We start from the raw sequence: 288,358 nt of genomic DNA on the forward strand, positions 1-288,358 counted from the left end.
TCGAACTAAGGTAGTTCGACTTCAGCTACTTCAGCTACGCTATTCGCCACAGTGAAAGACTCCATAAGTGGGAAAAGACTCTAGCAGAGGGAAGAAGCGGAAAAAGGCTCCAGGCAAATGCCTCCTGCCAAAGTCTTTCCCTGACACGTGTACCTACACACTGCAATGAGTGGGTACCGAGTTTGCTTTTCATTGTGGTGTGTAGCTACAGGTACCTACATGCCGCAGCAAGTATAGACAAGGTCCGAAAGGTGACTATTACAATGTAGAAAGAACTTTCATGAGCAGAAAATACCAGATAAGAAAAGGGTCTGTCATGTAGCAGAGCGAGACATAACAAAAACTGATGGTGGGAAGCCGAAGCCAGACATTGAAACTGGAAATATAGCACAAATTTCTACCAGTGAGGGAGTGGGTTTTCCATCTCAATGTCTTCAAATTAAGACCGAATGCCTTTGTAGAAGATATGCCTTCGCTAAACACAAGTTATTGGGCTCAATACAAGGGTAACTGGGTAAATTTAATGGCCTCTTATATAAAGCAGGGCAGACTAAATGTTCTAGTGATCCCTTCTGGCCTTAAACTCCCTTGAGAGCATCTCCATACTGAGGGTCTTTTCCTTTGAGAAGCTATTTGTTGTTAGATTTTGCTAATCTCTCCTATTTCTTCACATGTAACCCAAAATGTAAAGAAATGTAGTAACAGTGATTAATTGGTTCACTGAAAACAGCACAAATACTGCAGCATATTAATTCTCCTGGCAAAAACTGTAAGGGGAAAATCAGGAAGAATGGCTTGGCTAGGGACAGGGAAAGAAGCCAGCCTAGACTTAGGCACAGCAGCAATACGTTACAATCTTTCCAGACATCATACAAACCCAGTGGCTATGTACACACAGGACAGACTTTGAGAGAAAGCAGGTATGCGACCACCAGTACCTCTGTAACTGAAATTATGATCCATTTCTTCTTCCTCCTTTTCAAACAAAGCACTTGATTGGTAATTAGTAAAGCTGTATGAATAATGGGTTGGGGGTTTTTTTTGGTTCACTGGCAAGTCTGAAAAAATAATTAACAAATGGTTTTGGATCAAACAAACAATTTTTCAAAATCTTTGGCAACCCAAAAAGTTGAAAAAAAAAATCTATATCAGCTCAAAGTTTTGTTTTGACAAAATGAAACATTTTGTTTCAATTCTGACCATTTAAAAATGTTTTGTTTTTAATTAACAAAATTTTGAAACAAGGTAATTCAAACAGAAAAATCTAAACATTTCAAATCCCTTTTTTAGAACTTTTTTCATCCAAAACAATTTGCTGCAAGCAACACGAATTCCCAAAAACATTTTGGTGTCACCAAATCTACATTATTTGCCAAAAAAGTTTTGTCTAAAAAATTTTCTGCAGCACTACCCATTAATACTTCTGCCACATTTACCCTGCCAGCATGTGTTGCTTGGTTTCTGTGGGCCTTAGGATTTCTTTCCTCTACTTCTAATATGATTTAGTATGTAAGAATCCTATTGCCTAGTCATGCCTCTGCACTTTACTACTCTTAGAATCATAGAATATCAGGGTTGGAAGGGACCTCAGGAGGTCATCTGCTTAAAGCAGGACCATCCCCAACTAAATCACCCCAGCCAGGGCTTTGTCAAACCTGACTTTAAAAACCTCTAAGGAAGGAGATTCCACCACCTCCCTAGGTAACTCATTCCAGTGCTTCACCACTCATCTGTGCCTGGTCTACAATGCGGGGGAGGGAGGGCGGGAAATCGATCTAAGATACGCAACTTCCGCTGCTAGAATAGCGTAACTGAAGTCAACGTATCTTAGATCGACTTAGAATCACTTACTTTGCATCCTCACGGCGCAGGATTGATGGCCACCGCTCCCCCATCGACTCCGCTTCTGCCTCTCGACATGGTGGAATTCTGGAGTCAATGGCTGAGTGATCGGGGATCAATTTATCGCATCTACACTAGTGACCGAACTATTGGGAATCAATTTATCACATCTAATGTAGACGCGGGTAGTGTATACGTACCCCTAGTGAAAAAGTTTTTCCTAATATCCAACCTAAACCTCCCCCACTGCAACTTGAGACCATTACTCCTTGTTCTGTCACCTGGTACCACTGAGAACAGTCTAAATCCTCTCTTTGGAACCCCCTTTCAGGTAGTTGAAAGCAGCTATCAAATCCCCCTTCACTCTTCTCTTCTGCAGACTAAACAATCCCAGTTCCCTCACCCTCTCCTCGTAAGTCATGTGCTCCAGCCCGCTAATCATTTTTGTTGCCCTTTGCTAGACTCTTTCCAATTTTTCCACATCCTTCTTGTAGTGTGGGGTCCAAAACTGGACACAGTACTCCAGATGAGGCCTCACCAATGTCAAATAGAGGGGAACGATCATGATCTGCTGGCAATGCCCCTACTTATACAGCCCAAAATGCCATTAGCCTTCTTGGCAACAAGGGCACACTGTTGACTCATATTCAGCTTTTCGTCCACCATAACCCCTAGGTCCTTTTCTGCAGAACTGCTGCCCAGCCATTCGGTCCCTAGTCTGTAGCAGTGCATGGGATTCTTCCGTCCTAAGTGCAGAACTCTGCACTTGTCCTTGTTGACCCTCAGATTTCTTTTGGCCCAATCCTCTAATTTCTCTAAATCCCTCTGTATCCTATCCCTACCCTCCAGCCCAATTTAGTGTCATCTGCAAACTTGCTGAGGGTGCAGTCCATGCCATCCTCCAGATCGTTAATGAAGATATTGAACAAAAGCAGCCCCAGGACTGACCCTTGGGGCGCTCCGCTTGATACCGGCTGCCAACTAGACATGGAGCCATTGATAACTACCCGTTGAGCCTGACGATCTAGCCAGCTTTCTATCCAGTTATAGTCCAGACATCCAGCCCATACTTCTTTAACTTGCCAGCAAGAATACTGTGGGAGACCGTATCAAAAGCTTTGCTAAAGTCAAGGAATAACATGTCCACTGCTTTCCCCTCATCCTACTCTTAAGTTAGAACTAATAATAATACATGATATAGGCAGAGCATATAGAAATACCTATTGTCAAGGTTGCACAAACTCTATTGTAAGGGGTCACTTTTAATTACTTATAATTTTGACAGTTTTATTCTTCTCAGCCCAGCAGAAAATATTTTTCAGAAGTCTGATAAAAAATTTGGTCAGCAATTTGTGTTTACATGGGGGTGTGGATAGAAATAAAAATTTCCCATAAAAAGTTTGCACCTTTTTTAAAACAGCTCTGCACTCACTAGTAGAAAACAAGAACTTGAAATTTTGCACAGAGACAGTCGTTAGTCGCAGACCATGTGTGGCACTACCTTTTACTACATAATACCATGAATGTGTTTCAGATTTATCTTTTAGAAGTGTTATGACAGGTGAGGAACTGCTCTGTACTAATCTAAGAATACTGAGAATTAATAATTTTATAAACACTGCATGAGACCTCGGCAGGTGAAGTGATTGTATAGTGGGTTATAAGACTTTTCTGTATAAATGCCTTCATCTTGCTGAATAGGGGAGCTGTGTGAAGAACAAACAAGAAAGTAACACAATGGCTTCTCAGATTGGAACACCCAACACATGCTGAAAGATCATGGGGCAAGCTGTTAGCTTCAAGGACCCAATTTCCAACAGGTCACAAGTTTTGCTTTTGCCAAACCTGAAATCCTGAAGATCATAGAATATCAGGGTTGGAAGGGACCTCAGGAGGTCATCTAGTCCAACTCCCTGCTCCAAGCAGGACCAATTCCCAACTCCAATTCCCAACTAAATCATCCCAGTCAGGGCTTTGTCAAGCCTGACTTTAAAAACCTTTAAGGAAGGAGATTCCACCACCTCCCTAGGTAATCCATTCCAGTTCTTCACCACCCTACTAGTGAAAAAGTTTTTCCTAATATCCAACCTAAACCTCCCCCACTGCAACTTGAGACCATTACTCCTTCTTCTGTCATCTGCTACCACTGAGAACAGTCTAGATCCATCCTCTTTGGAACCCCCTTTCAGGTAGTTGAAAGCAGCAATCAAATCCCCCCTCATTCTTCTCTTCTGCAGACTAAACAATCCCAGTTCCCTCAGCCTCTCCTCATAAGTCATGTGTTCCAGCCCGCTAATCATTTTTGTTGCCCTCCACTGGACTCTCTCCAATTTTTCCACATCCTTCTTGTAGTGTGGGGCCCAAAACTGGACACAGTACTCCAAATGAGGCCTCACTAATGTCGAATAGAGGGAAATGATCACATCCCTCGATCTGCTGGCAACGCCCCTAGTTATACAGCCCAAAATGCCATTAGCCTTCTTGGCAACCAGGGCACACAGTCAACTCATATCCAGCTTCTCATCCACTGTAACCCCTAGGTCCTTTTCTGCAGAATTGCTGCCTAGCCATTCGGTCCCTAGTCTGTAGCAGTGCATGGGATTCTTCCTTCCTAAGTGCAGGACTCTGCACTTGTCCTTGTTGAATCTCATCAGGTTTCTTTTAGCCCAATCCTCTAATTTGTCTAGGTCCCTCTGTATCCTATCCCTACCCTCTAGTGTATCTACCACTCCTCCCAGTTTAGTGTTATCTGCAAACTTGCTGAGAGTGCAATCCATGCCATCCTCCAGATCATTAATGAAGATATTGAACAAAACTGGCCCCAGGACCAACCCTTGGGGCACTCCGCTTGATACCGGCTGCCAACTAGACATGGAGCCATTGATCACTACCCGTTGAGCCCGACAATCTAGCCAGCTTTCTATCCAGTTATAGTCCATTCATCCTGCCCATACTACTTTAACTTGCCGGTAAATAGCTAAATAGCTAAAAAGCCCTTCACAGAAGAAATGGGCTGGGGGGGGCAGGGAGGGGGAAGGTGTTTGAACTAGGGTGACCAGTCAGCAAGCATGAAAAATTAGGGCAGGGATAAAGAGTAATAGGACAAAGCCCCAAATATTGGACAGTCCCTATAAAATCAGGACAGCTGGTCCACCCTAGTTTGAATTGTCAGAAGCTATCAAGGGACACAGAGATTGCATGGAGGGAGTCTGAAGAAGTTGATCCAGGGAATGGTAAGCCTCGGAGAAAATCAGTCATTCATGAAGACTTGTTCGTTGTTTTAAAATGTCTTTTTCTGTGAGATGCTTTGGTTCTAATACTTGGCTTTAAGAAGACTGTCTGTTCACTGGCACATAGCACCAAGAGCAAAGGATTAAAGCAAAAAAGACTTATGTGCATTGGTCTTACCTTTACTGTAATGTTTCATTGCCAACTTCTGTAAGTTCTCTTCTGCCCAACTACCTCTATCCCTGGGCTGGGAGAAGCAGACTGCTCTGCTGTGTTCTGTCACTCCTTGGATGTGTCTCCCTGCATCCCTGTCAATGCTCACAAACGCAGCCTGACAGCCCACCCAACCCCTTCTTCCCTAGGCAAGCATTTCTAAGGTTTGAGCATCCCCTTTAATCCTACATATAGGACTGGGAAGAATAAACCTTCCCAGCATAGCTGGAGCCAAGCCAAGGGTATTGCCCAATGAATGGCTTCCCCATTGTTTCCTCAAGGACCCTTGGTATTCTCTCTGGCAGAACCATATCTATTTCATTTCCTGTTTATTTCCCCTTTCTAGTCTTTTTTAACTATCTGCTGCTAGGCAGGAAAATATCAAAGAAGGAAACTGAAGAATGCCTGCTATTTATAAAAAAACCCACAGCTATTTCCTTCACTCTCTCCTGGGAGAATTGCATGAGTCTATCGCAGGAGACAGGTACTGGTTAGAGGCCTGAGACCTGATGCAAAGAGAGCAGGTAGGGTCAGAGATGCAGTTAGGCCGGGAACCATTATAGTGATGGCATTATTTAAAAAATAATGTGACCACGTCATAACACTAAGTCACAATGCATATTGAGATAGGGTGAAATCAATGTTGTGCAGAGGTGGGCAAACTATGGCCCACGGGCCACATCCGGCCCAGCCCCTGAGCTCCTGGCCTGGGAGACTAGCCCCTTCCCCCGCAGCCTCAACTCACTGCGCTGCTAGCGCAATGCTGTGAGTTCGTGGGCAGCGCAGCTGCAGAGCCGCAGCCTGGCCCGGTGCTCTGTGCTGTACAATGGTGTGGCTGGCTCCAGCTGGGCGACGCGGCTGCCTGTCCTGGTTCTCTGGGCGGAGCTGCTGTAGCACCACCAGCCACCAGTGCTCCAGGCAGCGCGGTAAGGGGGCAGGGAGCTGGTGGGGGGGTGTAGATAGAGGGCAGGGGAGTTTGGGGGGTGGTCAGGGGCGTGGATATGGGGCGGGAAACAGGGAGGTTGAATGAGGGCAGGGGTCCTGGAGGGTCCGTCAGGAATGAGAGAAGGGGTTGGATGGGGCAGTCAGGGCAGTCATGGGCAAAGGTTCTGGGGTTGGTCAGGGGCCAGGGAGCAGGGGAGGTGAATGGGGCAGGAGTCCCGTGGAGGCCGTCAGGGAACAGGCCGGGTTGGATGGGGAAGGAGTCCTGGGGGGACCATCGGGGGGTAAGAACCAGATAGGGGGCAGGGGCCAGGCCATGCCTGGCTGGTTGGAGAGGCACAGCCTCCCCTAACCGGCCCTCCATACAATTTTGGAAAGCCGATGCAGCCCTCAGGCCAAAAAGTTTGCCCGCCCCTGATGTTGTGCATGCAACTTTAACTTTGTCAGACCCAGAATTCTGATGCTTCACTTTGCAATCTCACTATTATTTTAATACAGTTTTTGTACTGAACTATTAATATTCATTGCAGTTCTATAATGGCTTCCATCCAAGGCTCTTAAGGAACTTAACAAATCCTGGAGCTAGATTCTGCCATCCTTCCGCACAATAAAAATAGTATCTTACTGCTCAAGTACTTCCAGTGGACTCAGTGGGAAAAAAGATACTTGTGATGGGATGTATAAATCCCGTGCCACTGCACCGGTGAGAAATGGCAATCTTGGAGCAGAAGCTTTAAAAGAGAGAAGCTCGGTTCAGAAGAGCCCAGCCCTGGGCTGGCAGGTGGACAGACCCTGCGCTGCTAGCTCCCAGGAAGGAGCACTATGGAGGATAAAACTGGCAGAGGGTTCTTGCAAACTGCACAATAGCCCTGAGCGCACACAGCCAGACAATGGCTCTTCGGGTATCTCCTGAAAGGAGGAGGCCAAACAGGAGAGTAGTGAGTAAGAGTAGGGAGGTGATTTTATCTCTGTATATGGCATTGATGCGACCCATACTGCATACACCGCATACACTTCTGGTATCCGTATTTTTTAAAGGATATCGAATCACTGGAGCAGGCACAGAAAATAGCTACAAAAATGACTTGAGGGCTGGAGAAAATGCCTTACAATGAGGGACTTAGAGAGCTCAATCTGTTTAGCTTACCCACAAGAAGACTGAGGTGACAATTACAATGTAGAAACACCTTCACTGGTAACCAGGTAATGGTTACCAGGTAAGAAATTGGTCTTTCATGTAGCAGAGAAAGTCGGTATGAGAACCCATGTCTGGGAGCAGAAGCCAGACATTAAAACTGGAAATACAGCACAAATTTCTAATACTGATAGTGGCGGATTAGCCACTGGGTTAACAGGGCCCAGTCCAATTGGGGGGCCCCTCAGAAAAAATAGATATACAACGTTCCCCACAACTGCTGTGCCTGCCAGAGAGCAGGGTCAGGGCATCGGGGCTTGCCCAGCTGACCTGATACTCCTGAGCAGTGGGGCAATGCCCCACGCCCCAACCCAGCCCCCCCAGCAGGAACATCGAGTGGGCATGGGAAGTGTGTCCTGATCCAGCTCCCTGTCAGGAATGCTGGGCAGGGGAAGCCTCCGTGTCCCAACCCAGCTCCCCAACAGGAGCGCCGGGATGGGGGGGGAGCAGGAAGGACTTCAAGCAGCAGGGGTGGAGAGGGGGCCCCCTTGCTCTGGCCCGGGGCCCCACAAACCCCTAATCCGCCTCTGTTCCAAAACTTAATCCCCCTCAGTATTCAGGTTACCAAGGGAGGTGGTGGATTCTCCATCGCAATGTCTTCAAATTAAGAGTGAGTGCCTTTCTAGACGATATGCTTTAGCCGAACAAGTTACAGGTGAAATTTAATAGCCTCAAATATAAAGCAGGTCAGACTAGATGCCCTAATGGATCCTTTTGATCTTAAACTCTATGAATAACTCGATGTTTCTGCTAGAATGATCAGCAGTTAAATAGCTGATTATATATAAATCATCACTAGGATTCAGAATCAGACTAATTCCCATCTCTGATTTATTACTGAAGACTGGAAAGTACAACACTGCAGCAGTTACACTCAGTTTTCATTTTTAAGGTTGTTTTCACAATCCTGAGGGAGATAAAAAAAATAATGAAAACTCCACTTCTGGAACAAAATTCTAGAGCAAGAAGCAGATTAAGGATGAAATTCTACAGCCCCGATGCAAGGTGAAAGCTGTTAATTTTAGCTCCACTATTACACTGTGGTATTTTATGAAAATTACTTTGTATATTTGTGTTTCAAATACTTAAACATTGTAAAATTGTTTCCAAAATTAGATACTTTAATACAATTCAGCATCTCACCAATTATCCTTAATCCTGTTACTAAAATCAATCAATGAATATCTGTTGTTCTTCAAAGTGGCTTCTGCATATTCCTATAAGTCAGAGTCTACCCATGTGAGCAAGAAGATGTAAGCTCTACACTGTACAGAGACAGCCGAGGTGTTATCTGAAAGCTGATTTTGGAGGTGCATGAATGGCTCCATAGTTTAAGATGCATTGAGATTTGTACTTAGCAGAATGAGTCACTCTATTTCATGCTTTAGTGATTGAATTTAGTCGAAATTTAACACTAACTCTTTGGTCTAAGTTTTACTAACTTTGCCAGAGGAAATATTTTTCAAGCAAGCACTTTTTGAAACTTCCCTCGAGTTTCATTTCCCCACTCCCACACACCAATAACTGAAGAATCCTACAAACTCGCCTAATGTTCAGGGATAGGACAGTTTTCAAAATTCACACTGAAGAAAAATGTTTCCCTCTTACTCATCACACCTAATTTAGCTCTGCAAAGACAAGCTGACAAATTCAAGTTACTCCAACTACTTTCATTCTCAAACATCACTCCGTCTACCTCACTGAGATCCCAGCTGCGTTGCTCAGATACATCCCAGCAGCCCCCCCATCCAAAGGAGCCAAAGAAGCAGTCTGAGCAGCAGTGCATGGGAAAGAGGCAAGAAGTTCCCTAAAGGACTGTTTCCTCAACTCCCCTTGTGCCCCAGCACCTTGGGGAGCTCTTGAGTGCCTTGCAGAGAAGCATTAAAATGTATGGCTGGAAGGGACCTTGAGAAGTCATCAAGTTTAGGCCCCTGCACTGAGGCAGAACCAATTAAACCCAGACGACCCCGACAAGCATTTGTCCAACCTGTTCCTAAAAACCTCCAGTAACAGGGATTGCATAAGCTCCCTTGGAAGCCTATTCCAGAGCTCAACTACCCTTATAGTTAGAAAGCTTTTCCCAATATCTAACCTAAATCTCCCTTGCTGCAGATTAAGTCCAATACTTCTTGTCCTACTTTCAGTGGACATGGAAAGCAACTGATCACCATCCTCTTTATAAGAGCCCTTAATGTATATGAAGACTTAGGTCTCAGTCTTCTTTTCTCAAGACTAAATGTGCCTAGTTTTTAAAAAAATCTTTCCTCATAGGTCAGGTTTTCTAAACCTTTTATCATATTTGTTGCTCTCTTCTGGGACTTTCCTCCAATTTGTCGATATTTTCCTTTAAGGGTGCCCAGAATTGGACACAGTACTCCAGTGAGGCCTCACCAGTGCCCAGCAGAGCAGGAATTATCTCCCACGTCTTAAAATGTGACAATCTTGTTAATACATTCCAGAATAACAGTACCCTTTTTTGCAACTGCATCAAATTGTTGACTCATAGTCAATTTGTGATCCACTGTAAGCCCCAGACCCTTTTCAGCAGTACGACCACCTACCCAGTTATTCCCCATTTTGTAGTTGTGTATTTGTTTTATCTTCCTAAGTGAATCACTTTGCACTTATCTTTATTGAATTTCATCTTGTTGATTTTAGACCAATTCTCTAATTTGTGAAGGTCATTTTGAATTCTAATCCTGTCCTCCAAAGTGCTTGAAAACTTTCCCCGCTTGGTGTCATCTGGAAATTTTATAAGCATACTCTCCTCTCCATTAGCCAAGTCATTAATGAAAATACTGACCAGTACTAGGCCCAAGACTGACCCCTGTGGTATGCCACTAGATATGTCCTCCCACTTTGACAGCAAACTATTGATCTTGGAATAATTTTTAACAGCTCCAAGATTCCTTCAGCTAGTTCCTTAAGTGGTCTAGGATGAATTTAATCTCTGTCTCAGGATCTTCTTAACATATGCGCAATGGGCCAGTGGAAGTCTCCATTCCACTATCATACTCTTCCCCACCCCCCTTCTGCTCTAACAAACCTATGACTTCTGAGTGGAATGGGAAAATGGAGTTGAGCTGGGATAAAACCACTGTCTAGCTCATCAGAGAAGTCTGACTAGTAGAATGGTACAGTAGCATTCTCTTTACTGGGATGAATTTGCTGTCCCACTCAAATAGAAAAAACTATTTTTAATCTTTATTTAGCAACTTTTATATTTTAAAAATAGCCTTAGAATTTCCCCATATTAAAGTATTATTTAAAGGTACAGCATTATTCAAAGGTGGCCGCACTGTAACTGGAATTTAGCATTGGTCATTCCCATTCACTGTTATTGGGCTGAACTGAAACAGACTCCTTGGAAGGTGCCCAGTTTAAGTGAGCATAAATATATTATTTACTATAAGTTAACAAAAAATCATATATGTAGAAATGCAACAGTGGCTGGATTAACAGCTGTTGAAACTAATTTCCTGATTCTTTTCAATTTTAATTGTGCACCCACAATGACGTATTGAGGTTTTGGTTTGTTTTAAACAAAAGAAAAAAAGTGAGGTATTCCACTTCACTAGTTTACAAACTTCTTGCTTAGCAACTATTTCGCTTCCAGATCTCGTAAATTCTTTATATCAGTTTATGTGCAGGGCTAGATTAAGGCCTAGACTCAATAGACTGATACCCAGGGACCCAACTGCTGGAGTCACAGGACAACACAATCTCAGCCTTCGTTACAAAAAAAATCCCCCCCCCCCCCTTCACAGTTGTAAAGAAACTCTTCAGAATATTACTTCAGTCTATCTAAGCCTCTCCTGAGTCTGTAGACAGCTTGAAACAATGGCTGCAACAGGTGTGAACTGCCCCATTCATCTTAACCGAGACATTTGATCCTGGGTAGGGGGAGGGTGTCTGTCAACAGAACAGGATTGTAGTGGGAGTTAGGGAAACCCTTGCTGATGCCATCCTATCATAGTACTTGCTGGGGTGATATCAGCAGGACACACACATACACGCTCTTGCGCTCCCTCCCCCCACCTGTTGCTCTTATATCTGAGTGCTAAACTCTCCCTTCATGGAGATGGACCACAGCCCACCTAAAGACAGAGCATCAGGCTCCAAGGAAGGGCCAGTCTGCCACAAAAAGAGTGGTGCTAGTCCCCTGCCAAGCCAGCACCCAGCTCTGGTGTGGATGTTCCTGCAACTGCCAAATCAAGGAGGGTTTGGGCTCCTTGCAGGGCCAGACTATGCACATTTATAGGGGATGTGTCCAGAGCCCTGAATATACTTAATCTGCCCCTGCATATGGGTTTAATTAGGCTATGCAGGTACATACCTGTAGACTTAAAGCAAATGGGATTTTACACCTTGATTCAAAGGGACTACAGTTTTCACCAAGAAAATTACCTATTGTGCCTGCTCAGTATACAGTTTTCAACCAGTAATCTCCTAAATGAAACCCAATGTGCTGCACACTGGAGGATGCTAGCCCAAGTTTAAAATTCAGATCTCTGCCCTGAAGAGTCTGCAATCTAAACAGATAGCTTATAGAAGGAAGAAGAGCAGAAGCTCACATGTATATGGTCATTTTCATTATTTTAGCCGAGTAATTTTGTTTAAACCATTGCCTGTTTAGTTAACATTTCATGAAGAGAGGTTATATGCCTCTTGTAATAAGTAAGGTTTATAGAAGGATTTGAAGGAGGAAATGGTGAAGACACTGCATGCAGTGCCAAGGGTCAGACTTTGCTCATATTTTCCAAAGAACTTCACTCAAGACAGAGACCAAGCATGGAAAACTTGAGCCCAAACAGTTTATACTAGTAAAATATTCACATGAGCCAACAGGGTTTTAATGGAATCATTTTATAACTCAACTATGACAGATACAACCAAGCTACTGCTTACTGCTTCTGAAGCACCATTCATCCAAAGGTATCAAAGCACTTTACAAACATTTATTACATCTGACAACTGGCCTATGAGGCAGATGATATCCCTGCTTCGCAGATAGGTAAGACAAAAGAACTGGGAATAGAATCCAGCAGCACCAGTACGTGCTCCAGATCACAAGGCCTCCAACAGAACACAGTTTGAGACAGTCATCGGGTTATATATGGATAGTTCTTGTAGCAATGAATTGCACTTGCAATCCCAGGTGAACCATATCCAGTTCAAGAGAATGTCCAGTTGCGTCCCTCTGTGCTGAATGACTGTTTTTATGGACACCTATCCATTAGACAGTAGTTTAAACCCCAAACTCACCTCAAATTATTCTGCCCTCTCAAACGTGGAAATGTATACATAGAACTTAGACTCGTAGGTGTTGAGGTCAGAAGGGAACCATCATGATCATCTAGTCCAACCTCCTACACATTGCAGGCCACAGAACTGCCAGTCTTAATTGCAAGATCTACTCGGGACAGGCATTTGTGATTCCAGTCACAGTGAAGTAGAGAAGACAAAAATTCTCAGTGCTCTTTAGTCATGGAGTCACAAAGTAAAACAAATGTAGTTTAACAAATGTAATTTCAAGAGCTGTGCGCACATCAGCAAGGCACAAGTTTCATTCCTTTTACACAGAGCAGCAGACACAAACATGTTGTAGGACAGAGGTGGACAAACTACAGCCCGTAGAACCATCCTGCCCAGGCCCCAAGTTCCTGGCCCAGGAGGCTAGCCCCCAGCCCCTCCCCTGCTGTCTCCTCTCCCCCACAGACTCAGCTCGCTTGCTCCGCCGCTGGCGCAATGCTCTGGGCGGCAGGGCTGTGAGCTCCTGGGGCAGTGCAGCTGCAGAGCCTGGCCTGACCCAGTGCTCTGTGCTGTGTGGTGGTGGCAGCACTGCCCAGCTTCAGCTAGGTGGCGCAGCTGTAGCACTGCCAGCCACTGGTGCTCCAGGCAGCGCGGTAAGGGGGCTGGGGGGGGGTTGGATAGAGGGCAGGGGAGTTCAGGGTGGTGGGCAGGGGTGTGGATGGTGGTCTGAGGGAAATGGGGTTGAATGGAGGCAGGGGTCCTGGGGGGGGCAGTGAGGAAGGAGAGGGGGTTGGATGGGGTGGCAGGAGTTCCAGGGGCAGTCAAGGGACAGGTAGAAGGGGTGGTTGGATGGGGCAGAGGTCCCGGGGGGGCCATCAGGAATGCGAGGAGGGGTTGGATGGGGCAGGGTTCCCAGAGGGGCCATCAGGGAATGGGGGGGTTGGATGGGGCAGGAGTCTGGGAGGCGGGGCAGAAGGAGGGGCAGATAGGAGGTGTGGGGGGGGATAGGAGCGGGCAAACTTTTTGCCCTGAGGGCTGCATCGGGTTTCGTAAATTATATGGAGGGCCGGTTAGGGGAGGGGGTCGTGGCCCTCCATACAATTTACGAAACCCGATGCGGCCTTCGGGCCAAAAAGTTTGCCCGCTCCTGTTGTAGGACCTGAGTGTACCTCCAACTGGTCGACTCTCTATTCTGATCCCCCTGAAGTTACTGTTTGCCAAAAGAGTGGCACTTGAAATCTATCTAAGCTATTGGGTTGGTGTATAAAAGCAGAACGAGAGAACCAGACCTGAAATAAGATGTTACCAACCTTCTTACCCCACATCCTCTTCACATGCCCAGGAACTTTGTAGTTCCAAAACACAAGGCCAAAAAGGGGAATGGGATCAAAAATTCAGTATGCCAATTCCTACAATTAGGCATAATCCTAAAGAACTGCACATCTGTATCTGCTCCATGTTATATAAATTACACACAGCCTTCTAGCTCCAGGTAAATGGCACATATGGCCCTCAGTTGGGCAAAGTCTGGGTAACCCTTGATTTACGTAATCTCTATATTGACAGTTTGTCCCAATTTGTATTTCAGCTCGGATGTCTAAAAATAACCTTGGAGTCTGCTAGAAGCGTATCTGTAACCTGGGTTGAGTTAGAATTTTAGCTTTAAATGAACTGAACCAATCCAAAACGTTAGAACAATTTGGAGAAGTGAAAAATGTTCATTACATAGAAAGAAAAAAAGTTCAGCTGGGGAAAGGACTGCAAGAGAAAAGAAATCAATGGTCCCACTTTGGTGCTAATGTACAGCAAAGCAGCACTACCCACTTGCCATTATCCTACAATTTAACTTAGCTCATTTCCTAACAGTAGGGAGATTTTTCTTCTTGAGGTTATTTAATTATAATCCACACTGCAAATTTCAAATAGTTAGCCAAAATTAAAAGTGGATGTTTTCCTTTAACAGGCAAACATTGAGAGCAAAGATACTGACTAAACTGTCTAAACAACCAAGCAGTGAGATCCCAAAATTAAATTATGCCTACTGAAACATCAATGAAATCTCTGGCTTGAAAAGGGCTGACATTCAGTTAGGAGATTACCATTTCATTGAAATGCAAGAACATTTTTAATGGAACTAAAGCCATGTTTTTCTTGTAATCTTTATTCAAGTATTTCACAGCAGTTATATTACAAATTACAGTAAAATGTTCAAAATTTCCAGAAGTTCAAAAATTAAATAACTTACTTCAAACTAATGTAAAATGAAGTTAAAATGCAAAACATCAATTTTAACACAATTCTGAATAAAACTATAGAATCCAAAATATACCATAGTTGATGAAAGAAGTCTACTTAATCCACAAAGTAGACATACATTAACCAAACAATAGGACTCCCCGATGTCTAAATAACCCAATGTACAAGATACACAAGATGCAGGTACAAGCCCAAATTCAAGCTTATGTTGTGATTACAAACAATAAAATAAAATGACTATCAGCTGCAGGACCTGACATTCAATATATTGAATGTAAAAGCCAGAGCTGACCCACCAACTTAATCAAAAAAATGGGAAGACAAGAGAATACAAAAAACCCAGTAATCCTATAAATACATTGGCATATGAGAAAAATCAACAATACAAAAGGAGACAAAACAAACAAAAATTAATCACAGGTGAGATTCAAGCTTGCAAATACTATTAACTCCACAGCCATCAACTTCACCCTAGAACAGTTCCACTAACTCCAATACAGTCCCAATGGCCCACAAAGTTACCTCCACCTGGCTCTGCCACATTTTACTGATCCAAGAACAAGGCCTTGCACAGGAGTTTATTTGCAATTTTCACATCAGAAAACAAGGAATAGAGGTCAATTTGTACAAAGTCTTGCCCGTGCTATATGTCAAAAAAAATTAAAGATGTACAAACAGTAAACAAGTTTAGACCACATGGATAGATTAACAGCTGCTTTAACTCTATACCCACCAGGCATCTGTAAAGGAAAAAAAAAAACTGATGTAGTAATGTGATTATTTGGGCCAGAAAGGCAGGTATAATTTTACCCAAGAAAAACATATTTAGATTGGCTATTTCTTTTCAAAAGACCTAAAATATTGAAGTTGCAGCTCATCAGTTAATAAAGTTGCACCTTTCAGTTTCTGTATCGATTTTTAATGACTATTAAAAGTTATTTTAAAAAGAATTGACCTGTTGGAAGCATTTTAATGCTAGGCGCGAGCTTTAATGCTAGGCGTGAACTTATATTTGCTTGTCAAACTCACTGATGACTAAAAACTTAATTGTTTAATTCATACAAATTTAGCAACAAGTTAAAAATGTATGCAGTTTTACCTTTCACAAGTCCTGCTACTACCTGAACAAATACTTCTCTGAATAAGTGAAACTGGAATAAATATTTAAAAAAAAAAATCTGCAGCAAGAACCTGAGACTTGCAAAAAACCCTTTTACCAGAAACTTGCTACAAAAAATCTGCTACATTTTATTTAATCAAATCTTAAAATTTGTAACAATTTCCATCAAAATACAAAATTGTTATTAATGTACCAGACTGCAAAATATATGAAACAGGAATGATGGTAATAAATACTAAAGGAAACATGAAAAAAATCCCCATAATCAAATTTGAGAGAGCAAAGAACACCTTGTTTGAAATATGGGGCTTTTGTTGGGTTGTTTGTTTTTTGTTATTTTTTAATCGCACTTTCTCACCAAAATATACAGTGTTTCTACATGGGTTGCATTTAGAATAGTATGACTAGATGCATACTAAGCCTTCAAACTTTTTTCTCTTAGATATTAAGAAAACAAGTGGCATTTTGGGGGAGAAAAAGGTCAAACTAGAATTAGAAGGCTTAAACATAAAACACAAAGAAGCACTTTGGATTACTGCAGTAGCCCAAGGCCCAAGTTTGTTTTTTTGCAGTGGCATACTACTCCTAGCCAAAGACATGGAGACAAGTACCTTAGCTTCAGCATGTAAACGGTAGCAGAGAGTGTTACAGTTCTCCGTAAACACTGTTGGTAACTAAAATAGAAAAAGCTGAGGTAGCTCAATATCTCTGCAGTAGTCCAAGACTGTTTTCTCTAATTAAAAACAAAACACGTGTTGCATATTTTGGAAAGACGCTCCTGCAGCTACATATAACAGTTATAATGAACGGTAACACATGGTAACATCAGCCAACCTGTCTACAACATTTTCTACTTATTTGTCTGAAACAAATCAGCCCAGATAATGTTTTAACACTGAGCCTGTGATAAGACTTTTACTGCAACGTCCTTGCCTCTTCCAACTGCCTAGATTGTGTGTCTCCAATTTCCAGAAAGGAAAGTTTTGAACTACTGATACACTCACTATTCAGCTATAGAGAACTGCAATCCACACACCCCAGTTCAGAGGTCCACAAATGGCCAATGATCATATAAAGTATCGTCCCCCCTCCCCCCACCCTAATACTGCTATACACGGCCCAAGGTGTGGGAGCCTGGATTAAATTGTACTTACAGTGAGCTAGGGGTCCAGGACTTTTGGCTAACTGTCTCTCCTTTCTATGTCCATTCAGCAAGTCTTAGCTTTCATAAAAACAAAACATTAGAAAGAAACCTGCCAGAATTAAACATCTTTTGTTTCTAAGAACTCAAAATGGACAACAAATAAATAGAATCGTGGGAAAAAAGAATAGCCCCCTTAATGAATATTCTCTTCACTTCGTTTTCAGCAACATACAAGAGTTTCACTGTGTAGTTTATTTCTATAACAAATATACCAATAGAATAAAAGAATTTCACTGTTTTGGTAAAGTTGTGTTGCTTTTTTCAGTGTGTCTTAGTTTAGTTCTGTAGAGTAAGACAGGCATTTTAGAATCATAATACTGGTTGCCATTCAATGATGAGGAAATGCAAATCATCCTTTTGGAGCTCTTCATTCTGAAGACAACTTTTTAAACTCTGCCATTTGCTACAGGCCCAACCATTTGAATAGCCTTATCTTTCTCAATTGACTAAAAAGGCACATTAAAGGCAGTTCTAGAGAGCCTCATTTTCAAATTACTGTACATCCAGTTACTAAAGTTTCCTACCACAATGCATCACTGCCATCTTTGAAACAGGTTTCTGTCCATTACCCCAGAGAACAAGAAAAAAAACTGAAAAGGAAAATTTAAAAAGTTGTCCATTTAAAAAAATTCAACCTAGTTAGATCTGCTCTATTCAGGTTTTGTGTTTGTTGGTCTGCTCCACTGTGTCTGAAGTTTCCCAAAAGATAATGCATGTAGAGAGAACAGGAGCAGAAATGAGAGCAGTTTCTGTAGCACCAAAAATCTCCAAGTTGTGGTGTTGTATTCTTTATTTATATTAGATACAACTGTCTGAAGTTCTGTTTGGTTCTTGTAGGCTGGTTGGTTTCAGGTACCTGAGACAATAGCACCAAATTTAACAGAAAGAAAGAGAGCGAGCACTTAAGACCAAGGCTCTGCACATACTTGGTGCAATTGGAAATCAAATGGCTCAGAAGACTGCTCTCCCATGAGCAGTTTAAGAGGATAAATCCACCCATCTCAAAGAGATCACAGGAATGTTTCAAACATATGAACTGTTCTTTCCATTTCCTGCAAGACACACCAAGCATTAATTATATATAAATATACAGCAACAGAAATAAAATTAGTGTTATATAATCAGATCTACTATGATTTTCTTTTAAACCTGAACAAATATAAGAAAATAGACAATTCTGTTAACCATTTCTGCTAGTGGATGGAAAACAATAAATGGGAGACTGTTTTCTGCATTAATGCTTCTTAAATTAGTTTTTCTAGTTGATGGTTAATGGGAAGACGCAGGTGTATTAAGATCAGACGTCAGCTGATGCACCCTCCATGTATTACTAAATGAGGAAGGCCGAGGGGTGGACCAGAGCTGCTGCCAAGCAATACTTCTGTTTGTTGATTTAAGGCCAATCATTTATCTGAAACATGGCCACTGAAAAGTAGTAGTTTTTTCCACATCATACAAAAATGTAAGGTTTCATAACAACCATCTACTGTCCAGTGTTTAGAAATGAATCCAGTATTTTTTAAAACCTAATCTTATAAATGGACTATAGCAGGGATCGGCAACCTTTGGCACGCGGCGTAGGCTGAGGGATGTGCTGGCTGTGGCTTCCCGCAACCCCCATTGGCCTAGAACGGCAAACCGCGGCCAGTGGGAGCTGCGATTGGCCAAACTCGCGGACACAGCAGGTAAACAAACCGTCCTGGCCTGCCAGCTGATTTCCCTCATGGGCCAAGTGCCAAAGGTTGCCGATCCCTGGACTATAGCAAAAGACATGTTCTTCAGTCTGAAAAGCCTTTTAAAAGGAAGATATTTAAGCCCTAATTGCACTTTACATTATTAAAACACTGCTTACTCAAAAGTCCCAAAGTACTTTACAGACTCTTCAGACAGGGCTTCTGAAATGCAAACATTTCTATGGTGAAGGGTGCGAGTGACAGAGACAACTGGCTCACAGACAGTTTTTGTTTTTGAAGCTTTTCTGTTGCAAGACTGCCAACACTTCAACCTCTCTGGTCACTCAGTAACAGACTTAAAGGTGGCAATCTTGCAACAGAAAAGCTTCAAAACCAGATTCCAAAGAGAAACTGCTGAACTTGAATTAATATGCAAACTAGATACCATCAATTTAGGCTTGAATAGAGACTGGGAATGGCTGAGCCATTACACACATTGAATCTATTTCCCCACGTTAAGTATCCTCACACCTTCTTGTCATTATCACTACAAAAGTTTTATTTCCCCTGCTGATAATTGCTCATCTTAATTAATTAGCCTCTTAGAGTTGGTAGGGCAACTCCCACCTTTTCATGTTCTCTGTATGTATATATATAGCTCCTTACTATATGTTCCATTCTATGCATCCGATGAAGTGGGCTGTAGCCCATGAAAGTTTATGCTCAAATAAATGTGTTAGTCTCTTAGGTGTCACAAGTATTTCGCCTCTAGAGAATGAGTTCATACTACTTCTCCAGTCTTATATCTGAATTTTATGGATTTTGTCATTTGCATCCTGTATGTTCTTTAAGATCGCATTTAATGTGACAGAAACAGAGACACCCCAGGATGGGTCTGATTGTTTGCAGGGGAAAGATAGGGGGATTGGGTCATATCAGAAACTAATGGTTACTGTATTCCTTAAGCCTTTATTGCACCAAGTTTCTTTTTATCTTTAGTAGTTAATACAGTTTTCACAAGAGGATTTCAAATGTGCACCAGTTAATATAGAAATATTGCTATCCAAATTCTATTGCAAAGTTCAGATGAGAAACAAGAGAAATTGTAAAACTTTACCTCTACAAGTTGTGATTTGTCATAATCTTTACGATGCCGATAGATGCACTGACTAAGGAGTGAGTACAGCCTCTCAAGTTGGTCAACAGTCAGGTTGTTACTTCTCTTAACCAACAAATCCAGTAGTTTCTGTTAAGAGGAAAAACATAACACACAAATAAAGAATCAAGTTTTTCATATATTCATTCTTGAAATCTGTTTGAGACTAATTATTACATTTAATTGTTTGTAGACAAAGCAGAAATGTGCTAGAAGGATATTTTATGTTCCGAACAAGAACATGGTTCAGTATGTAAATAATATAACTACTGTCAACAATCTTAAGAGCAGATAACTCTTAATAGAGATCTTCTTTACATTTGTTTGTTTCAGTATGCAGAGATTCTCTAATTACTACACTCATGGAAAACATATTCACACTTGGGAGAAGCTCTCTGTAAACATTCAAAGCCCTTCTTAAAAACAAAAAACAAAAAAAACTCTCCTTTGTTCTGATGCCTACCAAAAAAAACAAAAACAAACTTGATGGGGGGGGGGGGGCGGGAAAAGAGCAGATATTAACTCCAGCAATCAACATAACCACATCATCAACCCCTATTACTGCATAATCGTGTCTGCACAAACTGCACTGGAAACACTGGACTGGACTGTTATACCATAATTATTAAAAAGCTTTTATATGTATATTTATTACTGTATCTGCAGATACAGCAGTAAGATACAAAGGAGTAGTTAACAATTTTGTTATGTGGTCACTAATTAAATAAAAATGGCTGGATAAAGAAAATCTTCAAACGATAATGCTGACAGAAAAGATTATACTTTCTGCAGTATAAAATAAGGGAAGTTGGGTCTTCACAATTTTCTGTACAGAGTATAAAAGTATCTTCCATGGGGTCTGAAAAGGGTTGGTAGTGGTAATTATTAAATTTAGTTCTCAGTCCCATTACCTTTAATCTGTCATGGTCAACAAGTAGAGGGGGTATGAGATCCAACGGCTCCTCCGGAACCTGCTCCAGACTTGCAGGTTTTGGGGGCTCCAAAGCGACTTTTCGAGATTTCTTAAATTTCGATACACCTGTGATTTGAATGCAAAATTACAGCACATCAGGAACAACTGATAAAAAATTAAAGTAAAATAAAATATTTATTAAATGCAACACATTTCCAATAGTCTTTCAACTATAATGTCCCATTCAAACCCCCACTAAAAATAGCTAATGGCATTTATATAGTCCATACCACCATATTATCGAGGCATTGAAATTAAGATTTGACCTTGTGTTACTACTGACAGCCGTGAATAGGACAGAATCATTTGTACACAACACCCTCTTTTTGGAAATCTGGCTGAAAATAAGAAGATAATTAGAATTTACTATTAAAGCAGCTACCACCCATCGAAGTCAACAGCAGATCATCTAGTCTGACCTGCTGCATAACACAGGCCACTAATTTCTGCAACCAGCCCATAACTTCTGGTTGAAATACTGCATACTGAAGGACAATCTTTACTGAAAATCATCAACTGCTGGAGAATCCACCACTTTCCACAACAAGATGTTCCAGTGTTTTATTACCCTCACTATTAAAAGAGACTTATTTAAAGTCTGAATTTGATTTATTAAAAATGTTTTAAATCAGGCTTTTGAAGAATGCACATTATGGACATTGTTATTGACTCATACTTTTCCACTCTTACTGTCACCAGACATTTCAACATCGTGTGACAGGATTAAACAGGCAAAAAGAATTGCATGGGTCAGAGTCTACTCTAACATAGCTTGAATCTATTTATTGCATCACCCAGCAACAGTTTCACTGGTTAGTTTAATTCACAATTCATTTCTCTATAAAGTGGTGTCCCCTACAGATCAAATTGTGCTTGCTTTTCATTTCTACTTGGTTCCATTTTAAAGACATATGAATTGCACTCATTGCTATGTGGAGGGCACTCTGGTATGGCATTTTTTTTTTTTTTATGAGAGACAAAGCAATAGATTTCTCAATTTTATTAAATGAAATAGAAAAGACAGATTTTTATTAAACGGCTCAAAGTGGCAACTGAGCCATACTTTGGCCAGGGTAATTTCAACTGGTGATGCTATTGTGATCTCAGATGTCATTCTATCATCATATTTATCATTGGATTAGATTTCTTATTTGTAGGTCTACTATTGAGAGTTTGTTTTACCATCTGAAAAATAATGCCAGGTAATGACCACTGCTCAAGACAAGCCACTTATAGCTGCTGATATATGCTTAAGGCACTGGTAGGTTCAATTAGCATAATTCTCTATTATCTGGTATCTCTTCACATAAATATGAAGGATGCCACTTGTCCAGAACACAGAAGCACAAATCCTAACAAGTATAAGAAAGTCACAATTAGAGCTGGGCAAAATTTTTCAGATGAAACACTTTCACCAAAAAATTCAGATTCAGGTCAACCGAAAGATTTCACAATGTCATGTTAAATTCACCAAACTGTTTCAGTAGAAAAAATAATCCAGACAAGTTGAAACATTTTCAAAACTGAATGTTTCAACTTTGATTAAAAATTATGTTTTATTTCTTATTGTGCTTCAATTGTATTTTTTAAGATACCTGGAAATAAATGTTTAGCTTGACACAAAACTAGGGTGGGTTTTTTTTCCTTTTAGGGTTAGCTGAAATTTTTTTATTACTTTTTTTTTTTTTTTAAAACCACCTCTTTTTTGCTTCACTTCAAACCAAAATAATTTTTCTTCCTCCCAGACTTTTTGGTCAGGATACTGAAATGAAAAATTGGATATTTGCACCACTCTAGTCACATCTCCCTGAGCTTTAAAAGTTCACAGTGATTCCCAGTAAACTTCTACATCAATATTAAAAGCTTTTTTAACTTACATTTTAAGTAAGAAATTCCAGATTGACCGGCTTTCACCTAATACATCCCTAGTGTTCCCTTACATTCCAAATGGTTAGTTTAATTACCCTTCCCTTATCACAACATTCTGATAGAGAGAGCAAGAATTCATAATAATTATGCCCTAATTGTAGAATAAGCTTCCTTCTACATTTCAGATTGCCAACTGGTGCCAGAAATGAAAAGAAATATGTTTACGGCAGCATTTATTTGTTCTTAATAATTAATGTTTATATTATTTTATTACAGAGCGCGCCAAGACTTTTGCAAGTACTTGTGTTACGGGGATGCACTCTGCCCCACACCGGGGCATGTTTTCTTTAACATACTCTCAGTCAATGCCAGCCCACGAGGAGTGATAAGGAGAAGGCATACACAAGCAGAGGCAGGAATAGCAAACTGTCTCTTTAGCATACTAATTCACTGGACTATCCTACACCACAATGCAAACCCCTTACTGGTTTCATTTCATGTCTGTGACTCGTGTTTTCCTTGACAGCACCTCAAAGCTCTACAATAATCACCCCTGAGGAAGGCTGGACACTGCTCCACCTGGAACTCATCAGGACTGAAGGGGGACCATTGGGAATTGACATAAAACATTCTCTTCTCCCTACTGGGCCATGTGTGCTACCTCCCCAGTACTCTCAAGCTTCTAAAGGGAACAAGGGACAATTTGGTCCCAAACTTACCACTATATTAGCTTCCTTTCTCCCCCTTCATTTGTCTCTCTTTCACCATCTAGCGGAGAACTGCACCCATGCTTCTGCACATAGTACTTCCTTGGTGGCAGGGCCGGCTTTAGGCTAATCCACCAATTCCCCCGAATCAGGCTCTGCTCCTAAGAGGGCCCCGCGCCTAGTGAGAATCCCTTCCCTGGCTAGAGGCGCTTCTTTAATTTTTACTCACCTGGTGGCGCTTCGGGTCTTCGGCGGCACATCCTTTGCTTGCTCTGGGTCTTCGGTGGCACTTCGGCGGCGGGTCCTTCAGTGCCACTGAAGACCTGGAGCGAGTGAAGGACCCACCGCTGAAGTGCCGCCGAAGACTCGGAGCACCGCTCCGTGAGTACAAACCCGACGTGGTTTTTTACATGTGTTTTTTCTTTTTTTAAGTCATCCCTGCCGGGGCCCTGTCGAAACTGTTCGAATTGGGCCCCGCACTTCCTAAAGCCGGCCCTGCTTGGTGGGGTAACAAGGAACAAGGAAGTCAAACTGACAGCTGTGCTCTGTTCCTTCTGGGTCATTAGAGAAGAAGGAAAGGTTACTCACCTTGTGCAATAACTAGAGCTCCCTCTGGGTGCTCCACTTTAGGAGTGCATGCACCCTGAGCCTTTGATCAAAGCTATTTGGTAGCAGTGCGCATTCAGCTTGCGCATGTGCCCTATATATCCTTGTGTCCAGGTCTAAATTCAGCCGGAGCTGTCCAGAGCAGAGCTCCGGTAAATATTTTCAACGACCTGGGAGTTTTTATAGCATGTTGCGGAGGGGTAAGTGGGGCTCCAGGAAATAATCTATAAGAATTTAAGCCCTGCTTGTGTCCCATACTGAGGCTATATATGGCCGCATGGGCAAACAACCCTCAGTTCCTTCTCTACGACAAAGTCCCACAGAGAAACTCTGAAGTGCGGGGGAAGGAGGATGGGTAGTAGTGCACCCACACGGACAGACATCTCAAAGAACTCCAATTACAGCGCAAGACCTCTCCTTCTTCAAGTAGTGTCCCTGTGAGTACTCCACTTCAGGTGTCTCCACCACAGCAACCCATTAAGGAAGTGGGAGGTACAGAACAGAGTCCAGCACTGAAGAGAGGTCTGCATTGCCTACTGCAGCATCTGATCTAGCAACGTGAACCAAAGCACAATGGTAGGAAAAAGTCTGTAGTGAAGACCATGCTGCAGCTCTGCAGATTTCTGCAAACATCCATGAACAGGGCTACAGATGTAGACTGATCTAGTAGAACATGCAGTCACTCGTACAGAAGGTTGAGCATCAGCCAAGCCACAACAGGTGGTAATATATTCAGAGATCCATTTATAGTCTCTCTGCATGAAGATACTGGATCCCTTAGACCTATCTGCAATAGAGGTGGGGAAGTCTAGGGGACTTCCTGAATGTCTTGGTTCTGTTCAAGTAAAAGGCTAATGCTTTCTTAACATCTAGTGTATGGAAGGAAGGTGGCTTGCTGTATAGAGTTATGAGGCTTAGTAAAGAAAAAACTGAAAGGTGAATAGTTTGGTTAATGTGAAACTCACAAGAAACCTTAGTTAAAATTTTGGATGGGGTTGCAATGATGCTTTCTCCCTGGACAACACAGTAAATGGAGGGCCTGCCATTACAGCCCCACTCTCCCCAAACTTTAAAGCAGAAGAATTGCCCACCAAAAAGGCCGCTTTCATAGACAAATGTAACAGAGCACACAGCTAGTGGCTCAAAAGTTTGAGATCCCAAAGCAGAGTAAGATCTCTAATAATCAGAAAAAGATTCATAAGATCTTTAATGAAACCTCCTTGTGGCTGGATGTGCGAAAATTGAGAAACCTTCTACTGACAAATAAACAGCTGTTATTGATACTAACAAAACCTTGATGGAACTCTCATACAGAGACCAAATGTCTTCAATTCCAACAGGTAATCCAAGAAAAAGATGACTAGACATGCGAAAGATGATGGCAGTTACACCAAAGATGGTATCTGCTCCATTTCTGGAGGTAAGATTATCTCGTAGATTTTCCTGATATTTAACAACACAAATTATACTCCTGATGAACAGGATGCTTTTAGTTCCAAGAACCATTGAGACACTATGCTTGGAGTTGCAGAACATTCAGATTTGGGTGAAGTGTTCGATCCACATTGAGACAGTCAAGAATCAAACAAGAGCTGCCACAGAGGGTCAGAGGCGAGTCTGATAAGATAAGGAAACCAAACTTGTCTTGGCCAAGTTGGTACATTCAAAATTATCCTGGCTTGGTCCTGCTTGATCTTGTTGACAACCTTTAAAGCAATGGTGTTGGTGGATATGCATTTCTAACTGCCCTCAATTCCAGCAGATTGATGTGCAAGCACTGTTCTTGTTGTGAGCATTTGCCTTGGCCTGGGTGATGACCCAAATGTGCTCCCCATCCCAAGAGAGAAGGGTCCAATGTTATGACAGTACGGGGATTCTGGATTAATGGGGTTCCTGCACAAACACTGGAAGGATCCTTCTACTAGGTGAGTGACTGTTGAACCCAGCTTGGTATAGACACCTGTTAGTTCAGACTGTGTCTGTTGGGTATGTAAAATGTCCAGAGCCACACCTGGAAACAAAGATATAATCTAGTGTTCTGTGTTATAAAAACACAAAAAGACTTGAGGACTGTGCTGCATTCTTTGGATAAGGTTCTTTGGAGCAAGGAACCTGTTGGGAGGGAGGATAAGCCATCATCAAATCCAGAAACGCGCCTCTAAAAATATTCACGGTGTAGGGGTCAAGGCCAATTTCTCCACATTTGTTTGTAGGCCTAAACTGTGGAAAAGTAACGTTGTTGTTTTAACTGCCAACAGCACCTCCTGATAAGACCATCCTTTGAGAATCCAATGGTTGAGATGGGAAAAACTGTTATTCCTAAACAACGGAGTTGGGCAGCTACAACCACCATAATTTTTGAGAAAACCCTTTGGGTGGAAGAAAAGCCAAAGGGTAGGATCTGGTATTGGTAGTGATCGTGAACAACTATGAAACGAATAAATCTTTCATAAAAGGGCTGAATTGCTACATGGAACTAAGCATCTTTGAGGCTGAGAGTTGCAAACGAGTCCTCTGACTTCAGGGAGGGAATTATAGCTGCTAGAGAGACTATTCTGAATTTCAGATATCGGACGTTCTTCTTCAGTTGTCTGAGATCTAATATTGGCTGCCAACATCTGTTTCTCCTGAGTATCAGAAAATACTTATCCTTTGTGTTGAAGTGGAACTGGTTCTGTGGCCCCTAGACTTAGGGTGAATGTGATCTTCTCTCTCTGCAACTGATTGTGAAGGGGGTCCCTGAAGAGGGATGGGAGGGTAGGATGGAGAAACTGGATTGTATAACCAGAAGTAAGGGCTTCCAAAACCCATTTGTTTGATATCCTAGTCTCCCACACATGCTAGTATATATTAGAGATCTCTCTCTCTCTCTATATATATATATAGGGGGGGCACGCAGGCAGGCCGTATCCAACATACGGAAAAGGGATACGCTGCTGCAGCCGAGAAACTCTTATCGAGTGGTTCAGACTCTCAACCAAACCATAAAAAAATGGAGCTTGGAAGATGCTGATGGCTGGGATGAAGCAGTCACAGTAGTTGTCATGTTCGTTTTAGAGAATCTCTACCTCATATTGCTGGTGGTTCAGATAGTCTACAGAAGGTAAAAATTGAGCTAGATGGGATCTTTGCGCAGATTGAGACCTTGTGAATTTCCTTTTACTTGAATGTATATCCCCCAAGGATCTAAGTGTAGCCCTAGAGTCTTTTAGGGTATGAAGTCAGTCATCTTTGAAGTCCTTGAAGAGCTTGTGGCCATTAAATGGTAACTCCTCAATGGTCGATTATACCTCCTGCTGGAAATCAGACAACTGAAGCCAGGAAGCTCATCTCATTACTACTGCAGGGAGAAAATAGCCCTGGCTGCAATTTTGGCCACATCCAGTGAAGCCTGCAAAGACATCTTCACCAAAAGCTGATCCTCCTCTTTAATTATGGCTAGGGCTGTCAATTAATTGGAATTAACTCACATGATTAACTCAAAAAAATTAATTGTAATTAATCGCACTGTTAAACAATAGAATACCAATAGAAATTTATTAGATATTTTTGGATACTTTTCTACATTTTCAAATATATTGATTTCAATTACAACACAGAATACAAAGTGTACAGTGCTCATTTTATATTACTTTTATTACAAATCTTTGCACCATAAAAATGATAGAGTGTTTTTCAATTCACCTCATATAAGTACCATAATGCAATATTTTTATCATGAAAGTGTAACTTACAAATGTAGGGTGTTTTTTTGTTTGTTTGTTACATAACTGCACTCAAAAAACCCAAAACAATGTAAAACTTTAGAGCCTACAAGCCCTCAGCCCTACTTCTTGTTCAGCCAATTGCAAAGACAGACAAATTTGTTTACATTTACGGGACATAATGCTGCCCACTTCTTATTTATGTCACCTGAAAGTAAGAACAGGCATTTACATGCCACTTTTGTAGCCGGCATTGCAAGGAATTTACATGCCAGATAAACTAAACATTTGTATGCCCCTTCATACTTCGGACAGCATGCCAGAGGACATGCTTCCATGCTGATGATGCTTGTTTAAAAAAATGCGTTAATAAAATTTGTGAATGCATTCCTTGGGGGAGAATGTATGTCTCTGTTTTACCTGCATTCTGCCATATATTTCATGTTATAGCAGTCTTGGATGATGACCCAGCACATGTTGTTCATTTTAAGAACACTTTCACAGCAGATTTGACAAAACGCAAAGAAGGTACCAATGTGAGATTTCTAAAGACAGCTACAGCACTCAATCCAAGATTTAAGACTCTGAAGTGCCTTCCAAAATCTGAGAGGGATGAGGTGTGGAGCATGCTTTCAGAAGTCTTAAAACAGCAGCACTCCAATGCGGAAACTACAGAACCTGAACACCTTCCCTCCCTCTCCCCCCCCCCCAAAATAAGAAAAATAAAAAAAAAAATCAACTTTCTGCTGGTGGCATTGGACTCAGATGATGAAAATGAATATGCATCGGTCTGCACTGTTTTGGATTATTAAGCAGAACCCGTCATTGGTATGGATGCATGTCCTCTGGAAGGATAGTTGAAACATGAAGGGACATATGAATCTTTACAGCATCTGGCACGTAAATATCTTGCGATGCCGGCTACAACTGTGCCATGAAAACACCCGTGGTCACTTTCAGGTAACACTGTAAACAAGTAGCAGGCACCATTATCTCCTGCAAATGTAAACAAACTTGTTTGTCTCAGTGATTGACTGAACAAGAAGTAGGACTGAGTGAACATGCAGGCTCTAAAATTTTACATTGTTTTATTTTTGAGTGCAGTTTTTTTGTACATAATTCTACATTTGTAAATTCAACTTTCACGATAAAGGGATTGAACTATATTATTTGTATTAGGTGAACTGAAAAACACTATTTCTTTTGTTTTTTACAGTACAAATATTTGTAATAAAAATTATAATATAAAGTGAACACTTAATACTTCGTATTCTATGTGGCAAATGAAATCAATCTATTTGAAAAAGTAGAAAACATCCAAAAATATTTAAATAAATGATATTCTATTCTTTCTTTAATTGCACGATTAATAGCAAAATTAATTTTTTTTAATCACACAATTAATCACGATTAATTTTTTTAAATAATTTGACAGCCCTAATTATGGCACTAAACTGATCTTGATGTTTCTGTGGTAAATGGTCAATAACAGCATTACACTTCTGGTTATTCAGGAAGTCATATTTTGACATCAGCATTTCGTGATCCTAATATGTAATGTCACCAAAGAGGCGCTTTTATGACCAAAATGGTCCAGACACTTCTGGTCCTTGTTATATGGGGTAACTTTAGGAATATGCTGTCTACACCTTTCATTAACAGCGTCCATGACCAGAGAATTTGGTGTCAGGTGTAAAAACAAAAACTCGGGATCCCTGGCCCAGGTGTAGTATTTTTTTAATTGGCTCTCTTGCAGGTAGGGCGTGCTGCTGCTGGAATTTGGCCCTGTGGTCTTGGCTGGCTCAAGGAGAACTTCATTAAATTGGTAGTTGCACCAGCGCTGAAGTAGAAGTATGTAATATGTCCAGAAGATAGTGATGGGAATCCTGGATTTCTTCCAGGGGAATTTGAAGCATGTTCACCATCTGCTTCAGCAGGTCCTGGAACTGCTGAAAGTCATCCGCTAATGGAGATGATGGAAGCATTGCTGCCTAATCAGGAGATGAAGAAGAGATATTTGTATGGTGGGTGACATCCTTGTCCACCTTTGCTCCTTGCTCCACAAAGGTCTCCTCTGCTGATTCAGCATAGAGGGGAGGGATGGAAGGTACTGGAAAATGAGATCTTCTATGCTCCTTATGAGACTGAATCAGGGACCCTGAAAACTGCAGACAGTACACTGCCCATGGGTCCCAATAAGGCCAAAGGGAGGTAGTCATTGCTGATGATCCCAAGTATTAATAGGCAGAGAACTTCTATCCTGCCTTCCTTCAATCTGCAGAGAATAACATCTCCTTGAGCAAATACTATTATTCGAGCAAATAAACTGGAAAGCCTTGAACAGAAAGCTCAGAGTCTGACTACGAATGATTTTCTACATATTGTAAAGGAAGTTACAACAGTTCTTTCTGAATGGTAAAAATTGGGAAGTAGTGCATCTCAATACAACATGCACAGCTGTGACTGAGCAGCTCTCGGTACCAAAAGATGTCCGGAAGTCGCAAAGAGGGGAGACTCATGAGGGTACTTGGAGCACAACAGAATGCGGTATGGGCACTGAAGTTGTTCTCGATGTCACTGTCCAAGGTGTTGATCATGGGTCTGAGGGTACTGCAGATTCCAGTGAGGCTGCTCTCTTACTGGAACAGGCTCTCATGGCAGCCACAGTAATAGTCTTTGATACCGTACCCTTTATCGGCAAGGTATGGTACCTAGATGAAGTCTTAGAGTGCTTCATGGTACCCAAAGTACTTAGAGCCTCAACAGCACTCCTCACAGGACCCTGAGGTCTCTGGTTCCTGAATCTTCTTTGAGAAAGATCTTCCTGTTCTCCTTCACTTATCTGCCCCCCGTCCTTAGTCTTTGAGCGAATGAAGCAATTATAGGTACCTTGCTGATAGAGAGTATCAGAGACCAGGATCTCAGTGCTGCCTTCACCTTGGAAGCTCTCGTGATCATGATCTCAATGTAGACAGGACATTAACGGAAGCAGAGGGCTCCTGTTCAGGGAGTTTCCTGTCCCCAGGTCCGAAGTCAGTCTTAAGGCTTTCTCCATCACTAACACACTATACTTAAATCTCCCTGTTTTTGTGGGATCTTCCCTTAAAACAAATACAAATATTCCACTTGCTGGGGATATGCGAGTATCCCAAGCAATATGCTGAAAACCCTCATCACTGACGGGAATCACTTTTCAACAGAAGAGGCACAGTTTAAAATCTGGTGAGCCTGGCATCCCAGATACAAGAAAAAAAAAACCTGACATCTCAGTAAAGGAAAAAACAAAACAAAAAAAATTCCCCCAAGAAAAAAGGAATAACAGTTCCAACAACTATAAAGTACTAAGAATCCTACAAACTAACTAAAGAACTAACACTATATACTACATTCTAACTCTAAAGAGGAAAACAGGCACACACTAAACTCTCTCTGGTCAAATGTGATTGAGAAAGACCATAAGGCTGTTTACTCAGGTTGCGCTACATTGCCTTGGTACAGGGCATGGAGATGCGACAGACACATGTGCAAGCTGAACAGGCAATGCTACCAAAAATCTCGGAGCAAATTTTTCCATGGGTGAAATTTAAGAAGAATGTAGGGAGAAGTATGGATAAATGTGGAATTCTCACAAAACCTATAGAAAAGTTAAGCCACAGAAATCATTGGTTTAATGGTGTGATTCTCCCAGATAGATTTTTGTGAAAAATCAAGTTACTTTTAAACTTTTTTTCCACATCTAGATAGAAGATAAAATAACAACTCTGCTGGAGTTTAGACAAGTAGATGGATATATTATTTAAAGTAAAAACTTGAGAAAAAAGTTTTAAGTTTTAAAAATAAATTATACTCTGTTTTAAAGTACACCTCTACCCCGATATAATGCTGTCCTTGGGAGCCCAAAAATCTTACCGCGTTATAGGTGAAACCGCATTATATAGAACTTGCTTTGATCCACCTGAGTGCGCAGCCCCGCCCCACCGGAGGGCTGCTTTACCGCGTTATAACCGAATTCGTGTTATATCAGGTCGCGTTATATTGGGGTAGAGGTGTATATTGAATCATGTCATTTACGATATCAAAAGTTTGCTGAAGCTTTGTATATTGAGATTTTTACAAAATGCACAAGTTAATTTTTTTAATATATAAACATTAAGGTTCAACCAATACATAGCATTGTCTTCACTTTCATTATGATATATAGTTTCCTATAAGTTTATTTATGTTCATAAAAACTGTACAGTTCAAAGGCACCCATGAAATAGCTCAACTTTAAAACTGAGCCCTTAATTCCCAACAATAATTTTTCAAGTCACTGCAAAAGTGGGTCTGTTATATCTCCTCTACATAGCAACATCAAGTGCAGATGCAAAACAAATTCTCCAAATCTCTCCACCTGATTAAACCAATTTTCTCTTCCTCCCAAGACCTCCCTTCTCCAACACTGCGTAAATTTTTAACACCTTTTGACACCAAAGCTTGAAATCTCGGTCATATTTGACTTTTCCCTCCTTCTTCCACATCCAAGCATTTGCCAAATCCTAGTGGTTCTTTCTCTACAACATCTCCCAAGATTTACTCTTCTCTCTTTATTGCTACTTCTGATCCTGTCCTGCCATAGGTTCTCTCTTGCCTCAACTATTCAACCCTCCTCTCTTCTTACAATACTGATTGTCACTTTGGTTTTCTTCAGTATACACAAAATTAAATTTCTAAAAGTATTTTCCTCCTCTGTTACTCAGACTACATTGCCCCCAGTCTGAGTCCCTTCACTGGCTACCACTCGCCTTCCACACCAAGTTGAAGATTGTGTTCCTAACTTACAAGGCCCTGCAAAAATCCACTCCTCCTGACAAATCAGCACTTCTTCCTGTTCATCTTCTCATGTACACTGCCTTGCTCAAGTTTCTAATCTACACATACTCTTCATCTCCTCCTATCACTTATTACTGTACCTTATTCCATGCTATTCCTTATCCTTGGAAAACACTTCCTAACCTTATACACTGAGGAATAACGACACCTGCCATTTAAAAACCTTTGTTAAAGCTCATTTATTTTGCAAACCCTAACACTAACCATTTAAAGATACATTGTTCTTTTACGTATTTATGAACAGCTAACAAAAAAGCAAGCAAACAAACACCTTTTACTTCTCTCTTCCCCTCGGGCCCCCAAGAAATGTTGTTTCTCTGCTTTTATTCACCATTATCCTTTCCACCTCTTTGTCTATTGTTCTTTCTCTGCAATGTCTGTCTATCTATTGATTGTAAACTGCTCCCAGCAGGGACCATCACTTGCAAAGCAACATATATACCTCAGGCAAAAAGCTTTTGTTACAAATTTTTTAAAAATATACTACTCTCAACCTGATTTCATCAAAATCCTTCAAATCTGCAATACGGAAATCCTGTAAGATTACGTACTTTCTATATTTTATTGAATTAAAACCCAAAACAGTGACACTGTAAATGCCTGGATCAGAAAGCACTATGAACCCACAACATACTAAGTCCCATACAAACAGTGTGAGGAATTAAAAAAAAAAACACCATTATTTTCAGCATCACAAAATGTTACCTGTATATTTGCAGTTTCCCCACAGATGCCATACAGAAGCACATAAAACATTGTCAGTACTGAGGTAGACTTATTTATCTAAGGAAATGTGACCAAAAATGACATTTAACTCAGGGTGGAATTGTGTTATAAGAATATCAGATGTTCAAAATGTTCAGGTTGCAGTTCACAAAACACACCACTCACTTGCTATTACAACAAAGTATACCCATCTGTATTTACTTTAGCATTAATCTCAGCACTGGACATACTGAAAACAAACCATACCTTCTTTATCTGGTTCGATATCTTTAGTCTCAATGTCTGTGCTGCTCACTGGTGTCTTTTCATTATTGCTGTATTGTTGTACTTCAGTATTAGACTGTTTCACCAAATCAGCTCCCTGATTTTCACCAGAAGCTTCTGTTTTTTCCTTTGGCTGATCTTCAGACACAGCTTTTTGCTCATTACGAGGCACAACATCATTGTCACATGCTGAAACATCAACTGGTTCTGCTTTACCATTCTGACATTCTGGAACAGGTATCCCCTCTAAGCTGTGTGCAGATGCCTCACCATTCACACAGTCCCACTTAGATGGAGACTCCTTCCTTGATTCCTTTTCAGCATTCACAGTAAGACTGTCATTTACTAACAGGGATTCATTTGAACTCTCTTCTTCTGTTGATGCAAAACTGTTTTCTTTTCCTACTGTCCCATTGTTAAGTCTCGGTTCTGCATCTATATCCATGATATCACAAGAGGACTCATCATTTGTCATAGACAGATCTCCCATTTCCTCTCCATTCTCCTCAACGCAGTCTGTGCTGATTTCTAGCTCCCCATTCTCCAGCAGTTTTCTGCCCTCCCCATGATTTTCATCATCAGCAAATTTTGCATCATCTTCATCTTTCTTCAAATTGTTGACTTTTCTCTTTTTAATAATGCCTTTACCCCACTGTGAACGTCGTCTTGATTTCCTCCTTATTCGAACTGAATTGGAAGAGACAGAAAACATGTCACTTTTAAAAGCACATACATCTGCCACACATGGGTTAGGATAATTGACTACATACTAACAGACACCCACCATTCTCAAACTTTCCACAGCTGGGGATTTTCAAATGAGCATTGAGCTAATTCTGCTCCCACTGAAATCAACAGCAAAACGAACTCCCACTGGCTTCAATGAGAGCAGAGTCAGGCCAATGCCGACCACTTCTGAAAATCCCACCCATCATGGATATTTTACTCTAACCAAGTGTGCAGGAAGCACTAATTAAATTAATCGGTAAGGCCACTCCTCTTTCCTTCTTCACATTCCTCATGAAAACCCACTTCTATTTAGACCACTAAACATCAGACAGACAATTATAGCTGTGGGATGTAGAATTTGAGGAAAGCCAATTTCACTTCACTTTTTTTTAAATCTTCAGATGATTTGGAACTATTATGTTGTGGAAGAATTAAGCTGCATAACCCCATGACCTTGTCCTCCCTCCTACTGTATGCTTTGTTTCAAGTCAGATTATATACTGTCTAGGATGGGGCAGTGTCTTCTAAGGGTGTATACACATTGTGTCTAGGAACCCCAATCTCAAAAGGGGTTTTTGGTTATGTTCCTAATATAAACTTCAAACAATAGCTCAGGAAAAGTAATCACCTGTAATGCTGAATTTCAGTATATCTTATAAGAGGATGAGAAAAAGTGTATTTTAGTAGATTGAGCAAAAGACAGATAGATGGGAATTGCTGGATTCCAATTTCTGCTATGATACAGATTACTTATGCTCTTTGGCAAGTTATAACCACTTTGCAAGAGCTTTTCCATCTAAAAATGGAGGCTGCTATACTTAAAGTGGTCACATTGTTTTCTCTGGAGAGATACTGCCAGCACAAATCAGTATTAACAAGAAGCTCTCTCAAAGTGTCAGTCTTTCAAAATGAAAGAAACTACGTCCACTAACTATACCTACCCACCTCACCAGGTCAGTTATGAAAATCAGTGTTCACAAAGTTGCTCTGAAGATGCAAGTACCATGTGAGTGCTGCGCATTAAATGACAAGAGGTCAGAGAAACATAACTAAATGTATTGTTGAGAACGTCTTCCCTGAAATTTAACTAGTTACAAGACTTTACTAACTACAACATTAATAAAAAAAATGTAACTTTTTAGTTTAAAAAGTTCTTAAAAGGACACATTCACCTTGAAAATCATATTTTAGGGAAGTGGATTGGACTGAAGAACTTGTGGATCTAAAGGCAGAGGATCTAAAGGCCTGGAATTACTTCAAATCAAAGTTGCAGAAACTATCAGAAGCCTGCATCCCAAGAAAGGGGAAAAAATTCATAGGCAGGAATTGTAGACCAGGCTGGATGAGCAAGCATCTCAAAGAGGTGATTAAGAAAAAGCAGAAAGCCAACAAGGAGTGGAAGATGGGAGTGATCAGCAAGGAAAGCTACCTTATTGAGGTCAGAACATGTAGGGATAAAGTGAGAAAGGCCAAAAGCCATGTAGAGTTGAATCTTGCAAAGGGAATTAAAACCAATAGTAAAAGGTTCTAGAGCCATATAAATAAGAAAACAAAGAAAGAAGAAATGGGACCGCTAAACACTGTGGATGGAGTGGAGGTTAAGCATAACCTAGGCATGGTCCAATGTCTAAACAAATAGTTTGCCTCAGTCTTTAATGAGGCTAATGAGGAGCTTAGGGATAATGGTTGGATGACAAATGGGAATGAGGATATGGAGGTAGATATTACCGCATCTGAGGTAGAAGCCAAACTTTAACAGCTTAATGGGACTAAATCAGGGGGCCCAGATAATCTTCATCCAAGAATATTAAAGGAACTGGCACATGAAATTGCAAGCCCATTAGCAAGAATTTTTAATGAATTTGTAAACTCAGGGGTTGTACCATATGACTGGAGAATTGCTAACATAGTTCCTATTTTTAAGAAAGGAAAAAAAAAAGTGATCCGGGTAACTACAGGCCTGTTAGTTTGACATCTGTAGTATGCAAGGTCTTGGAAAAAATTCTGAAGGAGAAAGTAGTTAAGGACATTGAGGTCAGTGGTAATTGGGACAAAATACAACATGGCTTTATAAGAGGTAGATCATGCCAAACCAACCTGATCTCTTCCTTTGAGAAGGTAACAGATTTTTTAGACAAAGGAAACGCAGTGGATCTAATTTACCTCGATTTCAGTAAGGCATTTGATACGGTTCCATAGCGGGAATTATTAGCTAAATTGGAAAAGATGGGGATCAATATGAAAATTGAAAGGTGGATAAGGAACTGGTTAAAGGGGAGACTACAACAGGTTGTACTGAAAGGAGAACTTCAGGCTGGAGGGAGGTTACTAGTGGAGTTCCTCAGGGATCGGTTTTGGGACCAATCTTTTTATTACTGACGTTGGCACAAAAAGTGGGAATGTGTTAATAAAGTTTGCTGATGACACAAAGCTGGGAGATATTGCCAATACACAGAAGGACTGGGATATCATACAGGAAGATCTGGATGACCTTGTAAACTGGAGTAATAGTAATAGGATGAAATAGTGAAAAGTGCAAGGTTATGCACTTAGGGATTAATAACAAGAATTTTTGTTATAAGCTGGGGACGCATCAGTTGGAAGTAACAGAGGAGGAGAAGGACCTTGGAGTATTGGTTGATCACAGGATAACCATGAGCTGCCAATGTGATGTGGCCATAAAAAAAGCTAATGCGGTCTTGGGGTGCATCAGGCGAGGTATCTGCAGTAGAGATAAGGAGGTAGTATCGTTATACAAGGCACTGGTGAGACCTCATCTGGAATACTGTGTGCAGTTCTGGTCTCCCATGTTTAAGAAGGATGAATTCAATCTGGAACAGGAACAGAGAAGGGCTACTAGGATGATCCGAGGAATGGAAAACCTGTCTTATGAAAGGAGATGCAAAGAGCTTGGGAGATATGATTGCTCTCTATAAATATATCAGAAGGATAAATACCAGGGAGGGAGAGGAATTATTTAAGATCAGTATCAATGTGGACACAAGAACAAATGGCTATAAACTGGCCATCAGGAAGTTTAGACTTGAAACTAGATGAAGGTTTCTAACCATAAGAGGAGTGAAGTTCTGGAACAGCCTTCCAAGGGGAGCAGTGGGGGCAAAAGACATATCTGGCTTCAAGACTAAACTTGATAAGTTTATGGAGGGGATGGTATGATGGGATAGCCTAATTTTGGCAATTAATTGATCTTTGACTATTAGCGGTAAATATGCTCAATGGCCTGTGATGGCATGTTAGATGGGATGGGATGAGTTACTAAAGAGAATTCTTTCCTGGGTGTCTGGCTGGTGAGTCTTGCCCACATGCTCAGGGTTTAGCTGATAGTCATATTTGGGGTCGGGAAGGAATTTTCTTCCAGGGAGGATTGGCAGAGGCCCTGGGGGGGTTTCGCCTTCCTCTGCAGCATGGGGCATGGGTAGGGTGACCAGATCACCACACTAAAATATCGGGACACATTGACCCTGCCCACAGTCCACCCCTGCTCCTCCCAGGCTCCGCCCCCACTCTGCCCCAGGTCCCGCCCCCTCCCCACTCAGCCCTTCCCCCCTCTGCGTCCTTCCTCATCCCCCGGCTTGGCACTGGCTTGCTGCTTCCCTCCTCAGTCCCCCACCCACCGCTCGCCTCCCCACCCGCCACTCACCCCTACGGCGCTGACTTCCCCTCTCCTGGGTGTGTGCTCGCCCACTCCCCGCCTCTTTCCGCCCCTGCACCGCCCTCACCTCGCCCCCATTCCACCTCCTTCCCTCAAGTCTCCACCCTGCCTCTTCTCTGCCTCCTCCCCTGAGCGCACTGCATACCCACTCCTCCCTCCTAGAAAGCGCTAAGCGCTGCCAAACAGCTGTTTGGCCATGGGAAGTGCTGGAGGGGGGTGGAGCTGGGGGAAAGGGGAGGAGAAGGAGGCAAGGAGAGAGGAGCTTAGCTGCAATTTTTCCCCATGGGTGCTCCAACCCCGGAGCACCCACAGTGTCAGCGCCTCCCTCCTACTGCCCTCCTTACCCGAGTATCGGGACAAATGGTGTCCCGATCATACACTGATCGGGACGGAGGACAAAGGGTTAAATATCATGATATCATTCATATCATGCACAACTTTGGTGCAGCTCGTATACACTTCTCCAGGTTCTGCAAGAAGGCATTCACCAATAATAGAAGCAGAAAAATTCAAACTGAAGGTGCAGAAGCAGGTGTATACAGAGACAAAGCTCCACTTTCGGGGGACTCCAAACATGCTTGCTCTCAGGCCTACTCAAAAAGATGGTCTAGGTATACTTGGTCCTGCCTCAGCATGGTGGGGTGGAGGAGGATGGACTAGATGATCTCTCGACGTCCTTTTGGACCTATATTTTTATGGTTCTATGACCCTTACAAAATACAGCAGGGGAGCAGAAACCATACAACAATTCTTTAAAGAAATTTTCAAATAGCAGAGGACTTACTTTTTAAAAGGTTCTCCATCAGAAAGTTGAACTTTTAAAAAAACTGTTAATTTAAAACAAAAAAAGCACAGTTCCTTTAATGTTGGTTCTTTGCTATAAGTAAAAGATTAAATATTTATCATCTCCCAATTTCTGTATCAGATGTGGTCAGTTTACCAGTATAATACATTTGTTCTGTCAGCACTGCAAACTCATCCTGGGATCAGAGACCATGATTCAAATACTTAAGCACATGCCTACATTTAAGCATGTGAGAAATCCCATTAAAATAAATGCAATTATTCATGTGCTTACAATTAGATGTGTTTAGTGCTTTGGAGAATCAGGGCCAGAAAGTCTAGCTGGGTTCTTTCCAGTTAGTGCATCATCACCATAATAGAAGTTCAAGACCAAACTAGGCCTTGCCACATCTGTGCAAGCTTAGCTTCACAGGTGTAACTAACTGGGGACATAGTGATCAAAAGAAGTGATTCACAAGAAAAATTCCTCCCAGGCCCTCTCTTTAAGCTGTATTGTCTTTTATTGATAAGAAAAAACAGAAAAAACTTATTTTCATCTCTAAAGCAGCACACACAGAGGGAACCAATCTGTTGAATAAGACACTGCATTTTTAAAGAGTTAGTTCCCATAGAAGAAGTGCTTTTATGTTGCAATACTGACAATAATAATAATAAAATAAATAATAAAAATAATAATTGGAGATATACCCATCTCCTAGAACTGGAAGGGACCTTGACAGGTCATCAAGTCCAGCCCCCTGCCTTCACTAGCAGGACCAAGTACTGATTTTTGCCCCAGATCCCTAAGTGGCCCCCTCAAGGATTAAACTCACAACCCTGCATTTAGCAGGCCGATGCTCAAACCACTAAGCTATCCCTCCCCCGCCCAATATTATTTACAATTTAATACCATCACTGAGAAATTAAAAATAAAAAATTGATGGTATTGGGCAACATACATTATACAGTGGGAGCCCTTCTTGCTGACTGTATTAATTATAACTATAGCACAGATCAAAACAATAATCCAGTTATGTTGCCTTCTATTCACTTTAGTCACCCAAAACATGGCTAAATCTGTACTCCTTTCCTTCCTTCCCAAACTCTCCTCACTTCCCACTTTGTGGTCTACACCACTAAGTCTTGTGACTTAGATGTTGTCTTTAACTCTGGCATTAGCTTAGACGAGGGGTAGTCTATTTTTTGTCAAGGTCCAAATTTCTTGCTCAAGGTATAGTCAAGATCAGACTCCAGAGAAAAATAATAAAAAATAATAGTAAGTAAATAAAAAGATTTCAGGGTCCATTCAAAAGCATCAGGAAATCTGGATTTGGCCCACAGTCCACCTATTGATTACCCCTGGCTTAGACCTAGACCTGTAAACCAAGCAGTGACCAAATCTTGCTGCATCTTCCTCCACACTCTCTAAGATCCAGCCTTTTTCCTCTGTCCATGTAGCTAGAACTCTCTCCAGCCTGTTCCCATCCTGACTGCTGCAACCTCCTCCTCTCAGGTTTTCAAGACCCCAGTTCAGGTCCACTGAAAACATTACTGCTAAGATCATTCTCCTGATCTGTCAAACTGACCATGCCACCCCTCTCGAGTCCATTCATTCATTGGCTTTCCCTTTTTTCACCAGGTCAAAAATGCGCTTCCATGGCTTACTTTTAAGGCCTTTCACAGCTTGGATTCTCCATACTAACCTATTTTATTTTATTATATAGTGCCCCACTATCAATGCTAGCCTTTACTGCCCATTTGTCCACTTCTCTCACAAGGACTTTTGTGCTATCCTCCATGCTCCCTTTTATGCATGTGATGCCATCCTCGAATTAGTTTGTAAGGCCATTGCCTTGTCCCATCTACAAATTTCTCCTTAAGATCGCTATCTACTGCTATGCTTATGAGTAACTGCCAAATGATAACAGCAAAGTAGATGGCCAGTTGTCGCTACATAGATTAATCTTATTTGTTTATACCTTATTTTCTATATGAAAACAATTAACTGATTCAAAACCATTTGCCTGTACATGGAGCCTATGTCCTACACGACTATGACTCCATGATTCTCCAGACTAAACAAACCCAATTTTTTCAATCTTTCCTCAGAGGTCATGTTTTCTAGACCTTTAATCATTTTGTCGCTCTCCTCTGGATCTTTTTCCAATTTGATTTGTCCACATCTTTCCTGATATGTGGCACCCAGAACTGGACACAATACTCCAGCTGAGGCCTTATTAGTGCTGAGTAGAGTGGAAGAATTACTTCTCGTGTCTTGCTTACAACATTTCTGCTAATACATCAAAAGTATCAGTGGGGTAGCCGTGTTTGCTGCTTTTACAGATCCAGACTAAGAGTCCTGTGGCACCTTATAGACTAACTATAGCTGTTAGTCTATAAGGTGCCACAGGGCTCTTTTTTTTTTTTTTTTTTTTGTTAGTTGTTTAAAAAAAAATCTCTCTTTTTTTTTTTTTTCTGGTCTATGGTAGACCCATCACCTTTGTTTTTTACTCTTTTATCTTTACAGAGACTTTTCAAAAAAATCTCTGTCACTAGATCTCCTCTTTTTTTCCCCCTTGCCTGTCCTTCCTGAGCAATCTGTTCCAGTCATGGGTATTATCCCCAAGTTCTCATAGTTCTTCCTATTTATTCCTTATACTTATTGCATTAATATACAGATATCTAAGATATTGATTTGATTTCCCTCCATGTTCCCTCTTGCCCCTGCTATAACTGCCCATGCTCCCCCACAGATTCCAGTCCTTCACCACCAGGTCTTTTTTTTTTTACTTACCTGGGCTGTTTTTCTCCCTCTGCCTAAAACCTAGTTTAAAGCCCTTTACTCACCAGGTGAACCCCATCTCTGCTCAACAGTCCTTCCCCCCAGAACAGCACCCCATGGTCAAGGAAGCCAAAGCCCTCCTGGTGACACCATCTGCATAGCCATGCATTCACCTCTAGGATGCATTAGTCTCTGCCTGGGCGCCTACCTTTGACCAGAAGGATTGAAGAGAACATCACCTGCACCCGCAGAGACCTGTATGGCTGGGTCTGCACTTCTTGCCCACAATTGTTTTACCATTGTTATGGTATCATCACTGCAGTTCTATTAGAAGCAGCAACACTTGGAACACTAGCCTGACAAGGCATCAGCAGCTACCAGCATTTTAACCAGTGTCAGTCATCTTAACCCTTCAGTTCCAGGTGACAGTTAAATGCATCAGAGAGATGGCTGAAAATCAAAGAAAACAGTGCAGATTTTTTTGGTCCCAAAAAAAAAAAAAAAAAAAAAAAAAAAAAAAAGGCAGGCAAATCTTCCTCCCTCTCCTCCTCAGGCGCTTCGCTTTTTTGTTTTTCGTAGTCAATGCTATGCTAACGTCTAAGTAGTCAGTCAAGTCATCAAAAAAAAAAAAAAAAAAAAAAATAAAATGGATGATGAGGGAGGTGAGGAAGAGAAAAATGAGAAAAGAAAATGAAAATAAAAAAAAAAAAAAAAAAAAAAAAAAAAAAAAAAAAAAAAAAAAAAAAAAAAAAAAAAAAAAAAAAAAAAAAAAAAAAACAGCTTTTTCTTTCTTTTTTTTTCAGAGGGTTAACAGACATCAAAACTCTATCCAAAGCCACAGCTTTTACTTAAATAATACACTAAACATTGGTTTTATTCAGGAAGTACTTTTTCCCCCCAGTCATTTCCTTGGCTGGTCTCAGCAACAGGCAGCTTCGCAGACAGCATGGCTACTCTAGTAGCATAAAGCCAGTAATATGTTTCTCCTATTATTTTTACTTGCTGTGAAATAAATTTTAATCTGAAGTTTGGAATTTAATTCTATTTTTAATACTTCACTAGCTTTAAAATAAATCTACAAGAATTTTCCTTCCTGCAATTGTCAAACACGGATAAGACATTTGGAGCACCTCTCACTCCACATAACAAGCTGTGCAGGTTCTTATGCAAGGAGAACAGCACTTGGTCAGTCTACTCCACCAATTTAATACCGTTCTGTTGAATACAGCAAAAAAGCAAATCTTCCCCACAGGGACGATCTGGATGTAATAAATATTGAAGCATCTGACTGTAAGACAGCAAAATAATGTGCTACATGCTCCATCTACTGGCAAGACACAGCAATATGAACTCAGTTTTATTACAGCAACATTGCCATAGTTAAAGGGGCACTTCTAGCTGTCGTAGCCTCCAAAATCTATTTTTTAACTGCTTCAATAGGGACAACACACACCACCACCAGCACTTCTCTCTCTCACACACACACACTACCACTGTAAACCCCACTCACCCTTCACTCATGTCACTAGTGTGGTTCCACAAAACTTACACCCAAGTCACATTAGTGTCACCTCCACATAGGGCAAAGTTAGATGCCATGGTGATAAAACACCCTTGAGTCCACATGATCCCAGTGTACACTACATCTTTCCTTGTTGCTAACACTGGTGGATCTGATGAATTACAGGTTCCCTATTTCGCCAGGGTACAAGGAGCCTACACAAAGCTATTTTTAGCAAATATTCCCCATTGGAACTACCAGATTTAATGTGCACAATTGTAAAAACATTGAAAGCTGCCAGAGCCTAGGACAGCCACCAATGTAACTGAACTAGGTGTAACAAACAGTCTTGGGATTTTATATTTTTGGTATTTATTTTAAATTAATTTTAATCTGACACTCCAATGGCCAATTTGTTAGCCAGGACCTCGGAATTGCTATAGCTTCATTTTATAATTGCAATCTCTACTATTTTCTTTTATATAGTTAGTAAACACTGGGTTTTGTCTGTATAGACAGCAAAGCTCTAACAGCTTTGGAAAAAGGATGCAGAACTTAATACCAAAGAAAAGGCAAGATATACCCCTCAAACGTGCCAGTAAAAGATTCTGACCCTACAAAAATATTTTACCCAAAATACTGAAAAGTCTACCCTGCACTTACATTACTGCTTAAGAAATCTGACTGACAGTAAAAAATAAAAATATCATAGAGGCCTGGGTAAGAATGATCCATGTTTTCAAAGTAATGTGAAGTAGAATTAACTATCAAGTCTAAGTGTGAAAACACTATGCCAGGGATATTATGAAAATACCAACACCACTGAATTTTACAATATGGATAGTGAGGCACAAGAGAAGTAGCAAACACAATCAGAAGCATATGGTCAAATTTAGCTCTTGGTGTCAACCCAGAGTAACTTCATTTACTTCAGTGGATACCAATATATCAGAAGAGAATGTAGTTCATAATAAAGAATAGGCTAAACTGAGCCAAGCCGAAGACACCCGTCAGTTGGTATTTTCAGGGATGAATTTTCAATTCCTATTGGAATAATCCTTTTAGATCATCTACAATGTGACATATCTTCAACCAATGGTAGTAAAAGTGGAAGCCACAACTTAGATGCAGCTCAACTGTCTTTTCCACCATGTCATCTAAGGTGACCAGACAGCAAGTGTGAAAAATCAGGACAGGGAGTGGGAGGGTAATAGGCACTTATATAAGGCAAAGCCCCAAATATCGGTACTATCCCTACAAAACCAGGACAGCCGGACACCCTAATGTCATCTAACCCTGAGAAACACAATTGCACTGATACAGAGAGAGACCTTGAGCTTTAATCAGTGAGAAACAAGCATTCCAGAATACATTACTAACATTAAAATTAAAAGTATGGCACCAATTTCACAAAGTAGTAAATAGGTGAAATCCAAATGATGGGACTTTGTGATATAAAAAATGCACAAGTCTTGGTTATTCTTGACCATAAATCTTTATTTGATAAAATGTAACTTCAATTCTTTGCTAAACTTGTTTTAGTAGTAGTTTAGAATAAACAATCCTATTTTTATTTTATTTTTTATTTATTTATTTATTTTTACAATTTTGCAAAGCCATTGAAATATCGGAGGAAAAAAAAGTCTCATAAGAACGGCCGTACTGGGTCAGACCAAAGGTCCATCTAGCCCAGTATCCTGTCTACCGACAGTGGCCAATGCCAGGTTCACTCCCTCTGGGGCACCTAACAGGTAATCATCAAGTGATCTCTCTCCTGCCATCCATCTCCACCCTCTGACAAACAGAGGCTCAGGACCCCATTCCTTACCCATCCTGGCTAATAGCCATTAATGGACTTAACCTCCATGAATTTATCTAGTTCTCTTTTAAACGCTGTTATGGTCCTAGCCTTCACAACCTCCTCAGGCAAGGAGTTCCACAAGTTGACTGTGCACTGTGTGAAGAAGAACTTCCTTTTATTTGTTTTAAACCTGTTGCCCATTAATTTCATTTGGTGACCCCTAGTTCTTGTATTATGGGAATAAGTAAATAAAACTTTTCCTTATCTACTTTCTCCACATCACTCATGATTTTATATACCTCTATCATATCCCACCTTACTCTCCTCTTTTCCAAGCTGAAAAGTCCTAGCCTCTTTAATCTCACCTCATATGGGATCTATACCAAGCCCCTAATCATTTTAGTTGCCCTTTTCTAAACCTCTTCTAGTGCCAGTATATCTTTTTTGAGATAAGGAGACCACATCTGTATGCAGTATTCAAGATGTGGGCGTACCATGGATTTATACAAGGACAATAATATATTCTTCATATTATTGTTTATCCCCCTTTTAATGATTCTTAGCATCCTGTTTGCTTTTTTGACCGCCTCTGCACACTGCATGGACGTCTTTAGAGAACTATCCATGATGACTCCAAGATCTTTTTCCCTGATTTGTTGGTTAGCTAAATTAGCCCCCATTATATTGTATGTATAGTTGGGGTTATTTTTTCCACTGTGCATTACTTTACATTTATCCACATTCAATTTCATTTGCCATTTTGTTGCCCAATCACTTAGTTTTGTGAAGTTCTCCACAGTCTGCTTTGATCTTAACTATCTTGAGTAGTTTAGTATCATCTGCAAACGTTACAACCTCACTGTTTACCCCTTTCTCCAGATCATTTATGAATAAGTTGAACAGGATGGTCCTAGGACTGACCCTTGGGGAACACCACTAGTTACCCCTCTCCATTCTGAGAATTTACCATTTATTCCTACCCTTTGTTCCCTGTCTTTTAACCAGCTCTCAATCCATGAAAGGACCTTCCCTTTTATCCCATGACAACTTAATTTACATAAGAGCCTTTGGTGAGGGACCTTGTCAAAGGCTTTCTGGAAATCTAAGTACACTATGTTCACTGGATCCCCCTTGTCCACGTTTGTTGACCCCTTCAAAGAACTCTAATAGATTAGTAAGACACGATTTCCCTTTACAAAAACCATGTTGACTTTTGCCCAACAATTTATGTTCTTCTAGGTGTCTGACAATTTTATTTTTTACTAATTTGCCCAGTACTGACGTTAGACTTACCGGTCTGTAATTGCCGGGATCACCTCTAGAGTCCTTTTTAAATACTGGCGTTACATTAGCTATCCAGTCACTGGGTACAGAAGCCGATTTAAAGGACAGGTTACAAATCATAGTTAATAGTTTCGCAATTTCACATTTGAGTTCTTTCAGAACTCTTGGGTCAATGCCATCTGGTCCCGGTGACTTGTTACTGTTAAGTTAATCAATTCATTCCAAAACCTCTTCTAGTGACACTTCAGTCTGTGACAGTTCCTCAGATTTTTCACCTACAAAAGCCGGCTCAGGTTTGGGAATCTCCCTAACATCTTCAGCCATGAAGACTGAAGCAAAGAATCCATTTAGTTTCTCCGCAATGACTTTATTGTCTTCAAATGTTCCTTTTGTATGTCAATTATCCAGGGGCCCCACTGGTTGTTTAGCAGGCTTCCTACTTCTGATGTACTTAAAAAAACATTTTGTTATTACTTTTTGAGTTTTTGGCTAGACATTCTTCAAACTCCTCTTTGGCTTTTCTTATTACATTTTTACACTTAATTTGGCAGTGTTTATGTTCCTTTCTATTTACCTCACTAGGATCTGACTTCCACTTTTTAAAGGAAGTCTTTATCTCTCACTGCTTCTTTTATATGGTTGTTAAGCCACAGTGGCTCTTTTTTAGTTCTTTTACTGTGTTTCTTAATTTGAGGTATACATTTAAGTTGGGCCTCTGTTATGGCATCTTTAAAGTGAAATCCCTGCAAGCTGCATGGCTGTTTTTTAGTCACTGTACCTTTTAGTTTCTGTTTAACTAACCCCCCCATTTTTGCATAGTTCCCCTTTTTGAAAATAAATGCCACAGTGTTGGGCTGTTGAGATGCTTTTCCCACCACAGGGATGTTAAATGTTATTATATTATGGTCACTATTTCCAAGCAGTCCAGTTATAGTTACCTCTTGGGACCACCTCCTGCGCTCCACTCAGGACTAAATCGAGATTTGCCTCTCCTCTTGTGGGTTCCCATACCAGCTGCTCCAAGAAGCAGTCATTTAAAGTAGTCTCTTCTCCAATATGGTTCCCAAGGAGAAGATGCGCAACAACTTGCTTTATAAAAGGATTTATTATTATATGTTTCATATGACTTACCCCAATTTTTGGCAACTATTCTCTAAAAGTTATAAACAAATCTCCTGGAAGATAAAATTGATCAGGAAGATGTTGCGACTGCATACAAAAAGACTACATCAAAGCTAGATCAACATCATATAAGGAAATACTGAATTTAGTTTTAGCCTTAAAGAAAAAAAATGGAAGTCTGTTTCAGAAATGCTAACTATAAAGAAAAGTTTTGGTCCATATAATCAAACTATATCAATCATTTTCTGATATTACTATTATGTTTCTAAGTCAAGTGTTGCCAAACTTTTTTTGATAGCAAAGACTACCTCATCCCCTCCTAATTTCACTGACTTGTAAATTACAAAACATCCTACTCTGACTCTAAAATAAATTATTCTCCCTCCATTCAGAATCCGTCCTTTCCAAACCAATCATACACACACTATCCACATATTACGACAGTCACCAGAAATATGTGGAAGGTACTTCGGTTTTAATCTCTCTTCCAAAGGATTTCCTTTTTTCCTTTCTATAAACAAAATAATCTAGATAATAGTTAGTCCTGCTTCAATGCAGGGGATTAGACTAGATGACCTATTGAGGTCCCTTCCAGTTCTACGATTCTATGATTATCTTCTGCAATCCGTTTTACCACCACCTCACAAAATCAGTCCTGCCCCACAATCTGCTGCCATTCAAGCTCCCTTGTTCCTTGCTTAGTCTGCTCTTCCTTTGCTTGAGGCTGTCCCCTCACTCCCTTCCCTGCTCCCAGCTTTTCTCATGTTTATTTCTAGGCCCTATTCCCCTCAATTCTCTCTCACTAGTCTCCAGTTCCTGTGCCTCCACCTCCTTGACCCTCTTCCCCAAGATACTGGTGGTTCATCCTGGCTATTCATTCAATTCTGGTTTCTTCCTCTAGTTCCCAGATACCTCACCCCAGTCCTGCGCAGCAGCCTAACCCAGCTCCCTTCTTACGACTTAGATTGCCTCCTGCCTGCTCCCAATCTCAACCAGCCCCCTAGTTTTCTTCTCTCCCACTATCCATAGTTCCAGATCTTCCCAAGGACAGTGCCTTGACACGAGCTCAGTTTGCACTTGTATATTGGAGAAGTTGGCAGTTCCTTCAGTTGATCGCTCCTTCCTGTGCCCCTGAGACAACTACCAGTGTGTCACCGATAGAGGGTCAGGAAGAGAGAGGAAGGAAGCCGCAACTTTTTTTTAATACAATAGTGACTAGTGGCAGCCGACCCTCCTTTCCACAAGAGTCCTGGCTGTAAATGAAGGAAGGAAACAGCAGCACAGCACCTCAAACACCACCAGGAAACACTCTGTGGACCACAGTGTGGCAATCTGTTTTAGGGCACATAAAGACAGTGCAAACAAGCATGGACAACCTTCTTGTCTACCTTTATTTTTGTGTAAAGTGTCCACATTTTTCTTTATTCATGTGGCAAAATAAAAACATAGAAAGCAAACTTCTGCTTCCACTATTTTAGAACATCTCAGACAAACAATTACTTCATAGTGCTGATTCTTTAATTCCCTAAGTATAGCAATTGAAAGAATGGGCAAGAAACAAGACCACAAATACAGGCCACACAGACTGGAATTATTTGATGCCAAATCTATCCTATACATTTCCAAAACATTTTTGGTGCTAGGAAGGTAGTATCATTACCATGCCAAAAACATACACAAAGTGGATGAGGTAATATCTTTTACTGGACCAAATTCTATTGGTAGAAGAGACAAGTTTTCAAGCTACAGAGATCTCTTAGTCAAGCTTATCTCTTCCACCAATAGTTCTTGGTCCAATAAAAGATGTTACCACACCTTGTGTGTCTCATATCCAGGGAACAACACTCATGCCTGGACGGCTGCATGCACACAGCCCCTTCCCCCCAAAATACTCTAGAGAAAAAGGAAAGATCAGTGAAGAAATTCCCCGCTTCGATCTACGTGAACTTCCCTAAGAAGTTATATAGTTTTTGCTTACAATATTTATTACTGACCCCACAGTTTCAACTGGAAGCTGATTCTCTAGTCTCAGTGAATTGCCCACACACATTCCCTCTCATATGCCCCCTTATTCTGGTTTGTCAAATAAGCTCACATAGTACAAATTTTATAACCAAGCTCACCACAGCTCATCTAATTACTTCTATCAGTAAACCACTCAACAATAGTTGTTAGTCCCTATTATTACCTAAACCACATTCAGAAAACCTATACCGCATACCATCAAACATAATAAAATACTTCTATACTTTAGAATTGATGTCCTGATTCTGCAAGGTGCTGGACAACCTCATCTTCCATTCATTTAAATGAGATAAGTTGAGGGTGCCCATCAGCTTTTAGCACTGGACACTTAAGTTGCTCACAACTGGATCCCTGCAAGCAAAACAAAGCCTACCAACATCTACCATAAAAAAACGGCTTTGTAGACAACTTAACACAGGAAATATTTACTTTTGTACAAATGTGAAACACAAAAAACGTAAGCTGAAAACCTTAAGATAATTCTAACCACAGAGAAAGATAAATTTACTTATTTTACACTGAAAAAAATATTTTAAAGCTATTGTAATACTTGTATCTTTTTTGCATTGCAAAAACAGTTTGAAATCCTGATTTCCACTTCCTTTCAATGGTTGCCTAAGCAAAGATTTAATGAAGTTGGAACATGGATGCCTCTTAAAAAGACAAGAGCTGTGTGTTTAATGTGGTGGTTCTACAATGAAAATAAAAAAGAAATCACTAACTAAAACAGATATTTTATAGACATAATAGTCCTTTTCTAGGTGTGTATCAAATCCATGATCATTGCTCTCTGGGCTAGTGTTCTCTCTTCGATACAATGTGATCGGAAGTACTCACATGCACATTTATTTGCAGAGTTGTGCCAAACTGCTATTGCATTTTTTTGTTTGTTCCGAAATGCCTCTTCAACTCTAGTTTCTGTTTTCCGTACAGTGGAACCATGAGGATTTATTTGCTCTGCTGTTACTGATAAGCCTGCACATAAAAGATAAGCATACCTATTTAAATAATCTGAGCTGCATAAACCAAACATAGAAAGAAGCCTAGAACACAGTATTGCATTAAAAACATAGCAATTAACATATTTAGATGGACATTGCTAAATCAAGATTTAAATGAACAATATTTGCTTTTAGCAGGCAATAGAATTTATTGGACATAAGATCTTAAAAACTGTCAGATCTGATGTCTTAAGGCTTATCTGCATTTATACTGCTGCAGCAACACAGTTGTGTAGCACTTCAGTGTAAACACTGCCTACACCGATGGGAGGGGTTCACTCATCAACGTAGGTAATCCATCTCCCTGAGAGGTGGTAGCTAGATCAACAGAAGAAGTGTAGTCTACACCATGGGTTACGTCAGCTTAACTATGTCACTCATGGATGTGGATTTTTCACACAACTGAGCAATGAAGCTGGGTCAACCTAACTTTTTAGTGTAGACCAGGCCTTAGAAAAATATGGCTCTTTGTAAGTCACATGGATAAGCAATTTTAACAATTCCATATTTTGGAACACAAACCCTATTTTTTTTTTAATCCAAATTTTCCTGTGCTACCCCAGATTACCTAAATAAAAGAATAAAATCCAAAAGCAACTTCACGTTGACAGTTTGCAATTTCTACTTATTTTAAATAAACATTTAAAGTAAATATAAATTTGTATTAGCATTTTAGAAAGGATTTCTATTCATGACACAATGTTCAATAAAATTCCAGTTTTAGGATTCATTATATTCCCTCAATACATTTGGGGAAAAAACTTTACACATGAAAAATTAAGATATTTAAGTAAAAGTTTACATTATTACTGTATTTTATATTATATAGACACACTCCCTATTGCAAAGTGTATTTGTTTCACAGTCTACCTGAATCCTCATATCAATAACAAGTAACAGAAATGATGACTGCTTTTTGCTTTTGCAACTAACAGTCAGGTATAGTTGGTTACATTCTGTGATGTTAGTTAATCCAATATTTTCAGCCCTTCTTTCTTTCTTTTTTTTTTTTTCCAATTCATGGCATCTTCTGCTGTAATGAGCCTATTGCCACATTGTTTAGGTATGTTTTATAAAAGATTCCACAGATACACAGTTAAAGCAATATTTACATAAACATTATGATTTGCTACATACCCACTGCTGTGGCACATGCTTTTAATTACACGGGTACATAGACCAAAGGTCCATCTAGTCTAGTGTCATGTCTCTGCTGAGAGTGGCCAGCTCCAGATGCTTCAGAGAAAGGTGCAAGAAACCCCAAAGTTGGCAGCTATGGGATAATTTGTCCCACATGGGAATCTTCATTTAACATCCAATAGTTAAGAGATTTTCATAAACCCCAAAGCAGTAAGTTTTATATTCCTTTTAAAACTTCTACAAACTATTTACTGTATTATAACTCTGTACATTCCTATTATGTATATCGATGTCCAATGAGTCTATCATGCTAAATTGTTGGTTTCAACAACATTCTGTCACAATGAGTTCCATAGTTTAATTATGCAATGTGTGAAGTGGTGTTTATTTTATCTGTTTTGAATTCACTGCCTTTCAGTTTCATTGTGTGCAGATTCCAGATGTAGGTGATAGCAGTGTGATACAGTTTGAGACCCTTTTGGAGAGTCTTTGGGATACTATCACTGCTCCTTTAGACCTTTCCGCAATGGAAAGGAAAAGCGTAAGATTTCCTAAAGGCCTTCATCCCACCCAGGTAAGGCCAGGGCTCTCCTAATGTCTAGGACATGCAATATAGCCTGTTATTATGGTGAGGCTTAGGGTAAAAGGTCAGGAAGTGAATCAGTTGGTTTATGTGAAAAGACAAGGTCATCTTGGGGATGAACTTCAGGTGTGGTCCAAGAGAAACCTTGTCCCAAAAGAGTACTACATAAGGGTGGTGTGCCATTAGTGCTGTATTTCCCCTATTCTCGCTGAGGCCATCACCACCAGGAAGGCTGTGTGTGAGCGAACAAATAGCCATGAGTTCAAAAGGCAGCCTGGTCAGGCTCTTTAGTACTAAGTTTAGGTCCCTTGCTGGAGTAGGATGTCTGGGTTGGGGGAAAATGTTTACTATACCCCTGAGGAATCTATTTGTGGTTGGGTGGGAGAGCACTGAGTACCCTTCTGTTTGTTCGTGGAAGGCTGCTATGGCTGCTAGATGAACTTTTGAGTGAACTGAGAGATCGTCCTGATTTCTTGAGAGAGTCAGTATATAATCTAAAACAACTGGGAGAGTAGCAGATGTTGGGGAAATTTGTCTGGAATTACATCAGACATGAAACCTGGTCCACTTTTGCAAGTAGGCATGGTGGGTAGCCAATTTTCTACTGTGTAGTAACACTGCCTGTGCCTCTGCAAAGCAGGACCTTTCTATGTACTGGAACCATGAAGGAGCCAGGCCTTAAACTGGAATAGCCACAGGCTGGGATGGAGAGTGCGTCCTTTGTTCTGCAAGAGGACGCATGGACTTGACTGGAGAGAGATTGGCAGGCATGTTGCCAGTTGTGACAGGTATGGGGACCACATCTGTTTCAGCCAGGAGGGAGTAATAAGTGTAACATTTGTGCTCTCTCCATGTTTAACAGTACTTTTGATAGTAGAGGGAATGGGAGAAAAGCACAGACAAAGTCCTTGTCTCATGGAAGAAGGAGAGTGTCCCCTAGGCAGTGTTGTACTATTCTTGCCCTGAGGCAGCAGCATGGGCGCTTCTTGTTCAGGTAAGTAGTGAACAGTTCTATAGTCAGTGTCCCCCACCGCCTGAATATGTCATGTAGTATTGCTGAGTTTATCACCCATTTGTGGTCCTATGGGAACTTGTGACAGTGTTTGCTATCGAGTTTTGGACTCCTGGACAATAGGCTGCTGATACTGTGATGCTGCAGGAAATGTACCAGTTCCATAGCTTTAGTGCTTCTGTGCAAAGGGAACATGATGTGACACCTCCCTGGCAATTTATGTATTATATACATGCCATGTCTGTCAAGACTCATGTGTGTACCCTTGATTAGTGGAAGGAAGTGGCACAGGCATTCCTGACAGCTCCGAGTTCGAGGAGGTTGTGCAAAGAGACATCTTCATGGAGGACCACTTGCCATGTGTTATAAGATTGTTGACATATGCGCTCCATTTCATGAGGGACGTGTCAGTGGTGAGAAGTGACAATGGGGAAGTTTGTGAGAAGGGGATTCCTGGAAAGACATTTGCTGGGTCTTTCCACAAGTCCATAGAGTGTTTGATTTTGGTGGGCAGTGACAGAGGTTTGTATAGTTTGTATAGCTGAACCACATTTGGACGCACTTGATGTGAAGTTTGGCATAAGATATCACAGAAGTTGGAAGCAGTGTCTGGCTAATATTTTAGGGCTGGTGTGTATTGCCTCTAGGAGCATGGCCAAAGTGTGGAACCTGTGATGTGGCAGGAGCACCCTTGCCTATGACGAGTTGAGATCAGCTCCTATGAACTGCTGTACTGGGGTGAACATCTATTTTTGGACATTGATCTGTAGATCCGGGTCCATGAACAGGACTACAGAAGTTTGAGTAACCCGGTAAGCCTTGCTGAAGGAGCGGGCTCTGAGGAGACAAGCGTCCAGGTAGGGGAAGATTATTATCTGCTGGGAGCGTAGGTGAGCCACGACTATGGATAAGACCTTGGAGAATACTCTCAAAGCTGATAAGAGGCCAAAGAGGAATACTCTGTATTGGTTAATGGTCCTGGCCCAGGATAAAGCTGAAAAACTGTCTCTGGGAAAGTAGGATTGATATGTGGAAATAGGCATCATGCAGGTGGAGGGCCGAAAACCAATCTCCCTGTTCCAAAGACGAAATAATTACTGCTACTGTGACCATCCTGAATTTTTGAGCCTTGACAAATTTGTTCAGTGCTCTGAGGTCCAGTATGGGTCTCCAACTCCCTTCTTCTTGAGTATCAGGAAATAACCAGAGTAGAAACCTTTGCCACATAGGTATTGAGGTACAGGCTCTATGGCTCCTAGACAGTGAAGGTGATCTATTTCTTGTCATAATAAACTCTCATGAAAAGAGTCCCTGAAGAGAGATGGAGAAGGGTGCTGAGAGCGGGTGGGAGGAGGTGAAGTGGATAAAGTGAAGTGGACCCATTGAGAACAATTTCCAGAACCCATTGGTCGGATATTGTTCTTTCCCGGTTGTGGAATGAAGCAAAGAGGTACCCAAATAGGTGTGAAGGGCCAGTCAGCTGCAGTTGGTTTAGGGGAATGGTTTGTTGGTGCCTCAACCAAGATGTCAAAACTGACGTTTTGAGATAAGTGATTGTGAAGAGGAAGACTAGAGGCCTGATGGTTTACATTTGGAAAAATCTGCATTTTTATCTTGGAGGTTCATAACAGCATTGTGTTGGGAAATGTGGTGAATGGGATTTATGCTGAGGCTGCAGACCATATTTTCTTTTTTGTCCAGGTGTATAAATCCTTAATGACCGGAGAGAGGCCCTGGAGTCTTTAGGCATATGGAGGAATGAGTCAGTCTTCTCAGTAAACAATTTGGTGCTTTCAAAGGGGAGGTCCTCTACTGTAGTGTGTACTTCTTAGTGAAGCCAGATAAGCGCAACCAGGACGCTCTTCACATAACCACCATTGTAGAGATTGGAGCTGGCTGCTGTGTCAGGTGCATCAGACGCTGACTGGAGTGCTGTATTGGCCAGCAGCTGTCCCTCACTATGGCCCAAAACTAGGGCTGTCAATTAATCGCAGTCAACTCACAATTAACTCCAAAAAATTAATCACGCTGTTAAACAATATAATAACAATTGAAATTTATTGAATATTTTTTCCTACATTTTCAAATATATCAATTTCAATTACAACACAGAATATGAAGAGTACAGTGCTCCCTTTATATTATTTCTGATTACAAATATTTGCACTATAAAAATGATTAACAAAAGAAATAGTATTTTTCATTTCACCTCATACAAGTACTGTAGCGCAATCTCATTACCATGAAAGTGCAACTTACAAATGTAGGTTTTTTGTTACATAACTTCATTCAAAAACAAAACAATGTGAAAATTTAGAACCTACAAGACCACTCAGTCCTACTTCTTGTTCAGCCAATTGTTAAGAGAAACAAGTTTGTTTACATTTACGGGAGACAATGCTGTCTACTTCTTAATTACAATGTCACATGAAAGTGAGAACAAGCGTTTTCACTTTTGTAGCTGGAGTTGCAAGATATTTGTGCGCCAGATGTGCTGAAGATTCATACGTCTCTTCATGCTTTGGCCATTGTTCCAGAGGACATGCTTCCAAGCTGACGACGCTCATTAAAAGAATAATGCATTAAATTTGTGACTGAATTCCTTGAGGGAGAACTGTATGTCCTCTGCTCTGTTTTAACCACATTCTGCCATATATTTCATATTATAGCAGTCTCGGATGATGACCCAGCACATATTTGTTTTAAGACCACTTTCACTGCAAATTTGACAAAATGCAAAGAAGATGCCAATGTGAAAGTTCTAAAGATAGCTACAGCACTCAGCCCAGGATTTAAGAATCTGAAGTGCCTTCCAAAATCTGAGATTGATGAGGTGTGGAATAGAGCAACACTCTGATTTGGAAACTACAGAACCCAAACCACGAAAAAAGAAAATCAACCTTCTGCTGGTGGCATCTGAGTCAGATGATGAAAATGAACATGCGTTGGTCCGTACTGCTTTGGACTTTTATCTAGCAGAACCTTTTATCTAGCAGCAGCATGGACGCATGTCCTGTGGAATGGTGGTTGAAGCATCAAGGGACATATGAATCTGGCATGTAATCTGGCTACAACAGTGCCATGCAAATGCCTGTTCTGACTTTCAGGTGACACTGTAAACAAGAAGCAGATAGCATTATCTTCTGCAAATGTAAACAAACTTGTTTGTCTGAGCGATTGGCTGAACAAGAAGTAGGACTGATTGGACTTGTCCGCTCTAAAGTTACACATTGTTTTATTTTTGAAGGCGGGGTTTTTTTGTACATAATTCTACATTTGTAAGTTCAACGTTCATGATAAAGAGATTGCACTACAGTACTTTTATTAGGTGAATTGACAAATACTATTTCTTTTGTTTTTTACAGTGCAAATATTTGTAATCGAAAATAAATATGAAGTGAGCACTGTACACTTTGTATTGTGTTGTAATTGAAATCAATACTTCAAAATGTAAAAAACATCCAAAAATATTTAAAGAAATGGTATTCTATTATTGTTTAACAGCACGATTAATCACAATTTTTTTAATCGCTTCACAGCACTACCCAATACTGTGCACAGTGTGACGCTAGGAGCTGATCAATAAACATGTTAAGCTTAGCGTAATTGACGTAGTCCTATTTTGCTGTCGGAGCTTGATAGTTTTCAATTCTGAATTGCAGTGTAGCGGTTGGAATAGGCCTCTCTCCCAAATACGTCGAGGCACTTCCAATCTCTCTCACAGGAGGTAGACCTCACCTGGTGTTGCCGACATCAGGAGTTTACTGCATCCACTACAATGGAATAAGTGGGAGGGATGGGGAAAAAACTCCATAACCCTAGCTGGGATGTAATATTTCTTATCAGCCTGTGTACAGACAGGCGTGACTGATGCCGAGATACGCCATATAAGAAAGGCCTCATTTATGGGGAGGGCTATTCTAGAGGAAGATGAGGAGTGCAAGATATCCAAGATTTTCTGATAGGTGTCTTTTACTTTCTCAAGAGTTCCCTGCAGTACATCTGCCATCCTTTTAGCTAGCTCTTGAAATAGCCTGAAGTCATCTACTAGGGATGGTGGAGGGGGCATCACTGCTTTGTCTGGAGAGGAGGAAGAGATGTTGGTCCTCTTGAATCCACCCTCCAGTTCTCTCCATGATCTCCTCTGGATGTTCGGAGGCTCTGAATACCGTGGCTGAGGGAAAGCACCTCAAAGACTTATGGTGGGCCACACTAGATGCTTGGGAGGCGTGGAGTCTGTATGCCACCCAAGGATCCCAGTAGGGCCACTGGGGCGGTGGAAGGGGTCCCGGTAGTGGCACCTGTGGTTGGCCATACCATGTTGGTTGAGGAGCAAAGAAGTTGGTAAGAGGCACTAGTAGGAACATGGGAGGAGAAATGGGAAACTAGGGCCCCAGTGGCCTAATGGATAAGGCATTAGCTTCCTAAGCCAAAGGTTGCGGGTTCATGTCCCACCTGGGGTGAAAAACCATCTTTCTCCCCAGACGACTGGAAAAAAGCTAATGTAGTACCCATCTTTAAAAAAGGGAAGAAGGAAGATCCAGGGAACTACAGGCCAGTCAGTCTCACCTCAGTCCCTGGAAAAATCATGGAACAGGTCCTCAAGGAATCAATCCTGAACCACTTAAAGGAGGGGAAAGTGATCAGGAACAGTCAGCATTGATTCACCAAGGGCAAGTCATGCCTGACTAACCTAATTGCCTTCTATGATGAGATAACCGGCTCCGTGGATGAGGGGAAAGCAGTGGATGTGCTATTTCTGGACTTTAGCAAAGCTTTTGATACAGTCTCCCACAGTATTCTTGCCAGCAAGTTAAAGAAGTATGGGCTGGATGAATGGATGGTAAGGTGGATAGAAAACTGGCTAGATGGTCGGGCTCAACGGGTAGTGATCAATGGTTCCATGTCTAGTTGGCAGCCGGTTTCAAGTGGAGTGCCCCAAGGGTCGGTGCTGGGGCCGGTTTTATTCAATATCTTCATTAACGATCTGGAGGATGGTGTGGACTGCACCCTTAGCAAGTTTGCAGATGACACTAAACTGGGAGGAGTGGTTGATACGCTGGAGGGTAGGGATAGGATACAGAGGGACCTATTCAAATTGGAGGATTGGGCCAAAAGAAATATGATGAGGTTCAACAAGGACAAGTGCAGAGTCCTGCACTTAGGACGGAAGAATCCCATGCACTGTTACAGACTAGGGACCGAATGGCTGGGCAGCAGTTCTGCAGAAAGGATCTAGGGGTTACGGTGGACGAAAAGCTGAATATGAGTCAACTGTGTGCCCTTGTTGCCAAGAAGGCTAATGGCATTTTGGGCTGTATAAGTAGGGGCATTGCCAACAGATTGAGGGATGTGATCATTCCCCTCTTTTCGACATTGGTGAGGCCTCATCTGGAGTACTGTGTCCAGTTTTGGGCCCCACACTACAAGAAGGATGTGGAAAACTTGGAAAGAGTCCAGTGGAGGGCAACAAAAATGATTAGGGGGCTGGAGCACATGACTTATGAGGAGAGGCTGAGGAACTGGGATTGTTTAGTCTGCAGAAGAGAAGAATGAGGGGGGATTTAATATCTGCTTTCAACTACCTGAAAGGAGGTTCCAAAGAGGATGGATCTAGACTGTTCTCAGTGGTAGCAGATGACAGAACAAGGAGTAATGGTCTCAAGTTGCAGAGGGGGAGGTTTAGGTTGGACATTAGGAAAAACTTTTTCACTAGTAGGGTGGTGAAGCACTGGAATGGGTTACCTAGGGAGGTAGTGGAATCTCCTTCCTTAGAGGTTTTTAAGGTCAGGCTTGACAAAGCCCTGGCTGGGATGATTTAGTTGGGTTTGGTCCTGCTTTGAGCAGGGGGTTGGACTAGATGACCTCCTGAGGTCCCTTCCAACCCTGAGATTCTATGATTCTATGACTATGAAACAACCTCCTCCTGTTCACTAATCCAATTCACCATTGGAGAACGGAGGTGCATGACATGGTACCGGTGGAGAGTCCAGCATCTGAAGTAAACTTAGCACTGGTACAGAGCAAGGGAAACTTTGGTATGTCAGATACCATGAGGTCTCTAGAGTGACTAAACTCCTGCAGTGCCGACCTACTTGGTGCCGATGGTGGTTGCCAGTGGGCCAGCAGCACTGAAGGGGATCAGTGATCTGGGCCATACTGAGGGCTCAGAGGCTGGATGCCTCACTCTTCATGTTGCTAATGGAACACTCAGACCGGCAGCATCGTCTTAGCGGTGGTGTGGTTTCTGTTCCTGCTTTTATCTGTCACTACTGTTGCTTTGGTGCATATGTCCATCAGATCCTTAGATGCATGAATGGTACCTGCTGCTTCAGACTTTCATTAGTTATGGATACCATGTTTAGACTGTCTTGGTACTGACAGTATCGATGATACCGAACAAGACAGTGATCTTTTTCAGCTAGCTCAGGGCTCACGGCCCTCTTTTTTTAAGGCTTACATGAGGGGTCTGCAGCAGTTATCTTCAACCCATAGCCTATAAATGTTGAGGGCTGTGGGGAAGAGAGGAAGATTTGCACCGTTTGGGTGACTCATGACATGAGGAGTCCAGGGAAGGCTGAAGAGCTGCCTCTCTGAGGAGGAGTTTTAGTCTTAGTTCTCTGTCTTTCTGAGATATGGACTTGAGTTGTTGGCAGAGACCCTGCTTTTGGGAAATGTGGCTTTCCCCAAGGCAATGAATGCAGCGGAAATGTTTATCCATTACAGAGATAGCTGCCTTGCAAGAGAGACACCTCTTAAGGCCTGGTGAACCAGGCATACCCCATGCTGGGGCAACCCCAGACAAAGGGGGAAAATAAAAAGTTTTCTTCCACCTGCCCCCAAAAAAGAAAGAAAATAAAGGAAGTTCTACAACTAAGAAGGGGATTAACTAACTATTGAAGTGCTAAGAGAAAGATAACGATCCAATGAACGGACTGCTAACAGCTCCATGTCTAGCCATGGGTGGTTGAGAAGGAACTAAGAGGGGGGAAGGTTCGCCCACACGCACTGGTTAGCCTCATGGCAGAGCACAGGGGTGGTGGGGGGGAGAACACGTGCAGGCTGAATGGACACTGCTACCAAAGTTCTTTGGCAGCGCAGGGATACAAGCGCACCTACCATGGAGCACCTATAGGGACACTATACAAATGTTTATATTTTTTAGTTTTGACTTTATGCCTATTTTTATTTATCTACATTATCTGATATTTTGCACTACAATAAATATTTCTTTAAAGTTCCAAAACTTACCTCTTTTTCTTCTCGCTTCCTTGATTTCTTCACACATTTTATTAAATTCGGGATCCAGCTCAGCAGCAATTATGGCATGTGCTGTGTCCTTCAAGGTACAAGCTCTGTGTCTAATTATTTTATCTATTAAAAAAAAGTTAATATAAGACATTAGTTTTACTTATTCTTGTACACATTCATATATCTCTGTGTGTGGTTTTACTATATTTTAATATATCTATTACAGTAACAATACATACCTTGAAATGGAAGAAAAAACCCAGCAAATCAAACAAATATAGGAAAAATGAAGACAGACCACTGTCACATTAGGTCTGAAAGCCGGTGCCTCTGTGGAGTACATGTCGCACTCCAGTTTCCCTTTTTTCACCCCTTTTCTTTTTTTTAAATTAGTAGTTAGCATATGGATCACACGAGTTTAAAAACAATTTAATTATTGGGCAATACAGAATTTTTCTAAGGTGGAAAACTGTTGCTTTGAGTTGATCACTGATAGAGCTTCTCCAATGCCAAGAGGTGGGCTTTTATTTCAGGATGGAATTTTTTCGGGAGAGGAGGGAGGGTTAGGGCTGCATGCATGTATGCCTAGATGTGGAACAGCGCATTGATGTGGTCTATCACATCACAGTAATCGGCCTCAGTAATCTCTTCAAAAGTTTCAGCCAGAGCGTGGGCAATGCGCTTACGCAAGTTTGTTGGGAGAGCCACTGTGGTCCTTGTCCCAGTCAGGCTAACATGTCCGCACCACTGTGCCGCAAGGGGTGGGGGGACCATTGCAAGACACAGGAAAGCTGCATAGGGGCCAGGGCAGAATCCGCATTGCTGTAGAAGACCCTCCCGCTCTTCCCAGGTGACCCGCAGCAGCGAGATATCTTCCAGGATCAACTCCTGTGGAAAATGTTGGGAGAGTGTTCAGTGTAGGTGCCCCCTGCAGCTGTTTGCTTTCTCCAATGCAACGAAACCCCGAGGACAGTACAGCCCTGAAGCAATCAGTACCCCTTACTCACCATTTCGGGGCTCCTGTGGGTTAAGTGCGCTCTCTTTGGTATGGGAAAATTATGCTATTGTGAAGACTGTAAACTCCTTCACTGTGTGGGAATAACTATCTGATATAAACAATGCTGCCTCTGTTAAGTGTTGCCTTTTTTGCCATTCCACAAGCAACCTTGAGATCTCGGCTGCCAGTGTTATCAACAGCTCAAAGACTCCAAAACCTCCGGAAGAAGCCGCGAAAAAGCAAAGACGACATGCTGCAAGCAGTTATGGATCACTCTGTCACAGAGAATCAAAAAGTGCAGGACTGGAGGGAAAGGGAAAGCAGGATCTGCCAGAAAAACGCAGCAGCCAGGAAGAAAAGCACAAAGCAGCTGATAAGCATCCTGGCATGCCAAGCGGACTCTATCCAGGCGCTTGCAGCCATGCAGGCAGAGCTCTACCACGCCGCCCCCGCCCCGTCCCAAAGCTCTTTCCCTTGTGCCCCAATGTCAGCTCAAAACCCCCTTCCCCAGCATCTAGGTTCTTACCACCACCAGCTGCCTCCAACACCTGTACGTTCACCAACCAGCCCATCACCATGCAGTATAGGCATCCTGAAGTGCAGTAGTCATTGCACAGCACTCCAGACAGGACATATTCAAACCTGTGACTGTACAGTTCCCCACCCCACCCCCTTGCCCTTTTAGGTTCCCAAAATGTTGCGTGTCTGTCAAAGTTATTTTCTTTTCAATAAATGAATTCTTGGCTTTGAAAACAGTCTTTATTATTGCAGAAAGTCAAAGATACCTTAGCCCAGGAAAGAAACAGGCACTGCAAATCAGCTTAGGAAACACAGATTCCTACTAACATTGTAACCACTGTACTTCACTCCCATGCAGGGCACCAAACATTACTGTTGGTTTTCAGCCTCAAATTCCTCCCTCAAGGCATCCCTAATCCTTGCAGCCCTGTGCTGGGCCTCTCTAGCAGCCCTGCTCTCTGGCTGTGCAAATTCAGCCTCCAGGCGTTGAACCTCGGAGGTCCATGCCTGACTGACTCTTTCACCCTTCCCTTCACAAATATTATGGAGGGTACAGCACGTGGATATAACCGCGGGGATGCTGCTTTCCCCCAAGTCTAGCTTCCCATACAGAGATCGCCAGCGCCCCTTTAAACGGCCAAAAGCCGACTCCACGGTCATTCGGCACCGGCTCAGCCTGTAGTTGAACCAGTCCTTGCTCCGGTCAAGCTTCCCTGTACACGGTTTCATGAGCCAAGGCATTAACGGGTAAGCAGGGTCTCCAAGGATCACAATGGGCATTTCGACATCCCCTACTATGATCTTCCAGTCTGGGAAAAAAGTCCCTGCCTGCAGCTTCCTGAACAGGCCAGTGTTCCGAAAGATGCATGCATCAGGCACCTTTCCAGGCCAGCCTGTGTTAATGTCAATGAAACGCCCACGGTGATCCACAGGCGCCTGGAGAACCATAGAGAAATACCCCTTCCGATTAACGTATTCGGATGCTAGGTGGGGTGGTGCCAGAATAGGAATATGCGTCCCATCTATCGCCCCTCCACAGTTAGGGAGACCCATTTGTGCAAAGCCATCCACAATGTCCTGCACGTTCCCCAGAGTCACGGTTCTTCTTAGCAGGATGCGATTAATGGCCCTGCAAACTTGCATCAACACGATTCCAACTGTTGACTTTCCCACTCCAAACTGGTTCCCAACCGATCGGTAGCTGTCTGGAGTTGCCAGCTTCCAGATTGCAATAGCCACCCGCTTCTCCACCGGCAGGGCAGCTCTCAATCTCGTGTCCTTGTGCTGCAGGGTGGGGGCGAGCTCCTCACACAGTCCCATGAAAGTGGCTTTTCTCATCCGAAAGTTCTGCAGCCACTGCTTGTCATCCCAGACTTCCATGACGATGTGATCCCACCACTCAGTGCTTGTTTCCCGAGCCCAAAAGCAGCGTTCCACGGTGCTGAGCATTTCCGTGACTGCCAGAAGCAATTTAGCATCATACGCATCAGGCGACTCGCTATCATCGTCGGACTCCTCATCACTTTGGATCTTAAGGAATAGCTCAACTGCCAAACGTGATGTGCTGACAAGACTCGTCAGCATACTCCTCAGCAGTTCAGGCTCCATTTCCCACAGAAATCGCGCTGCACTGAAACCGTTGAGAGAGTCAAGATGGCACCAAATGTGGACGGAAAAACAGGGATTGCTAGGATGTGAAGAAATGCATCACGGGGCGTTGGGACAGGAAGCGGAATGACCCGCACCCTCCGCCCCCTTCCCACAACCCACGGCGCAAAAATGGGACGAGGTGCTCTGTGGGATAGCTGCCCATAATGCACCACTCCCAACACCGCTGCAAATGCTGCAAATGTGGCCACACTGCAGCGCTGGTAGCTGTCAGTGTGGCCACACTCCAGCGCTTTCCCTACACAGCTGTACGAAGACAGCTGTAACTTCCAGCACTGCACACCTGCAAGTGTAGCCAAACCCTAAGTTTCAGAGCTCTTGTGAGAAGAAAGATGCTTCTTAGGGGGGACAGAGCTCAGAGTTACCGCCCTCATCTCTGAGGCACTTTCAGGCTGGGTCTTCAGCATCAACACTAAAAAATCCCTGCAGCTGTGGCACGTCAAAGTCCAACCTTAATCTCACTGACTTCGAAGTCTTAGTATGTACTCAAGATTTTTCAGTGCACTTCCTCAAGGTCCAGCAAACTGCATACTTTAAAGGAATCTGTCTCTTACCTAAACAAAACAGGCAAGCATTGTGTCAATCCATGAGGGAAGCATTGTGTCTATCCATGAGGGAATTTATCTTCCTACATGAAGGACATGACTTGAAGCCTAGCGAATGATGTTCCTGCATAAAAGCCTTTGATAGTAATGTAGCAGTTCATGGGCTAACAGCACTAACCTAAACTATTTTTTTTCCCCAATGTGCTAACAGAATTCTAAATAACTATCCTAAATAAAAGAAAAATATTCACAAAGAAAACAAACTCCAACAGCTATCTATACTAAGGAGGACACTAAGTTGCTCCAACTCTCAGAAGGGGGGCTATTAGAAGACATTGAGTAGCGAGCAGGGACACAATGCCCAGTATGTCCGTGGAAGGGAGTGTGGAGGTGTGAAGGGTACATGTGCAAACCCTGGTGGACTCTCCTGATAAAAACATCTGACTTCTATCCAGAAGGCATGTCTGCACCATGAATGGGATCCACACACACAGGAACTCATAGAAAAACTATCAGTTTGGAATTCCTACACAAAACTGGAAATAACATGGAATAGTTAAATCTGCTTCTGAACTATTAAACCAGCAAGTGTTCCCATTTAACTACTGGGAAGTATAGTTGAAGAAATAACATGGGAAGTCCCTATACTGTCTCAAGAAAAGAAAAATAGCTATACAGCTCTATTTGGCATGAAGTATAGTCTAACCAGTAACCTTCTAAGGGAATGCTCTGACTAGAGGAGTTAGCTCTAGGAACAGACAGCGACCTATAGAAATTAATGAACAACAAGTTCTTGAACAAACAGTGAGGTATCTCACAAAAGGGAGAACCTCTGAAATAACGCTAATGGATGTTATGTAACCTTAGGGGTGCTTGGTATGGAGCACTAATCTTAAATGGAAAGTTGTCACCCAAGGAAAATGAATGGATAAAAACAGCATCAAGCCAGATGTAAAAGCAGCCTATCTCCCTACAGTAGAGGGACGCGGTTATTGCCTCAGTTTCCCTCTTGGTTTTCTTATGGTTTGTAGTTTTCAAGCAGTTCTGGTGAGTTGAAGTGACTTGGTTCGCCAATTAGGTCATAAGTACTGTCCCCTTCCACAGTATAACTAAAAGGTCAACAAAACAGTCTCCCACCCTACCTCACGGTGGACCATAGCCCTTCCCCCAGACATGATTATTTCAGCTCTTTGCCAGACACAACACTCCCTTCAGCCCTGATATCAAAGGGGTCGGAGAAGGGGGCATTCCTGCTGCCCTTGCTGGAATCCACAGCTTAGGCCCCCACATACATCAACTCTGGCCTCAATCCACACTGCAGTATACAGCCAAAGCCTCGTCCTCTCGCACTTCATACACACCCTTCCAGCGGGGGGTGGGGTTAGTTCAGCCTCTAGTTCTCTCCGAGGCCCTTTCCCTCAGCCTCCTCCAACTGTTTTCCAGGCCTCCTGCCTGGTCACAGTTGAAAGTTTCATTCCAGGTACTGCTTCATCCTTGGACTCTCCCAGGGTTCCACTATATTCAGTCCTGAACTCACCTGACCTCAGTCATAAGGGTCACTTAGTCATCTGAACCCTCATACTACCATTCACAGGACCTCTGCAGATTACATTTCCCAATACTGAAGCGCTGAGCCTCCGGTGACACTTGGGCTGGTGGTGCCTGGTTTTGAAGGGGCCAACACATTCTGTTACACTGCAACTATTCGTAGGGAATGAAATGAGGTTAAGTGCATTAAATCTGACCCTACAGTATCAGATTTTTGCCATTAGGAACAACTCCTACCTATTAACAGCTTATGCAATTATGCAAGTCTCCATAGTCCCAAACACTGCAAGCTGTACATGGAAATTCAAGGAAACTACTTCAGCTCGAAATCCAACTGGCCTAAGTAGTAAGTGCACTGTTGATGCATATAAGATTTGTATTCTAGGTTCCAATTTTTCCAAGGAACAGCACTGAATGATAAATTTCAATCGAACCAGCTAGACAGAATCTTCATCAGTAACAAAGATCTTGGAGAAATGCCTTACATTTGAATAGCAGAACCTACTGGTTTGCAATTTGCATTTGTAAGGAGGAGGTTGAATAAATTTTCCTGCCCAGGAGATCCAACTTCTTTGTCCTTGGGAGTGGACTTGTACCTCCCTTGATATGACCTCTCATTGGCTACTGTCATGACAAGCAAGTTAGGGGCAGGATGCAAATAAAAACACTTGAATCCCTACATAAATACATAATGATTGTCCATATGCTTCCTCATAGATGCCAAAGATGTTAGGGTGTTCCACAAAGCCTCAGCAGGTTCCAACAGTGCATTAACAGGGAGAGTTACTCTCCCTAGGTTCTAGGACTTAAAAATATCCACTAACCTGTGCATGTTTTCCTGCACCAATTTGGCCTGTATATCTAAGGCCAATGCCAACCATTTAAGGAGGTCCTCCTGTGCCTGAAAGTGTTCAGCACTGGAGAGGAAGCATCTGTTACCATGGTGTCATCTGGTGACGAGGCAGATGAAGGAAGAGGTGTCACTGGCCTCTCTGGATGCAGTACCAGACCCTGCACTTGTTCTGAGGTAGTGTAATGCAATGTAGGTGGCTGGGGAAGTGATGCCATGGGTGGGTTGGGTGCTCTTGCCCTGAAGTGGGTTGAAGGTCAGGATCTTAAGAAATAAGGAACATCCTGTGGATTCCCAGGCCACTGGATAGGGATAAGGCATCAGTGGCCAGTAGGCATTGTGCCAAGAGCCCGTCTCTGCTGCGGGAACAGTGATGGATGAGAAAGGGGTCAGGATGAAAAAGGAGTTCTCAGCTGTCTTTTACACTAGGTGGGAGGACCTCAAGCTCGACTACGATGAATTCCCAAAATAATCCAGAGGTAACGGGGGAGCAACCCCTGGCAGAGCAAGACAGAGTCCAGCCTCATCAGAGGTCCAATGTGCTGGTTGCATCAGCCCGAAGGCTGACAGAGAAGTTGGTGCCTTGAAGGACTGGCAAGGGCAATGCACTATCATTTGGTACCAATGCCAAAAAAGGCACAGACACTGGTGTCGGTACTGATCCCAGTGACACAGTCTGCACCATGACAACTATTGGTGTCAAAGATGACTCCTGTGCTAGCGAATCCCTCAGCACCGGTACCAGCACCAGCCACAATTATGTACTCAATGTGATATGCACTGTTGAGGGTGATGTTGGCAGCTGAGACACCTGTGTAGTTAACCTACACAGTGCCATCATTGCTGATGAAGTCGCAGCACCTGAATATTCCCAGACAATTGGAGAATGAGGATCCAAAAGGCAACACACATCTGACATTGCCTGATATGTCAAAGGACTGGACACCACTGGTGCCAATGTCACTGGTACCAGACTCAGGAGACATCCCATGGACAGAGCCAGAGTCGACAGTACAGCCCCAAATTAATGTTGCCTCAGTACTGGAGAGCAGGTAGAAGGGCCAGTTCCATCATGTGTACCTGAAGAGTCAAGGTGCCAGTCTGCACTGATTCTGGCAGAGGAGGACTCTCTCCAAGCTCTGGAGTGGCTATGGTCTGTTTTATAGGTCATTTTCTCAGAGGCCCAAGGGAGATGAATGATCCCTCTTCCTCCTAGAGGAGGCCTCAGAGTCTGACAGAGGAACATCGTCTTGTTATGTTTATGATGGTGGCTCAGGAGCCAATACTGTGCCAGGTGCAAATCACGACTCGTGGCATGCTGCATCAGGTGTTGCTTGAGCCTCAAGTCCCTTGACTCCTGTGTTCTTAAACGATTTGCAAATAGGAGTACCTTTCCTTAATGTTCCCCTCTCTACACACTACACATGAGGATCACTATTAGGAACAGCCACCCCACATGCCAGACAGAGCTTAAATCCTGGTGAAGGCATTCCACCTGAAAAAACTCAACCTAACTTTTCTAACTAAGGCACTACTAGATAACTAAGTATTATGACTATTTACAACAAAATTTCAGAAGAATGAAATACAAAATCAGCATGAAGAAACACCACACAAACTCCAACTCTAGCTGCGGGCAGTGAGATGGAATGGGGGGTGGGGAGGGAAAGAGGGTCAGAGCAGTAGTGCCCTTAATGCGAGGGGCCATGAAGAAAGAGCGCAAGCACCGGCCCTATGGGTACTGCTAGGCAAACTTTTCTGGCTTTGGTGCACTGGACACATGCATACCTGAGTGGAACATATCTGCAACCACTCAAAGAACTATTTCTTGTTTTGTCTCATGGTATTTAATGAAAACCTTTTAATTCACTGTCTTCGTTTGATGATAGGATCAGTTTTCCATTCATCACACTACACTAACAAATGCTTTAAAGGGGCATTTTCTTTTTCATTTTAAAACCTACTTGAGCTTTGGAAGCTGTCAGATCAAACGCTTATTTAGCAACATCCATCTTCCCAACGCACAATAATTCATTCTTTACAACAAATACAGAGGATGACATTTCCCACATCTGCAAGTGGACAGCCTTCACGCTAATGTCCTCTTGTAGTTTTGTTTTGTTTTTAACTGGAAACAGCCACATGAAAAAATGCCACTTAAATACATTTGCAAGAATATTCTTCCCTAATCAACTAAAACAGACCTCTTTGTTTTGGATTAGTTTTGCTCCTTCCCCCACCCCCAGTGGTGAGTTCTTAATTTAGTGGATGAATTTGGTCCTCATGAAAGTGAGGATCACAGCTGGAGACAAATGCATAGCATGGCAAGGTGCTGTGCAGGATTCTCCATATAGCTCTGACAAATTATGTGATGGTTTTATTATGTGGACAGATGTCCCCTGAAGGCCAAGAAGCAACTACCAAATTCATTCTCACTTCGGACCTACTCAGTATTAGAACCTGATTTACCAGAAGTGAATGTTAAGTGCTTTAGCCCTACTTTGCTTACTAGTTCCTGCACACTCACTGCACTACAGAGCTCCTAGAATTTTTCACTTAAATTCTAACTTTCCACTTAAGAGTCTCTCAGAATATTAAAAGCATAGACCTTCAGGGAAAAATCACTTGTTTAGCTAATTTATAACACAGTATACACATGATTAAACAACTATTTTTCAAATTTAGGGAGGCCAAAACTAAATATTTCCTTACCTCCAGGGTCTTTGTCTGGATTATATTCCAATGCATTGCTACAGATGAGATCAATATCTGTTAGGAAATCCTTGGCAGTCAAATAGTTGTGTTTATCAATTTTGGTTATTACTGTTGACAGGTCCATTGGTTCTTTGATAACTTCAAGATAATCTGAAACCTACAATCAAACAGCATACTGAAGTGACACAGGGCCTTATGCATTTCATCGACACACTTTCCCACGTTACACACACATTCATGCAGCATACTCAGTACTAATTAAGAAATGTGCCAGTTCAACATTTTGAGCACTCTCATTTTCAACACATCTTTAATGCAAACATTTTAAACAGAGAAATGGAAATTATAGTGCTGGTGTTAGACTGCTAAAGTTATAGTTCCTTCAGAGAACCAATGATACATCTAATTTTCAGAGCAAACTAAATTGGTGCTGCAATTAAAGCCTCTTTGATATTTTAACATTGTCCTGAACATGAAAAATAGTGGGCCTACACCCACACAAAGCAGAACTGTGAAACTGTTTCTCCATTCTGTAGGTAAGCCTTTTATGTTAATTTAAGTAGTCAAATCATTAATCTTTAAAACTATTTTTCTGCAAAACATTTGCAATAATCATCTGTATGAACACCAAATCTAATTTCAACACAATGGGCTTTGCAGCAGGGCATTTTCAGAAGGAGGCCCCTTGTCTGTGGAGTTCACTGCCTTCTATGGTGCACCTCATCATGGGTTCAGCAGCCCTCCAGGCAGAGTGACAGGTATTTAACTGAATTAATTGTATGATGAGGGGTTAACTCTTGGCAACAGAAGATACCAACAAAGCTCTACTAACTGTAGCTCACTGAGATATGCTTGTATTTATTATTTATTCTTTGCTTCGATTAAAACATGCACTCTGCATGAGTTTTTCAATGTAATTAAGATGACAATCAATTTAAAATTAGTAGGTCTCAATGTTTGTGTAGTCCTGAATATTTTCAAATCACCTATATATTAAGGTGATGGTTGCCAAAAAAAGGAAATACATTTAGATCAAACTGTAATGGCTCCAGAGGAATGATTTTTGACTAACCAGGTAAACATGCATTTTTAGAAGTTCCAACAAAAAATATATCACAACATAAATCTTACATTAAGACCATACTTCAACATCATATACAATACCTATCTACTGGCTAAATGCTTAAACATATATTTAAAGTGCATTTTCTATTCTGAACAGGCAGTAAAAATGGCATCCCCAAATGTACACTGTTAAGTTTACAAGCAGAATGATATTTTTCTAAACAGAGGCCCTGTTAACTCATCCTGGGATCTAAAAGTCAACCTGTATTTTTTCTAGTAAGTGTATCACCACCAGTAATAGAATCTTCATGTGAAACTGCAAATTTATATAGCAGATCCGTTAAATAAGAAAAGGAGGTCTTCTCGTTAAGGCATTAGGGATTGAGACTTGAGAGATCTGGGATTAATTCCTAGCACTGTCACAGATTTTGTATAACCCTTTGGCAAATCACAATCTCATCTGCGTCAATTCCTCATCTATAAAATGAAGATGATAATATTCCTTCTGCATAGTTGGAGAATTGTTCATAGTCCTTTAACATAAACGGTTAAGCTACAAATAATGTTCAAATACTGAATCTGGCTTGAAGCTGGTGGAGGACTGGATAGGGCCTCTCATAAATGCCTGTTAACTCTGCATGTAATTTAAAGTGCAGTTCCTCTCTAAAAAATTAGACTAAAAATGACATTGCAGGGTTCCATTTTTATTGTCTCTCAATGACTTACAGAACAAATGTTCAGATTGGAAGTAGAAGAGTGTTTTTCTTACTGCCATCCCTACAAAGTTAGTATTCTATCTGAAAGCCAAGCTAGGCTCTCTCCTTTTCACACACCAACACAGTAATAGACTTGCAGGCCAAATGATGCCCTCAGTTATAACTGCAACCCCACTGTCTTCCAATTTTGTCCTTCAACAGTAAAAGCAAATTTTTGTTAATTAAAGAAAGCAAATCCAATTCCAAGTACATCCTGGTAGCAGATTTGATGAATAAGGTGCTACCATTTTTTTAATGCTGATTTTCAGAGTGGAAAAGCACTTTAAACTGACTGGTATAGGCTAGAGTAATGCAAGTTTCTCTGCTGAACCAGTAATGTGTCCAAGAATATGCTTCTGATCACTCACACTGTGGTACAGAAGGTTATGACTAAGCCACCAGTTGATTACTGATGGGCAGAATTGGCTAGGTCATGGATAGCAAGGATATCTGGGATATAAATTTATCCATGCCCTTTTTAATTAATAATATTTTTTTCTAATAGGTTCAACTTCATTTTTTGCACATTACTGAAACAAGACCTCTTCAATATCCACCGGTTTGCTGAAGATGTTAAAGCGTTTGTCTGTGGCCAGCCTCTTGGTAACATCCCTGAGAAACAACCGCAATTCTCTCAATGTGTTCTCCTCCTGGTCCTCCATTCGTTGCTTTTCTGTTTCTGAGAGCTGGCGGGGAGGAGACGGTAATGCAAGAGGAAGAACTTCCAGAGCACAAAGAGCTAGGGAAGAAAGCAGGAAAAAGTCAGAAAGTAAGTACACCTCTACCTCGATATATAACGAGACCTGATATAACACGAATTTGGATATAACGCGGTAAAGCAGTGCTTCAGGGGGTGGAGCTGCGCACTCCAGTGGATCAAAGCAAGTTTGATAAAACGCGGTTTCACCTATAACGCGGTAAGATTTTTTGGCTCCCGAGGACAGCGTTATATCAAGGTAGAGGTGTATTACTGAGAGGGAATAGTACAACTACCCCTTTCTGGACTTTCACAATGAATTTAATCAAGGGAGGGGATTTCCCATTTTCCTTCCAACTTTTCAAACTTGACCATTTAAGCGCCTCCCCATCTCACTCAGTATTACAGAAACAAGCAAGCGCTGCACATTGAGAAATTGGTAGTTAGGGTCAACAACTGAATTTCCCAAAACCATTTAAAAAGAAAAACATTTTACAGTACAAAACTTTATCCAAACAGATGCTCACACTACTGTGGCTTTATTGTAAAGTAGCTTACCAGCCTGTTTCCTTTTGGGTGGGGGCATTGATGCCTGATTAAGAATCAACTCCTGGAAAAATCTCAGTCTGTCTTCTTCACTTGGTCTTTGAATATAAAAAACCTCTTCATACTGGATTCTAAAGATACACTTCACCTGCAAGAAAACAATGTCATGAAGAGTCAAAGGATTCAACTTGTTCTTGAACTATTTGATCAATGTATATTTTAAACACAGAGGATCAAACTTTTCAAAAGACACGAACTGTCCATACTTGAGAAGTTACCAAACCATTTCCAAAAAAGCACAATGTCCAAGGAAAATGAATAATCTGGAATTGTTACTGAAGTTTCCATAACATGCAAGTTAAAGGGGCAGTGCAGCAACAGTTGCTACTGCAATGACAGGAGGAGGAGAAAGAGAAAATTAGAAAAAAAAATTGCATGAATGCCTCAAGTTTTAAAACAACTAAAGCTACACTGCAGTCGCTGAGTCAAATTCTACTCTTTCTTACACTGCAGTATAATTGAGACTAACTCCACGGACTTCAATGAGTTTTTCTGGAATTATACCAGTGTAACAGAGCAACATTTAACACACAGTCTAGAATAGCGGGAGCTTCTTTATGGAGATCAAAGAAGATGGAAATCATTCTTAGTCGTAGAGGAAATACTGTCACTTCAAATAAAGACAAAAGGATTTCAAGTTTGTTATTTCAGATGTTTTCTGTGCAGAAGATAATGATTGCAAGAATTAGTACATATGAACTAACCTTAGACTTCATGTAAGGCAATTTCAATGTGAGGTATTTTAAAGTAAATTATAAGAACTATAGCATAAAGTTCTAGTTATGTACAACTGTTCTACATTAAAATGTTCTATATTCTTAAAGAGAATTACACATTGGTAATGCTTCAACTCTCAAAAAATATACAACACTCACCTCTTCAGGTAATTCACTATACATGGTTTCAGAGGTAGACAGCAGAAATATAGGAGAAAATGACGGTATGTCTTGCAGCAAAGTTAGAAAAGTAGCTCTCACAGTTTCACTGACAGCTTCCCACCAGTCACCAATATGAGGCATGTAAACAATACTTGGTACAGTTCTTCGAGCTTCACGAAAGATCTAGAAAAGAGAAACACTAGTATTTAAATTCAGAAATTAAGTATTACAACACACAATAAAAAATGAAAAAACTTATGGGCTTAGGTAATGCCTCCTGATGCCTTCAATAGACATCCTCTCATCAGCTTAATTAGCTCAAATTACAATAAAAATGCTGTCCATTCCAGTTTTTATAAATATATTGTTTGCTTAATTGAATTACTTTCAGCCAGTATGCAATGCCATCCAAAACAGGTACAGGTCATATAAGTCAACACCCTGTTTTAATAATCTATTACAACAAAGATCCAACAAGCAAACCACATGGAAAGTTAAACTGTATCACATTTTGCAGCAGAAGAGAAAAATGTGAAATGTCACAACAAATACAAGATGAAATGTTATACTAGCTTTTTTAAGATTCGTAAGCATTATACCGAGTCCATTAAGCAGCTTAGTTTTGGCTCAGGCACTTGTAAATACAGTGCACTGGGTTGGTTGCTGGTGGTTAACCAAATAGAATGTTTGACAGGAGGACTGAAATTTTTCAAGAGCAAGGAAACATTTTAATTAATTAACTTTAAGTTTCGGGTTTGTTTATCTTAGAATTTTAGCAGCTTTGCTATTATTCCCCATGGCCTGCTATTTTTTCTCATACGAGAGCCAGTGTTCAGTATATCTGTTACACCTCAAAATTTCACCCTCTATATCCAACTCTATGAGTACATAAAAACTCAGCTCAATTACTATTTCCCTTTGCCTTCTGGCAGCCCAGATATTCTGACATCATTATGATAGTAGAGCAAGAAATATTCATCTAGTTTATTTTAACAAGACCATATCTATTTGTAATCTTTTTTAACGTTCATTTTATTTCTGGTAGCAGATTCCTCAGGAACTCAAATTATTTTTTCAGCTTGAGTTGTACTGCCCACAATAATTGCTACAAACTCTTTCAACTCCTTACTGGTGATTACTATTGATTCCATTTAGTTTGCCCAAAACACTTATAGAAAAGAATGGCAACTTAAGGATTCAAGTATCAGAGGGGTAGCCATGTTAGTCTGGATCTGTAAAAAGCAACAATGAGTCCTGTGGCACCTTAAAGACTAACAGACGTATTGGAGCATAAGCTTTCGTGGGTGAATACCCACTTCGTCAGACGCACGTAATGGAAATTTCCAGAGGCACGTATAAATATGCAGGCAAGAATCAGTCTGGAGATAACGAGGTTAGTTCAATCAGGGAGGGTGAGCCCCTCTTCTAGCAGCTGAGGTGTGAATACCAAGGGAGGAGAAACTGCTTTTGTAGTTGGCGAGCATTCACAGTCTTTGTTTACTCCTGATCTGATGGTGCCAAATTTGCAAATGAACTGAAGCTCATCAGTTTCTCTTTGAAGTCTGGTCCTGAAGTTTTTTTGCTGTAAGATGGCTACCTTTATATCTGCTATTGTGCGGCCAGGAAGGTTGACATGTTCTCCTACAGGTTTTTGTATATTGCCATTCCTAATATCTGACTTGTGTCCATTTATCCTTTTACATAAATGCATATTTATACTTGCCTCTGGAAATTTCCATCACATGTGTCTGACGAAGTGGGTATTCACCCACGAAAGCTTAAGCTCCAATGCATCTGTTAGTCTTTAAGGTGCCACAGGACTCATTGTTAACTTAAGGATTGTCTTTCTGGTCCTAAGTTTGACTCAGATCAGGAGAGAGAGATAAGGATGTCATTCCTTTTTTACAGTATTAGAACTCTGAATCTGAATTTCGGCCTTACTTGTTTACTTCTTCCAACTACGCCTTCTTTTACGTGTTGAATGTAATGTTAAAAATGAAGCTAACACACATTACCACAATATAAATTATTTGTGATAACTCTGTGAAGCTTCTCTTCCACACAGCTGTTTGCTAACAGCATTATGGGACTCCAGCCACACACAATTGTTCACTAAGCTGATAATGTGCGCACAGAGCACAGATAGTTTAATGCAAAGAATGTGTATGTGCGCACACACACACACAGTTTGCAACAAAAGCTTCCTACTATAAGACAGGTGAAAGACTTCAGTTGCCGCCCCAGCCCTGGGCTCTCCCCCCCTCGACCCGCACCCCTGCTTCCCCAGCCCTGGGATCTCCCCACACACACACACCCTGTGCTGTCCCAGGTCTGGGCTCTCCCCCCGTACCTGCCTCCCCAGCCCTGGCCTTCCCCACTCCCGCACCCCTCTGCCACCCTTGCCCTGGGCTCCCCACACCCACACCCCATGCTGCCCCAGCTCTGGGCTCCCCCCCCCCACCAGTGCCCCCTAACCCACACACCCCCTGCCGCTCCAGCCCTGGGCTCTGCCGCCCCAGCCCTGGGTCACTGGTAACTTGCTCCCAGGGCGGGTCATTCAGCAGGGATTTGGATGTGCACAGAACACAAACAGGATTGGTTCCCATATGATTACAGAACTGCAGTAAAGTGGAACAATTTTCAGCTTGTGTGATGGGAGGATATCTGGATGCATATTATAAGACTGTCCTCCATAAATGCGGAAAAGTTGAGGTGCCTTTATTATTCTTTTGTTCCACTTTTTGTTTCTATGGGGAATTTGCCAATGCAATATCACTGTCGTCCTTTTAAACAACTAAAACTAAAAACAAAAAAAGGGGGCAATGGCTGTTAAAATAGCAATTCCAGTCCTAAAAACCACTGGGAAGCATTTCTTGCTCAATTTTATCCTACTTTTTCTACAGAAAATTACAGTGGATCAGTATATTTGATTTGGGAGAAATGAAGTAACAGCTGCCCAAATTGAGCTTGAGTGCTCCTGAATTTTGAGGTGTTCAAATCTGGAAGGCAGGTGCTAGATTCCCTTTCTGAATATTAGCTAAATATGGAAAGGAAAAGCCAATTTCTGCTTCCATGGCTCAGAAGTGGAAATCCTCCTAGAGTGCCTAGTACTGTATCTAAAGCTGCCTAGGTCCAGAGCTTCCCCTCCCTTACTTTTCATTTTAAATTCTAGTGGGATCCACATACTTCCCTTGATAGGCTTCAGATAGAGAGGGGCACTGTCCATTTAGTCCACCCAATTCCTTCTTTGGGGGCTGCAAGGCGAGGTCATACCAGTATCCCTAATCCAGTCTGGGGATGTCTTCTGAAGGGGATATCTGGGCCAAAGCCTTCTATTCCTTGGGCACACTTGTTCCCCATTCACAGTGCCATCCCGCTCTAGCTGTGAGCTCTCCATTCACAGCAAGCTGCAGCATGAGGTTTCAGCTACCATACTCCCTCCTCCTCTTTCCTGTTGATAGCGGCCAAGGGAATGCTGGGAAATGTAGTTCTTTCTCTGCTCCAGGGCTGGCTCTATAGGCAGGGAGCTAACCAAGGAACTACAGCTCCCAGGGCCCCCTGTTGGTTCTCAGCTCCCAGGCTGGATCCCTGCCAGCTGCTGCCCCTGCTAATGGGCTGCCCCAAGCAGCTGCTTGCTTTGCTGGTGCCTAGAGCCGCCCCTGCCCTTATGTTACTAATACACTTTTAACATTAACCTTAATACTTTTAAACAATTTTTTGTCTTGCATAGATATAGATATAAAATGGAATCAGGCATAAGCAACTCTCAATGAAAAAACAGTATTCTTAAGGCATAAAAACATTTTAGTAATTAGACTTGATTTTTATGCTTCTTATAGGAATGAGCAATATTTGTAATGAAAGATTTCAAGAAAAGTCACGTTCTCCAGTTCTGGGTTAGCTCATAAAAATACATTTACGATTACATCACATTGTAGGTGCACATCTTCCGTAGTAGTTGGTCCTCACTCCATATACCTTCCCTTGCCCCCCGGCCCCTCTCCCCCGGCCTATTCACTTCTCACTTCCTTTCTTAATCTCAGTATCCTCTCCTTCATATCTATCTCCTCTTCAATCTTCTTTTCACACAAATGAATAAGGCGTCAACTGAATACCATTAACCCAAACTCCCAATCAGAGTCTCTCAGACTTTTTAGGAACATAGGATGTAAATAATAAATCAGACTGTTTTAAAAAGCTTTTATGAATACTTGTATGTCTTTATTTCCTTGTCAACGAAGACAGATTTTCTGTGCACGCACAGTTCAAACAAACCAATAGAAAGCAGTTTTCCTCGGAAGTTACAAGATATTGCATGGCTACAGTGTAGTTGTGGTGGCATAGGAGGTTGGAAGTCCATTCTAATAGTCCCTTGGAAGTCTTCCTTTGGCAAGAATCAGTATAGGAGAATTTAGCCTTCTTAAATCCCTCAAAATTGTATCTTCCAACCTCATTCATGGTCAATCTCATGCTCCACTTCCTTCAACCTCAGCTCTATAAACTTTCTGTGAAAACGTATCTTGTTTTGCATGCTAGACATAACCCCGCTATTGCAGTTTTGTTCTCACCTGATGCAAGACTGAAAATCTCCAGAACCATTCAAATATTTTCCCATTTGTGACAAAAACATCAAAGAATGGACATCAAGAATACACCATAACTTTTGATACTGAAAACTTTTGTTTACTCTCTTCAACTGTTTTTAACGGTTCTGTTCTGTTCCACATAGGAACGTTCAACACAGAATTGACTACATGTCTTGTCTTAGTTGTCACACAGACATCCTGCTGCCCAAGCAGGACTTTGAGTCAGATTTAACATATGACTTCTTAAGATATAGAACCTTCTGCTGTCACCCGACTACCTAGACAGATAAAACTGTTTACCCAATCAGTGTCATTGCCATCTACATGCAGCATCGGCAGAAAAATCAGAATTCCTAACTATAAAAACTTTAACAAAAGGTTTTTAATGTTATCATATTAGAACGTTTCTCTGCTTTAGCTTGCAATGGCACATGTACACTGTCTTTTATCCAAAAGACCATAATTGTGTACATCATACTTTATTGGAAATAAGTCTGAATAAAACCACAGCTAGCATCAATGCTCTATGATGCTCAGATATTATGTAGACTCACCTGTGCACATGATTCTTCAGGTGTTTTGGCACTAACTGAATAAAGTGCTGGCAGATCTAGCCTGTGTACAGAGAATTTTTCAAGAGAGTGCAATAGTGCTGGAGCAAGGTGAGAAGTTTGACCAGAACCTCTCTCTCCTGATAGCAGTAATCTTGGCCTATAAGAGGTTGGCTGGTGGTAAGCTGACCTATAACAGAAGTAATATTTTAAAAATATCACCATGTATCATTATATAAACATATATGTTTATCTATACAGAGTTCCTGGTGTTTCAGCTTTTACTTAGTAATGTTTAAATTTTTAATTCTTTTAGATTGTTTTTAAATGACTTCATCTCAACTAATATGATAACAGAGATCTTCTATTGGAGATTCTGCAATGACTGTACTGTGCTAACTTTGGCATGCCTCAGTTCCAGCACTGATTACCTTGGGTCTTGTCTATACACACAGTTGCAACAGTGTAACTGATTAGAAATTGATTTAATTAAATCAAAATCTGTGTGGGTATTATTAAATTGATGCAATCCTAAATTATAATCAACTGTCTTAAATAAATTCCTTACCAAAAGAAGCTAAATCGATATAATCACTCTTAAATCCATTTAAAGGTTCACATGAGAGTTTGTATGGGTTTAAAAATGCAGCTTTAGAGTCCTGCTAATCCACGGATATCCACATCTGCGGATTTGGATATCTGGGGACCATTTTTGCAGATCACAGCTTGGGTGCAGATACAGATTTTGTATCTGTGCAGAGCTCTCCACCACACACTCACCCAAACAGAGCAGCTGTCACCCAGCTCTCAGGCTCCAGCTCGGCTCTCTGAATCACGCAGCAGCAGGCTGTGGTATGCGGCAATAGTCTGCTGGGAGTTCTAATCCCAGCTTGCTCAAACAGAGGAGGTAAACTACAAATCCCAGAAGGGAGTGAGCCAAGCACCATTCTGAAAGAGGCATAGTTGTACTTTAAACTAGCAGGCAGCAGCCACAAGTGTTGTGGAGAGAGTAGTTTTTGCCGCTGTCTGTCCTGGCCAGGTCTGTGTGCGTTAGATCTGCCACAGCTGCATAGGGGTGTCTGAACCCCCCACTGGAAGGGCAGCGTTGCATAGGAGGGCCCAGAATTGTACCCTCCCTGCCTGGAGCAGAGAAGGAGATATGGCGGGGGTGGAACAGGAGGTGGGGCAGGAGGTTCGTGGGGAGAAGTGGGGGGCAATAGGAGGTTGGGGGCTTGGCACAGTCCTGTGTCACTGCTGTGCAGTGACCCGTGCAGCTGTTAGTAGAACCCTGCAAATTTGCGGATATCCATGGACAATTTTTGTGGATTGCGGATTGGATGCGGATATAAACATCTAGCTTTAGTCATGTGTGTAGCAAGGCGTTAGCTAACAAAGGTTACTTTTTAGCAGCCCACAAAAGACCAAAATGAAGGATGAAAAATATTGTCTAAGTACCTGTCAGCTGTCTAAAAGCAAGTTTTGCTGTTTATTTTCTGGGTTTTTTTAGGTGATGGTAGGTGAGGATATAAAATTAAGTAAGCAAGCTCTTTGTCAGCTCTAAGAACAAAGTGAAATTGACTTATTTTTAATTCTGAAAACTAATATTGCACAGGGGCTGTTTATTTCATGCCAATGCATTTCTAACTGCCAAGACCCCAAGATTCAGCAAAGCACTTAAGAAGGTACTTAACTTTAAGCATGTTCTTGAGTCCCATCGATTTAAAAGGATTTATGAAAATGCTGAAGCACTTTACTGATTTAGGGTCTAGTATCGAATCTAGTATTTATATTGCACACGTCTTACTAATAAGCTTCCAGCTGGGAATACTCACTCCTTTAAAGGTTGCAAATGTGAGTCTATCAAATTACTTTATATTTTTTGTTAAAGGGCAAAAATCTTAAAGGATTCTAGCCAGGTATTAGGGGAATGGGGTTTAAAACATTAATATCACCTTGATTTGAAAGCTAAATTTTAAAATTAATTTTCTCTTTATTACTCTGTTTACTCTTTAAAATTCATTCAGCTTCAAGAGTGAAACTAGATTGCTCAGTTTTACTTTGTTTACGTTTTGGGTCAGTCACTTTCTAGTTGCCATGCATTATGCACAAAACTTGTCTTTTGCTTTACAAATCTGATGGGGAAGGTCATAAATCCATCCACCAAAAAAAAAAAAAAATGTATAATGAAATTTAAAAATTAGTTATATGTGTACACGTTTCTTTTTTTGTTTCATCTGAAACCTGAATTTTGGGCCTGCAGTCCTTGTCAATGTACCTTCAGGGAAACAGCAAGATTTTTATTTTAAGCTAATCAGTTATTTTTAAGTTCATGTTACTGCAAATACTATTAAAGCATCACTGTTCAGAAATAAAAATTTTCTTTCTTCCACAAGATGGCTCTACTAAACAGTGCCCTTTACTGGCCTCACATTTTCCTTAGTGAAATAGGCATCAACAGAATCTATACAAAATATTAATCTAAACAATTCATATTAAAATTAACACTTCTAGGTTTTTGTTGTGGCATCCATCTTAATATAAACAGTTGTGTTTCATCCAAATTTAATACACAAATTCTAACCTACAATGTCTCTGCAACTTTCCTTAGAAAAGCAGTGAACAACACACAAAGTGAGGAAAAAATTAAGAGGAGGCTTTTTGGAATACAAGGAAATTTGACCTGAAACAAATTAATTTGTAATATCAGATTTAAATGCAACACACATATATAATAACTGCTATTGGTCCACTGACGCTCAATAGTACTTCTCAGTTAAAAAAAAAAATGAAAAAAAAAAGCAGCCAATATATTGCACACTTATTATTTCCCAAAATACACCAGCATTTTTGCTTCCTTACTAAAACAGCTGGAGATTCAGGTTTATAATCTCCACAGCAAATGTCTCAAAAATATCCCAGGGGCTAAGCATGGAAATTACATTCTTAAAATGCTATGTACCAAAGGCCAAACACTACTTGAATACCCATATGCTGTTTGTAATACCACAAAGTCATTATAGAAGATTTTAGTTAAACTACGGAGAAATCTCAAGCTAAATAGAGTTCAGCATGCAAAACAGGTTTAAATGGGGACAGAACCAGCTCACAGTTATTCACTCTTACAACTTCATAGGAGTGTGAATGGCTTGGAAAATTGCTCATAAAGGCTTCAACACAGAAATCTCTCGATAAACATATCCCGGTATTTTAAACACATTTAGATATAAATATAAGGATGTTGCCATGAAGCACCTTTATAAAACCTTTCTTTGAACTCTAAGTGCAAAATATCAGAGTATGACCTTAGAATTTCAGATCTCCTATGAATTTCACAGCTAAATGAATATACTCACATTGTAAAATGAAGGTAGGGTTTATGTATAGCAGCTGACGATTGTTTCTTTGGTGATCCTGAGTGACAGCCTGTCTCAAAAATTGATGAAGCATTTTCATCTTCACTATCGTCTAATATTAGACTTGGTGCGTCTGTTCAAAATGAGATGTTTATTAATGTTAGAGTTCTGTCACCTCTTGATACACTTCAACAAACAAAAAGACATTGGACGTTTCTTGGTTAAAAAAAGTTTAATACATACTACATGAAGTGGGAAGAATATGTCTAAATATCAGAAGGTATGTCTAAGAAATTACTACATGTGATTTTAGTAACCAATACTACCCAGAAAGTGTTAAAATACAGAGTTTAGTCAGAAATTCAAATGCCCTTTTATCATCAAGCAACGTGCCATTTTCATAACCATAAAGATACAAAAATAAGTTGTGTATTACAATAAATAAAATTGCTAGTTTAACTCATTACAAAATGCTGCTTCTTGATATATTTTGCTGCCAGATTCATTCATTGTTTATGTTATTGATTTGAACTAACTTACTGACTATGCATAATTGTGCAAAATAAATAAGCCCACCAAATTTCAGAAGTATACTTCATATTTCAATATTTTTCCTAGTGATAAAGTGGACAACTTGTGTTTGGAAATGGAGAACTGCTTTCTACCACAAACAAATTTGATAAAGAATATCAAAATGGTCAATGTCAGTTCAAGTCAACTTTGTTTTCATATCCTGGGGTCTTAATCTATTTTGATTCCTTCAATAACAAGTCATTCTCAGCTACTGAATTTAACTATCTTTTATGCAGGGCTTCTTAAATGAAAGGAAAAGACTGAATACAACAGAGAAGAAAGACTATGCAAGAAAGTAAACTGAAAAACCCTGAGCACATGAAGCCAATCAGAAAAGTCATTTGGTAGAAGATTCAGCATGACTGGAAATCTACATTCCAAATTAATTCAAGATAAACAGGGATGACAAAGCGAAAACCAACATTGCTGGGTTGGAATTAAACTGGTATGCATATACCATGTAGCTGTAATTCAAACCCGAAGAGAGAAAAAAAATTCTAGATATCACTTACTTATGCTAACAATCAGTTGGAATGTGGCATATGAGCACAAATATTTAAAACTATTAAACGTAGAATCATAATATTGTAGGACTTGAAGGGCCCTCGAGAGATCATCTAGTCCAGTCCCCTGCACTCATGGCAGGACTAAGTATTATCTATACCAGGCATGGCCAAATTGTGGTTCTGGGAGGAATTGGTTACGAATCTGAAGGTGGAAAGCAATTTGGGTGAAAGTGATCATGAAATGCCATATTTCATGATTCTAAGTAAAGGAAGGAATCAGAGCAACAGAATAAGGATAATGGACTTCAAAAAAGCAGATTTTAACAAACTCAGAGAATTAGTAGGTAAGGTTCCATGAGATGAAAATCTAAGGGAAAAAGGAGGTCAGGCGAGCTGGAGTTTCTCAAGGAGACTACATTAAAGGCACAACTGCAAACCATCCTGATGCAAGAGAAAGACAGGAAGAATAGTAAGATGCCAATATGGCTCCATCAGGAGCTCTTAAATGACCTGTAAATCAAAAAGGAATCCTACAAAAAGTGGAAATATGGACAAAGTGCTCAGGTGGAGTACAAAAGAGTAGCATTAGAATGTAGGGACAAAATCAGAATGGCTAAGGCACAACATAAGTTACAACTTACGAGGGACATAAAAGACAAGAAGAGGAGATTCTTTAAATACATTAGGAACAAGACAATGACAAAGGAGAGCACAGGTCCGGCACTTAGTGGGCAAAGAGTACTAATTGATGACATCAAAGAAGCTGAATGGTTAACAGTATGTTAGAAAACTTGTAATGAATTATGTTACAGAAATTAGTATTATATATACACATACACACACATTATAATAAGACTATAAAGGAATGTGCATTTTGAATCTGTCTCTGCTGATATAGCATTTCAGAAATTAACTCAAACAGCTTCAGGGTTGTGTAAACCATGAAACCTGGTTTGCATGTCTTAGTTGTAAAATCTTTGGTCTGTGCAAATAGGGTAAAGCAGAGCGCCAAGGCAGCTTCAGATGTGCCTTCCCAACCAACAAGACAAGCCAAAAATCCCAGCCAACAAAAACAGACCAATAAGAAGGATAACTATTTTAAGATAAGAACTGGATAGAACCAACTGGATTGAAAGCAGAGAATGGATGACAGAAGTGGACAGATGAAAGCAAGTTTTAGCAAGATAAATAAAAATCTATTAGTTTAGGCTAGTTATTGTGATTTATGCATGATAATGTTTTAATTAAATAGGTACACAGATGAGGTAACTTGGTAAACTGAGTCTGCACAAAGCTACAGAACAAGGGATAAAAGACAGGTGCTTAAAAACCAAGAGTAGAGATGACACGGGAAAAGAAAACAGCAAAGACCAGAAATTTGAAGAGAGTCACCCTGTTCCTAGGAGAGGTAACTTTATCAATTAACTTTCTTGCCTTATATTTTTCTGCCTGTATATGTAATTTATAGGTAAATAATAGCATTGTCCTAAAACGTACAAAATAAAGGTTAAGAGAAACTGTTTAAGCCTAAACTGAAGTGGATCTTGGTTTTCATCCAATAGTGACCAGATACTCAACACAGTATTAACTTCAATGGTGAAGGAACGCAACCCAAAATAGGGAAAAACAGGTTAAAGAATGTTTAGATATGTTTGATGTATTCAAGTTGGCAAGGCCTGATGAAAATCATCCTAGGGTAATTAAGAAACTAGCTGAAGTAATCTCAGAACCATTGGCAATTATCTTCAATAACTCAATGGAGGACAGATGATGTCCCAGAGAACTGGTGAAGGGAACACAGTACCCATCTTTTAAAAGGGTAGGGAATTATAGATCAGTCAGCCTAACTTTCATACCTGGAGAGATACTGCAACAAATTATTAAACAATCAGTTTGCAAGCACCTAGAAGATACTAGAGTTATGAGTAGCCAGCATGGATATGTCAAGAACAAATCTTGCCAAAGCAACCTAATTTCCTTCTTTGACAGGGTTACTGGCCTAGTGGATGGGGTAAAGAAATAGACATGATATATGTTGATTTTAGGGTATGTCTACACTGCAATTAAACACCTGTGGCTGGCCCATCAGCTGACTCGGGCTCAAAGGCTCGGGCTACTGGGCTGTTAAATTGCATTGTAGATGTTCAGGCTAAAGCCTGGCACCCCACGAGGGTCAAATGTAAGACATGGGAGGTAACTGTCCTCCTCTACTCAGCACTAGACAGACCTCTGCTGGAGTTGTGTCCAATTCTGGGTGCCACACTTTTGGGAAAGATATGGACAAATTGGAGACAGCCCAGAGGAGAGCAACAAAATGATAAATGGTTTAGAAAACCTGTCCTCTCAGGAAAGGTTAAAAAATGGGCAGATTTAGTCTTGAGAAAAGAAAACTGAGGAGATACCTGATAATCTTCAAAAAAAATAGAGAGAGAGAGAGAGAGAGAAGAGAATGGTATTATAAAAGAGAATGGTGATTAATTGTTCTCCATGTCCTGAAGAAGAAGTAATCGGCTTAATCTACAACAAGGATGATTTAGGTTAGATATTAGGAATAACTTTCTTACTTACACTCTGGAACAGGCTGCTGAGGGAGTTTGTGGAATTCCCATCACTGGATGTTTTTAAGAACAAACACCTGTCCGGGATGGTCTAGGTTCACTCCCAAGGACTCCCAAGCAGTTGTGCAGGTGGAAGGTTCAGAGTTTATTGGCAAGCTGATTGTAATACTGCTTGGCCAAATTGTCTCTAGCCTGTTGGGCGATGGCAGAGTGAGATGTGAAAGTATGAAATGATGACCACTTTGCCGCGTTATAAATGTCCTGCATAGGAACTTGTGCCACAGATGCTGCCGAAGATGCTTGGGCCCTGGTAGAATGTGGTGTCAAGGCACGAACCTTTGACAGATCCTAGCATGTGTGGATACAGGAAGTGATCCATGATGAAATTCTCTGGGCTGAGATTGGAAGACCTTTCACCACCCTGTATGCAATGGCCACAAATAGTTGAGTAGATTTCCAAAATGATTTAGTCTTTTCTATGTAGAAAGCTAGTGCACATCTGACATCCAGCAAGTAGAGCCTCTGATCCTCTCTGTTGGCATGCGGTTTTGGATAGAAGACCAGTAGGAAGATATCCTGATTACTATGGAACTGTGAAACCACCTTTGGAAGGAAGGCTGGATGTGGAAGCAACTGGACCTTCTCCTTGAAGAATACCGTGTAACGTGGTTCTAAAGTGATAGCCAGGATCTCTGAGACCCTTCTGGCAGAAGTAATGGCCATCAGGAAGGCCACACTGCAGGATAGGAAGAGCAGAGAGCATGTTGCTAATGTTTCAAATGGAGGTCCTGTCAGTCTTGACAATACGAGGCTGAAATTCCAGGGAGGGATTGGTTGCCATATCAAAGGGTACAATCTCTCAATACCCTTAAGAAACCAACTACAGATGAGTTTGAGAACACAGAATGGCTGTTCACCCATGCGTGAAAAGCCGAGATTGCATCCAGATGGACCCTAATAGATGACACGGTTAGCCTATGTTGTTTCAGGTGGAGTAAATAGTCTAGAATGAATGGTGCTGTTGATTGTGTAGGTGAGACACCTCTGTGTAGACCAGATCGAGAATCTTTTCCACTTTGCCAGGTAAGTGGCTCCAGTGGAGGGTCTTCTGCACCCTAAAAGCACCTCATAAAGACGATAAAGTCATTGCGGAGAAACTAAATGGATTCTTTGCTTCAGTCTTCACGGCTGAGGATGTTAGGGAGATTCCCAAACCTGAGCTGGCTTTTGTAGGTGACAAATCTGAGGAACTGTCACAGATTGAAGTTTTTGGAGGAGGAGGTTTTGGAATTAATTGATAAACTCAACATTAACAAGTCACCGGGACCAGATGGCATTCACCCAAGAGTTCTGAAAGAACTCAAATGTGAAGTTGCGGAACTATTAACTAAGGTTTGTAACCTGTCCTTTAAATTGGCTTCGGTACCCAATGACTGCAAGTTAGCTAATGTAACGCCAATATTTAAAAAGGGCTCTAGAGGTGATCCCGGCAATTACAGACCGGTAAGTCTAACATCGGTACCGGGCAAATTAGTCGAAACAATAGTTAAAAATAAAATTGTCAGACACACAGGAAAACAAACTGTTGAGCAATAGTCTACATGGTTTCTGTAAAGGGAAATCGTATCTTACTAATCTATTAGAGTTCTTTGAAGGGGTCAAACAAACATGTGGACAAGGGGGATCCAGTGGACACAGTGTACTTAGATTTCCAGAAAACCTTTGACAAGGTCCCTCACCAAAGGGTCTTACGTAAATTAAGCTGAAATGGGATAAAAGGGAAGGTCCTTTCATGGATTGAGAACTGGTTAAAAGACAGGGAACAAAGGGTAGGAATTAATGGTAAAGTCTCAGAATGGAGAGGGATAACTAGTGGTGTTCCCCAAGGGTCAGTCCTAGAACCAATCCTATTCAATTTATTCATAAATGATCTGGAGAAAGGGGTAAACAGTGAGGTGGCAAAGTTTGCAGATGATAATAAACTACTCAAGACAGTTAAGACCAAAGCAGATTGTGAAGAACTTCAAAAAGATCTCACAAAACTAAGTGATTGGGCAACAAAATGGCAAGTGAAATTTAATGTGGATAAATGTAAAGTAATGCACATTGGAAAAAATAACCCCAACTATACATACAATATGATGGGGGCTAATTTAGCTACAACGAGTCAGGAAAAAGATTTTGGAGTCATCATGGATAGTTCTCTGAAGATGTCCACGCAGTGTGCAGAGGCAGTCAAAAAAGCAAACAGGATGTTAGGAATCATTAAAAAGGGGATAGAGAATAAGACTGAGAATATATTATTGCCCTTATATAAATCCATGGTACGCCCACACCTCGAATACTGTGTACAGATGTGGTCTCCTCACCTCAAAAAAAGATATTCTAGCACTAGAAAAGGGCAACTAAAATGATTAGGGGTTTGGAGAGGGTCCCATCTGAGGAAAGATTAAAGAGGCTAGGACTCTTCAGCTTAGAAAAGAGGAGACTAAGGGGGGATATGATAGAGGTATATAAAATCATGAGTGATGTTGAGAAAGTGGATAAGGAAAAGTTATTTACTTATTCCCATAATACAAGAACTAGGGGTCACCAAATGAAATTAATAGGCAGCAGGTTTAAGACAAATAAGAGGAAGTTCTTCTTCACGCAGCGCACAGTCAACTTGTGGAACTCCTTACCTGAGGAGGTTGTGAAGGCTAGGATTATAACAATGTTTAAAAGGGAACTGGATAAATTCATGGTGGCTAAGTCCATAAATGGCTATTAGCCAGGATGGGTAAGAATGGTGTCCCTAACCTCTGTTCGTCAGAGGATGGAGATGGATGGCAGGAGAGAGATCACTTGATCATTGCCTGTTAGGTTCACTCCCTCTGGGGCACCTGGCATTGGCCACTGTCGGTAGACAGATACTGGGCTAGATGGACCTTTGGTCTGACCCGGTACAGCCATTCTTATGTTCTTATGAACTGCAGAGCATGTTAGCTCTGAGGGGTTCAACCATGGAGCTTCCAGGCTGTGAGGGACTCGAGGTTCAGATGGCCGTGGTCCTGGGAGATCAGGTCTGGAAATGGAGGTAGACAGATTGGTGTTTACACCAAGGGTCTAGGAATGTGGTGAAATAGTGCTGGCAGGGCCAAGCCGGGGCTATCAGGATGACTCATGCTTGGTCCTCAGCAAAACCTTGTGTATGAGAGGAAAGGCATAGAAGAGATGACCTATCCAAGGAAGGAGGAAGTCATCTGCAAGAGACCCAGGGCTCTGACCTAGGAAGGAACAGAACTGAAGACACTTCCTGTTGTGCTTCATCACGAACAGATCTATCTGGCGATTACCCCACTTCTGGAAAATGGCTTTCACCAAATATGGATCGATGGACCACTTGTGGTTGGAGAATAATGTGCTGATGTGATCCACTAGCTCGTTCTGTGATTCCAGCAGACAGGAGGCCTCGAGGTGGATCGAGTGGGCTATGCAGAATTCCCACAAGCTAAGTGTTTCCTGGCACAGGTGAAAGGACCTCACTCCTTCCTGTTCGTTGATATAAAACATCACTGTTGTGTAGTTTGTGAGAACTAACACACACCTGCACGCCACCTGGGGTTGGAATGCCTGACAGGCCCAGCAAATCGCCCTTAGCTCCCTGGCATTGATGTGTAACAAGAATTCTTCCAGAGACCAGAGGCCCTGAGTTCTGAGGGACCCCAAGTGAGCCCTCCCCAGCCCATCGGCAAAGTGACTGTGACAGGAGACACTGATGGTTGGGGTCTTGAGAATGGAACTCCTACACACACTGCCAGCAGATCCAGCCACCAATGGAGGGAGGCAATCACTGATGAGGGAACTGTGATGACTGTGTCTAAGTGGTGTTGGCTTGGTGAGTATACAGATGCCATCCACAGCTGGAGAGGTCTGAACCTAAGTCTTGCATGCTGCATCACGTAGGTGCATAATGTCATGTGGCCCAAGAGCTTCAAGCAGTTTCTTGCTGTGGTAATGGAGTGATTTCTGAGGCTCTCTATAAGCATCCCTATTGCTTGGAAATGTGCTTCTGGGATGAAGGCTCTTGTTTGAACTGAGTCACAGATGGCCCTAATGAACTCTACCTTTTGAACCCAGGAGAGAGTAGACCTCTCTCACATTTATTAGCAGACCTAAATCCTGGAAAGTTGACTGTATTAATTTTATGTTGGACTCCACCTGGACCTTGGTCTGACCTTTGACCAGCCAGTCATTGAAGTAAGGGTACACCTGAACCCCCTCTCCTCAAGAAGGCGAACCTGAGGAACTTTCTGTATGCCTGAAAGATTGAGATATGGAAGTAAGCATCCTTCAAATCATGGGCAGTGTACCAGTCCCCTGGTTCCAGGGAGAGGATGATGGAAACCAAGGAGACCACGAGGAATTTTAGCTTCTTCATGAATCTGTTGACCTTTCACAGGTCTGGACTCAGCCTGAAATCGCTGTTGGCTTTCAAAATTAGGAAATAATGGGAATAGAGGGGTCTCTAAAGAGAGATGGGGATGCGCACAACTAAACTGAAGGTTGTATCCCAGTGCTATCATGCATAGCACCCAGAAATCTGAGGTAATACGGGCCCATGCCTGATAGAAATGGGATAAATGCTCCACAAAAACTAGGGAAGCTGGATCCCAGTTCTGTCCTTGTACGTCATCCTTGAGTTTCCCATTGAAAGGCCTGTTTAGACCCTGCAGAGTGCCAGGGGAGGAGAGAAAACAGGTGTGGACCAGGATTGGTGCAGAGGTCTTCTCCTAAAGCCTCTGCTCCTACTGTAGTCTTGCCAGTGGGTGGCGGGAAGAAAAGAGGAGCTGACTGAGGCATATCATCATGTTTCCTCAAGGGTGTCATGTATAAAGCCCTAAAGACTTCAGGATGGCCCTTGAGTCCATTAGACTGTGCAGCTTGGAGTCTGTCTGTTCAGAAAAGAGCGACATACCCTCGAAAGCAAGGTCCTGTGATGAATGTTGAACCTCAGGCTGTAGGTCCGAGGACTGAAGCCCAGAGCTTCGCATTGCCACCATTGAGGCCATGGATCAAGCTGCAGAGTCCACAGCATCCAAGGCTGCTTGCAGGGACAACCTTGCCACAGATTTGCCTTCCTCCATGAGAGCGGCAAATTCTTGCCTGGACTCTTGTGGTAGTAGCTCCTTAAATTTCAACAGAGTCCCAGGAGTTAAAATTACACCTGCTCAGGAGCACTTGCTGATTTGCAATCCTGAGCTGAAGGCCACCTGTTGAATAGACCTTTTTGCTGAAGAGGTCTAATTTTTTGCCATCCTTGGCCTTGGCACCTGCTGATGATGTCGTTCCCCACTCATTGGCTGCTGACACAACCAAAGGTTGTGCTAGATGTGTATAAAGGAATTCGCACCCCTTAGCTGAGACAAATTATTTCTTTTCCATTTTCTTTGCCGTTGGCTGGAGGGATGCCGGGGTATGCCATAATGCCACTCTGGGGTCCATAATAGCATTGTTTAGTGACAATGCCACTCTTGAATGTCCACCAGGGCATGGGAGGACTCCCTGATCTCCTCTACCTGGATACCCAGGTTTTGAGCCACTTTCTTGAGGAGCTATTGATGCGCCTTATAATCGTCCTGGGATGGTGTTATGTCTGCTCCTACGACAGCCTCATCCAGAGAGGACGACACTTGTACAGGCAGAGGATACTGTTCTTCACCCTTGGCACTAGACAAGTTTCGTGGTGTCGGGTGTTGATATTTGGCATCAATCTTGGTACCAGAGCCTGGATCCCACTCCAAGAGGAGCGGTGGAGGTGTTCTGGACTCTGACACCACAGAGTATGATCTTCTGGAATGTGGCCTTTGCATCAGAGGAAAAGCCCAGGGGTTCTAGAAAGGCCACTATACTGGTATCTGCCACTGTCCTGGAGGCCAAGCCATGGGTGGGATGTCTTGGCTTGGGTCTATGGTTGGATAGTGCCAGCTGGAGTCATGGTGCCGGTTCCTGAGAGAGATGTATGACTCCGCCTCCCCGTCAGTTTCTGAAGATTCCTTTCCTGGAGACCAAGGTGCAACAGTGCCGACCAGTGCCAGTGCAACTCCAAGGGGCAACAGAGCCGACCTGATGGATACCACTGAAGGAAAAAATTTCCGCTGGTGCTGCATAAGGCGAGCACACATCTACATTGCAATGGACACACTTTGTCTTCACTTTCCAGGCCCTTCATGATTTATCCCCCAATCTACCCATTATCTCCCATTTGCTAACAAAATGTTAACTCCCACCTCCAATCAGCCCATAATGCCAGTCTCCATCAACCACTTGCTAAATTTTCAAACAGGCACTACCATGCCTTCTCCCAGGCTGCCCATCATGCTTGGGAGAAGCTCCTCATAAACATTGGCTAAGCTACCTCATGATCCTCCTTCACAACTCTCTTTTGCCGTGATGCCCACAAAAAACTGGACAACAAGCCACTGCTGTGTCCATACCGCTCTCCATCACGCTGACCATCTATTGTCTGTCTCCATCTATTGCCTCGTCTTAACTTCGATTGTAAGGTCTTTGAGGCAGGGGTTATCTTTTTGTTCTGCGTTTTTACAACATCTAGCACAATAAGATTCTGGTTCTTGACTGGGGCTTCTAGACACTACAGCATTACATTAATAAATTACAATTATTATTATTATTACAATTAATTACATGTCCAAGTAAAATAAGCAAATCAAAGTCAGTTCTGGCATAAGCTGGTGCAAACCTGATTCAGCACATTTCAGGCTAGGAGTAAGATAAGGATGCTGAAATTTTTCCAACCTACAGCAGAATAGTTAAGAGCAAAAAAATAAAAATAAAAATAATAATAAAAAAAACTAAGTACCTTCTCTTTTGTCACCTTGACTAAATTCGGCATGGGGAAATACTTTGTGTAAAACCACCAGGAGGTTATTGAAGGTTCTTTCCAGCAGCGGCCTTATGACAAGGGATAGTGCATGTCCTGAAGACATCACGGCACGTTGGGAAGCAGGCACAATATTCTGCATTGCATGGTAAAAATCTTGTGCGCTGAGAACTATTGAAGAAACATCAAGCTGCAGTTTCTGACTGCTTGCGTAAATCTGAGGATAGCGCCGTCGCAAGGCAATCAAGGCAGCCTCAGTGCAAAGTGCTTTTATGTCAGCTCCACAGTACCCTAGTGTAGAAAAAAACAAACATACATATGTTCCATAAAGAAGCACCAACATCTTGCATATGTATAAACAAGCTTGAAAATAAAAGAGCAGCCAGTTGCACTTCATTGTCACAGACTCTTTCACACTGCATTCCGTGAACAGGTACTGTTCCAGTGCAAATTAACCCAGGAACTGATTACAGCTTAAGAAGCAAATGTTAAACCCTTATTAAAAAACAATGATACCATTATCTGGACTACCCTCAAAGATCACCAGAAAAAAAGATAACTGTGGATAGCCTATGGAAGAAAGGCAAATGCAAATACAAAATAGCATCCACTGGTATTCCTATACAGCAATGTGATATGGCAAGAAATTAATATGTCAATATCAATATTTTCCAAGATTTTATTATAGACTGTACTGTAGCTTCCCCCCAGCTTTGTGTCATCTCTATTCCTTTTCTTCTTTATAGTCTTTGTTTTATACATGAATGCATCAGTTGCACCTGTAATTGTGTGAAACAGAATTGTACAGAGTTATAGGGAAGCCTATGTACAAAATGTGATTTTTTTTTTTTTAAGCAGCAAATGGTCCAGATGAATTTTAGGAACTAAGTACATATCTCCACAAAGCATCTGAGAAAATGGAGGATATTAAGGAAAAATATTTAATCAGAGCATATAAGTAGACAGGAAAATTCCCTCACCTAATTCGTTCTTCATAGCTGCTAGAAGAAACTAAGGTATTACTGACAAGCACAACACACTCTCTCTCTCTGTCTTTTTAATTTTATAACTCTAGTTGTATGGCGAAAGATAGCGGAAAATCTACTATGCTGTTGTAGTGTTTTTTATTCATTCTATTTTCTGTTTAGAACCTATAGCTACTTAATCATCATTATTTAGAGCCATACATACAACTGTATTATATAGGCCTAAAACTTACAAATAGTCTTTTGTGGTACTAATTGATAGTTTTGCTGCTTTCAGGACTAAAACAATTGGATTTCTTATACTGGTATGCGTCTATCCTTCATAACAGATGTATATATTTTGGTGCATTTTGTTTCACCGCTGCTGAAGTACAGAATAGCAATTTTTAAACCAATTACAAGATTATTCTCTTATAGAAAAATTTTATAGTGTTTTTAACCCAGCATACAGAATGATACAATTAGCAGTGATATAATTTATTAAATTCTACTCATTTTTATTGATTTTTATAGAATCTATCCACAATTTTTAAAAAATTGGCCAAGCATCCTTTAAAATTGTATATCAAACTTTTTTAGACCACTTTTTAGAAAAAAATTCTTAGTTTTCCTGCTCCTCTCTATGTTTAGGAAGGTCGTCTGGCAGGCACAAAACCCTCACCACTGAAGTTGTTTATGCCTGCCTTCCTGCCTTGTTCCTCTCTTACTGTGCACACACCAGCCCACTCACTTTGTTTCAGGTCTACTACTGCCTCTGGTAAACACCCATTTACAAGGCCTGCACCACCAACAAAAAAATAAACATGACAATATAAAGTGTTGACAGATGCACACAGTAAACAAACTGGGGGATGACTAACAATCTCTCCCCATTTTCAATATTAATTTTAAGGGCTAGTAATAAAAGTAGGTAAACATTTTAAAGATGAAAATATGGTTTTAAGCTGATGGTGTCCCATTAAATTCTATAGGACTTGTCCATAAATATTTGAATGTGAGTCCAAGTATGTGATTATAGTCAGAACAGTACCATAAATATTGGATTCCATACACAACTTTTTTGAATAAAATTTTTCCATTTTGGAAAAATGGCTACTAAAATGGTAAAAAGTTATAACTGTGTAAATAATCACAATAGTTGAGTACCAGATTAAATTAAAAACTATCTTGAATTTCACATTAATAAGCCATAGCTCAAGTGAAATCAAACAGATTAGATACAAGCAATCTTATTGTCCCTCATTTTGTTAGAGGATAAATGGGTCATTTATTTTCTTACAGTTAACTAATTCTAAGTGGCTTCTGATTAGAATTCATTGTTCAGGTACTAAGGCCCCAATTTCACAATTAAATCCATGTGGACAGACCCTAACACGTGGCAATTTACTTGCAGGGTGAGGGCATTCATTTATACTGGGTAAGTTAGAATTTGTGTTATACACTAAAGGCTGCTTTGCCTTTTTAACTTTGCGTATTATTTTACCAGTTCACAATTGTCCATTTGCTGACAGAACAGCACAATAGATTGAACAAATGAGTTTGGGGAAAACTAAATCAAAATTGTTAAGGTCAAACATGCATTAGGGTTATATTGCTCCTCTAATCTCCCTTTTATCATAAAAATCCTGTTTAAGCATCTCTGACACAAATTAAGACTCAGCAAATCTAAAGCTATGTCCTTTCCAGTTCTTCTATTAATAATGTTATAATACTCCTTACAAACAAACAGTCTTTTTAATCACAGCTTGTACATTTCCATGGAATTGTAAAATTAGGAAATAGCAGCCTATGGCCTATTTTGAAAATTAAATTCTCAGGTGATCAGATATACAATTAGTCTCCAGTTCTATTTCCCTATTTCTCAGAAGCAACTACATTTGAAGAGTAATAATTCATCTTTTACTGAAGGATTCTCTTGTGCATACTTGTATAGTCATTTGAGTGACTGACAAGACAACTGCAAGAAAATATCTTGCAGAACATTATAGGTTTTTTAGTATTAAGCAAATACATACCATGCCCAGAAGATGTAAGAACACAAGTAAGTTGTCAAGGCTGAATATGAAGCATGGTTTTTCACTCTAACCTTGAAGGAATTCATTTTATCCCCAATTGTCACTGTAGTAATAAAACTACATTTTAATGCATTTCCTTCTGCTTTTTAAAAATCTAGGAGATAATTCTGAATTTAGGTGGGCATAATCATTGGCTTTCCTTGTGATAGAACAAAACTAAAAAATAGTCCATTCTGTGCTCCCTACCACCACCAGATTGTACCAAACAAGCGTTTTTTTGTTTTGGGCACAACTTTCAGGGAGAAACACAGTAAGGAAGCAGGCTCCCATACAGCCTACTATAAAACATGCATCAGACTTTTACAGAAACTTGCTCGTCATCTTTCCCTGTTTTTTCTCTTGGGAACTAATTTCTCCTCAAACTCTCTCCTCTCCAATGCCCTCCCCAAAAACCAGTTATACTATTTCTACGACAAGACAATGGTAGGATCTTGTCAAATAAGGTCAAGATTTTGGCCTAACATCATCATAAGCATCATGGTCCAAATTCTGTGGCACACTGCACAGGAAGCATGCCAGCACAGAACTCAGTATGAGGTTGAAGTGAAAGATACCACCATAGCTTTCTCACAACAGGGGGGTGAAAAAACCCCAAACAGTCATCTCTCTCCATCACTGTATTAAGATGGGAGAGAAAGAACCAATTAGTAACAAATTAACTCTTTTTCTTGTAAATTGCTTAATTATGATAATGAACATGAAACAGAATATTTCTAAGAAGTGTCTTGACTCAGTGCTGCATTTCTTTAAAATCCTTGTTTAATATTATTTTAATGGCCTACCTAGATTTTGAAAGGATATGCCTGATTAACAGAGACGGTGGATGGAAGAGTTCAGAACTCTGCTGTAGCTAACATGGTTTGCTTTCTAAAAGTTTGAGTTAATAAGACAACTGAATACCCATTTACCTAGAAGGTAAATATTCAAAACAAAAATATGTACAAGAAATGGACACAAGTCACAAACTTCAGGCTGGTTTGTGCCCATCTCTAACACACACTTAACTGCAGGAAGACCATACGATTTTCCTGAGCTCATGGCTTTTTCAGTTTCCCATCTTGTGGCCACTTTGGGAATTTTAAATTCCCACTAAAACTCCAAAGGTCTGGTCTTTTACGTCACTTCAGTTCTCTCCCTGAGCTGCTGCATCCTATTAATCTCACAGGCAGCCCATGGCTTAATAGTGCAGCCCTCAAGCCACTCCAAGAAGTTTTTTCAACTATTTAACAAACCCAGATACAAAAATGTCCAAATGGCACACGTCATTTTTAAAGACATCAACTCATGAAATCCATGACAGTTGTGACAAAAATCCAACCTTAGGAAACAACCTGCTATTGCCCTACAAGTCCCGGTTGTGTTTGTCTTATTTTTTTAACAATTAAATAAGCGCAGTCATTTTTTTTAATAAGTTGTATGGGAAGTATACATCAACAGGCAAGCTATCCACTCTCATGACTGCTTCTCAGTAGAGGTCAGTTATATTTGTAGCATTTCGGTAGTTTTCTTCATTAAGATTCAGGTATTTGTAGGTGTTGCCACGTTCACTCAACAGGGTAAAGGTAAAAATGCTGTACCAAAAGTCTGTTGAGTCTAGACTGGGGGGTGGTGGTTGGGGTTTTTTGGTTTTTTTTTTTAAACTTTGTCCACTCTTGGGAACAAGAGCAGACTAATAGCTACTGCATCAGTGTGAAAGAGGACCAAAACGCAGGTTCGCATGGCTCCAAAGAATCTAGAAAGCCTGAATAAAAGGTTAGATGTTCGTGACATCATGAACAAAAATGATGAGGCAATTTCAGGGCAAATGAGACAAACTAGCCTTATTGTGACTGATGTAGAGACTTTTTATAGTAGACACAATGTTCTGCTCTTGGAAATGCTGGAAGACATTAAAGCTCCAAGATACAGAAAGGAGAAATTCAAGTGCATAATATTAGAATGGTGCAAGAACCAGACACACCAGATTCTGGGGATATTTCTTATTCTGGAAAATTAACAATTTTTCCCCCAGAACCAACTGGTTTTACTTCAGCACAAGGAATGTCTTGCAGTAAAACCTACAAAAGGCTGTCCTTGCAGTCTGAACATCTTAAAATAGGTAATTGTATTCTCAAGGTGGACAGAAATATGGTGAACTTTCAAAGGAACAAAACTGGATTTTATCCCAGATATCCCCCCTCTCCCATTAAGTGGCACCAGGCCTTTGTAAAAGTCAAGCAGAATTTACATTAAATGGGTTTGGCACATGCTGTCTTATACCCGGCAAAGCTTAAATTGGAGTTTGCTGGATAGTTATTTTCTCCTCACCAGAAGATGTTGAGGTCTTTGTGGATCAAAAGCGGAGGGATGCTGCTTCGAAGATGGTTGTCCCTGTGGATGAAGAGGATAATTCGGATGTACAGTAGCTGACTGAATGGACTGATGCTCAATTTAAAGTTCTTATTTCTTTGATGATGGATCCCAATGAACAATTATCTGAGATTATCCTTGTTCTGAGAACGTCAATGCTTGCCCGAGCAGATGGTTGACAGAGGATGTATCTTTATACGACAAATTGTTTGTTGTGAGGAGGTTGTGGTGTGTATTTTAGGGTTATTGCCCCCGGTTAAAAATCTCACTACATGAACATTTGTTTTTATTTCTGTCCTGCTTTTAAGCAGCTGGCTTGAACAACCATCCTCCCATTCAGTACAGCAGGTCTCTGAGTGCTCCAATGGTATATTTTAAGATATTCATGGTGCCTGAGTCTAGCAGACAGAAAGTTTTTTTGTCTATGCCTGTCACATGGGTATATTACACAGTAGTAGACTCTGGGGGATATATCTTAGCTTTAGGACCAGTGGTTAGTTTGTGAGTCTTTGTCTGAAGAGAACATGGCAGAGATTCAGTAAAAACTACTGAAATTTATTTTTGTCCACATATAAGGCAGAAAAACTGTGCCAACCAATCTCATCTGTAAAGTTTTTAAAGGAATCTTTACCTAAAGATTCTGCTTGCCACGTGCTTTTATTTTTGTCAGCACTAGTCCTACAAAAGGACATTGGAGGTTATGTCAGGAAAACATTATCTACTGAATTATTACCTTCAAACTATTATTGAGTATTTATTCTGTATATTAATCCCTCTGATACAATCATGCCTGATTTTTCTGATTACAAATAAGGGTTGTAGAAAGTATAAAAGTTTCAATAAAAATAAAATTGAAAAATAAATAAAAAAAAGCATCTGATGCATGTTCAGAACTTCAGAAGCAAGTGTTCAACATACTTTACAAGCGTTAAGAAAAAGTTTTATAGAAAGAAAAGGCATCTAAATGTGATAACACTAATATGGTACCACTCACCAACACATTTTTCAGCTAGCTCCCCCAAGAAAGGATCTGACAGTTTGGGGTTCCAGTCCCTGGTATGAATTTGTAAAATGTGCTTTCTTGCCTGATAAAGAAGTATTTCAGCATTAGCAAGTAAAATCAGCAGTCAACAGTAAATCAACATATTTCAAATCACTTAGGTCACATATTCAAGAGGAGTCAATAATTATCCTAATTGTGTCAACACAATGTCACAGGAACATGTAGAAGAGTACAACACAAATTCTCAGGAGGAAAGGAAGTTTTGTGGCATAGGAAATACCTGTGTGTGCTGACTCTCTTAGTAGCAACCACTATACTTCCAATTAAGATTTTCTGCCATTATAAAACGCCTCAGTATTTAATCTTTTACAAAGATAGTTTACTATTACAGAAAAATTCCACGAGTATTACACTAAACCAATCTAATCAACTAAAACTTGATTTTAACAGCCTACACATGAAATCCAATATCAAAAATATATTAATGCAACATGTGGTTGCAAATATAAAATACTCAAACTAAGAAATGTAAAAATATGTTCACACTGAAATTACAACTCCTGTTTTGTACATATGTAATTTTCTTTATGATGCAGATAGCTAAGTGTATTTCTTCCCACATACACCTCTACCCCGATATAATGCTGTCCTCGGTAGCCAAAAAAATCTTACCGCATTATAGGTGAAACCGTGTTATATTGAACTTGCTTTGATCAACCGGAGCACGCAGTCGTCCCCCCCCCAGAGCACTGCTTTATCACGTTATATCAGAATTTGTGTTATATTGGGGTAGAGGTGTATATAGTCACCTATTTATATTATCATAGTACTCAGCAGCCTCGATCAGGATTGGGGCTTCACTGGGCTAGGCGTTGTACAAATCCATACAAAGATAAAGTCATTTCGCCAGACAGCTTACAGTGTAATGTGATCAAGTTACAACTGCAGTGGGAACCTTTCTGAATTTGCAGGTGTGTGTGCGCTTAAAGTCACAGTGAGAATGTTGCATAAATGTTGATTTTTTTATACATTTCCTTTTTTAAAAAAAAAGGATAAATGCTGATACACAAACACAATATTTATTTATTTTACTGCTCAGTATTACTACATTCCAGACATGCAGAATTTCAAACATATCTATAGGCCTGGAGATTTGCAGCTAGGGTCACTGAAATGACTTTAAACTAATTTGCAAATAACAAAACGGTTTTATGTACTTAAATATGTGATGGATGCCCTCACTAACTAGGTGACGACGGGCTTTCAAAACTTAATTCACCAAGCTTACCTTTTTTATTCAAGTTCCCAAAAGTCATGAGTCGCCAGCTCTACTATGATGCCCCCTCACTCAGAGCAGAACTACCAAAGAGCTTCAGTGGAGAATGAAGCCAGCCCAGAGAAAGATCAGTTACGGTCTCCAATTTTTCACTTCTAAAAGTACATTGCATGGTTTTGAAAAAGTGAGGCATGGGGCTTTACCTCGTCCCTTCTCTGGGCCAGCTCCACACTTCAATGAGATTACAGTAGCTATGATGTCACAGCACAGAGCACACTGACTAGGGCAGTGGTTCTCAACCAGGGGTACGAGTACCTCTGGGAGTACTCAGAGGTCTTCCAGGGGACAACTAATCTAGATAGTTGTCTAGTTTTACAACAGGTTACATAGAAAGCACTAGCAAAGTCAGTACAAACTAAAATTTCATATAGATAATGACTTGTTTACACTGCTCTACATATTATACAGTAAAATGTAAGTACAATATTTATATTCCAGTTGATTTATTTTATAATTATATAGTAAAATGAGAAAGTAAACAATTTTTCAGTAGGTGTGCTGTGACACTTTCGTGTTTTTAAGCGAGGTGAAACTTGTGGGTACGCAAGACAAATCAGATTCCTGAAAGGGGTACAGTAGTCTGGAAAGGTTGAGAGCCACTGAAGTAGGGCACTGCAACAGACTATGAGCTGGCAAACAAACAGACTTCAAGGGACCTAAAAAGAAGAAGGGGGAGCGTGGCTAGCAGTTTTTGAACTGGGGAATCCTCTTTGCTTAGCTAGTGGGCATTTCTATTTTTCCAATTTGATTCTATTTGGAAACTGTGTCTTGGAATGGTTTAGTAAGATATTAAATGCTTGTGTATAAGAGCCCCAAAGAGGAGCGACAGAGACCGTTTTAAAAATCCCTCACTACTAGCAAACTGCAACACAATTATTTGCTCTTGCAGATTTCAAGAATTCTGAGCTTTGCGTCCAGTTCCATGCTACTTCTGTCAAAATGGATGAAACCATAACTATAATAGAATCAGAAAGTTAGTCCAGTGTTAATGTTTGCATAGTACTTTGAAGATATATAACACTGTGCAAATTGCTGTGTATTATCAACTTGTTAAACTCTCAAAATGTTTAATTTTGTGATGAAATTTCTCATGTTTAGTCTCAGATGAAAGTTGACACTTCCAGTGAGGAGTCTGAGGTAGAGGAAGATTTGTACTTTGTTGCTATGGTTTGCCTGGAGAGAGTCTTCTGCAAACCTGAGACAACAGGAAAGAGGGTCTACTCAGTCTGCTGCTATAGATTGTTTTGGAGAAATTTCAATAAATTTAGTTGAGCTGTTTGAGTTGTAAGAACATATGTCCTATCTCAGAGCCATTAAAATGTCTTTTTTTGCTTGAATGACTTTTAAAACATTTTTAAAACTTGAAATGTACTATGAACTGAATTTTGCAAAGAGGGTAAGTGCCTTTGAGATGTCTAAAGAATTCTAGTTTCCAAATAAATAAATACCACACTAACAAAAAGGACTAGCAATGGACAAACTGTTACCATTTTTGAAAACATATCAAATGCTATTTGATAGAGATCTGTGTCAAATATGCGGATCTTCAGAGATACCTACTTACTTCACTCTAGAAATTTTTACATTATCCCTTTGTAACTTTTACCTTTTGATCAGGCAGGTTGAAAAGAAATTCCCTGTCAAAACGACCAGGTCTCCTGAGTGCTGGGTCTATAGATTCAAGTCTGTTTGTAGCACCAATTACGACAATTTCTCCTCTATTATCCAGTCCATCCATGAGAGCAAGTAGGGTAGACACTATAGAGCTAGAAGAAAGTTTTCAAAAACAATTTTTTGTAAATATCATCAAGGTCTCCTACATCATAGGCCATCAAGGTTGTCAAATTAAGTTATGCCGTCCTCCCTGGGCTGCCCTATGGGGTCATAGCACTATCCAGTATCACTGCAGACAGAGTTTGCAAGGTGGTCTTGAAAAGGCATTGCATGGGCAGGAGTAATCATAACTTAGTCATAAACAGGGCTTTTAGTGACCCTTTACACCACACTGGATCTTTCACCTGGTGTAAAAGTGCCAGAGGAGGGGCAAGGATCTAACCCAAGAAATAATCCAAATAAAGCTTTAAAAAAAGCTATTTTAAATTTACCAAAATAAAAACATAACCCGCAGTAGTATATTAAAAACATTACCTGTGAATCTGGTCTTGTCTACTAGAACGAACTGGGGCCAAACCATCTATTTCATCAAAGAAGATTATAGCAGGTCTCATCAAGTATGCCTGGTAGGTAGAAACAGGAATGGATATTAGCTGTTAATTCCAATTTCTTCTGCAATGGAGTAAAAACAAATTCTCTTCACTATGTGCTGGTAACACTTCCACAGGCTGTACGTTAAAAGCTTGCATTGGGATGCTTTTTTAAACCCAGCTCTGAGAATAAATCTGAACTTTAACAACTAAAGCAAAAAAAGACTGTATTTTCCTTTACCTAAGGAAGATGGCACCAGTGCCATGGTTTTCCTGCACTCTTGAACAATCCCAAACAGCGTGGCACTGATTCATAATGTGAGAATCTGCATTTAGATGACTGAATTCTCAATGCCTGGAGCAATGCAGGAGATCACATTTTTGTAACTGTTTTAAATGTTTATTTTTGAATTTTTTGTTTTGGTTTTTAGAATATAAAATTACAATAAATACCCATAACAAAGAAAAAAGTATAATACTGAGATAAAATATCAGAACAATGAAATCAAGGGACTAAAGCACAGGAGAGAAAAAATGACATGGTGGGATTAAAATACATTCTTGTAAAACAAGAATATGACCCCCAGATACATTCATTTAACTTGTGATATACATTTCTTCCTCTCATACAAAGCTGTTTCTGCTACTGCTGTAAACCATTTTCTTATGCTAGGTTCTGAGCCTCATTTCCAGTATCTCAATTACTCTTGCAATCATAGTATTTATTTAACCTATACTCAACACTCTAGATTATTCTATTATTACTTTATAAGTGTAATAAACACAATCAGTTTGTCATGTTTTAGTAGCCGCTGCTGGGTTTGTAGATCTTTACAAATCTAAAGATATAAAAACAAGTTCAGAAATGGGCATTGTATGTCCAGAAATGTGGCCTTTTTTTCCTAAGAAAATAAGTAAAGGGAATCATTCTTGTTTTGCTATACAGACAGCCTTTAAGTAAAAAAAAAAAGGGTACTTTCTGACTTTTTTTCTTCAAATAGTAGAACATTTCCAAAATATATACATATAGTCTCCACTTGAGCAAGAGTATTTCCAACATAGTTAACTGACAGTTAAGTATTACATTAAAAAAAAAAAAAAAGCACAACACAACTTAAAGAGAAAATTCAAAGCAAGAAAAAAAAAGCATTGTTTTGCCTTTAATGCTCTTCTATGAGTCATGAAGACAGCCTCCATAATCTTTTTTTTTTGCTTGTGTTTTATATTAGAAATACAGGGTGGAATTTACAAAAGCCCTTGGCCTAATATTGGGGGAGAGTTATGACAGTGCTGATCACTTCTGAAAATCCACTCAAAGTCCACATTTCTCTCTTCTTGCTCAAGTACTACGGAAAACTTTGGAGGAATTGGAATGTGACTTCACATCAGACAAACTTGAGTTTCAGTGCCACTAGCTCTGAACTTCTGAGAGAAGCAATATCAACAACATATCAATAGCATCCCTACGTCCTCCTGGGAAAGTTGCATCTTTCATCCTTCTGTGATACCATATTCCCATTTTTAACAAGAATGGCAAATCCTCCAAGAATAGAAAGTTTTAAGATCAGACTTGATGTTTCTAACGTAAAACAAAAACAAAATATTTTAAAAGCTCTTTGAGGAGATGAAGGGCATAATTTTTTGTTTTGCTCTGCAGTCAGATTAAGTAAAAAAGGTACTTCCTGATTTTCCACTAGCACTTTTTATTGTCTGAAGTCTCTCCCCCGCCCCTCACAGCCTTACCTGGAAAACATTAAGAAATTAAAAGTCTAAGTCTCTTAATTATAGAAAGCATTGTATTTTTCTACAGTATTATATTTGCTTAAACTAAGTACCTATATCTGAAACTTGCATTTGTGCAAGAGATTGGATTCCGCTGTTTTACCTGAAGCTCTCCTCTCTCCATCATCCTCTCTAGCTGAATGAGTAAAGTATTGGTCATACTAAAAAGTGTCTGAAGCGTACTCTCAAAAACACAATTCTCAAATCAATCTTTACCATAGTATATGCTCTGAATATGCCAGCCAGACGCCAGGTCAATGATTCAAATCATTCTGTTGTGATTTCTACCCACACCCACTATGACAACTATGATACTAGTAGTCCTGGACAGGTCAGGAAGCTGCCTCTTATATTGTTTTTTAATATATCCTGATTGATAACACTTAGATACAATGCAATATCATTTCATCACCATTCCTCTATGTTTTCATCTAAAATTTAGAACTCTAGCAAATCCTGCCCCCTGTACTGTAACTTATATAAAAGTTTCCTTTTATCCAAAGACAATTTTGGCTCCATGAAACACATTGCAATGAAAAATATTATACGGAAAAAAATATATCAAAAGTATCTGAACATCTTCCAACCTGATCGAAGAGGAGACGAAGTTGCCGTTCAGATTCACCAACCCACTTGCTGAGACAGTCTGCTCCTTTTCTCATAAAGAACGCCACCTTTTTGTCTCCTTGACTGCATTCATTAGCTAGAGCTCTAGCTACCAAGGTTTTACCTGTTCCAGGAGGACCATAGAATAAACAGCCCCTGAAGATAAATGGATCAATATTATAGTCACAAATTTATTTTATGTCTCTTGAAAAACTTCAAGATAGGGAGCCCAGAGAAGAAAAAAAAGACTAATCTTTTCATCATTACTTGGCACATTTAAGCTGATCTTAGATTTTGTAAGATGCCACAAACTAAAAGAAATGAAAAACTATTAAGCTGAGTCTTGTATTTTGTAATATTATTAGTTTTTTCTTCCTCATTTAAAATTGCGTACTACATCAGAATTCAATTTTGTTTCTGCATATGTTTCATTAGGGGAGGGGGGCCTTTAATTTTTGTTTTTACATGAACCTCAATATTTTTAACAGCCTTCTTATAAAGCATGTATGGTCCTTTCATATCTTCAACTGATCACTTTCTTCTTTACAAATAAGTTTTGACTAGTGCCAGCATGACAGAAACAATACAGCTAGGGATTCAAGTCGCTCTGTACACTTAACAACGTTGACAATTAAGTTCTATTCACAGAAAAACATGTTTATACTACCTGCTAATTTTTTTATTTTCCAACTTGGTTAAGTCAGAACAGCGTCTTTCACTTAAGACTCTCAGGCAGGAGGCAATTAATCATTTAAAGAATTTTCATGATCTCCAACTGGTTCCTCCCATTAGTTTCCCCTACCCAGCTGAATCTTTCAATAGCAGAATGTCTGTTTTGGTACTTGGTTAAACCAGCACAAAATTAGTAACAAAAAGAGTTTGAGAGACTTGGCTGCCTCAAGTTCATTCAAAACCTGCTGGCAAAATCATCTCTTGCCCATTGCTTCAACACTGTTGTCTGGCCATCAGTCATATCACAGACTCTATTCCACTGTGCATTAAACTTACTGTCCTTGTTTCAAGGCCCTGTATCACACACAGCCTTGACTAATTGTCTCATCTGGTCTCTTCTAGTGTCCCCTCAACCCTGCTCTGTCAATGATACCAGTTCAATAACCCTTTTGTCTCCTTTTTCCAGAATTGTTTCCATGTCGTCATGCTGCTGATTATGACTGGAAACATGCTTCCAAAATGAATGTCAAACCTCCAACCCTCACCTCACCTCATTGAAAACAAAAAGTTCACTTCTGCAGCAGCCTGCAAAAAAATATTTCTCTAATTAAACCACAAAGAAATACACCTGCCACCTGCAAGTAAAAGAGAATTTATTTCTGCAATCCACATCTTCTTGCCTCTCTAAAACTGGTGTATAGTATAATCCTCATTTGTCTATCCATCTATTTACCTTGTGTGGTCTTCAGAGAAAGGACCAGTCTTCTACATGTTATCCTATTAAGTACTTTTAGGGGGTGCAATGAAATTCAAAAAAAAAAAAAAAAGGCAACAAAGAATAAATCCACCTACCTTGGTGGCTGTATTTTGAATTTTTCAAAGATTTCTGGATAGAGAAGAGGAAACACTACCATTTCCTTTAATGCATGGATATGATGGCTCAATCCACCTATGCTATCAAAACGAACCTAAGAAAACACAAAACATGTAAAGCAACAACTTTTTATTTTTAACATAGCATGTATGCAAATATGTATGTAACTAGATAACATGTATGCAAAAATGAATGTACTAAAACAGTAAAGTTTTCTCAAACATAAAAATTCAAATAAGAATCCACTGACTTTTAGAAACGCAATTATCTTTAGAGATAACCAGCAGAAAAAATATATACTGTGAATATGATGTATATATATGCTTCTTTATGATGTATTTCACCAGAGAATTACACACAGACTAAAAGCAAGTGCTTTCTGGCCCAAAATTGGTATATGGACATCACTGGGTGAACAGATAGACTAGTTAACAACAACACATTGAAAGTTTATTTTGCATTCACTTCAACTCTGATTTTCACTAAGCTGCCAATTAGGATTTCTGATTAATCTTCATTATCTCAAATGCATAATTATAAAAAAGAGACAAGTCTTAACAAATTTTACCGATTTGTCAAGAATCATTGGATCAACATCTGCCAAACTTGCACCAACTTTTACTCGTTCTCGCAGGATTCCACTGGTTAAGTCTTCTGCTCTGAAATTCATAGGCAGACATCTGTTCGACAAACGCAAGCAATTTAGGTTGATATTGAATATATCAGCAATAAAACAAGTTAAGATGGCTGTAACTGTCAGAACTAGAAGATTAAGATACTAGTGCAGCTATCCCTCTCAAGCAAAATCAACATTAAGCTAAACAAATTTGTTCCTGTCTCCTTCAACTTAATCCAACATATTTAAAATTATGATTCTTAAAACTACAAAGCAATTTTCAATAACAGCAGTTAAATTCATTAGGTTAAGATAACAGAAATGAAAAAGAAAGAACAAAAGTAGAGACTCTCCTATGGATCACTAAGGATAAAGAATAGTGAAAAAACATACATGCCAGGGCTGTCAAAGTAATCAAAATTAAAGAGGACTAGAATGACTAAAATGGTGTTCTTTAGTAATGACAGCCTGACGTACAAAGAGGTTCCTAAAATACAATGAAGATAACTTTATGATTCAAGAAGCAGAGACCCAACCACAAAACCTGTACTAAGATATATTTCTTAACCAACAAAGAGAACACCCAATCCAACCAGATGAAAACATGGAAACAAAGAAGAGCCTTATAATTAAGCAATCACAGTTACTTAAATTTAAAGTGGTAAGGAAAGGGTTCACGGAAAGCAGCAGTAAAGAAAAACAATTACCGTATATACTCATTCATAAGCTGAATTTTTTTAGTAAAAAAAGGAAGCACCAGAGAAGGTGGTCGGCTTATGAACGGCTATAGAAAGGGAGAGGTGGGACACAGCCCCTCCCCTCAACAGATGGAGCAAGGAGAGGCAGCACAGCCAGCAGAGCCAGAAGCGAACAGGCGGGGCCAGACTCTCTCCGCTTCTGGCCACGCTGCTCTCCCCCCAGCCTCCAAAGCAGCTGCAGCTCCAGGGCTAGCAAGCTGCAGCCGTGCCGCTTGGCCCCGCCCCCCAGAGCGTGCTGCGGCTGTGCCGCCCAGCCCAGCCTGCTGGAGCAGGCTGCGGCTGCACCGCCAGGTTTGGCCCACTGGAGCAGGCCAGAGACATCCTCCCCTGGCCCTCCCCAGATAAGGTGGGAAGGGATGGGGTCATGTGGGGGGTGGTCACAAGGGTTACACCCCTGACTCCCAGCTTCTCCCCCCAAAAAAATTTCCCCACCAGTTGCTTTCCCGGCGCGTCAGGGTAAGCAGCTGGCGCGCCAGGACATTTTGTTTACTTAGGTTTACCTCCATGCCTGCAGACGCTCAAGGTAAACAAACCATCTCGGCCCACCAGCAGCTTATCCTGATGGCCCAGGAGCCAAAGTTTGCTGACTCTTGAATGACAGGGTCGGCTTATGAACGGGTTATAAAAAATTTCCATTTTTACTTATCCATCTGGGCGGGGAGGAAGGGTGTCGGCTTATAAATTAACCGATTTATGATCAAATATATATGGTAATATATTTGTATATTTTATATAGATATAAATAATATTGTAATATTTGTTCAGGAACTAAAACAAGCCCCCCCCCCATATTCTTCTGTTGTAAGTTAAATTTATTGAAGTTTCATAGGCAAGAGAACTTTTCTAAATAGTTTGCTGAATCAAACTATCGCTTTTCACACTAACTAGAATATTACACCATAATTCTGCTTTTTCCTGCCAGGCCCATATAAACTGGCCCTCACAAAGACTCAGAAAGTTGTGATACCTGTTCCTTGCTCTGGCCATGCTCTTAGACTTTCTCCTTTCAAAGCGTTCTTCGTCTGAAGAGGTTGTATCACTGCTATGAATGGCATGTTTCTTTCTCCTATTTAAAGAACAAAATAAACATGCAGCTAATAATGCATTTCACTTTTTTTAAATGTTAAAACAAAATAAAAAGAATTTATGTAACAGCACTGTTCAAGTCTAGCAGACATTTTAGCAACTTTTTTCCCATAAATATTTGGCATATCAAAACAATCTGTGAGGGAAATTTCTGTCTTCTTATATTGTTCCACTGATGTCGGATTCCAACTTGAACATTTCTGAGAGGGAAGAAAGCCCTAGGGACATGTGGCTCATTCCATATCACCAAAATGGAAAAGTGAGCTATAATATCAAATATTTTGAGAGTTTAAGGTTTCTGATAGACCTGTCATCTGATAAAACCTCCAAAATACATCGCTCATCGCTCTCTGAAGCTAATAGAACAAAAACATCAAGAGTGTAACATCTTAGCTATTTAAATTCCTTTTTTAAATTCCAAAGTTCTTATAAGTCTTATAGTTAGTTTCTTTTTCTAAACGCTTTTCATACTGAATATTAAAAAAAAATTTAGAAATTGTTTATATTGTACTTGCAATTCTGAAGTAAAGAAAAATAAAATGTGCAATACAGGTTATTCTTCAAAATCCATACAGGTAACTTCTCTTCATTTTAGTACCGTAATCTAGAGAATTCTTTGAAAAGATTGGGAGCTGTATTATATCCTAGACATAAACATATAAAAATAGACAAATGCAGTTTGAATTTAGACTGCTAAAAAAAGTTGTTTCATTTATATTTGTATGAAATAACAGAAACATCTGGCTGCTGGACAGAGTAGCCAGAGATGTAATTCTCAAGGATCTCTCAGTGGATATAGAATTCTATCACCTATATGAATATGGTAATCTGCATTTGTTCAGCTATTCAAGCTGAGACACAAATAAAGCCAGCCAAGTTCAACAGTCTGATCACCAAGAGAAATCAGACAGGAAAGTATGTCACTATGGTGAGTTTTTATGGAAGACTCACCAACAGCATTAAACAGGATAAAATGGAAAGGCAAAATAGACCAGAAAAAGTTGCAGGGAGGCGGTGATCAGTGTCTTTGGTATCCTTGCCATAAATGTGGAATCTAAGAGAAATTAATACCATCTTAAAGAGGATGATGGCTTAAATATATAATGCCTCCAACCTGTCTTTTTTCTTACCGACACAAGGAAAGTACAGAGAAGAAATGGTTACTTATCCTGTGCAGTAACAGTGGTTCTTTGAGATCTCTCTCTCTACGGGTGCTCCACTCTAGGTGCGCTAGTGCACCCCGCACCTTTGATCGGAGATTTCTCATAGAAGAGTTTGTTAGGCCTGCACATGCATGCTAGTCAGCCTCATGCCATTGTTACACAGCACTGCACAGGCCAACCGACCTCAGATCCTTCTCTACCGCAAAGCTCCATAGCAGAGAACTCCAATGCAAACGGGAAGGAGGGTAGGTAGTGGAGCAACGATAGGGACCCACATCTTGAAGAATCACAGTTACTGCACAGAGTGAGTAACCATTTCTTTGAGTAGTATCCCTACGGGTGCTCCACTCTAGTGAATACCAAGAAATTCCCTTTAAGGCAGGGGCAGCTTTGGAGTCGAGTCCAGTATCAAAGAAACTACAGCCTAGCCAAACACAGTATCAGCAGTGTCACAAGTTATAGCATAGTGTTCAGCAAACGTATGTATACACACCCAAGTAGTAGCCTCACATATCTCAATATGGGAATATTCTTGAGGAATGCCATGGAGGTGGAATGGACCTTGTAGAATGAGTATGTATATTCAGAAGTGTTTGAATATCACACCATTCATAGCTAGAATTAGTGGAGCCAGATATACACTTGGAAAGTTTTTGATTAGAGATTGCAGACCCTTTTGACTTATCTGCTTGCAAAGCAAATTATCTGTGGGTCTTTCTGAACGGTTCTGTCCTATACAAACAGAAGGACAGGGCTCTCCTGATGTCCAGGGTGTGCAGCAGTGCCTCCTGGTTATCTAGATGCAGTTTGGGTTGGAAGACTGGAAGATGAATGGGTTGGTTAATATGAAACTCAGAAGAAACTTTAGGTAAAAATTTGGGATGGGGTTGCAGTGTGATCTTGTCCTTAAAAAAAAAATACTGTAAAAGGGGGCATGCCATCAGGGCCCCTATTTCCCCAACCTGTCATGTCAATGTGATGGATATCAGGAATGCCTTCTTCACTGATGAACAGAGCAGTGAGCAGATAGCCATCAACTGAAACAGTAGTCTCCTGAGGCATTTACAAACCAGAATGAGGTCCCAATCAGGAGCTAGACTGGTGGATAGAGGTTTCCAAGTCCCCTGAGGAATCTCGCTGATGTTGGATCAGCAAAAACAGAATAATGCTCTGTTAGCGGGAGGGAGAGCCATGATGGCTGCCAGGTGGACTCTTATGGAGCTCATCAAAACTCCTGAACTTTTGAGTCAGGATGTAGTCTAGTATATTTTACAGCAATGAGGTCACACCAACAGACAAATCTGTAGCCTTTGCTCTTTCAAGTGCAGTCTGCACAGTTTCCTGCTATGCTGTTACAAAGCCACAAGCAGCGGAAGCTCCCCAATGATGTTAGATGCTTGCTTAACGCTGCATTGCTCTATATTACCAAATGAGGAGCGGCATGAAGAGTGATTGGTGACCAAACAGCCAGCTGTATCAGGTAAGGAAACCACATTTGTCTGGGCCAAGTCATAATTATTAGTATGACTCTGGCTTTGTCTTTTCTTTTTATTTTGAGCATAACTTTGGCTTTTAGAGGAGTTGGTGGGAATGTACACAGGAGAGTTGACGATCAACAAAGGTGAAAATCATCCGCCAAGGATTTGTGACCCAGTCCACCTCTTGAGCAAAACTGGGTACATGTCTTGTTTAACTCTGTGGCAAACAAGTCTATCTGAGGGGTGCCCCATTGATGGAATATGTGGTGTCATATGCTGGGGTCTATTTTCTACTCATGGTCTTGGAAGAAGCACCCGCTGAGTTCATCCATAGTCACATTCTCAACCCCTGCGAGATAGGCCACTGTGATGACTATCTGGTTACATATGCACCAATTTCAAAGCTTGACAGACTTGGCGCAGAAAGAGGGGAATCTTGCTTCTCCCTGCCAACTGATGTAAAACATGCATGATATGTTATCCGTTATGACTTTTATGTGTTTGACCCTGATAAATGGTAAAAACTGGAGACGGGGCATCTTACTGCTCTTAGTTCCAGGAGGTTGTGTAGCAGCATGGTCTCTTGCAATGTCCACTCATCCTGGGTCGTGAGAGTGTTTAGATGCACTCCCCACTTTAGCAGAGAGGCATCCATTACTATGATGACCGTCCGTTGTGTCAGGATGTGCAAATGTAACTCCTGCACACACATTGTGATGGTCATTCCATCAGTTGAGGGATTGTTTTACAGAAGTGGGTATGAAAAGAAGCATATTTAAATGGTGTCTGGTGAATAAACAGTCTGAGACACCCTTGAAGACAGCACGTTCTGAGTTTTAAAGGTGCTGGCTGCCACATGCCCCAGCAACTGAAGACTGTTCTTGACGAGTCTGGGGACTGAACTTATCTATGTTGGCTATGCTGGAAAGGGCCACAAAGCTGTGCAGAGGAAGGTAGGGTCTTCCTGTTACTGAATCAAAGATGTACCTGCACGGGGTCAAAGTGAAATTTTGAATATTCAATTGAACGCCAAATTCGTGGAAGAAGTTACCTGAGCCATCGGTTCCAGGGAGCGACCTTTCAGCATCCACTTGTCCAGGTATGGGACTACTAAAATACATTTCCTATGGCTGCACTGCTACTTCTGACATAACTTTTGAAAAGCAACTTGGGGCAGACGACAGTCAAAAGGGGTGTACTCAGTACTGAAAGTGGTCCGGGCCAACAGTGAAACGTAGGTGTGACATTGGCAGATCAGAGTGTATTCAGTCCAATTCACTTGTATATTAGTATAGATCAAACTGATTGCTGAAAGTAGAAGAGTGCATTTGATGTTTAGACTTCATGAAACTAATGGGAGATTATTTGCGCTGTTTTCGCTCATCCTGTTATAATGTAGTAGCAAACATTTACATTGTGTATACCCCTGTAACTAAAATAACCCATCAAAGGAGGATTGTGGAATGCTAATGAAAGACTTCAACAGAAAAGTGCTAATTCCAAAGGAAGTGGCCATTATGTGTGATAACCAGAGGTCAAAGACTCAAAGTACATTCCTCACTCACTCACCACCAAAGGAAAAGCCCACATGGGATCAGCTGGTTTTCTGTCAGAAGACGTTATAAGATCTTCCATCTCTGGATTGTCTGGACTCTTACAGGGAAATGTACCAGATGCAAAGCAAAGGTCCACAGAGACAATCAGGGTACCCTGAAAAGACTGCAACCATTTGGAATTACAAACTGTGACTCACCAGGGGAGGGGAGGGGAGCTCAGTGGTTTGAGTATTGACCAAGGTTGTGAGTTCAATCCTTGAGGGGGCCACTTAGGGATCTGGGGCAAAATCAGTACTTGGTCCTGCTAGTGAAGGCAGGGGGCTGGACTCAATGACCTTTCAGGGTCCCTTCCAGATCTATGAGGTATGTATATCTCCACATTTTTTTTTATTTTAACCTCTCAATAACTCATTTCCTTTTCTTAGCTAATAAATCTTTAGTTAATTTACTATAGAACTGGCTGCCAGTGTTGTCTTTGTTTTAAGTTCTGGAGTACAATTAATCTAGGGTAAGCAACTGGTCTCTTGGGACTGGAAACAACCTGATGTGGTGTGATTTTTGGTTTAATTGACCATTATCACCAAGTTCAATTTGTCTGAGTGGCCAGATAGACTGGAGAGTTTAAAGGGATTGACTGTGACTCCATAGTAAGACTGGTATAGCTAATGATCCAACCAGCAGATCAAATTCAGTGATGAATCCTGTTCATGTGCCACCTGAGGCATGTTGCACATAAGCTAAGAAGACATTAGTTACTGGCTTGATGAAATCTAATTAAAGAACATATCACCAGCTTGGGATGTCTGTCCTGTTTTCTGGCAGTCTGCCCTGAGGCAGGCACTCTCAGTTGTGAGCCAGCAAGAATAGTTTGTGGATGGGTGGATCACAATATGGAAATATGCATCTTGAAGGTTGAGGGCTGAAAACCAATCCCCTTACTCTAGGTGACAGGATAATCACCGCAGGTCACCATTTTGAATTTGTGCACATTCACATAGTGTTGTGTGGCCTCAAATCTGAGATAGGTCTCCAACCTCCACACTTTTTTGGTACCAGGAAATATCTTGAATAAAATCCCTTTCCTCTGTGGTGCATGGGGTTTGGTTCTATAGCTCCCAAGTGTGAAAGAGTCTATTTCTTGACGAAGCAAGCTCTCATGAGAGGGGTCTCTGAAGAACAACAGGGAATGGGGGTTTGTTGGTTAAACTGGATGGTGTACCCTGTTGAGATGATCTCCAAAACCCACTTGTCTGTAGTGACCGACTCCCAAGTGCTCCTGAAGTGGTAAAGGTGGTCAAGGCAGGTGACTCAGTGCAGCTGGAGAGGATGAGGATGGTAGTTCAGGCCCTCAACCAGCCTGTCAAAATTCTGCTTGGAGGTGGAAGGGTGCGATGTGGGAGGCTCAGAAGTAGACAGTTTCCTTCACTGGAATCTCTGTGTCTTTTGATGCTGTTCACATGGCTTCTGGGAGATAAGGAATTGAGCAGGATGGGATCTCTGAGCTGTCTGGGACTTGTTGAACTGTCTCTTGTAGGTGGGTGTATAAATACCAAGAGAAAGTAAGGTATCCCTAGAGTCTAACGTTTGCAGAGATTTATCCATGCCGTCCACAAACAACTTAGACCCATCAAAAGGAAGGTGCTCCACCATATTCTGGACACCTTTTGTAAATCCAGATAGTTCAAGCCGGAAAGTCCTTCTCATAACTACCACTGTAGCAATCAGATGGGCGGCAGTATCAGCGACATCGATGGAGGCTTGTAGACATATCGCGGAGGGCCAGCTACTTGCCAGAACAACTGCATTAAGTTGATCCCTGAGCTCTGCTGGTAAGTGGTCAACAAAAGAGTTTTGGTATATTTTTGTGATTGAATTTTGCCATTTGCACCTGGTAATTGGCAATTTTAAATTGGAAAGACACGGAGGAATAAGATTTCCTCCTCAGTAGGTCTAGACGTTTGTGGTCTTTTTCATGAGGCATGTTTTTAGCATAGTGCTGCCTTTCATGTTCATTAACTGCATCGACTGCCAAGGAGTTAGGTGATGGATGAGAAAATAAAAATTCGGAGTCCTCTGCTGGAAGATAATACCCCTTATCCACTCTCTTGCATGCAGTAGCCGGAGTGTGCCAGATGATCTTCGTTTTGTCCAGAAGAGCTTCATTGACAGGCAAAGCTAAGTGGGCAAAGGTAGGTGAATAGAGGATATCAAGCAGCTTATGATGAAGTTCTTTAACTTCCTGGAAAGAGAACCGCAAGGAGTCAGCAATTCTCTTGACCAGAACTTGGAAGTGCTTAAAATCATCCACCAAGGATGGACGAAGAATCATAACAGCTTCATCCAGAGACAATGATGAAATAATAGGAGAGACCTCTTCATCAGTATTGGTGGCCTGCTCCTCAAAAGATTCCGCTTGAGGGTCATGTCTCCGGGAGGGAGCAAGTGATGCAGGTTGCCTCTCTCTGAGGAGTGATGATTATGGCCTTACCAAATTCACAGCAATGAAAAACACGTTACAGACCATGAAATCTGGTCTTTTGCGTGCTTTTACTCTTTACTATACCGATTTCACAGGGGAGACCAGAGTTTCTCAAATTGGGGGTCCTGACTCAAAAGGGAGTTGTAGGAGGGTTGCAAGGTTCTTTTAGGGGGGATTGTGGTATTGCAACCCTTAGTTCTGTGCTGACCTCAGAGTTGGGTGGCTGGAGAGTGGCAGCTGTTGGCTCTCTGAAGGCAGTGCCTCGCCAGCAGCCGCACAGAAGTAAGGGTGGCAATGCCATATAATGCCATCCTTACTTCTGTGCAGCTACTGGCAGTGGCTCTTTGTTGGCTGCTGGCTGGGAGCTCAGCTCTGCAGGCTCTCCAGCTACCCAGCTCTGAAGGTAGCACCGTCATCTGCAGCAGTGCAGAAGTAAGGGTAGCAGTACCACAACCCCTCCTACAATAACCTTGCAAGCCCCCACAACTTCTTTTTGGGTCAGGACCCCTACAATTAAAATACTGTGAAATTTCAGAATCAAGTAGCTGAAATCATGAAAAATGCTATTTTTAAAATCCTAGGACCACGAAATTGACCAAAATGGACCATGAATCTCGTAGGGCCTACTGATGCACAACACCCTGTAGAATTGTTGGCAATAGGCCAGCCAAAGGTCCTAATATTGCCAAGAAAGAGGTGCATAAGGTGGAGGTGGCACCCACAGGTGCTCATACCAGCGAGATGTTGGTTGCAAATTTTTACCATGAGTAGTTATAGTTTCATCAGAGACTTCTGGAAAGAGGCCTCTATAGGAGTGAGAGAACCCTGAGTTAATATTTGAGACACCAAGGCAAGGTCTTCATCAGCATCCTTTTCCTCAAACTCACTAATGGAGTGCCTGGAGATCTGAGGTGAAACCACTGGTACCAGGTGAACCTCAGACGATACTGATGTTCTCAGTACCGACAGCATGTTGGAGCCGAGCAGCAGAAAATCTGGTGTCTCACATTCGGCCAGGTCTCAGAGAAAATAGAACTCCTGTGAGTGTGTCATGGGTACTGAGTCTGCAGTCTCCACCAAGGTGATGGTGGCTGAGGGCGCTAACAGTACCGTGGGTCTCGGGTGCTCCAAGGGAAGTGTATTAGGAGCCCGAGAGGGCTTCTTCAATATCGAGGAAGAGTTCTTCTTGCCATCTTGGTCTGCTAACAATAGTAATGATTAAAGAAAGCTTTGCAGTCTTTCAGTCTAACGGTGCCCTGGGTACCTGAGGAACCAGCAGCCTCATGGGTACCCAATTGGAGAACAGATGGTGCCAGAGTGACTGAAGACACAGACAGACTCGGCTTTTTAGAGGTAGATTCCCTACCTGGTGAGCCCAGAGCATGGTCCTCGAAGGACTTCTGAGAGGAGTCTTGCGTCTTCCTCCTAGATGCCTTGGAGGAGTGGGGCTCCAATATTATGGAGGCAGACAATTTTCTTGGAGACCAGTGTACAGATGGGAACTCTTGGCCCAGGTCACAAGCCAGGCATAGAGAGCTCTCAGTCATGAGGAGACAACGTTTTATCTCCCTGTTTTTTCTGGCTCTGGATTTCAGTGCTATACAGATGCGTTTTTTCACCAAGGCAACAGATGCAGCAGGAGTACCCATCACAGGTTCACCTCCCAGCACAACAGACACCATTTGAAGCTGGGAGAACTGGGTAGAACATCCCAGTGAACAAGCACTACTAACTAGTATCTATCTAAATATAATATATAATAGAGAACTTTTTTTATTTTCAAAACTAGGAAGCTAAAACTACTACTACTAACTAAATAACTAAAACCAAGGGTTCTCAAACTTCACTGCACCGCGATCCCCTTCTGACAATAAAAATTACTTCACGACCCCAGGAGGTGGGACCGAAGCCTGAACCTGCTCAAGCCCCACTGCCCTGGGTGGGAGGGCCAAAGCCCGAGCCCCACTGCTCCGGGCAGGGGGGCCAACCCTGAAGCTCAAGGGCTACAGCCCCAGGCAGGGGGCCTGCAACCTGAGTCCTGCCACCCACTGCTGAAGCCCCAGACTTTGGCTTCGGCCCTGGGTAGTGAGGCTCAGGCTTCAGCAAGTCTAAGCCAGCCCTGGCAACCCCATTCAAAGGGGGCTGTGACCCACTTTGGGGTCCTGACCCACAATCTGAGAACCACTGAACTAAACTAATGCTAAGAACTACTACAACTAACTACTAGAATAAGAAATGAGGACAAAGTTGAGGAAATCTCAATGGGGATAACTGCCAGAGCTCCGTCTGAGGCCGAGGTGGATGAGAAGGAACTGAGGCGGTGCAGTACTACATAACGAAGGCATGGGGCACGGGCCTAACTAGCACACATACACAGGCCAAAGGGACACTGCTATGAGAAATCTCCGATCAGAGGCTTAAGGGGAGCTAGCACACCCAGACTGGAGCACCCATCGGGACACTATTCAAAGAAGAACATCTGTTCAAGAAATGCTTTCTCTCTTTAAATAAAATGTTGATAAAATAACTTGGCTGGAACTAATGTACAAAACCCTTTTTAAAATCAGATCTTTAAAAACCACATTTTTTATCTTACAAACACAGGAAATTATTAAAACTGAAAGAATTTTAAGCATTATATATTTGTTTCCCATATTCACACACTCTGCTCTTCTGTGAGCTTGGACAAGAAAAAGAAAACTGTCAATTTCAATGTGGTCTACAATCAGTTTCTACTTCATTTCACTTAAAAGGTAGAACAGGATCATGCTATTATATTTGGGTTGCAAACACGACAAGAGGCCTTTTTGTTTAAAAAAATATCCTATTAATTTCAGTTCGTAGAAAGCTCATTTTTACAAACTCTAAGGTCGGGTTCTAATTGTGTGCCTAAGTTTACAAAAAAATTGCTCAAGGCTTTAGAGTTCAACTTACTATACACCAGTTTTACCTGGCAATAGAGCAAGTCAAAAAAACCAAAATAAAATTAAAAAAAAAAAAACCTTTTCTGTTTATTGAAATTTGGATGAACTCTACTTGGAAGAAATATTTACTAGAACAGAACAGAAAATGATTGCTTTTTTTTTTTAATTATATTTTGTGTCCTTTATTTCTTCAATACAGAGGGAAATTTGCTGCTTTAAAAGACAAAAGACAAAACAGGCTGTGGAACTATAAAATTCCAGTGTAGATGTTCGGGCTTGGCACTATCAGGTCCCAGAGCCCAGGCTCCAGCCCAGGCATCTACACTGCAGGAGCCCAAGTCAGCTGACACAGGCCAATCATGGGTGTTTTATTGCAGTGTAGACATACCCTAATATAGCAGTATTAGAGACTGCTACAGTATACAAATACACAGCTCTTTCAAAGACCCTGATTCATACCCGCTATTCCAGTCTTGGGCCTCTCCTGAGCAGATTGCTAATCACACAGAACTTCTACTTGGCATTATGATACAACCATGACTTATGTTCATTTGTTCCCTAATCAGAATGTGATCCTAAGGCACAATTCATGTGATCAAACTATGGAATTCATTGCCTCAGAAAGTGGTTGACGCCAAGTACTTAAGATTCAATACGGGATTGGATATTTATAAGGCTATCAAGAATATCTAGATTTGTTACAATTAATATAATCTTGGAAGGGATATTAAACCTTGTGCTTTGGGGCTTAAGAACAGGATGAGACCTATGTTGAGGTCAGGTTATCCCAAATCCACCTACTGCAATATTCTTACACCTTCCTCTGAAGCATCTGGTGCTGGGCTACTGTCAATAGACAGGATACTGGAGTAGAAGGACCTTGGGTCTGTTCCAGTCTTGTAATTCCTAACGTTCCTATATACTTCTGCAATTAAAAACTTTCTTTCACACTAGACTACTTCATACTATTATTCAGATTAACTAACCATCTTCCCATGAAGGTATTCTGCAATCATTTTATTTGTAACACCCTGATGCTATTATAGTGACTTGTTTTTATTAATTATAGGAAAATTCAGCTAACTTGGTCTTCAATTATTTTCAGATAATACAAGAAACAACAGGTTACAAACAGAAGAGCTTTTAAAAAAAAAGAGACTTAGGCCCCAAACCTGAAATGAGCTTTTCTATCTTTCATAAGTTTTGGATGAACACAGGAGTCCACCTACATGAAGCTCACTGCAGGATGAGAGCCTTACTTCTGATTCTTTGAGTTTAATAAGTATCACCCAGAGACAGAAAGTTTCAAAATAAACAGCTAACAAAATATGCTGAACACACACAAATATCTTCTACCTACAAAAAGCTTGTGACATTTACCTGATATGGCTTCTTCTTGCAGGAGATCTGTGAATATCAAACAGTGCATTTTCCCTCTTTTTTTGATGAGCAGGCACTGAGAAAAAAAAAGATGATAGGCTTGAAACATCAAATAAATACAAAAAGGGGAACCACATGACTTAATCTACAAAAAAAAAAAACCACTTACTTTCATTTATAACAAATCTATACAAAGAAGTGCCTATCTTGAGCTCTAGGTGACTTTGCCAAAAATTAGAAATACCTCACCCAAAACCCAGCAAATAAAACCATAATGAAAATAAGCTCATCTATATCCCTCTTCCTCACAATCCTCATCTTTTATTGTGACCCTCTCGCTCCAAAAGCCATATGAAGAAATGGGCTTTGCAGCATACCCTCACTGTAGAAGATTTGGATTATTTCAGATCAAGGGAAAGAATGAAAAAGAGAGTAGTCTCCACGAGGGGCCTCCATTACCAGTTACATCTCTTTTCAAACTCCTCAGCTGATTGCAGCGGTCACAATATAGCAGAGATAGAGAAGTGGTTTTTCAAATAGGCAGAATTCATGCCACCACATTCTGCAACAGCTTCAGTTTCCATGTTGTTTTAAGGTGTAGTCTTATGTGCAGTGCACTGTGGTAGTTTAATTTTGAAGTGATATATGCATGAACAGCAGCAAAGTCTACGTCCAAAAGAAATAGCTGCAATCTCTTATCTAGATGAAGACTGGAAAATGCTACTTGTGATAAACTAACAGCATCCACGGATTCAACACTATCCCCAGTTACACACACTAGTTATGAATGGTGGGCACACAATCTCACTAAGAGGAACAAACTTAACCATCACCATATCTTCCATTCCGATTCCCCCAACCTACCAGGATCACCATCTCCTTATCTAGATTGAGCTTTAACCAGTTAGCTCTTATCTATGTCCTCACCTACGCCAGATTCTGAGCCAGGCATGCAACAGCACTAGGTAGGTCAGATTAGATAGTTATAGAATTGATACCACCACCACACTGAATATACCAGAGGCTCTCTCTCATTAACCTTCTCAGATGCCCCGTATACATGTTGAACAAAAGGGGAAGCACGATACAACCCTGTGGAACTCTGCATAGAAGCTCCCTTAGGGATGAACAGCAATTATCCAACTTCTCTCCCCTTGTCCATTGTCTTTGAGCTCTACCAAAGAGCAAGTCCAGCTAATATGAGTAGAAAGGTCATCTCTGGTCCTGATTCCTTACCTATTGGAGGTGCCTGGTACCTTTCCACGGTTTTTCTTTGCCTTAGATTATAAGGTCGATCATTTTCTTCTCCTTCTGCCTCTTCTACTTCTATATCTCCATCTTCCTCTTGAGATTCTAGAAAGAAAAAGCAACAGTTCTATTACTTTATTTCACAGCAACCTTGCCCCTTTCACCCTCTCCCCAAAAATAAATCCACAAAATAAATTCTAAATGCATAAGGATCATGTTCTTCACTAATTAGAACAAACTAATCACCATTGGGGCCATTGGAAATCTGCAGAATGTTTTGCCAAATTCCCGACTGGTTTCTACGGGATTTTTTTGGAAAAATCAGCAGGATATAACAATAATAAATGTAGTAGATTTCTATATATTTATAAAGTGGTTTTACATAAAATTCATTTATTTTACCCAGTTGGGGGGTGGTTTTGTTTTTCACTTTAATAATAATCCCTTACCTACTTGAGACATGTGGCTGGTAAAATGAAGGCAGCTGGGAGACTAAAGAAGATAGCCAGCTGGTGAGTATTTGTGGGGCACTTCTGTCTTACTGCTACTGATTAACTTTGATGGGGGAAGGGGACAAAAGAGAAACACTTTCTGTGATGGGAACTTGCTGACGAGTGTGTAGGACTCTGGGTTGGATGCTGTGTTTTGAAATCTAGGCTAGGTTGCTGTCTGAACAAGGTTGCCCTGCAGGTAGGTGAGTCAGCACCTCCTTTCTAGCAGAGCTCTTTGAAGGACTCTAGCTAGGCTCTTTGAAGAGAGAGCAGTACAATTTTTTGTGAACAGGCCAGTGATTACAGACAGCCGAGTGTGATGGGTTGAGTCACCCATTATAGCTGTGTGTAAGGCCCAGGCTTTAACAAGCATGCAAGTGCCAAGTGGCTGGTAAAGACAGATGGCTGGTGATGCAAAGGGAGTTAGCCGGATGGTATTTCTGGATCACTTCTGTCTTATTGCTATTGATTAACTTTGACCACTATCCCACGTCACTCATCCATGTGGGCACTAATGATACTACCAGGTATGACCCTGAGCAGATCAGCAGTGACTACAGGGCTCTGGGGGCAAGGGTGAAGGTTGTGTTCTTGTCCATCCTCATGGTTGAGGGTAAGGTCCCAGACAGGGGGATACGCATCCTGGAGATGAATGCATATTGACACCATCTGTGCAACCAAGAAGCTTTCTCAACCATGAAGGCTATTCCAGGAAGGACTGCTGGGAGGAGATGGGGTCCACCTACCAAGAAAAGGAAGAGCATCTTCAAGCGCCAACTCACCCACCCACCTACAGCTCATATTACCCGACATGGAGAGAATTTTGAGCCCTGACCAAGCCAGCTTTTGCCGAGGCCATAGCACATGCGACCAAGTACTCACACTGACCACATTTGTTGAAAATGGCTTCCAGAGAAACTTAAAAACAGGGTCTGTTTTTAATCGATCTAACAGCAGCGTACGAAACGGTATGGCACACTGGCCTGCTTGTGAAGGTATCACGGGTCCTGCTACCTTTGGTCACAGGACTCGTTGAACTGTTCCTCTGCGATAGGCAGTTCAGAGTCCATATAGGGGAGAAGACAAGTGCTGGAGACGACAGATTAATGGGTTACCCCCCAGAGCTCTGTGCTTTCTCCAACCCTGTTCAACCTTTACATCAATGACCTGCCAATAATGGAGTCACGAAAGTTCATTTACGCAGATGACACTATTGTAGTACCAAGGCCCAGACATTCCACGAGTTTGATGGCACCTTAAACCGGGACATGATAAAGTTAGCTGACTGCTGTAAGACTTGGCATCTCCAGCCTAGCATCATAAAAACAGTTTCCAGTTTGTTCCATCTTCATCACACCAGCGCAAACCAAGAACTGAATGTTTATCAGAATGGTCAAAAGGTGAAGCATGAAGTAGAACCAATCTATCTAGATGGGACCTTAGACTGCACACTGAATTACCATGTCCACCTGAAGAAGACAGAAGCTAAAGTTAAGATGGGCAACAATCTACTGAGCAAACTGGCACGTTTGTCATCAGGTGTTCCTGCTCCAACTCTGCGGACATCAGCTCTTGCCACCTCGTATTCGGTGGCGGAGTACTGCGCACCAGTTTAGAGTCGATCACCACACACCAAACTGGTGAATACGCAGTTACACGCGGCCATGTGCATCATCTCTGGCACCGTGTCCGACAACTCCCATGGCTTCCAGTTCTGAGCAATATTGCATCTCCTCATATAAGATGAAAGGTTGCCACTGGCAAATTAGTGGAGAAAGTATGCGCCAACCCAAGCCTGCCGCTGCACAATGACCTTTTTAAACACCAGCTGCACATTTGCCGTCACGTCGCCCATTATGGTTTCATCTGCCACACCAGGATGTTAGGGTGATAACACTCTGGCGGGAGGAATGGATACCTGTTATAACCTCCAACTACTTCCCCTCACCGCCAACCCCACAATTTGCCCACCTGGTTTTGACCTGCCCAGTCGTCGATGGTCCCTGTTGAACAGGTTCCAGACTGGGCAAGGTCTCTGTGCAGCTAACCAGTATCGCTAGGGCCTTCATGACGGCCCTTTATGCAGCTGCAGTGCAACACAGATGATGATAAACATTGTCGATGAATGCCTGCTGACTAGGTTCAGTGGTGGCCTAGAAGAACTGCATCATGCCACTGAAGATGCCATTGCTTGGCTAGACAACTATGCACACGCTAAATAAATAAGCGAGGAGAGTTAAACTAGGTTCAAAGGAGACAGGTAACAAAAGCCCACAGGTAAGCATAAAAAAGGCAACTAACAGAAGGCTAGATGTTTGAGGGGAACCTTATGAGGGGGAGGCATGGAAAATTACAGTAGGATCTCAGGAGCAACAAGAGAATAATCAGCATGGGAATCTGCTCAATATCTCAGATGTCAACACACAAATGCAAAGGGTATGGGCAACAAACAGGAAGAACTGGAAATATAAATGCTTAGGCTAAATTATGACTTAACTAGCAGCATAGTGACTTGGTGGGATAAATCTCATGACTGGAATATTGGCAAAGAGGGGTATAGGTAGGAAGACAAGGCAGAGAAAAAGGGAGGCAGTGTTGAAAGAATATATACACTTGTTCTGAGGTCAAGAAGGAGGTTGAGAGACAGACCAGTTAAAAGTCTCTGGGTAAAGACAAAAGGTGAAAAAATATGGATGATATCATGGAAGGGGGTCTACAGTAGACACCAAATCAAAAAGAGGAGGTGAATGAGGCATTTGAAGAACAACAGAAACATCCAAAACAGAAGACCCAGAAGTAGTGAGGGACTTCAAGTACTCAGAATCTGTTTGAAAAGTAATACAGCAAAACACAAAATGTCCAATAAGTTCTTGGCATGTACAGGGAATAACTCTTTGTTTCAGAAAATGGATGAAGTAACTAGAGGGGCAGCTATTTTTGACTTGATTCTGACCAACAAGGAGAGTCATTGAGAATCTGAAGGTGGAAGGCACTTTTGGTGAAAGTGATCATGAAATGATAGATTTCATTACTCTAAGGAGAAAGGGAAGAGTGAATGCAGCAGAATTAGGACAGTGAAAATCAAAAAAGCAGATTTTAACAAACTCAGAGAATTAATAGGTAAGGTTCCATGAGACGAAAATCTAAGGGAAAAGGGAGGTCAGGAGACCTGGCAGTTTCTCAAGGAGACAACATTATGGGCACAACTGCAAATCATCCCAATGCAAAATTAAGACAGGAAGAATAGTAAGATGCCAATATGGCTCCATCAGGAGCTCTTAAATGACATGCAAATCAAAAAGGAATCCTACAAGATGTGAAAACATGGACAAATTGCTAGGATGGAGCACAAAAGAACAGCACAAGCATGTCTGAACAAAATCAGAAAGGCTAAGACACAACATAAGTTACACCTTGCAAGGGACAAAGAAGTTAATAAGACAAGTGGTTTTTTTTTTTTAAATACATTAGGAACAAGAGAATAGTGAAGGAAAGAGTAGCGAGGAAAGAGAGCTAATAACTGATTATACATCAAGAAAGCTGAAGTGTTCACTAAAAGGGTTAATGAGGAGTAGATACTCAGCACAATTAATATTAAAAAAATGGGGAGGGAATGCAAGCCAAAACAGGAAATGAACACTGTAAAGAATATTTAGATAAAATTAAATGTATTCAAGTCGGCAGGGCCTGATGAAATTCATCCTAGGGTACTTAAGGCACTAGATGAAACAATCTTAGAACCGTTAAGTATTATCTTCAAGAACTCATGGAGGACAGGTGAGGCCCCAGCAGACTGGCAAACATAGTATCTATCTTTTAAAAGTGGAACAAAGAGGATCGGGGGATTTATAGACCGGTCAGCCTAACTTTCATACCTGGAGAGATATTCGAACAATTTTTTTAAACAATCAGTTTGTAAGCACCCTATAGGATGATAGGGTTATAAGGAACAGCCAGCATGGATTCGTCAAGAACAAATCATGCCAAATCAACACAATTTCCTTCTTTGACCAGGTTAGTGGCCCAATGGACGGGGGGGAAGCAGAAGATGTGATATATCTTGATTTCAGTAAGGCTTTTCACGGCCCCATATGACATTCTCATAAGCAAATTACAGAAAAGTGGTCTACATGAAATTACTATACAGTGGGTGCACAGCTGGTTGAAAGACCATAGTAAAAGAGGAGTTATCAATGGTTCACTGGGAGGGCATATGAATCTGTGGGGGACCCCACAGATCAGTACCCGGTCTGGTAGTATTCAATATTTTCATTAATTACTTGGATAATGGAGCAAAGAGTACGCTTATAAAATATGCAGTTAACAGTAAGCTGGGAGGGGTGCCGAGCACTTTAGACAATAGGATTAGAGTTCAAAACAAACTTGACAAATTGGTCTGAATTTCCTCTTGCTGAATTCAATAAAGATAAGTGCAACATACTTGCTTTAGAAAAGAAAAATAAAATGCACAGCTACAAAATGGCTAGGTAGTTGTACTGCTGTGACAAAGTGAGAATGGTCTTAATGTTTTCTCTAAATACTGTGTGTAGGCTTCAGTTTTCCCAATGTATTATTCAAGTATCTAGGTGAAAGGATAAGAGTGTGTGATCATTGCAGCAACCCCCAGACTACTGACTGTCTGCCTGGGCAAAAAGAATGGCTGACACTCTGTATCATCCCAACTGATGGCCAGAGCCCATCTTCTGCAAGGAGCCAGCCAAAGGCGTTGGAGAACAAAGAGACCAGGTGACCTGTTTACTTGGGAAAGAGACAAAGCATGGAGGCGGGGCTGCTGGCCATGAGTGAGGCTGGGCTGCTGGGAGTCCATCTGCTGGTCTAGGAGTCGGGAGAAGAGCCCAGGGCTCTGGAGCCCCTTAAGATGGACTTTGCTGTAACTTCCTGGTTTCTGTGTTAACAAGATCTGTTCAATGCAGAGAGTCACTGCTGACTGCAAAGTTGGGGTACATGGCCCTTTGGGGTTTGTAAGGCTTCCCCAGGTGTCCCATCCAGGTAGACTCACTGTGGGAAGCTCACTGTGTGAACAGGGGTGCTGACTACTCCAAGGTCAAACCCAGGAAACACTGAGGCCGGGGAGGCCTCTTGCCCCGGTGAGTGTGCGATTAGAGGGGAGACACATTACACTATAGTCCTGACTGGCTTCATTCAGAGTACTGAAACTGTGACTCCGTGCCAACTGCTGAAAAGGATCTGAGAGTTATAGTGGATCAAAACTGAGTATGAGTCAACCATGTGATGCAGTTGCAAAAAAGGCTAATACTCTGGGGAGTATTAACAAGAGTATCAAATGCAAAATACAGGAAGTAACTGTCCTGCTCTATTCAGCATTGGTGAGACCTCACCTGCAGTACAGTGTTCAATTCTGGGCACAACACTTAGGAAAGATGTCAACAAACTGGAGTATCCAGAGGAGAGCAGATAAAATGATAAAAGGTTTAGAAAACTTGATCTAAGAGGAAAGGTTAAGAAAACTGGGTCTGTTGAGTTTTGAGAAAAGATGACTGGGCGGGGACCTAATAACAGTATTCAAATATGTTAAGGACTATTATAAAGAGGACAGTGATCAATTGTTCTCCATGTTCACTGAAGTAGAACACGAAGTAAAAAGGCTTAATCTAAAGCAAGGGAAATTTAGAATAGATATTAGGAAAATCTTTCCAACTATGAGGGTAGTTACGCTCTGGAATAGCCTTCCAAGACAGGTTGTGAAATCCCCATCACTGGAGGTTTTTAAGAACACACTGGACAAACACTTGTCAGGGATGGTCTATATCAGGGGTCGGCAACCTTTCAGAAGTAGTGTGACAAGTCTTCATTTATTCACACTAATTTAAGGTTTTGCGTGCCAGTAATATATTTTAATGTTTTAGAAGGTCTCTTTCTATAAAAGTCTATAATATATAACTAAACTATTGTTGTATGTAAATTAAATAAGGTTTTTAAAATGTTTAAGAAGCTTCATTTAAAATTAAATAAAATGCAGAGTCCTCCAGAACGGTGGCCAGGACCCGGGCAGTGTGAGTGCCACTGAAAATCAGCTCGCCTGGTCTAGGTTTACTTGGTCTTGCCTCAGCACAGGGGATTGGTCTTGATGACCTCTCTAGATTCCTTCTGACTGTACAATTCTATGATTTCCAAAAACCTAGAATACCTTTGCTCTTCTTTTCATTGTCCCAAAATTCCTATGATGACCAAAAGAAATCAAATATTTGATAAAATACTAAAATAATTACAACTTTAAAATTTGCAGCCTAATTCCTATTTAAAGCTCTTTGAAAGAAACCTAAACACATAGGCTAAAGATATCAGCTGGATGTTTCTACTAAAATAATCACTACTATAACAGTTAATATTATTTAAATTGCCTCCACTGAGTTTCAAAATTTACACCCCACTGTGATTTACACTACCCAGAGCAACTGTTTCAGTTCTAAGATACAAGAAATCTGGTTTAAATTGTTCCATATTTGTAATGCCAATTTAACAAACTTTTTTTCTTTTAAACAAAAGCTTTAGTTCAATTTGTGATCCACTATAACTCTCAGATTCTTCTCAGCAGTACACTGAAACCTGTGGACACCATAAATCTTTGCTAAAGAGCAGAATTTCTATATTGCGTATTTCCAATGACCCTGTTCATTTTCTATTAAGCAGAAGGAAATTATTACTAATTCTCTCTATTACAGTACAGTAGTACTGTACAGTATTTGTATCAATACACTAGCTATTTTAAGCAGTCATTTCTTCTAAACAGTATGTTTCAGTAGTGTTTTAAATGAAGCCCTATAGTTAATCTGTACAATCCATACCTTCTTCTTCCCCTTCAGTGGACACTTCGTGATGGTTCTGAATTCCATAGCTATTTCTTCTCAGTGATTTCCGCCTTCTCTTCACTCGAGAATACATGTCCATGTTTTCCTAGAACAAAATGAATTTTCTCATTAATCTATACTATTCCTTGTAACCTGCATTGTTAGCCCAAATAGTAATGGTAATACCTAAGTAGTGCTTTCCATCTTCCATGTGCTTTACCAACAAATAACCCTGAGAGGTAGGGTAAGTATTCTCATTTTACAAATGAGGAGGACCGAGGAATGACTCTCCCGGGGCCACAGATTATGTCAATGTCAAAGCCTGTGTTTAGAACTCAGGCCATCATGCTGCCCAGTCCTGTTTTCGGACCACTAAACCAGGTTTCCTCTCCAATTTAACAACACTAGCACAATATGAGACTGCGTCAGTCAATTCCCCATTGACCAAACAGGATGACATATTAATATATTTCTAAAATTAAATACACCTAGCTAGCATCAGTGTTTATTTATAACAGTGAGCATTAGCTAGGAGTTGAAAAAATGCTTTAGAATTTAAACATACTGTAGGCAATTGACATATGGAGAGTTATAAAAAAAATATACCTATAGCCACTGGATGTTACTTTTATCTAAATTTGACAGATTCTGAACTTACAAATTCTGTGTCTGTCCACATTCGCAGCCGTTCTACTTCTCCAGACCGCCTATTCCGCCTGATGTTAATATTGTCCATTTCTTGTAGTACAGCTTCAGCAGTACTAAATATACACAATATTTAACATAAAAAAGACAAATATTCAGACTTAAAATAGAAGAGCTACAGAACTTTTACACATATAAATAATTCTATGTAACGCATGACACTAAAATTATAGTTTCTTTGCAATCATTCCCAGAATTATATATGGAATAAAATCTGCAGATTGAAATCAAATTTTAGTTAATCTCTCTTGCAACTCCTTGAATCCATCAATTAAACTAAAAATAGTCAGACGTAATAAAGAAAATTGGAAGAAGAGGGTAAAAGTATACAAAGTGTCGGCAAAGAAAAAAAATGATTATTTTATGGGCTTTGAATCAAACTCTAATACCAATTTTAATTTAAAGTGTGTGTTCTCTTTGTCAGTTGTGGGGGTTAATTTTAAAATCTGGTGAGTCTGAATGGTATACTTGTGAAAAGTACCAGACTGACAGTCTGAGAGACTGAAGCTTTTCATCTGCATAACCAGTGTAGCACAGGTAGTAACACTGCACTCCTGTAAATGTGCCTCAGTCCTGTAAGCTCTATAAAATGTCAGCATTTCTCCGAGGCAAGGGCTAACAAATAAAGGAATTTTTTTTAAATAACCAAATATGTGAAATGAAAGAGACATATATAGAACTCCACTGCTCGTTAATTTGCCTCTGTTGCATCACTTAATTTAATCATTGTATAATTGGACTGCAAGCTCTTCAAGAGAAGGACTTTTACCTTAAATCTCTTAAAGTGTTGTTAAACTGGTGGTGCTATGGACTGAGCAGGACGGACCACTTCTCAGGAAGGAGATGACAAGTCATCAGCCAGGCCCAATCAATCATCTACTTATTTGTCATGACTGTCAAATTATTGCTAACTGTGGTGAACGTTTGTGTACAGTGGATACCTGTCCACTGGAAATGTACTAAAGCTGCATAACAGTTGGAAACTGTTATCAACTTTCAATCATTTCCAGTCAGCACTTTAAAGGTAAATCTAAAGTGTGAAATCCTGAAATCAATGGAGGTAAAGATAACTATTTAGAAGTCTGGTGAAACTTTTGGGAATTTGTTGGAAGATGGTCATTCCCTTCCACCAAACCTGATAGTGTGTAGTGTGACCACCACACACACACACAGAAATATATATATACATATATATATACACACACACACACACACACGAGGAAGGGAGAAACCCCTTCAACAAGAGTCAAAATTAAACTAAAAATCAAGATGTTAAAATAAGGAACACAGAGGAGGAAAAGGGACAAAAGCTTAATATCATGCATGGTTTTTACAAGACAACTAACAAACAGATTACACATTTAAACACAAGAAAAACAGAAGTTTGGACCTAAATGAGATAGTAAGAGACTTGAACCAACACTACCAATTGACAAAACAGAAGATAGAAACAAAGAGTAGAAAAGCATCAAACACAATATGTGACTACCACAAAGCTGAAGAAAGTGATTAGTGGCAAGTCTTGTCAATACAGCTTTAGGGACTTCCATAGATCAATTTATAATTGTATACTTGTGTAAATACTAAGTTTCTCTCTAAGTTGCAAAAAGCCTTATATGATTTCTATTATACTGAATGGAACTGTTAATATACAAAATAAAAAATAAGAAAAAATGGAGGTTTTGTCATTAACATTAATAGGGAGAGAATGTTACCCAAAAGCGTTTTTTCCCTTTGAATTTATAATTAATACTAATAAGCATTTCTGATGCACAACCTAACTGATCTAGATACATTCAAGTCATTGTTCATAATTTTGGGGACACTTTGGCTCAATGTAAACACAAATGCAGGCATCAGTATCACAATCTTATCACATTACCATCTTTATAGTAGATTGCTTTCCTATTACTATATTGAGGAGGAATAGGAGTTGAATAAAAAAGGGGTTCAAATTCAATTAGGGAAAAAGTAACTCAAGAGAAACTTATAAACTGATACCAAGTTGTTACTGAGCACATTGAAAAAAGCAGTTTCTGTGAAAAACTAAAGTTTAGCAGAATATATTTTTTATCAGTAATAAAGATCTTACTTAGCAATTACAGAACATTTTTCACGTTTAAAACATTTTGCAAACACTGATACTCAGTATCTCTCAAAGGTAGATATTATACCCATTTTACAGAAGAGAAAACTGAGACAGGGAGGTTAAGTGACTTGCCCAAGGCAACAGAGGAAACCACTTTCAAAGCAAGGAATTCCTAGCTCCACTCCTGTGTTGAGATCAACAGACTGTGCCTTCCTCTCTGATCAACTTTATCTGCACTGTAAAGTCAAAAAGTGACACCAATCCTGTATGCAGTATCTCATTATCAACAAGTGGTAAAGAAACAGCTAGAAACTTGTTGACATTTTATAATTCAGCCATACAAGCAAGATGTACCTAACTTCCAACCGTTGTTGTTACTGTTGTTCATTTATTGAAATGACATTTAGATAGAACTGCAATACAGGGCTTTCTAACTGTTTTTAACAAAAACATCAAGATACTTTGTGACGTGTGCAACTGAAGTATCCACACATACCTGTTTACTAGCTGATCAAACAATAAACTCTGATTCAAAGTTTCAAATCTGTTTTTCCTGGACCGACAACTTTTTCTCACTTCTATATCTCCGTTTATGCAAGCATGGTCCCCATCTCCCTTTTTTTCCCCTCGAAGGGGATGGCTTTTGAGAGCTAAGAGAAATTTGTATTACTACTTCAAAATGCAACAAACAACATTTTTACAAACAAAAATTCAATAATCAGATTACTTAGCAAGGATAAGAAACCAAATTACATTAAGAAACAGAGTCAGTTCCCCCTGAATGGGCATCCTGACGTATACTGTAATAAGAGGTATCTGTTTTAAGTCCCTACCAATGTTATTTTACTAACTGTACTTCTGTGCCATTTGGACTATTTACTTGTACATAAATATATATTATTTTATGGTAAGTTTGTATTTGAACACCAAATATTCAGTATTTTAAAGTTAACATTAAGACTGTCATTCACCCCTTGCACAGTTTCAGTTCTTACTCTTTCCTTTAAGTACAGTATCAAAAGGTTTTATATTACTGATACAATAGAATTTTATTTTGCATAGAAATCTATGTATGCTACTTTGTCCAGTGCCTAGACTATGGAGCCCCATTTTTAGTTGGTTCTTTAGGCACTACAGCAAGGGTCGGCAACCTTTCAGAAGCGGTGTGCCGAGTCTCCATTTATTCACTCTAATTTAAGGTTTCGCGTGCCGGTAATACATTTTAATGTTTTTAGAAGGTCTCTTTCTATACGTTTATAATATATAACTAAACTATTGTTGTAAGTAAATAAGGATTTTAGAATGTTTAAGAAGCTTCATTCAAAATTAAATTAAAATGCAGAGCCCCCCAGACCGGTGGCCAGGACCCGGGCAGTGAGAGTGCCACTGAAAATCAGCTCGCGTGCCGACTTCGGCACCCGTGCCATAGGTTGCCTACCCCTGCACTACAGTAATAAAAGTGATTAATTATTTACCAAAATACTTAATGGAATTGAATATACTCTCAGACTCAATACATAACTAAAGGAGACAGAAATTAAGAAGTATAGACATGAAAACTGGATATGGTTTCAGTTGAGATTTGAAATGAACTGGCAAACTGCTAAGGTGAAGATTCACAGGAACACTGTTCTAGGTGGCGGAAGCTGCAGACACAGCAGGTCTCAAGAACAGTAGTGAAACAGTGTGCCAAGCCAGAGCAGGCCAGGTATTAGGTAAGCAAAGGGACTGGATAAATTAAAGATATCACTAGCAAGAAATAGACCAAAACAAGTCCATGAAAGTAAAATCTGGGATCAATGGCAGGTCTACACTTGTAACAGCACATAGGGTACACTGCACACTCAGCTATCTTAGGCAGAAATACCAGTGTAGACAGTGAGGCACTGCTTAGGCAAGTAGAGACCCGCCTGATCCTTAGGGTATATACCCTACATGGCTCTCTACATGCCCAAGTAGTGTCTTCCATACCTATGCCTCTATTTTTAGCAGTGTAGTGTCTGCTGTCAGAGCCTTTCCCTGCTGAAGTGAAAGACTCCAGCATGGGATAAGAGACTGGCAGGGAGGAGGCAAGGAGAAAAGGCTCTAGCAGCTCCCCACTGCCGCAGCCTTTTCCCAGAGCCTCCCACTGCCACAGCCTTCCACTGCCACGTGTAGCTACACATCGCAGTGAGTGTGGACACAGCCTGCCTTTCACTGCAGTGTGTAGCTGTACATAACCTACACGTTGCTGCAAGTGTAGACAAGATTATGGCCAGGCGACACCAAATGGGAATTCTGAATTGGGAAGAGAGACGGAATTATGTTTGAGGATGCTCCTTGTGCCTAAGAATACAATTCTGTCACAGACATCATGGATTCAGTGACTTTTCTAGGGAGGGCTGCAGCAGCTGTCAGCCCTGGGGCCAGCCGCCAGAACAGCTAACCGGTGGCCAGCCCCAGGCCCACTGAAGTAGTGGTTCCCCACCACCACAGCAGCAGCTGGGGGTGGAGCGGCAGCAGTCAGCCCCTCCCGCAGGAGCAGCGGTGGGGCTGGAGCAGCTGCAAGCTCCAGCAGTCCTGGCAGTACTCTGTTTGTCCCTATCCCCGTCCCCCTCCCATGGTATTTTTACTAGAAGTCAGGGACAGGTCGCAGGTAGAGCCCTGCTAATCTGTGGCTATCCGTGGATTGGATGCAGATGCAAATTTTATATCTGGAGCCCCACAAATCTTCAGCTATCCACTTTATATCCATGGCCCACATTTGCCAATCAGATGCAGATACAAATTTTGTATCCATGCAGGGCTCTAGTTGCAGGCTTCCGTGAATTTTTGTTTATTGCCTGCGACCTGTCCCTGACTTTTACTAAAAATACCCGTGACAGTATCTTAACCCTACTCATGCCCAAAGGAAGCATCCAATAAATTATCTGAAGGAATCGGAGAGAAAATAGTTTCTTGTAAACACAGGGAAAAACACACCGATGAAGGTGTCAAAATATATGCATTTGAGAATCATCAATATAAAAGTAGTTAAGATTAAATATAAATATAAAATAACCAGAGGGAAAACACTCACATAAACTACGTCCAGTTGGTAATGTAGCACCAGCCTGAGACGTTAACCTGGAAAACAATTATATTAAATATGAAAAATATATCAACATTTCATTTACTACATAAAAGCTACAATGAAACCAACACTTTTGAAATAGAAATCCTTAAGTGTTATACACTGAGCATAATTTAAAGCATTTGTAAAAGATGCTCTCAAGAATCTGGCTTGCATCTGAAGCTGGAACTGAAGTTGGCATTGGCCACTGTCAGAAGACAGGATACTGGGCGAGATGGACCATTAGTCTGACCCGTCCTTGTGTTCTTATCATTATACTAATATTTTATTTTTATACTAATAAACAATTTTAACTAGTATCATCATACTGAAAAAGATATATCAATATCTGTTCCACTAATAGGCTACACCACTTCACTTATGTCCCCTCCTGTTAAAGAAGCCCCACACAAGTTCCAGAAACAGTACTCTTGCTGCTGCTAGTCAGAAGCAAACACCATTTAAGCTCTTAATGATTTGGTCAATAACTGAAATCAATGAAAACTAAGCAATAAAAATGCACAGGGCAAAGTTATGAAAACAAAAAAATTAAATCTATTTAACAAATCTAATAACTGAAGGGAAAGAGACTGACATCAAGTTTACTTAAATCAACAGTAAAAATATTACTTAAGACAGACCTCAATCATAAGTATTCTTGTTTCTTTTTTTTAAAGTTAACTTTCCTTTAGGAAAGTTAACTCCCAATGGGTTGGTGTGAAAGCCAAAACATGATACAAACCTCTTCCAAAAACTACAAGGGTTAACAAAATTATTGTACCATATATTCAGTCTTGATTTTTACATTAGAGTAAAAGATAGTCTTAACAGATAAGAAATACAAACTTATTAAAACATAAATTATACTGTTAGAATTAAAATGTATAAATGCCCTAAAATCATGATAGAATATTAGCTGAAAATACCCTGTGGTACCAGAACATATAAAATCAAAACAGATTAGTCAAATCAAGAATTTATATTCATATACCGCCTGTCATCCTGAAGGATCTTAAGTGCTTTACAATGTGTATAAGGACCATTGAACTGCAATAACTATTGTGCAAAGTGGAAGGCGGGTGGGACAACTGATTTTAGGTTGGAAAGTGAATAAATTAACCAGTTGAAAAAGGAAAAGTGAAATCATTTGACCCAGGCTTCACTGCCCCTTTACTCTTGCAAAAATGTCTACTTCTGAAGAGATGGATTTAACTAGGACATGGGCTTCTGCTATTATTTACCTGAGAAAGGCGTACAAATTTTTCATAAAACAAGGGACTCACCTTGGTAGACCTCAAAACTTTGTCACAGTGATGGATAGGAACACATGGGAGAATTGCATCTGCAAATCATGACCCTCTCAGGCATTTTTGACAAACAAACATTAGTAATGGCTTTATGGTCACATGTATTTGTTGCTTAATACCAAAAAGCAGAATCTCCACACAGGTTATTATGTATGGCTCTTCTGGGCTTGTTCAAGTAGCCCATTGTTAAAATTTTATTTTAATCTCAGTTCTCTACTTTAAATCTAGTTTCTGTAACAGACCAAGATCCAGTCATCAGACACATCGTAGGACTTCTTAAAGGAGCAATGATGTTAGCCCAATGTCCTGGCCAAATTTCAGTTCAAGCAAATTGAGTTCACCTAAGTGATATTCTTCCAGGATCAATTAAAAATACCTCAGATTTTATTTAAATTAACTTATTTTTAAAAATAAACCTGTATTTTATTTAAAGTTAAATTTGAAATTGACATAGGTGTAGGCCTAAGCTTATTATAATCTATTATAATTGTTTACAGTAAATAGAATAATATTAAGCAGTACATGTTTGCTGCCCATTTTAAAGAAAGTCAAACCACTGGACTGGTGGAAGTCACAGAATAAGCATCTGGAACTGCAGTTTTCTGAAGTGATAAATGTTTTTGACAGCAGTCAGGGCCGGCTCCAGACCCCAGCGCGCCAAGCGCGCGCTTGGGGCGGCATTTTGCCGGCAGGGCAGCAGACGGCTCCAGCGGACCTTCTGCAGTCATGCCTGCGGGAGGTCTGCCGGAGCCACCTGCCGCCCTCCCAGCGCACCCTCCACAGGCATGTCTGCAAGAGGTCCCCCGGAGCCGCGGGACCGGCAGTGCACCCCCTGCGGCATGCTGCCGTGCTTGGGGCGGCCGAATTGCTAGAACCGCCCTGACAGCAATAGCCTATTCTGCAGGTGCAGGGAGAACATTTTTTTCATTTCACTTTATTCAACTAGTCTTGTTCAATGACTAGTTCATTCAAAGTGAAGAGACCAACCGGGAATTGAAAAAGCAGGAAAGCTTGCTTTCCCCTTACAATCTATCAATAAAAGACAAGGTCTGAAAGGATGAGACCTACACTAGTTCTAAAATCTTAAAGGACAGATGACAAAAACTACCAGTTCAATTCACTAACTATAAATAATACTTCCTTTTTTAATGTAAAATAGGTTTTGATAAACTTTGATAATTTGATAACTAGGTAATTGTGTAAATAAATGTGTGTTGAGATAGTGTATCACTGATTAGCAAAAAGAAGCACTACATTTTGCATAAAGGCTACTCATAGTTGCAATTCAACATATCTTATTGGTTATCAACAAAATGAGAATCAACCTTTCTTTAGGAAAATAATTAAAAAGTTCAAAAGCAAAGCATGATTAAAATCAATTATTTTAAACAAGGTTTCTAGTTTGCTGCTTTAAATCATGATTAAAATCGGTGATTTAAATTGCTTTGACTTAAATCAATCCACCGTGTATTCTTTACATCTTATCTAACAGCTAAACTGTTGTGTAGTGCTGGTGTAGACTGTTAAATGACCAGCATATAAGAGGTGGCTGTATATGCTCCAAGATGATTTCTGAAAGAAGCATGCTATATAATACACTGTAGTCATACAGTTCTCAGTTTAAATAATCACCTGTCTTATCCACATCAATTTGAATCAATTTGGTATTTAAATGTGTCCCACCTTAGGGGGTGTTGCCTTATAATTAGCTATTGTAGTTCCCATATGCTAACAGTAACAAGGGTGACTTTGTCTCTCACTTACTGAGTTTAACACAATATGAAACAAAGAATGCCTAGTCCTATACAATATGCAGTAGCAGTTACAAGGGCCAAGATCAGTGTTCAAACAAGCTGTTCCAGGCACAACAGCTTGAGGCTTTTGCTTGGTGTCCATATATTCACATAATTACTTGGATCCAATTGAACTTCTTTAAACCTGGAAACTTTTTCTTAAAATTAAATCAATTGGTCAGAAAATTAAACAAATGTCTCCTTCAGTTGTGGCTATATGGAATGCGTAGTACTTTCGCCTGCTTCTAAATTTAGGGTCAGCTGCTTATTCCTTGAGTACATAGAACTCCTAATGAAGTCACAGAGTTCTGGATGCACAAACAACATACAACTGGACTCCAACACATTCCACCATTCCCATTTTAACAGATAAAGTGGTGTCACATAAGGAGGAACACAACCCATAGGATTCACATAGTTCTTATTCCAGAAGTAAGACAATGCAGACTATAAGAAAAGTGCACCAGATTACCTGGACTGTCCAGCTGAAATGCTCCATTCCTCTCGCTGCCCAGTACTGCGTGATTTTGATTTGTCTTTGCACACAGGATCAGCATGTTTCAAGGTACGTTTGGCTGGAGGGGATATGTGGCTATCACTCAAACTACCATCACTACCTTCATCTTTCTGAAAGAAGCAAAGCATCACACCACATTTGATTGGTTCATTTTTACACTTCCATAACAAAAATAAGATTCCACTACTCACTCAAAGAAAGTCAAACCCAGTTCACACAAACATAGCAGTGCTTTATTGATGCTTATGGAACACGACACATGTACAGTAACTCCCTGCTTAACGTTGTTTCGATCTTATGTCCTTGCTCAATTACAGAACATGCTCCATTTAAAGTTGTGGAATGCTTCGCCATAACGTCGTTTGGTTGTCTGCTTTGCCCACAGCTAGCAGCCCCCCTATCAGCTCCCCTACGCCCCTCCCACAGTGCCTCCTGCCCGCCAGCAAACCCCGTGGATCAGCACCTTCTCCCCCCACGCCACCTCCTGCCTGCAGCAATCAGCTGGCTTGCAGTGTTCAGGAGGCAGGAGGGAGGGGGGAGGAGAGAGGACTCAGCATGCAGGCTCGCCCTCCCTCCCCTGCCTCCTGAACGCCGCAAATCAGCTGATTGCCGCAGGCAGGAGGCAGGGGAGGGAGGGAGGGAGGAAGCTAGCGCCGAGTCCTCACTCCTCCCCCCTCCTTCCTGCCCTGCAAGCCAGCTGACTGCCATGGGCAGGAGGGCAAGGGAAGGAGCGAGGACGCAGCGTGTGGAGTAAAGGGGGAGGGGGGAGAGAAGAGGCGGGTTAAGGGTGGGGACTTGGGGGAAAGGGTGGAGTGGGCGGGCCAAGGGTTGAGCCGCCCGCCCCCATTGCTTGCAGAGTAGGGGAAGCTGCCACTGCACAACGTGCTTCTCCTAACCTACAGCACCTTCAGCCTCCTTGCCTGCCTCATTGTCTCCAGCGCCAGTGGGCTGTGCCTGTGTGGGGTAAGGCGGAGGCACCTCCCAACTACAGTACTGTACTGTATGGCAAAAACCAATTTCCCTGGAACCTAACCCTCCCCTTCCCCCATTTACATTCATTCTTATGGGGAAATTGGATTAGCTTAACAACGTTTCACTTAAAGTCGCATTTTTCAGCAACATAACTACAACGTTAAGTGAGGAGTTACTGTACCTTAAAAATGCACACATGCTGAATGCTAACTCACCAGTTCACCTAGCAAAGACTTAACACTGGACCTGATGAGTATAAAATATTAAAATTCTGTACTTATCAATAATTCTTTATAATGCTTCTAAACTAAATATTTGTAGTTTTCTAAAACTCAATGTACTGTATGTATCCCTGGAAACATTACTGCCCTCACTATTACTGTAATTCATAAAACACCTTTTCTCTCTATTGTACTACTGAATTTTTTTAAGTAGCTATTAGAATAAGAAACAGCAAGATACTATGACCGGTTCTCTCTCATACCTTTAGCAAAGTGATTAACACATGAATTCTAAAGCATCCATCACCAAAATGTCTGGACAATTTTAGGTTTTGTGTTTTCAGTTAAAAAATGTGCAAATATTGAGATATCTATCTCAATAAAAAATGAAAAGTGTTAGATATTTTCAGAAGCTTTTATCAGAAATCAAAAATATTTAAAAAGAAACTAAATGCTTTTATCTTTTTCAACACTCTTCCTTTACAGTTTTCAATAACAGCATAAAGAGTTAGTAGAAAGAATACTTCTAAATACCATACTATGCTGAAATTGCTATTAACCACATTGATTCATAAGGAAAAAAAGCAGACAAGGGAGATAGCAAGACATCTTACCAGACCCAAAAATAAGTGACATACACAATTTCTAGCCAACTAAAAACGTCCCTTCTTCAGTGGGAATTGTCCATAATCAAACAAAAAATGTAAACATTAAAAAAATGCAAAAAAACCCAGCAGATTTCAGTGAAACACAATCTTTTCCCACCAAAGAAATTACTCAAAGGGCTTGGCTACACTTGAGAGTTGCAGCGCTGGTGGAGGCTTTCCAGCGCTGCAACTTAGTAACTGTCCACACCTGCAAGGCACATCCAGCACTGCAACTCCCTGGCTGCAACGCTGGCTGTACACCTGGTCTGCTTGGGGTATAACGAGTGCAGCGCTGGTGATGCAGCGCTGCTCGTCAGGTGTGGCCACACACCAGCGCTGTTATTGGCCTCCAGGGTATTAGGAGACATCCCAGAATGCTTTTAACTAAATTACTCTCTTTGTTTTGTTATGCTGCCTCTCTTTGTTTTGTTGTGAACTCAGGGGTCCGGGAGCTGCTTATCTAAAACACAAACACAGCTCCTGTTTGCTGTGAACAATCTGTAACTGCGAACAATCAAATGAGATAACCCGCTACCTTGCTGTGAATGAGGCAGGCAAGGGGATGAGTGTTTGCTTGAGGATAGAAACAGCGGGGGCAGGGGGGAGAAAGGGAGTCCGTTGGAGCAGCTGCTTATCTGGTCTGCAGGCTGTTTGCAGTTAAGAGTAAGGGGTCGGGAAATTTTTCTGATTTTGCAAGGCAGGGAGCTGATACACAGTGTCAGCTCCAAAAATCCACTCTCTCTCTCTCTCCCCCCGGTCCCTGTCACACTCCACCCCACCCCCTCTTTTGAAAAGCATGTTGCTGCCACTTGAACACTGGGATAGCTGCCCATAATGCATCACTCCCAACAGCGCTGCAAATGTGGCCACACTGCAGCGCTGGTAGCTGTGAGTGTGGCCACACACCAGCGCTTTCCCTACACAGCTGTACGACCAGCACTGTAACTCCCAGCACTGCAACTCTCAAGTGTAGCCAAGCCCAAAGTTAAAGATCCATCCTAAGTACTGTGTACTATCTTTCTAGATGGTGGATTAACTACAGTGATGGCAAAATTCCTTCCGTCACTGTAGCAAGTTTCTACACTATGGTACTATAAAAGCACAGCTGCAGCACCATAGACAAGCCCCACATTCTTTGGGCTAGAAAGCTGTCAGGTAAACTTTTCAAGACTCATCCCTTCTACAAAGAAAACTGGCTGTGGGTTTCAGTAAAATACTGAAGTCATCTTTTATTATGTCTACTATAGTAAAAATCCAGTGATTTGCCATAATGAAATGATGTATATATTACCAATAGGGTGCTGGTGGTTAAAGTGTAGTGGAAGAGACATACTGTCATGGAGAATAGAAAACTATATATACAGTATGTTCTGACACAGTATGGAACTTGTACCAAAGTTAAGCTAAGAATTCAACAAAAGAATCCTGATTGTCTGACAGAAGAAGAGGAGTCCAATGTAGAGGCTGAGCCACTTTCATGTGCCAGTATGAAGCCAAAAATGACTCCCAAACTGCACCAAAGGTAAACTAGTCACACAACTGGCAGAAACAGCACATGAACATGGGAAACTGCTGACCCTTTCAAGGCAGAAATGAAAGATCTATGCACAAAATGCAGCACCACTGTAAGATATAAAATAAATGATGGTGATGGAATTGGAATTGGAAGCCAACAGGAAACAAATGAAAGTAGGTGATGAGAATATACAGAGGTAGGTGGCAATGTAGAGCCTACCCTGACCCTTCAAGAATGGAATCTGGGTTTGGATCACTGTGAAAAGATCAGAAAATAGAATGAAGGGCAGAGGCAGATGAGGATACTAAGATCTAGCAAGAACCAGACAGAGCATATTCAATTGATGGTGCCTCTATATGAATATTAAGAAGTGTACACAAATGTTTTGCATATTGTTATTTTTTCTCTTTGCAGAAAGTCAAATCATCACACAACCGTTGGTTAACATCACTTGGACTTTGCACTTCTATTGCATATATCTAATGTGCTGTCAAAGTACTTTACAAGCATTAATGGGTTTAGCCTCAACACCTCTGTGAAGTACTCAAAGACTGCAGGAGATAACTTGATCATAACAATCCAGCCAGAAGAAAACAAGAGGCAACTTCAGAGACCTGCATAGGAAATGACTGTACAGATAACACTAGAGTTTTCCAGTGAAGAAGGTAAATTAAATAAGAAATAATCAAGACTGTGGGAATGGGGAATTTGGGATCACACAGCAGCAGTCTTAATGTGGAGATTACACAGCTTCTATTGCAACAGCAAGACACTCAATCTCCTAGGTAGCAGGGCTATTAGAAATGTCAGGAAATGTTTAAACTAGGAACAAAGTAGAATTTTACTCATACAGAAACTGATTATGCATCTCCAATTTACGCATCAGGCTTTATGGGCTGCCTAACTAGAATGACAAACTGCAATTACTCAAGGGTAAAACAATTAAGAAACATGTATTTTGGAGGAGGGTTTGGCAGGTGGAGTTTTGTTACACATGCAAAGGGAGAGAAACTATTACAGTATTGGGCAACTGGCTAAGATTCAGCCCCATAAATGTCATATTATAAGATCTCTCCATTTACAAAAAACATACATTTTTGCCCATGTTGCATGTCATATGTTAATTAACCCATGTTAAAATCCCAATTTTAACACTTGTTAGTTAGTTAAAGTAACCATGTGGGTTAGCCTAGCAAACATGTAAAACTATAACTGCCTTGTCTTCACTAGGATCCAAATACAAGCTAGCTTGACAAGGATTAAAAAGACACTTTTTCCCCCAATGAACATACAGATTGGCTTTTTGCAGATCTAACTCCTTATAATTTTTTAAAGTATTCATCTCTTATCCAACAATGCGGAATCAAATTTTAAAACTTTAAAATAAAGCAGTGGTTTTGGATCCCAAAATCCTATTAAAATTCAGATAAATCGGTACTAGAGCTCTCCACTCTAACTCCCTAACATTAAATGGTCATCAAGTCTTGTTTAAAGTTATAAAATAAATGTTCATTACCAAATCTATTTTGCAACTAACAACCAGCAAGGTCTATACCTTGAATCCACTGAACACTCATAAAATTATAGTCCTATACCATAACCTACAGCCACATCTGTACATGCTGTGTGAACTGCCAGAGATGTGTTCTGTGCTATTACTGAAGTGCACCACTAATGCAAGTCAATCTTAATGAACACTTCCTTTCTGAAATGCCAGGAGTTACTCTGTGCAACAGAGAAGCAGAGTTGCAAGTGAAGTCGCAGCACTGGTTTGAAACTAGCCTGAGTGGTACAGAAGAACAAAGCTGAGTAAAGAAGAAAAAGACAGGAACAACAATGTAATACCACCTAAAGCCATTTGATAACTTGCTGTAAACTTAATATCACACCATTATTAAAAACAAAGCAGGTTTTTGCTTAACATAGGCTACAGTAACTTTTAATTATTCTTTATTACTTCTAAAATATTAATTCCTAACCTGTTTAGAGAAAGCTACAAAATACAGCACCTACCATTAACATGAGTGTGAGACAATCAAGCCCACTCCAAATACAAAAAGCACCAAGCCCTGAATTAGATTTGATTCAATAGATGTTGTAGTCTATGCAACATTTTTCACCATCAAACCCTGAAATCTAGCACAAGGAAAAGACCTAAGTTATTTTGATTCCCACACACAGTAAAAGTTAATCTGAAATGTTGGGTCCAGGTCAGGTGGGAAAACAGGACCCTTTCAGGTTTCAGAGTGGTAGCCATGTTTGTCTGTGTCAGCAAAAAGAACGAGGAGTACTTGTGGCACCTTAGAGACTAACAAATTTATTTGAGCACAAGCAGAGGAGAGCAGACCTCAGGGGCAGGAGGTGGTGGCAGTGACTCAGGTTCAGGCAGAAGAGTTGAGTCAGAAAATGATTCAACCCTCTCAGGCTCAGATTGGATGGGCTTGGGTCCAGGTCAGACCTAAAAATTAGACCTGAAGAGACCTCTAGGACCAACAAAGAAACAAGCACTGAGATAGGCTCAATCTTCAAAATTAAGTCAGCACTGAAACAGCTGTTCAGGCAATAAAGCAATGAGCAGTCTTAAGACTATTGTGAAACCATGGCATTGGAGCAGGTATCTCATGTGCTGATAGCAATGCTGTCACCAGGGTGCAGAGAACACCCACTAAAATATCTTGGTAGTGTCAGGGTGTTGGCTGAAACAATATTGAGGCAACACAGTGGCAGGAACAAAAACTCTGTTCCAAAGCACCGAGACAAATGCCAGGCCACTGCAGAGGAACACGCGCTAAAGGACCATGAAAATAAACTAGTTCTAAAGCGCATGGAAGCACAAGGCCTGAAAAAATTTGCCTAACTGTACTGGACCTGACTGGTAGAAGAGGATACCCAGTGAACCTCACTGATACAAAAGAGCTGGAACAATAAAGCTGTCTCCTCCAGGAAGCTCCTTTACCAACTGAAAGTAAGGAACTGACTAAAGCTCGGAAGGTGCCGATTACACTCTCTCTAAGAGGAGCACAATGGTCATGCTCTTCACTACTACTGTTGTGCTCAAGAATAAAAACAAAACTTCACAGCTCGGGTAGTTTAGTTAGTCTCATACTAAGGGGCAAAGAGCCAGCGGTGAGAATCCTGCACAGGTGGCGAGCCAAATTTTCTGCTAATCTAATGCCACTTAAATTAATGGACTAATGCCAGCAAAGAATCTAAGTGTAAGATATGCATGCAGGTTTATAATCCATTTACAGTCCTCTTACTTGGATGGAGAAAGGGGAGAATGAAGGGAAAACGAACTTACGCTTTTTAAAAATATATACTGTATAAATACACCCATACACACGTGCACAGAGGAATGTTTCCTTCTCTATACTTTTAATCTACAATCATGTCAAATACGAAATTCAACAAAACCTGCTTGCATGCAGTATTGTTATATTCCCTTTCAATATTTTTAATTTCTGTTCCGGAGTTCTTCTATCCTGCAGAAAAACATATAGCAAGATCCAGAGGCTAGAAGTTTAAGATAGACAGATTCTGAGTAAAAATAAGGCACAAAACAATGAGGGCAATTAACCATTTGAACAATTTACCAAGAGTAATGGTAGATTCTCCATCACTGGGAATTTTTAAATCAAGACTGGTGAGCCGAGGGCCAGGGCCAGAGCCTGAAGCCCAATGACTGGAGCCTGCTGCCTATCACCCCAAGGCTGAAGCCCGAAGCATTAGCCTCACCACCCCTGGGAAGGTGGGGAACTCACTGGCTGCCTGCTCCTCCAGCGTTTGTGGGCTCCAGAGAGGGGCAGGGCTCAATGTCTGCTGGTAGCCCTGGGGGAGGGTCCACTGCTTCCCTCCCCCCATCACTGCCCAGGAGGCTGTGCCCGCAAGAAAAGCCCCTGGTGGCTGCATGCGGCCTCAATGGCCACATTTGAGAAATGCTGCTCTAGTTCAAACAAGTTAATTCAGGGAAGCCTTATGGCCTGTGTTACCCAGGTCGTCAAACTGGATGATTACAATGGTCCGTTCTGGCCTTCTCAACTATGAATCTATAATGCACCTATCACAATGTTGTTACATGTATTTGTAACATTTTAAATATTAATAAATTAAAGAACTCTCCATGTAGGGATATTAAAGAAGGTACTAACAGTGATTCCCCCAAGTAACAGTGACCCCCCCGCCCCCAGTTTCACCAAGTACAAAAATCTTTTAGTTCTTCTGTTAAAATTTGTAAGCTCCTGTCTGCAGAAAACATTGATTGTATCTGTCCTGTGAAAGATACTTTATTACTATGTAAAACTTACAAACAAGTTAATTGACTTGAAGAACAAAGTGAACACTACGTTACCACCCCTGCTGTAAACCTTAGGCCGTTAATTGACTCTGCTAAGATATGAAATGTATGTTGATGAATGCTTGATGTATGTGAATGGTTAGGGAGGTGCCAGCCTAGAAAGGATCCATCGGCCGAAGAATGTGTCTAGTGGACCACCGGACAACCCCCAGAGGGTAAACTGCGATCCACCCCAAACACCTGGAAGGAATGTACCACTTTAAACAGTGTGGAGCCACCAGGAATGTGCCATCTGCTGATTGAGTCAGCAACAGCTCCCATAGACTAACATAGGAATTAATTCCTATAAGAATAAACTCCAAAAACTGAGGACTTTGAGTCTCTGGTTCTGCTGCCAGCCTCCAGGAGCATCAGGTGCATCTGACACAGACTCGGCTCCATCCTCATGACCAAGATACCTGGCCAGTAACTTGGCATGAGCAACTTCTAGGCTGGTAACTATAACACCTATACAAAATTGAATAAATATGAGAGAGAGAGAGAGAGAGAGAGAGAGAGAGAGAGAGTGTATATATATATAGGAATAAGTAGTAATAGAAAATTAGTCAAACAACGTTGCTTACTTTTGTCTTTTGCTTTATTATTACATTTACAATAAATGTGGCATCCTTGCCTTATCCCTCTTAATAAGATCCTGCTGGTTTTTATTATATTGGTATAACATCCAAACTAGAAACTAAAGAAAATAACTCAATGCTCCTTCTCAACCCACTTCTTTAGAAAAATACTTCAGTAAATAGATCAGGCCTTGCAGGATGGCCCAAGGATCAACAAATTTATGCCTTGATGAAGCAAGGAAGGGGAGCAAACTCCAGAGCCCTTCACTGATAAATGCCTGCCCCGAAGCATACAATGGGCACTGCTATCTAAAGCATTTCAGATGATCAACTGTCAAGTTAACGGACAGAGAGGCTATCTCTAGCATGTAGAGGATACTAAACATAAAGTATTTATGGTTTTAAAAAGTTACAAGCTGCTATCCAAGAGAAAATGAAAAAAAGATATCTTAGCTACAGCTGCTGTCTGGATATCCAGAAGCAACCACTGTTCCCACAGGTTTACTGATTGACGAAAGTTGCTGATGCAGGACCAGCATATGCTTTCTCCATCAAAGAGGTCTCTGACACTTCTGGGTGTTTCTCAAACCCACAAGTGCCACCTTTGTTTTATTTGAACTACACTTCAACCAAAAAAAATGTATAGTTCCAATGGGATCTAGGCCTGGGCTTGAAAAAAAATTTACCATTTCCTGATAAATACATATGATTATGAATTAACCTAGAAGGTCATCATCCACATGGATAATGAAGTCGTCAATTCCGACAAGCCTTGACAATTCCAACCAAGCTAAGAAGTAACTCAGTTCGCTCAGGAAATCAGAAGTGTAGTAAAGCAACAATATAATCTAATCTCATGATTTTTACTAAGTGGGCACTCTCAATTCAATCTAGTTTTGGAATAAGAGTTCTGATACATTTAGGCCATCTACAACTTGAGAATTTCAGAAGAAGATTCCCATTTGTGCAACTATTGATTCAGCGGCACTGAAATTTGTATCAGTTGACGCCCTGGTATAAAAAAAGTTTCCATCATGGTAAAACCAGCTCTCTCAATCATCTATTTTATTGAATAATATGCCACACTATTCCCATGTCTTTAACCTGTGGCCACATCCAACTAGAGTGACCAGACAGCAAATGTGAAAAATCAGGACAGGGGGTAGGGGGTAACAGGAGCCTATATAAGAAAAAGACCCAAAAGTCAGGACTGTCCCTATAAAATTGGGACATCTGGTCACCCTACAAGCAACACAATTATTATATTGTTCATATCATTTCAGCAAAACTTGATACAATAGTTTTCCACCTATTATTTTACTCCCTTCAACATCTATAATCTTGTCTCCCTCTTCTACTATTCGCCAACATATTCAATTTCAAGATTTTTAAATTAATTTCTTAACTGCGTAGTTTTAAAGGTGTCCAAATTATTTCAATTACTATTCTCTTCTTTCTCATTTTACAAATACCAAATTAACCTCCTGAAATGTACTTGTATTAAACAACTAAATGTTATCAGGAAATTTGCTTTACCGACGATACTCAAAAGTATCTCTACTTCTGCCTTTATCTCCTTGAAATGAGATTTGTGATTTGTAGACATTAACATTGATCATAAGAGCAATGTTTTTACTAACCTTAGAAAATCTGGGGTCAGTAAGCACTGCTTATTTGTATATTCTGAACAGCAGTGCAAACATGTCTCAGGGTATTGATGAACTGGGTTAGTAAAGGATTTTATTATTTAAGATGGATGTAACAAGTAGGGAAGAGAACAAAGAGGTGACCTGCTAAAGAATTTACCTTGTTTCTACCATACCAGGCAGGCCTGTTGTGATGCCCTATTTAGAATATTACTAGTTTTTTCTTGAGGGAAGAGGGATGTTCTAATAAATACTATACAATGTGGGCTCACTTTATAAGCATTTTTATTCCTCAGACATAAAAAGATATACACTTTTTCCAAAAGAAAGTCCAGGTCTAGATCACATTGGCACTATGCACTTTGTGGTTGAAGTGCAGTTCAGATAAAACAAAAGTGTAGTTTAAAGCTGTGTAATTCTGTACACAAGTGCACAACTGAATCTAGCCTAATTAGGTCTGATACTCTTTTGTATCTGTCCTTGTACACCAATACACTTTAACAACCTATTTGTTTTTTCTGCACCTAGCCTATTAAACCATCGCAGCCAAACAAATACACAAATGCAAAACATACTCAGCTGATGAAGAGTTGACTAGGAGTGCAGATTTGGGGGGAGGGGAGGGAGGGGCAAAACCATAACAAAAGTTCTGAAGTCCACTGTCCTGCCTTCTGGGAGATTAAAAACTTGCAGAGTTTTCCACCATGTTCATACATGCCCCCCACCCCATCACCAATCTGAGGTGGAAATCTGGATCTTCAATTTTACATGCTAGGAGAGATGAAAAGAATTCAAGATTACTGTCTAACATCTACATTTCAGCCTATTCTTCCTGGTCTGGATTCAACCTATAACCTTTATAGGGAAGCATTAATAGCCCGCTGGAATGGGCACTGGAATGGGACTCAGGAGACCTGGATTCAATTTCTCACTTTGAAACTGATCTGCTGGGTGATCTTGGGCAAGTCACTTTCCTCCCTATACCTCAGTTTCCCCATCTGTGAAAAAATGGGGATAAGGACACTGACCTCCTTTGCACAGCACTTTTAGATCTACTAATGAAAGTGAGGTAAGTGATAGATATTATTAACTATAATCAATATTATAATATTTGGGGTCAGTCATTTTGACTGAGTCATGGAAAGGTTCCATAGCTTCCTTGAGCTGTTTTTTTGGTTTTGTTCTTGTACAGTTCTAGATCTTTGTTGTTAATTAGATCAAGTTAGATTTCCCAACACTGACAGTAGTGTCATCCTCCAGTAATTTGTCAAATTCCTTCAAACTTCTTTCAATTGCTTTTGTAAATTTAGTGCTTTCTTTTACAGTCTTTTGCAAAATTCTTTGACTTAAGTTCTCTTCATGCTCGGTGCAAATTTAATCATGTTTTATGGCAGTTGGAAGAAAATAGAGCAACAAAGTCTTACTAAAAATTCCATCAAGTGCCACTGGAGAACTAAAGCACAAAGCCTGCTTTTTCCATTCAACCAACCATGAAGGCTGATCGTGGATGCCAAAGTATTTTCTACCTTCTGCAATGTGCTTAAGGACTGTGTTATGGGTTGCTTCTTTCTCAGGAAGGTTTTGATAGAAATGCTGAACCACTTATGGGTCAGAAGATTATGATGTTTGCACCTGAGCTCTCCTCTTTTTCATTTTAATTAGGTTGTCTGAGGAAAACCACAAAGAACTCTCCTTGTCATAATTTTCCCTGAATATTTGGATGGCACATTTAGCTACTTGGACATAATATTCTACAGGTTTCTTTTCTCACACATACTCAACAGCATTATGCAGAAATACATTTTCCCCTGTATGTATACATGCAATCATTACTTTGTAATTACTTCATATTCACCCATCTATGCTGCATCAGTGTCAATGATTATTTTAATTCTTTAAATTTTCCTCTGTTTCTTTATTTAAAGCATCTAGTAGCAAGTTTACATTTGTCTGGAGAAGTATATTTGTGATGAGTGCTTTAATCATTTATTGAAATTGCTCACTTTGTGCTAGGTTGAAAGGTGACATTTATTGCATAAAAAAGATTGCGACTTTCTTGCCAAGTCTTTACTTTCAACTGTTTGTATTCCATAATCACAGACAGATTGTTGGGGTTTTTAGATGCCAAAGAACAGAAAACATTCCTGATGCTGAACAGCTGCTGACCAGCCTTGGAACTGACTTCATAATGATTGATGCTACGCTTCAATAGTGACTATGGCATCAGAAATACCTTACTTGCAGATTCATCAAAACTTTGTCTTTTGCTCCTCTGCTTCAATAATCAATTTTTAAGTTAGTGGCACATTTGATAAATCTGAAGAAGCCTATTTTCTGAACTTTTAAAAGAAGCATGAATCCCTTTCCACTCACTACTTCATTCTTGACAATGTTTACATTTTACATCAGAAGAATCATCTTCATTAGTCTATTCAATTTCTTATTTCCTACAACTTCCTTCAACTTCAGGCATGTCAAGTCATACAGATGTTTACTAATCACTAAAAACTAACTCCCACTCTTTTCAAGTATTGATGAGCAGTTTTGAATTTACTAATTAGAACAAGAAACAACCACCTAGTGCAGTGCTGCTCCATTTTTTTTGCATATTAGTACCCAATTTTCTATACGGGGACCACCCCATTTACCACTATGAAAGGGACAGAGTATTTGCAATTACCCGATACCTGTTCACAACCACCACATTAAGAACCCCTGATTTAGTTAAATTAAGACCAAAAAATTGAAGAATACAAAAAGTTAATATAGTTCAACATAAAACTGGCTATCAGGCATCTTTCCCACCTTACAGAAATTTTTAGATTCTATTATCAAAGCATTTGAAATATATATTTAGTTCATGTAAATATTTAATGGCAAGTTCAAAAACCAAAAGAAAAAATATTCAAAATCTACCATACACCAGCTTGGTTTTTTCCTTAGCATTGTTTTCCTTCCCTACAGCCCAAACTCCAAGGCTACACATAGCAGTTTAGAACTACATTTAGAAACTACTGTATTAATTTAAACTTAAAAAGGGGGGGGAATAATATATATAATTTGTAAAAGTTATTTCGGATTTATGATGTAAGGTGCTACAGAAATATCATACAAGGTAGACAGCCAAATTTCTTCCTCTCTACTGCTACTGAAACAGCAATGTGTTTGTTGTATGTATTTTTAGTTCGGTCAAGAAAGCCTAAAGTGTATGGCTAGGCACTCCTTTTAGCACTCCTATAAATCTAATTAAATAAATAAGCAGAATGATTTGGGTGAAGATCACTGAGCAGGAGGATCGGAAGAATGCTGGGACCTGAAACATCCGTAGCAGTTGGACAGTGACCAGTAGGGTTGTGGGAATTGAGACAGGAGATTTGGTAGGGGCAGCAGGAACACTCACTGAGGAGCAAAAAATGTTCCAAAAGGTAATGAGGAAGTAAGTTAATGTAACAAGACCAGGCTCAGAGACCAGGAAAGTGAGTAAAAGGAAAAAGGAGAGCAAAACAAAAAGCCAGCAGACAGGGAGAAAATAGCAGAAAAAAGGATGGAGAAATATACCTGGAAAGATACATAAGCTCATTGTCCTCCCTCTCTCTGCACTAGAAGTGGTGTGAGGGCTTTTACTGCCCAAACTGGGAGTGATATATTAGTAATAAAATATATAACACACTGAAATGACCAGGTTATAGCTACAACCTGAGTAGCAGAAAACTAAAGGTCATCCACGCCTAGGTACTGGATACTTGATGTGAAAAGATCTTTATAAAGATTTATACAGTAATAAATTCAATTACTGGGCTGAACATCAACAGTTTATCAGTATATAGCAGTTTAGGGCAGAAAGTACAGAACAATATACCACATCCAACTGAAAGTACAGGGGGAACTGGGTGATCAGAATGTAATTATCTGAGCTAATTACCTTGCAGAACCCCAAGCTAAACACAATTCTAGCAAAATATGCCATGGGATCTTTAATTAAAAGTGTCTGTGACCTGTTTTAAGACTCATCTGAAAGATGGCAGCTCCATAAGCAGCCTCCATTAATGCTACACTGGGATACTGGTTTAGTACTCAGAAGAAAGAGTGCAACCTACTATATCACCAACACCATATCCCGAATGTTCTTTGGAGGTCTTATTCACATACTAATTATGTCTTATCTTGCTTCACTTCTGAGTTCCAAGGAGTTCAAAATCCAGAATAGCATGACTGCAAAATATGACCAGCTGTGTCAAGCAAAATGTGTAATTATTTTTCTATACGAAAATTTAGCCATTAGTATGTGACCCAATTCCCAGATTATCGCAGGCAAAATGATTTGGTAGACTGCTTTTGAAAAACTCTCCCCACATGTCCATTTGGGCACATTAAGTGATATAACGTCAAACAGGCTTTATGTATACCAGAATATTGGCAGGAAGTTGACCACTTGGAACAATTGTTCCATTTCCCACTATGCACAGATGTGTGAACAACACAGTACTAAGGAACAAATTACATGATTTATTCCTGAATTTCTCATGCCAGGTCTCAAAAGTAAGGAACACCACTAAAACAAGGGGAAAAAAAAAAACTAGCTTTCATTACCACCCTAAAAAGATGGGTTTCCTCAAGAATCTGCCTTTAACCAAAGTCTTTTTCATAACTTCATAAGAATTGTGCAAGTTTTATCTGAACTACTCCCCTTAGCATTACTGAAAACAGTAAAACTAATACTCAACTCAGTGATTTGAAAATATAGGAGCATCTTTAGGAAGGATATTTTTCTTTACAGAACTTTTAAATACAAGTGCAAAGCAGTGTCATTTTCTTTTTCCTACATGACCCAAGATCAGTGAATTTTCCATCATTTTTATTTCAAATACATAGAATAGCCATTAAGAGTGTTAGGCACTGTCATATAGGTAACTATCAAAAGGAAATTCCAAACCAACAAGTCCTTACAGCTTGTAAAAATGGAAGTTTAAGTGAAAAAGGAAAGACAAAAATACTCATTAATCTGCATCAAGCGTTTTTCAAAACAAAAACAAACATGTTACGTCTTTTGCTATTCTGTTTGAAAGGAAAAAATACTACTTTAATTTTTACACAAGTTTTAAAACTAATATTTTTTTAAATAAAAATAAGTCAAAAACATGTCAAAAATATTTTAATATGTTTCAATTGTTGACCATTAAAGAGTAATTGGTATTTTTAAGCACTAAAGAGTAGCCATGATTATATACCCCGAAGAAGAATCTGTAAAGTTATATTATCACACCTTGAATGTGGAAAGAATTATTTCAATTAATTTTTATATATTTAGAAATTGAATCGAGATATATATTTATTGTTACTATGAACCACAAAAATGCTGTATAGTGCTTATGTTCCATGTAACTACAGTGCTTTATGTCAATCCCCAGTTCTGTTTGTGCTCCTATTAGCAATTAAGTACAATGGAGAGCTCTATGTTGCTACTGCATAAACTGAACATGTTGGGAGTCCTACTTTTAGCTAGGAACTTGTATTACAGTAATCAGAGTGCACTCAAGTAGCTCTTAAAGTACTTTTAATGCTTCCTTGCCTAATTAAATTAGGTTAATCTTATCTAGATTTCTAAAATGTCTGACCAATACAGTGGCATGATTAAAAAAAAACTACAATAATAGTAGCTGAGAAATAAATACATGGCTTTTAGTTTTTTGCAACTACGTTAAAGAATCATCTCTCAATATTGTGGCGTAAGGTAAATTTAATTTCAATGGCTAATTAAACCCAATCATTGCAATCACAATTCCTATATCAGCATCTAAAAGACATCGAAAAATTAGTTTTGTAAATTAACAGAAACTCTTGCATGTATTTTAGGGTCAAAAGAAGTTTACCTAAAAAGTTTTTTACAGTTTGAGTGAGGTTCAAAATTAAATTTTCAAAATTATAAAATTATGAAAGTAGGTTTTATATAGTTTGATAAATTTCATTCCTGTCAGAATGTTTAAATATCAAGCCATAAAACACTTGCAAGTCACATTTTAATAGTAAAATGGTAATTTTTTACTTTTTACATAAAAGGCAACCAAACCTCCCATTACACTTACAATATTACAAATTAAGCATGAAAACAATACACCTCACTTCCTCCTCTTCACATTTTAAAGTACTAAATACTGCCATACCATTACAGAGAATAAAAATCTGATTCCTTGATCTATTTAGCAAGTTGATTTTCTTAATCTTAATATTTGGTCAATACATAGCACATGTATTACATCTGAGTCTTTGAATCTACCAAGTAAATCACCTGAAACATGTTACTCAACAACATTTAATACATTAGACATTTAAATCTCATACATTCCTTTCCCCTATGTTTGGGTCTTTTCAAGTGTAGCCACATAAATGTGTGCATATAACCTAAAATATCTTATAAAATGCCAAGAAAAACCACAAGGTGGGGTGATAGAAGAGTGACAAAACAGATGGGTGCAGTTTGTAGACCCGCATCTACTGTATCAGGTATGGCCAACATTTTTACAGGATACTGTCATACTGTTGGCTCAATTTTAATCAATGGTATGGAACACAAAAATAATCTTAGCAATTCTCCCTGACTGGTATTTGCAAACATATTCAAGAAACAGCATTCCACAGGGATCCCAAGTCAACACTCTTGTGGAAGTAAACTCAGGCTCACAAAGGTATAGACAATATTTTTGATTTATAGAGCGCCTGGAGTCTGCTGCAACCTTTAACTTCCCATTCACTAGACCTCCAGCCGAGCTGGGGTTCTCAGATCACAAATCTATGGTAGGCTTTAAAGAGAGACATCATTACAAACAACTTGAAAAGTAAATGAAACAATTGCCTCCAAACACACCTACATGACATGCCAATCCACCCATTTCCCCCCAATACTACAGCTACAACACTGTCTCATAATAGCAATTTTATAAATCATGGCTTGGTGTGGTTTTTTTTAATTTCAGCTATTTTTTTCTATATAAATATTGACATCTAACTGCCCTATTGATTTTGGCACAGTTTAATCACAGAAAATTGTTAGATATTTTTAACATTTCATGGAGATCTGAGAGCTTACAAACATAAGAATAACTACACTAGGTCAAGACCAACATTACATCTAGCCTAGTATCCTATCTTCCTACAGTGGCCTGTGCCAGATGCTTCAAAGGGAATGAACAGAACAGAGCAATTATGTGATCAATCCCGATGTCTAGTCCCACCATCTGCCAGTCAGAGGCTTCATGGACACCCAGAGCATGGGGTGGCTGGCACCTCTGACCATCTTGGCTAATAGCCATTGATGGATCTATCCTCCATGAACATACCTAATTCTTTTTTGAATCCAGCTATACTTTTGGCCCTCACAACAATCCTTGGCAACAAGTTCCACAGGCTGACTGTGTATTTAGATGAAGTAGCACTTTCTTTTGTTTGTTTTAAACCTGCTGACTACTAATTTCATTGGGTGACCTCTGGTTTTTGTGTTATGTGAGGGGGTAAAAAAAAATACTTCCTTATTCACTTTCTCCACACCATTTGTGATTTTATAGATCTGTCATATGTCTCCCCCTTAGTTATCTCTTTTCCAACCTGAACAGTCCCAGTTTTTTTACTCTCCCCTAATACAGAAGCGTTCCATATACCTATTCATGCTTGTTGCACTTCTCTGTACCTTTTCCAGATCACATCATTATCAATTTCTTAGCCCTTATATTAACAACAGCTTCCCATACTTAAAGCTACAGTGTAAAATGCATACTGAAAATGAAAATATGTATGCACTAAAACTATGAAAAGGAAGAAGAGCAAAAGCGTCTAACAAGTTCTGCTAGCTTTTGGCTACTGTTTTTCTAAAGAAAAAAAGACTAACACAACAGTGAATACTTGGAGTGTACCTGAGATTAATGTAAGAGTGCTCCAATGTATTCCAAAAACACATCCATTAGGTCATGCAAAGATACACACTTGCCTTTAGAAACACTTCATTTGTATAAGTATCTTGGTATGGATATAGTGATTTTCAGGACAATTTTACTTACCCCTTTCCCTCACTCCATAACAAGGAAATAATTTGGCTGTGCATTTTAAATCAATGGAAAGGAACACTCTCAGTCCCCGGAAAAATCATGCAGCAGGTCCTCAAGGAATCCATTTTGAAGCACTTGGAGGAGAGGAAGGTGATCAGGAATGGTCAATATGGATTCACCAAGGGCAAGTCATGCCTGACCAACCTGATTGCCTTCTATAATGAGATAACTAGCTCTGTGGATATGGGGAAAGCAGTGGACATGATATATCTTGACTTGTATAAAAAGTTTTGCTAAGTCTCCCACAGTATTCTTGCCAGCAAGTTACAAAAGTATGGATTGGATGACTGGACTATAAGGTGGAGAGAAAACTGACTAAATCGTTGGGCTCAACGGGTAGTGGTCAACGGCTCAATGTCTAGTTGGCAGCCGGTATCAAGTGGAGTGCCGCAGGTGTCTGTCCTAGGGCTAGTTTTGTTCAACATCTTCATTAATGTTCTGGATGATGTGATGGACTGCACTCTCGGCAAGTTCACAGATGACACTGAGCTGGGGGGAGAGGTAGATACGCTGGAGAGTAGGGATAAGGTCCAGAGTGACCTAGACAAATTGGGGGATTGGGCCAAAAGAAATCAGATGAGGTTCAACAAGGACAAGTGCAGAGTCCTGCACTTAGGACAGAAGAATCCCATGCACTGCTACAGGCTGGGGACCGACTGGCTAAGCGGCAGTTCTGCAGACAAGAACCTGGGGATTATAGTGGACAAGAAGCTGAATGTGAGTCAATAGTATGCCCTTGTTGCCAAGAAAGCTAACAGCATATTGGGCTGCATTACTAGCCAGCAGATTGCAGAAAGTGATTATTCCCCTTTATTCAGCTCTGGTGAGGCCACATCTGGAGTACTGCGTCCAGTTTGGGGGCCCCCATTACAGAAAAGATGTGGAAAATTGGAGAGAGTCCAGCAGAGGGGAACAAAAATTATTAGGTGTCTGGGGTACATGACTTACAAGGAGAGGCTGAGCGAACTGGGCTTATTTAGTCTGCAGAAGAGTGAGGGGGGGATTTGATAGCAGCCTTCAACTACATAAAGAGGGGTTCCAAAGAGGATGGAGCTAGGCTGTTCTCAGTGGTGGCAAATGACCGAACAAGGAGCAATGGTGTCAAGTTGCAGTGCGGGAGGTCTAGGCTGGATATTATAAAAACCTATTTCACTAGGAGGGTGGTGAAGCACTGGAATGGGTTACCTAGGGAGGTGGTGGAATCTCCTTCCTTAGAGGTTAAGGCTTGACAAAGCCCTGGCTGGGATGATTTAGTTGCGGTTGGTCCTGCTTTGAGCAGGGAGTTGGATTAAATGACCTCCTGAGGTCTCTTCCAACAATAATCTTCTATGATTCTATGATCTTAGTGCTTAGCAGCAGTACACAGCAAGCCAGAGAGGGTTAAGTCAAACTTTGGCTCACGGGGTATACCAGGCCCATGGGACCGGCACACTGGAATGTGTGTGAGAAGCTTTACCAGCCATAGAGCAGAAAAATAGCAGAGAGCAGAAACTGAAAGAAAAAACAGATAGAGAAAAAAAGAAGGAAATTAAGAAGAAACAGGAGAGGACTGAAAAAGCACATACAGTTTACAGCTGACACCTAGTCAACAGTGTTTTTTAGTGTTTGCAAACAAAGGGAAGGGGAGAGGGTTTTTAACAATTCTGGCTGCTACTGCTTTTTTTCTACTTGTCTCCATCTCTTCCTCCTTAGCAGTGAATGGGATGTGGTCCCTTGGTGCATAACTGTCAAACATTTTGATCCTCAGCTGTGTCATTCCTGTATTCATTCAGCCCTAAGTCTTTCTAAACACATTGAGTGCAGGGGCAACCTACTGAGTATCATGTTTAGAATATGGTTTTCAGATCAGAGCACAAGAACCACCAGCAGAAAAGTTGTAATGCAATCAATTTTCTTCCTATCAAACAAGGAGCCCCCTCAAATAAATGTTGACAAGGAGGAGCATATATCTGTTGTCAGCAAATCTTTCCAGAAAGGGTGGAGAAGACAAGCCTCCTCAAATCAGCAGTAGATATAGATTATAATCTACAAAATGTTAGTTTCATACATTAGGCTGTTGGATTCAGCTGTGATTAGACCATACAATCAAAGCTCTGATTATAAATCATGTTGGGACAACAGCTAATTACGCAAATAGGCAAAATTATTATTTTCCCTTGCTTTTCAAGGGAGGGATTAGAATACGGGAGACATGCTCAAAGCAAGGCTGTCAAGGCTGATGCGGATAGCTGTCATAGGTGAGTTGAGGCCACTATTCTGTAAGCTACTGGAGCCGCAGCTCCCAACTTTTGTTTCTTGTTGTCCCTCCAGTGCAGTCCCAGGCGCAGCCAGAGAGGGAGCTTTGCGCCGCTCCTACCTCCCGGATCTCCTGCCGGGCACAGCAGCAGCCTGTCTGTTCCCCTCTCGCACACAGATGTAGCTAGCCAGCGGCACGAGAACTTTTGTCCCTCTGCTCCCAAGTCTTCCACCACCCCACGGCTACAACCCCTGTCCCCCAAAGCTCCCGCCACCCAAATCCGCCCTCCAGCCCCCTTCTTCACCCCTGGAGCCGCCGTCCCTCTCCCCAGCTCAGCTGAGCACACCCGAAAGTAGCCCAGCCCGGCAGCCCAGCTGCACCCCTCGTCCCCCCGCAAATCCCAGCTCCCCTCGTCCTTACCGCCCCAGCCCCGCACTGCCGCCCCTCTGCCGGCTCCAAGTCACTCCCCCACCCCGGGCAGAGACAGCCGCGCCGGTGCTCCCCTCCCCGTCTGCCCAGCTCTGCCTCTGCCCCCCCCGGCCCCGACAGAGGCAGCAGCGGTGCCCTCCCAGCCCTTCTCCGGCCCGCCGCTTCCCTCACCCGGGCCGCCGCCGCCTCCTCTAGCCCGGCCTTGGTGCCTCTCTTGGAGGAGCGGGTCCGGGACGAGATGAAATGGCTGCCGGCTCCGGCCGCGGCGGCCGCCGCTTTGCCCAGGGGGCGCAGGGAGCTCTTCCTGGTGTTCACCATGGCCCCGGCGAAGGCGGACACGGGGAGCCGCCGCCGCCGCGGAGGGAGGGCTGCGGGGCGCCTCCTCCCGGGGAGCGGGGCGGCCGGGCAGAGAGACACACCGAGCGCGCCGAGTTCGCCGCCGTCTTCTCGGCTCAGTCAGACACTAACTGGCCGCCATTACTCTCCCTCTCCCTTTCTCCGCTCGGTCACCGCCAAGCCGCGGGCTGCCGCTTGGGGGCGCTGCGCAAGCCCGGCGGCCCCTGCTGGGTACTCTCTAGCCCGGCGCCGCGCGCTCTATGGGTCCTGCTCTGCGTGCGGGGCGGGGGGGAAGGGGAGTGTCTGGCTCAGAGTCAGTCCTGCTGCCCCGAACTCCCCTGAGGGCGGGGGCTGCGCCTGCCTGTCGCCCAAGGATGGGGGAGGGGCGGTCTAGCTGCCTGCACCCCCCCGCCCCCCAGGGACGGAGGGTGGGTGTCTGGCTGCAGCCATTGCCTGTTCTTCAGGGGTGTGCGGAACAGCCTGAGCGAGGCTTCCTGAGACGCAGGCTGCACAGACAGCTGGGGGAATCCAGGGTAATAAAGCCTAGGTCTTCTCAAAGTGCTTTACAAAGAGGGTCAGTAGCACCATCCCCATTTTGCCAGTGGGGAAACTGAGGTACATGGCTGTATACCTTAAGTCCCCTGAGTCCCTGTCCAGTGCCCTAGCCACTTGATCATCATACTGCCTCTCCCCATCCAGCCGTTTCATTATTTGTAGTGCAGTGGCACCTAAAAACCCAAACCTAGATTAGGACCCTGACTGCTCTCGGTGTTGTTCATACAAATAAGTGAGCCCTTGCCTCAAAGTAAGACCTTACAGTCTAAATACAGACAGACAAAGGGAGTATCCTTATTTTATAGATGAGGAACCAAGGCACAGAGAATAAGTGACAATGCCATGCAGGAGATTTGAACTTTTGTGTAGTATTGCTGTGTATTGTTAAAAGACTACTATGTCTTATCCAAAGGGTGGCTGCATTTCAACCAGGAGAGTGGTGCTTCCTGTATAAAGACCCAAACTTGCAAAACTTGACTTAGTCAAGTAGTTTATTTTAAGTCAATGGAATGACTATTTATGTGAATAAATGTTCCTAAGGATGGGACTTTCACCACTTTCTGTGGAAACTAAGCCACGGTCTAATAAATTTCACTATTAAGAAATGCTCTCAATAGTCAGAACAAGTGTACACTACAAAATTAAGTTGGCCTAAGTTACCTTGATGTACAGCCACCACACTAATTGAATCAGTTTTACATCTCCACACTACAATCCATGTGTCAGCGGTGCGCGTCCTCACCAGGAGTGCTTGCATCAAGTTAACTGCCAGTGTAATGCATTGTGGGACCGTTTCTGAAAGGCAGCAACTGACATTGTGTTGACCTAACTACATCCATTTAAGTGCTACATATCTCGTGGAGCTGGAGTTATTAAGTTGGTGAAGTGAGTGAGCTACATCAGTGGGAGCGATATTTTAGTGTAGACACTTACAGCATTAGGTCGACATAAGCTGCCTTACGTCAACCTACCTCTCTAGTGTAGACCAAGCCTCAGACTAAATGGGCTACTTGTCTTGCTGGTTGTAAAAGTCCCAGATAAGTTTATGGAATTTTTGCCAGGTAGCCTCAGTCCACATTTGATGTTTATTGTACTGTATTGGAATGCTAATTTTTATCTTATTTATTTATTTATACTGGACCCAATAATCTCCTTGGAGAGGGGAGAAAATAATATCTGCTATAACATGTTGGAGGCCAAAGTGTTTTACAGACTATTAATAGGATACAGTCTAATCCCTTTTCACTGATGTGTGAGGTATATACAATTAGATTCCCTCCTCTCTCACCACTATTTTTTGCCTCCTATTGAACACATAGCTATCACAGTTCAGACACAGTCACAAACCCAGGGCTTCAAGAAAGAAGTATGGTTGGTGTTGTGAACACGGAATTGTAAGTAACAAACTTCTGGAGTTTAATTCTAGTTCCGACACTGACTTGTTTGGTGCCACTAGGCAATTTGCTTCAATGTGTTCTGTTTCCCCAACTATAAAATGAGGATACTAAAATTCACCATCACATGGCACACAGTTGTTGTTGGGAAGTATTAATCAATATTTTTAAAATCCTTTTGAGACTGAAATTGCAGTATTATTCGAGATATAAAACAAAGAGAAAAACTGCTTATATGTAGATGGGATTCTGTTGTTTCTATATAGTACCCATCATCTTTATATCACAGTTAGAAAATCTTCTGAAAACATGTGGCAAGACATGTTTTAAAATAAATATTACAAAATATTAAGACATACCAGTCAGATATTTAAAAAAAAAGTGCTCTACCCAGATTTTCAAACATAACGATTATTTTCTACAATCCCCTTACCTACCCTGGGTTAGGTTTCAAATATATCTGAGTAATTAACTATTGTATATCATCCAAAAATCACAATAAACTTTATATCTTGCTTGCACTTTTACCAGGTACAGAAATCTGATCAAGTGATAATGTGTGCTGGGGATTGGAAATTATTCTGATTGTCTCATTTGAGATTTCCATTTTCAGTCTGCTCTAGCAACTTTACCTCAAACACGCTCTTATCTATTGTTTAAATCCAAACCGGACCTTTAAAAAAATTTTGTTTGAGAATCAGTAAGCTGAGTTTTGTTGTATTTTCTTTCTTTTTCATATATATATATTGAGTCTTCATGAAAGGTGGCAGGAGCTGCAGGACAGGAGAGGAATGTTCCCTACTAAATGTATGGTGGGGACTGGACCAGAATATAATTTGGGTGAGGGGAGCTAGTATCATAGTTGATGGCAGATAATGTACTTTTCTCATACTATACTGCAGTCTTAATAGTGCAGTGGATTAGTTCAATAATAGTTCACCTTTTGACATACTGGGTTCAAATTCTGGATGGAACAAAAAGCAAAGTCATTTAATGGTCTCCTCCTGCTTTTTTTGTATGCTTCACAAAAACATCACACATCTTGGCTGGACAAGCAGTCTATGATCAAGAAAAGCTCCAGAATACAATTACACAGAATGTTACAGATTATGATTGCAGTGTATTGGCAGAGCTATTTAGGGAAACTTGCACAACATCTGCTTGCAACGTGCCTGACACAAGCCAACACCCTCAATTTCATGAGCACCAAAATTACTGGTGACTTTTTAAAAATAACATGAACTTCATAGTTGTCCAAGTTGTCTCCGTAGTTGGGCTCCTGTCCAATTCTCCTTAAAGTTAAAACAATTCTCTTAAAAGCTACACTTTTATTTTATGATTTACTAATCTTTTGTACTTGTCCATTTTTTAAAAATATTCTGATCTCATTCCTGCAAACTGTACTCAGAGGAGTAGGTCTTTTGAAGGTAAAGGTAATAAAAGTTAATAATTGGAGATATACCAATTTCCTAGAACTGGAAGGGACCTTGAAAGGTCATGTAGTCCAGCCCCCTGCCTTCACTAGCAGGACCAATTTTTTTGCCCCAGATCCTTAAGTGGCCTTTCTCAAGGATTGAACTCACAACTCTGGGTTTAGCAGGCCAATGCTCAAACCACTGAGCTATCCCTCCCCCCAATGGGACTACTTGTATTAAAGAGACTGATGCAGCTAAAAAAAATCCCTGCACGCTGCTTTGAACGTACATCCTACAACATCTAATTCTTAAATGTTTTATTCCCATTATGTTAGAGTGGTGGTGAACAGGCATGTTTCATGTTGGATGTTTTCTCCCCAGATTGCTTTTGGCAGGTGATTTATTTTCAGGTTTCCCTGTTCTCCAGATCCTACTATACGGAATGGCTAATATTCTGATTGGGGTGCCAGCATGTGACTTTCCACTCTCTGTATGTTAGTTTGAATACCATTCACATTTTCAGTACTCAACATATAAATTAACAGATCACAAATTGCAAGGTTTGATTATTTTTTTTTAGCACAAAAGGCATAGTAACATAGGACTAAATACACATGCTAAGAGTCTAGATTTAAGAGCTGTTTAACAATAAAAAGTGAAGCCCTGGGGAAATGGATTTAAAGTGATGCCCGTAATGTAGGAATTTATATGGTGCCACCCTCTTTTTAGATTGTTTGTTTCAAGTACTATATAACAATACAACAGAAGGGTTTAACAACCAATTCTGGTCCTATTCAGTACTCCTCATTCAAGAAAAGCTTCCACTGAAGTCAGTGGGAACTTTGCATGAGTAAAGAGTGCTGAATTTTCTTTGAGAGAAAGAGAAGAAGATAAAGAAAGAGGAGAGGAAAAGAGAATACAATGATTATTATTTATTTGTATTACAGTAGGGTGCGGAGGTCAAAACAAGATCAGGTACTTGTGTTGGGTACTGTATAAACATTGTAAAAGATTTTCACATCCATATTTTAAGGTGGAAATAACATGTCAATTGAGGATTCATAATTTGGTCTTGCAGACAGGTGTCTATATGCCTTCAAAAGCAAATGCGCCAAGAAAATACTAGGAATTACATTTCTTTAATTTATAGAAATGCCAAGATTCATCAGAGAGTTCATGATCTTCTCTCCAAAGTTATCCAGAAAAGAAGACACAAATAGCTGGGACATGTGCTAAGAATGAAGCCAGAGCATCTGCCCTAGCAGATGTGCCACTGGGCAGCTGGAGGAACACATAGAGGGAGTCAACTGAAAGAATCCATCCATCCATCAAAAGGGAAAAATTATGGGACCTAACAATGTAGAGGACATGAAAGAGCGGCCCAGGATAGGCAGGGATGGTACAGCTGTGTTTGGGTTGGTCCAGGAAGGATTCAGAAGATTTTGTTCTAGCCTATCAGTGTTTACAGTCTAGTCCTAAAAGGCACACACAAGTAAGGTGCATCTTACAACAAGTGGAAAAATCCTGCATTCCTTACTCAGGAATTCATTGGGGAGTTCGCCTGGAGAAGGACCGCAGGGTTTGATCCAGTGTTCATGTTTGCTTCAAACCTGGGTAATATTACCAAGGTTGATTTTGTAATATCTCTCACAAACTGGAAAATTCCAAAAATACTAACCAAATAATCTTTCAGGAATCTATTTATAGTGTCTTGTGTGTTCTCCTTTGTCATGCTGCCAACTTATCTTGATTTTAGCTGAAAATCTTGCGGAAAAAATTGTTCATGAGGTATTTCACTGTTGTAAACTTGCTAGAAGTCCTTTTCTCATAATACAGTATCTTAATACAGTAACTCCTCACATAAAGTTGTCCCGCTTAACGTTGTTTCATTGTTAGTTGCTGATCAATTAGAGAACATGCTCGTTTAAAGTTGTGCATTGCTCCCTTATAATGTCGTTTGGCAGCTGCCTGCTTTGTCCACTGCTTGCAGAAAGAGCAGCCCATTGGAACTAGCTGGTGGGGGCTTGGAACCAGGGTGGACCGGCAGCCCCCTTATCAGCTACCCTAAGTTTTCTGTGCGGCAGCTGCCAAGCAGGCTATCAATTGCAGGACAGTGCAGCTGTCCCTCCCCCCACTGCCTGCTCCTGCCCCTGCCCTCTGCCTTGGAGCTGCTCCTGGGAGCCTCCTGCTTGCTGTGCGGGGGGTGGGGGAGCAGAGGGGTACTAATGTCAGGGTGTCCTCCTCCCCTCACTCCTGTACCTTATCACCACAGAGAAGAGCGGGGGCAGGACAGGGCTCAGGATGGAGGGAGCTTGCTGGCAGCAGCTGCTGTCTCAACTTGCTGATCTACTTAAAAAGGCAGTGTACTTAGAGTGGGGTCAGCGTACTTAAAGGGGAAATGCCCGTCTCTCTCACACACACAGTGTGTGTCTCTGTCTCTCTCTGCCATGCTGTTTCCCTTCCCTCCATTCATGCTGCCTTGTAGAGTGTGAGGCTACATTAACAACATGTTAACCCTTGAGGGCTCAGCCGAGTGCTAGTTCATCATTTATCAATAGGGTGACCAGACAGCAAGTGTGAAAAATCAGGACGGGGTGGAGGGGTGGGGGTAATAGGAGCCTATATAAGACAAAGCCCCAAATATCGGGACTATCCCTATAAAATCGGGACATCTGGTCACCCTATTTATCAGTAAGGCATTCCCTGGGAAATATCCCACCCTCTTCCACCTTCTGACTTCACTTCACCATCTCAACCAAGCTTCACAATCATCATTGCTGTGTACAGTATTGTTTGTTTAAAACGTATACTGTGTATATGTGTGTGTGTATATATATATATATATATTTATATATATATATATAATATAGTCTTTTGTCTGGTGAAAAAAATTTCCCTGGAACCTAACCCCACCACTTACATTAATTCTTATGAGGAAATTGGATTTGCTTAACATCATTTCACTTAAAGTAACATTTTTCAAGAACATAACTACAACGTTAAGTAAGGAGTTACTGTACATTGAAATTACACTGATTCTCCTTTGAGAATTGCCCATACAAATACTCACTCTTGGGAGAAAAGTGCCCTTGGCATAAGAGTTCAGAAACCTCAAGCCAGTGTGCTTTGGGGCAGTGCCCAGAGGACTATACAAACACATAAAAAGACACAGTCCCTCCCATGAGCAGTTTACAATCTGATCAAAGAGCACAGATTAGGCTGCATATGTGGATTAAATTTTCTTAAATAAATACATTTCAAAATGAAATAGTTTGAAGTCTATTCATCCTTACCAGCCAAGAATATAAGGTTGCGGTTTTCCCTGCTACAATAAATAACATCACTGCAACTTGAAACAAGTGTTGGAGATGTGGCTCTCTGCAGGGCTTTAGATGTTAGTGATGACCTCATGTACCCGCAATTTCAAAATGAGATTAATATCACATGTGGCAATTACTTAAAATAACATTTTTTCTATGAAGCTAAGGTGGTGTTACAAGATCAGATGCATCCTAACATTCTACAAATACATTAGAAGCAAGAGGAAGACCAAGGACAGAGTAGGCCCGTTACTGAATGAGAGGGGAAAGACAATAACAGAAAATGTGGAAATGGCAGAGGTGCTTAATGACTTCTTTGTTTCGGATTTCATCAAAAAGGTTGGTGGCAACTGGATGTCTAACATAGTGAGGATCAGAGTCTAAAATAGGGAAAGAACAAGTCAAAAATTACTTAGACAAGTTAGATGTCTTCAAATCAAACTGATGAAATGCATCCTAGAATACTGGAAAGTTAATGGAGCAAATAATTAAGCAATCAATTTGCAAACACCTAGAAGATAATAAGGTGATAAATAACAGTCAGCATGGATTTGTCAAGAACAAATCATGTCAAACCAACCTGATAGCTTTCTTTGACAGGGTAACAAGCCTTGTGGATAGGGTGGAAGCAGTAGATGTGGTATATCTTGACTTTAGTAAGGCTTCTGATATTGTCTTGCATGACCTTCTCATAAACAAACTAGGGAAATGCAACCTAGATGGAATTAACATAAGATGCATACATAACTGGGTGGAAAATTCTTCCCAGAGAGTAGTTGTCAGTGTTTCACAGTTAGGGTGACCAGATGTTCCGATTTTATAGGGACAGTCCCGATTTTTGGGTCTTTTTCTTATATAGACTCCTATTACCCTCCACCCCGTGTCCTGATTTTTCACATTTGCTGTCTGGTCACCCTATTCACAGTCATGCTGGAAGGGCATAACGAGTGGGGTCCCTCAGGGATCGGTTCTGGGTCCAGTTCTGTTCAATATCTTCATCAATGATTTAGATAATGGCATAGAGAGTACACTTATAAAGTTTGTGGACAATACCAAGCTGAGAGGGGTTGCAAGTGCTTTGGAGGATAGGATTAAAATTCAAAATGATCTGGACAAACTGGAGAAATGGTCTGAAATAAATAGGATGAAATTCAATAAGGACAAATGCAAAGTACTCCACTTAGCAAGGAACAATCAGTTGCACACATACAAAATGGCAAATGACTGCCTAGGAAGGAGTACTGCAGAAAGGGATCTCGGAGTCATAGGTGATCACAAGCTAAATATGAGTCAACAGTGTAACGCTCTTGCAAAAAAAAGCAAACATGATTCTGGGATGTACTAGCAGGAGTATTGTAAGCAAGACACGAGAAGTAATTCTTCCACTCTACTCTGCCCTGATTAGGCCTCAACTGGAGTATTGTGTCCAGTTCTGGGCGTCACATTTAAGGACAGATATGGACAAATTGGAGAAAGTCCAGAGAAGAGCAACAAAAATGATTCAAGGTCTAGAAAACATGACCTATGAGGGAAGATTGAAAAAATTTGGGTTCGTTTAGTCTGGAGAAGAGAAGACTGAGTAGGGACATGATAACAGTTTTCAAGTACATAAAAAGTTGTTACAAGGAGGAGGGAGAAAAATTGTTCTTCTTAACCTCTGCGGATAGGCTTAAATTGGGTTTAAATTGCAGCAAAGGCAGTTTAGCTTGGACATTAGGAAAAACTTCCTAACTGTCAGAGTGGTTAAGCACTGGAATAAATTGCCTAGGGAAGTTGTAGAATCTCCATCATTAGGGACTTTTAAGAGCAGGTTGGACAAACACCTGTCAGGGATGGTCTAGATAATACTTAGTCCTGCCTTGAATGCAGGGAACTGGACTAGATGACCTCTCAAGGTCCCTTCCAGTTCTATGATTCTATGATTTATGATACTCTTAATTGTGATCCAAATGTCACTGTACTATTCCCTTCAAACTGGAATGGAAGTTAACCCTGTTAATAAAAGTCCCTAGGGAAATTTAAAAAACAGACAAAGATAACATTTAGGACAAACCATTCAGAAGCTTTAATTTAATTGACATCTCTGACACACTTTATACCAGTTATTGTAGCTCAAAAAATCCCTTAAATTGAGTTTTTAACTAACATTTAGTGTTATATATTGTTTTCACGGCGTGCAGCAATTGCAACTGTCAATCATCTTACTTTTACTGTGACAATTATTATTACAGAGCACCTAGAGACCCAGTAAAAACAACAAGGAGTCTGATGGCACCTTAAAGACTAACAGAGTTATTTGGGCATAAGCTTTCGTGATTAAAAATCCCACTTCTTCAGATGCATTTAAATGACTCCATGCATTTGAAGAAGTGGGTTTTTTACCCATGAAAGCTTATGCCCAAATAAATCTATTAGTCTTTAAGGTGCCACCAGTAAACCAGAACATCTGTAGTCTTAATTCCACTTTAACAGAGTTTTTTAGATTTTTAATTTCCTTATCTTCAAATATTTCTCTCACCAACACCACAAGAGGAGCACCTCCATTTTCCATAACAGTCTCCTATCATTTGCATCACCTCTGAATTTGACCTTTTTTCTGTGTTTGTTGTTACCATTTTCTCTACCCCTCCCTTTATTATCATTCACTGTGTTTATCTGAGGCCATAGCTATGCCAGCAGAACCCCCAGCGAAGATGAAATATTAGCCAACAGAAGCATAGCTACGCCACCTTCCTGAACGACATTAGCCAAGACAACAAAAGCATTCTTCTGTCAACATAGTTGCATCTACACCAGGGGTTTTGCCAACACACGTAGGTCAACTATGGGGTGTGATCTTTTCATACTGCTATCCAGCCTAGCTATGCTGGCAAAACTTTTTAGTGAAGACTAAGCCTAAAATAGGACCCAGTCCTTCAAAATATTGAGCACTTCCCTGTCCTGAAGTCAGTGTAATTTGAGGGCAGTCAGCACTTCACACATAGGTGCTCAGCACCTCTCAAGAGCAGACCTTTAGCTTCTAAGCTCTTTGGGACAGAGATCATGTCTTTACTAATTTTGTAAAGTGTTATTAATTTAAGGTCCTATGTAAAGCATAATAATCCAACTACTGGTTTATCCCTAAACCTTAATTTGTGAGATCTGAGGACAGGACATCTTGAGGAGATTCTTGCCACAGAGCAAGCATCCCACAGAAAAGGGAACACAGAAAAAGTGACAAAAACATTTTTGTCAATAGGAAAACTGAGTGTGGACTGCCTGTGGAATATGCTCCCATATGTTTTTGCTAGAATCTCATTTTCCATACATTCTGTCATGACAATCTGCATATGCATACATTACTTCAAAGGTTTCTCTCTCAAGTTGTTAGGGTCAAGCAATACATCTGATGTGTTGGCATTTAACTGTGTAATTATTTTTTCCCTCAGGTCTGGCTTATTTTTGTTTAATTTACCATTAAAAAAAAGAGAATACCCCTTGCAACTCATTTTCTGTTTGTTTTTAAATATGCTGCTGTGCACTGCTTCTTCTGTTTTCCTTTGATGAGATGGGTGGTGACAGCTCAAACAATGCTTTAGTTTGTCAATGCCCAGATTCACTCCTACATCATAAAACAAGCTCAGGGGTTGTTATTGTTTTCCACACCAGAGCTTCTGATCCCTCATGACAAAAGGGCAGAGATGGTTGCATTCATGTTGTGAATACCCTGTTAGAGTTTTTTCAGTGAACTCATTGTAGGCCGTTTGCTCTTATCACTTACCACACAGTAAGGAAAGGATCATTTACTCTTGTGCAGCTCATGTAGTTCTTACCAGAAAATAAGTTGCATGAAATGCATGAAGGGTGTTTTAGTGAGGTCTTGATCATGACCACACTTTTAACTTGGCAATATTTTTTCGTATTTTTTTTACGTTATAGAGGAGCTGAAAATATCTCTTTTGCTTGGGTCCCTCCTGCCCCACATGCTTTTTCAATAGTTTTGATCCTGCAGTGGAAGGTATGTTAGGAGAACTACTAGGGGGCTAAAACAGACATTGAATTAATTGGGACACTACTTCCCATTCAGGAAGGCCAGTGGTGGAGCAAAATGCCACCAGCTGCATTATTATTTATAGCCATACTTTAGTATCAATTTTCCAAATCAACTATGTGACTGCAGTTCAGGACTCAACACCATTGTTCCAGGCACGTCTCATGGCTCCCTTCATGCCCACTTTAGTTCTCCATACCTTTGCAGAACTGGTATGAGCTCCAAAATTCAAGTAAAGCACTTCTGTGTTAAGTTAAAGTAAAGCCTAAGTGTTTTGCTGAACTGGGGCCAGAGTGCTCAGCACTTTGCAGGCTCAAGTCCACCGGGAAGACAGTCTAGCTGCATCACAGCAGAAGCTTTTAAGATTTGGACAGTTTTGTAAAAAATGTTGCTAGTTCTTTAACTTTTGTAAAAAGTACCAACATATTAGTGAGATATGTGATATAAATATCTTTAACATGATAAAATAATAACACTTGTACTAATCTAGTGCCAAGCATCTCAATGCAGATTAAAAACTTTAAAAAGTACAGTAGAGCCTCATTAATTCATACTTTGAGACTTGGCTGATTTTATAATTTGCACACAAAAAAATGGCCATCTCGCCCCTATTCTCAATACAGATTTGTAAGCAGACAGCTGTAATGAGGGCCCTGTCTACACAACCAGCTAGTGCACGGCAAGCCAAGGAGTAAATCTACAGCACGCTATATTACCACACACTAACAAGACACTGTGTAGACCCTACTACCAGGTGCTAAAAGTTCCTTAGGGTGCTTTGGTGAATTCCCATTTCAAACATCAAAGCTGCAGTAGGAGGGTCCACATTGTAGATTCACACCCTGCCTTACCACGTACTAAATCACTGGTAGTCAAGCCCTTCATCCCATTTTGGAAAGCTTAATTGTTTTTACAAACTATCTTCCAGAACATTTTCTACATTATGATGTATCACAATACAGTTAAGTGTAAATTACAACTACTGAATTAAAGATTCTGCTCTTCTTACTCACACTGCATGGTACCTTATTCTGTGAATAAACTTTATTTCAGTGGGGCTACTTGCAGAATAAGGTACTAGTCAACATAAGGGAGTTCATAATCAGGCCCTAAATGAACAAAGTACATTCAATTAAGTACTATCTTTGCTTTTTAAATCATCTTTGCTCACACTCACTAATTCACAATGGGTCTCCTGTTAATTAGTTTGAATTGGCAAGTTTTGGCTGTGTTTAATTTAGGTTAACTTTAAGTGTTTTACAGTGTATCACTGATTATTAAAACCCTTTGTTCAAACGTGCATGCAGGAGTGAGTGCAAATCTTGTGACAACCGCTGCTATCAGTCAACTCTGCATGTGCTTTTAGTCATTGGCTTGCCGTTGTGTTTTTTTTTTGTTTTGGGTAGTTTATAATATCAGCTTCTAACTGAGTTTGAGTTCTTGAAGTAGCAAGATACAGCGTTCAGGTCACACAGCATGGTATAAAGAAGGAAGACTCCTCTAATATCCCATCCCATTCTCCTTTTTGCATCCCCTCTGCAACCTTGAGCCACTAGTTTGCAACCACCACCATGCAGTTCTTTTGTACTTTGTACAAAGCCCAGACAGAGCTCCTTTTGGAATACAGTATGTCCACACTGGTTCTTAATTGGTCCCTCAAGCAAAATGAGAGGCATGCTATTCCCCAAAGAGTTCAGAGTGCTGCTTCTACTGCAGTTCCAGCCTTTGCCCAATAAAAATTCAGAAAGACGGAGAATTGGATGCAGCTCCCTTGTAGTCCCTTACATAGCTGTGACAAATACTCCCACTGTGTTGCAATGTTGTTGGATACAGTGTTTTGAGTAAGACAATGTTTATCCATTACTAACCTGTCTCTGAATGTACCTTCATGTATGTTTTGCCTACTCATGTTCAGATAACTGGATATTAATAGCTGTTGCAACAGAAGGAAGTAAAGCTGGCTGTGCATCATCAGCCTCTTGTATCTGATTTTCAGAGATCCATTTATAACAAAATATATTGGCCTCACCAGGAGAACATTTGAAAAAGGAAGATAAACGATTTGCATAAAATTGTGATATAATTCATTTTGCATAATTCTAGATCTGTAATAAACTCCACATCGGCAGCCTCCCGTGTCTGTGCAGAGCTCTTTCCTAGATATTTGTACCTGCTGGTGTTTTCCACAGTGCTACAATGGTGCACACCTCCCTAGTAGATAGGCAGCAGTTTATTTAGGTTTGAAATAGTGGGATTTTCACAAGTGTGGCTACACTGGTACAACTATCTCCAGTAGACAGGCCCTGTGACACTTGACACCTGATTTTTAAATTACTTTATTACATATCTTGTATAATGATGACTTCCAAAAACTGTAGGTTCAAATCTAGAGGAAATAATTTCTCCCTCCACAGTAAATAAACTAGGTTTTATCTATCATGTAGTGGAGTCTTTCAGACAGAGATTTAAAAAAATAAGGTTCAATATCTTTTCAGGACAAGGACAGGCACCTATCTGACTGTGAATTCTTCCACAATGTGCATGATTTCTATTTTCATAAGTGCCTTTTTTTCCCATGCACTTTGCTGTAGTTTCCCTCTTCTCTCATCCTGCTGAGAGCCATTGAACAAAACTGTAAACCCTGTAAAAATATATTAATGGAATATATTCATTATTCCATTAATTTATTATTAATATAAAAATATATTAATGGAAACCACTTAAAGCCAAGGAGTTCCAGCAAGCCCTGGTTGCAGCTCTGTAGTGCTTGAGGGTGCAAGTGCTTGCTATATGTGTGTAAATGATATATTCCAGGGGATCCGAGTGCTTTATAATAAGGAATTAAGTCTCACAACCCCTTTCTGTATCCCCCACGTAGGGATTAATCAGAGGCCTCCAGTAACCCCATACTAAGATAATACTGCAGACGAGGAACAAAAACAACCTCAGGGTTGCGTCCCAGCCCCGCGTCTGCCCTCCTCCCGGAACCAACCAATAGGGCCAAGGCCGGGACTGCTCAACAGCGGCTGCAGCTCTAGCCCCATGGAGGACAAAGAGCAGGTCACGTGAGGTAAGAGGGCTCTGCGGGCCCCGCCCCCGAGTGGGCGGAAGGAAGGGGGCGCCCCGGCCCTGCTGGCTGGGCCGGCGGGAGCGTGTGTGGAACGCGGGGGTTTGATACATTGTAGCGCCCGCCCTGCGGGCTGCGGCGGCGCCAGGTGAGCGGGGGCCGCGGGCGGAGCGGGGTGGTGGCAGCGGCGGCGGTAGCGGGTGCGCTACACAGGGGTGAGCTGCTGGCTTCGGTGTTGCGCAGGCTGGAACGGCGGGCTGGGCAGGAGGGGCGGCAATCCCTGCCCGGAGGTGTGTGCAGGTGCCGCCGGGGGAGGGGGATTGAATGGGCACCGTGAGTTTTGCCTGCTGGGAAACGTAACTGTGTCGAGTTTGCAGTGTCTGTCCCTAAAGGGGCAGCCTCGCAAAGGCGGGGACCTACTGCCGGCAGGAGAGAGGGGCGGGGAGAGCCCTGGGAGTTTTGCAGCTGAATCTCAGCGACGCACACAGAGCAAAATCCTTCCCTCCGTGCAAGTGTGAGCGTTAGAAAGCGGTGCAGCCCCAATCCGGGGAGAGACCTAGGGTCTCGGATATAACACCAGCGTGGTGTCTTGTTTCTTGCGGCTCATTGACACCCGGCCCCCGCCTCAGCGATTATTTAACTGACCGCCCTTCTGTTTTGAAAGTGTGTGAGATTGTGGCGTGTCAGAGCATGTGATGAACAGGTCTGTCCTTCCTTCCCCTTGGTTTTGTTGCTCTGCGTGGTGAGGTGGCGTCGTGGGTTATTCTTGGAGACCTGAGTAGTTGGAAATAAAATAAGGCAGCGTACGCAAGCCTGATGATATTTCCTGTGCTGTTACTTGCATTCTCTCGAAGTGAGTGCTGGGTGGTATACCAGGCGTAGCTTTGCTAAATGTCAATAGGACACTACAAATCGGTCATTAAAAAGAATCTGGCAGAGCTGTGGTTGTCAGTTATTGCAGAAAACAAGTCTGCTTTGAGTTAGGGTAAGGTCCTGGCAGTGGTGGCAGCCATGCAAACCTCCAATGTACTGCATCATCACCCAAATGGATGGCAACATGCATTTAAGGAGTCTGGAATTTTATCCTTTTTGCATTTGACAGTTCAGATAGTGGGTATGTGATCTTGTTAAGATTATAAGTTTATATGCTCAAAGGTTAGGGTAGCTTGCTGTATATTTGGATAATTTATGGCTTATGATATTGCATAATGTCACTTTAACTGGAGCTTATCAAAACTCTTCAGCACAGTGACTTCTTGACCGTAATGAAGATGTGGAAGATAACAGTTTTGGTTGAGACTTGATGATTTAAAAAACAGAAATGGTGGTGGTGTGGTTTTTTTTGTTTTGTTTTAGAAAACAAAAATATTCTCCTTGGGCAAGAATGGAGTGGGAAAAACAAAAACTGAAAATATTTTCTGGTAGTGTGTGGTTTTGTTTTGTTTTTTTAAGGGGGGAGGGAATAAGGCACTTGTCTGTTTCCTTGTACTCTTTGGGTTGGGGATGGTCTCATCTGTGTTTGTACAGTACCTAGCACAATGAGGTCCTGGTCCATGACTAGGGTTCTAAGTGCTATGATAATACAAATGATCAATAATAAATCAGATAGTAAATGATTAGTCCCTGTTCCAAAGCATTTATAATCCATTTTAATATCTGTAGTAGGCAGTGTTTAATGCTCTTCCTCTCATGGCTCTGTCACTTCTTCCTCCTAAGGGGGGGGGGGGGAATAATTCAGTGTATCTACTCCCTGCACTCCAAATATGGGTGTGCTAATGTAGCTGTCCTTTGAAACAAGAGAAGCAGTGAGGTTGGATCTAACTGTTTTCCTCACTTGAAACTTAATTTGTGGGAGGTTAACAGTTATAACTGAGAAACAGTTTTTATTAGAAATTTTGTACCCACAAGAATGCATATGACAGGTCCATGTTCCAACGAATTTATAGTTTGAGGCCTCAGTCTCATGGTTGGAGTCTAAATGATGGACTTGAGAGACATGTGAGAATGTAATGTACACGAGGAAACAGGATGAGGAAGGAAAGATATGACTTACAGGTATGATTACACAGATGTGCATGTTTTGATGGCTGAAAAGTTTTTAAAGTGTAAGTGCACATTTTTGTGAAACTAAAGGTAAATTTATAGTATATAGTTTTGAGTGATAGCTAGAAATGTCCAACAAAAGTTTGACTCGGAGTGAAATTATTTGTGTGAATTGGATTGATTTGTCTTTAGTATGCTCCCGGGGGAATTCTGTGCCAAAAAAATTAATTCTGTGCATAGTATTTTAAAATTCTGCATATTTTATTTTGTCAAAATAACACAATAAAGTCACACCAGTTTCAATTCTTTTGGTAGTTTATTTCAAAATACCTGTCAGCAAGTATGTCTGTAACCATAAAGACAACAAAAAAGATTCAGTAAATGTTCTTTGACAAATAGATTCCTTACTAGGCATATTAATAGAGGACTTTGAGTAATAATTCATTTAAACTACAATACAGAAACAGATTTCCCACACCCCTCAGAAGCAGTGAAGAGGCTTTGTGGAATCAGGGCTAACAGAGGAGCTGAGGAAGATGGAAGTAATTGCTGGGAAGGAGCCTGGGAATGAACCTGGAGAGGGTTGTTGGGTGTGGGCGGGAGAATTATGGAACATTTTTTTTGGGTGGGGAGGGATTGTTAGGGAATTGGGAAGCCTGGCCCATGCAGACCTGGCTGACCCCTAGCCTCTCCATTCAATCAAGGAACATTTGCCTGTCCCCGTGTATCTTTGCACCCACACTCAGCTACCCCGTCCTCCCCTGTTCCTATGTGTCCCTGCCCCTCTCCTCGCAGCCACCTATCCTCTCCCGTCCCCATGTGGCCCTGCCCCCACTCAGCCACGCTCCATCCCCATGTGGCTCTCTGCTCCTACCCTGCCTCCCCCGTCCTCATGCCCTGCACCCCCATTCCCATTCAGCCCATGGCTCAATGCTGTCACCAGCTAGCTCCTGTGCCCCTGCCCCAGTCTATCTCTCCCCCACTAGCCCTTCCGAACCCCGGTCTGTGTGACCCCTCCTCAGCAGCTCTATGTGCCCACTCTCTGTGTCTTTCGCAGCTGGATAAGTTTGTGTACTGCCTCTTTAGTAGAGTAAAAACTTAGTTTTGAAGACTTGCTTCTGCCTGTCATGTGTTTTATAATAATTCTGATTACATTTTAACTTCATTTTTTCATTACTGTAAAATTACATGGGTTCTAGACTTGAATATTGAATATATGAATATTCTATACATATTCAACTTCAAGTTGAATATAGAAGTAAATTTACCTTGTTTTTAATAATGCAAATATTTAAAAAATGCAGATTTTTTTAGGTAGGTCAAATATGTAAACAAGCCTTTATGTAAAAGCGTGGCTTTGCTTATATATGTACTATTACAGCACTGTAAAATGGAGCAAGGACATTTTATATGCGGTGTTAGAGGGACATTAACTGTAGTCTTTTGACCGATACAAGAAATATTGCATACTCTAACCAGTTAAAGAAAAGAGTAAATACATTTAGAAACTTATTATAGTAGTATTGATATTTTTTAGGGTGTATCTGCATTACTGTTATAAACTTCTTTGTTGTTTTTAGGGGTTTTATATGTAAAGATGAGAAAATTAATATCCTGTTTAGCATAAATATTTATTTGGCTAAGTAAATAAGATTATGTATTTTTGGCCAAGATTGGCTTTTATTCTCTTACACTTCTTTTGGGGGCTTATTAGATAGTAAGTTAGGGGAGGAACACTTGGTTTTGCCTGGCTATTTGGGAAGTATTGGGAATGGTGTTAACTGTTCTCTATTCTGAAATACCCACAGTGTGGTGCTTTGGAACCTGATCCTGCAAGGTGGTGAGCCCTTTCAACAAGGTGGTGCCCAGCACTTTGCAGGATCAGGCCCTTTAAATGTGGTTCCAGCCTTGCTAGGAATTTTTCTGCTACTATTGGCATGTCAGAGCTTTAGTTTTTATTTTGTTTTTGTGGCTTAATATCTCTCTTTGTGGAGAGATCAGGAGATAGCACAAGAACAATATGGTACTTTTCAGTCCTGCTGACTCAGCACACTAATCCTGTTGTATATTTAGTGCTTGAAAATCCAGGATTTAGTCTCTTGCCACATATACAACAAGAATCATGACTTGATGTAGCCAGTTTCTGGGACACTGCACCAATTTATTGGAGAACAGGGAAGCCTTAATTTGAGGACTTCAGTAACTCAGACATAGGTTAGGGGTTTGTTATAGAAGTGGATGGGTGAGATTGTGTGGCCTGCGTTGTGCAGGAGGTCAGACCAGATGATCATAATGGTCCCTTCTGACCTTAAAGTCTGAGACACTGCATCTTTTGCTTATACACATTGTTAAATTGAAGGTCGTTGATGGCAAGTTACAAAGGATGCCTGCGACAACATTATGTTTTTCTGCAACCGTCTGAGGGCGCGCTGCTGTCAAAATCTGAGACAAGTTTCAACTAAATATGTGAAAATGAGGATGACTTGTTTTCTAAATTAGCATAAGAATGAGGGGATATTTTTGCATCCACGTTGTTTTTTTCTGGGGGGGGGGGGAATTGAGTGCATTGAGAAAATGTAATAACCCAATCTTCCTCCTTCTAATGTTTGAGGCTGAAAAGGGTGCTACGAATATTCATGACCAAATTAGAAGCCACAGGAAAAGCAAAGAACCAGCTGGAGACTAAGGAATCTGAAATCTTCCTATGTGAAGTATTGACACAGAATCTCTTTTAACCATAGAGAAACTGTAAACAATTTATAGCCTTCAAAAGTGTGTTAAATGTGTTAATAATTTTGCCTGTTTCTTAAAAAATTTCTTTTCATGATTTAGGGGAAGCAGCAGCATGAAAGATGTAGACAAAATTGAAACTTTAAAAGAAGAATGGTAGGTGCTTATTTTTTCTTCGTATGGTTCTGTCCTGTCGTGTACCATCTCTTTATTCAACATATTATTAATTAATAATAAAGCAAACCTTCTGTAGCTTTTATAAAAAAATATTATTGATTTAGTGACTATGGTTTGATATGCACATGTTTTATTTGGCTCCTGCCTTCAGGAATGAAAGTTGAAATAGAATCCCGTGACATTTTATGAATCTTTTTGTTAGGCTAGTACATCTCTTGTTGGTTTGTTTCTCACTGCCTCTTGAAGTACAAAGCTGCCATAACTAACCGGCTGGCTAGAGCAAATGTTTCTGCTCCTATTATCCCACATCACTGAGTTCTTTTTATTATAAAGCACTGAGGAACACTTGCGATTAAAAACAAAAGCACTGTGTTGAGGATCTGTGTTCACTTTGTCCATCTGCTCCACATACATTTTAGTTTTTGTTGTTTTTTTTTTAGAAGAGGGAAATTGCTTTTGCAGAACACTTCTCATATAACTGCAATCACAAATTATAGGGGTGGAAGCTTTCCAAGTGGCTGCATGAACATATATGCTTACAAGTAAAATCATAAATCTGTCTGCCTTTCTACTTTGACCCACTGGAAGCCTTTACATTATATGTGAAGATGTCTAGTTTTTATGCCTATTAAGGCATAAGGTTTTAAGGAAAAACACTGTAAATGCCTTAATAAATGCTAATAGTTTATCTGATCTTTTGTGGGAGGGGCGAGAGGGACAATTCATCGTAATGATGTAGTGAAAATAGGGATTGGGGGTGGGAATTGTTAACTTTTTCTTGATGTCACTAAACCAGTAAGATTGTTTTACTTCGTTTAAAAATGTTGAACTTGTGTCTAACATTTTTATGCTAAAATTGGTCATACCACAAACTCTGCAATGAAGATTCTTGTTAATACAAACAGACCTAATTAATATACTGAGCCATTCAAATGAACAATACTTTTTCATGAACATTCATTCTAACATGAAGTCCCAATTTAGGAAAAATATATTCAGTTTTCTTTATTATAAGAGTTGGGATTATTTGAAGTGTTTGAAATACTTCTTGAAGTGCTAAATTAAATAAACTTGTGTGAGCTCCTCAGTAATGCTTATCGTAGAAGTCAAATACTGCATAATCCCGTCTGAGAAATTAAACTAAGAAGTAATCAATCATTCTGAATGAACTATCTAGTTTCTAGTCAATGAAAAGGTAATATAGTAAAGAGGACTCTGTTTCTTTACACTGTGTACGTAGCACTGTGGGTGGAAATTTGTACTTAATAGTAAAATGTTTTGTAGGCTTTCACACCAGGCTCATTTCCAAAATATCAAAGCCTTCTGTTATATAGGCTTCCAGTAGGCTAGAGTAGCACTGGGAGACAGCTATACCCAAGTTTATCAATTGTAGTGCTAAAGACCACAAATGTCACGAAGATTTTAGGGATCTGAGGGTGAAGGGCAAATAAACAGAAAATTAAATATGAGAATAACTGATATAGAGACATCTTTTGTTTTGTAAGTGACTTTTGAATTTTATCTCTGAAGATGCATGTATTTTTGCAGAAGTGGCTCAGTGAAAGCTAACTCAGACAACAGCAAATGTTTTTCTTAGTGGCAGGGTTGACTCTGACATGCAAGTTTTCTGACTTGCTGTAGTAACAGGAAGAAAACACATCCTCTCATAGAGTTGGATTCCAAATTTAGAAGCTTCAGTATGGATGAATTTAATTCCCTTTGTACTCACTTTGCACATCAGAAGAATGGCATAATGTGAATCTGCTATAGGCTGAGCCTTTTCATGAAAAGAATGTGATGTTGCACTCTAGCATATTTTCATAAAATAATATGAATATAATGTAACTGGAATATGCTTCATGCAAAAGATCTCTTGTAAGGTATCATTACAAAGCTTATAATCTACTTAGTGTGGTCATCCTATTTGTATAAATGTATCATTCTTGTTTCTGAAGCTAGAAATATGAAATATAACTCTGAGGGTCTATTGTAATTATGCAAAGTGTGGGCCATTAATGGTGGTTTGGAACCTTGATGGCTCCCATTAACCAGGACAACTAACTGTGGATAGCTCTGTTTGCAGGCAGGCCTTCCTATGAGTCAGGGTCTTACAGTGACATGATCATGTCACCTGAACTGGAATCCATCTTTAAGCTGGTGTTTTTCCGTTGAGAAGGAGGGGTGGGAACCCAGAGGGACAAAGGATTCCCACCTTATGCACAAGATATATAAGTGGGTGGAACAGAACAAAGGGGGTAGCTCTCATGAGAAATCCTCTAGCTACCATCTGAGCTGGAACAAGGGCTGTACCAGGGGAAAGGATTGTGCCCAGACAAGGAAGGTGTCCAGTCTGTGGGGGGGGAAAAATATTGAAACATCTCTGAGGGTGAGACTTTAACTGTATTCAGTTTTAATACTGTATTAGGCTTAGATTTGCATGTTTTGTTTTATTTTACTTGGTAATTTACTTCTGTCTGTTACTACTTGGAACCACTTAAATCCTACTTTCTGTATTTAATAAAATAACTTTTTACTTATTAATTAACAGAGTATGTATTAATACCTTTGGGGGGGGGGACCAGCTGTGCATCTCTCTATCAGTGTTATAGAGGGCGAACAATTTGAGTTTACTCTGTATACGCTTTATACAGGGTAAAACGGACTTATTTGGGGTTTAGACCCCATTGGGAGTTGGGCATCTGAGTGTTAAAGACAGGGACATTTCTGTAAGCTGCTTTCAGTTTAAGCCTACAGGTGTTAAGGGACGTGGTTCAGACCTGGGTCTGGGTTTGCAGCAGGTTAGTGGGTCTGGCTCAAACCAGGCAGGGCACTGAAGTTCTAAGCTGCCAGGGCAGGAAAGCAGGGGCAGAAGTAGTCTTGGCACATCAGTTGGCAGTTCCCAAGGGGGTTTCTGTGACCCAACCCATCACACAATAGTACAGCGAACAATGCATATTAAAATGGTCCACAAGGCTGTTCTAGTTACTGTTTTCTAACAAATTACAGAATACATGGGATATGGGGAGGAAAAGACCTTTTGGTATGGAATTTCTTGTGACCTTTAATGTGTCTCCTAAACGAATCATTTATTTTTATTTTGTAGGGTGTGTAAACAAGGAACCGATGACCAAATTCCTAGTGGTACAGAGCAAAGCTGTGAATTTTTTGTTGATAACCTTTTTGAAGAAGCTCAGAAGGTTGGTGCTATATGCATGCCACCAAGTAAAGTTAAGAATGAAGTAAGTGGTCAGCCTTTTAATTTGTATTCACTATAATCAATGTTTTATCATGCTGGGTATAAATTCCTGAAAACCAGCAGGGTTTCTACCCAATTTACCTGGTGAAGGTAATGTACCAATAGTAACTACCAAGCAGACTTCCATGTGGAAATCATCTGGTTAGCTAGGAGAACTTGCCATGGAGACCAAATCCTGTGGAACTGGAGTAATGAACCCTTTGTTCTCAAGAATGATGGCAAAGCATGCAGAAGAGCATCCCCACGGCAGTGTACAGCAGAGAGGAATATGCAACCCGAGGTTTTGATGTTGGACAGAGGTGAGAGAGAGTGCCATAATGGTGTATATGTGTTCCCTCCAAAATGTATTGAGCTTATTTTATGGTGTGCCTAAACTAGTTGAAGAAAACTTCACTATGCTAATGAGAATAATAGTGAAGTCTTCACACATTTTAATTTAAAAAGTAATAATTCAATACTAACTGGGATTCTAAAAGTCTATATTGATCAGTTTTGGACTACTTAAATGGCTGGAAAACTGATTAAAGTAACAACTATAGTGAAATCAATGCAAGAGTGTCCACTTCAAGCATTTAGGTGAATCAGATTGCACACTGATTAAATAGGTGCAATTTTTTTTTTGGGTAGATAAGGCCTAAATGGACAGTGAGCAGATGAGAAATGAGATGCGACAGTGGGATGCTTTGCACTGGTCTGTAGCGCCATGTGTCTTGTCTTTCTCTCACACTCCCTATCGTTGCATGGGGATTGGGAGGGACAGGAGTTAATAGGCTTTTTGGACTAAGGCAATTCCAAGGAAGAATTTGGAGGAGGCAAGGGTCTTGCTACTGTGCCTTCACATGTAAAAAGTATTTGTAAGGGAGTATAATTTGGCTGGGTGCCCTACTCTCTTTAGGTGGACCATGCCCACTACTCGAAGGCGAGCGTTAGCTGCCACCAGTTTGGTAAACTTAATGTACCCTCTCTACACACATTTCCCCCACCAGTCATACATCATTTGAATGCCTTTATATGTCTACTTTGATGTGAGGGATTATGTTCCATTACCATAGAAACGGGATAAACAATGACACCATCAGCATGTTTAAATATTTGCCTTCATTCTTGTTAGTTTTATGACTGTATTATTTCAAGACATAAAACTGGATTTCTTTGGGACCTCAAAGCATCACAACAGCTATCTAAAGGGTAAAACAAAATCTGATAATACATGTGTACAGGTATCATTGAAATGTAATAGCGCTGGTGATACTTTTAGTCAACATCACTATCATCTTATTCATCAGCATGACTCTGTCAAAAGTGTGTGGGTTACCACAGTCTTCATTGACTTGGCATGTACACAGTTCAGTGCAGCAAAGATTGTTCTAACTACAGACACAATTGATTATGCAGTGACCCCTGACTGGTACAGGCACAAATAAGGTCTTGTAGAAACTCAGATGCCATTGGGCCCTTGAAGAATACAGGAAATAGTTCAACATTCATATTTTTCCATCCATGTTGCAATGGTAATCCAATATCTGGTTTACCTATGTGCAAAGAAATCCAAATCGTTGTTTGTCAAGATGCTCTTCTGATATGCTCTTCAAAACTCTCCTCCTGTGGTGGGAGTTTGGTGACTGACTTTTCCTTTTTGATGCCTAGATTGAGGGTTAAGCAATTCAGGTCTCTGTGGGTCTTTTATTTCTGCACTGCACCAGCCATTTGTTCATTTGAAAGCTGTTCATCAGGCTCACTTGCCAGAAGAACATCCACAAAACATTTGGATCACTTAAATTCCTGCTGCAGGTTACTAGCAGCTTGAATAGCATCAGCTATTTTTATTGTGCTGCATAAAATAATCGTACTCTCACTTTGTCCTTGCTGTGCATGGAATGAATTTGCAGAAACAGTGGTGGTTTTTCTTTTTTTTCTAAACTCGCCGGTAATTTTGCTATTGGAATAGCTTGCAGTTTTTTACATCTCAGAGGAAAGTAGGGTTTTATTCCTTTGTAGCAGCTTGGACAGAAGAACTTTCTTATAGATAAGATCATTGTCTGCATGTTATCAGCTCATTGACTCTTCAGTGTCATAAAGTGACTATTGTTACAGTGTAACTAGATGGTTTGCTTTAAGATTAATTATACTCAAGTAGGAAGAAAGGCCATGTTGAGTGATTAAACTGCATCCTCAAATTAAGTCTTCTGCACAATGTCATCTCATCTTTGAAGTGTTGCCTTTCTTATATTGGTTGCTCTCTCAAATGTTTCTATTTTATGAAGTGGTGGTGGTGTTGTCTTGGTCCCAGGATATTAGAAAGACAAGGTGAGGTAGTATCTTTTATTGGACCAGTTTCTGTTGATGAGAGAGACAAGCTTTTGAGCTTACACAGTGCTTTTCTTTAGGTCTTCATTTTCTCAACCACCTTGTCTCTCTATTTTAAGAAGCTTTTTTTGTTTTCTCAAGCAAACAATGCAACAGGACCAATGGCAGGAAGACCTGCTTGCTCTGGTGGCTATAGAAGCAGGTGAACATATAATGCTCTCTGATCAGAGTCTGTTTTCTTTCTTAGTTCAATACAACTCTGACATGTGCCATGTTCTACTTGCTTGTGTATTTCTAAAAGCAACCCCTGTGGTAGAGTATTGGTTGCACATCATCTAAACTAGAAAACTAATCCAGTAGCTGCCTGTCATAACTATAAAGGGAAGGGAATGGAACAGCCCTCCTGTGTACAATACTATAAAATCCCTCCTGGCCAGAGACACCAAAATCCTTTTACCTGTAAAGGGTTAAGAAGCTCAGGTAACCTGGCTGACACCTGACCCAAAGGACCAATAAGGGGACAAGATACTTTCAAATCTTGGTGGAGGGGAAGGCTTGTGTTTGTGCTCTTTGTTTTGGGGGTTGTTCGCTCTTGGGACTAAGAGGGACCAGACATCAATCCTTGCGCTCCAAATCTTTCTGAACCAGTCTCTCATATTTCAAACTTGTAAGTAACAGCCAGGCAAGGCGTGTTCGTTTTATCTTTGTTTTCTCAACTTGTAAATGTTCCTTTTGGCTAAGAGGATTTACCTCTGTTTGCTGTGACTTTGAACCTAAGGCTGGGGGGGGGGGGGGGGTTCCCTCTGGGCTTTGTGAATCTGATTACCCTGTAAAGTTATTTTCCATCCTGATTTTACAGAGATGATTTTTACCTTTCTTTTTTTAATTAAAAGCCTTCTTTTTAAGAACCTGATAGATTTCTCCTTGTTTTAAGATCCAAGGGTTTGGATCTGTGTTCACTAGGAACTTGGTGGAGAAGTCTCTCAAGGCTACTGGGAGGGAGATAGTCTGGGGGGAAGTAGACAGAGTTTCCCAAATAACTCTTAAAGGATTTGGGTGGTGGCAGTAAAACCAGATCTAAGCTGGTAATTAAGCTTAGAGGTTCTCATGCAGGTCCCTACATCTGTACCCTAGAGTTCAGAGTGGGGAAGGAACCTTGACACTACCAATACAATTAATCTCTCTTGGCTTTTGCTGCCAGCACCACAGAATTCTGCCCAGCCCTGGTTGCTTCGGACAAGTTTACATTCTTTCGATTTTTTTTCTTGACAAATAACATACTTCTCAAAGTTTGTGGAGTCTTTTTCTCTTTAAGATTTTTGTAGCCTCATGTCTACATATTCTGTAACTTTCCTATAGAGGTAAAATACCTAAAGTATATTATTAGTAATGCGATACCACTACCTCAATTTTTTTATTTTGTACAGTATACAGATTTGCGTTAAATTAGATAAGAACATAAGAATGGCCCTACTGGGTCAGACCAAAGGTCCGTCTAGCCCAGTATCCTGTCTTCTGACAGTGGCCAGTGCCAGGTGCCCCAAAAGGAATGAACAGAACAGGTAATCATCAAATGATCCATCCCCTGTCGCTCATTCCCAGCTTCTAGCAAACAGAGGCTAGGGACACCATTCCTGCCAATCCTGGCTAATAGCCATTAATGGACCTAACCTCCATGAATTTATCTAGTTCTTTTTTGAAACCTGTTATGGACTTGGCCTTCACCACATCCTCTGGCAAGGAGTTCCACAGGTTGACTGTGCATTGTGTGAAGAAATACTTCCTTTTGTTTTAAACCTGCTGCCTAGCTCTTGTGTTATGAGAAGTAGTAAACAACACTTATCTACTTTCTCTACACCAGTCATGATTTACAGACCCCAATCATATTTCCCCTTAGTCGTCTCTTTTCCAAGCTGAAAAGTCCCAGTCTTATTAATCTCTCCTCATATGGAAGCCATTCCATACCCCTAATCATTTTTCCCCCTTTTCTGAACTTTTTCCAATTCCAGTATATCTCTTTTGAGATGGAGCGACCACATCTGCACACAGTATTCAAGATGTGGGCGTACCATGGATTTATATAGAGGCAACATGATATTTTCTGTCCTATTTTCTATCCCCTTCTTAATTATTCCCAGCATTCTGTTCACTTTTTTGATTGCTGCTGCACATTGGATATTTTCAGAGAACTATCCACAATGACTCCAAGATCTTTCTTGAGTGGTAAGAGTTAATTTAGACCCCATCATCTTATATGTATAGTTGGGAGTATGCTTTTGAATGTGCATTAGTTTGCATTTATCGACATTTAAATTTCATCTTCCATTTTTGTTTCCCAGTCACCCAGTTTTGAGAGATCCTTTTGTAGCTCTTCGCAGTCTGCCTGGGTCTTAATAATTTTGTATCATCTGCAAATCTTGCCGCCTCACTGTTTACCCCTTTTTCCAGATCATTTATGAATATGTTGAATAAGACTGGTCCCAGAACAGAACCCTGGGGGGACACCACTATTTACCTGTCTCCAGTCTGAAAACTGACCATTTATATCTTTGTTTCCTATATTTTAACCAGTTACCAATCCAGGAGAGCACCTTCCCTCTTATCCCGTGTCAGCTTACTTTGCATAAGAGCCGTTGGTGAGGGACCTTGTCAAAGGCTTTCTGAAAATCTAAGTATGCTATATCCACTGGATCCGCTTGGTACACATGCTTGTTGACCCCCTCAAAGAACTCTAGTAGATTGGTGAGGCATGATTTCCCTTTACTAAAACCATGTTGAGTCTTCCTCAACAAATTATGTTCATCTATATGTCTGACAATATTGTTCTTTATTATAGTTTCAACCAGTTTGCCCGGTATTGAAGTCAGGCTTACAGGCCTGTAGTTAGTATGTTAGTGTGAAAATTGCTATTTTTGTTTAGTCAGCACTTCGACTGAATCCAAGTATGAAGCAGTGTATTGTCTTTAATACTACCCTGTGCATAAGTGTCACTGAATTTAAAAAGATAGTTTCTAGAGTATTTCAAAAGCTGATATGCATGCATAGGCAATTACATATTAAAACTTTCTATCAGGCAGAGTAGATGCTACATTTTTATGTACAATATCTTACAAATGGAGACGTATTACATTACGAATTAACAATGTAGTACAAACTATGGGCATGCACGTTACTGCTGCTGGTGCACAACCTTCATTGTGAGATTGATCTGATCACCAAATCTCAATTGAAAATATAGAAAACTATTGTACTCACTTTTTTCAGATATTTTTACAATTAAGAATGTGATGTGAAAACAATTCATGTTGGTATACTGCAAAATGTTGTTCGTCTTTTTTGCTAACCACCATCATTTCTGGGGAAAAATAGTTGCTCATGCAAAACCAATAAAAAAATCTTTTCATACATTGTTGTTGTTTGGTAACTGACCAATAAACACCACATTAAGGTGTTGAAATGAACTTAAACAGTAAAAACTGTAGTCATACTGCAGTGTTTCTAGAATTGTTCAAAAAATGACATTCTCAGTTTGGATACCATTGTTTCACCTTGCCTACAGGCTTATGGCACCACTTGACAGCTCCACGTCATACCTCATCTAAATGTAGATTAAAATAAGCTTTCAAATGATACATAATATTGGTGCGTGTGGGGTAAGTACTTAAAACTCCAAAAATGGCTCTCTTTTTGGAGAATTGCCACATGCCTATTGTGCATGCTGCAAATTTCTATTCATCCTGTATATAGGCTTATTTACACGGGAGGAGGGGAGTCATAGGGGAAGCAAAGAGGGATTCTTCTCATCAAACAGATTCTAAGATATCTGTTTGCATAACAAATACTGTGTAGGTTTGGCACACACTTCTGATTTGATACAACTTCAAACCTAATTCACATGAATTTCCAGTTAGTTGAAAACTGATTTTGAATTCTGCACTGGTACTTAGTATTTTATATACTGTAAGTGTGGCCAACTGCCCAGATACCTGTCAAGACTTTTTAATTTCAGTAGTCAGTAGACTTAGATGACCAAACACCTTTTAAAATGCCATACATACTATCTGAATACACTCCAGGTCAAATCCTCCTCCAAGTCTCATTGACATTGGAAAGATGCATTAGGCAGTAGTGCAAAGTCCACAAATTAGACAGATTAAATAAGCTTTTGAAATAGTCAGATGTGCTCTGGCAATATTTTAAATGACTTGTGGATTATGAAAATTTACTCTGTATCGGTTCATGAAAGAACAAAGATTCTCTGTATATCTGGATTCCCCAGGGTATAAATTGTCTGTCTAAAGGAATTTTTTTTTCATGACACATACTACTTCTGATCTGGATAAAAGATTGCTGTATGTATTCTCTCCAATACCCTTACTTTGAAAAGTCATCCAGAATAGGTAGGACAAGGCTCTAGTTGAATGAACTCCCAATTGGACATGTTAGTTCTGGTACTTGGACTTCCAGCTTGGGTGCCTGGGTTCTTAACCTGGGGATCATCCATTGGTATCTGGCGGTTGGGTTCCCCTTGCCCAACCCAAACTGCTAAATGGAAGCAGAGTTCCAGAATGGGGGAGTTCTGCTATGGAAAAGTGGGTACCAGTATAGAAGAGATTGAGAGCCACTTCTCAGTGTTGGGAGCTAAACTAGATGCTCTAGTGATCTTTCGTCTGAGCAGCATAAAATCCCTAAAGCTGCCTGCGTGGATCATGCTACAATGGTGCCTTAACAAATCTGGGTTTGAATTGCTCTCTGGGAGGGCCACAAATTCTGCAAGTCACAAACATAATAAGATGCTGTAGCACAGTGGTTCTCAAACTTTTGTACTGGTGATCCCTTTCACATAGTAAGCCTCTGGGTGCGACCACCCCTTATAAATTAAAAAGACATTTGTATATATTTAACACCATTATAAATACTGGAGGCAAAGCAGGGTTTGAGGTGGAGTCTGACAGCTCATGATTCCCCCCATATGAAATAACCTTGCGATCCCCTGAGGACTCCCGACCCCTAGTTTGAGAACCTCTGGTGTAGCAAGCAATCTCTAGCGACTGTATTCCTGGTAATAGTGATATCTGCCAGGAGGGTCAATGAGATTCCAGTCCTGGTGGCTGACCATTTCTTATGGTTAAAGTGACTGTTTTTGTTTTTTTGTGGGGGTTTTTTGGTTTTGTTTCACTTACATTCCAAATTTCCTCATAAAGTTGTCCGACTTTAGTCTTAGTCAATCAATCAGCTGGACTGCATTTTCCCTTGACTGCTAGATTTGTGTAGCTTAGCCTCTCCTAGTAGTTTAGTTGTGGAAAAAGGGTCGTGTCCTCTGTAAGCAGGGCTAAAGTCTTACCTAAGTCTTCTAGATTTGTGGTCTATGGAGACAAGGGTAGAAGTAGATTCAGTGGATCAAGCTTTTGCATATAAAACTGTTATGAGCTTGTGGGACAGTTACACTCAAATTATACTTACTGGTAAGTAGCCTTTCTGTCTAGTAGTCAGTGTTTATATAGCAACTTTTATTTAAAGATCTGTAAAGCACTTGAAAAACATGACTCACAGTACCCCTGTTAGGAAGGTGACTATTACAGATGGCAAACAAGTTTCAAGTGGCTTGTTCAAGATTACAGAGCAAATCAGCCAGAGATGGGAATTAGTTGCAGAAATCCTGTGCTCTAACTTCTCTCTCGACTACACCTCTCAAAATTCAAGTGAAAGCAGAATGTTGAATAATGCAAAAGCTAGGATTCTAGATCTAGCATTTCTCAAGATAAGAGTTGTTTGATAACTTTTTAGTGGCCACAATGTGGCATGGAGTGGAAGATGAAGATGGTAACTGGAGTAATGTGGTTGATAAATTCTTGCCTTGTGAACTTTAACCCAAATGCCTTTAACCATTCTGATTCTGCTTTTCAGAGGTGCAAGGTCTTCTGCTGTCAGGTCTAGAAATGAAGATATTTAGAAATTACAAATGTCGTCATTTTTTGTCCCTTGCTGTTGCTGTGTTTTGTGCTGGCACTGGCCCAAGATGGATTATAGCGAGACTTGTGCCGGTGTAATTTTCAGTCCCTTGAGTGGATGAGCTAAAACCATAAGGAGATGCTAGTATATTGAGTTGTTTTCCGATGACTTCATTGTGTTTACTTCACAGGCTGATATAATTATTAAACTATGGAAAAATGGATTTACAGTAAATGACGGTGAACTCAGAAGCTACAAAGATGTTGCAAACCAGCAGTTCTTGGATTCAATTAAAAAAGGGCAAGTGAGCTTTGTCTACTGAGCCAGATTGTGTTAATGTACTTTGTACATTATACTTGAATGCTGCATGACCTTGTAACACAGTTGCTTTGCTTATACACTGCAACAGCTCTGTATGAATTTATACTGCTGTTGCCTAAACTGGGCATTCAGGGTATGTCTGCACTGCAGCTGGAAGGTGTGATTGCCAGCACAGGTAGACAGACTCATGCTGGCTCAACTTGAGCTAGCACACTGCAAAATAGCAGTGTAGACGCTGTGGCACTGTTGGCAGCTCAGGTTAGTCACCTGAATCCAAGCCTGCCCTGCTCCCTGGGTCTGAGCCCAAGCCGCTGCCTGTACCAAAATCTACCCTGCTATCTTTAGCATGTTAGCTTAAGCTGAGCACAAGTTTATCTACCCATGCTGGGAATCACACCTCCCAATTGCAGTGAAACCTAATCTAATGCCTGTTAAATTGACCTAGCTTATATTGCCCAGGGCTTTGAAAAATTGGGAACCATCTACAGTACAGTGCTGCAGCACCATAGCTGTGCCACTATAGCTGCTGTAGCGTAGACATATCCTAACACTGCAAGAATTAATGTCCAGCCAATATAATAGCTTTTAGATGCTATGGTTACACACTCAGAAGTCCTGAAATAGACAAAAACAGAATCCATGCCGTGAAGATCTTACTCTAAAGGTACAATACAGAATAGAGGACAAGACCAAGTGCCTGCCAGTAGTTTGATTAACTTGAGTGTAGACCAGGCAGTACTCGAGGTGTTTTCATTGTGGTTGTGGATACTCAGCCTGGTCAAGTTTGAGGCATGTTTGTGGGGGGGCATCTGTGGCCACTGCCCATTAATTTTTGTAAAACTTAAGGTCGGTCAGGGTTTCAGTCAATTACCTTCCCCCTCCCCTCCCACACACTAATTCACTATTTAAGCAAAATCTAAATCAAGGTAAACATTTTTTTACAGCTATATGAATTTTAGCCATTGTCTTTTAAATTACAAATCTTCCTTTCCACATTGTTTCGGGTCTAATTCCGTGTTAGCAGCACTTCAAAAACGTTGTTTCATAAATTTGCTATAAAATCATTCTCCTCTGTGAATGCAGCATACAAGGATATGTGCTCCTATCCATAATCACGAGCAGCCTGTCATTAGCTGGGGAAGTACACAACTCTGAATCTATAAATACCCATATGCTGCTAGGGGAAGGCGAGGGGGGGGGGGGGGTAGAGTGGACAAGCTTATCTTCTAGTGAAATAATTACAAGCTGTGAGCTTTCAGATGGTCCCTGGAAGGTAGTTAAATGTGAATAAAATATTGTTAGCCAAACAGTGTTTAATTCACTAAAGATCATAGATATTAGTGATCCTCTATAGAAAATGCTAAAATACCTACCTTATTTTGCTTAGTCTGTAGTTATACCTGTTAATCAAATGGGTTTCCATACTATCTGTCTTAAAAAGGAATTCTGTGTCAAAGGTGGTCTTTATCCCATTACCAAAGAATTAACATGCTGTAATGTCTAGTACACCTCTACCCCAATGTAATGCGACCCGATATAACACGAATTTGGATAGAATGCAGTAAAGCAGCGCTCGGGGGGGCTGCACGCTCTGGCGGATCAAAGCAAGTTCAATATAATGTGGTTTCACCTATAAAACAGTAAGATTTTTTTTTTTGGCTCCTGAGGACAGCGTTATATCGAGATAGAGGTGTATTAACATTTCACAATTTTTATTAAAGATACTGGTGTTACATTTCGTAGTGTTTTGATACTTCATGATATATCTTTTTAAAACTGAACTATAGTTTACACAATACCCTTTGCTTTTTTCACTTCCTAGTTACTTCACAATTCAGTAATTTGCAATGGATGCGTATCTCATTAGTGTGATTTACAGATTATGCTGAGTATGTGTTAGTAAAATAGTTGCAGTATCACTAACTCCTTTTGTATGGATAAGCCAGCCACATGTTAGTCAGAGCTGTTTCAGTTTTTAGACCAAATATCATTACTGTCTTCTCTTCACATAGAGCCTTATTTTAATTTTGTCCATATTGGGTTTTTTTTTTAAAAGGGAGTTGCCATTTGAGTTACAAAAGACTTTTGATGATGAGCTGGATGTGAAGGTGGAAGATAAGAAAGACGAGGTATATGTATTAAAGAAGCCAATATTTCACCCCTTTTCTGGACAAGGTTACCGGTTAGGCAGGTGAGTGGTCTGATGGGATGTATACCTTCTGAGTGGGTTGAGGTAAGGGAATGATAACTCATATCTTCATCCTTTGTATGCTATCTATAGTAGTATTTTCTCCAATGATGCTATCCTGCCATACAAGGATTTAAATAGAAACACTGAATTTACTCTTTAAAGGAAACTATGCAAGACGCAGTCTATGAAGAAAAGGTGAATATGACATTCACTTAGAGGTTAGGACTACAAGGGGCAAGAATATCTCAACTAAATGAGCAAGTTCCTTGGTATTCAGCCATGTAATTTGTCCCAGTAAAATAGTGTTTAAAATTACTTCAGACCATACATTAAACTGATTTATTTTTCTTTTTAATCCCCATCTCTTTAGTGCAGAAATTCTAATGATAGTTTTAAAACTAGACTGATCTTATAAACACTACAAATGGCATTGTGGTTTAGAGGATTGATCTTGAGGCTAGATGCCCCAGGAGCTTTTGAATGCTAAACCCAGAGATGCTACTTGAGTGCTGATCTGGGGACCTCTCTACCTTAGTTTCTCTATCTGTAAAATAGGGATATTGCTTACCATAGGGGGGACACTGTGCAGATCGTCAGCACAATCCTTTGATGAACGTAACTATGTATGTGCCTCTTATTTCCAATAACCAGTCTAAAAATATCCCAATTGATAGCTGCTCTTGTGATTCTAAGTGAATTAGTGAGAATTCTGTGCTCTAAAATACTGTAAATAAAGTAAATGTTTTTTTGTAACCCTGATCGGGCCTGATTGTTAGCTAAGTCCTTGCCTCAGAGTCCATAATTAACACTTATTGTTAATTCGATTTGAAGTTATATCAATGCTCCAGATTTTTTCACACAAATTAAACTGCCTGTTAAAATGATGTCTGCAGATATGGAGGGAGAAATGGCAATGGCAAAACTTTGGCCGGATCTGGCCCATCGGGGCTTTGGATCCAGCCCACAGGATTGCCACCCCTGTGGTGCCATGGGCCCTGTGCCACTCCTGGAAGCGCTGGCACCATGTCCCTGTGGCCCCTGGGGGAGGAGGGGCAGAGGGCTCTGCGTACTGCCCTCACCTGTGGGTACCTCCCCCAAAGCTCCCATTGGTCAGGAACGGGGAACCGCAGCCAATGGGAGCTTTGGGGGAGGTACTCACAAGCGAGGGCAGCATGCTGAGCCCTCTGCTCCTCCTCACCCAGGGGCTGCAGGGATGTGGTGCCAGCCGCTTCTGGGGGAGTGGTGCAAAGCTAGGGCAGGTAAGTGGCTCCAGGCCAGAGCCTGCACCCTGAACCCCTCCTGAATCCCAACCCCTTGCCCTGAGCCCCCTCCTGCACTCCACATCCCCTCCTCTGCCCCAACCCCTTGCCCTGAATCCCTTCCTGTACACCGCACTCCCTCCCGCACCCCAGCACCCTGCCCCAGCCCTACATTCATGGCCCTGCATGCAATTTCTCCAGCCAGATATGGCCCTCGGGCCAAAAAGTTTGCCCACCCCTGCTATTGCAAGTAGTGAGCCTGCCTTCCAACAGACAAACTAAAAACTGGAAACATGCTATTCTTTAATGTCTGTGTGTTCTGTTTACTAGTTTCATACAATGAAACATTTTACCACTTGCTCAGCATTTTTGTTGTTAAAATTTGTAAGTTAAAATGTCTTGGTTTTGTTTTTTTCCCGTTAGTCGAATCAATGATATATTGTAGCTTGTCTTGATAAAAGTAGTAAATATCATGCTAGTCTTGGAAACCTAGGCCATGCTTGGGGGTGAGTGGGTTGGGTGTCATGCACTTGCCTTCATAAATTAACACTGGCTATCCTATAGAATGTTATGATTCATTAAGGCAAGTATTCATTACTACTGAGAGAAAGGATGCTATTTTCACTGATCTAGGAAGGGACAGAATTCCTAAGGTGAATTGTAGGCTATTAATGCTGTAGTCCAGGATCTGCTCCAGTGTGACTTCAGCTGCACTATACAATTTAGGTCTGGTCTACGCTAAAAAAGTTAGGTTGACCCATCTACGTCTTTCAAAGATGTGAAAAATTCACATTCCTGAATAGTGCACTTAAGCTGACCTAACACCCAATGTAGACAGAGCTAGGTCGACGGGAGAACCCCTCCCATCGGCATAGGTAGTGTCTACACTGAAACGCTACTGCACAGCTGTGGTGTTTCAAGTGTAGACAAGCCCTTACTCTCCACACTTGCATTTTTTTGTAGTTTACCAAGGGAATTGTAGAAAGAACCAAACGTATAACTGGACAGCCTCCTTAAACTTGTGACTGATATGCAGTGTGTGTTAAAGCTTCTTTTATTAATATCCAGCAATCCTAATAGACATGCTACCAACACTTCTGTTGGGATAATTCTTAGCCCCAACAATGGAAAATGTGGTAGAGCAAATATTATAGTCTTGACTTGGGCACATCTGCCGGTGACTTCCTCAGGTGGTTTCTATTGAAAGATGAGATGGCAGCATTGGAACCAGTCTGTTACACTTGTGTACACACACACACACACACACACACACACATTCAGCTGAACTACTATATATTTTTCTTTTGTTATGCAAGAGGGCTCAATGAGACCTAGTTTTGCGTCCATTAAAATACTTTATTATTTTGTATTGTCTGTAAGTTTGTATGCCACTGTTCCACTACTGTGTTTAATGGTTTTGTGATTTGTAATAGAAAAGCTTGGTTCTGAATCTTGGTAAGCTTAAGATGTAACTTTAAAATTATATCTCAGAAATACATTAACCAAAAAGACAGACTAAAATCTCTTGTGGCAAAAGTAGTGCGTCAGCTGTAACCTCACTAGGGTAAAACAATGTGTGTCATAAACCTTTTACCATTAGACTAGGCAAAGCACTAGAAAACTTACTTTAGGGAGCAATCTTACATTGGCAGGGGATAGATCAAAGGGTCTAATGTCTTTTGAGAATCACATAAATTAAAGATGAAAGAATGTAAAATGAGCAAGCCTTTAAAAGCAATGATGTTTCTAAAGGTAAGAAGGCTCTTCCCCCCCCCCCCCCCTCCTTGTATTTTAGCCTCATTTCCTGCCACTAGAGGGCTTTACACATCAATTTTGTAAGAGGGTGATTCTAGGTATAGTACAGGAATACACTTGAAAACTAGGCTGTTAGCTTTTTAACTTGGATAAACATTTGGTAGCTTTGAAGTATTTTTTGTGCAGTAGAACTAGCTGCTCTAATAATATAAGGTGTCAAAAATTGCTTCTCAATCATTTTTGTGAGAGAGTTGACCACTTCATACATATAAATAGGTATATCTCCATATATTATCTCATAGAGCTGGAAGGAACCCTGAAAAGTCATCGAGTCCTGCCCCCTGCCTTCACTAGCAGGACCACATACTGATTTTGCCCCAGAGCCCTAAGTGGCCCCCTCAAGGATTGAACTCACAACCCTGGGTTTAGCAGGCCAATGCTCAAACCACTGCGCTATCCCTCCACTTATGTGAGTAGCTGAAGTTACCCCTTGTTAGATTTAGATGTATTTCTGTTCTCCCTCAATGCTGCCTGCTCAACATTTATTTTTGTGGTCTGGAGAACCATTGTAATTTAATTAGGTGCTATAAGGTTAAGCAAGAGCAGCAAAAAGAACAAAAGAGCAGGGTATGAGAAAAGAGAGTAGAAAGGTGGATCGGAACAGATGGATGACTGCTGACGTGTTTTTAATACTGATTTTGAATAATCAAATTAACCTGTAAGACTTTGGTTTTTCCATTGTACCTCTGTGTTTTACCTAAACCTAAATATTTGTAGTCGAAGTGCAGTGTATCTCTGAGTACACGTTGTATATAGTTGTAATCTATCAACCATGATACAATTAAAAAGTTAGGCCACATAAAGCGAGGAAGCCATATTTAACCCTTAATATCTAAAATTATTACATTGGACCACTTATTGCAATTATGTTTATAATTTATAAGATTTAGAACTAGCCTTTATTTATTTATTTCAGTGTTGAGAGATTTATTCCACCACACTTAGAGCACAGTACACATCACTAATGTAATCTATTTTTTATGTTTTATAAAAAGGTAAGTACCACACACATCAGTTAAGCCCTCCAACAAATTACTGTTAGCCTGCAAATTCTTCAGTCAAATTCCTGAAAGTGTTACTTTATTTCCTCCCAGTGAAGGAGACCTAGGCAACGGAACATCAAGACCTGTTCTTTAGGCATTTAATTCTACATCTTATCTTTATCACTTAAATCTCTCTCTCTCAATCTCTTAAGATTATTTTAAATAATTATTTTTATTTTCATTAACAGAAATAGGGTATTCTCTCCCTTAACATCATGTTTGAAGTTGTCAAGTTGAAGAGTTGTTGCATCTCTCTAGTAAAGCCTCAACCTCAATTTGTATTCCTAGGCTGGTGCACATTAGTTGTTAGTACACTCTGACAGGATTTAGAACCTCCTAGAAATATTTCGGTTCAGTCAAAATAGATGAGGTGATGACTGTTCTAGCTTATGATTTTATGTGCACTGAATAATCTTGTTTGGCTCTTCTTTCCAGTGCGACTCCAAGAATAATTTCTAAAGTGAAAAAGGACCTTGAAGCTGAGAACAAAAGGCCTCTTCCTTCAATAACGCTAAACAATTTGGAACCAGTCACTAATATCCAGATCTGGTTAGCAGATGGGGAAAGGATAGTACAAAAGTTTAATGTTTCTCATAGGTAAGATTATCTTATCACTATCCCATTAACTCTTTTTTTACACTAATATGTCTAGAAATTCTGTAAGTATTTATATGGCCCCTCATCATCTGAGTTCCTCTCATACACACAAATAAAAATGACCTTTTTTTGTCCTTTCAAGCCTGTAGGAGAAACCAATCAAATTCTGTGTGTACCCTGTGTGCAGCAGAAAGAAAAGCAAAATGTAACTGCCAATGAATGTAACAGACTGCCAAGTTAATTGATCAAGATCTGCGTAATACCGATTTATCAAGGCATAACTGTTGGATTTTTGTCATTTTCCTGGGAGTTAAGTGTTTTTGAGGTGTCTATAATTCCTTGATGCGGGTCTGTTATAGGGGATCTTTTAGCGGCAGTACAGATTTTTATTTTGTTTAAGGTTTTTCCTTTTTTGTACAGCTCATTTATTTTTAACATCATTTGGCTTCAAAAAGACAAGTGTCTTCCAGGAAGTTCCTCCAAAGAATTTGAATGAGAAACTGTCTAATAAAAGCAGTTGAGTGCTCATGGCTGGTATTAAACACTAGTGGCAAGTGAGGACGGGGTGGACAGCATGACAGACATGAGGGCTTGAAAAATCCACTTGCCTGGGTCAAGTAGAAAGCACTCCTTGGTAAATGCTATCAGTGTCTAAGTGCCTAAGCTTTCACTCCTTAAAATTAAATAAATTTTCTAGCCCTTATGGTTACAGAAAGAACCTTCTAGTTATGAATTTATTCTAACCCAGTGTCTGCAGACTGACGAAGAGGATTCAGATCTGCTGCTGCTCATAGCTTTCCTAAGCTTCAGCAGAGGTGAAAAGGATCAGAATCTCATCAACTTTCATTGCTGCTATTGAGAACCCTGTGGGCAGCAATGATCTGGGCAGATTCAGATTGATGGTGCTGCTGAGGCAATCTGCTGGTGAGGAGGGCCCAAAAACTGAGGCTGGAGGGGAGAGGTAGCGTAGCAGAAATACACACCCCACAAAGCAGCCAGGAAACTGAGGGAGAAGAACTAGTGGAAACTCCATCCACCCTTGCATCAGATGAGAGATAATGTTTCTCGTCCCTCTCAGCAGTCAAAGGGAGTTATGGGAGGTGATCCAGATTTTCAGAGACACACCTGAGCAGGGTCCAAGGTCAGAAGGGTGGTGGAATCCCAGCATCCTGCAGGGGGAAGAGAACTCATCTAGGTGTCTGTCCTGACAGTGTGGGTGGAACACTTCAAACCAGTCTGTGGCTAATAGGTCTACTGGGTGTCTAGTAAAACTTTCAAGCCCTGCAAGTGGCTGTGATAAGGCAGTAGTTCAGTGTACACGTTCTTGAGGGGAAAGTAGGATCAACTACTAAAGGAGATCGGTTTGAAGAACTACAACCTTCAGCGACCTTTTCCTATAGTCTACTATGCTGATAGCACAACTGTAATATATAGAATGAATATCTTGTGCTATATGTCTCTCTGAAGCAAGTAAAGTGACGATAAAGCTTAACTTCGACATCTGTTCAGGTTGTATTGCTCTCTAGTACACTGTATATTGGTTTATACCCAGTCAGGATGGCAGACTAAGGAAGACTTAGCAGTTACAGGCTGACTCTGAATTCAACAAGATACTAGAAGTCTGAGAGGATCCATTTGTTAGTATTCATTGTCTCTAAAGATCTCTAAACTCGTACAATCCAAATAGATCCATTACTATAGTGGATCGTTGTTATTAATGAAGGGTGCGTTTGCATTTTGATTATTAAACCCATTATTGGAGGGTTCAATATTTTTCCTATTTCAAAATGAATAGATTAAAATTCCTAATACAAGTTTTCATCCTAGTGCAAATAGATTAATCTTAAAAGTTCTTCAGACCAGTCTTATCTGACAAATAAGAACAGCCCCTTTCACATAACCATATTGTCAGAAAACATTTAAAACAGTTATTCTATCATAACTTGTATGTGTGCTAGTGCACCAGTGAGCTTCTGTGGTCTGTTGTGCATACACGTGCACTGTAGTTAAAAATAACTTATAGAAATGTTAAGGCAAATTCAAGAGACTTGACTTTATGGTACTGTGATATCCTTAAGCATTATTATCATAAACATGTTTTTTCATTGGCGGTCCAGAGAGAGGCTAAAAGCTCTCTCTAGTATATGTACTGCTGTGCTTGGGCTAAGGGTTGAGATAAGGGAAAAACCAGTATGTGCTTCTGATCTTAAATAGTTCAAGTGTAAATTTCACAACTTCCATATCCAACATTAATATAGTGCTGGTGAAGGGTCCCAGGTGACATGCCTGAAGTCACAGAGCAGGTAGAATTTCAGGGTATTTTATGTGCAGAATTAAAGAGAAACCAGAATGAAGGCACTAAAGAATTTGTAGTGTTCAGCTAGCATGCCAGTTACTGGGTCATAGTGAGTGCTGTGGGAATGTGTTGTGTAGATTACCTATAGGGGTTTATTGCAACTCATGGCTGAAAAAGAGAGTATGTATAGTATATAAAAATTAGTTCCACTAGCTGTGCAAGAATCATACTTTGGAAACTGTCACAGAGCCTGCATATGTGCTGCATTGTGTGCATGACTTGTGCTCAACCCCACACCTCTTGAAACAATTGACTCAAATGCTTAGAAGGATTGTAACTTGCTGGGTTTTTTTCTTTACTTTTTCAGAATAAGCCATGTCAGAGACTTCATAACAAAATATCAAGGATCGCAGGGAAGTGTTCCTTTCTGCCTGACCACATCTCTTCCTTTCCTAGAGCTGCTGGATGAGACTCTCACTCTGGAGGAAGCTAATTTGCAAAATGCTGTTATAGTTCAGAGACTTCAGAAAACAACTGAGCCTTTCAGAAGTTTTTCATAGTCTTTGGTTTTAGAAGTACCTTGATTATGACAGTAGAACTGCTGCTGCAAGTAATGGCCAAAAAACCATAAAGACTTACCCGAACAAATTAGCGTTCAACTCACCAAAAGTCTACATATAAGTTGAACTAAACTAGACAAAACCAAAAAAACCCTGAACAGCAATATCTGGATGCACTGTATCATCTCCACAAAGCTGCACTCTTCTTAAAGAGCAAAATGTGTGTTTTGTGCTGTAGTTTGAGGTATTTTCTAAGCGTTTCAGTATTTGGAGAATGGCAGTAATGAAGCAGAGGTAACCTAGTAAGACAGGGACCATCATCTAAGTTCCTCCTAGCTAGAAAGCACTGATGGCCTTTTAAAGGCATGTTTGGGTTAAAATCACGATTCTAAAAGACTTGTGTTACTAACAGCAATTTAAGTGGAAAATTAAGTCAAATTTAATCATTTTATTTTTTCACTTCAGTTTGGACAGTGAAACTAAACCACTTGGTTTCACTCATGTTTCTATAAGTCAATTTCAGGTTGTGAGTCTCTTACCCTAATGTTTAGATTACAGATGCTTCAATGGCAGACGTACATGTAAACACTTTTCACTATTTCCATAGAAACTCTTTAAAATAAAGAAATCATGAAAAGCTACTGCAATGAAGTTTAACAAAATCTGAATTTTGGGACTTCCCTTTCAAAGCCTGTATTACACTTGTGCACATGAGAACATCTCAAGACAAGAATGAGTTGGCTCCATTGCATACTGTACGTGAGGTGTTACATCATAAACTCCTGAGATTTGCTTTTCCTAATGGTTGAAGTAGCTGCTTGCCTCACTGGCAGCTCTGTTCCCATCCCCAAGACATGGAATGTCATGACAGGTGTGCTTTGAACTACTTGTGCTACTAGCAGCGTAATCCATTCTGAACCATGTAAGACACAAGCATGACACCCAGTAGTTCTAACGGTAGATGAAAGATGGCGATAGAGAAATATATAGTGAAAATACAAACCTTCATCTATGCCAAATTGCCAACTATGGGCAGAGCTAATTTGCACATGTAAGTCTTCCAATAACATTTTAAAACCCTTATTTTGGCAATAAAGCTGTTTCCTTCTCTATTCGTTTGTTCTTTATATCAGTCCTCACTTTCTTTGTTTGGTTTATTTTGCAACTTATAAAATATGCCCATCGTCTGCTTTTAATTCATGTCCCCATGGCCAATTACAATTAGTGTCAAGTATCAGAGGGGTAGCCGTGTTAGTCTGGTTCTGTAGAAGCAGCAAAGAATCCTGTGGCACCTTATAGACTAACAGACGTTTTGCAGCATGAGCTTTCGTGGGTGAATACCCACTTCTTCGGATGCAAGCAGTGGAAATCTCCAGGGGCAGGTGTGTATATATAAGCAAGCAAGAAGCAAGCTAGAGATAACGAGGTTAGATCAATGAGGGAGGATGGGGCCCTGTTCCAGCAGCTGAGGTGTGAAAACCAAGGGAGGAGAAACTGGTTCTGTAATTGGCAAGCCATTCACAGTCTTTGTTTAGTCCTAAGATGATGGTGTTAAATTTGCAGATGAACTGGAGCTCAGCAGTTTCTCTTCGAAGTCTGGTCCTAAAGTTTTTTTGCTGTAGGATGGCCACCTTAAAATCTGCTATTGTGTGGCCAGGGAGGTTGAAGTGTTCTCCTACAGGTTTTTGTATATTGCCATTCCTAATGTCTGATTTGTGCCCATTTATCCTTTTCCTTAGAGACTGTCCAGTTTGGCCGATGTACATAGCAGAGGGGCATTGCTGGCATATGATGGCATATATTACATTGGTGGACGTGCAGGTGAATGAACCGGTGATGGTGTGGCTGGTCTGGTTAGGTCCTGTGATGGTGTTGCTGGTGTAGATATGTGGGCAGAGTTGGCATCGAGGTTTGTTGCATGGGTTGGTTCCTGAGCTAGAGTTACTATGGTGCGGTGTGCAGTTGCTGGTGAGAATATGCTTCAGGTTGGCAGGTTGTCTGTGGGCGAGGACTGGCCTGCCACCCAAGGCCTGTGAAAGTGTGGGATCATTGTCCAGGATGGGTTGTAGATCCCTGATGATGCGTTGGAGGGGTTTGAGCTGGGGACTGTATGTGATGGCCAGTGGAGTTCGGTTGGTTTCTTTCTTGGGTTTGTCTTGCAGTAGGAGGCTTCTGGGTACACATCTGGCTCTGTTGATCTGTTTCCTTATTTCCTCATGTGGGTACTGTAGTCTTGAGAATGCTTGGTGGAGATTTTCTAGGTGTTGGTCTCTGTCTGCGGGGTTAGAGCAGATACGGTTGTACCTCCAGTGCTTGGCTGTAGACAATGGATCTTGTGGTGTGCCCGGGATGGAAGCTGGAGGCATGAAGGTAGGCATAGCGGTCGGTAGGTTTTCGGTATAGGGTGGTGGTAATGTGACCACCACTTATTTGCACCGTGGTGTCTAGGAAGTGGACCTCCCGTGTAGATAGGTCCAGGCTGAGGTTGATGGAGGGGTGGAAGCTGTTGAAATCATGGTGGAATTTTTCCAGAGTCTCCTTCCCATGGGTCCAGATGAATAGCTTGCCAATTACAGAACCAGTTTCTCCTCCCTTGGTTTTCACACCTCAGCTGCTGGAACAGGGCCCCATCCTCCCTCATTGATCTAACCTCGTTATCTCTAGCTTGCTTCTTGCTTGCTTATATATACACACCTGCCCCTGGAAATTTCCACTGCTTGCATCCAAAGAAGTGGGTATTCACCCACGAAAGCTCATGCTGCAAAACGTCTGTTAGTCTATAAGGTGCCACAGGATTCTTTGCTGCTTCTACAATTAGTGTGTCATACATTACCTATTGAGAAACCAATATAAGGACTAGATTTTTGCATAGTTTTGCTAGATAGTTTGCACGAATCATTAAGTTCAGTAGTGTGTGGATTTGGAATGGAGCCATAAAGGTCTGTTAGATGTGATTTTTTTTTTTTTTTTCCTGGACCCTTCGATGAAAGAGTAACTGGTTTTGTGCTGCATTCAAAAGGGGAAATTGTTTGGTTTAATACTTTTATTTACTACAGTTAAGTGAGAGGGTTTGTTTTTTGGGAAATATAAGATTACGGCACTGCAGTGACCTTAGTTCTGCATAAATCAAAGAATCCTTGAACCCTGGATGACTTGCTTTTTTTGCTGCATCACCCATGCTGAGGTATGTATGAAGCTGTCTAGACAACATGAATGGTATGGTTTGAAATTTAGCTTCCCAATACTCCATTCAATGGAGAGACAAGTTCAAAAAATGTATCTTTAAAAATTATGGGTTTTTTTTGTACAAATTTATTTTGCACCACTTAACTAAGTTAATTACTTGCTCTTCATTCAGTTTGGATAACACAAATGTACACCTCAGTTTTGCTTTCTGTTAATTTCACTTCCTGACTCCTGTTAGCTCACACAGCACATGGAATGTTCAGTTGCAAGCATTCTCTTTTTGACCCTGATGCTAGTAAGGGTTCTAAAACCACTTTCCTTTCATTTTCTAACCAAATGGAATTTTGGGTGCAAAACATCCTAATAATTCCAATCCTGGTAAGAACTGGGGAACTAAATCAGGTACGCTCCTTTTTTTTTTTTTTTTAAATAGTACAGTAGACCCCCCCCTGTGGTATATCTGACTTATAATTTGCAGAGCTGCCTCTAAGACACAGGATTCTCAAATTCAATGCATTTGAATCTCTAATATAAAACTATATGAGTATAGGAAAATGCATGCATTTGATCATAAGATGTCAATGTTCTATTACATAGAATGTGCATGACACCTCTAAACAGCAGTATCCTGCTCCTGCATGTGTATATGAAATATCTTTTATTGTACTACCTTCTGTTGGTGACAGAGACAAGCTTTTGAGCTATACAGATTTCTTCAGGTTTAGGAAAGGAGATATATATGCAATGTAAACATTTAGTAAGAAGAGTTAGTGCAACACAATTGAAGTACACAAAATCAGATTAAATGTAGGCAGTTGTTCTTTCCAAACCATGGTAATAAGGTAAGGAGCAGTGTATATTACAATATTTGTTCACTTTTATGCTACTACTCCCTAGAAAGATTAGAGTATCCCTGTTTGGTTACGGGCTCTGTGACGAATTATAATCTGCATTTTCTTGAAACAATGATTGTGGCTGCAGTTGCAAAAAAGACTTTAAATAGTACAAGTGTGATGGTTGTTTGTGAATCCAAAGCCTTAACATAACTTGGAAAGTCAAAATGGCCTAGTGCAAAATGACTTAAAGATACTGTAACTTCTCTCCCCCCTGCAACAAAGGTACAATTTAAGCAAGAAACTGAAAAAGAGTTCAGACATCTGCATTTGTGTATTATTCCCCCGCTTCTGTATTTCAACACCTGGAAACACTTTAAAACTAAATTAGAAATTGCATCCTGTGCTGGCTTAAGAAAATCCTTTTTTTCCTTTCTTTTTAATGGGGCACTTGACTTTTGCTTAGTTTAGCCTGTTTCTAGAACAACATTTGGATTAAGGTTAACAAGTGAGAAATGCTGGGGGAGTGGCTCAAATAAAGATTAACTAAATTTACCATCTGTGTTAAGCCTCCAGTGCAAGGCATTTTAAGGGCCTGATCCAAAGCCTGTTGAAAAAACTTCTGTTGCCTTCAATGAATTTTGGACTAGACTCTAAATATGAAACTGAAATTGTAGCCTAAACTTGACTGGGTGAATGAAAAATAAATCATACTGTCTGACCTCATCATGCTGGCCTGTCTAGGTAATTCTTTGAAAAGCCTAGTTCTTTAGATTATGAAAATTTGCTGCTACAACCATTTTTGGCAACAGGGGCGGCTCTAGCAATTTTGCCACCCCAAGCACAGCGGCACGCTGCGGGGGGGCACTCTGCTGGTCGCCGGTCCCGCGGCTCCAGTGGACCTCCCGCAGATGTGCCTGCGGAGGGTCTGCTGGTCCTGTGGCTCCGGTGGAGCATCCACAGGCATGCCTGTGGGAGGTCCACCGGAGCTGCCTGCCAGTGACCGGCAGAGCGTCACCCACCGCATGCCACCCCAAGCACACGCTTGGCGTGCTGGGGCCTGGAGCCGGCCCTGTTTGGCAATATAGGTTGCAGAAGGGTTGAATATCAAAAATTATTGCTTAGTTTGCTATGACTGTTCTGAAGCCAGGGAGCCACTGTTTAGACTGAATTCAGTTAAATAATTACAGTAGTTGAGCTGTTAATCAGTCTGGCCAGCAGGTGCTGCACATGTGGATTGGTTTATGAATATTCCCCCCCAGAAAAAAGTCCCTATTTTATTAATTCTAAAAAAGAAGGGGTGAAAAAGTCTTACTCTGCATCTGCATCCTGAAGTTCTTTCAAACTAACTAATCTACTCTAAGGCTCCGGTTGAAGGAACCACTGCAAAGCTTTGCTAATCAGTACATTTAGTTTCATGCCTAAAGCAGAAATATTATTCCTTTGCCCCTAGGGAAGCAAAATTGCTTATAGAAAATTTGTTGTACGGAAACAAAATAAGTAACTCGAAAAGCACCCTCCCTTTGGGAGTAATAGCGTTGACATGGCCCTAAACCACCCATGCCAAGTTTCAGCCTTTGGTGACCATTTTTGATTGTCCAATGGCTCGAAAACGTGTGCTGACAGACATCTGCTGTGTTAGAGCCACCTAAAACGCCTTGTAATTAACAATGGGGCGGTTGGATGGGTTGGTTATTTATAAAGGCACACATTGCAGGCGTTTTTTCTTATACCTACTTTGTGAGTGAATGTGGGTCGGATCTGGCTCTTAAATTATTTTGATAATATGATCCCGAGAGTTTTAAAACAAGAATATAACTGCAGGCGGTCTCCTGAAGCCCAAGTATCTCAAATATTTAGAATAAGCTCTAGTTAATATTTAAAACTAAATTAATTTAAACTACGTTTGAGGGGGGGACAGGGCCTTATTCTCCAATCCTTAGTTCACGAGAAATTTACCACGGGGTTCGGCCGGGTCTGTGGCTCAGCTACAGAGACGAGGCAAGGGCACCTCCTCTCGGAAAAGGGTCTTTCACGTGGGACGATTCTAAAACTTGCACTTAAACAAATACGGGGCAGGCAGCGCCGAAGACGCACGAGATGAAACGCAGGGTCGTGCAACCCTAACTTTGGCGTTTGTGGACAGCGCAGGAATTGGGAAGAGCGTTAGTATTTCAGCTCTGCAGCCCTGGCCATGGGACTGTATAGCAAATGCTGATGTTGTACAGTCCGGCGCGCTGTGCAATTTACCCCGCGTTGTGACGCCTCTTGCAAGGATCTTGCCTCGCTCCAGTAAAATAAAGTCGGGCTTCTTATTTTGCAAGTTGTTTGGAGAGAATTTATTTTTTTTTTGTTTCCCAAAGGCGAAGAACAACACCGCGCCTTCTCCCCGTGGCTCAGGGTTTGCAGCTCTGCTGGGGAAGGTGTCCAAACAAAGTGTGCTGCTCACCGCCCTGATCCGTGCTAAGAGATGCAGCCCGACTCTGTGCATGTCAGGCAGGTGGAGCCGCCCTCCCAGCGCTGCCTCAGGGGCTAACGGGAGGGGGGTGGTTGGATCCCTTTGCACCGGGGCTGCAGCAGCTCCTCCTTCCCGCGCCCGGAGCATGCTAGCAGGGGGGCTCGGAGTGCAGCGACCCTGCAGGGAGTCTCGCTCCCCAGCCAGTGGCGGAGCAAGAGCAGCAACCCCCGAGGCTCCCCAGGGAGCTGCGGCCCTTAGCTGCTTCTCCCGCGCCTCCGATGGCTGCGGAGGGGCCCCGAGCAGCTACGAGCTCGGCCCGGCCCCGCCCCCCGGGCTGGCAGGTGCTGAAAAGCCCCGCGGCGGACTGCGTGGGGGGCGGCGGTGCTGGGCCATGGCTGGTGCTGGAGGGGACACCCCGCAGCAGGGGGACGGGCCCGGGAAAGCAGCGCCCAAGGCCGCCCTTCTCCCGGAGGAGCCGCCGCAGGAACAAGCGCTCCGGCGCTCAGCAGAAGAGGTGAGCGGCTGCGACTGCCCGTCGGGTCCCCAGCGTCGCCCCACGGGGCTGCGGGGCGTGCAGTGCTCGGACCTCCTTTGCTCTAGGCCCTTTCCCCCGCCGGCATCTGGACGAGTCCGCCAGGGACCTCCCTGAGAATCTGAATTCCAGTGTCCTAGAAACATCCATGAGCTCCGGCCAGCGGGCGGCTGGTCCCGCGACAGGCACTGGCTGGCTGAGCTGCTTGAGTGGGTTCCAGGGATCCTCCTCTTGGCTGGACTCCCACCCCGTGCAATGTGAACGAAACTCAGCTCCTCAATGAACGGTGACTTCCCCCCCCCCCATTTAATTGTATTACCTTTCCTAAATTCCTGCCCCTCCAAGAATAAACGTCTTGTGTAGCTGCTTCTGAGGTAGCACCTCCTCGGGGGGAATCAGAAACACTAGATGCCTCTTTGTCTGAGAACTTTGTCACCAAACAGAAGGCAGAATTGGAGTGGTTTCTATGTCAGAGATATTTTATCCACTGGGATTTGAGAGAACACGGTATAGATAGATAGATTAGATATGTATTCTTCTTAGCATAGATCATATTTCCCCAAGTGCTAGATATTTTCACTGTTTGCAGTGTTGTAATAGTGTTGGTCCCAGGATATGAGAGAGACAAGGTGAATCAGGTAATATCTTTTAGTGGACCAACTTCTGTTGGTGAAAAGGCAAGCTTTTCAGCTACACAGAGCTCTTCTTCAGATATTTTCAAAGTGTTTCCATAGAAATTCTTCACCCTTATCCCTTAATGTTGTGCTAGACTCAGGATATCTTTTTTCAGGAGCAAAATGCCCAGTGTGTCTCACTCCTTGGTAATAATGGGGGGGGGGAAATGGAGTAATTTTTCATCCATCTTCTTTGTGATCATGTTCCCCCTGCAACAGAGCAAGAGTCACAGACTGAAGGGTGGCGTTTTGGGGGGGACCCTTTACTATGTTGTTTGTAGCATATGATTGGAGAAGTGTGTGTTGAGAGATCTAACAATACTCCAGGAAGTATTTGTATCTTCCTAGAATGCAGTTTTCCAGCTATAAAAGAAGATGAATATTTCCGTTTAAATTGCAGCTTGTGTGCATTTGTCTATATAGATATGAGCATGTGTGTTCAGTTTAAAAATGGGACTATTGTTCCATACCGGTGTGAGAAATTAAGCACACAAATTGGGAAATGCAGTTAAAGCTGAAATATCAACCTTGCTACACAAAAGATAGCAGTGTTAAAATGTCATCTTAAATATTTTCCTAGTAATACATTATAAACTGGAATCTGATAGGTAACACCATATACAGCTTTGTAATATGCCATATCCAGACTGAAAAAAACCAACTTTTTAAAAGGGAAAAAATCAAAATGGAAGAAGCCATCCCTTTAATTTCTGCAAATTCATCGGCAGAGTTAAACTCATGTTGAGAGACAGGGTTGGGGTGAAGCATAATACTGGGAAAGTTTCTCATCATGTGTTGAATCAGATAAACCTCAGCTTAAACTATCTGAAAGCCTCAGCTGCTGCTATCCCTTCCCATTCCTCTTAAACCACTATTGGTTTTGTTCTGGACCTGCTTGATAAAGAAGAGCTTGTGACAAAATGTGTGTACACCCAGCCACAGTCCATCCAGCTACTGAAATATCTTCTTCCAGTTGCACAGGATTGCTTTTGCTAGTTGTCTTCTGTACCCACAAACACTTATTACTAATATTCTATTCAGTTTCAGTTCACATTTGTGAAGGAAGTAAAATTCCCAAGAAAATGAGATGTAGTTATTCAGTTACAAGATTAAAGACACTATTATATATTAGAGAGACTTTCAAACTTACTTAAATTAAAAAAAATCCACCATTCTACTTCAGAAGTGGAATTGCTCATTTTCTGTGTTAAAACTTCTTGCTTTACCTTAGATTCATAGATCTCATGGCCAGAAAGGACCATTGCGATAATTTAGTCTGACCTGCTGTATAAACGCAGGCCATAGAAACTTCCCTAAAGTACTTCCTAGAGTGTAGGATTTTTTTTCTAAAATATATCTTCATATAACAATTGTCAGTTATGGAGAAATGACCCAAATTGTTCCAATAGTTAATTATTCTCACTATTAAAAATTTACTCCTTATTTCCCATTTGAATTTGCCTGCCTTCAACTGAGATATGTGTGATTGTTTCATTATTGTATTTTGTACAGTTTTTAACTGTACCGTAGTAAGTGCAAGGTTTCAAATATCAGAGGGGTAGCTGTGTTAGTCTGGATCTGTAAAAGCAACAAAGAATTCTGTGGCACCTTATAGACTAACAGATGTTCTGCAGCATGAGCTTTCGTGGGTGAATACCCACTTCTTCAGATGCAAGTGCACTTGCATCTGAAGAAGTGGGTATTCACCCACGAAAGCTCATGCTTAAGGTTTCAAAGTGGATCTGAAGATAATAAGGAAAGAAGCTCAATCTTTCTTGCCCTCCTCCTCTTCCCCTCACTCCCATTTTTTAAAAATAAATATTCAGGCTGGAGCTTTCTCTCCCTTCACCCTGCTTCTGAAACAATCTGTAGAAGCAACTTGAGACTTAAATAACTTTGTTCAAATACAACTTAAAGAGTCTCTCAAAGCTAGCCAGACTTCGTTTTAATCCAAAAAAGCATGAGTGAAAAATGAACTCACTGAATGGCTAATTTCTCCTGTTTTAAAAAAAATGGGTTTAAGAGCTATTATGGTTACCTTTATTACAGCTGTGCCTAAAGGTTCCATATTGAATTAGAGCCCTATCGTGCTAAGCAGTGCACAAACACACAGAAAGTGTCCCTCTTCCGAAGAGCCCAGAGTCTAATTTTTGAGATAAGCAATGAGTGCGTGGCATTCACAAACAGAAGGTAAGAAAGGGAAGGAAGGATGAAAGTAATGTTGATTTAAAATCATGTGCTTTGTAAAAGAATCTCATATAGATCTGGAATGCAGGCTTTGCACCCCCTTATCATGTTGATTTGTGCCTTGGGTGTGAGCAGGCTCAGTGATGGTGAGGGGAAATCGGATTCTCTTGCAATAAATGATTTGTGTTCAGCAATGCCAGAGTAATTAGAAACCTCTTTGGGTGCAATTCATCAGAGCCTACCACTAATGTCACAGCCCAGTCTGGCAAAACAAATACAATGAGAAATTGAGACTGAATGCCTCTGAGGTGGAGCGCAGTTTAAAATGCTGACAAAAGAAAACGGAGACAAGCATAGCACTTAATTCCTGGAGACCAGTGGGTCACTGTGTTAGGCACCATACAACAAATAACTGAAACTTGGTCCCAGCTTGTTACATCTTGCAATCTAAGTTTAAGATGAGTCAATAGGTGGATATAATAGATAGGGGTGGGGCATAAGATAACAGTGAGACAGTTATCAACAGTGTAATAAGCAGTGGTCACAGCACCCCAGCTACCTATTCACTGTCAAGTATTTCACAAGTGGCTCATCCTAGGTGAGTTTAAAGGAGGATAATGCAGTGGCCTGGTGCATTTTTGCAGGGAGCTCCTTCTCTGCATACAGCTAGTATGGAAGAAAGGGTGAAAATGTATGTTGAGCTATTATGGTTCTTGCAGTTTATCCTTATATTTAAAAGGCAATATTAAAAATAATCCAGCTTTCTGTCCTGTAAAGACCTACCACTGTAAGCCTTTCTACAAGAAAATGTCTAATACACTTCATCCTTGATAAAAACAATGTATTTGTATCACAATAACATCTAGAGGCACCAACCAAGATCTGGAACCCATTGTGCGAGGCATTTGTACAAACCTATAGTAAGACACAGTCCCTGCCTCTGTGAAATAGATAAGACACATAGGGTGAGAGAAAGGAAGTGTTATTGTTCCCATTTTACAAATGAGAGTACTGAGGCTCAAAGATTAAGTACTTTGCCCAAGGCCACTGAAGAAGCCTGACAGAGCCCTACCCAAAAGACCATCCTTTGTCCCATTGTAAATCCCTTGGGCTGTTCAATGTGGGCTTACAGTTTCAAACCTTTGCAATGTTTAAGCATGTAGTAATGCACAACTGTATGTTCTAGTGTCAGAGGCCAATTAAATCTCTAGTGAAAATTAAGCATAAAGGGGGGATTTGCACCCCGAGTATGAGACTTTCAAAAGTGTTCATCTCAGCATGCTGCTCCGAACTTTTTTTTCCCCCTAACGTACAACACTCTTAAAACAAGAAGTCTCTTGTGGAGGAAGTAGTATCCTCACTGTACAGATGGGGAAAGTAAGGCACAGAGTGCATTAGAGCAATGATTAGAATTTAGAAATTCCCAGCCATTTACTTTCACCACTAGATTCACTGCCTCAAACACCATTGCCCCTTTCTAAGGCTACGAGAGGCAACATAGTCTAGTTGAATGAGCACAGGAGTCAAAAAACCTGGTTCTAATCTCTACTGAATCTTTGGCAAGTCATTTAACTTCTCTGCCTCTGTTTCCTCATCTGTCATGTGGCTTATTACTTGCAAGGATAGATGAGAATTGTTTGAGCAGAGCTTTAAATGTGCAAAACTCCCTATAAGTGAGTGATATTGTACTGAATATAATCAGATTCCAGCTGCTCATTTTATTCAAGCAATGGCATACATAGCTATAAACAAAATTAGTCACAGGTGAAAGCCTCCATTAACTGCTGCTGAGACAAAAATGTTAACTTTGCTTGAAGGTGATCTGTAAGTATGCTACCCAAGCAGCCTACCAGGTGAGTAGAATTTCAATGAGACTTCTTAATCAAAAATGTAAAAGTATTGAGATCCTTAACTTTCTAGCTGTGAAGCTGACTGGAGAAATGACAGCTGCTCAAGTCTGTAAGTCTAATTTTTTTTATTGCTGATTATTTCACAATTTAATATAACTATTCTGATTTCTAGTTCTTAAATATTAACTATGATGGACTGGAACTGCTATATAATAATTTTGAATACAGTATGTCACCTAGGCAGTGAGGTGAAGTTACTGTACAGGAAAGTCTAATCACTCAATATAAGTGAATTAATGCATTGGTCTAGCTGAATAGGGGACTGTTGGAAAAACATGTAGGAAAGCAACACAATGGATCCTGACAAACAGCCTCCCAAGAAATACTTAGTGGGAAATTACAGGATGATGGACTACTTCCAGGCTCCAGCCCAGATTAACACAACTGTTTTGCTCGTGCCTCGAGCGGACTGTTCAGAGGGCTATAAACAATAAAAAATGACTTTATCTCTGGGCAGAGGGGTGATGAAAAAGATTGAGCAGCTTTTAAAGGACAGTCTCTCTGAAGCAGAGGGAAAGGAACTGTCTTTTAAGGGAACAGATTATGCCACCCGGACGCTAATGCTCTCTGTGTTGGGAGAGGAGAGGAGGTAGGAACCTTATACCTAACAGGATCCCCTGCTGAGGTAATCCTGGTTAGCACCTGGGGACTGCTGCTCAGGGCATGGTCGGAGAGTGGAAGAATCGTGTAATTCCACTCCGAGAGAGATGATAGGTTGAGGCCCAAGATGTGATTTGTACTCAAAGAGACCCAGAGAAGTCAGAGATGTAGTTAGACCAGTAGCTGTGATTTGTACATGGAGATCTTGCTCTTCATCTGTATAGACATCACTCAGAAACAAAGGACTTTCATAAAACTAATACACTTCTTTACACCTATTTATATAGAATAGTTCAAAGGAGCAGGGCCAGATCTTGAAAGATTCTGTTGTCTATTAGTTCTTTATCAGTCAGTAAGTACACTATCACCTAATAATAAAAAAACCCGATACATTAAAAATGCTTTTGGAAATAGGTAATACATATCAGAATAATAAAGCATTTTATTGGAGCCTTATCATTTTATTATCTTAATCTGGCTGCAGTGGAAGCATGAGGTTATGTGCATTCAATCCAGATATTTGGCCACAACCAAGGCAGACCTAGGATTAGCATTGCTATTGGAAGGAACTTGAAAAGGATCAACAGTTTTTTAAAGAGGGATTGAATTTAACAGTTAGAATTCTCAGAAATAGTTTTAGTCAGGATCTTAGTGTGTGGCCCCCATGGTGACTGGCACTCTGTACTGAGATTAGCGTGTGGATATTTCCCACCTATGTTTTCAGCTAACACTAATACAGTAAATCAGAGCTTTTAGAATCATTTGCCAATAATGTGGCATTTTCCCCTATGAAAACACGTTATCTTTCATCTGTTAGACTCCTCACACTTTGTCTCTGAATTATTATTTTTCATAATAGGGTACAATAACTTATTGTGTTCCTTGATTTTTCTGCCAGTTACTTTCAGTCTAATAGGTATATTTTTTGCTTAGCACGTTTCATCCATACATCTCAAGGTGCTTCAACAAAGATGGACAAGTATCTCCAGGTAAAATTTTCAGATGTGCATAAGTGATTTAGGAGCATAACTCCTACTGAAAAGCAATGGGACTTAGTCTCTGAAGTCACTTAGATTCTTTTCAGAACTCTACCCATTCTGCCTCTTTTTTTTTTTAACTGATGGAGTAACTAAGGCATAGAGAAGTTAAGTGACTTGCCCAAGGTCACACTGGAATTCTGTGGCAGGGTGAGGAATTGGCCCCAAACAGTGCTCACGGTATGGAGAAAACAGTTGGAGGGACCCTGAATGTCAAACAGCCTACTTTTTAATTTAAATGGTTGTGAGAAGCAACGGGGTCACAAGACAGAAGTCAGGTAGCCCCTGGAAGAAGTAAGGGGGCCCAGAGTCCTGCAACCATCCTGTAATTCAAAAACTGGACCCAGACTTTCTGAGTCTGTGTGCAGAGCCTTAACTGAAAGACCATCCCTCTTCTCTGAATATTGTCTAAGTAGAATAATATGAGACTATTTATTTATTTTTGTGGTCTGAAAGAATAGATACATATATAAGCAAAAAAAATTGATATCCAATAATTACTCAACATTTTGCCATCTGAATAATTCATTCTTGGGCAGAGATAACACCGATCCTCGGCAAGTCAGCCAAGACCCAGGAGCTGCCCTATAGATGGTCTCAGTACTCTAGAAAGTCTGCCTGATTGCTTCTTATCATGTGTTCATGGACTCACTGCACTTGAATGGTCCATGCCCACTTGCGGCCTGTAAGAAGTGCGCTTTTCAGAATTAGCTCGCGGGAAGTCAGTGTACCTGGACTCCAGTTCTGGTAACTTGGAACAGGCATGAAAGCTGAATCACAGTGTTCAAGTAAGGAATAGCAACCAGTAGCCTGATTCTCAATGGTGCTGAGCATTGAAGTCAGTGGGGTCTCTAGATGTTCAGCGTCTATGAAAATGCTGAACTTCAGACCACTTAAATAAGTGCCTGAATATGAGTTTAACCATAAACCTGTGAAACGTTTACTCTTAATGTTTTGCATTTTCTCTTAACTTGTCTGTTCTTGTTCTTTTTCAGCTCAGACAGGAAGACAGACTCTCAGTTTGCAGCAAATTATGCTATGCAATAGGAGGTGCTCCAAACCAAGTTGCAACAAGTGCCACTGCTTTTTTTCTACAGATCTACCTGTTAGATATAGCACACGTAAGTAATGTGCAAAGTGCTTTCTGGCTCCAACTTTGTTCAATTATGATGTCATCACCTACTTAATTTTCCTGTATCTAATATTAAGATAATTCAACTAATATACCTTTTAAACTATATTCTGTTGTTGGTTTTAATTGTTCAGCCCCTGTTGAAACTCTTTTGAGCTTAGTGACAAAACTTATTTAGTAATTATGCTTGATAAATGTAATAGTATGGAGATTGGATGGTAATGGTGCTTGATTAGCTGTTCCCTATTAGTTTAATTGTTTGTGCCATTTGATCCACAGTTTCTCCAGCAAAGGTCTGAGCTCCACTTTTTCCCCCTCTCCTCAACTTTTTAGGGATCAAATCCCTCATTTTTCAGGGATTATGTGGAATTCCTCCCCACAAAGAGGATCGATCCATTCTCTTCCAAATCCTGGCTGTGCTGTTCCTGTGGGATAATGAAGCCCACTATACGAAATCTTTTATGTTCAATCTGAGCCATTTCCCAAGAAATTAACGTTCAGAGTTAACCATCTGCAGCCTTCAATTTTACCATTAGAATTCCATCCATCTAATTTACCCTCATAACCTATCTAGGTATGTATATAACCCCACACCACCTAGAAACCTTGGACCAAATTCAGAATTGCTGTAAGGAGCTATGAATTGCACGCTCTTATAAGCAGGTGTGAATTTGGCCCTATTGTATTTTAATATTTGTATAATTGCATTTAGGGCCCTGGTCATGGTAAGCACTGTGCAAACATGTATACAGAGGTAGATCCCATGCTAGAAAGTTTATAATCTCTTCAATTTTCCCTTCCCGCTCTATGAGCTAGTCCAGAATCCATGTCCTTGCTATCCCTTTGTGTTATCTGAGCAATGCCAGTGCATGAACCTTCTCATCTGAAGCTGTCTGTGTGCCCCTCATCACCATAGTATCTGAGCACCTGTATCTGTATCTCTTTGGCTCATTGACTATTTCATTTCTAATTTCAGTGGAAGTTTATACCTTTTATCCCTCATCCATGCCTCTTAAATCCCTCCTCCTGCTGTTATCTAGTGGAGCTGGATGGAAAATAGTAAATATTTTTGGTGGAAAAAATTCAAAAGAAATGAATTTTTTTAGAGTTGGGGGGAACATTTTTCAGTTTTTTCCAAAGGGGGAAAGCCCAAGTATTTGCATAAATTTGTTTAAGAATAAAGACCATTTTTTGTTGTTGGAAAAAAGTTTGGATGGAAAATTTTTAACCAGCTCTTATTTAATATTAAACTTTTCAATCGCTATGATTTAACTCTAACATAGCTTGGGATAAATTTTGTATCAGATATGCACTCCAAATGTGTGCAGTGTCTGCTTTTAACAAATCATGCTGTATATCCTTGACGTTTCAAACCTTATCCTCACTTTGTCTGTCTTTGCTCTTCTCTTCCTATTGAAACACTGAAGAGCAGAAGATTTCATAGGCAGTCTCGTTATGCAGTTCCAGTCTCAAAAAAGGTTTTGTTTTTTAAAACGATGTGGCTTGAGCAAAACCGATGATATGCATGTTGAAATGACTCTCTAGTCACTTAGCTTGGTGGCAAGGCAATGCCCGGGTAACTACAGAAGATCCCACCTTACGTGCCCCCTGCTCTCTTCCACCCCCCATGACTCTGTTGTTTATATGTGAATTCTTGCACTCAGTACAGATATATGTAGGGATGACTATATCCCACATAATTAATCATAATCTGAAAAATACACACTTGCTTGGTAAATTTCTTTTTTTCCATTTGATTTTTTTTTTAATGTGGGAAAACTTTAAAATGTGCTTCATTTGACCAATGTGCTCTCTTCTGTTGCTCTTTGGCATATACTGGATTTAAAGGTAACAGTTTACATTATTCACTTGTGACCCTAACTGCAACTGTTATTAAGAGACAAACAAACTAGATGAGTTCCAAGTCATCCAAATTAATCTTACTCAGGTTTAGTTGGAAAAAAGTTGCATACAGAAATGTTGTACAGAAAATACAGAATAAGCATTCAGAAGAAACAGTATTATTTTGGAATATTAACTCTAGTAATCACAGTTCAGTTCTTTGTAGAAATAAGCCCATCATGTCAAAACTACTTTCACAATTAGCACCAGTTGGCACTCTTATAGGTAATCTCAGTAGAGATACTAAGGACTGAATGGGCATGGGAAATGAACTATACTCTTGTCTGCTCCAGCTCAGGAGCAGAAATTCAGAAATGGGGTCTTGTGGGAGAAGCTTACCTTGCCTCTACTTCTGCTGTACCTGGTTTTATGATTAAACCACAGACTTCGGTTTCCAGTGTTGTCTGGCTGACACCTCTTCCCAGCATTAAATTCACCTATGATCTTTCTCTCCTGGCCTTTCCCCCGTGTCACACATTCTCTCTTGCGTAGTGCCTGTATCTCAGTGTCTAGTTTGTTGTGTCCCAAGACGCATTGATGATGGAGGGCTATTTATTCATGATTTTTAATAGTAGTTGATGTGTGTTGTAAGTGAGCTATCACTACACTTTACATAAAACACTGAGATTCTTTCTGGAAAGTTGCTCTATGTTGTTTCATTGAATGATGGATCTTGTTTAGAGCACTGTGTCTATACTTTCAGATTACTCCGTTTCATGCCTCTTTGGTGCTGTTCATTGGCAAAGCCTGGGGTGCAGTTACTGATCCTGTTGCTGGCTTTTTTATTAGCAAAAGTAAATGGACAAAAATTGGCCGGCTTATGCCTTGGTAAGCAGAAAATATTTTGTTCTGTTTCTTGTTTGTTTTTTCTCTTTCCTTTAATCTTAGAATGGCTTCATTGAATTAAACCTTTTTTTTTTGTGCTCTTGCCTTTCGCAAATGAGTATGGATAGAATGAATATGTAAAAAACCCCACTCCTGTCTGCTTCCTGTTTTCAGCTGCACATCCATAAAATTACAACAAGAGGCTTTCTTGGAAGCTCCCTGAAGAAACCACTCAATTGTTTAGAGATGGGCCGAAATCCAAAATCCTGTTGAATTTGGGTGGGAGAGGATCTGAACCTCCAGATCTGACCAAACCCCTTTGTGGTTTTGATTCTGAGTTGGATTCTTCATTAAAAGGGGCTTATTTTCTACTTCTGGTTCAGATGCATCCAAACTGTTGGAAGACTAGCCATTCGTTAGATACTTGTTTGAGCCCTCACTCCGGTGCTGCTCTCATCTCAGTGGGTTCCCACTCCTTGCATGCAGGCTTGGCTGGAGATCACCAGCTCTAACATGGTAGGCCTATGGACCGAACAGGGTATGTCTCAGGCCACCTTGCTGAGCTGCTTGCACTGCCCTAGTGGTCAGTTCCGTTCTCATCACGGGCAGTGCAGGATCTTCCCTTGTCAGCATTCATCCCAGCTCAACACAAGCCAGTCCCACCGGCCATTTCCCCACACCTCTCGGTACTCTTTCTTTACGCCTTCACTATCAGCCCCCCTAATTAAAACATTTAATTGGAGGGTGAAAAAGGTCATGATTTTTAACAAGGAACCAACTGCTGGAAGAGTTTGGAGCTGCCAGCATTGTTGTAGTTCACAGAACTTCATTCCCCCTTTTCATACTCCCTCCTCAAGCAGCTAAGTGTGGTGTAGCTGCAGCTCCAGCATGTTCAGGGGCTCCGGTCCTGCTTCTATTACTCTCCTCTGAAGCACACGAAAGCCCTTAGACAGCTCTTGCTTTATTTTGACCTTTACTAAATCTATATGTAACAATGAAAAGCAAGTATCACGTACACTTTTCATGTGGTATAAGGAGGGGGGAGGTATCAGGGGCGGCTCCAGGCCCCAGCACGCCAAGCGTGTGCTTGGGGTGGCAAGCCGCGGGGGGCGCTCTGCCGGTCGCTGGGAGGGTGGCAGGCGGCTCCGGTGGACCTCCCGCAGGCGTGCATGTGGAGGGTCCGCTGGTCCCGCGGCTTCGGTGGAGCCTGCGGGAGGTCCACCGGAGCCGCGGGACCAGCGAGCGGCAGAGCGCCCCCCCGCAGCATGATGCCATGCTTGGGGAGGCGAAATGTCTAGAGCCGCCCCGGGAGGTATACCCTAGTATTGAACAGAAATATAAATACCGGTATTACCAGTGGGGGAAGGAGGGTGAAAGGTGGGAGCGTAAACTAGAAAAGAATGATGCATGTTAGAGGACCCAAACTCTCCCATGGTGTGTTGTGGATTTTTTTTCCCTTTAAAAACAAAAAGAAACAGGGTGGCTTATGGACTCTGGAGTCTTTTGCCTTTGTCGCTGATTTCAGTCTCCTCGATTCAAAGAAGCTACTGTCAGAGTATTTGAGTTAGTGACTAGACCTGTGCAAATAACTGATTCTCTCCCCCCCCCCCATTTGTTGGCCAATGGGAAAATTAAAAACAAATAAACAAAAAAGAAATCCAAGTAGACCCAAAAGAAAAAAATTAAATTTTTAGTGAACTGAAAAAGTTTCAGGTTGAATAAAACATTTAGTTTAGCAGGAATGGTGTCCCTAGCCTCTGTTTGCCAGAAGCTGGGAATGAGCAACAGGAGATGGATCACTTGATGATCACCTGTTCTGTTCATTCCCTCTGGGGCACCTGGCACTGGCCACTGTCGGAAGACAGGATACTGGGCTAGATGGACCTTTGGTCTGACTCAGTAGGGCCGTTGTTATGTTCTTATGTTTGAAGGAATTATTTTTTACCTTTTTAAAATAAAGTTGAAGTAAAATTTCAAATGAAAAATTGTTTTGAATTGAAAAATCAAAATACTTTGTTCATTCACGAGCACTAAACTCACTGTATGAAAAAAATGAAGCTAGAAGAAGATCATGATGAGATAGGGTGCATTTTATAATAACCCAGTGGTATTAGCTGTTCTTGGAATCATTTCTCAGTTCTGTTTTATCCTGTAAATACTGTCTGTTTAGGACAAAGAATAGTGTTAGAATGACTCTCAGCCTAGCATCACATAGACTTATCAGCCCCTTGCATTAAACTCTGTACTGTACAACTTGCACTTAACTTCACTTATCTAATCAGGCCTTTAAAATACGCTTGTCAAACAGCCGTTGTTTTTCTGGAGGAATTTTTTTTAAATGTTGTATTATCACGGAAAACTCTTTAACCCTATAGTATACAGCACTGCCCGTTTACACCAATTGAAGACCTGGTATTGTATTTCTAATTAGCTTAAAACACCTTTTCTTGGGGTTTGACTTGATTAATATTTGTAGAGTGAAATTATTACAGCCATTTAAATTTTTAAAGTGAACTAGGTAATTATGCAGACTTCACTCCTTGCCCCATCTGACAGGTGTATTTAATAAAGGAGGAGTAGAATTTTTAATTTAAGAAAGGTTAAGGTTTTACTTAATCCAGTAACAAGCCATCAAAATGTTGGTAGTCTCCTTTGTACGTAGTGTGATGTTTCAAAGGAATGAGCAGGTGCTGGGATAAAGGATACTAACACAAAATGTTACACATTAGTTTCCTTGCAGGAGGAACCACAGATAGTCTTAAAAAGAACAGGAGTACTTGTGGCACCTTAGAGACTAGCAAATTTATTTGAGCATAAGCTTTCGTGGGCGACAGCACACTTCATCGGATGCCTAGAATGGAACATATAAGAAGAGTGTGTATATATATATACATACAGTACGAGTTTTTTCATGAAGTTGATGGATTTCCACTGCATACAGCTACATGCAGTGCCTTGCATAGTGACAGGTTTCAGAGTAGCAGCTGTGTTAGTCTGTATCCATAAAAAGAACAGGAGTAGTTGTGGCACCTTAGGTCTAAATTTATTTGAGCATAAGCTTTCGTGGACTACAGCCCACTACAGCCCACTTCATTGGATGCATGGAATGGAACATATAAGAAGAGTATATATATATAAAGAATCCTTATTGAGGTTGCCGGAAAAAAAACATCCCGATGTGTAGGAAGAATAGTAAATATGGTAGGCGACCAGCTTGGCTTAACAGTGAAATCCTTGCTGATCTTAAAAGCAAAAAAGAAGCTTACAAGAAGTGGAAGATTGGACAAATGACCAGAGAGGAGTATAAAAATATTGCTCAGGCATGCAGGAGTGAAATCAGGAAGGCCAAATCACACTTGGAGTTGCAGCTAGCAAGAGATGTTAAGAGTAACAAGAAGGGTTTCTTCAGGTATGTTAGCAACAAGAAGAAAGTCAAGGAAAGTGTGGGCCCCTTACTGAATGAGGGAGGCAATCTAGTGACAGAGGATGTGGAAAAAGCTAATGTACTCAATGCTTTTTTTGCCTCTGTCTTCACAAACAAGGTCAGCTCCCAGACTGCTGCACTGGGCAGCACAGTATGGGGAGAAGGTGACCAGCCCTCTGTGGAGAAAGAAGTGGTTCGGGACTATTTAGAAAAACTGGACGAGTACAAGTCCATGGGGCCGGATGCTCTGCATCCGAGGGTGCTAGAGGAGTTGGCGGATGTGATTGCAGAGCCATTGGCCATTATCTTTGAAAACTCATGGTGAACGGGGGAGGTCCCGGATGACTGGAAAAAGGCTACTGTAGTGCCCATCTTTAAAAAAGGGAAGAAGGAAGATCCAGGGAACTACAGGCCAGTCAGCCTCACCTCAGTCCCTGGAAAAATCATGGAGCAGGTCCTCAAGGAATCAATTCTGAAGCACTTAGAGGAGAGGAAAGTGATCAGGAACAGTCAGCATAGATTCACCAACGGCAAGTCATACCTGACTAACCTAATTGCCTTCTATGGAGAGATAACTGGGTCTGTGGATGAGGGGAAAGCAGCGGATGTGTTATTCCTTGACTTTAGCAAAGCTTTTGATACGGTCTCCCACAGTATTCTTGCCAGCAAGTTAAAGTAGTATGGGCTGGATGAATGGACGGTAAGGTGGATAGAAAGCTGGCTAGATCGTCGGGCTCAACAGGTAGTGATCAATGGCTCCATGTCTAGTTGGCAGCCGCTTTCAAGTGGAGTGCCCCAAGGGTCGGTGCTGGGGCCGGTTTTGTTCAATATCTTCATTAATGATCTGGAGGATGGTGTGGACTGCACTCAGCAAGTTTGCAGATGACACTAAACTTGGAGGAGTGGTAGATATGCTGGAGGGTAGGGATAGGATACAGAGGAACCTAGACAAATTGGAGGACTGGGCCAAAAGAAACCTGATGAGGTTCAACAAGGACAAGTGCAGAGTCCTTCACTTAGGAAGGAAGAATCCCATTCACTGTTACAGACTAGGGACCGAATGGCTAGGAAGCAGTTCTGCAGAAAAGGACCTAGGGGTTACAGTGGACGAGAAGCTGGATATGAGTCAACAGTGTGCCCTTGTTGCTAAGAAGGCTAATGGCATTTTGGGCTGTATAAGTACGGGCATTGCCAGCAGATTGAGGGATGTGATCATTCCCCTCTTTTCGATATTAGTGAGGCCTCATCTGGAGTACTGTGTCCAGTTTTGGGCCCCACACTACAAGAAGGATGTGGAAAACTTGGAAAGAGTCCAGCGGAGGGCAACAAAAATGATTAGGGGGCTGGAGCACATGACTTATGAGGAGAGGCTGAGGAACTGGGATTGTTTAGTCTGCAGAAGAGAAGAATGAGGGGGGATTTGATAGCTGCTTTCAACTACCTGAAAGGAGGTTCCAAAGAGGATGGATCTAGACTGTTCTCAGTGGTAGCAGATGACAGAAGAAGGAGTAATGGTCTCAAGTTGCAGTGGGGGAGGTTTAGGTTGGATATTAGGAAAAACTTTTTCACTCAGAGAGTGGTGAAACACTGGAATGGGTTACCTAGGGAGGTGGTGGAATCTCCTTCCTTAGAGGTTTTTAAGGTCAGGCTTGACAAAGCCCTGGCTGCGATGATTTAGTTGGGAATTGGTCCTGCTTTGAACAGGGGGTTGGACTAGATGACCTCCTGAGGTCCCTTCCAACCCTGATATTCTATGATTCTATATATATATATATATATATATATATATATATATAGCGAGAGAGAGAGAGACACACACACACACACATACAGTACATGTTTTTTCATGAAGTTGATGGATTTCCACTCCATATAGCTAAATGCAGTGCCTTGCATAGTGACAGGTTTCAGAAATGATGAAGTGGGCTGTAGCCCATGAACGTTTATGCTCAAATAAATTTGTTAGTCTCTAAGGTGCCACAAGTACTCCTGTTCTTTTCACAGATACAGACTAACACGGCTGCTACTCTGAAACTTGTCACAGATAGTCTTGTGATTCAGCAAGGCATTGAATCACATGCCTGACTTTAAGCATGAATATTGAAGTGAATGGGGAAGGGGAAAAACAAGAAAGACGGTTATTTTTGTGAAGTAGCACAAAAGTTTGCTGTAAGAACCATTTTGGGGACAGGGAGGGTGAGTTTCCCCAACCTAATTGCCTTGGGATGCTTCCATCACATCCTCATTTACAGCTTCAAGAGCTGACCGAGTATGAGCGGACTGAGCTGTGACCTAGAAACCAGGAAAGGCAGAGAGTACCAGAACCTGGCTACTTTCCTTGCTACTCTACACATTCAGCTCCCAGTGTTGCCGTTCATCCCATAGAGCAGTGTGGAAGAGCCATTGTTTTGCTGAACTGTTTACCTACATTATTCTTTTGTAGTCCACTTTTTCAATACACCATGGCAAAATAATCAGCTGACCCCTAACATCAATAGGAGAAAACAGTGAGAATAGGCCTGTTGTGAAGGGATTAATCTGTTTTCTCTTTTGTTTGAATTTTTATTCTGACCTTGGTCATCTAATTACATTGTTTAATGTCTGCTTTGCAAGAATACTGGAGAACACTGCTGCTGCAGGTCATGCTGTGGGGAATGAATTGCACTTGATACAATGAAATTTGAACGTAGTGTTGTTTGTCTGATAGCCTTATATTAACTTGGCATATTGCTGCCTAGTAGCTGAACTTGAATTCAAGTTTCCATGATATTTTTTTAAAACCATCCTTACTCACTAGGGGGCTGATCCTGCTGCTGTTGGAGTCATTGGGAGTTTTGCCACTGATTTAAAAGGGAGCAGGCTTGGCCCTACAATCGTATTTCACAGGGATGGACAAACATAGGTCCTAGGCAGTTCTACAATGTGATGCATGGCTGCCCCACACCTATCACCTATCACACTGAAATGTCAGGTCAGCAGTGAAAAGGCTAAGCTGAGAGGAGAGTTGGAAGTGCCAACGGGGTGGAAAAAAAGACCCTTGATAATAAAGAGGCTTGTATTGGCAAGTGGTGAAGCATGTTATAACATGTGACCATGTGGCTTGATTCTCACTGGTGCTTTTCACTAAAGGTCTCGGGGTGTGTGGTGGGACTAAGTATTTAGCTTGTCAGGGCCGCCCAGAGGATTCAGGGGGCCTGGGGCAAAGCGGTGCTTGTACTCGGCGGCGGTCCAGGTCTTCAGCGGCAGGGGGCCCTTCAGTCGCTCCGCATCATCGGCAGCACTGAAGGGCCCTCCGCCACCGCAATGCTGCCGAAGACCCAGACCGCCGCTGGGCCAGGGCTCACGGGGCCCCTGCGGGGCCCAGGGCAAATTGCCCCACTTGCTCCCCTCCCAGGTGGCCCTGGACCTCGTGGTTATACCATAATAGCAGATGCAGGGTTTTTTTTCCTATTAATTGTAAATACATCATTAATTATAACTAACCTTTGCTCTTTTCCTTTAACTAACTATTTAACTTTAATTTAACTCTGGGGTGTATTTTGGGGGAGTATGATTTAATATTGTTATGTATTGAATTGTGCTGATTATGCATTAATGGACTGAATAGTATTATAGTGCATCTAAAGCATTTTGAAAGACTGGCACAAAATTAAGTTACTGCTTAAGTAGGTGCTGGGAAAATTAATTTCTTTTTTTGTCAGCCCACCAAGATGCTTTCTAATAAAGGTGACATGAACTTGTCCTTCTTTGTAGGATGTTGGGGTGTACGCCCTTCACGATTGTGTCCTATTTCTTCATGTGGTACTTGCCTCCTTTTGTAGCGGGAAGAGTTGTGTGGTACCTGACTTTCTATTGTCTTTTCCAAGCATTGACCACAGTAAGTAGATCTAGATTTACAACATTCTCAGCAATAAAATGCTTTCATTTTCTCGCTTTGCTTTATGTGCCTTCTGATTTAGTGGGTTGGGGGTTTTTTGCACCCAGTTTGCGCACTGACTTTCAGTGAGACTTAGAGTTCTAAGTGCCGAAACTACTTTTAAAAATGGGATTTAGGTATCTAAGTCACTTACTGCTTTTGGAAGGCAATGGAGAATCAGGCCCTCAGTTGTGAAATAGTTACTAATAGTCGTTCTTGGATATCCCTGGATGGGGAGGCTTGACTTCTCCACATTGATTTTAACATGAAGGGGCCTCACACCAGGCTAGCGGCAATATGTAATTTATGTATCATCTTTCATTTCAGTGGATTCCAAAGCACTTTTCTGACAGACTGCATACCAGGGGTAATCAATAAGTGGACCGCGGGCCAAATCCGGACCACCAGATGCTTTTGAACGAACCCCAAAATCTTCTTATTTAGTTATTGTTATCATTATCGTCAGGGCTTAAATTCAGCTAGAGCTGTATATTTCAACCCCCCCTGGAGTTTTTAAAGCATGTTGGGGATTGTGGGGGGCTCTGGGAAATACTCTGAGAATTTAAGCCCTGATTATCCTTATTTTTTTTTATTATTTTCTCTGGAGTCTGGACCTTTACTATACCTTGACCAAGAAATTTGGACCTTGACAAAAAATAATTGACTACTCCTGCATGCACATATGGGGTTCGCTTCACCCATCACTGAATTGCAGCCACTAGTAAGGTGAAATATGGTATCTGTTCAGCAACACAGAGCAACACTATGCAGCAGTTTAGGACAGGAAATGAAGAATCATATACAACTCAATTTTCAGGGGAAGTCAGGTAGGTCCAATGTAGTTTTCCAGTTGGATTTTTGCCAGCACACTGGACTTAATGACTCTCCTTTTATAAGTGCTGTCGGATCTGTTAGGGATGCTTGGGTTTACATCTCATACAAAATATTGTAGCTTTGAAAATTCATGCACCTAACAACCTGCTGGCATGCTTCTGATTCGGAGCTTGTCTACACAGCAAGTTACTACACTGCAAAAGCTGGGGTGTGAATCTACAGAGCACCACATGGATGCTGATGCAGCCCAGTGAAAGTCCCTGGAGTAGTGCATTCATAACTAAGCCACGCTCCAGGATTTTCACTGCTATAGCAGTGCCCAGATGGGACATTGTTGTATGGTAGGCTGATGCGCTGTAGATTCACACCCTGGCTTTCAGCACAGTAACTTGTGTAGACAAGCCCTCATAGAATCAGAAGATTAGGGTTGGAAGGGACCTCAGAAGGTCATCTAGTCCTACCCCCTGCTCAAAGCAGGACCAATCCCCAGACAGATTTTTACCCCAGTCCCCTAAATGGCCTCCTCAAGGACTGAACTCACAACCCTGGGTTTAGCAGGCCAATGCTCAAACCACTGAGCTATCCCTCCAGCCTCAGAGGAACTCCACCTGTGGCGGCATCAGTACCACTTTCTACAGCATGTGGGGCTTTCCCAGAGCAGAGTCTGTGGTAAGCCGAGTCCAGGTGATGTGCAAAACAAGACCCAGGTTGTGAGAGGACACGTGCACAGGAGAGGGCATGTGTGTATCTCTATTACAAAGTAATCTGCAGATTTAAAAAGCTGGAAAAGCACTGAGAGCTTCTCTGTCCAAATATCAACCTGGCCTGACCTTGCTTAACTGGTTAAATCTCATCTACATCACAGTTTAAAGTAGTGTGGCTGCAGGCCACCAAAATACTTGAACTCCTGAGTGACTTGGACTTTTGTCATTCATGCAGATCGCTTGAAGTTTAAGGGTCTGCTATATTTCAGTTTTTGGTTGGAGTATTAGCTCAATTCCTTTGTTATTTTCTATGATGATAGATTGTCATTAAGAAACCCACAGTTAGTTTAAATGAGGAAGAATTTTATGCCCTGTCTTTTGAAGGAAAAGATCTACTCCGCCCTTATAAAATGCTACATGATTTCAGCTTTAAAGCCTGTTTGTACTGAACGTAAGGCATCAGAGCTAGTCAGAAAGAAGGTTTTAGTTACAGCTAAGTAAGAAAACATCAACATTTGCCACATGTAACAGAGGCGAGTATGCACTTTGCGTGAATAGGGTAGCATGTGTCCTTCCCAGATACGTTCTCTCCTGTTTTATCACATAAAGCAGGGGTCGGCAACCTTTCAGAAGTGATGTGCCGAGTCTTCATTTATTCACTCTAATTTAAGGTTTCATGTGCCAGTAATACATTTTAATGTTTTTAGAAGGTCTCTTTCTATAAGTCTATATTATATAACTAAACTATTGTATGTAAAGTAAACAAGGTTTTCAAAATGTTTAAGAAGCTTCATTTAAAATTAAATTAAAATGCTGCTCTTATGCCGCCAGCCTGCTCAGTTCGCTGCCATCCTGGGGTTCTGTTCACCTAGGCTGGAAGCGGGATGAGCGGGGCCTGCGGCCGGGACCCCAGACCGGGTTGGGGGGGCGGTTCAGGGGTCAGGGCAGTGGGGTGAGGGGGTGTAGGGCAGAAGGCTGGGTGTGGGGGAATTCGGGGGTCAGGGCAGAGGGCTGGGGGGGTGCAAAGCAGAAGGCTGAGTGTGTGTGGGGGGGTCAGGGCAGAGGGCTGAGGTGCTCGGCTCGTAGGGGTGCTCCCAGCCCCCTGCCCTGAGCGGCTCATGCAGGGGGCTGGAAGGGATATGCCCTGTTCCTCCCCCTTCCCCAAGGCCCCATTCCTACCTCTCTCTGCCTCCTCTACGGCGTGCACGCTGCCATTCTTCCTCCTCCCCCTCGCTAGGGCCATCAGCTGTTCGGCGCAGAGAAGGAGAGGGGAAGGGGCAGGAAAGCACCACACTAGGGGAAGAAGCAGGGGAGGGGGGAAGCTTGGCTGCTGCCGGACCAAGCTTCTGCCTCCTGCCCCCGCAGGGGACAGCGGTGGGTGGGGGGGCTGAGTGGGGCCGGGGACCGGGACCGCAGCAGCGTGCCACTCAAAATCGGCTTGCGTGCCGTGTTTGGCACGCGTGCCATAGGTTGCCGACCCCTGACATAACGGGAGAAAGGCTACTCCTGTTGGTTTAAAGCACAAGATTGGGAGTCAAGAGGTCTGGTTTCTCTTTCCAGCTTTGCCAAAGACCAGCTCTGTGAATCTGGGCAACTGGTTTAATCTCTATGCCTCTGTTTTCCCTTTAATAAAATAGGAATATCATTACTTACTTATCTTATAAAGAGGGCAGTGGTGTGTATTTATTTACGTAGCACTGGAAGCTTATTAGATGCTTCTGATAAATATATAGGCAAGGTCACTGTCTCGAAGGGTTTGCCATCTAAATAGGCAACAGAGAATAGGATGCCTAGGGACAAGAGTAAATGCTAGAGCTGGAATATTTAGCATATGTGTTGTTTCAAAATTTTGGAAGTGATTTTTGTTTTAGTTTAAAACTTCGAGGTGAGAATTTACACTATATCTTTACTGCCAAAAAGGTATGTGTTTTACAGCAAGATAACTAACTCTGTCCTGTTAGGAAATGCTAGTGGTAACAAAACTCTGTAGCGTTTACCACAGTGTAGCTGCACGAGGCCAGCCATGAGCATAGGTGCCGACTCTGTGGGTGCTCTGGGGCTGGAGCACCCACGGGGAAAAATTGGTGGATGCTCTGCATCCACCAGCAGCTCCCCGCCCCGCCCCCTGGACCCAAGCTCACCTCCACCTCCGCTCTGCCTCCACCTCCTCCCCTGGGGGTGCTGCCGAGTCCTGCTTCTCCACCCTCCCTCCCAGCACTTGTACTGTGAAGCAGCTGTTTAGCGCGGCAAGTGGTGGGAGGGAGGGGGAGGAGGAGGAACGTGGTGTGCTCGGAGAAGAGGCAGGGGCGGGCCAGGGGCGAGCACCCGCCGGTGCCAAGGAAAGTTGGTACCTGTGGCCATGAGTGGTGTGGTTATAATGCTGACCTAACCTAGCTACATCATAGAAAAAACTACAGAGCCTTTTGGCCACTAGGATTACTTTGGGATAACTAGCACACAGTAATTATCTTGCTGTAAAACAAACAAGAGACTTTCTTGGCTGTGAAGACATAGCCTTAGGCAGTGTCTTCACTAGGAAAAAAGGTGCGTTCTTTGTGTTCACTAGGATTTTGCCTCATGTTAGTTAAGAACAAGGCTTTTTTCCTAGTGAAGACAATCCCTAAGGGTTTTTGGCATCCTGAAAGGAGAGTGGTTTTTAAGGAGGAAGTTGAAGGAGCACTAAGCGGAGGCATGTGTACTGGGCACGTTATTTATTATTTATGTGACCGTAGCACCTTGGAGCCCTAGTCAGGGACCAGGACCTGATTGTGCTAGATGTTGGATAAACACAGAACAAAAAGACGGTCCCTGCTCCAGAGATCTTATAGTCTGAGTAAGGGAGAAAATTCCTGTGCCCAATTACACATTGTTCCAGGCTATCAGAGGAACTGAGTATGCTACCCTGTAATGCTTTCCTATGTGGTATTCTTTCTTTATGTAGTTATTCCAAGTACCGTATTCTGCTCTCACCATGTTTCTCAGCCCAGACCAGAAGGAGAGAGATTCAGCAACAGCATACCGTGAGTTTGACATGGGCTTCTTGTTTTAAATTAGGTGTCTGAGTTTGGTTAAAATCCCTTTTATTGAAAGAAGTCTCCTGACATTTGTGTGGCCTAATATTGGGTTTCTAGACAAATGGGCTCTGATGGAAAAATGGGGCATCATAGGGTTGGTTTTTTTTTTTAATGTGCCTTGTAAAACATGCAGGAAGATGGAAATATTTACAACTGTTAGCCTGTTGGATTAGCCACAGACTTTCCTCCCAGGACATAAGTTAGCCACAAGAAACTACTCTTACTTATCCAGTGTTTTCTGGATTTCTAAAGCCAGTTGTTGCTATTTGAGTAATGGTTGCTAATTATAGGTGATCTGTAGAGGGGAAAAATTGGTGTTGAGTATTTTTATATTTTTTTTATATATTTTTTTCTTTTTGCCTTCTTTGGATATTTTACAGTAGAAATTCAGGTCTTGTCTAATCCGTTTTTCATAGACGACTTTGTGGGTGACAGGATAGCTGGTAGACTTGATATCATAGAACCAAGAAAATTAAATGTGACCAAGAAGGAAAGTGACTGTCTAAAAATTATCTATCTTGTTTTGGTTACACTCATTCAACTGTAACACCCATCAAATAGTTTGGAAGAAAGACCTCTGTTAAAACAGTCAGTTGATCATAGATTCATATAAATGTGGGTCTGGAAGGGAACTTGAGATGTCATGTAGTCCAGCCCCTTGCTGAGACTGGACCACATATAGACCTCTTGTCTTCCAGAAAGTTCTCCAGGAAAACCATACAAGACTTGCTGTTCCTTTTGTTTTAAAGCTAAAGGAAAAAAAGTCTTAAAACCCTTTCAAGCTTTCTTTATACATCATAAAGAGCAAATAAGGGCACAGTTAATTTTTCCTCCTCTTCACATCAGCTTTAAAGTTGTCATTTCCCTCCCTCCCCCCCCCCCCCCCGGTCTCTCCTCCTTATATGTGAGTATAACAGTCCATTCCTAGGTATCCTGGCCAAGAGCAGTGAAAGTGAAGAGAGAGCCTCCTATTTTCCTCAAATTACTCAAGCTCTACATGAAAAACTATGTCTTGACTTGGCCTTCAATATTCCCTTAGTGCGCTTCAAATTTAAGCACAGATTTTTGGGGGCAGGATTTTTGGGGGATTGCTTTTGTTTTTTTATGTTTTATTTTTTCCCTGGTTGTGCTTGTTTTCTTACTGGCAAGAGGCTTTCTTCCTCCAGTTGTCAATCTAATCCTCAACATGCTGGCTAGACTAAATGTAAAACAAAACCGTGTAAGCAGAATGGTATGGCCAAGATTTTGAACAGACACAAATCCGAAATTTCAGAGTTATGGTACCCACAGCATCCATAACTCTTCCCTGAGGTGCGGTACATATGTGATATGACATGTTATCTAATATTTCAACAGGAAGCATGGTCTAGTAATTAAAGGACAGGATTGGGAATTGGGAGATCAGAGTTCTGTTCATATAGACAGACTGTGGGAGAAAAGGGAATAAACTTTGGGAAAGTCACTTAAACAGTATGCCTTAATTCCCAGCGGCAAATTTAGCATAATACTTACCTCGCAGGGATGGTATGACACCTGTACATTAATATCTTTGAACTCCTGAAAGGCAGCATGTATAGATAGTGTTATCTTATTGTTTATGATTGAGTTTTATATGTCCAGTTATGCAGTGCAGCCAAGTTATGGCAGTGGCATGAATAATAACTTTGAATTTCCTGACTTGTGTGTGTGGGTTTTTTAAAATATTTCTTTGGCACTGAGATTTCTTGCAGTGCTGATGTTGACAAGGGAAATGGTCTCTTTTTACAAGGTCTTCTCAAAAACATTCCCGTCTGATCCTTGAGCGACATAATTTATGCTGACTTAAGCACTGGTGTGGATAGTGCTGTCAGTAGGAGAGCTTCTCTCCCCTTGCCATAGCTACTGTTGCTCACTCCTGGGGGCTGGAGTAATTAAGCTGACAGGAGAGCTCTCTATTGTAGCCGTAGCCTGAGAAACAGAGGTACCACTGCCCTCTACTGAGAGAAGTAGAACTCCTTAACCATGTCAGTTCTATACTGCTGCCTACTATTTGAATGCATGACAAAGGTAGATATTTTCAAAGTTATTTTAAGGTAAGTTCTACTTAAATTTAAGAAGTAGAACTTACCTTAAAACAGCTTTGAAAGCACTATTTTCTTGGCTAAGCTAGAAATTAACCATTAAAATGTAATAGACTATAGCTCACAACAACTTTGAAATATGCCACCTTTTCAGCCCAACACTGCTTAGAAAAGTAAATGCATTTGCAGGTGAATTTCTATGGCATCTTATGATGGCTTTCTTCTTACATGCAAGCATTAGGTAGAGCACACCTTCACTATCCACTATAGAGGTTACAAATGAAGAGGTGGCATTATGATACAATGCTGTGACTCATCTCATAGCAGATGACGGAACAAGGAGTAATGGTCTCAAGTTGCAGTGGGCGAGGTTTAGGTTGGATATTAGGAGAAACGTTTTCACTAGGAGGGTGGTGAAGCACTGGAATGGGTTACCTAGGGAGGTGGTGGAATCTCCTTTCTTAAGGTTTTTAAGGTCAGGCTTGACAAAGCCCTGGCTGGGATGATTTAGTTGGGGATTGGTCCTGCTTTGAGCAGGGGGTTGGACTAGATGACCTCCTGAGGTCATCCTGAGGTCCTGACCTTCCAACCCTGATATTCTGTGATTCTGTGATCTGTAGTTACCCATTGCACCAGATGCTCAGCGATTTTTTTGAAGCACTGCATGGCATGCCCAATTGAAATTTTAGTTTGGGTTACAGCCAAATATTTTAGGTCAGACTCCTATTTGGATCTGGGCTAGCCAGTACTTTTGGTCAGCCAGTCAAGTTGGGAGTGAAATTTGGGGTTGGTAACTTAACCTGAGCCAAGAAAACACCTTAGGTGACCCATAAGGTCACATCCTCCATTCCAGGGTCCTCTCTGTTTGAAAAGATAGCAGCAGTTGCTGGAAAGTCCCACACTGTGGAGAATGAAAGCTCAAAACAGGAAACCTCTCTGTCTCTCTTAAGTAATGGCTCTGCACCGTCTTTCATCTAAGCCCAAACAAGAGTACTCATAACACACATTTGAAACAAAAATTCTCTTTACACAAATCAGGAACTATCTCTTTAAGTCATGCATGTTTGGAAACTAAATCCAGTTTGATGGGATGCAATAATGAGAAACCTGAATTTCGGATTTGTGCTCAGCAGAGCAGACTTTAAGTCAGTAATGTCTAAGCAACCCAGTTTAGGGGGAAAGAGGATGCTATAGCTATATTAATTATGCATCACTTAGAGTCAGTGATGGTCCATGGATCACAGTTTGAGAAATGATGAACTAGGCAAACATGGCATTATAAAATGAGAGAACTGATTGGCTTGATCTCTCTGGAGGCTTTTCATTTAATGCTGTAATACCGAGATGTAATGATTTATCATTCTCTAAATCCTTAAAATGATGCTGCTCTTAAGATACTTGTCTCCATGGCGGAGGTAACTCCTGCCCCAAGACAGGAGAACAAGTTAGTTAATTCACATAGGTCATTTCCTAGCCAGACAGAAGGAGAGTATTTAGATACCCTGGAGCTTTTGGGCTGATTGAGGGGATGATATTCAATTTTGTGATGGCATCAGCTGCTGTCGTCACCAATAGAAGTTGCTCTGATTAAAAACCACAAAACAAAACAAAAAGAGGCCCAATACACATGTGCAGTTAGCGCAGTCACATGCACACAGTTCTAAAAGTCTGGTCCTCAGTCACTTTAGATATTAAAACTTAGCATATAAGGGCTTCATGTTCTTCACAAACATCAACTAAAATTGACAGAGTGACTGTGAGGCAGATAAATATCCATCCCATTTACAGGTGACTTTCTAAAGTCACTATTAGACCCAGGAATAGCACGCAGGTGTTCTGGCTCCCAGTCCCATGCTCAGAGAATGCCCCTCAGCATTTAAGCTATATTTCAACTTTATTCCCCTACGTAGATTAGCCCCAGCCATATAGCTCTTACATATGTTCTATATCAGGGGTTTTCAAACTGGGGGTCGGGATCCCTCAGGGGGTCACGAGGTTATTCCAGCGGGGGTCACGAGCTGTCAGCCTCCATCCCAAACCTCGCTTTGCCTCCAGCATGTATAATGGTGTTAAATATAAATTAAAAACACTTTTTATATAAGTCGCACTCAGAGGCTTGCTATGTGAAAGGGGTCACCAGTAGAAAAGTTTGAGAACCACTTTTCTGTAATAATATAGAGGTGGTCAGAAAACAGGAGGTGGAATTTCAGCTCCATCAAGGGATGCTGACCAGTTGTAACTGATGGTCAAGTTCTGCTGGTTTATTGATGCCATTTGTGAATGTTCCCTGTGTAAAAGGAACATCGCTTGCCTCAGTCAGTTCCCTCTTTAATGAGAGAAACCGCCAGGCTCAGTAAGAGCGGGTGAAACAAGCTCACCTCCTAACACATGTTTCTGCTTCCTGTTACAGGAATGACTGTGGAAGTGCTTGGAACCTTGATGGGAGCTGCGCTCCACGGACAGATTGTGGCAAGCGCCCATGCCTCTGATCACTGCGCTGTGAATCTCACCATAAACGCCACCGATTCTTCCAGTTCTCTAAGCAACGCTTCCAACCTTGGAGTAAGTGCATGCGGTACGAGGACACTAAAATCCCTAGGGGAGGTTGCAGTGGTGTTACAGCACGTCATCCTGCGGGATATACATGAGGCTGACATGCTTAAGGTTGGTGACATCAGAACCAAGACAGACACATCATTTTGAACAAGCCCTCCTGTCTGTTCTGTTTGTAATTGCTTCTTAGCATGACAACCAAATTATGCTGAGGAGCTTTGCTGAAGATGCTGAGACATATGGATGCTGAGGAGGTATATGGCCACCTTTTCTCTCCCCTACAGACTGGCTTGCTGTTTAAAATGGAAGCCTAATTAACAGGGCTGTCAATTAGCTGCCATTAACGCGTGTGATTAACGCACAGCACACTTAACGCATTAATTTTTTTAACGCGCGTTAATCACAGACCCTCTGGGCAGGAGGGCAGCATCAGCTGCTGCAGAGAACCTAAGGCCGGTCAGGCGCAATAACGCAAGCTGCCATCAGAGAGTGGGAAGAGAATAAGCTAAAGAAAGACGTGGTTCTCATCCCAGCCATGGAGGAGTAGAGATCTTGACCCCCCCTTCCAGGGTGACCATATTTCTTAAAGTAAAAACAGGATGACCAAGGGCTCATCCAAGCTGCCCCCCTCCCACCTTGCAGGGGTCACCCGAGCCAGCATCCCCCATGCCTCCCAGAGCTGGGGCTAACTCTCCCCCACCCCGTGCCGCCTGCATCTGGGGCTGAGTCCTGTGCTGACCGCAGCTGGGGCTGCCCCCCCCCACTGAGCTCCCCACTGCCCATGGCTGGGTCTCCCCCTGCCCCAGCTGTATGCCGCCCATAGCTGAGGCTAGGGCTGACCCCACTCCCGAGCCCCGTGCTGCCTGCAGCTGGGGCTGACCCCAAGCCCTGGGCCGCCTCTCTACTCCTACTTGAGATTCCCCTGTTTATCCATCCCAGGATTTATTTTAAGTCCCAGGATTTATTTTACCTACATAATTGGCACTGGTGCAACCAATGCTGGAATATTGTATCCAGTCCTGGTGCCCACAATTCAAGAAGGATATTGATATATTGGAGAGGGTTCAGAGAAGAGCCACGAGAACGATTAAAGGATTAGAAAACCTGCCTTATAGTGATAAACTCAAGGAGCTCAATCTACTTAGCTTAACAAGGAGAAGGTTAAGTGGGCTGATTACAGTCTATAAGTATCTACCTGCAGAACAAATATTTAATAATGGGCTATCCAATAGCTAGACAAATTCAGACTGGAAATAACGTGTAAATTTTAGACTGTGTGGGTACTTAACCATTGGAACAAGTTACCGAGGGGCGCAGTGATTCGCCATCACTGACAATTATGAAATCAAGGTTGGACATTTTTCCAAAAGATATATTGTAGGAATTATTTTGGGGAAGTTCTATAGCATGTGTTATACAAGAGGTCAGACTAGATGATCACAATGGTCCTTTCTGGCATTGGAATCTATGAAACGATGAATTTCTCACATCACAAAATTGCCGTACAAATTGACAAGTCTCTGCACAAGGGGTTTTCAAGAGAGGACTGGCTGGAGGTGTGGCAGGGCAGGATTGAATTGCACTGGTAGCCTTTTGCCTTGCGGTGACTGTTTTCATTAGTGCTGTTGAGTAACCCCATTCTTTGAAATCCCCTAAGCAGCATTAAAGAAAAGAACCAGACATGAATAAAAAATCTGAGGTCATGTGGGAATGTTTGTGTGTGAAAATCCTACTCTCGTGCATTGTTGGGGCAGGGAGATATTGTGGGTAGAAAGGGTTGTTTTGCAAAGCATTGAGCTCCAAGTGATTTTATCCTCAAAATTACAAAAAAAAATAATGTGGAGGACAAGTAGTAGTTGGGGCCAAATCTTAATTGTCTCCATTTCAGGGGTGTGACCTCACTGTTTAGTCACATGAGATTCTTCTGACTGTGCAATAGGGGACAGCACGATGGCAGACAAACAAAATAACCACAATAATTAGCTATGATTCCCCCCCACACTTTAATAATATAATAACAAAAAACAAAACAGAACACAAGCAGTAAGCAATGGCTACTACAGATACAATCTCTTCTGTATGTATTTCAGTGAAGAGCTCTCAACAGAGATTAGACCAGTGATACTCAGACCTCAGTGGTTTGAGAGCCACATTAGTGATCAGTATTGCCCCAAAGAGCCACAGTAGTGTGAATTCATTGTTTCATTCTTACAGCAAAATGGCTGGCTAAGTATTCTCATTTTATCAGTTACAATTGTTTAATAACATAGTAAAAGCATCCTCATTGGTTAATAACTTAGATTCGTTCATAATTAAATCACACAGTGTTTAGACACATTAAGGAGCCACATTAAGGAGCCACTTGTGACACCCAGACTGAAGTTTGCGAATCACTGGATTAGTCCTTAAGAAGGGGTACACCCCCAGTGGGAACACTCTTCTCTAGGAGAATTTAAGACCGAAGTAAATTTTCCCAAAATCAGTATGGAGGCCTGTTTCAGTGTGTCATAAATAACTAAAACAATTAATAGATGGGCTAAGGAATTTCATTTAAGGATCAGTGAATCCTGTTTGATTTGTCAAGGATAACCTAACCACTTTATACATGGGCAAAGATGAAGAAAGCATTTAACTCAGTTACTTAAAAGGAAGCCATTCAAGGAGCAGTTTTGAGACAGGAAAATTGATAAATATTCAAGAATCTTAAATTCAAAGTACAGTACAACCTCAGAGGTATGAACACAAGAGTTACAAACTGACCGGTCAACCATACACATCATTTGGAACCAGAAGTACACAGGCAGCAGCAGAGACAAAAAAAACCCAACCCCCCGGCCCCCCAAACCAAATACGGTACAGTACTGTGTTAAATGTAAACTACTACAAAGAAATAAAAGGAAAGTTCTAAAAAAAAGGATTTGACAAGATAAGGAAACTGTTTCTGTGCTTGTTTCATTTAAATTAAGATGGTTAAAAGCAGCATTTTTCTTCTGCATAGTAAAGTGTCTGTCATAACTATAAATGGAAGGGAACAGCCCTCCTGTGTACAATACTGTAAAATTCCTCCTGGCCAGAGGCACCAAAATCCTTTTACCTGTAAAGGGTTAAGAAGCTCAGGTAACCTGGCTGACAGGCAGAAGAAAGAACAGGAGTACTTGTGGCACCTTAAAGACTAACACATTTATTTGAGCATAAGCTTTCCTGGGCTACAGCTCACTTCATCAGATGCATAGAATGGAACATATATTGAGGAGATATATATACATACAGAGAGCATGAAAAGGTGGGAGTTGCTTGGCTACACTTGAAAGTTGCAGCGCTGGTGGAGGCTTTCCAGTGCTGCAATTAGTAACTGTCCACACCTGCAAGGCACATCCAGCCAACTCCCTGGCTGCAGCGCTGGCTGTACACCTGGTCTGCTTGGGGTATAACAAGTGCAGCGCTGGTGATCCAGCGCTGCTCGTCAAGTGTGGCCACGCACCAGCGCTGTTATTGGCCTCCAGGGTATTAGGAGATATCCCAGAATGCTTTTAACTAAATTACTCTCTTTGTTTTGTTATGCAGCCTCTCTTTGTTTTGTTGTGAACTCGGAGCTCTGCAGCGCTCCGGAGCACAGGGAGCTGCTTATCTAAAAAAACAAACACAGCTCCTGTTTGCTGTGATCAATCTGTACCTGACTGTGAACAATCAACTGAGAAAACCCCCGGCCTGTCTCATTCACAGGGGTTGAGTGTTTGCTTGACAAGGAACAGCGGGGGCAGAGGGGAGAACGGGAGTCCGTTGGATGCAGGCTGTTTGCAGTTAAGAGTTAAGATTAAGGGGTCGGGAACATTTTCTGATTTTGCAAGTCAGGAAGCTAACATACAGTGTTGGCTCCAAAAATCCACTCTCTCTCTCCCCCCCACCCCCTGTCACACTACACCCCACCCCATCCCCCTCTTTTGAAAAGCACGTTGCTTCCACTTGAACGCTGGGATAGCTGCCCATAATGCACTGCTCCCAACAGTGCTGCAAATGTGGCCACACTGCAGCGCTGGTAGCTGTCAGTGTGGCCTCACACCAGCACTGTCCCTACACAGCTGCACGACCAGCGCTGTAACTCCCAGTGCTGCAACTTTCAAGTGTAGCCAAGCCCTCAGACTTGTGTCCATTAATTCTTTTGCGTAGAGACTGTCCGGGAGAAGAAAGACTTGCTAATAGGTGTTAGCGAAGAGAGCCCACCCCATCAGCCAGTGAATTCTGTTGAGCAAGAGAAATCAGGGTTTAATCCTTCAGGACAAGGAAAAAGAAGAAAACTTAATTTTGCAAAGGGAAACCACAGGGTAACCCTAAAAGGCCCAGACCCCAGTGGTATTGAGCCAAAGGTGTGGCATGACAAAAATGATTGTAAATGGACACTTGCAATGGATTTATCGCTATTGCTAATGGTGATTTTTGTAACTAATGTGTTGCTATTACCAAGAACTGTAAAGATGTACAGTGTGCCTAATCTTTTGGAAAATCCTTTGAACATGTTGAGAGTATTTCGTCCCCTTGTTGGTCCCTTGGGTCAGGTGTCAGCCAGGTTACCTGAGCTTCTTAACCCGTTACAGGTAAAAGGATTTTGGTGCCTCTGGCCAGGAGGGATTTTATAGTATTGTACACAGGAGGGTTGTTACCCTTCCCTTTATAGTTATGACAGTGTCAAAGCCGTATTAAGTCAGTGTTCAGTTGTAAGCTTTTGAAAGAATAACTATAACATTTTGTTCAAAGTTACAACATTTCAGAGTTACGAACAATCTCCATTCCCGAGGTGTTCGTAACTCTGAGGTTCTACTGTAAATCCTGCTATTTTTTCTCTTTTTACCAATATTAGCTCATGTATCCTTTTGGAGTTCACAGTCAAAGCAATCTGGTGTTTAATAGGAGAAGCTGTTAATGCCTTAAGTTACAATAGGATTTCAATAGTCCATTAAAATTATTACAAGAAACAACTCTAATCCCTTGGCAATGCTCTTGCAGACTCTATCTCACCAATGATGCTGAAGTCTCAATGATGTCATCGTGCTGCAGAAGCAGTGCTGAGCTGGAAGGTTATTGCTTCTTGATGCTGTGTTGTTGCTTCTTTATTCTTCTTAGCTGTCTGGTTGCTGCTGTGTGCTTGCTTGTAGAGATGAGGTGGCCAGGCTGAACTGAGCGCATAGGAAAGCGGAACCATGTAAGAGTATAAGAGCACAAAAGAGTTTGTAAGAACAAGCATGAGAGTGCATGTCCCACTTCTGAGGAATTTATACTCTTCTCTTTGCATAGTCTCACTGAAGGTGGAAGAAGCACACCTTTCAGGGCTTGGCTGGATTCAGATATCCGATGCTGTTACATTTCATTTGCTTGTCACCTTCATGGGATTGCCTTGGTAGCATCTTTGTCTCATGAATATGCAGTCTGTTAATGCACATGCAGTAGAGCTGTAATTCTTCAGCTTTATAGTTGTATTGATTTTTGGCTTTGTGGCAGGAAATTCTCAGAACATTAGCGTTTTAACTCTCTTTTATTCAGTTCATTTTCGGAGAGATTCCTTTAGCTCCATCAAGGTTTTGAAATTGTTTCATATAAGTCAAAACACAGTCCAAAAAGTATTTTAGCTGTTAAAATAGCCTTTTTTTAATTTAAATTATTATTCAAAAGAGTCTTTAAACTTAAATGGTGATCAAATAAGGTATTGTCTTTTCTTCTTAACAATCTTTGCAGAACTTTTTCTTGTCTTTTTTGAGTTTGGCAAGATGTTTAAGCTTTGCAAGGTAACTGATTAATTCCCCAGTGAATATCAATATTTTATACTCAGATGGTTTCTTATATTAACCTGCTATAGCATTCAAATGACCTTCCTATACTTGTACATAAAAAATCTTACGAGTCACATAATAGTAGTCTCAGGAAGTTACTATTTGAAGAGCTAGTTTTAGATACAAAACATTTGCGAATACACGTCTCAAAGGAAGCATATAACATCTTAAACAGTTGAGGGACAACAAGGGGTTTTCCCTGTCAAGAGGAAAGATGAGTCAGAATTAACCAATATCTTCTGTAAAACAGTTCCCAGCCATAAATGTTCTCCTGGAAGTTTAAAGAATGAAGACGTTAAAGTTTTATAAAAGAAATCAGTTTTTATTAGGATATCTCTAGAATTCTTTGTGTGGGGTTTAAAACTAAAGATTTTCTCTCTGTAAAGAGGGAGAAAGAGGCCCAGTTTTATGCCTTAGTCTACACCTCTGAAAACACATCTGAAGCATAATTCCTTCTCATGAATAAAGAACAGCCTTACATTCATGTATACAGCCATCTCTTTCTCAAACATAAATAGCTTACAAAGTTTTGGGTTTTTTTTTAGCTAAAGATCATGTCTGTACCAAACTTTTATCTTGTACATGGGGGGGGGTAGCCTGTTCTTTGAGAAGATGCATTGTTGGTTAATGGGCTTTTTTTGACCAAATGGTTCCTAGATTTGCAACCTACCATTTGTAGTATATTTATAGGCTTGGCAGAACTTTTATTCTTATTTTTTGATAATTTCAATGGCTAATATCAATGTTTACTTTTTAAGTATTTTTTTCTACTTTTATCAATTTAAATTGTAACAGTTGCACAATTTATGGGTTTTCAGCATTTTTTCTATTTTAATCTATTTAAATGTTCATGGCTGCAAGAAAATTATGGGAGTGTTGCCGGCTCAAAGAGCCCGAGGCGGAGCAACAGCAGGGTTCGTTGCCCGGTGTGCGTCGCACTAATTATCACACCAGGGTGGAGAAGCAAAACCAGGTTTATTTAAGCCCAAAGAAAGGTGCCAGGGAGAAAAGCATTCTCAAATCCTGCACACAGATACAAACAGCTCTCTCTCTTTATACATAACTTCAGCTAAGCATTCCCATCACCCCCACACTCCTCCTCTCCCCCCACCTTTCATACCCATGCAGCAAATACACTTTGCAATAGCAATCACATGAAGCAGTTAAGTCATACTTGGCAAAAAAACCACCTTAGCTCGTTAGCAACTCTTCTGTGATCAGTTATCTGTACTTTCCCACCGTGGGGGCTACGTTCTCATGCATATAACTTTAATTACAGCACCTGCTTTCCGCCTATCTTATTTAGTATTGGCTACATCTAGTATCAAGCAACCTTGCCACTGCCAGTAATTAGCACATAACACAAAAGGTTACAAAAGTTTAGTAAGGCTAACAAAAGCACTTTACATAAAGGTACTTTGGGTCACATAGGCCCAAAGCCATCCTCCCGAGTTACCTAGATTTATGCCTAGTGACACCAACAGGGGGAAGTACAGATGGGGAGTCAGACAGTAATTATTTGATGACTAGACAATGAGATTCAAAAAGTTAAAGCGCTGTAACTGTTAAAACACAAAAAATTGTCAATATCATATAATGTCAAAATATACAAAGTAAATATGCTTAAATGAAACTTTAATAATTTCTCAAGCAGTATTAGTAAGGCTTTTGTTACTGTCTCACACGACTTTCTCATAAACAAACTAGGGAAATATAGCCTAGAGAAACCTATTATAAGGTGGATGCACAACTGGTTGGAAAACCGTATTCAGAGAATAGCCTGACACTTGTCATGACTCTCTTTGATTGAGACAGCAGAGATTTCCTAGGAATATCCTTAATTAGTTTGAACATTTTCATTTAATTAAATAAATATAAGCTACCAAAAACATAAGAATGTGAGCTTTATATTCTCCAAGCATCAGTGTATAACAGTAATTGTAAATATCTCCTAAATTTCAGTAAAAGTGAAATCAAGATTGGAACATTATACACATAAATTATAATGATTTTATTAACTAATTCTGCATCTGTATTGAGGTCTCGCTCATAGCGTATGAAGACATATTGGCTGCAGTATGCCGACCACAAAATCTGTAGCTAGATTAATCTCATTTGCAAAACTTCCGAACCATCCGGCACATGCTGCATATCTGTGACAGACGAATGTATATGTCTATCGCTTTTATATAAACATGTCCTGGCTGCTGACATACTAGACCTTTTGTTCATGGCCATTTTACTTTTTGGTAGAAATTTATACTTACAGGTCCTAGATTTATCCTGAAGTAAATTTTATTTGTAAATAGTCTGCAGCTGTGAAAGTTCCTCACACAAAGAAGAGCACACAGCTGGCTGTACGTACCTGGGAAGTTCTCCAGTTCCAGCCAAGCAACCAGAGAAAGACTGAGATTTTCAAAAGCGACTAGTTATTCTGGGGGCTTGTCTTCACTACAACAGTTAGCTCATGTTAGAACACTTGAGCTCACCTAGCTCCAGTGAGAGCGACCACACTTCAGAACGACACTGGAGTTTCACAGAGTGATTGGATTAGCACCACAGAGTGATTGGTTTAACCACTTGTGAGTTGTTGTAACCCCTTCACTTGCTTGAGCCTCAGCATCACTCAAGGTTCAAAGTCGGCCCGTGGGCCAGCTACCTTGAGTTTAGATCATCGCTCAATTTGAGCTAGAGATTTTTGTGTGTAGATGAGAGTTGGATTGGGGTAACACTCAAGTATAACTTGAGCTAACTGTGCTGTGAAGACACCCCGAGTGCCTTAATTTTTGGATGCCCAACAGAAGAAACTTTAAAGGGGCCTAATTTTCTGAGGGTGGATGCTCTGCACTTTCTGAAAGTCAGCGTCTTGAAATCTAGCTATTGCTTACTTATGGACCCTATTACTGTATTACCCAGGTGCCTCACAAGCTGTAATGTATTTAGCCTCACAACACTCCTGTTAGGCAAGGAAATGCTATTTCCCCCTTTATACGGATGGGGAACTGTGGCAAAGAGAGACTAAGTGATTTGCCTCAGATCATGCAGAAGGGGGCGGGATGGCTCAGTGGTTTGGGCATTGGCCTGCTAAACCCAGGGATGTGAGTTCAATCCTTGAGGGGACCATTTAGGGAACTGGGGTAAAAATCTGTCTGGGGATTGGTCCTGCTTTGAGCAGGGGGTTGGACTAGATGACCTTCTGAGGTCCCTGCCAACTCTGAGATTCTATGATTCTAAGAAGGTCTGTGGTGGAGCAGGGAGTTGAATCCAGGTCACTCCAGGCCTAGGCTAACATCTTAACCACTGGACCATCCTTTCTCTCCATTGGGCACCCTGACATTGAAGTATCCAAAATCATTAGTCACTTTTGACAGTCTTAGCCCTGGTCCGTAAGCAGTGCTGTTAGAAATATGGTTTCAAGGTATAATAGCCAAGGCAGTAGTTAACCTACCATAGCCAGTGCTTAATTTGTGCCAGGGCTTGCCCGGGCTGAGCCCCGGCACTTCTAGGCTTGGCCGTTCATAGCCCCAGCACCTCTGAGTTTGCTGCATCAGTTATGAATGTAAAAAACTTGCTTGAGCCCCGGCACCTCTTTCATTACAAATAAAGCACTGACCATAGCTGACTTAATTGGAAGATGTGGATGCTCAGCAGCACTGGGGATTGGGGCCTGCTGTTGTTACAGTTTAATATGAGATGCCAAAGCAGGGCTGTTTTTGTTTTTCCAAAAATATTGTCAAGGTCAGCTCACACTTGGGCCTCACCTTACCTTAACCTGAAAAATTTGAGGGAGCCGGGTTCCCCATAATGGTCGTAGCTTGTGCTGACCCCTGGAAAATGTCACTCTGTCCTTCATAAAACTGTAGCCTGCTCTGGTCAAATGAATAGCATGCTTATATCCTAACATGACACAATCCCCATTGTTTTGTATGTAAATCTTGCCCATGCTAGTATTAAAATTATTTCTACCTAGGATCTGTACTTTGTCTTTCCTCAGTGTAGTGTTCCGTTCACTTTTGTTGAGCCGGAGCAGTGCGATCAGGCTTTTACTGTCCTTATCTGTAATAAGTCTCTTTCCTTTTAAAGAGAGAAGTCTACATGATTGCAGCGGGAGTAATAGGAGGGGTGTATCTATTCGGCATTGTCATCCTTTTCATTGGAGTTAAGGAGAGAGACGGTAAGTTAAATTCAAATACATCTGGGTTTCAAAGTGATTCTTTCCCACTTAGCTTTGGAAAATATGACATTATTTTATGTATTCCACCCCTTGTAGATCCTTACGCCTTAAATTCAGACAAAGCAATTCCTTTCTTTAAGGGACTGAGACTCACAATGAAGCACGGTCCGTACTTGAAGCTTACAGCTTCGTTTCTTCTCATCTCAACAGCCGTTCAGGTAACTCCACTCTGTGCAAGTCCATGCATTGGACTTGTTCTACCCACAGCATGAAAGAGTCAGAAGCAGCAGCTGGAATGTAAAATAGCCCTAGACTTGCAAGTAGAGCTAGTGATTCGGGAGACATAGTTTTGGGGGATCTGATCCCAATATGGTGTTTTCCACATCTGAAATGAGAGCACAGCAGACTATGGCACAAGCTGGAGAAGGCATTGGGGAAACGGGAGGGACCAGAAATCTCCCCATGGATACTTGGCCTAATTTCTACATAAACAAAAAAGCTGTTGTTAATTTCTTGGCTCTCAAAGGAACAGTAGTTCATCAAGCTTCCATGCAAGACACGGTTTCTTCTCTAGACCTTCCACCTTCCCAAAATAATGAGAGATGGGTCTGGACCAGGAATTCAGTTTCAGCCCTCGCCCTGAACTCTCAAAATCCTGGCTGATAATTCTTGTGACTCACCTATCTGTATAATAGACAGGAACTGGATCCTCCAACCCAAACAGTACCCAAACTTGTGGGCATTTCTGATCCTGAGCCAGGGCTCAGGATCAGAAATATATATATACAAATATATAAATATAAGCAACATGATTAAGCCACTCCAGATCAGTTACTGCACTTCAGAGGGTTGCCATGATTAATTTCAGCTGAGGAGGCAGTAAATTGCTTAGGAGCCATGGCTTTAATTAAAAGATGCATGGTATTACTGTCTAAGAGGCAGTCTGTGGAAGAGGAGTGCAACTTTTTTCAGCAAACTGCTCTGTGTAACTAACCAGTTACAATAGGCAAACTCCAAGGTTGCAAATAGACTCCTCTCCCCTTCCAATAAACTAGTCTTCCATATTGCAATGTACTAGTTTGCTACATTCAGGGCCTGATGCATCTGTCACTTTACCCCAGCTTTATCTTGACATTACTCCAGTGTCTTCAGTGGAGTTATTCCTGGTTTAAACTGGCATAAGTGAGAACAGAATCAGGTCCTAAAAGCTTGGATTTATTTGATAACTGATTTGTTATAGGTGATGTAACGAAATTCTTTTTGATGTTGTCTTCATCTCGCAGCTTGAGCAGAGCAATTTTGTCCTGTTTTGCACCCATGCAGCCAGTCTTCACAATCACTTCCAGTATTTAGTGATGACCATCTTGGTGAGTTGCACTGAAACAAATGAGTGTTTTTTTGGGGGAGGAGTGAGAAGCAGGGTTGAGCTTTATTTCTTTGACAGAGGGGGTTGTTCAATGGAGCAGCTTGCATCTAAGCAACTCAGGTTAAGTGACTACAAATTGCTAGCACCTTCTGGCTGTTGCAATGAGTTTGATCACGATCCCCTTCCTAGCAGACATTGTGGAACTTGTAGGGAGGGGAAAGGTCTGGAATATTCAATTTATTCCTTAGTGTTCACCTGTACCTACGAGCCACTTCTTGCCTCTTGAAAAGGTGAACCATTGTGCATGAAGGGAGGTCTGGAATCTTAGCTTCTGTTTCCCTCTCACCAGTCTGATATGCCGAGAATTAAACAAGTTTCCCTTGTGCATTCATACATGTGGGCCCTCTGTGCCAGGCAACCTGCAGGGATAAATATTTAAAGTATTCACAGATGATGTGAATTCTTGTATAAAGGCATCAGTGCTGCTTCACAGATACCTTTACAGAGCCCTCTTCCTTAGCGCTCTTGGGTGGAGTTCTGTCCAGCCTTACTTACATGGGTGATCCTCTTGCAACTAAGCTACAAATTGCTCCTGTAATGCATGCCTCCCTCTGAGTGTACAGTGGTGAAATGCTGCAGCTCTCATGCTTCTGATTCAAGCCCTCCGAGGACAAATAGAAAGTTTAATGTGTAATTGCTGGGGTATCTGTCTGCTGAAAATGGTTCATGTAGACCTTTCCCTTTCTTTTGTCTGATCTATTAAGTGCTGTATCAACCTTTGTCAGAGAAGCTCCTGCTTGCTCCCCTCTTGGGCCTGGCTTCTGCCGGGGGACTGTTTGGGGTATCTGAGAGGAGCCTTCATTGTTTCCATTTTGCCCCCCCCCAACCCTTTTAATGCTTCCTTTCTTACATTCAAGCACTGATATTTTTCCAGTGACTAAAATTAATAAGAGGTGGAGCAAAGGCTCACTTCTGCAAGTGCTTGTTCCTGTATATATTCCATTGTGGGCAATGCATGCACTCCATGTGCTTGAGACTGGATGAATTCTTGTTAGTAGTGTCCCTTGGTCCTCATATGCACTCTTTCCCTCCTTGTGCTCTGATCTGAGGGTGTAAGCGGCCATGCGGACCAAAGGCCTCTCCAGTTCCTTCTTACTGTTTCATGGCCTGAGTCTGAACTCTCCAGTGTCCAGAGGGCTGATCCTCCTTCATCAAACCTGTAAATATTATAAACTGTAAATACTGAATATAAAAATTCTTAGTTTATTAGATAATTAGGTTTTGGGGAACATGCCCCCCTTCCCAGTATGGGGTCCAGTTATGGGCAGGATTCTGGCCTTCAAGAACTGTGTCTCCTGTCCCTGTTCCTTCCCAAGGCAATGATCACCAGATGTGCCTCTACTGCTTCAGAGAAGCTCATATCTCTGCTAAGCACAGTAGCTGTCACTCCTCCCCACCCTGTGTAGTAGTAACATTTTATGTTTGTATTTTATATCATTTAAAATAAAAAAATAAAGAATAATAATGTAGTATGTATTAAACGTACTGGTGTATGATTAGATCATATCCTGCCAGCCACCCTTTTTAAATAGCAAAAAGGAATGGCCTAATGCGCCATTGGTAGGGATACATCAGCCAGAATCTATGTCTGGTCTAATTTCAAGGCAGTAACAGATCCTTTGAGGGTCACCAATTTGTTGTAGGTTTAGCATTTTAAAATAAGTGAAGGAATGCCACGATTGTTTTCATTTGCATTGCAATTTGATGTTCCTGTTCAAAATGTGTGTAAATTAATTCTGTTTTGTGTGTAAATGAGGAATGTGTGGGTTAAGAAATAAGTGTGAAGGCCATTGCTGAACCAGATGGTTTAGGGAGGAGCTGGAGACAGACACAAGGCGCCAGGAGGCTGGAACACGCCCCTATTCAAAGGAGGGCAAATTAACAACTCTAAAAATAAGACTGGCAATGGGAACAAAATAGTGGTAATAAAAACCAGCATGGAATAACTCCCTAAAAAATGTAATAAAAAAAACCAAAATTTTAAAAAAATAAGCACTTGTCAAACAACAATTGATTACCGCATGACGGTGCAAAACTCATTGGTCCCTATCAATGAAAATCACTATATAAACAGGGTGCCTTGCCATGAAACTTTGGGTTCATCCTGCCAAGACTTCCCTGGAGCATCATGTCACGACCGATGGAACCCGGCTCCTCCCTAGCTGGCCGCTAGATTGATCTGGACTCTGAACTGGTAACTATAACATCGACTGGCAGGACAAGCATGGGAGTTCAGGCTTAGGAAACACCTCATGGAACCAGACTGCACTGCACAGTGGTTTGAGGCATCGAGGAGCGCACTGCCCAGCACTAGCACTTCAGACACAGTGACAGGCAGAGGTAGAGCCAAGCATTCCTCCTGTCAGGTTCACTGCAAAGGCAAGAAACCCTCTCCAAAGCCTAGAGAAAAATTCCCCTCTAGATCCACTTCTACAAGTGTGTTGGGGAATCAGCCCTCCTCTAAACTGGGTGACTTTTCACACCTGGGCCAGGGAAACTCGAAAACCCATCAAGATCATTGTACCAACCCACAGGCTGCAAAGACAGAAGGCTCCTTCTTCAGCATCGTCAGCAGCAGCAGGACCATTGGTGCTGAGTCAAGAGAGGCATGAGCCTAGACAGTCTGATCTCCGCTACTAGCAAAGGGGCCATTGGTACTGATGCACATTTCTGAGCCAATACTGAAGGTTAACAGGGAGAAGACGCCTCATGGGGGCAAATATACCCTTTCGGAGGACATCACCATCTTGCCAGATCTGGAATGTCCCATCTTATGAGGCCCAGTTCTTACAAGGGAGATCATGACACAGTTGGTCCCTGAACATTATGAAAGAAGTTGATCTCCTGTTCCCTTTACTAGTCAGCGTATTTCACCTTTGGAGATGGAGTCCATGTTCTCTTCGCCAGGCAATTCTGATATGGGAGAAGGACCGTTATCACTTCCCCAACAGCAGGAAGTTCTGCAAACTCCCCTCTGACTTCCTGCACCCATCTCTCCTCAGATGCAGGGGGAGGGATCCTTGTACAGGGAGCTGCTCCTCCATCTGCCCAACCCCCATGCATCCAGACCCCTCATACTCAGACCCCCCGATGAGCCCTACTCCCCCTGCATCTGGACCACTCTGACGAGCTACCTACACATACACCAAGCCCCAGCCAGCTACACCTGGATCCCCACCCCACTGAGCCCCACTCCCCCAGCATATGGACCCTCACTGAGCCCCCACACGGAGCCCCAACCACCCTCACCTGGACCCCCCTGCAGAATCCCATTACTGTTGCACCCAGAACCCCCAAACAAGCCCCTGTGCATCCAGATTCCCCCCCCCGCACCGTATCCCCCACTGAGCCGCCTGCACCCAGATTGCCCCACACAGAACCCTCTCAACCCACACCTGGATCCCCCCAACACTAAGCCCCTCCACACTTGGATCCTGCCTGCCTGCACCTGGCACAGAGGGGCAGGGCCCTGGGGTGTTTCTGGGGCAGGCCTGGTCCTTGTGCTGTGTCAGGGTTGGGTGCAGCCTCACTGCTGAGTCCATGTCCCTAGGGGGAGCGGCACAATGATCTCCAAGCTCTGTGCAGCCAGTGGCCTGTGCTCCCCAGTGCCAGGCTGGAGCCTCCACATTCATTTGACAAATAAAATGTGCAGAATTTTAAAATATTGTGTGCAGAATTTTTTTTTTTGGTGCAGAATATTTATTTTTTGGGGGCAGAATGCCCTCAGAAATAACTAGGAATCTGCATGAATGTAGAAAAGTCCATTTCAGCTCCAACACAGATCACAGAATTCATTGGAGCAACTGTAGAAACAACCATCACCAGGTGGCCAGAGCTTACTTCCATATGGGCAGATTTCAGTCTATGAACATCCTGATCAATCAGCTGAGAGAGCTCCCGCAAACAACCTTGTCCTCCTGGGTTACATGACATCTTGAACCTATGTGGCACCATTCATGAGCCTCTGACTTGACTGTCTACAAGCCTGGTTTTGAGCAGTATCTGTGCCAAGCAGGCACAGTATGGACCAATTAGTTACACTTTGTGACGCTCTGTACCTCGGCGGAACACCCAGCACCCCCGTGTTCATTCTTGTAAAATGATTGTGTGGTATCCAGTGCAGAGTTTGTCATGTCAGGTGTCTTCGGAAGGCTCATGGTGCACTGAGCATTGTTGTTAGAGTGATGTTATAGTAATTGTTGTTACAGTAACGTTATAGTAATGTTATAGGTTATAATTTCATGTATATAGTTATGAGGCTGAAAAGGTGTCTTCGTGGCTTAAAATAAGCCCAAGCAAAAACTCTCCAAGAGCACAGAGGCAGTTTACACCTCATCAGGGCATGTATGAGACAAACCCAGCCCAGCCTCACAGGAACAAAGGACACTGGCGTAGGCAGCAACAAAGGACCTGTTGGACTCTCAAGTGAGTCACCCCCTTCCTTTGGTCAGTTTGGGACTGCGATGAGGTAATGCTCACCTGACTCTGAAGGGTGGGGGGCAGGGGCAAAGCCAAGAGGGAAGAAAGGACATGATAAAAGAGAGAGATGTTTGCCATGTTCTCTCTCTCTCTTCCACCAACATCTACACACACCACACCAAGCGACTAAAGCACTGATCAAAGCGGAGAGCCTGGCTGAAGTGCAGTCAGCCAGCCTGTGGTGAGAAGCATCTAAGTTTGTACGGGCAGCTTAGAATGTGTTTTGTTCTTATTTCATTTGACTAAATCCGACTTGTTATGCTTTGACTTATATCACTTAAAATCTATCTTTCATAGTTAATAAATTTGTTTGTTTATTCTACCTGAAGCAGTGCGTTTGGTTTGAAGTGTCAGAGACTCCTCTTGGGATAATAAGCCTGTACATATCAATTTCTTAGTTAAATTGATGAACTCATATAAGCTTTCAGCTTTCAGCAGGCATAACCGGACACTGCAAAACAGAGGTTCGTAGGGTTGTGTCTGGGACTGGAGATATTGGATAGTGTAATTTGGTTGCAAGTAGCTGGGAGCAACTTACATGCCAAAGGCTGTGTGTGAACTGCCCAGGAGTGGGGGTTCTCACAGCAGAGCAGGGTAAGGCTGGCTCCCAGGGTCAAGGATTGGAGTGACCTAGCAGATCACTGGTCCAGATAACACCAGAGGCGAACATCACAGACTCCCCACCCAGGATGCAAGGTTTGGTGGCAGGACAAAGAACAGGTCCTTTCTCTCTGCCACCTGCTCAGAAAATGCTAATTGTGGATGCCTCCCTAGTAGCCTGGGGTGCACATCTGGACGAACAAGGAACATGGACACCTTGTGAGTCCAGGGTGCACAAAAAAATCTCATGGAACTGAGAGCAGTCTGAGAGGCCTGCAAACAATTCTTACCATTCATTCATTCTCAGCACATTCAGGTGATGTTAGGCAACATGACAGCTGTGTTCTACGTCAGCAAGCAAGGAGGAGCAAGATCTATGCCCTTTGCATAGAAGCAGTCTGTCTCTGGAATTGATGCATTCGTCATCAGGTTACCTTGTCGGTAGGTTACGTTCCAGGAATTCACAATGCACGAGCAAACAGTCTCAGCACTTCTTGATGGATGACAAATGGGAGATTCACAATTCATTGGTGAAAGACCTATTCCAACAATGGGGATCTCCGACTCTGAACCTTTTTGTGTCTCAAGACAAGAAATGCACAATATACTGCACCATGGGGTGTACAGTCATAATTCCAAGGGAGATGTCCTTCTACTCACATGGATGGGAAGTTTGATGTAGTCTCCCCCTACCCCATCCCACTCTTAACTTGAGTTCTCAAGGCCATTGCTCTCATATGGCCAAGAGAATTCAGTTCCCCATCCTTCTCGATTGTCATCTTGTCCACCAGTCAGCATCCAGTCCTTCCCAGACATCCTCCCCAGTATAAGGGCAAGATCAGGCGTCTGAATCCAGAGTAACTTCATCTCACAGGCTGGTATTTGGATGGGCATTGAACATACAGCAGAAATGTTCAATGGCTGTTAAAGCCATCCTGAACAATAGCAGGAAAGAATCCACCAGAAGGTGTTACTTAGCTAAATTGAAAAGATTCACTGTTTGTACTCAGTGTCACCAAAAATGTGCTCAGATGAAATGGACATTCCCAATGGACTGTCTGCTCACCTTGAAATTTTCTGGTCTTTCCCATAGATCCCTATGGGTTCATTTGGTAGCAATTAGTGCCTGCCACCTTCCTCTTGATGTCTACTCTGTCTTCACACATCCAGTGACTGTGCGATTTCTGAAAGGCTTGATCAGACCTTCTCTCCAATAGCCAGACCTGCCCCAATATGGGTTCCAACTTGGTCCTTTCCATGCTAAGTAAACCACCATTTGAACCACTAGCAAAATGCTCGCGTTCATGTTACTCTAGGACAGTGGCTCTCAAACTTTTTTACTAGTGACCCCTTTCACTTAGCAAACCTCTGATCCCTTTATAAATTAAAAACACTTTTTCATATATTTAACACCATTATAAATGCTGGAGGCAAAGCGGGTCTTGGGGTGGAAGTTGACAGCTCATGACCCCCCATGTAATAACCTTGTGACCCCCTGAGGAGTCCTGACCCCCAGTTTGAGAACCCCTGCTCTAGGAAGTTAGCCTTCCTGGTGGACATCACGCTTATGGCTGACCCATTATACATCGTGTTCCATAAGAATAAGACTGCACCCTCAGTTTGTGTCCAAAGTAATTTCAGACTATACGCTTACTTGTATGGTTTTTTTGCTAAGCCTTATACCAACAATTAGGATCAGAGACTCCATTCCCTGGACATACCTTGGGCATTGACATTCTATCTTCAGAGACAAAGCCCTTTCTGAGATTGCCTGGGCTCTTTGTGGCCCTAGTGGAACACACGAAAGGACAAGCGTTATCTTCACGAAGACTATCCAAGTGGATTTCAGGCTGTATCATGTTCTCTTACCAGTTATCTCATGCAACTCCACCTGGTGGAGCAAGGCCCACTCCGCCAGAGCAGAGGTGCTTCAGCAGCTTCGCTTCAGGAAGTATCCCTCCTTGATATAGGTAAAGAAGCCCTGTGGCGTTCTATTCGTATCCTCACAAGACACTTGTGTCTTGGTGCAAGCCTCCTCCTCTAAGCATAGACGTGTAGGATTGCAAGGGACCTCAGTACATCATCTAGTCCAGTCCCCTAAACTCAAGGCAGGACTATTTAATAAAACATCCTTTGGGTCAGCATTCCTACAGAAGTCATTGCACCCTCCTGCATCATGAGTACTGCTTGTCAGTCATGCACAGTGAAATACACATAGGGACCACCTTCTGTAATTGGCGTTCTTTAAGATGTGTGCTCCGTTTCTATATTCCATTACCTGCCCTCCTTCTCCTTTACTTCGGATTGTAACACTTGATTTACAGTATAGATGGAACTGGAGAGGTGGCCAGTCAACACTGTCCCTCCTACCCTTGCATCAGAGCATGGGGATCAATAGACACTACTAGCAAGAATCTTCCAGTCTCAGGTGCATAAAGCACATGCATATCCCACAGGTAATACGGGTAGGGACCGCACATCTTGAAGAACTCTGGTTATGGAAGGTATGTAACCTTTCTTTTCTTACATCCCTAGTCTCTGCAGTTATTAGAAAGATATAAATACCAGGGAGGGAGAGGAATTGTTTAGGATGGTACAAGGTGGGGTAAGGCTAGGAATAATGGGATGCCATTTTGGCTTTGATCAATTGCAATACTGGATATGCCCTCAAAGGAGTGAATCCTGTACTTACTTACTTCACCTTTCTTTTAAAGGATGGTGTTGTGTTTAATTGTATCTGTTGTGATAGACCCAGGCCAGTTGGGTACAGCAGAGTAGTAGAAGGCAGATATACTGGCCACTGGATAAGCAGTTTTCTGTTCCATGACTGACCAGAGCAGGGGCTGCTCCAGGCTAGGGTGGACACCTGACACCAATTAGCCTGCAAAGAGTCAGGTGAGGCTGTTAAGCTAATGTGAACACCTGACTCTAATTAAGGCTGCTCTGATACTATAAAAGGGCTCACTCCAGTCAGGCCAAAGAGAGCCAGGGAGCCAGAGGAGAGGAAGTGCGGCTGAAGGGCTGGGTAATGAAGACACCCTCACACCACGGGAAAGGGAGCCCTAAGGTAAGGGTGAAGACGGCGTTAAGAGAGAGAAGCGGGGGAGCTGTGGGGAAGTAGCCCAGGGAAATGTAGCAATTCTGGCAGTGAAAGGTCAGCTGCCAACAGCTGCTGCCATTAGGGTCCCTGGGCCGAAACCCAGAGTAGAGGGCGGACCTGGGTTCCCCCCAACCTGCCACTACAGAAACACCTCCTGGGAGGGGAAGACAGGCCCCTGTCAGGACAGGAGGCTCAACTGTTCTTGAATAAGCCCGTAGGGACAACAGAGACTGTGGGAGTTCTCTCACCAACCTCCTTGCTGGCTTATGATGAAAAGGGCTCAGTAGACTGTACCCTGGCCCTAGAAAGAAAAGGGCTACATGGAGGGTTGCAGTGAGCCTCTGAGGCTAGCATAAACTGCCTGGAAGTGTGGGACCCACGGGGACAAGGTAGGAGCTCTGCCACACTATATATATATATCTATAAATCTCTATATATCTATACATAAATATACACACAAGTTTTCAGATGTTTAAATGGAAGGCAGTAGCATGAAGTACAATTAGAATTTGCTGGGGGATGGACTGAATGACCTAGCAGGTCATTTCTGTCTCTAATTTCTATGGCTTACGTTGAGAAAGGGAAAATTTAAGAAGCTTATTTGGAGAAAATTTCTGTTCTTAAAATGTATTTGAATAGTCTCTCTATCACTTATCATTTGGGAATAGTGATTTAGTCACTTATCACTTGGGACATTTAATAGTACACTGGACAAATCACTGGGGAATGTACTGTATTCTTTTCTATTTAAATTCTTGTATTGTACCCATCACCTTGGTGTTCTGTGTGTCTGCATGGGACAGTTCTGCATGGAAATGAGATGGACTAGATGACCATCTCTTATTTCTGTGATTTTTAGTTGTCTGTTAGTTGTTGTCTGTCCTTCCTCAGTCTCAATCCTTTGCATAGTACAATATAGGGTGTCACTGCAGCCTCTAGAGATGACTCTACACCTAGTCAGTACTGTACACATATTTTTCCATCCTCTATAGGTATCAGCAGCAGTGAGCATTCCATTCTGGCAGTGGTTTCTACAGCAGTTTGGCAAGAAAAGTGCAGCATGTGGGATTTCCGTAAGTAAACCATTGTGAAAATCTACGCAACATGGCATCTTACATGTCAATACTAGCTTCTTCAGGAACCACTCACAACTTTTGAATAAAAACTGACACCAGCTGAAGTTTGCCTGATTTCAGGATTCATTTCAAACCTTGAATTGTACCAGTTCAGGCAAACGCCAGGTTTTTCAAATAAATTTTCCAAGAGATGGGTTAGTGAGTGAAGACGAGATACAGACTTGACCCAAAGTTCCACTTTGTATCTGTCTCACAGAGATGAACCTGAGCACGGAGTTTCAGATTCAAAGGCTATGTTATCTGACATTTAGCTTGGCCAAATTTGGTGGTTTCAGCTGACTAACTCAGTCATAGTGGAGGGAGTAGTGAAACCCCAGTGAACTGAATTGGGGGCAGATCTAGCACGAACCCCTTTGAACCAAAAGGATGAGCATCCTGCAACGTTGGTTTTCCCTCTTCCTGCAAGTGTCCACAAAGTAAAATAAATAAATGAGCTGCTAGCATCTTAGCGATCCCAGAGGAAAGAAGCCTAATTTAACGGTCACAGCTTCCCAAAGCAGAGCCAAGATGCCTGCCTGAGCTTTTGCTGTTTTTTTGTGTTTTTTTTAACCCCTGACTGAGGGCAAGCAGCAGAGAGAGTTCACATTGCTATCTGCGTTGACTCCTCACTCTGGAGCTCAACTTGAGCTTTCAGCCTGGACACGTCATACAGGCTGAGGCACTTTAAGTGCCTGGGAAGGAGGCAAGGAAGAAACTGGGAGCTTTATGTAAAAGTCTGCCTGTAGATGAGCCTTGGCACTGGCTGCATTTCTCCCCTGAATCTAGCTTTTTAAGTGTTACAACATTTTTAATAACCTCAAATACTTCACGGCTGGTGGTAGCTGTTGGTGTAACTAATAGCAGCAATTTGTTGAAGCTAAAATCTATATATTGCAGTGACGTCTGATGAATTGGAGATGGGCTGAAAGCAAAACACTGGCTTCAAATACCTCTGATCTTTGGATGCTTTTAAATATGCATCTGAAATTCACAGTTCAGGACCATCCCTGCTTCTGACTAGTATGCCAGCAAAGGCAATTAGCAGAAGCTGAGATGGACCTCAAGGGAACAGAGTTACCTCCTAGGCATTGTCTACGCAGCAAAGAAAAGTGCTTTCTTCAATCAAGTTGGCTCAATCAAGTCAGTTTACCATTATTGGAAAGCCCCCTCAACACAAACAAATTATGGTCTAGCACTTTTACCATTGTGTTAGCTAGTTGTGTTGTAGACTATGAGGGCGCTGGATTGAAGAAAGCACCTTTTTTTGTCACGTAGACACACCCTCATATGGCATGAGTACTTCCTGTTTGCTCAGTGAAAGTCTCTTGTCTGGCAGTGCAGCCCAAAGGCTTCCTTCGCCGTAAGCTCAAGAGAACCTGTAGCTCTTATATCTGCTCACCGTCTCTGTGAAAGCAGAATTGCCTCATTAATTGCAACTGTATTTCTGTCACTGTAGAAGGTTCTGAAAAAAAAATCTGAAGAGAGGTGGCTTTCCGGCCATAATTTCAGCCCCCTTCAGGGTGAAGGGAAGAGCGACTTCTCTGAGGTGATTTGAAAATGGGCTGGTTACCTGAAAAACTGAGCACCTGTATAGACTCAGCATTATAGTATAGTTCTTGTTTTCAAGATGATGGACATAGACTCCTTTTTTACCACTCCTCCTCAGGTTTAAATTGGTTGGAGGGGGTGGCTTAGTGGTCTAAACACCAGGTCTCTAAATTTCCTGGAACTACAGGTTCAAACCTCACTAGTCAACCCAGCCCTTTGTCCATCTAGGGTAAAGAGATTGAGTTATGTGTGGTGCATAGTTTTTTGGGTAGATATTTACAAAATGGTGGCCATTTCTGCTCCACATGGGTGTTAAAGATCTCATGCAGTTCTTTCTGTAAAGGATTGCTCCAACATTCTTGGCCAAAACTTCCCTTCCCTCTGCCCCACTGTGCTGTGCAGGTTACTACCGTTCAGCCACTGGTGGCTCCATTTCCATGGTGCTGCTTGTCAATAGTTTGTGAAGTTCTTCTGGATGGGAGGCATGATCTGACAATAGAATATTGCTGTTACTGCTCCTGGTGGATCAGGTGAGAGGGGGAGTGTGATTACCTAAGGATTTAAAGGTCCTTTTGTTTTAGAAATAGAAAAAATGAGATGCATGGGCTGCTTATTGCAGTGATTTTTTTTCTGCAGCTTAGAGAGCTTTGCTCCCACATATCTGCCTTTACCTAAGCGATGCTTTTGAGAATTACCATTTCAGTTCTGCCTGTCCTGGGTCATACTCCTTCCTCACTAGAAAAATCAATTTTAAATCAGTATTATTATTGATTTAAAAACCTCTCTGGATGCTTTGACTCCAGTGAGCACACAACGTTGAGCACAGAGTTAATCGTCAAATTGTTTGCAGGCAATGTGTGATCCTGTATTGCTGGAGTGCTCTCTTGTGGTGAAATAATGATTGTGCTACAAGCATTGTAGGCTAATGCAAAGGCTGTTTATGCTGGGAACTTGTAGTCTCAGAAGGTGGTTTGCTACTCCTTTGGGTTTACCAACAAATGCCTGTTCCTTGGATAGGAACTGCATTTAAAATGTAAGACAAGTGTCCCCTGTTTAAATGGATTAGACCCCAGCCGGCAAGATGTCCAAGATCACCACTTTCCTTGCAAAAGAAATAGCAAGCACAGAGTAGAAGCACCCTCATTGAAGTTCTCTGCTCATGCCCTCAGCCTCCCCAAGCCTCAAATATAGTGCAGAGAATCAAAATGAGCAACACAAACCCAAGAAGCTTTAAATGTTTGTTATTTAACATAAATTACATTTTCTGCAGACCTCAGCTTTGTGATGTATTGTGTCAGTTATTTACAGGAATGTGAGGTGACATCTCAAGACTGGTATGGAATGCAGGGACAACTGGGGAGCATGGCTTTTGAGCCCACATTTTAAATGAGGGAGTCTCTACCCCTTATTAGCCCATTGTTTCAAATGGAAGCGAAGATGCTAAGCACTGCTGAAAATCAAATCCAGGTCATCCAAATTTAGATTTCCAATTCCGGAAACGTGGGTCTTCATGATTTACCCAAGGTTATAGTGCGAGTCAGTGACAGACATGGGGAAGGTGGTGGGGTAAATTGTCCTACTGCTGCTAGCCACTAGACCGGGGTCGGCAACCTTTCAGAAGTGCTGTGCCGAGTCTTCATCTATTCACTCTAATTTAAGGTTTTGCGTGCCGGTAATACATTTGAACGTTTTTAGAAGGTCTCTTTCTATAAGTCTATAAACTATTGTATGTAAAGTAAACAAGTTTTGTAAAATGTTTAAGAAGCTTCATTTAAAATTAAATTAAAATGCAGATCTTATCAGTTTAGTGCAGTGGTTCTTAACCTGGGGTGCGCGCACCCCCTGGGGCAGGGCCGGTGCAAGGATATTTTGCTTCCTAGGCAAAACTTCCACCTTGCTCCCCCCCGGCCCGCACATCGGTTCATTGTGGGGCAAATCCCAATGAGCCTTTATAGACCCCAGGGGCCAGCCATGCCCAGGGGCTGCTCCCCAGACCAGGTTCCCCCCTCCCCGCCCCCTGAACTCCCCTGGAGGGTGAACAGCTACCCCGTGAGCCCTCCCCTCCCCACCCCACCCAGGTGGCCCCCGCCCTGAGTCCACTCACTGGCTTTGCCGAGCTTGGGCCGCTGCAGCAGCTTGTCAGGGAGGAGCCGCCTTCCGGAGGCACCGGAGAGCCACAGCGTCCCGCTTGCGGCAGCAGCAAGCCCCAGCCATGGAGGAGCCAGCACGGTGCAGGGGGGAAGCAAAGGCAGAGGTGCCACTAGCGGGGAGCAGCTGCGCTCCCTGCGGCCCAGCACCCTCCCGGGGGCTCCTGCAGGCTGCAGTGGATGTATGCGGGCTCCAGCCCCCACGCACCCCCCGGCTCCCCCCTCGCCTAGGTTTACCATATTTCAGCAATCAAAAAAGAGGGGAGAGCCCTGCCCTAGGCCTGCCCCCATCCACTCCCTCCCACTTCCCACCCCGATTGCCCCAGTCAGAGCCCCGAACCCCCCCCCCCGCTCCTGGTCTCCTGACTGCCCCCTCCTATATATAAACAGAATTCAGACACAATTTTTACCACTAAAAAACCATAAATCTTGCTTAAACCATGTAAACAATACTTTAACTCTTGTTATAATAGACATCAAATCTCTTTCTACCCCTCACTTAAATTTAAGTATTAAAACCTTTATTTACGAAAAAGATTGTTTTTTCCCACCAATTACCAGTCTGGGGTTTTGCCCACCCACAACAAAGTACATTTTACCCGCTCCCAGTATTATGGCAGTGGGTCGTGCAGGACCTGTGGGATCCCAGTCCCGCTGCAGAGCTCTAGTCACTTCCTCCCTTTTGCTAAGTTAAGTAATGAACTAGGACTGTGGGAGCACCGTTCTCTCACAACACTGACACTTTAAGCTTTGTTGGACCATAGCAATATATAAACTGCTGTTTCACAATGCTACCTCTTCGGTGTGAAAAAATATATTTTCCATTGTATGCCATATACTTTTCATATACCTTATCTACCATTTTTCTTCTGGTTCTGCTTTCTCTCAGTGGATGATTCCCTTTGCGGTCATGCTGGTTACAATCCCAAATCTGGGTTTGGCTTACGTGGTGGCCTTTGTCTCTGGTCTCAGTATTGCATCGTCTTTGCTGTTGCCATGGTAGGCAAATCTTACATTTGAAGTGTGTGTGCGCATGTGTGTGTGCGCGTGTGTGTGTACTGTGTGGAGTTCACTATGTAAACACTCAGAATGTGGCAACAGTTACCACCCAGTGGTACCTGAGAAATCAGAGTTTTCCCCTGTATTTAGACTAGGAGAGATCTGTGATAACTATGTTGTAATCAGTGTCATGTGTGAACTGTTAATGTCTGGTATGTGTGTACATATGTGTAAATGTAAATGCTCTCTCTGAAAATATTCGTAAATTAATTAGTAACCTACATGTGTCTAGAACTCCTGAGAATAGTAAATGAATCAGTCGTTTAGATTTAGTTTTTAACAGTACTCTAGAATTTATATTGGAAATTGCATACAAATCAGTTAATACTAAACAATTAAGAATGTAGCATGGGCAGCCTGCACCAAGCTGTAGATCCCTACAAAGCAGCAAATGCAGGAGTGTGCTACAGGGGCAGGCATAGGTGCTGACTCATGGGTATTTCGGGGCTTTGACTTTAGGTGAGCAACTCTAAATCCTCTGCATCAGTGGGAGAATAGGCCCTTTTAGTGTCCTAACACTGCTGCTTTGTTAATGCACTCTAGTTAGTTATATGATAGGGCTTCTCATAGATTCACAATCACCCAGTATCTAACTCAGATACTTTTGTACCTTTCTATTATCATGGAATCATAAAATATCAGGGTTGGAAGGGACCTCAGGAGGTCATCTAGTCCAACCCCCTGCTCAAAGCAGGACCAACCCCAACTAAATCATCCATTTCTATTACTTTAAAAAAGAGGTAAATATTGTAACCATGCGATGTGAATAAAATTCTACCTTGGGGTTTTGTTCGCTTACTAGATTACAACCTTGTGAACTGTTGTTGTCAGGCATTTCCTATTAAAACTTTTGTCCTCCTTTCCATCAGTATAACCTATTTGACTAGCTCCCTGCAGAAGTAGTAAATCAAAACGTCATCAAACTCATTTCTGAAAGAAGGTTTTCTGCTTAGTAGTTAAATTACCCAGCAGTGTGCTGCAAATGTTTTAGCAAGTGCCTCCCTCAAAAATATTCCACCTCAGTCAGCAAATTTTGACATTCCCTGGGTAAAACGTTCTACCCACTCAATTGAACCAATGAGGGTTTGCAAAACCAAATTCCAAACTCCACTGCCCACATTTACATTTAGATGGCAAAGCCCCTACCATTACTAATTTTTGTCTGTTGACCTAGCAGTGCAGAGTTAACACCCTCTCTTCTGTTTCTGTGTTCTTTGCCATCTGACTTTCTCTGTTTGTAAGAGAAACAGCCTAAATATCAGCCTAAATTCTCAGCCTAAATATCGTGTCAAAAATAAATGATCTCGTTTGCACAATTAATTCCACAAATCAAACCTTCAAGAAAAAAGACCCTGTAAACTCTATGGTAAAGAGGCTCAGAAACTTCTGCTTGAGGCTTTTACACGCCTCTTCTCTTGCTGGTCTGCAGGTCAATGTTGCCTGATGTAGTTGATCACTTTCGCCTGCTGAATCCTCATGCAAAGGGACCTGAAACCATCTTTTATTCTTCATACGTCTTCTTTACTAAGATGTCGGCCGGGATTGGATTAGGAATTTCCGCAGCAAGCCTGGAGTAAGTGATGTTTTATATCCACTTAGTTACTGTATTAAAGGGCTCTGAGGTGCTGTGTGGTAATTGCCTTCTCACCATTCGCAAAAGGAGGGAGCTCAAAGACCGTCTGGTTGCCAGCTTGAATTTATAATGGCCGATCCTAAACACAAAATTGTTATCTGACAGGTCAGACTTCTGGTCACCAGGACACCTGGTGGCCTGTTAAGAACTGTTTGGTTTTAGGTTGCTTTCTTTAGGTAGCCGCATGGACTTAGTGGTTTGGGCTCTAAGAGTCAGGAGACCTGGGTTCTGTTCTCAGTTCTGTCTCAGGCCGTCTTTGTTATAGAATAATGGAATATTAAGGTTGGAAGAGACCTCGGGAGGTCTTTGTCAAGCCAGGCCTTAAAAACCTCTAAGGATGTAGATTCAACCACCTTCCTAGGTTGACCTTGAGCAAGTCAATTCTTTGGCCCTCTGTTTCCCCTCCCACTGTTTGTCTAGTCTGTTTAGATTTTATTTTATTTTGAACAAAAAATAGCATTTTTTCTAGGAAAAGCAGACCAGGCCCTTTAAAGCTTTCATGTCGTTGAAACCCCAATATCCAATGGAAAAATTTCAACCAGCCAGATGAATGTCACAAGTCACTTTTTTTCAAATAGATGGTAGAGCCAGTGTAATTAACCAGATATTTCTGAAATGTTCTTGAAAAGTGGAGTGCTGTGACCCTACAGTACCTCCCCTCCACGCTGACCTTGACTTTGCACCATAGAGGTCATGTTATGTAGAGCAGGAGATCAAGTCCCAGTTGGCGGTTGTGATTTAACTATGTGTCTTCTGCCACTGCTACTCTAGTTTAAGGCGGGAGAACCAAAATGAGAAGAAGTTGGGATGTGGTAGCTCCCGTGTAGACTGCACTGTGAACCACTTGTCAGTACTTATCTGTCGACAAGCTGTTATGAATTTTCAGCAGATGCTGCAGTGCTTTTTTTTTCCTCAGGAAAACAAGTCTCTGTGTTTTAGTGACTACATACGGAGAGCTCATAACTAACAGAATTACTGTCAACTGATTAACGCTACTTCACTCCAGTTAGCGAGCTCCCAGCAGTTTGCCATCTGCTGGAGTCCAGAGCTGACATTTATGGGAGAGCATAGGAGGCAGTTTGATGGAATATGGGTAATAATTTTTCATAGGTGCATGTTCAGGATGAGACAGAATAATTCTACAAGTTGGCACTGAACAGCTCAGGGCATCAGTAATTGTAATACTATGCATACCTCTGGCCCTGATTCAGCCTATCACATAAGTACATGCTTAACTTTAAGCATAGGAGTAATCCTTTCCCTGTTCAGCAAAGCTCTGAAGCATGTCCTTAGCTTTAAGGAGGTAAGAACTTCTGTTGATGCCAGTGGGACTACTCACCTTCGTTTAAAGTTAAGCACATGCTTAAGAGCTTTGTTGAGTAGGGATAGGATTCACTTATCAGACAAGCTCCCCTATATAGAGACTTGGCAGAATTCAATTTTTATTTTTTTATAATTCTGATGGATAAGATCAATATTTATTGTAAGCATTTTTTCAATTTTTATCTATTTAAATTTTCACAGTGGCACAACATTATGGGTTTTAAGTTTTTATTTTATTTTTCTCTCTTTAAATGTTCATGGTTGTGGGAAATTATGGGGGGAGATCGGACAATTATTTAATGACAATACATACTGATATTCAAAAAGCTAAAGCTTTATAATCATTAAAACACAAATTGTCAACATCACGTCAAAATATACAAAATAGATCTCCTTAAATCAAACTCTAATAAGTTCTCAAGGAGCATTTTTTCTTACTTTGCCTCTGTGTACATTTTGATTATTGTCAATGGAAATATTTTTTCCTCAGTTTGTGTGTGTGTACAGTGAAATCGACATTTAACAATAAAAATCTAATCCTTCTAAGCCTAGCTATATAGGATTTCATTTCACTATTGTCCCTTTTTGTTAATAATTAAGTCTGTACATAATAACAACAGCACGTAAGTCCATGCTTTGACTGCATAAAGGTAATGAAATTATTTGAGAGAAGGCACAAAGAGAAGGAGTGGAAGAAAGGGGGGGAAAAGAGCTGAAACCCGCTCCCATTGAAATCAATAACAAATTTCATGTTGGTAGCCGTAGGATTGACTCCCCCCCGCCCCAAAGGGAGCAGATAAGATATAAAAAGAGGAAGTGTAAGAAGAAATTGGAGCAGCCGTTCAGTTAGTGGTGGAAGGGCAGGAGATCGGGGAAAGCCCTTAACGTGACCAAGTGCCTTTTAGGTAGGGGAATAACATGTCTGTATGTGTGTTTTCATAGGTTTGCCGGTTATAAAACAGGGCTGTGCAAGCAATCCAGCACTGTGATCCTCACACTGAAAATCCTGATTGGGGCAGTCCCTGCCATTCTCATTGTTATAGGCTTATCCATACTCCTCTTCTACCCAATCACTGAAAAAAGTCGAAAAGAAACTGAGTTTGCACTCGAGCTGTTAAGGTAGGTTTGACTCAGCAGCAAAGTGCAATAATATCAGAGCAGCCTCTCTTTACAGGATCCCAGGATTCAGGGTGGGGGAAATTATTAGCTACTATCATAGTTTTGGGTTTGTTTAAAGTTTTTTAAATTCTGTAAATTAGCAGAACATTACGTTTTTCTAGTACAGGGGTTCTCAAACTGGGGGTCGGAGCCATCAGCCTCTATCCCAAACCCCGCTTTGCCTCCAGCATTTATAATGGTGGTAAATTTATATTAAAGTGTTTTTAATGTATAAGGGGGGGTCACACTCAGAGGCTTGCTATGTGAAAGGAGTCACCAATACAAAAGTTTGAGAACCACTGTTCTAGTATCTTACCTTTGTTGCAGAGTCCTTGTGTATATAGGGTGTCTTTGTAAAAAATTTCTTCTGTTTCGTTTCCCAAAGTTATCTGCAAATTTAAATGACACAAAATAATGCACAGAAATCACATAATCCACCAGCCTTTCATGAGTGAAGCATAGCACAGCACCATTATACTAAAGTTTAAGCTTGGACGTGGAGAATATTGTACCCAGTGGAAACCAGAAGGGGACATTTCTTAGGTCATGTTTAATTATATTCTCCTTAGCTATCTGCAAATGGGGAAAAAAAATTTTTTTTCTTTCTGGTGTGTAAAGAAGGTCTGAAATCTTGTGGTAGGTTGAGATTAAAAATTTGTTCTGCTTGTTTTTTACATTCATTCATATATTCTTTTCCTTTTCTTTTCTTCCTGGAAGACTCCTGGTCCAGTTAAAAAAAATTAGGCCAAATATCAAGGGTGAGGGGAGTAAACCCTCAGCCATCATTTAGCGTATTTAAGACAATATTAAGTCCTCAAAATATACTGTAGAACAATGCCCCCTGTCTGGTTGATGGCTTAGGTAATATAATTTGGGGGGTGGGATAGCTCAGTGGTTTAAGCATTAGCCTGCTAAACCCAGGCTTGTGCATTCAATCCTTGCGGGGGCTACTTAGGGATCTGGGGCAAAATCAGTACTTGGTCCTGCTAGTGAAGGCAGGGGGCTGGACTCAATGACCTTTCAGGGTTTAGATAGGTATATCTCCATCTATTATTATTTAGTAGGTCTTTGCTGTTTCTCCTTTGTATGATCTTAAAATACCAGATGTGGAAATTGGTCAAGACACTGTAACAAACATACCTTGCTAGTGGTTCTCACCTTCTCTCTCTTTATTATTCAAGGTTGCTAAATTTTAACCTGTAAGTTTAGCTAAAAAAATAACAGTAAAATAACAGCCAGCAGGGAAAAATAGAAATCTCTTCACCTGTGATCCTCTCTGCCTTTTACAGAAGGAGTCATCCGAGCACTGACAACCTTTCCAAAAATGAAGAGGATACCTGGATATGAAAGTTTAGAGAGAAGTGTCTTTTCAAACCGAAGTCTGACCTCAGATTCCAAAGCACTGTACTTGTGGGGGCGGGAGGAAGGAAGGGAAAATCTTCTGAATTATCCCACTTAAGTTTTATTAGAGGATACTGGAAGCATCAGTACACAAAAGTGCAAAGGGCTCTGTTACATTAATGGTAAGGATCTGATTTTGACTGACAAAATAGGAAGATTCTGAGGACAGCCAATAAGATACCTCAAGGGGATGCTCACAATTCATAAGTATGTAAACTTCATCCAGTGTTCTGATGCCCTTAAAGTGGTGTTAGAAAGATTCAGTAGGTGGCACTCTTCCCTCTAGTCAGTGCTGAACCAGAGCCCCAGCACTGTACTGAGGATAACCTGCTTCTGAAGATGCTGTGTTTCATATGAGACATAAAACCAAAGTCCTGCAATCACGAAATTTCTTCTGGAACTGTTGGCAAGATCCAGGGGTGTTTAAACATGGTGTCCTGGCCAAACTTTAACTCAGGAGATTACATTCTTCTGACCTAAATTGTCCTTGTAGCCTCTGTTGGATACAGCATTCTTCATTACTTTTTTCTAAACTGTTCGCTGCACATTTGCTACGTGTCACTCTAGAAGTGTCTGCATTTTGGTGGCTGATGGACATGATCCTTGTGTATAATTTGTTCAAGTTTGTAAAGCCCTTAGGGATTCTGAGGATGAAATGTGCTATAAACATGTAAGATTTAGTGCCTCTTTTTGAGTTCCAACAAGCCCTGGATGCAGTTGATAACAGAGCCGCGTGTTGAAAACGTTCTCACAAATAACTGCTCCAAACCTGATTTTAATGTGACTTTATTTGGGGGCGTTAAGTCAAACTTTTATATTAATAGAGGCCTACATTTTCAAGAGTCATTGACTAGTGGTCTGGGGTGCCTCAGTTTTTGAGTGCCCCCTTGACACTTCAAAGTGCCCAGTTGTCAGGGTGTGGGTGCTCTGCCCTTTCTAAAAATCAGGCCCACTTCAGGCAGCTCATGTTGGAGCACCCAAAACCACTAGTCACTTCTGGAAATTTAGGCCCTACATTTTTGTATTTTACTTGTACGAGGCACACATTCCCACATACAGAACGCTGTCCTGCATCTATTGAGAGCTGCAGCAGTGCTACAAATTCTCAGCATATATGTAGCAATTTAGAATAACGAGCCTGCACCGATTGTCTAGTTGGTGCCTTTTTGAGCCAAGGTGCTTTAGAAGCATTAATTAAAGCCTCACCACACCCCTGTAAGGGGTACATACCACTGTGTATATCTTGCAGGGAGGGAAACTGACCCACAGAGATTAAGAGCTAATCCAGCTCCCATTAGAGTCAGTGGGAGTTGGATTAGGCTGTAAGTGATTTGCTCAAGGTCATCCAGCAATTTAGTGATGATACCGATACTAGATTCCAGGAAGCCTTTTATTGAAAGACACTGTGAAGTGAAATTAATGCATTCACTGGAGTCTTTTTTGTTTCTTTTAGTAGTAGAAGGTTCTCAGTCCAGTTTAAAATCTAATGCCTGATTTAGCGAACCGTCTCCATTTAGCAAAGCACTTAAGCATCTGCTTAAGTCCTATTGACTTTAATGAGACTTAAACACATGGTTAAATGCTTGTTGACTAAGGATGGACTTAACCACATGTATAAGAGTTTTGGTGAATTGAAGCCAAAATCTGCTTTTGGTTTAGGTCATGGACAAAACAGAAGTATCTGTATATGGGTGGCATTTGTCTTTGAAAGACTACAAATCATAAGCAGCTTTGTCAATTTGGAGTCTGATAGAATTTGAAACCGAGAGATATTATATTCTAAAATAAGAGTTTTCTGTTATGCAAGTAATATTACATAGCTACGAAACTAGAAAACAAACAAGTTGGAAGTGCCAATCTATACCTGTAGGTAATTTAGGTGTCTTTAAATATTCAACTTTTAAAACAACAAAAAGTACTAGTAAAAGCCAGGTTGCCCATTCAATTTAACTTTTTGCAATGCAAATGTTACTAGCTAGAGCAGGGGCGGGCAAACTTTTTGGCCTGAGGGCTGCGTCGGGTTTCCGAAATTGTATGGAGGGCTGGTTAGGGGAGGCTTCTCGCCCCGTGACGGCCCTCTGGGATTCCTGCCCCATCCAACCCCCCCCCGTTCCCTGTTCCCTGACAGCCCCCAGAACCGCCTCCCCTGACTGCCCCCTGCCGCCCCATCCAAGCCCTCCTCTCATTCCTGACTCCTCCCCCCAAGACCCCTGTCCCTTCCAACCCCCCCTTCTCCCTGTCCCCTGATCGGCCCCGGAACCCCTACCCCTGTCTGCCCCCTGCTGCCCCATCCTATCCCACCTCTCCTTCCTGACTGCCCCCTGGGGACCCCTGCCCCATTGGACCCCCGCCCCATTCAACCCCTGTTCCCGCCCTCTGACTGCCCTGCCCCCCATCCACACCCCCACCCCCGACCCCCCCCCAGAACACCCCTGCCCGCTAACCAACCCCCCCTGCTCCCTGCCCCCTTACCGCGCTGCCTGGAGTACTGGTGGCTGGCAGCGCTACAGCCGCGCTGCCCAGAGCACCAGGACAGGCAGCCGCCGCGTCGCCCAGCTGGAGCCAGCCACACACCGCGCAGCACAAAGACCGGGTCAGGCTGCGGCTCTGCAGCTGCGCTGCCTCAGGGGCTCACAGCCCAGGCACCCAGAGCATTGTACCGGTGGCGGGGCGAGGTGAAGCTGTGGGGGAGGAGGAACGACAGGGATGGGGCTGGGGGCTAGTCTCCCGGGGCAGGAGTTAAGGGGCCAGGCAGGAGGGTCTTGTGCCACCTCTGAGCTAGAGAGCTAGCTCCTCAGTTGCTATAAATCCATAGTTTCAGGTCAATGGAACTACATCCATTTATACAAGCTAAGGACCTAGCTTGGTGGGTTTTTAATAAAAGGGTAGCTGCAGACAGTGTTTGATTAGACATTTTTAAGGCTGCATGTCTGTCATGGAGGTTATGGATTCCGTGACCTCCGTGACTTCGGCAGCAACCAATGTGGCTGGCTCCAGGGCTGCCAGAGGAGATCAGGCATCCCCTGGGATGCTGGGACAGTTTGGGTATGGGAGGGGGCTCAGGGCTGGGCAGGGGGTTGGGGTGTGGGGCAGCGCTTACCTTGGGGGGAAGGAGGGTGGGCCAGCACATCCCTGTAGCTCCTAGGCTGAGGGGCCAGAGGGCTCCATGTGCTGCCCACACTCAGTCACTGCCCCTGCAGCTCCCGGCCAATGAGTCCCGGGCCTTGTGCCACCCCCACCCCCCCACATCTCCTGCCAGCACCAGCAGGGGTCCTGGGCTGAGCGCTGCCACCTGGCCTTCCCCCCAGCACCAGTGGGGGGCCTGGGCTGCCCGCCGCCCTCCACTCCTCCAGCACCAGCAGGGGGCCTGGGCCGCACGCCGCCACACACCTCCCCCTCAGCACCAGCAGGGCTCCTGGGGACACCCTCCCCAGCACCTGCCATGCCCCTGGACTGCCCCCCATCCCCAAGCACCTGCAGCCCCCCAGCCCAAGTTTTAGTTAGGGATATATAGTACAAATCATGGACAGGTCATGGGCCATGAATTTTTGTTTACTGACTGTGACCTGTCCATGACTTTTACTAAAAATACCCACGACTAAAACGTAGCCTTAGACATTTTTTAACTTGACCATGGCCTGTGCAATGTATACTATATCAGCTGTGCAACTGGGTTTACAGACTTCAGCCCTATGCAGTGTGAGCTTTCTGAGTTATAAAACTGCACCTTACCTCTGCTTCTGGCAAGAAATTTTTCAGGGTTTCTAATGGAAATACTTGCATATGACAGTATTAATGAATATCGTCAAAGTATGGCAGAAATCTTTGTAGATAAAACATATAACTATATTTTTATAATTTGAATAGTGCTGAGTTATTTTATCATATTAATTATCAAAGTTGTATTTTTGTTCATAACATGAATGTATTTTTCTAAGGTTTAAAGAAAAAGCACTAACAATGGATTTGGAGAAGGAAGCAGGATAGGGATTTTTTGTATCTTTTCTCAAGGCTTAATGTTTGCACTGTGAAAGAATGAATTCTTTTTTTATCTTCTAGCAATTTTTTAAAAACTAAGCACAATCATTGTCTATACCCTAAACGTGTCAGAAAGAATCAGATCTCTGTATTATTATGTGTGCATATTAAATATTTACACTAAGTACAATCCGGATTGAGTAATAATTCTCTCTCTGCTATAGCTGAACCTTAGAGATAAGGCTGCTAACACAGTTCCATATTCAGTCCATGATGCATGCAGGGATTTCCATTTGTTTTTTCCATTCATATAAGAGCAAAATTTGAGTGGAGTTGGGCAGACCCGGGGCCCCAATTTTGCAGCCATAGACCTTCTTGATTGGGAGCTCTTTCGGGACCATTGGGCCCATAGTTTATTTCAGAATCTAAATCCTAATCTCCTTTTGGATTTGCCTTTCTGGGTTATGCATCCATAAAGTTCAGAAATATGTAAGTCTCCTTGGGAGACTGCTATTGAGGGAAGTTCTTGAGTCCCTCAATGAATGACACTTGTACAGTAATTTGAAACAAATGCTCAGTTTATGAAGGACAAAATAGTACAGATCAGTGATTTCCAAGCTTTTCAGGCAACAGAATCCGTTATATTACAGCTCTCACTGTGCCAGCGCATTGTTATCTGACAGGGTTAGAGGGATACTAATTTTCTAACAGTTTTTGTTTAAAGTGTAATCTTATAACCAGGTTCTCCCAACCATACTACAAACAACACCGCCCCCCCGCCAGTTAGAGTTGGAGCCCAATCCTACCCCCATTGGAGCTGGTGAAAACCTGGTGTTGATTTTAATGGGAGCAGGAGCAGGCTTGGCGTATTAAATTGTGCATGCTTTTACTTAGCCCGCTCCAAACCTCCGTCCTATCAGCTCCAGAATTTGGAGTGCCCCAAGCTCCACTGTGGGTTAGAGTGCGTACAGCTGAATGGGAAACAAGCACTGACAGTGCATTATGGCCCAGCATTAAAACAGGGAAGGGAGAGCCTAGAGAACCAGACAAAAAAGCCTGAAGCACCCATGCTTGTATGTTTATAAGTGACTGGGATAGACCAAGTGAAGCGAGTCTGTATGTAAAGCCTTGTGTAGTCTGAGGCTTTCTGGATCCAGTTTGTAGTGATTGATGCATGTTCCCTATTGATTTTCTAGACACCTCTACCCCGATACAACGCGACCCGATATAACACGAATTCGAATACAATGCGGTTAAGCAGTGCTCTTGGGGGGGGGAAGGGGCTGTGCACTTTGGCGGATCAAAAAAGTTGGGGAGGGATAGCTCAGTGGTTTGAGCATTGGTCTGCTAAATCCAGGGTTGTGAGTTCAATCCTTGAGGGGGCCATTTGGGGATTTAGTTGGGGATTGGCCCTGCTTTGAGCAGGGGGTTGGACTAGATGATCTACTGATGTCCCTTCCAACCCTAATAATCTATGATTCTATGAAAACACAATTTCACCTATAACATGGTAAGACTTTTTTGGCTCCCAAGGACAGCATTATATTGGGGTAGAGGTGTATTTGTGAGCTGCCTCAGATAATAAACACCCCCTTAGTGGTGGAGAAATGGTGGTTTAACTTTGATCAAACAACTCCTTTCAATTTTATATATATATATTTTCTGATATTGGAAAAAACATTTCTGGCTTGTTCACATTCCACCAAAGCCCATGAGGCTCTTTGCAAACATCAGGAATTCCTGAGCTTTGGTTTTCCTTGACAGTGAACCGATGCTTGTTAGCAACCCAAGCATCCCCTCGTCATGGGTTGTGGGAGGAGGAGGAGTGTTTATTTTGCTTTACAGAGAAGTCACTAAAATGTCCACTGTTGCAATGGAAACTGGGAGTTGCACTGTTGCATTACCTGTAGGAAGAATTCCCAGATGTAAGATTCTCAGCTCACATTTGTGTATCAGATGTCTTTCACTTTGGAAAACTGATGGACTCCTCAAGACAGGCAGATCAATGGAGTTCATGTAATTGTTGGCGGGATGCGAGTTTCATATTTTCATATATTCTGCTCCAAGATTCCAGTGCTTCATTATGAGCTTTTTGTTATTTTTTCTCATTTGAAAGAACATGTTTCAGATACTTTGACAGCATGTGCTATATATTTCTTATGTCTATACAGGTATAGTACATGTTCATAATATATAAAAGGAGTACTTTCATATTGGTTCACATATAAGTCCGTATATCATCTTGCATTGAATCCAGTGCGTAAGACGCATGCTATTTGCATCACCTGTTGCCTGTTTAGATAGCATATTAAACACATATGGCCAAGAGATGAATGAGGTAGACAAAAAGGCTATGTCTATACTTGCATGCTTCCCTGGGTATTTGTCCATGTACTGGTAGCGCATGAACCCTGTACCCAGACTAAATATCCTCATATGCTGAGTTGGGCACAGGTACATACTGTGCACAGGCGTAACCCGTGTCCATGCTACCCCTTTTTGGTATGTGACAATAGTACCACCTTTTCAGGAGCAGTATCCCAGAGTCCTGTGTGTCACAGGAGACACAATGGGAACCACTTTGTTGCGTGTTGCTGGTACTGTACATCGCCTTCATACATTTGGTGTTAGCAGGTTCTGATCATCTCTCCCTTCTACCAAACAGCGCTGGAGATGTGGAGCAAGTGTATGATAATGTGGTTCTGCTACTGCTCGCTGGACAAATGTTCATGCGATACAGTATCGGATCCGGGATGGAACTGGTCCAGAAAAATTTGAGATAGTGAAGATGGCTGATCTAGAGGGGGAATGAAAATCCACGGTGGTCCCAAGGAACGGGTGTGTTGAGTGCTGGGTTTCTAATGGTATGTCCATGGGTGGACTGCATAGTTCTGGTCCCAGAGAACCAGCTTGGTGTGGTGGGACCACAATTTGGAAACATGGGCTGATGTGGTTGCAGAACTTCAAAATGAGGAAGCAGACCTTCATCGAGTTGTGTGAGGAGTTTGCACCAACCCTCCAGCACAGACAACTCGATTTCTGAAATCCATACCAGTGCAAAATTGGGTGGCTATTGTCCTTTGGAAGCTGGCAATACTCAACAGCTATTTGTCACTTGCAAAGCAGTTTGGAATTGTGAAGTCAACTGTTGGAGCAGTGGTTGTACAGGTTTGCCAGGCTATCAATAATGTGATCTATCCATGCATGCTTGCCATAACCAAAGTCCCTGAAATTATTGTGGGATTTCAGAGGATGGGTTTCCGTATTTTGTGGGGCCATTTACGGAACACACATCCCTATACTTTGCCCACAGAAAGGGGCCAGAGAATATGTGAACTGAAAAAGGTGCTATTCACAGGTTCTCCAAGTCATAGGAGACCACAGGAGTCGGTTGATGAACATGAATGTTGGGGAAACCGGAAAGGTCCATGATGCCACGGTGCTCAGGAGGTTGGAGTTGTACTGCCGGGGAGAACAAGGACTTTATTCCCCCAAAAGGGTGTGATTATGTACAATGTTTCTGTGCTGACATTTATTTTTGGGGACCCCACATACCTACTCTTACTGTAGCTCATGAAGGTGTGCCCCGACATCACTGACTCAAGAAAAAGAGAAGTTAACGACGGATTTAGCAGCTCCAGAAAGGTGGCTAAGTGTGTGCCTTTGGGCGGCTGAAAGCCCACTGGTAATGCCTCTGGACCAGTCTGGATGCCAATGTAGCCAATAGGGTTTGGATTATTTTGGCATGCCATGCCTTGCAGAATATATGTGAAGCTAAAGGAGAATACTCCCACTCTGAGTAGTCACAGAACAGATCTGTTTCTCAGAACATGTACAGGCAGCCAGATCCAACCCATGTGCACACAGTGCAGGGAAATTTGTGATGCTGTGTGTTAGTACATCATCGAACAGGCGAGAGCTGGAAGCAGATTGGGGGCTGTGCCAAAGGACACTACTGTGATGAGATGGTGCCGTTGGAAAAGCTCAATAGAGCATTGCCACATACTTCTGTTGTGAGACACCTTGGTGGGTTTCAATCCCCTGTAGCCAACATTAACATACTGATTGAAGAGCAGACAATTGGGGAGGGCCGTCAAGGTTAACACCTTTGGCCGTGGTGTTGTGTTGAGGAAAGTTTTAATGCACTTTGAGGGCATCCTTGTGCAATGTTTTTTTGTTTATATGTTAACTACTGTATTTCGAGTTGTTTTATGGGGTGCTGTGATGGGGCAGCTGCCCATCACTGGCAGAAAAGGGGTTAAAAGCAGCCCTATGGGGGCTGTGACAGAGGCAGTCAATTAGAAAGTGGTGGAGAGGAGCAGCCAATCATAGCCTGGCAGGCTCATATAAGAAGGGCTGAAGGGCAGAGCAGAGTTCAGTAGCTGACTGGAGATCCAGGCAAGAAGACCAGGCTCCTAGCAGGAGGAAGGAGCGCCAGCACCTAGGACAGAGCAGTGCTGCAAGCAGGGACCGGGGGAGCTAGAGAGAGCTCCTGGCTGACTGCCAGGCCCTGCAGGCTGAGGCCCTGAGGTAAGGGCAGAAGAGGGTGCTGGAGCTGCATATGGTGACCAGACAGCAAATGTGAAAAATCAGGACGGGGGTTGGAGGGTAATAGGAGCCTATATTAAAAAAAAGACCCAAAAATCAGGACTGTCCCTATAAAATCGGGACATCTGGTCACCCTAGAGCCGCATGGGAAGCAGCCCCAGGACAATGGACTGCAGTTGCCACTGAGGGAGTGGCTGGGTGGAGATTGCAGGTCCCCCGGAAAGGGGGAACACAGAGTGTGGCACAGCCGGAGGGCAGTGTCAATGAAGAGGGTGCTGCAGTCCTGGGAGTGGGGCAGGTCCTGGAACAAAAGTGATGGCGGCAGGGCATCACCAGAGGAGGGTGCCCTGGGGAGCAGAGTTAATTCCCATGACAGCTGGCAGGAGGTGCCAGAGTGGTAAGTGAGCCCCGTTACAGGTTTTAACATTGTTTAAAGTAATTTTGTAAAAGTTCTGTAAGGTTTGGGGAAGGATTCCTTCCTCAATGTTTCTGACTCTGTTGCTCTCAGCACTTATGAGGTGCTATGCACCATTTCTCTGGAGGAATGAATACTCCCGTGCTTTCCAGTGGTGGCTGTTTGCTGGGGATAGAGGAGGAGGGGTAGTGAAAGCACTGCACTAATCTTCAGTGTCAATTTAGTTTTGTTTCCCTTGTCTGTAGTGACACTTAAATTGTTAAAGCCATAAAGAAGTTTCAGTTAACTTATCTTCCATTTTTCATTCTGGCGCTTTGGACAGTGACAGTTATTTCACAGCTCACTTCATTGTCATGAATGCTTGCTTTATTTTTCAGACATATTAGGAAATGCATTGGCTGGGGGTGGAGAAAGGGGTTGTGGGAGAGAGGAAATTGATTACATTTCCTTGGCTCCAGCCTTTTAAGAAGACAGCCATGCGTTGAGAATTCTGATACCCCACCCCAAGCCTGTGGGATGTATCATGTTGATCATATTCAGAAAACAAGGCACACACACAAGTGAGATGAACAGTAACTTTTATTTACATACCTACATCAAACATAGAGCTAAAATGGTTTGTAACAGGAACAAGTGAACAAACAAAAAAAGTCAGATTTCCTGGGAAATAGGCAAATATTAATGTCTTGACCCAATTTCTCTTCCCTATGCCAGAGCCCTCCATCCTTTCCCTTTACTCCATACATGACCCACCGCCAGCCTGTTGCAGGTTCTCAACCTGTCCCTCAGGCAAGGAACATTAAAAGTCAGGCCAGGGTAAAACTAGCAACCAACTGGCAGGGTAAAACTAGCAACCAGGCTGCGACAGAGGCAGCCAATTAGAAAGGGGCTGAGAGGAGCAGCCAATTGTAGCCTGGCAGGCTCATATAAGAAGCGCCGCAGGGCAGAGCAGGACTGTTAGGTTGCTGATACCATAGAGTGGGTGTGGAAGGTTGGAGGCTTGTTCTTTTAGGGGGTGGGTACAACTAGGAGTGAGAAAGGCAGGTACTAAGGAGATGGGAGTTTTGTGAAGTAGACCCACCAGTTCCCTAGAAAGTTGATGCCAGCAAACTGATTATGTGTAGGCCATTGAACAGCCATTGGATGATAACTCTGTCACTACCAACCTGGGCTGGATTTGAATCCATAATTTAGAGGCAAAAGGTAGGTTAGCTCATTATCTAATCCCCTGAGCCATCATTCCCTCCCTTACATGATGGTCCACCTCTTATTGTTACTTGAGGATTCTGGCTGTAGAAAGCTTTAACTTTTTTATTTGTTCTCTTTGAAATTGGGCTGTGAGAAGCCATTTATTTTATGTTGGACTCTTACCACACAAGGAGTTATTTTAGCAAGCAGCCGGATTGTAAGCATTGGCCAATCTCTTTCTACCCTGGGCAGAAAATAGACTAGCCATGTTGTAAACATTGCCATAGCTAGACCAGCAACACTCACGCTATAGTCTCTAATCCTCCAAAGCCCTTCCTGTTGATTCATAGAATTAAATATGTTGAGAATCAAAATAGTCAGAGAAAGTAGGTGGATGCATATGAGGATTCATCTTAAAGTATTCTATAGAATGCAGGAGCAGAAGAATCCCTGAATTGGACAGTTAGGATTTTTCCCATGGAAAGGGGACACTGCCGGTTCAAGTTTGATCCAAAGTTTGGTTTAAAGGAAAATGCTTTAAAAACATCTAAAATCAGTAAAAATATTTTCAGGATTAAAAAAAAAAATCCATTGGAAACTATTTTTTTTATATAAACAAACATTTCATTACTCCGATCCTTCCACCAGCTGGAGCTGGCCAATTTTTTTCAAAACACAAAATGTTTTCATTTAAAAAATGGCCTTTTTTTCTCAATCAGAAATGTTCATGAACATTTTTTATTTTCTTGGTTTGGTATTCACCCCCCACCCATCCACTTTTCTTCCAATCAAATTTGAAAACAAAAAATTGCAGTGGGTTGTTTTTTGTTTTGGTTTGTTCTGTTTTTTCTCCTTTCCCTTTTTAAAGGGAGGAAAGAAAAAAAGAAGGATGGATGTGGTTGGAAAGTAAAATGAAAAATGTAAAAATTGAAAATTTTAGAATAAAAGATTATTCCCTTTTGAAAACTGCAGAAATTACTTGAAAATTTTGCCCCATTTCCTTCCCCCATATTTCATCCAGTTCTATTTGCAATCCTATGTTCAGTTCTAAGTTCTATTATCTGTATCCTGCTAGTGCAAGAGAACCTGGAAATGAAACTAACTAGAGTTTTGTTGTTGTTGTTTGCACTGTTGTTATAGCCCTGTTGGTCTCAGGATATTAGAGAGCCAAGGGTGGTGGGTGAGGTAATATCCTTTATTGGACCAACTTCTGTTGGTGAGAGAAACAAGCTTTCAAGCTTCACAGAGCTCTTCTTCAGGTCTCCTTTTCACTGTCCAAGCTGAGAAAAAGGCAAAGAGTAAACAAATGTGTAAAAATAAGTCAGACGAGCTGTTTAAAAGCTAATTTTTAAATAGTCTAAAGTGTCTGTAATGCAGCTGACAAATTTCTTTTCAAAAAGTGATTGTTAAGGAGAGGAAGTGCCCCTTTAAAATTGTTTGTCACCCTTTGAGAGCCCTGTAGCAGCACTGAGGTTTCATTGGTCACAGCACACTGCAAATAAAAATCTGGATTCAGTAGCATAATAATAGCGAGGCAGAGCAGAGCAACAAAGCAGTCATTTAAATGGAATCCTTGTTTCTGGAGCCTTCATTAGTGATTCACACAACAGCCATTGGAAAGAGGCTATTATTTTCAGTCTGCCTAGAAATTACATATGAAAAATTAAAGGTGGCTGCTGGTAAAGAGCACTATTTCTCATTTCTTTTGAACATACTTTTGTATGAGGCAATAAGATTAACACTTAATCCTGAGGCCTTTCAGCAATTCGCTTTAACATCATTCTCTTTTTATGAGGCCGGAGGGAGAGGGATGGATGGATTTATTAGGACAGATTAAAAAGAGTTATACATGTATCATTTGATTTGGAGGGAACATAACCATATAAAATATTTGAACACCCAGGAAGAAGAGGAATTATTTAGCGAAATAAAAGTGGCCTATCTAAACCTGGGAGCCATGGGATGAAATAGAAGGTGCGAAAATTAAGTCTGCCCAGAAAAGTTACCGGATGCTAGATTTATTCAGCTGTGGAATACTCTCCCAAGGGCAGTTCTCTGTTCTCCCAGCTTCATAATGTAAGTAGAAGGCCACATTCAATTAAATTAAAAAGTGGCAAATTCAAAACCGATACAAGGAAAGTATCCCACAGCACGTAACTAAACGGTGGAACTCTTTGTACCAATATCTCATCTAGGTCAAAACCTTAGCAAGATTCAAAAAGAACCTGGACCTCTAGGTAGAGAATAGCCAAAGTTATGCTAGTTAATACTAACACATTTTGAAAGAGATACTAACCCTTATGCTTCAGCCATTAAACCGTTCTCAAATTATTAGGAATTCTGAGTTGTAATGTGGAGGATAGATTATCCCAGCTCTGCCTAATGGGAGGTTACCTGCATCTTCCTCTGAAGCATTTAGTACTGGCCACTGTCAGAGACAGGAAACTGGACCAGATGGACCTCAGGTTGGGAAATTCCTGTGTGTCGTAAGTGATTTGCTTGGCACATTGAAAACTAGACTGGAGAAAATTTGCATAAACTATCCAATAGGAACAATCCTGTATTGTGCTGTTGGATTATGTGACTCAGTAGGCCATTTGCACACCTTTTGTTTTGTTTTTTGTTTTGAAATAATTGTGCAGGGGTCATGGGGTTTGTGAAAATAAATCACTGCAAATGAAAATCTGGATTAAGTGACATAATAAAATGAACTGAGCAGAGCAGCAAAGCAGTCTCTTGAATTGAAACCTCATTTCTAGAGCTCTCAAGTGATTTGTACAACAGGCATGTGTGCTGCTGTTATTGATGGAAGCATTGCAACACAGCAGTGGCCTCTTCTGCTGCAGGGTAGGTTGTGTTCAAGATGAACATAATTTGAATCAGAACCAGCAAAAAAGGGAACCCCGGCATCTCGGAAACGTACATTAAAGAGTGTCTGAGCTCAAACCCAGCCAAATGCTTCACAGAACTGCTCCTGCTGCTGCTGCCAAAGGCGCTGCCTGTCTGTACATTTTTGCCCCTGGGACACTAGCTGTTTGCCAGTTTGTGTGGGAAAGGCAAGGGTACAAGGAAGGCTGAAAAATTATTTTTTAAAACCAAACTGCCCAACTGAGTGAAGAACTAAACATACGGCTTCAGCACTGCACATGAAGTCATAAGATGGGAGATACATGACTTTCTGGAGATTTTAAATGCACAGTGGGATAAGGTGCTAGGCACTCTAGCTGGGATTTCCAGAGGGGCCCGAGAGCATTAGGCACCCAGCTCCAAGGTAATGATTTGGGATCCCAACTCCTTTATGCCTCTTTACAAATCCCAGCCTTAGTGTTCATTTTAGTTCCACCTTTGTCCCTGAGATGACAGGCACCTAGTCAGACACATTGCTCACAGTGACTGAAAAATCCAGCATGAGCGAGTACTTTAACAAACACCACCAACAGGATAGTGTCCCCTGTGACAGCTACACTCCTCTCCTTCTGGGGCTGTTGGCTTCTAAGGAGCACCTGACACTGCTAACTGGATGGGGGAGTGAATGGTTAATAAAAAGAATAAACATTGCAACTGCTGCATCAGCCTTCTGCCTTTCACTCTGTCCCTGTCTGATCCAGTAACATTTCAACAAGCTTTAAAATCACTAACGTTAGGGCATTGCATCATGCTTCGTGTCAACGTTCAGCAAGACTAAATTAAGACTGAATCTGAAAACAGCCAAGTCAGGGCTTTTGTCTCTTAAAAACTCCAGCTTAAACTTGACCCCAGGCCTAAAAGGAAAGATGCCTCGTTCATCTCATTCCAGTTCCACGTTTGCCAAAATTGCCATGTTATAATTCAGCACACGTTGCCATTTGTGCAGAATCTTCTGCCCGGCCCATTAGTCCAGCATTGGAATTGGCTTTTCTCTGAAGTGTGCCTGGCCTATGTGATGGCAGTGCACAAGTTTGCACAACAGCTGGCAGCAGTGCTCCTTCTTTGCAGAAATAAACTAAAGTGGCTGTCAGCTGCTGTCTGCCAGTTCTTTCAGAACAGTTGGTCTGCCAGTGTTTACCGGGATCCATCACAAATGACATACAGCACCAGCATTCCTATTGTCAAAAGCTTGCAGCTTCCAGAATGAATTAATTACCTCTCTGCCCTTTATTCTTACTGAGGCAGAGTCTTCAATGAATCACTAGCAAGAGGAAGAAATCACTCTCTTGAGTAGAGCTGGCTCTTTGCCTGTGTGCCTCCCTCCTCTACCCATCCAGCTTATGGAAAGTGGTGCTGGCTTGATTAGAAGTCCAACTGGGAGTTAAAGCTTAAGGGCTTGGCTACACTTACAAGTTGCAGCGCTGGTGGAGGCTTTCCAGCGCTGCAATTACACCCCGTCCACACTTGCAGGGCACAACCAGCGCTGCAACTCCCTGGTTGCAGCGCTGGCTGAAAACCCATCCTGGCAGGGGTATAAGGAGTGCAGCGCTGGTGATCCAGCGCTGCTCAGCAGGTGTGGACACTCACCAGCGCTTTAATTGTCCTCCAGGGAATAAGGAGGTATCCCAGAATTCCTGTTCAGCCACTCTGCTCATCAGTTTGCACTCTAATGCTCTTGCCTCAGGTGACCCGCCCTTTAAATGCCCCGGGAATTTTAAAAATCTCCTTCCTGTTTGCTGCAGCCAGGTGTGGAGTGCAATCAGTTAATCTTTCCAGGTGACCATGCCTCCACGTGGCAAACGAGCCCCAGCATGGAGCAATGGCGAGCTGATGGACCTCATCAGTGTTTGGGGAGAGGAATCTGTGCAGGCACAGCTGCGCTCCGGCCGTAGGAATTACGATATCTTTGAGCAGATATCAAGGGCCATGCTGGATAGGGGCCATGATCGGGACGCAGTACAATGCAGGGTGAAAGTTAAAGAGCTGCGGAGTGCCTATTACAAAGCCGAGAGGGAATCGACGATCCGGGCTGCCCCACGACCTGCCGTTTTACAGGAGATGGACGAGATACTTGGGGGTGACCCCACTGCCAATCCCAGGATAACGATGGACACTTCTGAGCAGGCTGGGGGACAGGAGGAGGAGGCGGCGGGGGGGGAGAGGAAACCGCGAGTGAAGCTCCTGGGATGGGGGAAGACACCCCAGAGTCCCTGGAGGCATGCAGCCAGGAGCTCTTCTCAAGCCAGGAGGAAAGTACCCAATCGCAGCAGCCAGCAGTTGCAGAAGGACAAGCAGAGGAGCGGGTTACCGGTAAGCGGCTTTTATTTTCTGGGTGGAAATGTTTCTGGAGAGGAAGGGGGGTTATGGCTGCATGCATGCCAGCATCTAGATGTGGAATAGCCCGTTGATGTGGTCTATCACGTCGCGGTAATCTGCTTCAGTTATCTCAGCAAAAGTTTCATCCAGAGCGTGGGCAATATGCCTGCGCAGGTTTATAGGCAGAGCCACTGTGTCCCTTGTCCCAGTGACGGTGACGCGTCCGCACCACTCTGCTGCCAGTGGTGGGGGGACCATTTCTGAACACAGGCACGCCGCATAGGGTCCCGGGCGGAATCCACATTGCTCTAAAAGAGCCTCCCGCTGTTCCCTAGTGACTCGCAGTAGGGAGACATCTTCCAGGATTAACTCCTGTGAAAAATGTTGGGAGACTCTTTAGTGAAGAGATAGGGAGATAAGATCACCCCTGCAGCTGCATCTTCACTCAACCCCTCTAGCACTCCAGATTACCCGAAGCAACCAGCTCCCCTCTATCACTCAAGCCCCACTTCTCCCTATATAAGCACCCCTTACTCACCATTTCGTGGCTTCTGTTGTGTTATGCGTGTGGGGAAAAGAATGCTAAAGTGAGAACTCCCTCAGTGTAACAATTCATGTCTGGAGATAGTGGATACAATGCTGCCCGTGTTAAATGTTGTCATTTCTGTGTTTCTACAGTGACCTTGACTACTGGACTGCCCAGATGTTCAACATCACAGAGGCTTCAAAATTTGAGAAAAAATCCCCGAAAGAGCAAAGAGGACATGCTGAAAACTGTTCTTCATCACTCTGCTCGAGAGAGTAAAGACTTGAAGGAGTGGAGAGAAGGAAAGCAGGATCCGCAGGAGAAATGCAGTGGCCAAGAGGAAAAGCACGGAGCGGCTGCTAAGCATCCTGTCACGCCAAGCGGACTCTATAGAGTCACTCGTTGCCATGCAAGCAGAGCACTACCGTGCTACTCCCCCACCCGCCCCGTCCTTTTTGCCTTGTGCCCCAATGTCAGCTCAAACTGCCTTTCCCCAGAATTCAGGTTCTTACCACCACCAGCTGCCTCCAACACCTGTACGTTCACCAACCAGCCCTGATACCTACCACCACCCTTACCCTCTGCACTCAACCCCCATCACCATGCAGTATATGCACCCTGAAGTGCAGGATTCATTAAACAGCAATCCAGACAGGACATATGCAAACTTGTGACTGTACAGTTCACCAACCCACACTCCTGCCCTCTTGTGTTCATGAAATGTTGTGTGTCTGTCTGTCTGTCAAGGAAGTTTTTTTCTTTTCAATAAAACAATTCTTGGCTTTGAAAACAGTCTTTATTATAGCAGATAGTGAAAGATACCTTAGCCCAGTAAAGAAAGAGGCACTGCAAATCATATTATTATTATGGATAATAGAATAACAGTGTAAGAAGTGCAATTCACTCCCATGCAAGGCAGCCAACATTACTGTTGGCTTTCAGCCTCAAATTCTTCCCTCAAGGCATCCCTAATCCTTGTAGCCCTGTGCTGGGCCTCTCTATTAGCCCTGCTCTCTGGCTGTGCATATTCAGCCTCCAGGACTTGAACCTCGGTGGTCCATGCCTCACTGAATGTTTCACCCTTCCCTTCACAAATATTATGGAGGGTACAGCACGTGGATATAACCGCGGGGATGCTGCTTTCCCCCAAGTCTAGCTTCCCATACAGACATCTCCAGCGGGCTTTTAAACGCCCAAAAGCACACTCCACAGTCATTCTGCACCGGCTCAGCCTGTAGTTGAACCGGTCCTTGCTCCTGTCAAGCTTCCCTGTATAGGGTTTCATGAGCCAAGGCAGTAACGGGGTCTCCAAGGATCACAGTGGGCATTTCGACATCCCCTACTGTGATCTTCCTGTCTGGGAAAAAAGTCCCTGCCTGCATCTTCCTGAACAGGCCACTGTTCCAAAAGATGCGTGCATCATGCACCTTTCCAGGCCAGCCTGTGTAAATGTCAATGAAACGCCCGCGGTGATCCACAAGCGCCTGGAGAACCATAGAGAAATACCCCTTACGATTAACGTACTCTGATGCCAGGTGGGGGGGGCCAGAATAGGAATATGCGTCCCATCTATCGCCCCTCCACAGTTAGGGAAACCCATTTGTGCAAAGCCATCCACAATGTCCTGCACGCTCCCCAGAGTCACGGTCTTTCTTAGCAGGATGCGATTAATTGCCTTGCAAACTTGCATCAAAACGATTCCCACGGTCGACTTTCCCACACCAAACTGGTTCCCGACCGACCGGTAGCTGTCTGGAGTTGCCAGCTTCCAGATTGCAATTGCCACCCGCTTTTCCACCGTCAGGGCAGCTCTCAATCTTGTGTCCTTGCGCCGCAGAGTGGGGGCGAGCTCAGCACACAGTCCCATGAAAGTTGGTTTTCTCATACGAAAGTTCTGCAGCCACTGCTCGTCATCCCAGACTTCCATGACGATGTGATCCCACCACTCAGTGCTTGTTTCCCGAGCCCAAAAGCGGCGTTCAACGGTGCTGAGTATTTCTGTGAATGCCACAAGCACTTTGGTGTCACACGCGGCAGGAGAATCGATATCGATATCATCGTCAGACTCCTCACTGTCACTTTGGAGCTGAAGGAATAGCTCGACTGCCAAACGTGTTGTGCTGGCGACACTCATCAGCACAGTCCTCAGCAGCTCGGGCTCCATTTGCCACAGAAATCGCGATTCACACAGAGTAAAACAGAAAGACACTCACAATGGCGCCAAACGTTGCCGGAAAGAGTGAATGCTGGGATGTGAAGCGATGCACCACGGGGCGTTGGCACACAGGAAGCGGAATGACCCGCACACTTCCTTCCCCTTCCCACAATACTCAGCGCCAAAATGGGACGAGGTGCTCTGTGGGATAGCTGCCCACAATGCACCTCTCAATACAGCACTGGAAAGTGCTGCAAGTGTGGCCACACTGCAGTGCTGGTAGCTGTCAGTGTGGCCACACTCCAGCGCTGGCCCTACACAGCTGCATGACCAGCGCTGTAACTCCCAGCGCTGCAACTTGTAAGTGTAGCCAAGCCCTAAGTCTTTGAAGGAGCAGGAGCTCTATTGGGAAAGATAAAGGTCTGCACCCATTCTGCATGTAACACGCATTGGGGCTGCTCGGTAATGGAGTACGCTAAACCCTGCGGTGCCAGTAGTGTGCCATGTGTACTGCAACTCGGACGCAAGCAATGTAGGTGCTTCAGGAGCTAGGCCTTGTACGCACTAGCCCTGGTAGGTCCCAATAACCACTCAGACACATGGCTATGTGAAAGGGTATTTTATTCGGGCTGGCAGGAAAGGGAAAGTTTGCAGACGGCCTACATATAGAGACTTAAACTGTTACAGTTCATGTGAGCGCTGGGGTAAAAGTTTGAGCCCTGGGACAGTCCAATCAAGAGTCAGGGCTCTTCAGGCCTGGCGCCTGGGATGCCCTCTGTAGGCCATTTTCTACTTGAGCAAATAGAAAGAAGCTTGCAAGTTTCATAAGTTTCATTTCAGTGGCCAATGTCAGGTGCCTCAGAGGGAATGAACAGAGCAGGTAATGATCAAGTGATCCATCCCTTGTCACCTATTCCCAGCTTCTGGCAAACAGAGGCTAGGTACACCATCCCTGCCCATCCTGGCTAACAGCCATTGATGGACCTATACTCCATGAATTTATCTAGTTCTCTTTTGAACCCTGTTATAGTCTTGGCCTTCACAACATCCTCTGGCAACATCCACAGACTATATGTTGTGTGGAAAAATACTTCCTTTTGTTTGTTTTAAACCTGCTGCCTATTAATTTCATTGGGTGACCCATAGTTCTTGTGTTATGAGGAGCAAATAACACTTCCTTATTTACTTTCTCCACACCAGTCATGATTTTATAGACCTCTATCATATCCCCGCTTAGTTGTCTCTTTTCCAAGCTGAAAAGTCCCAGTCTTATTAATATCTCTTCATACCGAAGCCATTCAATTGTTGCCCTTTTCTGAACCTTTTCCAATTCCAATATATCTTTTTTGAGCTGGAGTGACCTCATCTGCACACAGTATTCAAGATGTGGGCGTACCATGGAGTTATATAGAGGCAATATGATATTTTCTATCTTATTAGTTAACCCTTTCCTAATGATTCCCAACATTCTGTTTGTTTTTTTGACTGCCACTGCACATTGAGTGGATGTTTTCAGAGAACTATCCACAATGACGCCAAGATCTCTTACCTGAGTGGTAACAACTAATTTAGACCCCATCATTTTATATGTATAGTAGGGATTATGTTTTCTAATGTGCATTACTTTGCATTTATCAACACTGAATTTCATCTTCCATTTTGTTGCCCCGTCACCCAGTTTTGGGAGATCCCTTTGTAATTCTTTGCAGTCTGCCTGGGACTTAACTATCGTGAGTAGTTTTGTAATATCTGAGAATTGTGACACCTCACTGTTTACCCCTTGTCCCAGATCATTTATGAATATGTTGAACAGGACTGGTCTCAGTACAGACCCCTGGGGGGACACCAATATTTACCTCTCTCCATTCTGAAAAATGACCGTTTATTCCTACCCTTTGTTTACTATCTTTTAACCAGTTGCCAATCCACCAATTCCAAGCCAGGTTAAGTTAGTATTTCTCCTAGTGGCCACTCTGCACTAGCTCACGGCATGGGTGGCAGGTATAATAGGTCTGGGGAGGCTAAGCCTCCCCAGACAGAATCTGGCGCACCTCCCTGCTGCCTTTGAAGTGCTACCAAAAGGGTGCCAGGGCCGTGGCCCCACCCACACACCACCCCGAGACCCCACTCCAGTGTCCTGCTCTTCCCCCATGCCCCCTTGGGGGAGGGGGCAGAGAGATCCATGGGCCAGTCAGGTGAGAAAATAATATTCCTTTGCTGACTGTTACCTGAGGTCTACCAGGTGTGGCCCCCCTTCCTGGCTCTTGCCTTTGGGGGCTCATGCTGCACGTTTTCCCCCAAGCCCCGCCCCACCTGCTGCACGTGCTTCTCTGTCCCTTTCCCCTGCCCACCTGTTACACCTCTTCACCCCCTCCCCCACACCTCCGCCCCACCTGTTGCTCATGCCTCTTCACCCCCTGAGAGGTAGAGAGGCACGCGTGGCAGGGGGGCCCTCGGGGGAGGGGGGTGGAGAGAGCGGCGGGGGGCTCCTTGGGGAGAGGTGAGGGCGGCAGGTGGGGGGACCCTCAGTGGAGGGGGAGAAGAGGCGCAAGTAGTGGGCACAGGGGCCTCAGGGGAGGGGGTGAAGAGGTGTAGGTGGGGGAGGGCGGCAGGCGTGGGGCTGGGGGCAGAGCGTGGCCAGGGCCTTGGGGTCGGGGGAGGAGGCTGAGTGGGGTGGGCCTCAGGACGGAGCAGGGGGCGGGGCCATGGTCTGGGCACTGGCGGCCCCCCCCCGGTGCTCAGGCCTAGCCTCCCCAAATGCAGGAGTCATGTGCCAGCCATGGCTCCCAGCCAAGCCACTGCTGCTCCCCCAGTAGTCCCACGGAGACCTGCACCAGCTGGCATTCACTCCCTGTTCCGCATGCGGCTGTGCATACAGTTCCCAGGGACAGGGCTGCCCAGAGGATTCAGGGGGCCTGGGGTCTTCGGTGGCGGGGGTCCTTCCGCTCCGGGTCTTCGGGGCACTTCGGCAGTGGGTCCTTCACTCACTCCGGGTGTGTTTGGCAGCACTGAAGGACACGCTGAAAACTCTTGTGGGGGCCCCTATGGGGCCCAGGGCCTGGGGCAAATTGCCCCACTTCCCCCCCCCAGGCAGCCCTGCCCAGGGAATCTTTTCTGTCTTCAGCTTCCCTGCAGCGCCTGACACCCTGCAGCCGCTGCATCCTTGTCAGCAGAAAGCGACGTCATCAAGAGGCGTCGCTGCCGAAATGCTGCAGAAATTCGGCAGCATTTCGGCAGATGCTCCACCGCCACCACGGTCCTTTGTCTGGCACCCGCCAGACGAAAAGGTTGGGGACCACTGGTCTACATGTTGTGAGCCACGCAAGTGAAAAAAACCAAGCCTCAGATTTAGCAATGCAGAAGCTACTCCTAGGCAACTGCTGCAGTATCAAGATTGAGCCCTGATTCAGCGAGGTACTTTAAGTGCGTGAGTAGTCTCATTGACTTCAGTTGGACACAGGCTTTTTGCTGAATTGAGACCTCTAGCAGGAAGGCGCTTTTCCCTTTTAAGGTTTGAAAAGAAAACATCTTGTGCTCTGTCCACAGTCTTATCCGTGGTCAGCGCTACTGCTGGGTATTATTTCAATTTCATTTACAGAAAATATATCCTAGTGTTGGAAGAAAGTGTCCTTCGTTGAAGTGCCTGTGAGGGGCACGGGTAATGGCTCTGGCTGAAGGATAATTTTTAGTAAAGAATCTTTACCCTGAATATTAATTACCCGTGGCTGAAGATTATATTGGTCTATGGGCAATACAGCAATGTCTGCACTTGAAACTACAGCCATAAGTACAATAGTTGTACTACTCTAATGGAACCCTTCTTGAAAGGTAGCTCCCAAGATTCATTTCCTTAGGGTTGGAAAAGCTGTTAGGAAGTTAAGAGGAAATCTGTTATCTAAGGCTAGTTCCTTTCTGTGGGTGAATTATGATCCATTTAACAACAGCTTTAGCTGGATCTTTGCATTTCAGAGGAATTTAGTTCTGTTCAGAAATTTTAAATCCAGTTATTGTTTTTTAACGGTTGTTATGAAGCCTGCAATATTGTGAGATACAATGGATATAGGGAAGTTTGCATTATTATCTGGCTTATTAATTTTTCACTTATTTTGAAAACATTTTGGGGAAACGGAATATTAATTGTGATTGGAGAGTGCAAAATTCATTTAATGCTCAGGATATCTTTTTCGAAGGCACCAGCTGAGTACACATTCTCCGAGGACTTCATATTCAATAAGGAGCCTTCAGAAATCTTAGATTAAAGAAAATGCAATAACCTCTCACCCCATACACATATATGGAAATTACTGGAGATTACTTTTTAATAAAATTTCAAAGAGATTGTCCCCAACAGCAACAATACATCTGTCTCGAAGATTTAGTGAAATTACAGTAATCTCAATACTTTACTTATTTTCTTGTATAAACTACATGTATCACCACTTCTAGATACATGTATGTCGAACATAAAATACAACTCACTGTCACAGTACAGTAACTCCTCACTTAACGTTGTAGTTATGTTCCTGAAAAATGCGACTTTAAGCAAAATGATGTTACACGAATCCAATTTCCCCATAAGAAGTAATGTAAATAGGGGGGGTTAGGTTCCAGGGACGTTTTGTTCACCAGATAAGAGTATAGTACGTACGCACGCACGCACGCACGCACGCACGCACGCACACACACACACACACACACACACACACACTGGTACACAGTGTTGATTGTGAAGCTTGGTTGAGGTGGAGGAGTCAGAGGGTGGGATATTTCCCTTACTGTTAAATGATGAACTAGCAATTGGCTGAGCCCTCAAAGGTTAACTCTCTCACTCTACAAGGCAGCAGGAATGGAGGGAGGGGTATGTGTGAGAGAGAAATGCACATTTCACCTTTAAGTACACTGCTTTGTGAATTAGATCAGCTTGCTGAGACGAGCTGCTGCAAGCTCCCTCTGTCCTGAGCCTTGGTGTGTCCCCCCCGCTCTATGGAAGATGGGGTAAGCGGGGTGCAGGAGCAGGGGGGAGGGGGACACCCTGACATTAGCCCCCCCCTCTTCCTTACCTCCCCGCCCCCCCCCCCCCACAGCAAGCAGGAGTCTCCGGGAGCAGCTCCAAGGCAGAGGGCAGGAGCAGCACATGGCAGTTGGCGGGGAGGGACAGCTGCAATTGCTAGCCTGCTGGGTGGTTGCAGCACAGGGATCTTAGGGGAGCGGGGAGCTGATTGATAAGGGGGGGCTGCTGGTCCACCCTGGTTCCAAGCCCCCACCAGCTAGCTGCAACGGGCTGCTCTTCCTGCAAGCAGTGGACAAAGCAGGCGGCTGCCAAAGGACGTTATAAGGGAGCATTGCACAACTTTAAACGAGCATGTTCCCTAATTGATCAGCAACGAAACAACGTAACCTGGACGACTTTAAGTGAGGAGTTACTGTATCAACTCCAGCTGCCTATATTGGTGGACTTATTAGAAATGCCTATGACAGAGAAGGCAAAAGGATTTAAAAAAAACACATATTAATGTAAATTTAAATTCAGATCCACCAACTCAAGCAAACGCCTGCTAGAATGGGATTTGAAGCATGCCCTGAAGTATAACCACCACAGACTGGATCAAGCCAATAGAGAAAGTGAATTCCAGATTAAGTGTGAGGCATGATGTCTCAAATAAGTTTTACATTAGTTTCTATCTTGTTTTTAGAAGATAAGGAGAGTATAGAAGATAATTGTTTTTCAAAAGAATGTTTATGGGGGAAAATGTGTTCTTGTTTTCAATGAAATTATTTTTAAACATTTTGTTTAAATACCCATTGGGGTATTTTATTTGTTGCATATTAATGCAATGATAATACTCTGCACTCCTTTAGCGTGTCGCAACCATTAATAAGCCTAACTAAAGCCATGTGATAGGGTATTACCCCATTTTAGTTAAACTGAAGCAGAAAAAAGTTGTGACTTATCCAAAGTGACACAGTGAATCAGTGACAGCTCTGGGAATGGATTCTGGGAGTCCTGACCAGTCCCATGTGTTAAGCCCGTGGACAGCAGTGCCTTTTGTTTTTCACATGGGCTGCAGTTCTAGGTGACGAGTTACCAGTAGGTGACAAATAACTTTGAATTTTTTAGTGTAATAGCTGCAGCAGTTATTGCTATAGCTATATTTATTTCAGGTACTATTCGTATACAGTACATTGGCAGCTGTGCTGTGTAAAGGCTGAAACAATTTATAAAATGTCAAAGAAGGAACAGGGCAATGTCCTTTTTGAAATTGTCATTGTTGATATTTAAGGTCTCATGACTGCAACTCCTAATTGATAAAGTTTAAGTTTCAGTTGTTTGAACCTTTGTTACATTCAAGCTTAGTTGAGAAGAGGATTATGGATTTATATGATTTCCTGCATTCAGGACAATTAATCACCAATCCTATA

The 288,358-nt window shown here is 41.8% G+C and overlaps 3 protein-coding genes across 12 annotated transcripts; 2 read left to right on the plus strand and 1 right to left on the minus strand.

The window, feature by feature from the left end:
• Positions 1-14,855: 14,855 nt before the first annotated feature.
• Positions 14,856-158,935, minus strand: ATAD2B (ATPase family AAA domain containing 2B). 5 transcript variants are annotated; one of them, XR_005595927.1, is made up of 29 exons: positions 158,587-158,935; positions 137,697-137,851; positions 134,092-134,138; positions 131,530-131,683; positions 128,898-129,000; positions 128,237-128,345; positions 120,907-121,023; positions 119,671-119,746; positions 108,572-108,670; positions 106,799-106,910; positions 106,209-106,324; positions 104,666-104,840; positions 102,241-102,329; positions 101,699-101,858; positions 98,748-98,838; positions 92,323-92,634; positions 81,824-81,956; positions 78,474-78,660; positions 73,331-73,516; positions 72,408-72,543; positions 71,695-71,891; positions 69,330-69,489; positions 60,491-60,613; positions 50,341-50,478; positions 33,786-34,490; positions 20,994-21,121; positions 20,044-20,172; positions 17,204-18,305; positions 14,856-15,669 (listed from the first exon to the last, which is right to left on the minus strand). XR_005595927.1 is itself a non-coding variant. In XM_039529400.1 (28 exons), exons 1-28 carry the CDS (start codon positions 158,731-158,733, stop codon positions 18,264-18,266), a joined length of 4,305 nt encoding a protein of 1,434 aa, XP_039385334.1. In that variant the 5' UTR covers positions 158,734-158,935; the 3' UTR covers positions 14,856-18,263. The 5 variants fall into 5 exon arrangements, 3 of the variants coding, with proteins under 3 accessions (XP_039385334.1, XP_039385333.1, XP_039385332.1); XR_005595926.1 differs by having other exon boundaries at positions 14,856-16,782; XM_039529400.1 differs by having other exon boundaries at positions 14,856-18,305; positions 106,799-106,889.
• A 13,461-nt stretch (positions 158,936-172,396) lies between these two features.
• On the plus strand, positions 172,397-200,191 carry UBXN2A (UBX domain protein 2A). Of its 4 annotated transcripts, none has more exons than XM_039529403.1 (7): positions 172,397-172,535; positions 177,408-177,461; positions 180,586-180,721; positions 189,188-189,297; positions 191,375-191,509; positions 196,062-196,223; positions 198,887-200,191. In XM_039529403.1, the coding sequence occupies exons 2-7, from the start codon at positions 177,421-177,423 to the stop codon at positions 199,077-199,079; spliced, it is 777 nt and encodes a 258-aa protein (XP_039385337.1). In that variant the 5' UTR covers positions 172,397-172,535; positions 177,408-177,420; the 3' UTR covers positions 199,080-200,191. The 4 variants fall into 4 exon arrangements, with proteins under 4 accessions (XP_039385337.1, XP_039385335.1, XP_039385339.1 ...); XM_039529401.1 differs by lacking the exon at positions 172,397-172,535 and adding an exon at positions 172,550-172,680; XM_039529405.1 differs by lacking the exon at positions 172,397-172,535 and adding an exon at positions 172,804-172,822.
• A 5,545-nt stretch (positions 200,192-205,736) lies between these two features.
• Positions 205,737-266,067, plus strand: MFSD2B (major facilitator superfamily domain containing 2B). 3 transcript variants are annotated; one of them, XM_039532937.1, is made up of 15 exons: positions 205,972-206,070; positions 212,393-212,448; positions 213,492-213,617; positions 216,234-216,358; positions 223,533-223,656; positions 228,175-228,253; positions 232,778-232,929; positions 242,826-242,916; positions 243,013-243,134; positions 244,200-244,283; positions 253,514-253,594; positions 258,221-258,330; positions 259,820-259,963; positions 262,289-262,465; positions 263,794-266,067. In XM_039532937.1, the coding sequence occupies exons 2-15, from the start codon at positions 212,431-212,433 to the stop codon at positions 263,849-263,851; spliced, it is 1,491 nt and encodes a 496-aa protein (XP_039388871.1). In that variant the 5' UTR covers positions 205,972-206,070; positions 212,393-212,430; the 3' UTR covers positions 263,852-266,067. The 3 variants fall into 3 exon arrangements, with proteins under 3 accessions (XP_039388870.1, XP_039388871.1, XP_039388872.1); XM_039532936.1 differs by lacking the exon at positions 212,393-212,448 and having other exon boundaries at positions 205,737-206,070; XM_039532938.1 differs by lacking the exons at positions 205,972-206,070; positions 212,393-212,448; positions 216,234-216,358 and having other exon boundaries at positions 213,542-213,617.
• Positions 266,068-288,358: the final 22,291 nt, after the last annotated feature.

This window comes from Mauremys reevesii, linkage group 3 (assembly GCF_016161935.1).
Source record: "Mauremys reevesii isolate NIE-2019 linkage group 3, ASM1616193v1, whole genome shotgun sequence".
NCBI classification, from domain to species: domain Eukaryota; kingdom Metazoa; phylum Chordata; order Testudines; family Geoemydidae; genus Mauremys; species Mauremys reevesii.

Coding starts and splice junctions, on each gene's coding strand:
- MFSD2B (XM_039532936.1), top strand. CDS start 205,948: ATGGCTGGTGCTGGAGGGGACACCCCGCAGCAGGGGGACGGGCCCGGG. Junction 232,930..242,825: donor GCAACGCTTCCAACCTTGGA/GTAAGTGCATGC, acceptor TTCCTTTTAAAG/AGAGAAGTCTACATGATTGC. Junction 259,964..262,288: donor ATTTCCGCAGCAAGCCTGGA/GTAAGTGATGTT, acceptor GTGTTTTCATAG/GTTTGCCGGTTATAAAACAG.
- UBXN2A (XM_039529403.1), top strand. CDS start 177,421: ATGAAAGATGTAGACAAAATTGAAACTTTAAAAGAAGAATG. Junction 180,722..189,187: donor CAAGTAAAGTTAAGAATGAA/GTAAGTGGTCAG, acceptor TTTACTTCACAG/GCTGATATAATTATTAAACT. Junction 189,298..191,374: donor TTGGATTCAATTAAAAAAGG/GCAAGTGAGCTT, acceptor TTTTTTTAAAAG/GGAGTTGCCATTTGAGTTAC.
- ATAD2B (XM_039529398.1), bottom strand. CDS start 158,733: ATGGTGAACACCAGGAAGAGCTCCCTGCGCCCCCTGGGCAAAGCGGCG. Junction 134,139..137,696: donor ATTTCAGCTGGACAGTCCAG/GTAATCTGGTGC, acceptor ATTGTTTTCCAG/GTTAACGTCTCAGGCTGGTG. Junction 72,544..73,330: donor ATAGTGAATTACCTGAAGAG/GTGAGTGTTGTA, acceptor GTTTTCTTGCAG/GTGAAGTGTATCTTTAGAAT.